The sequence below is a fragment of the Ceratotherium simum genome, chromosome 33, assembly GCF_057802395.1.
Source record: "Ceratotherium simum simum isolate JZ-2026a chromosome 33, ASM5780239v1, whole genome shotgun sequence".
Classification (NCBI taxonomy): domain Eukaryota; kingdom Metazoa; phylum Chordata; class Mammalia; order Perissodactyla; family Rhinocerotidae; genus Ceratotherium; species Ceratotherium simum.
Genome location: NC_141932.1, coordinates 28,453,019 through 28,741,376, shown reverse-complemented (window position 1 = coordinate 28,741,376; position 288,358 = coordinate 28,453,019). Strand labels below are relative to the sequence as shown.

Genomic DNA, 288,358 nt, shown 5'->3' with positions numbered 1-288,358 from the left:
ACTGGGGTTTGCTGATGGAGTGCCTCAGTGCCGCACCAGGACCGCTGGGGCTTGTCGAGCTGGGAGCCCCCAGCACAGCCTCAAGCCCATCAACACTAAACTTCGACGGCCAGAGCGGGGACTCCGCGTGATTCTTGTGGACACTGATGTTCGGACCTGCGTCCCAGGTCTGACTGGTCGGCCTGGGGTGGTGTCGGACTCAGGGGCAGGAGACGTGCAGCTTGGGCTACACTGAGCACCCCTGAGTGGACAGTCAGGACCAGCTGTCAAAAAGCCCTAACCGGCTGTGTGACCCCGGGCCAGTGCCCTGACTCTCTCAGGGGAGGGCCTCAGGGTCCCCCTCAGTACAATAAGAAATGGCACGGACATCCCAGGGCTTGCCAGCTCCAGGATTCTAGACTCCACTCTGGCTAGGAGTGAGACCGAAGACAGAAACAGCTCATGTCCCACCCCGCCCCAGTAATCACTCACAGACAGAGTGATCGGGGTGGGCCCCGTGTTCCTGGCTGCCCAGCGTCCACTTCCTTCCTCTGGGGCAGCCCCCGTGTTCCTTTGGGGAAGCAGCCTTCTCCTTCCCGCAGACCACGTGGTTCAGGCAGGGCTGCCCAGCCCGGGGGTCTGGAAGAGGTCATGTGCCCTGGGCCTGGCCAATGGGTGTCAGCCCTGAGACTTTTGCTGGAAATACTGGGAGAAATTGTTTTCTTTCCAGAGGTGGCAAAGCAGGGGAACGTGAGCCTAGAGGCTGTCTTGCTGGAGCCTGCCGGAGCGGGGAGGAGCACAGAGTAGAGCTGACAGGTGGGCGTGGGTTTCCACAACTGAGATCCAGCTGTGCCTGAAGCTGCTACCACCCTGCACTTTTCCATCACAAGAGCTGTTAAGTTCCTTTTCTGCTCAAACCAGTGCCAATTGCGTTTCTTCCCTGATTCGCACATTCTCACACCTGACTCAGACCACGCAGAGAAGATGTCACAAATGCGCAATGGCCGCAGGTACACACACTGCTAACATCTGCTCAGAGAATGTGAATGAAGACCAGGGCCAGGGAGGAAGCCAGCCTGGCTGCAGTGAGGGGGTGGAGGGAGGAGCTAGTGAGCAGGGGGAGGGGCTGGGCCAGGCCAAGTAGTGATGGCAGAGAACTTGGTACCCTGGGCCCTTGGGAGCCATTCAGGGTTCTGGATGAGGGGATGATGGACAAACGGGTGAGGCTGGCAGGCTGGAGCTCACTGACAAGGGGACGAATGTGAACGTTTTGCACGCGCGTGTGCGTGCACATACACACACACACTAAGCTTTGCATGCAACAAACATTCTGTGGCCAGTTCTGGGAGCCCCTGGAGTCCCTGCCCACTGCAGAGGGCTGGAGCTGGCTCTGCACATGAGTGGGTCAGAGGCCTCTGGTCGGTGGAGCCTTCCCTCCACCCGGAACTGGGTGGTTCCTAGGAGCCCAAGGACCACCTGGGTGGGGGCAACTTAGGGCAAAGGGGTGGCCTCCTCTGCTCCATCATAGGGTGGGAGGGGCATCTGGGTCTCTGGAGGAGCACAGACTCAGTCCCAGCGGGGCTCCCCAGGACCCCAAGGAAGGCTGGCCTCACGGGCCTCACGAGGCTGGGCTCAGGGAGAGGCCTTGTCCTCCCTGGACAGTCGAGAGTCCTTGAGGCAGAGGGCATCAGACACACTGTACCCACCTTGCAGACACACACACTCGTGATAGACGTAGCACACGATGATACACTCACAGTCAGGCATCTCTGAGCCCTGGGTGGGGAAGGTGGAGGCCTCTGTGTGGGCAGGGAGCAGGGGCAATCAACAGGGAACCCCACCTCCGAGACTCCTGCCTGGCTCCTGGGCCCTGGCCTGGGGAAAGCCTCTTTCCCAGCAGTAGGACCAGCTGGATCGAGGGGTGTCTGGAGGCCACCCAGGGGTCCTCCCCGAGCTGCTCCTCTGACACTGTCTTTCTCCATTCCTCTTCTTTCCCCCGCCTTGGCCTTGGCCTGTTTTTAGCCCCTTCCCCATTTCTGACTCTCAGCTCCCCCCTCTCTCTGCGGCTGTCACTTGCTGTCTCTGGAGGGGGCACCCAGGAGAGGGGCCAGGCTTAGCACTGGGGCTTGGGCCCCTCAGTCACTCGGCCCAGCTCTCATCTGCACGCTGCTCCCTGCCCTGCTTCCTCGCTCTGGCCAGAGCATCTTGCCCTTTGCCCTGGAACTGCCAGCACCCCAGGGGGGCCTCTGGCCTCGCCTTCCGCCCCAGCCTCTGCAGCCCCTGCTCCTCCCCCAGAGGCTGGCCAGCGGGCTAGGCCGTGGGGAGGCCACAGATCCAGGATACGTGTCCTGGCCCCAGGCAGAACCCTCGTCTTGGCCGCAGAGCCACACTGGCCAGGCCCAACTCTGTCCCCTGAAACCCCTGGAGCCCTGGGCACGGCTCCCCCACTGGGCAGCTTTGGACTCCCACCCCACTCCAGGTTGGGAAACTGACCCCAGCTCGGAGCAGATGTCAGGATGAAGCAGGATGTGGAGGGGCCCCCAAGAGAACTGAGGTCCAGCCAGCAACGCAGTGGGAAGAGGGTCCCTGCACCCTGTCATCCCCTCAGGGGGGCCTCAGGGAAGAGCCTGCCTTGGAAGGGGGAGCGAGAAACAGGGCCCATTTCACAGCTGTGGGTCTTGCCGGGTGGGAGCAGACACAAGGGCCTCCATTGTGGGGCTGGGGAGGAGCGCCTTCCAGCCCAGGGAAGTCACAGTCCTGGGGGCCTTACTGTGCTCACTGCTGCCATCCAGGCCAGAGTCTGCTGGTGCCTGCTGCAGGAGGCCTGCCTGGGCTGAACCGGAAGTGGGAGGAGCCAAAGGCGCTGGCCATCTTCCTCGTCAAGCACCTGGACCAGGACTAGTCCTCATCACACTCGTTAGGGTGGGCCCTCCACTCTGGGAAGACCCCATCTGCCCCCTGGCCTCAGGGCTGTGCTTCAGGGCTAGGCTGGACAGTGGGAGCCAGGGCTGCATTGGGGATGCCTCGATTTACATCCCAGAATCCAGGGCAGGGCCCAGCTTCCCATCACCGCGGGGCTGGTGTTCGAGGGAGGCCCCTGGAAAAAGGCCCTCAGCCCTCGCTGGGCCCAGGGCTGCCAGATGCTGCAGCAGACAACCCTGGGCAACGTCAGGAGGTGCCAGGAGCTGACGGAAGGGCAGGAGGGGCCAGTGATCAGCGTCTGCAGAGCTGCCAGGCTGCCTAGGTCTGCATCTGGCTGAGGGTCCGATGGGTGCTCTTCCCTCTCAGAGTCTCAGCAGGCATCTGGAGTGCCGTCCCGGGGCCATGAGGCAACAGGTAGGTGCCCAGGCCACTGCCTGGCGCACAGTTAGCCCTCAATCAATGCAGGTGTTAGCCCTGTTCAGGCCGGCGGGCTCGGAGGGCTGGAGAATCCAGGTCATTTCTGCACAGCTGGGTAAGGCCTGCGACTGACCGAGGAAAGGGAAATGCTCCTGCCCAGCTCTCCCCTTCCTGGGCCCCAGCGTCCTCAAGGCACAAAGCGCGCTTGCACACTTGTACTCACGCACACACCTGGCTTGGCTCCCCGGGACCCAGACACCTGCTGGAAAACCAAGAGCTGCCTTTTCAAAATAATGATTAAGAATCAGCACTGACTATTCAAATCGAAACTCCCCAAACCCCTCTCTGGGGTACCCAGCTCCTCTGGAGCCTGTGGGTAAAAAGCTCTTACCATAGTGGAAAAAGCAGTCTGCCGAAACAGAAGTCTTCCTCAATTTAGCTGAGTCATTTTTTTGTGGTTAAGGAAGTACAGGTCACCTCTGGCCTTTCCCCTGATGCCCACGGACGGCCCAGCCAGCCTGGGGGACTCCAATCCATATTCCCCCCACGCCTGCCCCATCTAACCCCAGGGTCCTCCCGGCAGAGCCCTTGACAGTAAGATACCCCGCCCTCCTGCTATTTCCCCCGCTGCTGCCTGCCCCTAGGTGGGTGTCCAGAGCCCTGGAACCCGGTTCGCATCCCAGAGAGGACTGTCAGCTACAGTGGAGGAGAAGCAGGCAGACCTGTGGCCTGGGCAGCTCTCGGGGGGCCGTGCCCTGGGTGCCCACAGGCCCATGGTCTTGGGCCCCCAGGGGCCTCACTGTAGCCAGGGATGGGGCCTCTGTCTCGTCCTAGATCTCAGGAGCCTGAGCCCATGGGCTGAGGTGCTTGGTCCAGGAGTGGCAGCTTCCTGCCCAGCCGGGGCTCCCAGTTCAATGGATGCTGGTGCTGGTGGGTGTCCCTGCCTGGCCTCAGGCTGCTGCCCCTCCCTTGGAGATCCCTAGGCAGCTTGCAGAGGCTGTCCTCTGGGAAGACAGGGGGATAACGTGGGCTGAGCGCTGTGGGGGAGGGCCTCGAACGCACCAAGCTGCAGCAGTTGCCTGGCAGGGAGGGGAGGCCACTCTGTGGGCGATATATCCTCCAGGTGTGTCTGTGCCACATGCCTGAAACCAGGGACCTCCTGGGATGGCCCCCATCTGAGCCCTGGGCTTCCGACCTGGGCGCTCCTCCTGGGCTGTCTGGGGGTCGGCAGGAGCCCTGAGGCTGCCCGCTTGTCTGTGCTCTGGCGTCCCTCAGCTGACACAGGTCATGGGTCTCTGGTGCTGTCTCCTGCCTGAGCAATGGGCATGCCGAGAGCCACGGCCCAGGGTTGTTGGGAAACGAAAGGAATGGCAGAGCCGGAGGGAGCTAGGAGGCCAAGGCGCAAGGTGTGTGTGTGGTAATTGAAAGCTCTAGCATAGTTGAGGCATCAGGGGACCCCTATGCTTTACTTGTGGGGTCCCAGGGGTAGTGAGACTCAGCGCTGCTCTTTGCTGACCTGGGAGGAGCAGTGCGGCAGCGCGGGCTGGGGGCACGTCCTGGCTGGGTGTCTGAGGTCCCCCGTGGAGCTCCCCTTAACCTAGCGTTAGGGCAGAGGGTGGCCAGCTGGACCTCCCCTGCATTCTGGAAGCTGTGGAGAGGACCCGGGCCTGGAGAGACTTCGAGGCTAGGAGCAGGTGATGGTGCTCTGGGGCCCACGGGGGACCCCAAACCAGAAGGACCAGGGCACTGCAGCAGATGCTGGGGAGGCCTACCTCCTTGGAGGGCCCCTCGGCCCATCTCAATGCCCAGCAGGCCTCCGCCGGTCCAGCCCTGGGGCTGTGTCGCCCAGGGTCATCCCGCACCCACTTGGCCTGGGTCCTCCCGAGGCTCCGGCAGCCAGCGTTTGGGAAATTAGGTGAGGGGGGCCTGGGATGAGGGTGAGGAAGGGAACTATTTATGTCTAAAAGTCATCTTGAAATTTTCAACATTTTTTTTTTTCAAAACAAAAGCTCTACACGTGGTGGTGGGGTGAACCTAGCTTTGTGGGAAATGAGTCAGACAGCCATAAAATGTGTTTTTCTGAGCCGAGGGGATTATTTTACATCTTGTGGCATGAAGACACTGAGAGGAAGCCCTCCTCCTGGTCCCTGGCGGGGCTCCCTGCTTGCCAGCGTGGGCCACAGTGTCTCCCTCCCTTCCTGAGGGGGGCTGTCACCCTCCTGGGAGAGATAAGGGCTGCAGCTGCCTCCGAAGGCCTTGCTTCTCACCTCCAGGCTCTCCCTTCTGCCTCCCTGGCCTCACCTCCCATTCTTTGAGGCAGGAGTGAGGCTGTGAAGGGTGGCGGCATCGTGGTGGGTCCTAGATTCACCATTTACAGTCTGAGAATCTGGGTAAAGTCCACTGGGCCTCAGGGAGCCCTCTGCCCCTCATCTGATGGACAGGCCGGTGTGGCTGACAGGACGCAATCAGAGCCAAGAAAGCATCTGCATGCTACTGGCGCTCAGTGAAGGGCTTCCCTTCCCCGCGACGAGCAGCATCTTTGAGTACAGGTGACGGGGGCCTGAGGAGCGAGCTGTTTCTTTGGAGGCCCTTCCCAAGGCCAGAAGGCCAGGCGTCCTCTCCTAACCTCCCCTGGCCAGCATCCCTGTCCCCTGAGCCACTTCCCCCCAGCTCTGGTGCCAGGGATCAGGAAACAGAATCCCCACCCCAGGGGCTGGAGGTCTCAGAAGGCCTGGGGTCAAGGAGCTCCAGGGTCCCACGGTGGACAGGACCCAGTGGCTTCAGAGGCCTCAGGTTGCATTTCCTGATCCCTCCTCTCCCCCAAGGTGTTGGGTGGCAGCAGTAAGGATGGGCACAGAGCCCCTCTGAAGTCCCTCTTGGGGGACTGTCCATAGCCATGTGTGTCCCCTGCAGCCCTGCCCCCATGGGTTAGAGTCACAGATCCCATGGATAGCCTGGGGCCCAGGGGACCTGTGTTGCCCATGGGGAGAGACCACTGGTAGCCTGAGGTGGGGCAGAAGTCAGGAACAAATGTGGGGCCCAAATCACATTAGCTGATTCCAGAAACCCACCACCTTCCTCCCCCAGGGTTGTGAACTTTTCTTTGGGAGCAATGGCATAGGAGTCACCCTGAGTTGTCCTTGCTCTTCACGGGCCCCGTTTCTTCCTGGGACAAAGGGCAGGTCCAGCGGACACCAGTTATTTTGCCTGCTTCATTTTTTCTCATTCTAGCCACAGTACCCGGATTTTCCTCGGAGAACCTCCCCTCCCCGACTCTCATTCCACACAGTGTGGGTGGAGCTGTTCCCTCCTCAAACTGTTTGTTGCGGGGTAAGGACACTACTCAGGATTGGCCAATTAGTATCCTCCATCCTCCTGGATACAGTGGCTGGTGCAGTGATGAGCCTATGGTCCAACAGAATCCAATTCCACAACTTTTGACAGAAATATTCAGAAATTGAAACTCTGTTCTGGGTTGCTGGATATCTGTTTGGAGGCCTTGAGTTACTGGGAACCTCCAACAGGAGACTGAAGCCAGCAAAAGAATGAGAGAACCAGGAGATGGAGCGAGAGAGGCCTCTTGATGATATAGTCTGGCTGCTGGATATAGCTGTGCCTGAAGACTCATCATTGTGCCTTTTTTTCCTCATTGCACTTGGCCCTACGCCTGAGCCCCTGGCACAGAGGTAGGATTTTGGTAAGATGTGTCAATGTCATGTGCTCCTTTCTGTTTAGGCCACTTAAGCTCAGATTGTGCAAGCATGTGTAAGCCAGTTACCTAGAGTTGAGGACCTGCCTGGTGTGAAGTCCCAGTCAGAGCAACCAGCACACGGCTGGGCTCACCAACCACAGAAGCCAGGATGTGTGGGTGAGAGGGGAGTCGGGGGAGACCCACACTGTATGCAGCTCCCCAAAGGAGACCTCCCTCAGGGGTGAATTTGGGAGCAGACTTCATGGGAAGCAGCTTATGATTTCCGAATTGTTAAATTTAGAAAAAGAATCAGCAGGATGTTCTTTTGTCTTCATCTTTCTGTCTGTCCACTGGGCCCTCAACTTGTTGAGGGCGCTGAGTGGTGGAGAATTGGTTAATTTTGTTAGATGTTTGTCAGCATTTCTAACACTGGGACATAACTCCATGAGGGCAGAGGTTCTGCTGATGGGTCGCAGCTCATAGCTGGGCCCCGGGAGCCGAGGAGAGCATCTGCGCTCAGGAAATATTTGGTGAATGAAGGAAAAGCCCTGGTCCTGTCACTCCCCTGTTCGGAATCCTCCGACGGCCTCCCATGGCAGTTAAAATATACAAAATCTAGATTTCTTCCTCTGCCCTATAGGTAGGGTGACTGTGTCATTTATTGAACAAGCAGGGACACTTCTTGGGAGTGAAATGGGATGCTACGAACAATTATGCTGGAAAGGTGGGAGTAAACCAAACCTTTCCCAAGCAAAGCAGGATGCATGGCTACCCCACTACGAGGCCCCCAGGGGGCTGGTCTCTGCCCCTCCCGACATCCGGCCACACTGCCTTCCACTGGAACTTTGCTCTGGTTCTCCACCTGAAGAAGCCCTTGGAGTGCCTGGATCTTTCTCGCCACCTTGGTCTCCACTGCACACTGCGCCCTCAGGGGCTTTCCCTGACCACCACTCCCCCCCCACCCCCACCAGGCAACCTCTGCAGGAGGCGCTCGACTCTGCCTCAGCCCCCAGCCCGGAGGCAGGCAAGGAGTGGTCCCGAGCTTTGGGAGCACAGCTCTCGAACACCCGTCAGCCTCGGAGTGGATGCTGCGTTCCCAGCACACATCTGCAAAGTGAAAGTAAAGGAGCCGACTTGGGCTCAGGAGGCGGGAAGCGAAAGGCAGAGGAGAGGAAGGAAACGGAGCGGGTGGGCGGCGGGCGAGCCAAGTCAGGGCTCTTCCCGGAACCGCGCACAGCACTGGCCCGCTGAGTCCACCCCAGAAATCACATGCACTTTGGCCTCAGTCCCTCCGACGCTTCTTTTAAGAAGTGTTTGGAACAAGAATTTGAGAGCGATTGTAAAGCAGATCCCCCAGCGGGGAGCTCCCAGCAGATACAAACCCGGATCGCACAGCCAGACAGAAGACACCAGATATGTTTATAATTTTTCTAATTACCTCTGTCCTGATACTGGGGCTCTATAAAACGGTCACAGCCGTGTTTGTCATTTGGCTCTGGCTCGTGGTGCACGCACGCAGGAATTTGTTTACGGCACGCGGACGGGAGCAGGGCCTTCATGTGGGCCTTTGGCTGCCACGAGGGGCTGGCCCCCCTCCAGGATTCCCAGACAGATTTGCTGCTCTGGATTCTTTAAAGCAAAGAAACCCGAGTATTGGTGATCACTCAGGGTCCTGGCAGAAAACCAAAGTCAGCCCCGATGGTTCCAATAAAGGGACATTAACAAAGGGATGGTTTGTGGGGTGTGACCAGCCTTGGGCAAACCAAGAAGGGATGTCGAGGCCCCCCAGAGACTAGCCACGGCAGCGATCGTCACCACCGTGGGGCTCAAGGGGTGAGGTGAGGCATTAGTGAGAACTGGACGCATGGAGGGCAGGGGACAGGCCATCTGACAAGGCTGTAGTCTTGGGCGCGTGCAGATGGGGCACTCAAGCAGGCAGAGGGCAGAGAAGAGACACCCCAGCCTCTCTCTTCCTCTTCCCTCTGATCTCCTGCTGGTGCCTACCATTGGCCAAACCCCACAGGAAGCCAGAGGCACCGGAGGCCCCCCGTGAGGCCCACATAGGCCAGACTCCCAGGGTGGAGAGCAGCTGTGGAGTGGATCGGGGGTCAACAAGAATGATCAGCATGGTCAGGTAATGCATTCTGGGATAATTCTAAGGTTAAGCTTGGTGGAAAGCCTTCTCATCCCCTAAAAGGCTCTTGAGTCTGTCCACCTCTGTGCACAGAGCCTCCTCACTGTGCTGACTGATGCCCCTCGCCCACCTGACCTATCCTCCATCCTCCATGCTCCACATCTCAGCAGAGTGACCCTATAAGCAAAGCTGACCTTGATGCTCTCCATGATCCTGCTACTCTTGGGATATTGACCAAAGTCTGAACCCCTGCTTGTAAGAGCCTGATAGTCTGACCCAGCTGACCTCTGGCCTCACCTCTGTCCTCCACACCTACCTGCTCCATGTACTGTGGTCACTGGACATTTTTTGGTACCTAGACTGTCATATTCCTTTCCACTTCTGAGTTTTGTATGTACTGTTTCTTCTGCCTGGATTCTCTCAATCCAACCCTTAACTACTTATAAACTCCTTTAGATCCTTCAGATCTCAGCTTAAAATCACATTCCTAAGAACAACTCCCCTGAGCCCACAAAGTGGGCGAGAGCTCCTTCTCATCACCTCTGAAGTTCCTTACTTCCCAATATGCATCATGACCGTAATTAGCTGATCAATTGAGTAACTCTCTGTTTACTGTCTGTCTCCCCAGAGAGACTGAGTGTCCAGGAGCCTGCTCTGTCTGTCTGGTTTACTGCTCTGCCCCAGTACAGCGCCTGGCACACAGTAGGTATGCCACAAATACTTGCTGAGTGATGGAAGGGAGGACTTCTAGCTTCCAATAATGGCAGGTAAGAGTATTTGGGTCCATACCCGCACCAAGAAAACTAAAAATGCTGGATAAATTTTAAAAATATATGTTAAAAATAATTAATATATATTTTATATATATTAAAATATATATATAAGTGTGTATACACACACATATATATATACTGAAGAGTCAGCAGTATAAAAGGGAATTGCCAGGCCAAAATTGAAGGGAGAAGGAATCCAGACAAGTAAGCAAGAGGAGAAGCCATTTTTTCCCTGAGGCATTTTCTGATCCCAATGAATTTGAATTTTATTTTGACAGCCTCATGGAATGGGAGAGACAGAAATCAAATCCCAGGGCTCACATAGGTGGGGCATTTAATAAGACACCATCTCACATTGATGTGGAACTCCAAAGGGCTACTCCCTCAGGATGAGGGTGAACCAGAAGTAGACCAGCCCTCACATGCTCGTGCAATCTAAGTTCTCATCTCCTGGGTGGGCTAGGGAAACTCAAGCCTTAAGGTTGACTAAGGTGGCCCTGGACTAGCAGTATTCCTCAATGTTTGGCAAGAGCAAATAAAAATGCTCTCTTGTGGAAGGTACCTTTGTCCTAAACCTCAAATTTTTCTTTCAAACAATTTTCTCCAAAACAATGACCAGCACACAGTCAAAGATGATCAGACACACAAGAAAATAAGACAGTATGAGTGAAAACTAGAAGAATCAACAGAAAACAGAAATAGACCCTTCAGACTTCAAATTATTGACTATAAAAAAACTGTGCATCTGATGTTTAAAGAAATAAGACAAGCTTAAAAATAGCTGCAGGGAATGGGACTCTACACAAAGTGACATCGCAGATCTGAAAAAAGAATCAAGTTGAATCTCTAGAAAAGAAAACTACAATAACCAAAATCAAGAACTCAGGGAACAGATATAACAGTAGAGTAAACATGGTTGAGAAGGGAATTGGGAACTTAGAAGTCAGAAGAAATTATCACAAATGTAGCACACAGAGACAAAAAGAAAACATGGAAGAGATCACATGAGACAATGAGGAAAAGGAGATCTCGTCGATGTTGAATATTGTCCCTGAAGGAGAAGCGGGAGGAAATGGAGCAGAGGCAACGTTTTAAGGATTTATTGGTAAGAATTTTCTGGAACCGATGAATAAATGCATGAAGGGATGCACTGAACCATTGAATGGTTAGTTATGCTTTGGTGATACAGCTCCATGTTTCAGACAACCCAGAGCTCAAAAAATACTGATGGGAGATTCTGGACGCAGTCTGTTCTTGACCAAGGGCCATGATGTTGTACAATACCAAGTTCAGTGTAGCAAAGGACACAGGGAAAGGGAGAGAATCAACTCTTGCCTGTCTCTGCCTCTGCAGCTCACCCCTGCCTTTTTAGGAGCTCTTTGGGCAGCCCTGAGATGACCAGCTGCATCCTCCTGTTCCTTCTTCCTCCCACAGGCCTTGCTGACCAGTCACTGGGAGACAGCAGAATGCCATTCCCCAGGGTCCCTCCACAGGCAATTGGGGGTGCGGTGGCCTGGGTGGGTGGGGTGAGGAAGGCCTCTGTCCCACCCTGATTCAGTACTGATGGTGACATCCTCCTCCCGGGTACTCTGCCCCTTCTCTCCTCTGACCCCAGTCTCTCTGTTCTGTGGTGGGGCTCCAGTCTGGGCCCTCAGGGGTGCTTGGTGGAGACTTACTGACTGCCTGGCTGATCTGGTCTGGTCCTGGCTGGGGTTGGGGTAGCTGAAAGACGAGATGATGCTCGAGTGCCTCTTTGCCATAGGCTGAAGGCAGCTAGATGATGCCAGCACCACCTTAGGGTCCTCCAACCCAGGCCCCAACATGGGCCAAGGAGCACTAATGTCCCTCATTGTCCAACCCACCAGCATCACCTGCAACCCAGATTGCAAGCATGCAGAAGCTGGGCTCCAGAGGCGGGAGGGGAATCACCGAGCCTGGGTCCTGCAGCCCTCTGGCTCCCACCCCTGAGCTCTCTTGGGTGGGAGAGTGACCTGGCTGGCAGGTGGGTAGTTTGTTTCTGACTCACGCTCTCCTCTTGGATGCCAGATGGCCTGGTCCTGGTCCTCCTCAGTGTGACTCGTCCTGGGATCAGGTTCTTGTGGCTGCTCTGTTCTGGAGGGACACCCATTCATCATCTTGCCTCTGGGAATCTCGGCACACCTCTCAGACATGCTCAAACAGAAAGGCTGTCAAACCTGCGCCTGGTCACACAGCAGGTGTGTGGTGAGGACAAACATGGTCTCACGCCCCCGGTGGGTGGGAATGCAGGCCCAGCCCTTGTGTAACCAGCATCGGGGCTTGGGCACTGTGAGCAGCTCCATGGTAGAGCCTCGTGGAGGCCTTCCAGCATGTGCCAGATTCCCCCACCCCCAGCAGCAGGTACCTCCAAACCACTGTGCTGTGGGAGTACCAGTCCCAATGACCCGTCTCATGGGGAAAGCAGAAAGGGATGGCCAACTGCAGTTGATCTCCTAGCCCACGATGAGTGAAGATGGGGGCTCATGTGGGCCCTCAAACCTGGTTCTGCAATGTCTCTGACATGCCATTCCAATTTCTGAAATTCTCAAAGATGTTCCAAACAACAGGCAGTTGACTTAACTTGAAAAATTAAAAACTAAAGTGGGGCTGGCCCGGTGGTGCAAGTGGTTAAGTGCATGCGCCCAGGGCTCGCAGGTTTGGATCCCGGGCGCGCACCTACGCACTGCTTGGCAAGCCGTGCTGTGGCAGCGTCCCATATAAAGTGGAGGAAGATGGGCACGGATGTTAGCCCAGGGCCAGTTTTCCTCAGCAAAAAAAAAAAAAAAAAAAAAGAGGAAGATTGGCAGATGTTAGCACAGGGCTGATCTCCTCACACACAAAAAAAACAAAAACTAAAGTAAATTAAGTTGAGGAATGTTGGGTGGAGGTGGGGGAGGGGGAGGGTGTCATGGAGTAAAGCCAATGATGAGAGTCTTGGGAAAACAAGAGTGTTTCCCTAGCCGGGGTGGATTAGGTGGTGGAGAGGGTTAAGCTCTCCCGCTGGACGCAGAGTGTAAGGGCCCAGGGGCTGATGCTGCCCCTGCCCTGGTCTTAGCCCTGGTCCTGGGAGACCGGGCTCCTTGGCGAGCAGCTGGGCCTCTGGTGAGACTGTTCGCAGCACAGTGAGTAGAGGACCCGATGGGCTGCTCTCCTTCCTCATCTGGCTCACACACCCCGGGCAGCACTGCCCCACGTAATTACCTAATCTGTGCATCACTCAAGATGCTCATCTTGCCTCTGACACATTTCGGGCTTGGAGCCATCGTCCCCACCTCCCCTCGGCTCAGGGGCCCGTGACTCACACGCCTCCACCTTGCCCAGATGAGATTGGTCCTCAAATGGAGCTCGGGCCTTGGTGAACTTGGGAATTGCTCTTAGGAGGACCCTTCACCTGCTCCTCCAGCCCAAGGCTCAGAATCAGCCCCAAGTTTGTATGCACGTGGCATGCTCCTGCACCCGTGCCTGTGCCCACACAGCACCACTCTCCCCTGGGAGTCACCCTCAGCCCAGACCTGCCCTCTCTCCTTTCTGCTGCCCTGCACCAACCTGGCTGACCTGGCTGTGGAGAAGCCACTGACTGCAGGCCTCCTGGCCTTTCTTGCCCTCCCTTGGTTCGGCGAGTGGTATCCAGCTGCTTTCTGTGCTGGAGCAGCGGGGGGAAGGTGCCTGAGAGCTGCCTTCCTTCCTGTCCGAGGAATCTGCTCATTAATTTGAGTTACTCTCCTGGTGGCATTCCTGGCAGCAAAGGGAAGAGCAGGGTAGGTATCCAGAGCTCTTCCCTGTTGGGGGTCCCGCTCTGGGGAAGCTTGGCCAAGGCCTCCTCCTACCTGTCTCTCCTCTGTGGCCCCTCCTCACCCCTCCAGGACCCCAGGAGCTTCCCAGGTTGTGGGAGCCCATTCAAGCCTCCCCACAGGGCAGAGGGCGGGCTCCCTCCTCACTTCCTGGGCTCGAGCTAGGTCAGGCCAAAGGGAACTAGCTGTTTGGCCAAGCGCTGAGAAGACCCAGTGGGGAACTGAGGGAGGCAAGGGGGCAGGTGGGTCCCCCCGACACACACAGCATATCCTCCTTCTCCCCTGCCACCAGCAGGGGAAGGCAGGGCCACCCTACTCACTGAGGTCCCAGCTTCCCAAAGAGAAAGGAGTTAATGGGGAGGCTCATGGGTTCGGGGAGGAGGGTCTTTCAGGATTTGGAAGGCTGACGCCCCAGTGAGAACGCTCGTCCTCACTGACCAAGATTCTGCACTGTATTAAGAAGCTTTTACCATGACAAGCACATGGGGCACCCTTGCCTGCTGAGAGCGGTGGAGGAGGGTTTGACCTTAGCTCAGCCATCAAGGTCACCGGCAAGACGGCTCTGCACCCAGGGGGAGCTCATTAAGTGCTTTCTAAGCAAATGAAAGGCATCCTGGAAAAAAAAATTGAAGGAACATTAAAGTGACTTCAGTAATTTGGTTATTCTGGGTACAAGAATTTTGCCCTAAATTATTCAGACGACTGTCTCCTTCCAGTGGAGTTTTCAGGGGCTGTGGTGTGGCCTCCCCGCTCTCAGCCTCCTGCCCTAACACCCAGCAATCTCCTCAGCTTGAGCCAAACACCTCACAAGCTTGGCCCACTTGCCTTTCACAACAGCTCCATGACGAGGTCCGAGTTTTGCATACATTTTGCATAAAAGGAAACTGAAGCTCAGAGAAATGAAGAGACGGGGTGAGGGCCACAACCGGTAAGAGGCAAAGCCAGGAGTCAGTTGGGGCCAGTGCTGCACGGCCCACACCCTGTGGGCCACCCTGATCATGGGATGGGACAAAGAGGAAACTTCTATTTATCACCCACCAGCAAATCGCCTTCCTCCGGAACCTAGCTCTGCGCACACCTCAAGCGCGTACCTTGCCTTGGCATCTGGACTCGACGCATCTGCTCAGTGAGGACCGTTGGCCACCTAAGGCCCGGGCTCTGTAGGACAGCAGCGGTGGCCTTCAGCTCACACTCACTGGTGCTGTTCCCAGGCAGGTGGCACTTGCAATGCTGCATTAGACATATATAGAAGCGTTATAGACACCAGTGCCTTCAAATTGTTTTGGGATAAATCCTTCATCCTGTGGACTCCTGGGTGAAGGCCAATTAAACTGCGGCCAGGTAGGGCTGATTCCCTATAAATCAGGGGGAATGTGGTCACACGAATTTTAAATATCAGATTAAAATCAAATTAGTGGGAAAATTTGGAACAAATTGCCTTCAAGTACAGTGAATGAGTCTATTTTTAAAATGTTGCCGCACGAGGCAAAATAGTGAAGCGAACACATTTCCTAACAGCTCGGAGACACCGTGCTAGGAGTGATTTGTCATGCTTAGTCACTGTAATTGCTAGAGCAAAACTGAGGAATCCAATAAAACGTGTTTGCAAATTGTAAATCACTCGAGGAGGCTACTTCAGACGGGTCCTAACCTGATGTGGAAGGTCACGGCGGCTCCATCTGGGGCGGGCACTCAATCCTGACACCCCCCCTGCCCCCATTCTCCTGGCAGGGTCTGTGCTGCCACGTCCAGCTGGGACCATTGCCCAACGTGCGTGCAGGAAGGGCCGCCACCGTCAGTCAGCCACATTTCCTCACTAGGGAGGGGAGTGTTTGGGTTGGCTCAGGGAGGGGAGCTGGGGGCTCTCTGAGGTCTCCATGGCTGAGCGGGGAAGGGACAGCGGCTGCAGGGGAAGACAGGCTTTCCTTCTGGTGAGAGGTTGGTAGCCACTTGCCAAGGGGGAGAAATATCTTCAGATCTAGAGGGTTTGGGGCAGGCTGTGATGGTTCCCTTCAGGCCCTGTTTGGGTCACTGGGTGACATGCCCTGGCCCTAGACCATCATTCTAGGCCATGGTGCTCCCATCCTCCATCTGTAATCCCTCAATAACGACTTTGCCAGTCATCCTGGAGTGAGGACAAGAGGGGAGATGCAAACACCCGTGATCCCAGCTGCCCTGTGCCTCCGAGCATCTCCGGCAGCCTTGGGGCATCCTGCACTGCCAACCCTCTCCCCTCTTCTGTGTCCCGCCTCCTCCCCGGACACCTCCCCGCAGAGCACCACCATCTGGTTGGGGCCTGGTTAGACTCTGGTTCTAGTGGTAAACTAATCACGCGGAGGCGTTGAAGATTATCTAGAACTGGAGAGGTTACCTTTCTGAAGATTCTTGCATTTTAAAATTCACTTCGTAGAAGCAATGACTCATCTAGAGAGGGCCAGCAGAGTGGAGCCTTACTTCCGGTGCCCATGTGTTGGCTCCCACAGTGTGAACCCTGGTCCCTCAGGCCCCTGCTTGGTGGGCCTCAGGCCAACCCAGTGGACCCTTGAAGGGAAAGGAGGGGGTGAGGATGTTCTCTAAAGGAGAGGGATGAGTTGCAGAGAGATCCATGCGTTCAAACACGTGTGTTGAAGACCTACCATGGGCCGGACGCTGGATATCCATTGGGGCCAAATTCAGCAGGAGGCCAAGGACGGCAGTTCCCAGGGGAGTTCATGTGATTTGGCCCCAGGAGTTCATGGTGACCCTGGGGAGAACAGTTTCCAGAGAGGGTGAGGGTGGGGACAAGGAGACAAGGAAGACGAAGGTCAGAAAATGGCTCTCTGGGTACGTAAGAATCAAAAAAGGTGTTTTTTAAACAAGCCATGGGCCGGCCCTGTGGCTTGGTGGTTAAGTGCGCGCGCTGCAATGCTGGTGGCCCGGGTTCGGATCCCGGGTGCGCATCAAGGCACCACTTCTCCGTCCATCCTGAGGCCGAGTCCCACATACAGCAACTAGAAGGATGTGCAGCTATGACATACAACTATCTACTGGGGCTTTGGGGGGAAAAAATTAAATAAATAAAATCTTTAAACAAGCCAATTCCCACCCTGAAAACTCCACCTTTAAGTCTGCCCTAGGTGGCCCTCCAGACCATGGTCTAAAAATGGGGCTATGGAAGAGTCTGGCTTCTTCGCTCTGCCTAGAAAAGGCTTCAGAACAGCAGAAGATTCTTTTCCTGTGGTTCTCATCCAGTCTTTTCTGGGCCCGGCAAGGCAGCCAGGCAGTGTGGACCCCTGTAGCCTGCTCCGCTCGCAATCACGCTGGCTTCTGAGCGCTCCGCTGTTCTTGCCGGAAGTGCCTGCCACTCTGTAATCTGAGGGGAGGCCCTGGGGTTCAGGCCCCACTGGGGTCCCCAACACCATCTTCTGCTGTTCTCAGGTGTGGGCAGTGGGCTTGGGCACAGCGAAGGAAGGGAGGGGGCATCTCTGGAAGCTGTGTACCCAGGGAAGCCTGTTCCTAGTGGGTGGGGCCAGAAGGCTAGAAAAATAATAAATAAAAACAAAAGTAAAGGGAAGCAAAGCCCTTGGGTGCCAGAACGGGGCTGGCCGGGGCTGTGGTTGCCTGAGTAATGGGTTCCACATTTGTCTGGCTCTGTCTGCAGAGACCAGGATCCAGCATGCACGGCGGGCCTTGCAGGGGCTGGAGGGGACAGCCCCGTTGCGGCCAGACCTAGGCATACCCTGCGATGGCCCCATCCCCTCTGGCCACAACGTGGCTGAGACATTGCTGCAAGTTCACGCTCCAGCACCCCAGCCTCCCCCTGCCCCCGCCCGCGCTCCTGGGTCCCTGCCGGCCTGCACAGATTGTTCGAGTTATTAATGCCGTTTTCCCAGAGATCCCATCTGGCTTTTTAATTGCTCTGGGATGGGGCTAGGATGCTTTGATAGTGAATTGGTATCTTTCCTATGTCTCTGCTTGCATTGAATGCTCCATACAGAGAGGGGTATGGGGCGGGGGGAGTGGGGTGTAAGAGGAGGGAGAAAGCACAAGTCTTTCACCGAGACAAGAAAGATCTTTCAAAGGTGCTGGTAGTTCAGTTTTATTTAAAGAAGAGACAAACCTCCCTCCTATACCAGCAGAGGAAAGAAACAGAGGGGATGTCCTCTCTTTCCAGGCAAGGACCCCACCCCGTGTCTGTGGAAGGCCTGTGGGTCCCTGGGAGGGGAGGCCTCGTGTCTGAGCAAGGTCAGGGTTTCTGCTCCCCCTGGACCCGCACCACGAGTGGCCTCCTTTTTCCTTTCCCCACTGCCCCCTCCTCCCATGAAATCAGCAGCATAGAGGAGGCCTGGCAGGTTTCTGCCTGGGAAGGAGGGGGCGGGAGACCTGGGAGGGGCCGACACTCCTCACCAGTCCCAGTGGCTCATCACAGGTGTCAGGGCCAAACCCCACATTCACAGATTCCCAGGAGATCCAGGAGATAAGGGTGACATCCGTGACAGTGCTAAACCATCACATCTGGTTTAGAGCACCTCCCTCTCTCCCTTCTGCCCTAGCTCCTTCCCTGGAGGCTGGCTCCCCTGAACAGTGCTTTCAGGGGACACTGGGCTAGGATGGCCCACTGACGGGAGGAGGTCCCTGCTACCTCTCACGGAAAAGCACAAGGCAGAGGCATCCAGGCGTGTTGGGCTGGGTCCATGGCCAGGTCTGGGGTCAAAGCTGCCGCCTCCAGGAAGGCGTCCGTGGTGGCCTCTGTTCACACTTTGAGCTTCCCCGTATCACACTTGTCCCCCCTAGAGCACATCTTGGGGCCACAAAGCTGTGAGCTCCCGGAGAGTAGGAGCCGAGTCTGCTTGTTCCCAGCTGAGTGCCCCATCCCTGGCACAGGCCCTGGCACACAGCAGGCATCCAGTAAATTCTTGGGGGCCTGGGGTGCCAGGCTCTTGGAGTGGTTCTTCATGAAGGCTGCAGTCAGGAGGGGAACCCTGGGGGTCCCTGCAGGAAGCAGCGGGTAGCAGGAGCAGCCCTCCCTGGGGGCCCCTCTGGCTGGGCACAAAACTCGTGCTGGGCAGGTTCACCTCCTGCTGTCCCCCAGCACCCGCAGGCGGTTGTGTCTACTGGGGGCCCCATCCTTTTCCTGGGGCCGGCTGTGGTGGGATCTGTCTTCCCCAACAGAGCCTGCCCTGGACCTCAGGATCTGCAGTAGGAGGCGAGCCCTTTCCTGAGCCGACGGCTTTGAAAGAAGAAACCCCTGGAGATGGGACACTGTGTGTGGGGAGGAGTGAGGGCAGGAGGGGCGCCCCTCCCCTGCTGGCCCTGGGCTCTGTTCTGGGGGCAAAGGGGGAAGCCGAGGCTTGGCCCCCTCAAACTAGAAAAACTGGAATTCGCGCTGAACTCAGAGAGGGTTTGCTGGGGCCTAGCAAGCTGCAGCCTGCCCCAGGCCCCCAGGCGGGCGGCGGGGCTCTGCCTCTTGGTTCCCAGGCGGCGGGGCAGGCTCCCGCCTCCTCACTGGGCTCACGGCCTTTCCTCTGCCAAGGGCGGCCATGGGTGAGGAGGCGGCAAGATATGGGACGGAGAGGGCGGTGGGGGGGGAGCAGGAAGGGGGGGCGAGTCACCCCCCCACCCCCCGGTTAACCACGCAGGCAGGTAAAGCTAAAGCTTTGAGAATTTAAAAAGAATGTGTAATTTCTTGAAACTGTCCCAGCCCACGTTGGCATATACTGTAAGCTGCTCAAGAGAGCACTCCCGGGTGAAAACAGAGGGAGGGAGTGTTTGCCTTCTACCCTCAGAGAGAGTGAACTCTGAGACTCTGCCAGCCCCTAGATACTGCTCCCCAGCATTGTTCCTTCAGGCACAAGGATGCGCCCTCCCTTCACTGGCCATCACTGCCGCTAAGGGAGGGGGTGCCGGGGTGCCTGTTCTCAGGGGCAGTCGTTGGAGGGAGGGGCTTGGTCCAGGGTGGGCACAGCGGGGATGGTAGACGCTGGGGCTGGCCCTTTTAGGTGGCGTGTGGGGAAGGGCCAGACCCCCGCGGCAGGCCTCCGTGGGCCCCCTTCCTGGATCAGCTGGGGCTGGGCAGGTGTGGAGTGCCGGGTAGGTGGGTGCTTGGCTTCAGGCTGCCCCTCAGGGCCCTGCTGGGGTAGGCTGCAGCCACATGGCCCAGAGCAAGAGGGGAGGGGTGGAGGGTCCTACTGCCTGAGGCCTCTCCCTGCCCGCCCAGGGTCCTGCGGGCAGGCTGGGGCAAAGGCGGGTGTGAGCGAGGCTGTTCCAGAGCTGGGGCTGTGAGTGATCGGGAAGTGAGTGTGCCCAAGGGCCCCTGGAGCCCGGAACCGCTGGGCCAGGCCTGCCCACGTCCCAGGGAGGCCACGGCAACTTCAGACTCCCTCTCCGAGTCCCCCTTCTCCTCCCAGGGGCTGAGGAGAGGCCACGCCAAGGCCCCAGGACATCCCCCTCCACACACCCCAGGAGGCTCTCTCTTCAGGCTTTGGCATTCTCAGCCCGGAGCCTTGTCATCCTTCTACCATTTATTTGCCTTGGTTGGGAGAAGTCATCCCCTTAATGTAAAGAGGAGCTCAGGATGGGTGGAGAGCTAATGCAAGTCAGGATCTCAGCCAGAGAATATGCTGTGATTATTTACAAATGTGACCTGGCCCACAGAAAACCTTGGAAGTAGCTTTTCTCATTTTAAAAAGACACCAAAATTTACTTTGATATGTTTATATTATAGATATAATACATAAAACATCTAGCATGAAACTCTACGTTCTCCCCAAGGAAGAGAACCAAGCCGCCCTTCCCTGCTCCCAGGCCCAGCGATCTGTGCGTGCTGGCTGGAGGCCGCCTCCCTTCCAAACCAGGAGCCAGAGCCTCTGGGGGACCAGCCTGCAGGCAGCCCAGGCTGGAGGGGCTGGAGGCCCACAGCCACCCCCAGGGAAAGCTGAGAGGAAAGGGGAAGCCCACCTCACCTCTTTGGTTCCCCTGGGAGCAAAAGCAATCCCCAAACCAAGAGGAAAGAGAGCCGCAGACCCTCCCTGCAGCTGCTGACGAAGAGTCTCATTTTGGCAAGTATCTGAGCAAAACCAAAACAAAACAAAAACCAAATAAAATGGTGGTTTAGCATAGACGTGCACACGCACATTGCACAAGGCACCGCTGGGACACCGAGAGGCCAGATACAAGTGTTGATATCGGCTGATAAAGCAAAATATTTGGAAAGCTTCTCATAACTTTGGTCCCTCTGGGATGGGCCGATTGTGCTTCACGTTTGTGGGGCAATGCTGGGGACATACAGTACAGAGGAGGCTGCTGGTCCCAGTGTTCCTCCCAGCCCAGCCCCCAGACCAGATCTCTAGGTTCCCTCTTCCACCAGGCCACCACTCCCATGAACATAATGTCCTTATAGCTAACCAGCGACAGAGCTTTTCGGTCTGACTGGGGGTGGGGCGCTCCCACTGGTCACCTGGTGACCCCCACCTCAATGAGTTCTGCCCGGGGAAGTGCAGCCTGTTGCAGGCTGGGAGGTTAGAGGCAAGGAACTAGGGCCCCTCCACCTTCGTGTAGAACTAGGGGAACAACCTTTGTTCAGAGCCCTGTGTTTCCTCCTCTCCAAGGACAGGCGCTGAGGAGCGGCTGGGGCTGGCTTGTCAGGTTCTCTGCTCCCTGGACCGTCCGCCCGCTGGGGGCCTGCTGCAGCCTCGGGGAAGAGGCAGGAACCCTCCAAATAAAATGACAAGGCACATATTTGCCCCCCCTACTCGGTAGGAATGGGAGCGGTGAGTTTTCGTTTCCAAGGCACAAGGTTATTCCTTAATACTTGAGTTGCCGGGCTCCCGGCTCAGCCCCAAGGCGCTTCTCCTCTCTCGCAGGGAGAAACTACTGCCTGACCCCTCAGCTTAGACGCACCGTGTCCGGCGCAGAGGAAGGAAAGGGGCACGCGCGGCAGGCAAGGCTTTCAGGCGGCACCGGAATCTCCTAGTCCTGGCTCGCGCGGTTCGGGCAATCTGGAGATCCGGAGACCCGAAACCACTCCCCGGGGCCCAGCCAGCGGCCGGCCCAGGGCGGTCCCGCCGCGGCGCGCCTCACGCGCAGTTGCCCATGGCCTTGACGAGGGAGCTCTCCGGTAGCTGGCGGAAGATGCCCCGCAGCGTGTCCAGTTCGCGGCTCAGCTGTTCCACCCGCTTGCGCAGGCGGTCGTTGTCACTGGTCAGCTCCAGCACCTTCTGCTGCGTCTCCACGTTGCGCTGCTTGGCCTTGTCGCGGCTCTTGCGCACCGCGATGTTGTTGCGCTCGCGCCGCACCCGGTACTCGTTGCTGTTCTTGTCCACCGACTTCTTGGCTTTGCCCGAGCCGCCGCCGCCGCCCGCGCGCAGGTCGGGGTGCGCGGCGGCCAGCCCCTTGAGCGCGCCGCCCGGGCCTGGCAGGCCAGCGGCGCCGAGCGCGGGCGCGGGGTGCGGGCTGGGCACGGGCGTGGGCGGCGGCGTGGGGTGGCCGGGCTGCAGGTGCATGGTGGTCTGGCCGCAGTGCGCGATCTGGAACTGCAGGTGCGGGGCGGCCAGGTGCGCGGGAGGCGGGTGCGGGTGCGGTGGTGGCGGCGGCGGCGGCGGCTGGTAGGGGAAGAGGCCGGCCAGCGCCAGCTGCTTCGCCTCGTCCTCCTCGCGCGGCTCCTGCTTGATCACCAGCGGCCGCAGCGCCGGCGCCCCGACGCGCTCGTACAGGGGCTCCAGCCTGCCGTCCAGGTAACCGGCCGCCGCGCAGCCGTAGCCGGGAGGGGGGCCGTGCGTCCCCCCGGGCATGACGGCGCCGCCGGGGCCTACGGGGGCGCCCGGATAGTCAAAGTCGCCGCCGCCTCCCGCAGGGGCCGCGGCCGCCTTGGCCTTCTCCTGCTGCCGGCTGTGCTGGAACAGGTCGGCCAGGAACTCGTCGTTGAAGGCGGCCGGGTCGATGTAGGCGCTGATGTCGATGGACGTCTCGTGTTCGCAGATGCCGCCCAGCTGCTCCGGGGCGGCAGGTGGGGCGGGGGGCTGCGCGGGGCCCGCGCCCCGGGGAAAGCCGAAGGCGGCGCTGCTGGGCGCGTGCGGGGGACTCTGGAGGTGGCTGCTCATCGGGGGCCGCGGCTCCGCCTCGTAGAAGTCGGCCGACTCCATGGGGGAGCTACAGTCCTCCCGGCATGGCGAGCCTCGGCGGCCTCCAGCCTGCGCGGGACGCCGCTGCTGCCACCGCCCACCCGGAGCCCCTACTCGCTCGCGCCCGCGCAGCTCCCGGTCGCGAATGGCCAGGCCCGCGCGGGCCCCGCATTTATACCGGGGCAGCCGTCGCCCTCTAGTGTCCAAATCTGACCACCGGCGACGGCGGCGGGGAGCCTTCTGGGTCTTAGCGCCTGTCTCCGGAGGGATCTGTGAGCGGGGCCGGAGCGCGGCGCTGGCGGGGAAAGGCCCAGGAGCAACGCCCACTGCCCCCTGCGCCGCAAGCTGAACCCTGACGGACGCGCGGTGCCCTATCCTCCGCCGAGTTGTTGCTCCGCGCACACGTGGTCGGTGGCGGGGCCCCCTCCTGTAGCCTCCCGTAGGAGGCCACTTCTGGCCACTTTCAGCCGACGGCGGGGAGCCCGGGAGCACCCAGACGCCGCGGAGAGGGTTGGTGGAACGCAAGTCTTCGTCTCCGATCTACTGTGGCGCGGACTCGCTTTAAAAGCTAGAACCAGTCCTGTCGGGGATCTCTGTCCGAGGTCTCTGGAAGGCGGCGGCGTAGAGAAGGGGCCGGGGGTGGGGGTGGCGTGGCAAAGAACAGTTTTGGACATACGGCCCAGCGTACACCGCCGCATGGAGAGGCCGAGGGGAGAGGCCCGGGGCCCGGTGATTTTGCGTCTTTATCTCTGATCTCCAGGAGACCCCACTGATTCCGCGCAGAAGAACCTCTTTCCCCGCTCCGCCCCTCTCAGTACTCTGGGGTCTTACGGACTCTGCAGCGCCGGGCGCTAGGACCCCGCGGGGAGCAGAGGGACAGGGAGGCGGCCGCGGCCCGGGAGCCTGGAGGACCCGGCCGGCCCATCCGCCTAGGCTGGAAAACTTTTTCTTTTTAATTACTTCTAGCCGGAGCGCTAGGGTTGCTAGGCGCGCGGGGCTGGCGCTGCTGCTGGCGCTGCTGCTGGCGCTGCTACCGGCGCGGGGCCGCCAGTTTTTTCCTGCGGGACGGGCCGAGCTGGATTCCGGGGCGGGCGGGGCGCGCAGAGGGAGAAGGCGAACTCGTCTCCGGGAGCGGGATCCCGAAGCGGGGCTGGTGGTCGACGGGGTTGGAATCCGCCGCCTTCTCCCCTACTCCCCATTCAGGTGGGCTCCAAGGCGGGAGTGGGGGTGTTGAGGGAGCCGGAGCCTCGGAGGGAGTCTGGCGGCCCAGGGTCTGAGCACCTACTGGCAGAACCCTGCTGGGTGGTTCCCAGGGCGCTGGGTCCCCTGGAGCCCCCTGGGGGTGCCCCCTGGGCGCTGCGCCGCCTCCGCACTCGCTGCTGCCGGGGGAAGGGGTTTATGGCAGCGCGTCTGCACAGCCACGTGGCGCCTGGAGCGTTCTATATCGGGACCGCGGGGCCAGCGGGGCTCCCTTAGGGCCTCGTGGGCCCTCAAGTCACTCCTGCCTCTACCCTCCTACTGCCCCTTACGACTTTGTGCGCTGAAGCCCAATGCCGCCTGGATGCTGACTAGAGGTGTGCCTGCCGGAGAATCGAGGGGCAGCGCACGTCCAGACCCCCTCCCGGAGGGTGGCCTTCCAAAGCCTGGCAAGGCGCCACAGCCCGCCCAGGAGTCCTCAAGGAGGCGCAGCGCAGAAGCAGGGCCCGGGAAGGCCGAGCTTCCACTTTACTGTGGTCACAGCAAAGAAGCAGCTTCCTCTGGGGAACGCATCCTGTGCTTTAATCAAGTTCCTATTCAACTATTCCCAATGATTAATGGCCCAACTGCTTCGTTTTTTGGTCCAGAGCTCACACACACGGTATTTTTAGCTTGATGCTTTTGGACTGGGGGTAAAAGATTCGTGAAATAAAGAACCTGTGTGAACAGGGAAGCTGCTCTCCGGGCCAGACGCAGGACCGGTTTTTACACCACGACCTGTGGACACCTGGAGGGAAACCCAAAGCAGGAGTGGGATTTTCATTTTTTCTGCAATGCTAAAAGTAGCGGCCTGTCCTAGTGTAGGAACAAAGAAAAAGGCAACTGAAGGTGTCCTGTTCCTAGCTGTACACCTGGTCTCCTGCCCAGGGTTCCTGTTTACTGTGCAGGCGGCAGCAACGTCTCCTCTTAGGATCTAAGGAAACCGCAGGGCTGGGGAGCACTGGAACAAGGCCTTGCCAATAGGGTGTGTGGGGGTGAGAGAGGCACCAAGTGGCGCCCACACCCAGGGCTGCAGGTCCTCCCCCAGTGGAACCAGAATTTTCCCCGAGAGGCCTGCTCTGTGCAAGGTGCTCAGTGCCCAGAGACGAGTGAGAAGCGGCCCCTGCCCTCTTGGAGCTCTGGGCACAGTCGGGGAGGCAGACAAGTCATCACACGACGTCTGCTGGGAGACAAGGGCCTCCTCGCAGAGGAGGTGGCACCGAAAGAGCAGGGGATGGGACTGGGCAATTCCTCCATGAACTCATCAAACGTCTGTTAGGAGACGCACATGGGGATGAAGGATGGACGTGTTATGATAAAGGGACATCCTGGCCTGGTGAATGTGGGGCTCGAGAGGAAAGACCAACTAATTTTGTCTGGGGAGGTGCTGGGGGCTCAGTTGTGTCCTGGGGGCTAAACTGAAGCCTTATCCCCCAACATGACTATGCCTGAGATGGGTTTTTTAGAAGGTAATTAAGGTTAAATGAGGTGGTAAAGGTGGGGTCCTAATCCGATAGGATTGGTGGCCTTATGAAAAAAGGAAGAGAGAAAGAGCTCTCTCTCAGTCATGTGAGGAGACAGAGAAGGTGGCATCTGCAAGCCAAGAAGAGAGTCCTCACTAGACCTAACCATGCTTCCACCTTGACCTCAGACTTCCAGCCTCCAGACTTTGAGAAAGTTAATTTCTTGGCTTAAGCCACCCAGTCTGTGGTGTTTTGTTACGGCAGCCCGAGCTGACTAAGACAGGATGTCAGAGAGGACTGCCTGCGGGAGTGGACCTTTGTGTTGCACCTTGAAGGATGAGCAGGACTTTGCTAGAAGAATAAGCAGACGGAACGGCAGGTGCAAAGGTGGAGAGGCTGCGAGTGCCTGGCATGTTCTGGTGACAAAGGACAAGACGTTTGACGAGCTGGAGTGTGGAGATTGCTGGGGAGGGGCCTAGATAAGGCTGGATCCCAGACAGGGCTGGGTTCACTGCCAAGGCCATTCCAGGTGAAGGAGAGAGCCTGTTTCACAGGCTTTTGCCATCCAGCTTTTACAGGGGAGCACTATGATCCAATTTGGGTTCCTGAAAGGCCACTCTGGTAGGAGCTGGAGAGGGGAGGTTTGACCAGCTGAAAACCAATGGAGACCTGAGGTCCGTGGGGGGAATAGAGGGCAGGGATGGATTTGAAGGAGATGTCAGGACCTGGAGTCTGGGCAGGGGCTGAATGCCTGGCTTCTGGCTGGGGTTACCATCCTCCATCATATGTAATGCAGGGAAAATAGAGGGCCCCTCTAAGCCCCTGGGGGCCATGGAGTCTCACCACCCACAGGAAACCCGCCTGCCTGCTTTGCAGTCTGGAGGAGAGGACCATGGCTCAGGAACAGCCGCCAAGATCCACCTGCCACCTTCTAGTTTTTCCTTCGTGGTCTAAGAGAACACCTTGGGATGAGGAGGAAGTGGTTTAGAGGGCAAGTAGTGGTCTGTGGGTGGGCTGCCCAGAGATGAGCGGGTGTCTAGGGGCCTGAGGTGGTAGAGTCCTGGAGCTGTCTAAGCCCTGAAGCAAGAATTAGCCGCAGAACCTGGGTGAGACCCCAGGGTTGGTAGAGCCACTTCCCATGGGAGGCGCCCACGGCTGGAAGGGAACGGTGGCCTGATAGGACGCGTGGGCTGTCAGCATTTGGCTGGAATCACCTGGGAGGGAGATGGCTCTGTGGCTCGTGCTCAACTGAGACAGAGCCAGTAATAAGAGAAGCTCGTAAATCCTCTCTCTGACCACCTTTACGATCCTTCTTCCTCGTCTTAATTGATGGCACTTGGCAGTCCCTGGGGAGAGCTCTCCATACACTCTGGCCTCAATGTGCTCGGCAGGCGGGGCCATGGGGCAAGGGACTCCAGCTCCGACAGGCTTCCAGCTCCTCGGGGCCTGACTTCTGCCACTGCAGGGGCCAGGGGAGAGAGGGAAGAGGCATGCGCTGGCTCTGGCTCCACTTTTTACAAAGGAGAAAAGCAGCAACAGAAGTGAAAATGCATTTCGTAGGACAGGTCAGAAGAGGAGGCTGCGGAGTTGGGTGAGGGCCGGCCCCGTGGGAGTCAGTGAGCGGGGCCCTCCCCTCCATGAATTGTGGTCCTGAGTTCCGGGTGCTCCAGGATGGAGGCTGGTTCAGAGTCATTCACAACGCTAACCGTTTTGAGAAGACCAACAGAGCCTTAGGAAGTTTTTTCCGCTTTGACTCAACCCTCCTAATGCAATGCACGCAATAGAATTAGTATGTAAGTTTGAAAATCAATCAACTTTTGAAGAGCAAAACTGGAACGAACCCTTCCGATTTAGTTTTCTAACTTTATCTAAAGCTAAATGGATGTAAGATTGGTCACTCCAAAGCAGGACTAGTTAAGATAATTAATAAGGACTAATTAAGATAAGATAAAAGTCAAGAACTACATTTTTCAGGCACAGTTTGCACTCTGCCTGGGCGCCTGAGTATCTAATACAGTATGTCTAATTCAGTGACTCAAGAAAATACCCTCAAAGACCTTCCTAAAACTTAGACAAACAAAACAAAACACGAGTTACTTTTTACTACAAATGCACTGGCTAATGAGTTTTATGCTTTAGATATTGACAGGCAGAGCATGCGATCGCAACGGACGGTCAACCAAGAGTCTACTGTTTCTCAGCATCAGGCTCCGCATACTTGAGGAAGCCATTCTCATTACCCATTAGATTACACCAGGAGGCCCGGTGGTGTGGGGGGGGTTCCTCAGACCTGGAGAAACCCCTGCTTCATCATTTACTAGCTGGGTGACCTTGAACAAGTTACTGAATTTCCCTGAGCCTCTGTTTTCTTTTCTGTAAGTTGGGGAAATAATTCATTGTAATCCATTCTCTGCTTGTTCTAGGGCAAAGCACCCAGATGTCATGCAGAACTTTACAAGGCATAATTAATTCCGTCATTATGAGCTAGAAAAGATTTAACTTTAAAATCTCAACCACGGATACTCAGGTCCATAAAAAATCTACAGTGGCAGATTCATGAGAATCAGCTGATTCCAGTTTTCTCTTAATTTTCATCTATTACAATGTGTGTGTGGTTTATTTTGTTGCTTTTATTTATTTATTTAGTGAGGAAGACTAGCCCTGAGCTAATATCTGATGCCAATCCTCCTCTTTTTGCTGAGGAAGACTGGCCCTGGGCTAACATCTGTGCCCAACTTCCTCTACTTTATATGGGACGCTGCCACAGCATGGCTTGACGAGCGGTGCGTCGGTGCGTGCCCCGGATCCTAACCCACGAACTCCGGGCCACCACAGCAGAGTGCACGCACTTAACCACTACGCCAGGGGCTGGCCCCTATTTTTTAAATTTTATTTGCTTGAAACTGCTAGCGGATAAACAGTAGCAGGCAGCAAAGATTTCAGAAAAAGAAAATTGAGTCAAAATTTAAAATTCAGAAAATTCTATCCAGTATCTTAATTTCGTTTAGCAAATTAGGAAAAGTTTTTTATTCTCTTTTGGTAGAGAACTCCTTTGGTAGATGATGGACCCCAGAACTGCCTATCCAGCATTTGGGGAGCACTGCTGAAAGCAAGCAGTGGACGTGGGCAGGCCCATCCCACGTTTTTATGGGATCCAGGACAGGAATACAAATGGCAGCCCCCATACCATCTGTTTAAATGTTAAAAGTTATTGATCAAATGAAGAAACTGTTCGATAAAATATGTTCTACCTTCCTGCCTGGACAAATACATTTTTGTTGTGTCCTAGAAGGCCAGATTTAAATTTAGAATTTGGCTCTGGAACATGGCGGCACCAGGAGAGCCAGCCACCCCCTTCTCTTCCCATTCTTTGTTCCATCCCCCACCAGAAGGGTCCTTAGTTGCGTGGGTGTAAATTCCCAGCACAGGGCTCAAATGCTGCCCATACCCGCTAAAAATTGCCCCCCTCCCGTCACCCTTTAGACCTAGGGGTTTGCACACTGCCGAGCTCATGGTGAAGTATCCCAGGTAGGCTCTGGGTGTTTGGACAGGAAATTCCTTGGCCCAGTAGGCTCCTCACCACGAGGGAAGGGAGCAGCCGGAGGACAGCATGAGTGGGCCCTCTAAGGTAGGGGCCCAGCTCAGGGGCCCTCACACCTGAGTCTAAGGGTGGAACTGAGGGGGCTGCCGGGCAGGGTCTCAACACCCTGGGGGGGCCAGCACTCATTCAGTGCAAGCAGGAGGCCACTGCTTCCGGCCTCGTCTGGAGGCCCCTGGCCCTACTTCTGTTGGAGGACGTATCAGTCACCAATCATTCCAAACCTATATCCCCAGTGCATTTCTCTCCATCTCATCACGGACATCCTGGTTCCACCCGCCACGCTCTCTCACCTGGACCACCGTAGCAGCCTCTACCTGCTCTCCCTGCCCTCTTTGCCTCCTTGTCCCCCAGCTCTCCCCACAAGGCAGCCTGAGTTACCCATTAAACACGCACTGGGATCATGTCTCTCCCCTACTTCAACCTCCCGTGCCCGCCCATCGCGTGTGGAAGACATACAGTGTCTCCAGCCGGCCGCGAGGCCGTGCCTAATTTGGCCCTCACCTCTCCTTACACCTCAGACTCTTCTTGGCTCCCTACCATGCTCTTGGCCAAGCCCGGCACCTCCCAGCCTCAGGGCGCTGCACTTTGCTCGCTGGCTCCCTGGAGTGTTCTTCCCAGATGTTGGCAGGACTCCTTCCTTCCTGTCATTCGAGTCTCACCTTCTGTTCCTCTCAGGTAAGGGTTGCACGCTGGCTCCCCTCCCCCTCACTCCTGAGGCCATTGTGTGTTTTCTTCTCCTCCTAGTGCTCCCTGGAAAACAGTCTTGTTTACTTATTTTACTTGTTCCCTGTCTGGCTTCCCCACTAGAATGCCAGTTCCACAAAGACAGGACTTTGTCCTCTTCTGCCTATTTCCAGAGCTAGAACAGGCCTTGGCGTATGGTAGAGCCTCAAATATTTGTTGAATGAACACAGAATGGATTCTATTCAAGAAAACTGCTCCCCAGCCACCCTCCCAGAACTCAACTGTTCCCGAGCCTAGGAGGGCTGCTTGAGGGTGGCCCCAAAGGATGCTGGGAAGGCCCGACCCCCTGAGTCAGGGCTCCCCAGGGCAGACCCATCTGGAGCCTCCTGAAGCTGTGCCAGGCAACACTGCCAGGGCCTGGAGAGCCTGCACAGTGCCTGTGGGCTAACTTGGAAGAAGACCCCCTCAGGCCAATGTGGCCCCCAGGGGCTTGGTTGAGCAGAAAGTGCCTTTGTTAGGAGGAAAAAGGGCCCCTTTCTCTGGAGGTATACAGCCCAGCCAGGACACAGGGCTCCATGAGTGGAGGCCTCCTGAACTGGGCTCGTTTGTATAACAAACTTCTCAGCCTGCAAGACAGCCCTGAAGCGCCCCCTCCACCTTGGCTCCAGAGCACCCCCTATCTGTAGGGCACTGCAGGCAGGGTGCCCCAGGAGAGCAAGACTCCAGTCCGTGGACATGACACCAGATCCACCGGGGAGGCAGGGGCTGCTCCAGCCTGTGGTCCTGACAGAACCTCACCGTTCAAGAGACGGGGTGCGATTCCTGCAAGCCCACTTCTGCGCACTCACCTTTTTGACTCCCTTCTTTCTCCTTGCTGATTCCAAGGATTTATGCCTCAAGGTGCCTCTTTTAAAAAAAGAAAATCTTCAATAAGGTGAGAAGCCAAATCGTTTGAAAATCAAGAGTGTTGAGGTGCTGGCTCATGAAGGCCTCAATTCTAGCCTCTTTCCTTGTAATTATTCTGAACTCCCCCAAGTCTAAGCCCCTCAACACTGTTTAAAAGACATCCCCCAAGTGCAGACATTGAAGCTGCAGGAGAACGGAGCTGCACACAGTGGGCTACTTGATGTTTCCAAAGGCCTTGTCCACTCTAGCCCATTCCTTGAGGCTGGATTACTCTGGTCCTGCTACGGCCCTTGGTGATGTATTGTCAGCTTATAGAGTGAAAAAACTGAATTGCAAAGGTTACCATTCTTAACATCTAGGATTAATCCTTAACTGAAAAAAAGCAAGTTGCTGAACAGCATGTAGCTTCCACTTTTTGGGGAAAATATTATTTACATATATATATTGTTGGTGTATAGAGAGAAGTTAGGAGGCATACACAGCAAACTTTTAACAGTGGGGCTGCCGTGGTAGGAAGGGAGATCACTTGTACTTTTTAACTTATATATATTGGACTTTTTAAACAGATAAGTATGTATTTATTTCTTTTATAAACTATAAAAATGTTTTGTCACCTTAATTTTACAGTTTTGCAAACTATAAAAATGCTATAAAGTCACCCTAACTTACTATACAAGTATGCAATGTCATAACGGATGGCATAGTTTTGTAAATGACTTCAAAATGCTTTTTAATGACCATATGTTCCAAATAAAAAAATCTGGAAAGCTCTAAGAATGAATTGTTTTCTGATTTGTGTATTTAAGTCCTACATTTAGTTCTACATTTAACATCATCTTTATTTTAAATGAGAAAAGCTCATGTATTGATATATAAAGAACTTCTACACATCAATATGGAAAAGAATCACAATCCAAAAAAAAGGGCACATACAGAGAGTTTATTGAAAAAAAAACAGTAAATGCAAATGGATTTTAAACATGTTTAAAAGTGCTAATACTCTGAATAAAAGATATATACATTAAAACCACACCATTTGGACAGGTAAAGATGAAAACGCTTGATAAGGTGCTGTCATGAGAAATGGGTAGGGCAAAGTGGTAGGATTATATATTGATACAGCCTCTTTGGAGGACAATTTAACAATATGTACCTAATTTGAAAGTGTCATTTACCTTTCACCTAGCAGTTCCGCTTATAGAAATTTAATACCATAAACTTTCATATGTACACAAAGAGGTATATGCATGGATATTGAGCAAAATATTATTTATAATTGCTAAAGACTGGAGACAACTGAATGTCTGTCTATTAATAGAAGACTGGTTAAATAACCACGGTTTAGCTGGTTGATAATCCTCTGTATCTCTGTTAAAAAAGAGGAAGAAAATCTGTATGGACACATATGGAAAGAGCCAAATTCATTTCTATATGTATATAAAATACACATACACATATGTATATGAATATGTACATATATACACACAGTGCAGAAAATGCGTAGAATATGCTTCCATTAGTGTAAAAAGAAGGGGAAGTCTACGTATATGCTTATCTCTTTCTAGAACATCTCAGGAAGGACACAGAAGCAGAGAAACTACAGAGGGACTTGCAAATGGGTGAGAAATTTTTATTATACATTAAGACATATAAAAGAATTAAACAATAATTAAATAATAAGGAATTGAAATTGCTCCCAAAATTCCAAAATATAATTACTGAGTATGCTCTGAAAGCACTAGCCTTAGGATAATGAGAAAGGAGTTTAGTTTAGTTTTTATATAATTGAACTGAACTAAATGACCATAAAAGCCCAAATGGTATTTTATTTTCATTGTTGTCCCCAAGAAAATCTATAAACCACTCAGTGACAGTAAAACTCTTTTATACAACATGAGCCCATTTCTTTCAAATATGGAATTGAGTTTCCCGGCCATGTTGATTTAGCAGGTCAGGGACTGCGGGTGGGGCAGGATTGTCCCTTCCCATCCCTCCAATTGGTTTTGCTTCTATCTTTTTCAGTCAAAATTCCAAAGGTCACTTGGAAAGCACATAACCCACTAAGCTGTCCAGACACTCCCTTTTGGCTAGATAACCCCCATGGCCCAGATCCCAATGCAGGGTCCTGGGAGCTGGGGGAGCGCTGTAATAAATCCTCATCTACTTGGCCAACAATTGGCGGTAACACTGAACAAATCGAGAGTTTCAACAAATATATCTTTAGAATCCAGTTTTTATTATAACTGATTAGAAAATCTAGCTTACATTCTAAATGCAATCATTTTATCATAGTCAAGGTACAATAACAGTTAAACAAAAACCAGCATGAGTCATGCTCCTATAAAACTGTCTGCTTACAGAGTTTGGCTTTTCTCTAAATGAGGGAAACTCGAAGTCAGGCAGCATAGGAAGGCCTCCTACTGGGAGAAATGATTATAAGAAAGCAGGTCACACGGGATCTGCCCAATGGCTCACTGACATGGAATGTGCACATCGATTGAATTCTTTGGTTGCCCAGCACCATCTGAACACCCTTCCAATGTCCGGGGATGTCCCACCTCCTCACACAGAAGCCAGAAATGCTCTCTCGCAGCCTCCCTTGCAGCTGGAATGAGGCATGTGAGGAAGGATCTGACAACACACACGCTGGTGAGAGCCACTGGGGCATGAGTGAGAGAGGCAAAGGAGCAGAGGCTGCAGGACTTCACTCCGGCATGGGCAGTCAAGAGGCAGCCAGTGTCTGGGGTGCCAAGCGCATTATAAGCGGCCATACATCCACCATACTGGCTCCTCTGGCCCTCCTAGAGACGCTGCCAACTTCCTAACAACCTCTTGAACTCTTCTTTAACTCCATTCTCTTTAGCTAGTCAGAGTGGATTCTGTTGGTTATGCCCAGCTGGGATGCTGGGATAAGCCCCTTACTTGGATGACTAATGAAGACTGGGCCAAGGTCAAAGTCACGGATGACTCCTTCCATCTTCTCCCTCCAGCTGTGGCTTTGGTCCTGGTACCTTGTCCTCTTTGTAAGCTGTGTCTCATAACCAGAGTAAGAAAGAAAACGGACATCTGACTGACTCTTATGCACAGTGACTTTGATAAGTGGCTTAACCTCTCTTGCTCAGTTTTCTCCTCTCTAAAATGGGGATGATAAAGCCATTTTCCCCATAGAAGAGCTGTGAGGATTAAATAAAATAACCCATTAATAGTGCTTAGATAAGTGTTGAGGATTAGCTCTCCCAGTAAGGAAACAAAATAAGACTAATGTGAAGAGTTAGAAAATTCCTTATTATATGGGATAAAAATAAAAATCCCTTTAAGAACGAGACCAGGGATTCCTAGCCATTTTTTTTTTTCTGGCCATAGACTTCTTTAAAATCAATCAACAAAAATCCAGTGATACCTCCAACTATAAACTCTGGACAAAATCTAAAAATCAACTACCTGAAGACACTGGAGAATGAAAAAAAGCAGGCAGATGCTGGAGGGAAGCTGACACTTGGGAGAGAAGGACACCACAGAGTGAGTGTCTTTCTTTTTAACCAGCGTTTAGTCTGAAGGCAAGATTCAGTCTGTGCACGTAGGGCAGCTAAAATTCTGATTAAAAACTTGCAATATTATTGGCTTGATGAACCAGGGGACACAGTTTAGGGCAACCACAGTCACTGGAAACCACAAGAAAAGAGAGAGGGGGAGCCCGAATTCTGTGCATACACTCTGCTCACATCTCTGGGTGACCCCTAAACTGCACATGCATAAGACAGACACCAAGCAGCCACCTAAGGCTAAAAGAATTGAACTTAAATTTCAACTGCCACCCACCACAGGGGAGACAAAGTTTGCACTGTGAGTTCAGTCAAATTAACTGCAGGCTAAAATCCAAATCAATTTTCTTCAGAGGAACAAAACAGAATCATTCATAACGTCCAGGATATAACCAAAATTCCCCGACATACCAAAAAACAAGAAAACCTTGCCCATTCTAAGAAAAAAGCCAATGGAGACCAACTTTAAGACGATTCAGATACCGGAAGAGCAGACAAGAATTTTAAGGTGGCTGTTATAACTATGCTCAAGGATATAAAGAAAATATGTTTGCCATAAATAAAATAATAGAAAATCTCAGCATAAGAGAAATTATAAAAAAGAACCAAGTAGAAATTCTAAAAATGAAAAAGTTAATATTAGACATGAAAAATTCAATATCAGAAATAAAAAAAATTCACTGGATGGCCTTAAGAGCAGAGGAGGGATGACAGAAGAAAGATTCAGTGAAATTAAGACAGATCGATAGAAATGATCCATTCTGAAGAACATTAAAAAAAAAAGACTAAAGAAATGAGCAGTGTCTCAAGGATCTGTGGGACAATAGCAAAAGGTTTAACATACAGTAATTTGAGTCTTAGAAGGTAAGGAGAGCAAAAATGGGACGGAAAGTGTTTTAAGAAATGGCTAAAATTGGTAAAGGCATAAACTTACAGATTCAGATAGCTCAGGGAGGGGCCGGCCCCGTGGCTTAGCGGTTAAGTGCGCGCGCTCCGCTGCTGGCGGCCCGGGTTCGGATCCCGGGCGCACACGCCACACCGCTTCTCTGGCCATGCTGAGGCCGCGTCCCACATACAGCAACTGGAAGGATGTGCAACTATGACATACAACCATCTACTGGGGCTTTGGGGGAAAAAGAAATTAAAAAAAAAAAAGAAAGCTCAGGGAACTCCCACGCAGGATTTTGAAAACAACAACAACATATCTAGGGACAGTATAGTTAAATTGCCGAAAACTAGATAAAAAAAAAAAAGTCTTGAAAGCAGTCAGACAAAATGACACATTGCATACAGGCAACAAAGATTCTAATGACCTGGGACATAGAAGTGGAACAACACCTTTAAAGTACTGGGAGAGATCTATTGGGTCAAGATGGCGGCGTAAGCAGACTCGGAACTCACCTCCTCCCATGGACACAGCCAATTTACAACTACTCGTGGAAAAATTACCCGAGACAGAACTGAAAACTGGATAAGAGGAACTCCTGCAACAACGGACAATCCTAACTGAGGTGGAAGAGGCAGAGACTCCCTTCTGGAGAGGAAAAACGCCGCCTTCACAAGCCGCAGCATCTCACTGCCACCCGGGAGCAGCGCACAGGTATGCAGCCTCCCTGGAGGCGCGGGGCCCTGAGCCGGGAGCGCCCCCGCTGTGGGCATTTTGTGGACCCAGCACAATCGAGACGAGTGGCATAATATCTGACAGTGCCTGCTACTAAAACATTGGGGAGCACCCCCAGAAAACCCAGTTCACAGAGAAACTAAAACCGACTCTTAAAGGGCCCATGTGCAAACTCACCCGTTTCAGAAAGCATCCTAAAATCACCAGAAAGAAAGGTGCACAGTGCTGTGGTGAAAAGAGACTCACCTAATAGGCCCTGAGTGCATCTCGGTGAGGGCTGAGACCTCTCCAGGGACTGGGACATTGGCGGCGGCCATTGTTGTGGCCTGGTGTGTGCGTGCTGACACAGACGCCATTGGAGTTCTCCCTGAGGCCTGCTAGCTCAGGGTCTGCCCCACCCACTAGAGCACCGATTTAATCCAGCTCAGCCAGGGCAGGCAGCCCACCCTAGAGACTGGCCCCACCCGACAACAAGCCCTCAGGCAACTTGTGGGCCTGCATAGATTGGTGACTGGATTCTCTGCAGCCTGGCAACTGAGCCGACTTTAGTGGGGCAGGGTGTCCACAAGGAGCGGGTGGAGAGCGTGCGGCGGTGGCGGAGAGTGTGGGGCGGTGGCGGAGTGTGTGGGGCTCCCGCCGTGGAGAGACTGGGTCCGCTTCGGGAGGTCGGGGCACTCACACAGGGCAGGACTGTGTTGACTGTGTGTGTGGACCTGTGGGCGGCAGGGCTTGTCAGCTGCAGAAGACTTGTGCTTCTCAAAGACCCACATAGGGGGTTGGCCCCACCTTCCAAAGCCTGAAACAATTGGGTGCTCCTGTGCCTGAGGCCAGCCCCACCCAGCTGCAATCCTCAGAGAGCTGACAAGAGACCTAATAGGCTAGAGGCTTACAGCAATTGTAAGGCCCTGAGCCTAACAACCTGCCACGCTGGGGGCCTACTCACTTAAAAGAAATACTGCAACACAAATGTGGTATTAGAACTTGCAGCCAACTGTGCTGGGGCTCCCCATACCTGATAAAGAGACTGAAGGGCCCACAACAACTACAAGCAGCTGAGCATTACAACAGCTGGCCAGGAGCATAACTCAGCCTCCCTGGGCGCCTACAGGGAGAGCAAACAGGCCACAACAGAAGGACACATGTAGCCCACATAGGGGTCACCCCTGGAACATTGAGAACTGAGGGAAGCACACTGGAAGCCTCCTAAGGCATCACTTGTATAAGGTCACCTATCGAAGAGCAGTTGACGTAGCTGACCTACCTAATACGTAGACACAAGCACAGGGAAAGAGGCAAAATGAGGAGGCAAAGGAATACATTCCAAGTAAGGGAACAGGACAAAACCCCAGAAAAGGAACTAAGTGAAACAGAAATGAGCAACCTACCCGACAGAGAGTTCAAACTAAGAGTGTTAAGGATGCTCACTGATGTGGGGAGAAGAATAGATGAACTCAGTGAGAATGTCAACAAAGAAATGGAAGATATAAAAAAGAACCAATCAGAAATGAAGAATACAATACTGGAAATGAAAAATTCATTAGAGGGACTCAAAAGCAGAGTAGCGGATACAGAAGAACAGATCTGTGAGCTGGACGAAAGACTAGAAGAAATTACCCAAGGTGAACAGGTAAAAGAGAAAAGAATTAAAAAGAGTGAGGAAAGTCTAAGGGACCTCTGGGACAAGATCAAGCGCACTAACATCCGTGTTATAGGTGTCCCGGAAGGAGTAGAGCGAGACAAGGGGGCAGAGAATCTATTTCAAGAAATAATAGATGAAAACTTCCCTAACCTAAGGAAGGAAACAGACATCCAGGTACAGGAAGCACAGAGAGCCCCAAACAAGATAAACCCAAAGAGGCCCACACCAAGACACATCATAATCAAAATGTCCAGAAGTAAAGATAAAGAGAGAATCCTAAAAGCCGCAAGAGAATGTCAAGTTACATACAAAGGAAACCCCATGAGGCTATCAGCTGACTTCTCAGCAGAAACCTTACAGGCTAGAAGAGAATGGCACGATATATTTAAAGTGCTAAAAGGAAAAAACTTACAGCCAAGAATACTCTACCCAGCAAGGTTATCATTCAAAATGGAAGGAGAGATCAAAAATTTCCCAGATAAGCAAAAATTGAAGGAGTTTGTCACCAAGAAACCAGTGCTACAAGAAATGTTAAAAGGACTGATTTAAGGGGAAAAGAGAAGACCACAAATAGGAAAAATTATCTATTTCCATGATAAGAGGGTAATGGATACAAAAGCACAAAAAAGAGGTTAGATATGATATCAAAAACATAAAAGGAGGGAGGAGGGGAGTTAAAGAGTAGAGCTTTCAGACAGAGGTCAAACTAAAGTGACCATCAATTCTGTATAGAAGAAGAAAGGAACAGAGAAGGACTACTAAAACACTGAGAAAAAAAAAAGTTAAAAAATGGCAGTAAGTACATACTTATCAATAGCTACTTTAAACGTCAATGGACTAAATGCTCCAATTAAAAGGCATAGGGTGGCTGACTGGATAAAAAAACAAGACCCATATATATGCTGCATACAAGAGACATACTTCAGACCTAAAGACACTCACAAACTGAAAGTGAAGGGATGGAAAAAGATACTCCACGCAAATGGCAATGAAAAGAAAGCTGGGGTAGCAGTACTCATATCAGACAAAATAGACTTTAAAACAAAAACTGTAAAAAGAGACAAGGGCATTACATAATGATCAAGGGAACAATCCAACAAGAGGATATAACACTTGTAAATATCTACGCACCCAATGTAGGTGCACCTAAATATATAAAGCAATTATTAACAGACATAAAAACAGAAATAGACAGTAACACAATAATAGTAGGGGACTTTAACACTCCACTTACACCAACAGATAGATCATCCAAACAGAAGATCAATAAGGAAACATTGGCCTTAAACGACACACTAGAACAGATGGACCTAGTAGATATATACAAAGCATTCCATCCAAAAACCGAAGAATACACGTTCTTTTCAAATGCACATGGAACATTCTCCAGGATTGATCACATATTAGGCCACAAAACAAGTCTCCATAAATTTAAGAAGATTTAAATAATACCAACCATCTTTTCTGACCACAACGGTATGAAACTAGAAATCAACTATAGGAAGAAAATCAGAAAAGCCACAAATACGTGGAGATTAAACAAAATGCTACTGAACAACGAGTGGGTTAACGAAGAAATCAAAGAAGAAATCAAAAAATACCTGGAGACAAATGAAAATGAAAATACTAGGTGCCAGAATTTATGGGATACAGCAAAAGTAGTTCTAAGAGGGAAGGTTATAGCGATACAGGCCTTTCTCAACAAACAAGAAAAATCTCAAATAAACAATCTAACGATGCACCTAAAGGAACTGGAAAAAGAAGAACAAACAAAGCCCAAAATCAGTAGAAGAAGGGAAATCATAAAAATCAGAGCAGAAATAAATGAAATAGAGACCAAAAAAACAATAGAAAAAATTAATAAAACCAAGAGCTGGTTCTTTGAAAAGATCAACAAAATTGACAAACCTTTAGCTAGACTCACCAAGAAAAAAAGAGAGAAGGCACAAATAAGTAAAATCAGAAATGAAAGAGGAGAGGTTACAACAGACACCTCAGAAATACAAAAGATTATAAGAGAATACTATGAAAAGCTATATGCCAACCAATTCGACAATCTGGAAGAAATGGATAAATTCTTAGAATCATACAACCTTCCAAAACTGGAACAAGAAGAAGTAGAGAATTTGAATAGACCAATCACCAGTAAGGAGATCGAAACAGTAATCAAAAACCTCCCCAAAAATAAAAGTCCAGGACCAGATGGCTTCCCTGGTGAATTCTACCAAACATTCAAAGAAGACTTAATACCTATCCTTCTCAAACTCTTCCAAAAAATTGAGGAGGGGGGGAAGCTCCCTAACTCATTCTACGAAGCTGACATTACCCAGATACCAAAACCAGACAAGGACAATGCAAAAAAAGAAAATTACAGGTCAATATCACTGATGAACATCGATGCAAAAATCCTCAACAAAATACTAGCAAATCGCATACAACAATACGTTAAAAAGATTATATACCATGATCAAGTGGGATTTATTCCAGGGATGCAGGGATGGTTTAACATTCGCAAATCAATCAACGTAATACACCACATTAATAAAATGAAGAATAAAAATCACATGATCATCTCAATAGATGCAGAGAAAGCATTTGACAAGATACAGCATCCATTTATGATAAAAACTCTGAATAAAATGGGTATAGAAGGAAAGTACCTCAACATAATAAAGACCATATATGAGAAACCCACAGCTAATATTATCCTCAATGGTGAAAAACTGAAAGCTATCCCTCTAAGAACAGGAACCAGACAAGGATGCCCACTGTCACCACTCCTATTTAACATAGTACTGGAAGTCCTAGCCAGAGCAATCAGGCAAGAGAAAGAAATAAAAGGGATCCAAATTGGAAAGGAAGAAGTGAAACTGTCACTATTTGCAGATGACATGATTTTATATATAGAAAACCCTAAAGAATCCACCAGAAAACTTTTAGAAGTAATAAACGAATATGGTAAAGTTGCAGGATACAAAATCAACATACAAAAATCAGTTGCATTTCTGTACACTAACAACGAAGTAGCAGAAAGAGAAATTAAGAATACCATCCCATTTACAATTGCAACAAAAAGAATTAAATACCTAGGAATAAACTTAACCAAAGAGGTGAAAGATCTGTACACCGAAAACTATAAAACATTGCTGAAAGAAATTGAAGAAGACACAAAGAAATGGAAAGATATTCCATGCTCTTGGATTGGAAGAATTAACATAGTTAAGATGTCCATACTTCCTAAAGCCATCTATAGATTCAATGCAATCCCTATCAAAGTTCCAACAACATTTTTCACAGAAATAGAACAAAGAATCCTAAAATTTATATGGAACAACAAATGACCCCGAATAGCTAAAGAAATCCTGAGAAAAAAGAACAAAGCTGGAGGTATCACACTCCCTGATTTCAAAATATACTACAAAGCTATAGTAACCAAAACAGCATGGTACTGGCACAAAAACAGACACACAGATCAATGGAATAGAATCAAAAGCCCAGAAATAAACCCACACATCTATGGACAGCTAATCTTTGACAAAGGAGCCAAGAACATACAATGGAGAAAAGAAAGTCTCTTCAAGAAATGGTGTTGGGAAAACTGGATAGCCACATGCAAAAAAATGAAAGTAGACCCTTACCTTACACCATACACAAAAACTAACTCCAAATGGATTAAAGACTTGAATGTAAGACCTGAAACTATGAAACTTCTAGAAGAAAACATAGGCAGTATGCTCTTCGACATCAGTCTTAGCAACATATTTTCAAGCACCATGTCTGACTGGGCAAGAGAAACAATAGAAAAAATAAACAAATGGGACTACATCAAACTAAAAAGCTTCTGCACAGCAAAGGAAACCATCAACAAAACGAAAAGACAACCTAACAATCGGGAGAAGATATTTGCAAACCATACATCTGATAAGGGCTTAATCTCCAAAATATATAAAGAACTCATGCATCTCAACAACAAAAAAACTACCAACCCAATTAAAAAATGGGCAAAAGACCTGAACAGAGATTTCTCCAAAGAAGATATACAGATGGCCAACAGACACATGAAAAGATGTCCAAAATCACTAACTATCAGGGAAATGCAAATCAAAACTACAATGAGATATCACCTCATGCCCGTCAGAATGGCTATAATTAACAAGACAGGAAACAACATGTGTTGGAGAGGATGTGGAGAGAAGGGAACTCTCATACACTGCTGGTGGGAGTGCAAACTGGTGCAGCCACTATGGAAAACTGTATGGACATTCCTCAAAAAATCAAGGTTAGAACTACCATATGATCCAGCTATCCCACTGCTGGGTATTTATCCAAAGAACTTGAAAACACCAATGCGTAAAGATTACATGCACCCCTGTGTTCATTGCAGCGTTATTCACAATAGCCAAGACTTGGAAGCAACCTAAGTGCCCATCAAGGGATGAATGGATAAAGAAGATGTGGTCTATATACACAATGGAATACTACTCAGCCATAAGAAACGATGAAATCCAGCCATTTGTGACAACATGGATGGACATTGAGGGTATAATGCAAAGTGAAATAAGTCAGAGGGAGAAGGTCAAATACCGTATGATTTCCTTCATTAAGTAGTAGATAATAATAACAATAAACAAACACATAGGGACAGAGATTGGATTGGTGGTTGCCGGGGGGGGGGAGGGAGGGGGTGAAGGGGATGGTTCAGTACATGTGTGTGGTGATCGGTTGTAGTTGGTGTTTTGGTGGTGAACATGATGTAATCTGTGCAGAAGTGGAGGTGTAGTGATGTACACCTGAAATTTTTACAATGTTGTAAACCAATGTTACTGCAATAAACAAAAAATTTAAAAATAAATAAATAAATAAATAAAGTATTGGGAGAAAAAAATTGTCAACCCAGAACTCTGTATCTAGTGAATATATCCTTCAGGAATAAAGGTGAAATACAGATCCTTTTAGATTACAGAAAAGCTAAGAGAATTTGTCAGCAGCAGACGTGCATGACAAAAAATGCTAAAGGAAGTTCTTCAGGTTGAAAGGAAATGATACCACATGAAAATTCAGATGTATAGGATGAAATGAAGATCATTGGAAATGGTAAATATGTGGATAACTATAAAAGGTTATTTTCGTCTTCTTAATTTCTTTAAAATACGAATAACTGTTTAAAGCAAAAAATTATAACATGGTATTATGTGGTTTATAATGTATGTGGATGTAATAATTATAACAACTATAGAACAAAGGACGGGATATAAAGGTTGCAAGCTTTCCACATTGTACATGAATTGGTGCAATATAAACTCTTAGCAGACTATGAAAAATTAAGGATATATATTGTAATCCTAGAGCAATAGCCAAAAAATAAGTCAAAGAGATATAGCTACAAAACCAATAGACAAGTTAAAATGAAATTCTAAAACATATTCAGTTAATTGAAAGGAAGAAAGAGAAACAAAGGAAAAAATAGAAGGGACAAACAGAAAACAAATAATATAATTATAGCCTTAAATCTAACTATATAAATAATTATATTAAATAAAAAGCACTAGCATTCTAATTAAAAGGCAGAAGTTGTCAGAATGGATAAAAATGCAAGGCCCAATTATATGCTGTCTATAAGAAATGTGCTTTAAATATAAAGACTCAAATAGGTTGAAAGTCAATGGATGAGAAAAGATATATCATGTTAACCTTAACCATAAAAGGGCTAGAGTGGCTGTGAAAATATGAATAAAATAGTATTCAAGGCAAAGAGTATTACCAGAAAAGGGGGACGTCTAATAACAATAAAAAGTCAATACATTATGAAGATGTGACAATCACGTACGTGTATGCACCTAATAGTAGAGCCTCAAAGTGAAAATTCGTAGAACAAAAGGATGTGACTGAAGGTTGAGAGTAGGAGATTTATTTTTTATTTCAGTTTTATATACTTCTTACAGTTTAAATTTTAATACCAAGTGCCTGTTCTATCATCATCATCATCAACGACAACAACAAAAGAGTGGAAATGATATTTGAGCCAAGTTGTGAAAGATAAATCAGAGTTTTCCAGAGAGATGAGAAGGGAAGACATTCCAAAGGTGACATGTGTGCCAGTGCAGGGAGGCATAAAAATGCCTGGTATGTTCTGTGACTGTAGATTTTTGGCATGTTTGAAGTATAGGAGTGGGTTTGTATCACCAAGGAGGGATGGGAGATAAGCAACAGGTGAGTAGAAGCTAGACTTGGAAGAGACTTATAAGTATGCTAAGAAATTTGAACTTTATCTTGACGGCCATCGATAGTCATTGAAGTGTTTTTCAAAAGGAGGAGACAGGATCATGTTTGGGCTTTAGAGAGATGATCCTGACTTCAAGTTGGAGGATGGTTTAGAGGAGACCAGAGTAAAGGCAGTGACTTCTGGAAGATGCTTCAGTTGTGCAGTTATGAAATGAAATGCTGGATGGCCTGAACTGGAAGGGTAGAACCCAGGTGGAAAGGGAAGCGTGGTGTTGAAAGATTCCATAGGAAACGATATAGTAAGAATCTGGCAATTCTGGATCCAGATGATGGCACACACTGATGTCTATTAACTCCCGAAGGTGAGTGTTATGAAACCACTTGGTGAGTGCTACTTTATTCCCACAAAATAATAATAACATAATAAAATCTACCATTTTAAAAGTTCATTTTATTCAATGCAATCCCTATCAGAATCTCAACTGGCTTCTTTCTAGAAATTGATATGCTGATCCTAAAATTAATTTGAAACTCAAGGACTCCAGAATAGCCAAAACAATTTTGAAAAGAACAGCAATGTTTGGAGGACTTACACTTTGTGATTTCAAAACTTACTGCAAAGCAAAAGTAATCAAGACAGTGTGTGCTACTGGCATAAGGATAGACATATAAATCAATAGAATAGAATTGAGAGCCCAGAAATAAACAATATATCTATGGTAAATCTATGATTTTTTGACTAGGGTGTCAAGACTGTTCAGTCAGGGAAAGAACAGCCTCTGCAACAAATGGTGCTGGGACAGCTGGAGATCTATATGCAAAAGAATGAAGTTGGACCCCTATCTCACACCATATACAAACACTAGCTCAAAATGGACCAAATACCTAAATGTAAGCAAAAACTATAAAACTTTAGAAGAAAACATGAAAGTAAATTCTCATGACCTTGGATTGGGCAATGATTTCTTAGATATGACACCAAAAGCACAAGCAACAAAAGAAAAAATTGATAAACGTGACTTCATCAAGATTAAAAACTTTTGTGCTTCAAATGACACGATTGAGAAAGTGAAAGGACAACCTACACAATGGGAGAAAATGTGTGCAAATCGTATATCTGATAAGGGACATGTATCTAGAATATATAAAGAACTCTCACAACTCAACAATAAAATTAATCCAATTAAAAAATAGACTAAAGATCTGAACAAACATTTCTCCAAAGAAGATATACAAATGGCCAATAAGTGCATGAAAAGATGCTGAACATCATTAATTATCAGAGAAATACAAATCAAAACCTCAGTGAGATACCACGTCACATGCACTAGAATGGCTGTAATCAAAAAGACAGATAATTAATGTTGGAGAGGATGTGGAGAAATTGGAATGCTCATACACTGCTGGTGGGAATGTAAAATGGTGCAGCTGCTTTGGAAAACAGCCTGGAGTTCATCAAAAAGTTAAACATAGGTCTACCATTTGACCCAGCAATTCCAAACTTTGGTATATACCTAAGAGAAATGAAAACCTATGTCCACACGAAAACTTGTACATGAACATATTTATAGTAGCTTTATAATAGCGAAAAGGTAGAACCAACCTAAATGCCCACCACCTGCTGAATGGATAAACAAAATGTGGTATATCCATACAGTGGAATATTATTTGGCCATAAAAAGGAATGAAGTATTGAAACATGCTACAATACAGATGAACCTTGAAAAAATTATGCTAAGTGAAAGAAGCCAGTTACAAAAGACGACACATTATATGATTCCATTTACTTGAAGTGTCCACACTAGGCAAATCTATAGAGACAGAAAGTAGACTCATGGTTGCCTAGGACCGGGAGCATGAGAGGATTCGAGGGGGTTGAAGCTAAAGGGCACATTGCTTTTTTTGAGGCTGAGGAAAATGTTCCAGAATTGATTGTGGTGATGGTTGTACAATTCTGTGAGTATACTAAAAATCATTACATTATGCATTTTAAATGGGTGAATTGTACGGTATGGGAATTCTATCTCAATAAAGCTGTTACCAAGAAAATTGCAAAACAACAACAAAGGTTACTTTATTTTTAATTTTTAAAATTATACAGCTAATCTGTGTATATTTTACTTTTAAGAAATCCAAAATATAACAGGGTGTAGAGGAAAACAAGTTTAAATTACTACCTTATCCCAAACCTCTAATCCTACAGCAGTCCTGAGAGGAAGTCACTGTTTTCAGTTCAATGCAAATCTTTCTTCACATTTTTCTTTACATATGTATAGACATAAACAAGATGTAGATACATAATTTAGTTCTGTAATTTAAAAAATAAGATGGTTCATGCTGTATGTATTGCTCTGTTGCTTGCTTTTTTCATCTAACATTGTGTTTTGGAAATCGTTCCATATCATTATGTATAGATCTTCCTTTTAATAAATACTGCATAGTATTTACATAGTATTGCATTAGTAAAGACGTATATAGGCCGAATACTTAATAGTGGAATTGTTGGGTCAAAGGGTATGGGGCTTAAAATTTGACAGATACTGCAAATTGTCCTCTAAAAAGGCTGTACAGTTTCACACACCCACCAAAGGTGAATACCTTTCCCTACATCCACGCAAATATTGGATGTAGTACTTCTAAAGTACTTCAAAATGTTGTTTGTTTGATATCTCGTTGTTGTTTTACCTTCTATTTTCCTGATTATCTAATGAATTTGATTCGGTTACTGAATTTGAAATTCTCTGATGTTTCCACCCTGAGTTATTTTTCTTAGGATATCTGGTATATTTTTTTACATCCCTTTAAAAATTTTTTTTATCCTTTTTATTTGTCCTTGGATTTCGTTTTGCCCATATCTTTTGTGAATAGCAAATAGCTAGATTTTCTTGATTGTAGTTCTGATAGATTTGCCTGATCTGAGAGCTGGAATGAGGGGAACTTTCAAAACTTAACAAAGAGTTTCTTAATGAGAAATCACTAAGACTAATATTGTTTAAAAGTCTCTCTGTATGGCTGTGTATTATCTTTGTTTAGTATATTATCATGCTTTGCTGTAGAATTAAAATTTTAAAGTTTGTTTATACAGTACATTTTAAATTTTTTCATAAAGTATTCCACTTGCTTATTATGATGGTTTTAAAACATGTCCATGAATTCTTTGCCCTTTCTCTCACAAAAGGTGGACCCTAATTCTCCTCCCCTGGAGTATGAACCAGCCTTCATGACTTACCTCTAACAAACAGAAAGAAGGGATGCTCTGTGACGTCCAGCTTCCACTGGGCTCTTTTTCTGTTGGGACACTTGCCTTTGGAACCCAGCTACCATGTTGTGAGGAAGCCCAGGCCACATGGAGAGGCCCAGCTTCAATCCACACAGAGAGGCCCACATGGAGAAGAATCGAGCCAACAGCCTCCAGTCAACGGCCAGCACCAACTGCCAGACTCTTGAGTCTTCCAACTGAGGCCCCGACAGCAGGAACACAGACAGGCCACCTCCACTGTATCCCGTCCCAATTGCTGCTCCATAGAATCTGAGAAAAATAAATAGTTGTTTAGGTCACTAAGTCTTGGGGTAATTTATTATGCAATCATAGTAACTAGTATATTTATTAATAAAGACAGTTTTAGAGGTGTTCCTCCACACCTTCCAACTGGGATGGAAAAGAGAAGAAAACCTTGCTCAGAAAGTTTATTATGTTTTTCTAGTAACTCATTCTTCCACTTTCCTCAACGAGATATGTTTAGAAGTGTTTATACCATCTTTCTTTGGGGTTTTCTATTTCTATTTCTGAATAGAATTATTTCTTTTTTTTGTCTTTCTTTTTTTTAATTTTTAAATCTGTTGTTTCTTTGAATTGATAGGTTGTTCTTTGTTCCATTCTTTTCCCTCTGGGAATTAGAACATATAGCACTTACACGTCATCTATTCTTCTAGGATTATGATCACATTTTTCACACACATTTTTCTGTCAAATCTAGAGGTAATCAGTACCTATTTCCTCCCCTGAACGAGACTAAGAACTTACTGGCCTTTCAATTCCCTCCTCCCTCTCTTTCCCACCATGTCTCATGTTTACATCATTTGAACTTGAGTTTCAGACTGCCTTTAAAAAAAATAGCCAGCAATGATTTATACCTAATTGTAAATGCACCCTCTACCCCTGTTTCTTTGCTTGTCACTGTTTTCAGTATCACGTGTCTTTCTTGTGGATTCCTTCTCTGACTTGCTGGAATTCGTCTTATAGTAAATTATTCAGGGATGTCTAGGAGTGTAAAGTTTATGAATCTTTGGATGACTGAAAATGTCTTTATTTTGTGCTTTCCATTGAAATGCTACTCTGACTGGGTATGGAGTTCTGGGTTCAAAAATTAAATTTCTTGCAGAACTATCTATACGGTATCCCACTATCTTATAGCATCCAGTGTTGTCAATGAGAGAGATACGATGCTAATATGATTATCATTCCTTTGTGGGTAATCTGGTTCTCTCAATCTGTCTCTCTCTCTGTTTTGGAGGGTTTTCTCTTTATTTTTGGTATTTTGAAATTTCATGAGATGAGCTTTTCCTTCATTCTTCTTAGCAATCTAAGGACTATTTTCTTCCTTCCATTCTGTAAATATTTCTCTCTCAGTCTCTCTCTTCATTCCCCTCCAGCTTCCCTTCCTGCCTTTTAACTTTCCCAGCGCCCCAACTCTACTCCCACCAGACAGGATCCCTCTCACCTTCCTACCACCTAAGCTACAGGCCTTCTACACCTGCACCCATCTTCTCCTTTGTCCCTTCTATTGTGACAAAGGAGGTGACCTCCCCCCGCCCCAGGTCAAGCCCTTTCCTCAGGCTCTGCACCCATTCCTCTCACCTTCTCAAGGGCCCCACCCCATCAGCATCCCGTCATGCTCCAGTATCCCCCACTTAAGAAAACAAACCCCCTGTCTCTTGAATCCATACCCTTTCCACCCACCTCCCTATTTCTCAACTCTTTATTCACCTACAAGTTTCTGGACAGAGTTGTCTCCACATGCCATCTCCACATTCTCACCTTTCCAACTCAGTCCAGTCTACTCCCTGTGACCGAGGACATTGCTGAAACTACTCTTGGTAAGGTGCCTACCAGGCTCCCAGATTCAACAGTCACCCCTCAGTCCTCACCTCATTTTCCTTCAGCAGCGTTTCACGCTCTCTCCTTGTTGGAATACTTTCTTCTCTTGGCTTCAACCTGCTGCTTCTCAGTCTCCTTTATTGCCTCCTCCTCTCTCAGATTCAGGCCTCAGCCATCTTTTCTCTCTCCACACTTTCTTCCTGGGGAATCTCATCCTCTCCCCTGGTGTTAAATACCATCTATTTGCTGTTTAGTTCCAAATTTGTGTCTCCAGCCCAGATACCAAGTCTGAGCTGCATCCTCTAACATCTCACCTCTCCATCTGGTTGTTTCACAGGTATCTCAGAGTTGACAAGTCTAAGACTGAATCTTGTCTTCCCTCTGAAGTCTGCTCCTCCTATCCAGTTATTTAAGCCAGAATCCTAGGAGTCAATCTCTACATCTCTTTTTCTTTCACTGCTTCATGTCTAATCTTTTAGCAAATCTATTGGCTGTATTAACCTTTCATTATGGCTCAAAATGTATCCACCAACGTCTCCTGTACCCACTACCAGTACCCTAGTCCAAGCCACTACTGTCTCTTACCCAGACCACAATAATATCCTCCTAATTGGACTCCTTGCTTCCAGTCCTGCTCCCTTACAAGGCATTTTCCATCCAGCAGCTACAGTTACCCTTTCAAAAACATAATCCAGATTGTACTTTCCCATTGCACCTAAAATAAACCCTACAAGGCCCTGCGTGGTCCAGCTTCTGCTCCATCTCTTCTATTACATCTTGTGCCATTCTCCAGCCCCGTCCCCCACACCTTCATTCTTTCAGGGCCTCTGGCCTTTCACTTCCAGCCTTTCACAGCACCAAAGACACTTACACATCATTCCATTTTACAGGGAATTAACCAGTTGAGGAGGAGATGGAAGATAACACAAGGTGCCCAAGGAGGCAGCAAATTGGATGTGTTCTCTTGTGACGTGAAGGATACTTAGTTTTCTGACTCAGGACTAAAGAGTGCTGATAGATCTACGGTGGGAAAGTACTTGCAATACCCATGGCGGATGAACGGTTAAAACCCTCAATACATAAAGATTCTCAACTTGGAAAGAAAAACATAAGCAATCCAATAGAAAAATGAGAAAGGGACTTAGTAGATTTTTCACAGGAAGAGAAATTCAAAGAGCCAATAAACGTGAAGAAACTGAGGTACCTTTCTTTTGTTAAAAAACTCATCAGATTGGTAAAAATGAAAGAGCGGCTGGTAAAGACACATGAAATAAGACACCCTTGTACACTGTTGGTAGAAACATAAATTGCAGCAATGCATTGAGGAAGCAGTCCGCCAATGCCTATTAAAATACATGTTCCCCTTGCCCCAGAAATGACACTACTGGGAATCTATCTCACAGACACAGTAAAAATGATCAGCCTATAAGTATATTTACCCCAAGATGGCATTTTAGCACTGTTTGCAATGGTGAAAGTCAGAGGGGAGATCAGAAAAAGATTGTAACAAAATGGAAAACTCATGATATCATGTTAAGTAAAATAGGAAGATACAGAATTCTGTTGGTATTACTGCAAATCTGTAAACATGGACTGAGCATATGGACAAGGACCAGAGGAGGTCATGGATGTATAGAAATATTGATTTAAATAGCTGAAGGGATTGTGAAGAATTTTTGCCTTGAATTTTGGTGCTATTTTAACATCGTTTTGCCAATAATGTAACTTTTGAAAAGCACATATGGTGAGTTCTGGAAGTGGCGATTGTCTGCGGGATGGACGTCAATTCGCCTTGAAGGCCATTTTAAGGTTTTCTGACTACTCTTCCGGAAACCAGGAGTCCCGGATGGCGATGGGGCTTCCTCAGCTGTAGAGCAGGGGTGTGGGTGGGCTTGGGGCTTGGGAGAGCTGGAGGCGGGTGCGGAGGAGGAGAGGGGTGAGGGTGCAGACTAGAAGGGAGCGTCGGTGGTGAGGACGTTGCTGCCACACTCTATAGATAAGGCTGGGGAGATCAGATTGGGGGGGAGGAGCCTGAAGGGAGGAGGCAGATTCAGACAGCAATTCAGAAGAACAACCACAGACTAAGTGAAGAGGAGAAGGAGGGAAGGTCATTCCAGAGGGCAGGAGGGGCAGCATGGCAGCCACTCACCTGGGCAGGGGAAGCGATGGGGGTCAGGGGAATTTTTTAAAGAGGTGAGGGAGGGCAGGAAGAGTATAAATTTGATTTCAGACACGCTGAATTTGAATTTTGAAGGTTTTCTGAAATCAATTGGGAATAGGGAAATGTTCTCTTTGAATGACAAGTTTTAAAAAAATATATATCAAACAAGCCAGAGACTGAATGTTGTTCTGTTATTTGATTGATCTGTAGAAAGACTGAACTTTCCCTCCAATAAGACAAACTACTTTCAGCAGAGGGATTGCCAAAAATAGCACTTCCTCACTTTCTGGTAAAACTATTCCTCATTTTGTATAGCTTTATCTTAATACTTTTTGTCTAATAGTAGACCCAGATTCTCCTTTTTAAGTCTTTGCAATATTGCTGGTATGTTTACCCTACTTAAAATACCCTTTTCTTCAAAAAAGAATTCCCTCACTGGTTTTGCTCATCATGAATTTGTACACAGTGGACACCAATCACCCAAACTGCCCCTTGGAGCTTCAGTCTTTGCTGTGGACCAATTCCTCCATTCTTTTAATAACTCTGGTTCCTCTTTGTACTCCGCCAGCCTTTTTCTACGTACTTGTGGTAGAAAGCAGCCCTAGCGAAGCAGAGTTTTCTGGGTGTGGCTCCACTGTACTTCCCTCATCTGGGCAGCCTGGCTCTCGCTGGCTCTCTCAGGTTCCCTGGCACTAGCTGGTCTGTGATCTTCTCCTGCAAGGACCTCTCCAATTCCTACCGCCAGCCAAGGCTACTTTCAGTACCATCTGCCACAGGTCATAGATTTACATTTTCCAAATCAGATGGCAGCATTAAAACATCCAAACTCACTCTATTAGGATGGCTATAATAAAAAGGAAAACAACAAGTGTCATCGAGGATGTGGAGAAACTGGAACACTCACACGTTGCTGGTGGAAATGTAAAATGGTACAGCTGCTGTGAAAAGCAGTGTGGTGGTTCCTCAAAAAATTAAAAATAGAATTACCATATGATCCAGCAATTCCACTTTTGGGTATATAATGGAAAGAATTGAAAGCAGGGTCTAAAGGAGATATTTCTACACCCACGGTCATAGCAACATTATTCACAATAGCCAGAAGGTGAAGCAACCCAAGTGTCCATTGATGGATGAACGGATAAACAAAATGTGGTATATCCATGCAATGGAATATTATTCCGCCTTAAAAAGGAAGGAAAGTCTAACATATGCTATAACCTGGATGAACCTTGAGGACATTTTGCTAAGTGACATAAGCCAGTCACAGAAAGACAAATGATGTATGACTCCACCTAGATAAGGTACCTCGAGTAGTCAAATTTACAGAGACAGAAAGTAGAATGGTGGTTGCCAGGGGCTGGGGGAAGGGGGAAACGGAGAGTTGTTGTTTAATGGGTGCAGAGTTACAGTTTTGCAAGATGAAAAGAGTTCTGGAGATTTGTGGCACAACAACGTGAATGTACTTAACACTACTGACCTGTACACTTAAAAATGGTAAATTGTATGTTATGTGTATAGTACCACAATAAAAATTTTTTGAGAAATTAAAAAAGACAAGAAGTAGCCAAGCTAGGAACCAAATCTAGGTTATCTGATGACAGTGCTGGTTCTTAACACTAGGCTACGCTAGTCCTGTAGGGTGCAGGACCCATGTGCCTTGGAAGGCCAATTATCTGTCACCCCCTTGTGCCATGCCCCTTGGAGGTCTCACTCCCCAACCCAAGCAGCTTATCAATGGATTCCTTATGTGCACATCCAGAGCACCTCCCCTGCCGCGCCCCTGCCCGGAGGTGTTCTGGTAAACCCAGTTTTCTACCTCCATTTGTCCTCTCATGATTGCTGCCCCAGCAGCCAGTTGGCTGGGCCACCCTCAACTAGCTTAACAAAAGTAGCGCATCCTCTTAAAGGCATTGAAGCTGGAGCCTTGCAAGTGCCTAACATGCAGCCTTGGTACCCACTGCATGGAAGTCCTTCATCTTTATTATTTGTGTGCTCCTTTGGCTCCCTCATGCCAGAATAAGTTCCTCTGAGATTTTCGTCCGGATCTGAGGGACCGTTGTTCCAGGCCTGTGCTCACGAAAGCTTTTCTGCATGGGCCAAGAAATTTCTATTCATTCTTTTACCTTATGCATTCCTTGAAGGTAGGACCTTGTCTTGTACTGCCCGCAGTACCATCACCATGTTATATACATGATAGGCATTTAAAAAAAGAACAACTTATAGAAAATTTCAAACTTGACAAGAATAGAGAAAATAGTATAATGAATGCCTGTGTACTCATCATTCTGCATCAACGTTTTGCCATTTTTGTTACCTAATAAGCATTTAATAAATATATAATGAGATAATAGCAGTAAATGGATATAGTTCAAAAATTGAGAACTTTAAATTAGACGTAAGGAAGAACTTCTTGGTAGGTACACTCAGTTTGTTAATAAGTGACATTGTGGAGTATACTATTTCTAGGCTAGACTTTACTTTTCTGAGATCATTTATATCTAATTCTGCCTAATGACAATCTAGAGATGGGCTAAATTACCTCGTAATGTATTTTCCTGTTGTGTAAGTCCAGAGTGCAGCACTGTCTTTGTTTACAAGCAACAGAAAATGAGTCTGGTTAACTTAAACCAAATAATCTACTGAAAGGGTTTGGAGAAGCTCATAGAATTCAAGGAAAAATAGAACAACCTTGTAAAGAACAACAACCAGGGCAACTCCAGGGCTCTGGAGAGCAGGAACTAATGGACAATCTATTCAGGGTGCTGCTGCTGTTGAGATGGGTCAGCTCCAACCGTGCTCTTCCCTTGTTAGCCCACGTCACCACTGAAATTCCCAAGAGAGAATGTCAGTTGCCCTAGCCTGGGTCATGTGCCCATGCGCGTGTTCCACCCATCGCTGTGACTCTGATTTGGCCAGGCCAGGCTGGGTTCCCCAAAGAAGAATCTTGTACTATTATCAAAAGAATAAATGAGGGGTAACAAGGATGAGCAGAGTCCACCCCAAAGACCCACTAGCACTTCTCCTTGGCAGCACCTTCTAGCTTAGTGTCTTGTGAACTTAATTTGTCTTATGTACCCTCAGATATGGCTTTAATTTAAGTAGTTTTTAAATAACCCCTAAAATACTATCACCCTTTGTGATATCACCTCTCTGTTCACTCAGACCTTTTGGAGAATGGACAGTGTCCAGAAGAGTAAAAATCCACCGTATCCATTTTTACTACAATTTCAGTTTACTTCACTTGACGTAATTGATAAATGTTTGGACTCCATATGCAAGCAACTTTCTTTTGGCAAATCAAGTTATATTTTCCTATTAACTTATTTATAATATCAAAGTTTTGTCATCTTCGTGTTTGACTGTTCTTTAGTAAATGGTGGTCATGACAATGGGATTCTTTTATGGGTTATGATGCTCTGTGCAAAGACTGCTTCATGTGAGATCCTAATATGAGTACTTAGCAGGAAAAAGTTCTGTAAAGTGAAGCATTCTTCTCATTCTTTTTCCAAGAAAAGTATTTGAGCTTCATGCATTTTTTTAAAGAACACTTATAAATAGATATTTTAGGGAAAGAAGGTAGAAGAAACAGTATTAGTAGAATAACTATAAAATTTCTTCATTTTCCTTTTCTATGTCATTACTACATTTGATTTTAGTCTTTCAGGTTTCAGAACCTAGATGGTCTTTAAGTCAAACATTTGTGGCCTGGATTACGACTGGACTCCAATTATGAAAAGCATACATTTATCCCATCAATTAAAATTGGGATTGTCCCAAAGAAGATTCCAGGTTGTTGATGGAATCTGTCCTTCAGAATCCCCTCCTGTTGTTTCTTTTCCTTTTTATTTCTTTTTTCCTTTGCTTGTAGATATTTACTTTCAAAGTTTTTTCAAACCTTCTGGCTATAGACATTCATAGGGAACATTTGCTGTATTCTCCCCGCTTCAGACAAGGCCCCTTAACTCACTCTGATCTTTCATTACTTTATTCAACACTCACTACACTCAGTATTTCCAGGATGGTCTAGAGACCACCCATCATACAAAGGAGAATACGCTGACAGGCACAGCATTATAGTGTTAGTTCCTTGAAGGGTGAGAATACCATGCTGTTGGAGAGAAAGATGGATTCTGGGGAGATGGGGTACAGAGTTCCTTATCCACCTGAGAATCTCTAGACAACTGATAATTTTCATCAACAAATTATTTTATACTTGACAACATTTTCCATGAGCTAGCTTCTCCTGCTGTGCCACCCATACCTTGGCTGATAGAACTGGGTTCCTTTGATGGATGAGTGCATTCAGAAACACAGGCCTGGGCCCCTCTAGACTAGTGCTGTACTATAGAAATAGAAGAGGAGCCACATTTGTAATTTAAATTTTTCTGATAGCTACATTTAACAAGTGAAAAAAAAAGCAATTAGGGGTTGGCCCGGTGGCGTAGTGGTTAAGTTTGCACACTCTGCTTCAGCGGGCCAGGGTTCACAGGTTCGGATCCCGGGTGCAGACCTACACACTGCTTACCAAGCCATGCTGTGGCAGGCTTCTCACATAAAATAGAGGAAGATGGGCACAGATGTTAGCCCAGGGCAATCTTCCTCAGCAAAAAGAGGAGGATTGACAACATATGTTAGCTCAGGGCTAGTGTTCCTCACCTAAAAAAAAAAAGGAAATTGACATTAATTAATTTTAATCTAACCAAATATATAAAAATATTTTAACAAGTGATCAATATAAAAAATTAATGCTGATATATTTTACAGTTGTTTCCCCAGTTTTATTGAGACATAATTGACATATAACATTGTATAAGTTTAAGGTGTACAACATAATGATTTGATGTATGTATATACTGCAAAATTTTATAGTCTTTTTTGTACAGTGTTCAAAATCTGGTGTGCATTTTGCACTTAGAAGACATCTCAATTTGGACACTAAATTTTTATTGGAAATAATTGATCTGTATTTAAATTTCATAAAACTGACAGTTGAAAAATAGATTCACACACCAAATATTTAAAAGTTTCCCAATCACTGAATCAAGTTTTAGTTATAAATATTAAATATAAATTAATTAAAATGAAATAAAATTTAAAATGTTGTTCCTTAGCTACACTAGCCACGTTTCGAGTGCTAGTTTTTTGGACAGTGCAGCTCTAAACCCTTGTTACTTAAAGTATGGTCCAGGGATTGGTAGCAATCGCATCACTTGGGATTTTGTCAGAGATGTAGCCCCACTCTAGATCGTGGAAGCTAGTTTCCCAGGATTCAAATGCTCATTAAATCTTAAAAATGGTCCTCTAGGGCCGGCCCTGTGGCTTGGTGGTTAAGTGCGCGCGCTGCGATGCTGGCGGCCCGGGTTCGGATCCCGGGTGCGCATCGAGGCACCACTTCTCCGTCCATCCTGAGGCCGAGTCCCACATACAGCAACTAGAAGGATGTGCAGCTATGACATGCAACTATCTGCTGGGGCTTTGGGGGGAAAAAATAAAATAAATAAAATCTTTAAAAAAAAAAAAAAAAAAAAAAAAAGAACATCCATTCTGGTAAAAAAAAAACATGCATGTCCATACAAACATCAGTTCCATTTCTTGACTCAGTTTAATGCATTTGAATAAAAAAAAAAAAAAAAAAAAAAAAATGGTCCTCTAGAACAGTGGTCAGTAAACTTTTCCCATAATGAACCACATAGTAAACATTTAGGCTTGGTGGGCCACAGACAGTCTCCACTGCATATTCTTCTTTGATTTTTTTTTCACAAACCTTAAAAATGTAAAAATCACTCTTAGCTCATGGGCCATACGAAAACACGCTGAAGGCCACATTGGACCCACAGGCCATAGTCTGTCTAGACCACAACTTCTAAAAGAACAAAAGAATCTGCAGCCCTTTCTGGTGGGCCAGTTACCTGGCATATTCTCACTATAGCAAGCAAATATAATTAAAAAGATATCATGAATTTTACAGGGCAAATTTGCCATTACCTATCCAAATGTAAAATACGTACCCTCTGACCTACACATTCCACTTCTAGATATCCATTCTACAGAAACATAAAATTATACACACACAGAGAGACACACACAGAATACAGCAGTTATATATGTTCAAGAATATTCATTGCAGGATTATTTGTAAAAGAAAATATTAGAAATGATGTAAATTTCCATCAATAAATGTTCTAAATAAGTTATGATGCTTCTTTACCTCAAAACACTGTAAAGTTGTTAAAAGAAATGAGATAGATCTATATACAATGACATGGAAGTATGGCCAGGATGTATCGCTACTTGAAAAAAAAGACAGCTGCACAGCAGCATGTTTTCATTTTAAAAATTGAAAACACACATGTGCAAACATGCACACATACACAACCCAAATTGGTTCAGTGATTACCCCTGTGGAGTAAGAGTTGGGATAAAGAGGCAGTAGGGACAGTAAACTTTCACTTTTTGCTTTATACATTTCTGTCTTATATTAGTATTTTGATAGGTATGCACCATTTTTGTAATAAAAATAATGTAAAAGGTGATTTTGATTTGTGGGTAGGCAACATTAAAGTTTAAATAATTAAATTAAAAATTAAAGTTTACTCTTTGCTGTTGCTCCCTATTTGTACTAAGCATATTAAGCATATAACCAAAGAATTAATCATGTCAATCATTTCCATTTCTAGTAATGTGGGTCAGAATCCCAGAGAGGAGGGAAGTAAATTGAGATGAGACCAATGTTCTGCAGTTCTTTTCTCCCTGAAGCATTTCCTAATTCAAAATAGTATGGAGTGAGTTGCTGAACAGAGAGCAGTGGCTAGGAAGCTGGGAAACCAAGCAGAACCTTTGGCAAAATTTAGACTTTCACTTAAAATTCAGGAAAGGCAACCTTCGATGAAGGGTAAACTGGAAATAGACACCCCTCTCAAAAAACTAAACACAAACTTAGACCCCTTTCAATCCCAAACTAGATTAAGGTAATTAGCTCTTACTCTAAACTTGCCTGCCAGGAAGCAAAACTAAGTCTTCTTTGAAGGAGGATAACATCACATAGAGTATCAAATTATCTACATATTTGTCATACATAATAACTTGTATTCAATCTAAAATTACCAGGATGTCAGGAGATATTATGAAATAACTGAACCCAAGAGAAAAAATAGATAGTAGAAGCAGACTCTCAAGTGATCCATATATTGTGATTATCAGAAATGGACTTTAAAATAACTGATTGAGGTCTTAGCTAGAACAGTGAGATAAGAAAATGAAATTAAAGGTATAATTATAGAAAATAAAACATAAAACTCTCATTATTCATGGACAACATGACGTTTTATGTAGGAAATCCAAAAGAATTCACCGTCAAACTATTGGAAGTCATATGCAAATTTAAAGAAGGTTATTAGATCAAGTCAATACCAAAAAATCAATTGTATTTCTGTATACCAGCAACAAATAAATTTAAAAGTCACATATCATAGCATAAAAACATCAAACTACTTGAAATAAATCTAATGAAGGATTCCAAGTGCTACAATTCTACACCAGCAACTCTAAAACATTATTTTGAGAAAAATTAGAGAAGATCTAAATATATGAAAAGATATCAAATGTTCCTGGATTGGAAGACAACATAATAAATATGTTAATTCTTTCCCATAGTAATCTATAGATTCAATGCCATGCCAATTAAAATCCCAGAAGATTTTTGCTTTCTTTTTTTACTGAAATTGATAAGCTGATTCTAAAAGTATATGGAAATGCAAAGGGCCAAGAATAGTCAAGGTAATTTTGAGGAAGAGCAAAGCTAAGGGCTTCCATTATTAGATATCAAAACCTATTATCAAGCTAGTAATTAAGACAGTGTGTTATGGACACAAGGACAGACAAATTGACTGGAGGAAAAGCATATAGAATGCAGAAATAGCCACACATGCCATCAAGTGACATGACAAAGGCCACATGGTAGTGCATTGAGGAAAGAAAGGATTATCTTTTCAATAAATGACATTGGGTCAATTGGATATCTCTATGGAAAAAATATATCTTTACTTTTATGTCATCAACACAAAAATCAAATTCAGATTGATTGGATATCTAAATGCAAAATGTAAAACAATAAAGCTTTTAAAGGAAAATATAAGAGAATATCCTCATGGCCTTGAAGTAGGCATGGGCATAAGCAGTAACCACAAGAGAAAAAATTTAGAAAGTTGACTATATTAAAATTTGAAACATCTGTTCATGAAAAACAATATTATGGAAGTGATACACAAAAGTGGAGAAAAATATGTGCAATACATAAAGCTAACGGACTCACATACAGACTATGTGACAATCTCCTCCAAACCAATAAGGAAAAAACAGACAACTCAATAGAAAAATGGACAAAATACTTGAAAAGATGTTCATGAAAGCTATCCAAATGGTCAATAAACATATGAAAAGATGCCAACTTCATTAGTCATTGCTAGAATGCATACTAAAACACAATGAGATATACTACATACCTCCCAACATGGCTACAGTGAAAAAGATGGAAAGTACTTAGTAAAGATGTGGAAAAACCAGTACTTTCATTCACTGCTGGGAAATATAAATTATGACAACCACTTTAGGAAAATAGTTTGGCAATATCTACTTTAGCTGACCATATGCATACCTATGACCCAGCAATTCTACTCCTAGCTATATGCCCATTGAAATGCATACAAGTGTTCACCTAAAGATATGTACTAAAATATTCTGTAACAGCACTATTTGTAATAGCCCCAAGCAGGAAACTACCAAATGCCCATCAACCACTGAATGCATAAATAAATGAAATACTATACAGTGATAATAATGAATGATTTGTAACCAGATAAGCGATATGGACAAATTTCATAAAAATAATATTGTGCAAAAGAAGCCAGACACTAAAGAAGACATATGTGGTAGGTAGAGTCTAAGACGGCCCTCAATCATTTCTGCCTCCTAGTATCCATGACCCTGTTTAAAACCCTCCTCTTGAATATGGACTGGACTTAGTGACTCACTTCTAATGAATTAAATATGACAAAAGTAATAAAATGTAACTTCTGAGATTTGGTTGCAAAAAGTCTCTGGCTTCCATCTTGGGTTGTGTGCTTTTGCTCTCTCTCATTTTCTCACTGTGAAGGAAGCCTGTGGCAATATTGTGAGTGGCCCAAAGGAGGGGCTCAGGTGGCAAGGAAGTGAGGGAGGCCTCATTCCAACGACCTTTGAGGATCTGAATCCTATCAATCTGCCACCTGAGCATTGATCTTCCTCCAGTTGAGCCTCCAGGTGAGGCCACGGTCATAGCCGACAGCCTGACTGCAAATTCATGAGAGACTTTGAGCCAGAGCCACCCAGCTAAGCCACGTGTGAATTCCTGATCCACAGAAACTGTGAAAAAGTAAACATTTGCTGTTTTAAGCTGTGAACTTTTGCATTGATTTGTTATGTAGAAATAGATTCCATTTGACAGACAAGTACAGAAGCAGGCAAAACTAGTCTATGGTATTAGAGGTCAGGACGATAGTTACCCTTAACAAGGGTTAATGACTGGAAGGAAGAATGAGTGGAGCTTCTTGGGTGCTGGTTATGCTTTATTTATTAATTTGGGTGCTGGATACATAGGTGAGTTCAGTTTATGAAAATTCACCAAGATGTACACTTAAGATATGTACACTTTTCTGTACATATGTGTGATGGCTAATTTTGTGTGTCAGCTTGACTGGGCCACAGGGTGCCCAGATATATGGTTAAACATTATTTCTGAGTGTGTCTGTGAGGGTCTTTCTGGATGAAATGAACATTTCACTTGGTAGACTGAGTAAAGCAGATTGCCCTCCCCAATGTAGGTGGACCTCATTCAATCTGTCAGAGGCCTGAGTAGAATAAACTGCTGAGTAAGAAAGAGTTCTTTCTCTCTGACTGGCTGTCTTCAAGCTGGGATATCGGTCTTGTCCTGCCTTCAGAGTGAGACTCAGACCAGAACTGTACTCTTGACTTTCCTGGGTCTGGAATTCTCAACCTCTATAATTGTATGAGCCAATTCCTTGTGATAAATCTATCTATCTATCATCTATCTATCTATCTATCTATCTATCTATCTATCTATCTATCTATCAATCATCTATCTATCTATCTATCCATCCATCTATCTATCTATCCATCTATCTATCTATCATCTATCTATCTATCTATCTATCTATCAATCATCTATCTATCTATCTATCCATCTATCTATCTATCCATCTATCTATCTATCTATCATCTATCTATCTATCCATCCATCCATCCATCTATCTATCCATCTATCCATCTATCCATCTATCATCTGTCTATCTGTCTACATCCTGTTGGTTCTCTTTCTCTGGAAAACTCTGACTAACACAGATTTTGGTACTGGGAGTGGTTCCAGAAGAACCGAATTTTAAGGATGAGTTTTCTGAATTGGTTCTGAGGTTTCTGGAACTGGCTCTCTGATCTGACTAAATTTAAAGATGGTAATGACTCTATTTCCAGCAGTAAAGAGAGCACTGATAGTCCCTGGCTTGATCTGGCAATAGAGATATGCACAATATCTCCATTGGATATTCCTAATCAACCACTTTTGTGAAGCCAGTTCTGGGTGACTGTGTGTGACACTTTCAAACATTTTTGGTAATCAAACTAACATAACGAGGTTGGCTGGTTGCACCTAATGTCACTGGGCAAAGTGATGAAAGAAAAGGATAAGCTCAGGGATTTGAATTCGCAGATGAAGAGCCACATAAGTGACCTGAAATCTTCTCTGTGTGCCCTGAAGAAGACCCTTAGCTCCTGTAGCTGCAGCGCTGAGATGGTTGAAAATCAAACATAGAATATCATCCTGCAATTGGCTGATCATAACACAAATTGAGCTTTCAGCCTGTGAAAGCTTTCACCTGTGACCTCATGGGGAGTTCCCTACAGTCTGTTGACAGAGGAGTAGAAGACTTGGGCCTGGTTTATAGATGGTTCTGCACAATATCCAGGCACCACCTGATAGTGGACAGCTGCAGCACTACAGCTCCTTTCTTGGACATCCCTGAAGGACGTGATGAAAGGAAATTTTCCCAGTGGGCAGAACTTTGAGCAGTGCACCTAGTTGTTCATTTCTTTTTGAAGGAGAAATGGCCAGACATGTGATTATATACTGATTCATGAGCTGTTGCTAATTGTTTGCCTAGAGGGTCAGGGACTTCGAAGGAACGTAATTTGAAAATTGGTGGTGAGGAAATTTGGGGAAGAGGTATGTGGATAGACCCCTCTGAATGGGCAAAAAGACTTGAAGATATTTGTATCCCATGTGAATGTTCATCAAGGGTGACCTCAGCAGAGGAGGATTTTAATAATCAAGTGGATAGGATGACCAGTTCTATGGATACCAGTTGGCCTCTTTTCCCAGCCACCCCTGTCATCACACAGTGGGCTCATGAACAAAGTGGACTTGGTGACAGGGATGTAGTTATGCATGGGCTCAGCAACATGGGATTCCACTCACCCAGGCCAACCTGGCTATGGCCATTGCTGAGTGCCCAATCTGTCAGCAGCAGAGACCAACACTGAGTCCTCGCTGTGGCGCTATTCCCCAGGGTGATCAGCCAGCTACCCAATGGCAAGTTGATTACATTGGACTGCTTCTGTCATGGAAAAGGCAGTGTGGAGTAGATGCTTACTCTGGGTATGGATTTGCCTTCCTTGCACACAATGCCTCTGCCAAAACTACCATTGGTGGACTAACAGAATGCCTTATTCACTGTCATGGTATTCCACACAGCATTGCTTTTGACCTAGGAACTCACTTCACAGCAAAAGAAGTGCAGCAATGGGCCCATGCTCATGGATTTCACCGGTCTTACCATGTTCTCCAGCATTCTGAAGCAGCTGCTTTGATAGAACACTGGATAGCTTTTTGAAGGCTCAATTACGGCACCAGCTGGGTGGTAATACCTTGGGCTACAGGGGCAAGGTTCTCCAGCAGGGTGTAAAAGCTCTGAATCAACATCCAATATCTGGTGCTGTTTCCCCCATAGCCAGGAATCATGGGGAGGAAATGGGAGTGACACCACTCACTATTACCCCTGGTGACCTACCAGCAAAATGTTTGCTTCCTGTTCCTGTGACTTTATGCTCTGCTGGCCTAGAAGTCTTAGTTCCAAAGGGAGGAATGCTTCCGCCAGGAAATACAACAATGATTCCATTGAACTGAAAGTTAATAGTGCCACCTGGCCACTTTGGACTCTCATGCCTCTGAATCAATAGGCAAAGAAAGGAGTTACTGTGCTGGCTGGGGTGATTGATCCTGACTACCAAGGGGAAATTGGCCTGCTGCTCCACCATGGAGGTAAAGAAGAGTATGTCTGGAATACAGGAGATCCCTTAGGGCATCTCTTAGTATTACCCTGCCATGTGATTAAAGTCAATGGAAAACTACAGCAACCCAATCTAGGCAGGACCACTAATGGCTCAGGTCCTTCAAAAAGGAATGTTTGGCTCACTCCACCGGGTAAAGAACCATGACCTGCTGAGGTGCTTGCTGAAGGCAAAGGGACTACAAAAAGAGTAGTAGAAGAAGTAGTTATAAATACCAACTATGACCATGTGACCAGTTATAGAACCTAGGACTGTAATCGTCATGAGTATTTCCTCCTTATTTTGTTATGAGTTTGTTTGTGTGTGCGTGTATATATAGCAAATGTCTTTGTTGTTTCCCCTCTCTTATTCCCTTATGTAACATAAGACATACTGACTTTATATCATAGTTTTTAAGTATTGCTAATTTTAAATCAGAGTATGTAAGTTAAAGAATATCAAGAAGAGCAAATATCACTCAAGGACTTTACCTCCTCTTCTTGGGAAGGGGTTAGTGCATTTTTGGTTGTATGCAGAATAGTTGTATCATGTTAGGTGGAATCATGACCTTGTTACTGTCTTTATTTGGAGATTAAGTGTGGTTTAAGGAGATGCTAACAGGTGCCAAGTTGACATGGTGTGGATTTGTGATTGTTAATTTTATATGTCAACTTGCTTGGGCTACAGGGTGCCCAGACATTTGGTTAAACATTATATCTGGGTGTGTCTGTGAGGGCGTGTTTGGGTGAGATTAACATTTGAATCCGTAAACTGAATAAAACAGCTTGCCCTCCACAATGTGGGTGAGCCTTATCCAGTCTATTGAAGGCCTATTCTATAAATAGAATAAAAGGCTGAGTAAGAAAGAATTCTTTCTCTATGCCAGACTGTCTTCAAGCCAGGACACTGGTCTTCTCCTGCCTTCAGACTCAGACCTAGACTAGAATTTACACCACTGGCTCCCCTGGGTCTGGTCTTCTCAGCCTCCACAATCATGTGAGCCAATTCTTTATAATAAATCAATTTCTCTCTCTCTCACTCTCCCTCCCTCTCTCCCTACCTCCTGTTGTCTATTTCTCTGAGATCTCTGACTTATTGTAGTCAATATGTTTTACCTTAGTAATCAATATCTTAAACTAGTTAATATGAAAATACATGAGTGGAAAATTTCACCTGCAACTGTCACTGTCTAGTGCCCTGAGGAACTCAAGGGTGAGTTTGAAAGCATTTAACTGTTGTTCCAAGTTGTTTTTTTATGTTAAGGAGACACAACCAGCAACCACCCTGAAGCTAACCAAGCCTCCCTACAAGAGCTATGCCCACGACTTTGCCTTATTTTCAATGCGAAGATCTCTTCAGAAGCAGATTAAGCCTCATTACCATAATCTGCAGTGTACCCGCCTCTCCCTTTTGAATATTCATTCCCGAAGCAAAATAAAAGTTCCTGCTCCCCTTCGTTCAGGGACGCCGTGACTTTGGAAATGATTCCTCATGGCCTCCTATTTTCAGGGGAATGAGAGTCCCCTCCATTTGGAAGGATTGCATGACCTGGCCACTCCAGAAGGGCTGATGCTCGGCTCTGGTGAAATGAGAGCAATCCCTGGTGACCAGTCACGGGTCAAACCCCATCCGGAGATTGAATCTCATCTGGAGTGATGAGGTGGGGGTTTGAGGCCCCCTGAGGTCACTGAGTCTGTGTTTGTGTTGTGCCTGTGATTGGAGGAGTGGTCCTGTTGAATGCGGTTAAACCCCTCTGGAGTTGCTGAGCCTGTTTTTTGGTTTGTTTCTTTGTTTGTGTGTTTTGGTCGAGGAAGCTCAACCTTGGTGTTTTTGTCGAGGACACCCGGCATTTTCCACAGTCTGGCTTTTCTGGACTGTTGGGTTTCTTTTTTTCCTTGCCCTCCTTATCAGTAGTTGCTGGGTGAAACCCAGCGTCCACCTGTTTTATTTTCCCTTTAAGGATTTAGCTACTTGGCCCGGGTCTGGTTTCAGGCTATTAGGGTGCTAAAGTTCCTCTGGGCACAACCTTGTGGCATCTGTGTCACTGCTAACCGTTACAGGTTGCTCCCAGGGGGTTAGAAACAGACCGTAAGAAAAGATGCTGGAATCCAGTCAGAGAGCTCTTGCAATGACTAGTCTTTTTTTTTTTTTTGTGAGGAAGATCAGCCCTGAGCTAACATCCACGCCAATCCTCCTCTTTTTTTGCTGAGGAAGACTGGCCCTGGGCTCACATCTGTGCCCATCTTCCTCCACTTTATATGGGACGCCGCCACAGCATGGCTTGCCAAGCAGTGCGTTGGTGCGTGCCCGGGATCCGAACCGGTGAACCCCGGGCCACCGCAGCAGAGCTCATGGGCTTAACCACTTGCGCCACCAGGCCGGCCCCTCAATGACTAGTTTTAAGACTTTAATCAAATTTGGAGTCTCAGCCTCCTCTCATGGTCTTAATGAAAGCCCCACATACCACCCCCACCTCTGAGACCTCTCCTCTGGTTTGTGGGCACCTGGAATGATTCCAGGTTGGCCCCTGGGTCAGTCATTTGACTGACGATCTGGAACCCTGTTTAGTCTCCTATCAAGAACCTGTTGAGTATTTTAGATGCCTACCGAGTCAGTTATGGGGACAAGAGACCTGTAATTTATTCTGTAAGCTGTCTTTGAGGTTGTGTTGCCCCAGCATGGGAACTGTTGTTTGTGTGACCCTTATCTTGATAATGCTTGGGAAGAGGCCATGAGGGCAAGTCCTGATCACCTTTTTCCCTTCTTTGTCTGTCTCGTTTGTCACCTCCTCTTTTGTCAGCAAGTTGAGGTTAAGTTCAGGCTGGACCTGAGCAGAACCTGGACCTTCTATAAAATTGAAAACTTGAAAACCTTTTGCCAGGGACTTAACTCTCAACCCCAGCAATGGGAGCCCTGGTCCCCAGCCCGCTCGAGGCCTTGGACTCTTGCCTCCCTGGCTTACCTTGTGCTGCCCAGGGACTAAGTGCCCAGGCTGAGTGGGACCTGACTAAATCTTATAGCTATATTGACGCCCACAGTGGGGCTCTGCACCCTTCTCTGGCCCAGTGTCAGTTGGACACCGGCTTTACTGCCACGGGGAACACCCCAAGCATCCCCAGAGACTCACCCCTTGGGTGCATTTTAACTAATTGGAAACACTTTCAATTGGATGGGTTATGCCCCAGAAACTCCACCTTAAAGAAAACTTGACTGCTGTCTCTGTGTCTTTATGATGCAGATTGTCTGCTCCCATCTTCTCTGGTACCTAAGAACCTTCTTTGAAATGCAAATATTTCCCAGAAATTACTGAGCTTTGTATTGCACCTGATTCACAACAAAAATTAAACGTCTCTGTGTCTACCTGTGTGTTCATGCTATCTATATGTATGTGTGGGGGATCAAGGTTGGCCACCTCAAAATGTGTCTCTTTACCTTGATTGTTTTGGGAACAGGGGCCTCTGAGGGAAGCCTTGACCTCCCCCACCACTAACTGCATGAAAGAATTCAAGATAAGAAGACTGTCCCAAGGACAGGCCATCACCATAGATAACTCTGGGTATCAATAGCCTGGGAGGGTCCTTGCTAAGCCCATTCTAATCAAAGTTCTGTTTACCAAACATTTACATTTGTAAAGGAAATCTCCATTTGTAAAGGTATCTCCCTCTCTGTACTGGGAAGAGGGGGGTGACCTCATCTCTAGAAACTTATCAATGTGGAAGGCAAGCCCTTAAATCTACATATTAACCTTAACCTTGTTTACTGTGCTTTTCTGGTAAAAGCAGCCCTAGAGGCAGTTCAGATTCCACCCAGTTTCTTTATCTCAGAAAGGATTATCGCTGCTCTGGGAAGTATTATCTAGCCCATCACTAATTCCTAAGACTGGAGGAAAAAAAAAAAGAGAGAGAAAGGCCAAAAAACGGCCATAAGAGCACCCCCACCAAAAATCTAGCATCTTGAGTGTCTTCTCCAAAAGTATTAGTAAAAAAGCTTAGAACAAAATTTTGATTCATAACTAGGGAGACTTGTGCCTGATTCACGAGAGTAATTTTAAAACAATAGCTGTGGAACCTCTGTGTATGAGTGTCTGTATGTATGTTGTAAATGTGAGATATTTTTCTACCTCCAGTTGGTATGATCAAAATTAAGAGCTCTATTGAAATTGGCTTAAAGTAAGTGCTTACATAAACTATAAATGTAATAGAAATTAACCCAAATGTCTTTCAAGTTAGCATGATATAAATTAATCTTTGGTAAATGAAATATGGTTTAAGTTTATTGGTTTGATTGAAATAGGCATGCCCTCAGAGTAGTCAGTGTTTGGGTATGATACTGGCATGCAGCCTGGGTTTATTAGTCAAATAAGCTCATGTTATTTCTTACAAATTCATCAGCAAAAAATAATAGCTTTAATGATAGCTAAATTTGTCTAACATCTCATGAAGTTTTTGTGGGTAATCTAAACTATTGTTGGAAACAACTGATTTAGGTAGATGAAAATGGGTAAGAGTTTTTGGGTACATAATTATGTTTTATGGTCAGTATACTAGGAAAAAAAACACAGCTTCCAAATCCTTTTTGGTAACTTAAAACTTTAGAGTTTTGCTAAATTAAATTAAATGATGAAAAATTTGTTGAGTATCTGGGTCATTTCCAAATAAGATAAAATACTGAAACATTATTGCTAAACATATCTAGGTTTATCTACTTTTGGCTTCTTATTACAGAGAAACTAAAAGATGTTTTGGGTCTATTGGTACACGTCTTGTGTTTTACTAAGATTGTACTATGAAGTAGCATGTTTCCAAAAAACATATATGAAAAGTGTTTAAAATGCTAATGTAAAAGAAAGTTTATAATTGCTTACTTAGTTTTTACTTAAAAATTAACGTTTCTAGGTGTTAAAAATTCTAATATGTGATTAAAGTTACTAAAAATTAATGAGGAAAACATCTTTGTTTTCAAGGAAAGTAAGATATATGTTTTCAGTAAAGACGGTATAAAGAATGGAAATATTTTTGTTTGATTTGCTAAGAAAGATAAATTTGTCCTAAAGTACTATAAGGGAAGAAAGGAAGGCATGGGACAAATTCTGAACGTAAAAAGTGACAAAAAGTTTGTGAGAGTAAAACCCTGAGGATTTTTATGCATAGTCAAGTTGGCTAAGATTAAACTAAATCCAATTAAGTAAATGAGTTTTAATGTCAAAAGTAGCTGGTGCAAAAATAAAATTTGGTCTTTCTCTTAAAATAATTTCCTCTGTTCAAAAAGACTGAAGGCTGGCCTGGTGGCGCAAGCGGTTAAGTGCACACGCTCCACTGCAGTGGCCTGGGGTTCACTGGTTCGGATCCTGGGCGTGCACTGACGCACCGCTTGGCAAGCTATGCTGTGACAGTGTCCCATATAAAGTGGAGGAAGATGGGCATGGATGTTAGCCCAGGGCCAGTCTTCCTCAGCAAAAAAAAAAAAGAGGAGGATTGGCAGATGTTAGCTCAGGGCCGATCCTCCTCACAAAAAAAAAAAAAAAAAGACTGAGGTATTGTTTTAACTCTCTGTTTTCCCTAGACTCTTTCTGCTGTCACTTTGATTGAATGAATAACTGAGCGTTGTTTCACAGTGAGCACTGTTTCCTACTGGATCAAGTGTTTTGAAACCCTTTGATATTTTTGACAAGCTTGTCTCTGCAAAAATATTCAGATCTTGAATGAAGTCTTTCTTTTGACCTGGAAGAAAGAAAAATTTTTTTTCCCTTCCAGAATTCTCAGAGGGCCCCTGGGACTTCTCAAAGAAATTTTCTCTCTTCCTATAAAGATGAAGACCCAAACTTATTAGGCTTATTTGGTATGTTATATTACATAGGAAGTATTGTCAAATAAGTGATGATAAACCTTCTTAGGTGGTATTATGTGGGTAAATGTTACTGATATAAGTGTTTTAAAAACTGTATAACATTACTAAAATTCTGATCTGTCCTGGTTATCAGTTATAATTCTGGTTATTATTTTAAAGTGTTGTATATGACAAAAATTAACCAAATTTCTTTGTTAATTGCCATTTTGGGATCTTGTTGTTTATAGACAATTATTGTTTTACTCTGATGCTTTTGCAAAATATGTTTCATCTTCAGAGAAATTCATGGAAAGGACTCTGACACTTACTCTAGAATAAGACTTCTGATAAACTTTCTGGTTATAAAATTGAACTGGGTAAGAAATTACAGAACTCTAGCAGAGAAACTGATGACTTCATGAAACTGTTAACAGAAGATTAAGATCAAGAATTGATTATACAGGACTGAATTAACTGAGGAGGATGATGATAGTTTTTATGATTTTTCATTTCAAATATTGCTGATTTTTTGATTTTTTTTTTTCCAGATTTAAGGAAACTTGTTCTCTTTTCTCTTAAGCTAACTATGACTTATAACAATTTGGTAAATTATAACTTTGTAAGCAGAATTGAAACATTTATCTTTTTCTCCCTACCTGATCCCTCCAGGATTTGGAAACTCTTAGCAAATGAGTATTGTTTTCATGGCAATATAGTTATTTGCATAAGTTCAACAAGAATCTGTTCTCCTTATAACAGGACACAATTGGAAACATTGGTTATATTACCAAAGCTTTGACTGGAATATCATATTTGAGAAAAACATGCATAAACTCAGATATGACCAAACAGCTTTTGAAAAACAAAGATTGGACTTTATGGAATAAAGCCACTTGGAAATATTGGCCTGACACCTTGTTTACAGAAGTTCCAAGCAATCTTATGCGGGTGAGTAAGGAAGGTCACTTATCTGGCAGGTGTCTGGAACTTCAATATTTTGGGAAACCTCAAAAGAAGAGAGGAATTCACCCAAATCTGTATGTATTGCAGGCAAAGTCTGATGACAAAGTCCTTGGCTTGGCTTTCCTGGCCTCAAGAGGCCTTTAAAAGTCAATCTGAGATTCCTTATAAAGAGTTCCAGCAAAGCAGATTTAAAAGATCCTATATGATCAATTGCTGCACTTATGTAAATAATTGAATCAGTTTTATTGAAACTAGACTTATTTTGCAAACCAGTTAGTCTTAATTTGGCTATCTTTGGTAAAAATGAGGGTGATTTCAGAGAGAAAAATTATGTTTCAATAGAAACTATAGTACACATTCATGGATATTAGATTCTAGTTCTCTTAACTGTCTTTCAGGTTTTTGTTTTATATCTGTTAACTGGACTGGATCCTGAATTCTTCTAATCTCCTGAAGTATCTGGCTACAAATCTCTGAACTAATGTTTTCAATTTTCCCATCACTTTCATTTGGAATCATTGAGAACTGAACATGCACTTTTTCCTGAAGCCTTGCAAACTGAAGCTGGAAGACTTGATATAAACTTAAGAGATTCATGTCTGTTGCTGTGTAAGGTGCTCAGAAAGATATGTGAATGCAGGATGACATCATTAGAGACATTTTAAGCTGCAAAAGACGCTTCGATGCTGACATCTAGAAATCTTCTTAACTGGCTGTCCTCTGAACTCAGAAACTGGTTTATACTTTGCTCCAACCATTAACCTTGTTTATCTTTTGTTCCCATAGAAATGCTTCTCATTAAATACCTGATTGCTTGCTTCCACAATATAGGCCTAACTTTGGGGGCCCACCTGCATCGCTGCCTTCTAAAATGAACTTAACTGGACTGATATATTATCAGGACTAAGAAATGTGTTCAGTGAGATGGAACAATCTACAACCTAGCTTCTGGACTATGAAACTTCTTTAAGTTTCAAAAGGACTGTGAGATAGGATCAAAATTGCTGAAGCATTCTTTTCTAAGGAGTCACTCCTTGGATCCACCACACATGGGTAAAAAAGGCGCCCACACCTGAACATCAAGAGAGATCACCACAGACAATTGATGAGTCAGAGTTTTCCTGCAAACCACTCTCTGATTTGAAACTCTTGTTTTGACAACGCGACGCAGATAAGCAATGACCAGCTATCCACCACAGGCTCTGCTCTGGATCCTAACCAACCCCATACCATTTAGGCACGGTATGCTTACAAGGAGGTTGCATGTTCCTAGGCAGCAAGACTAGGTCCATCAGTGAAATGGGCAACCCAGTAGCTAGACTATAAAGAGCTAGTGGAATCTGGAGGGGGGAACGGGGGGCAAGTATGCACAGATCCTAAACACATTGATGCTATAAAATTACAAATCATTGTTATGAACAATTTGGGGCTATGCCTCTGGTGATCCACAAACCTATTTGAAAATTAGCTGTAAATTCTGCTCCTCAACTGGTCCCTATGACAACAACCATGCTCAGCAGGAAGCAGTTACAGAAGACGGACCTTCAACATGTGCCCCTCGAGTATGAGGAGCAGGATAAAACTAGAGGGGGAATTTGTCACCGACCAGTGCCCTGAGGAATTCAAGGGTGGGTTTGGAAGTATTTAACTGTTTTTCCAGGTTGTTTTTCTATGTTAAGGAGACACAACCAGCAACCACCCTGAAGCTAACCAAGCCTCCCTACAAGAGCTATGCCCATGAGGTTGCCTTATTTTTAATGCAAAGATCTCTTCAGGAGAAGAGTAAGCCTCATTACCATAATCTGCAGTGTAGCCACCTCTCTCTTTTGAATATTCATTCTCCAACCAAAATAAAAGTTCCTGCTTCCCTTTGTTTGGGGATGCCATGAATTTGGAGATGATTCCTCATGGCCTCCTATCTACTGCAAATACACTTTACTTTGTGAGACAACTTCCACTGGTGTAGAGTCTTGTTTAACTCACCAGGAGGTGAGCCCACTTGGTTCAGTATCACAACCAAGACTCATAAAAAAAATCAAATGGAAATTCTAGTCTGACAAGGACAACAACCAAAATTAAGAACATGATAGATGGTGTTAACAGTAAAATGACACTGAAGAGAGGTTTAGTAACTTGGAAGACAGGTGGATTTAAAAGCATAATGGAGACACAAGATGGTTAAACGAACTGGGAGTCAGGTCCAGATTGAAGTATGCAAAAAGGGAGAATATGTGAGATACAGAAAGTAATGTAAGAGACATGTTAAAAATGTTTGACATCATATAATTGGGTCCAGAACAAGAGGAAAAGGAGAATAAATTCCAAGCCGGATATATACAAAGAAAGCCCCACCTAGGCACACACAGTAAAGATGCTAAAAATTTAAGACAAAAAGAAACCTTAAAAGTATCTAGAGAAAAAAGACACATTATCTTCTAAAGGAACAGTAAAATTAATAGCTGAATTTTTGATAGAAAGGGTAGAAGCTAGAAGAAAATGGAATAATATCTTTAAGATACTGAAAGAAAACAATTGCAAACCTAGAATTCCACATCCAGTGAAAAGATGCAGCAGAAATGAAGGTGAAATGATGAAATGTTTAGACAAACAGTAACTGAGAGAATTAGTTACTTGTACACCACTCTAGAAGAAATGCTAAAAGGAGTTCTTCATACATAAGAAAAATTATTCCTGAGTTAAGAGTGGAAATTCAGGAAGGATTAAATAGTGGCAGAAAGAGAAAATGTGTGTGCAAATCTAAGTGAATACTGGCTGCATAAAACAAAAATAATAACAACTTATGAGTTTTATATATACATAGAATCAAAATACATGACACCAATATCACAAAAGATGGGAAGGAAGTTTACCAGAGCAGATCCCGAAACAAAGATCTGAGTTCAAACAATTTTGGGGGAAGTTAACCCAGATAATATCAGTATGAGACTGGGGAAGAGAGGTAGGGAAGGGAAGGGAACCAATGAAGTGCATGTAATCCAGCAAATTATCCCTATGGGTAGTTGGAGCTTAATCCTGCTTGGAAACTCTGGGACCAGAGGAGAACATACAACTCAGAGTTAATCCCACCTGAGGGGCAAAGAAGCTGGGATATTTACCCACCAACTCGTGTCAGTAATTCGTTGATGAGGACTCGAAGGAGTTTCTGATTTCCCAGTATCTCTAGGCTGCTCTGTACTCACCATCCAAAGAACCCGTCAGACCAAGTTGAGTCACAGATGATGAGAGTTGTAAATTGAGCCAACATGCATGGAAATCGTAAGTGCCAAGGGGGTGTAGGTGGGGCATAGAAAGCATCTATTTCAGGAAAAAAGGGAGTTAAAAAATTTAAAATTTATTTTTAATCATCTAGGAAGAAATAAATGTACTAATTTATATTGGACTCTAACAAATAGAAGATGCATATTGTAATCTCCAGATTTTAACGAGTAAAATAATATGTATTTGACAAGTTAGGAGAGGGAAATGGATTGATAAAAATGACTTGATTCATCAAAAAGAAGGTAAAAAGGTTGAAAAAATGAACATAGAAGAACGGAGTGAATGGAAAACAAATACTAAGGTGATAAATTTTAATCTTGATGTATCACTAATTGAATAAATGTAAAAGAATTAAATATTCCACTTAAAAGATAAAGATTATCAGATTGAATAATAAAACAGAATCCAACTAAATGCTGCTTACAAGAGACACACTTTCAATATAAGGATACAGAAAAACTGAAAATAAAAAGATGGCAAAATATAGACACTGCAAACATCAACCAAAACAAAGTGGGTGCAGTTATATTAATATCAGATAAAACAGACATTAAGATAGGAATAATGGGCTAAACAGGAATAGGCTAAACAGGAATAATGACAAAACAGTCAATCACCAAGAAGATATGACAATTTAAATTTGTATGCATCTAACAACATAGCCTCAATATGTGTACAGCAAATAGACAGAACTAAAAGGAAAAACAGATAAATTCACATTCATAGTGAGAAATTTTTGTTATTATTATTATTATATTTTTTTGGTGAGGAAGATTGGCCCCTGAGCTAACATCCATTGCCAATCTTCCACTTTTTGCTGACGAAGATTAGCCCTAAGCTAACAGCTGTGCCTGTCTTCCTCTATTTTGTATGCAGGATGCCGCCACAGCATGGCTTGATGAGCAGTGCATTGGTCCATACTCAGGATCTGGAACTGCGAACCTTGGGCCACTGAAGCACAGTGTGCCAACTTAACCACTATGCCACCGGGCTGGCCCCCATAGTGAGAAATTTTTACCACATCTCTCTTGGTAACTGATAGGACACATAGAACCAATAAGGATATATGAGATGTAAACAACAAGATTAACAAACTTAACCTAATTAACATATATAAAATATTGCTCCCAACATCTGCAGAATACACATTCTTTTCAAGAATACTGTAACATTCACCAAAATTGGCCATATCTTGGGCCATAAGGCAAGTGAAGCTGGCTACCTGAGGGTTACTGTAAATATTCAATAAGATTACCTTTTTACCTTGTTATGAAAAAAAGTTAATCTTGTCAATTTGCTGTTTTCTTGTTTAACCTGAAGGGTGACTCTAGGGTCACAAGGATTTATAAGCTTAGTGTTTTATATAAGAAAGAGAATGCCTTCAAGGAAGTTATGATGACCAGATAACCAGCCCCCAGCTGCTGTGGACGCCCAGAAGTCAGGTTGCCCAAGGGCTTATCTGGAGTAAAAGAAACACGACTTCCCCTTTGTTTTCTGAAACTCCTCCTGCCAAACCCCTTAGCTCTATAAAACCCCAAGCTTTCTTCTCTTGTTAAGGTGGATTTGAGAGAACCTATCCTCCCACCTTCTCATTTTGCCCAATAACCTTTCTCCACCTCCAAGCACCCATGTCTCACTGATTGGCTCACTGATCATTGGACATGAACTTAGAGGTTAACAGGTTTGGTATCACAAGTCTGAACAAATTTTAAAGGGCTGAAATCATACAGAATACATTTTCTTACTATAATGGAATTAAGCTGTAAATCAATAATAAAAAAATAACCAAAAAATCCCCAAATGTTGGAAATTAAGAAACACTTTTAAAAGTCTAATGTCAAAGAAGAAATTGCAATAAAAATTGGAAAATATTTTGAACTAAATGATGATTAAAATATGACATAAAGAAATTATTGAAAAAGAAATTGTTGGGGCCAGCCCCGTGGCTTAGCGGTTGAGTACGCGCGCTCTGCTGCTGGTAGCCCAGGTTCGATCCTGGGCGCGCACAGACGCACCGCTTCCCCGGCCATGCTGAGGCCGCGTCCCACATACAGCAAGTAGAAAGATGTGCAGCTATGACATACAACTATCTACTGGGGCTTTGGGGGGAAAAAAAATAAATAAAAAATTTAAAAAAAATAAAAAAAATAAAAAAAATAAAAAAAAGAAATTATTGGATGCAGTTAAAACTGTGCTTTTTATAGCCTCAAATGTTTATGTTAGAAAAGAAGACTGAAAATCAATGATATAAGTATCCATTTCAAATGCAAGAAAAAGAACAGCAAGTAAACCCAAAGAAAGTAGAAGGAAGGAAATAATAAAGATTAGAATAAAAACCAATGAAATTAAAAACAAATGTATATTAAAGAAACAAATTCAAAAATTAATTCTTTGAAAACAATATCGAAATCTATAAACTCCTGGCAAGACTGATCAAGAAAAGAGAAAGATATAACAAATTACCAGCATGAGATTGACAAAGAGGATATCACAGCTGATCTTCAGACACTGAAAAGATAAGAAGATAAACAATGAATTTTTTATGCCAATGAATTTGGAAATTTAGATGAAGTTTAGAAAAAACCCACAACCTACCAAAAGTGACAAAAAAGGAAATAGAAAAACTCAAATAATCTTATTTTATTTAATAAATTGAATCCATGATTAAAAACCTTCCCACAAACAAAACTCCAAGTCCAGATGGCTTCACTAGTGAATTCTACTAAACATTCAAGGAGAATAAATATTTATTTTCCAGAGACTACTTAAAGATGGAGCACTTCCCAACTTGTTTTATGAGGACAGAATAACCTTGATCTCAAAACTGACAAGGATGTTATAAGAAGAGCATAAGTCAACCTCTCCCACGAATGTAGATGTAAAAATCTTAAACAAGATATTATTAAACTAAATCCAGCAACATAGAGAAAGGATAATATTTAATGACCAAGGAATGAAAGATTGTTTTAATCAATTGATATAATTTCATACAATTGCAAAATAAAGGAGAAAACCATAGGATCACATCAATAGATGCAGAAGAATCCTACAACAAAATTCAACACCTATTCATTGTAAAAGTTCTTAGCAAGCTAAGAATAAATGGAAACTTCCTTTTGTAGGATATCTAAAAATACCTACAGAAAGTAGGTAAGATACTGAAATCTCTACCAGAAGTTAGTAATGAGAAAAATATATTGGCTATCACCACGTTTATTCAACATTGTAGAGGGCCTAGGCAATGCAATAAGGCAAGAAAAGAAATCAAAAGGTAGAAGAATTGAAAAGGAAGAAGTAAAACTGCTATTATTTACAAACAACATGATTGTATACATAGGAAACCCAAAGAATCACAGACAAACTGTTAAAATCAATAGGTAAATCTGGCAGGGTTATGGGATATGAAGTGAACAAACAAAAATTAATTCTATTTCTATACGTCAGCAACAGATAATTAAACAATGAAATTTTAAAAAACAAGTAACATTTATAATATGTAGTATAAAATAGCAAATAAATAGGTACAAATCTAAGGAAAGACATAGAAAACCTCTGCACTCACAGTAAAAAACTATTATTGAGATAAGGAAAATCTAAATAAATGTAGGGATATGCCATGTTCATGAACCGGAAAACTCAATTTTGTAAATGTCAATTCTTCCCGAATTCAATGCAGTCCAAGTAAAAATCCCAATAGGTGTTTAGGGAAATTGGCAAGCTATTCTAAATTTATATAATACAAAGTGCTAAAAATAACAGAGACAGCCTTGAAGAAGAAGAATGTATTTGGAGGATTTGTCCTACCAGATATCAAGACTTATTATAATGTTACAGTAATATGACAGTGTGATTTGGCACAAAGGTAGACAGACCAATGAACAGAAGAGAGTCTGGAAATAAATCCACACACATATGGAGACTTAATTTATGATAAAGGTGACAAATGTAGAGCAGTAAGGAAAGAATGCCTTTTTCAATAAATGGTGCAGATCAGTTGGATATCTTCATGGGAAAAAAATGAATCTTGATTACCTTAGATCATACATAAAAATGAACTCCTGTCGTATCAGTGACCTAAATGTGAAAGTTAGAACAACAATGCTTCTGGAAACATAGGGGAAGATCTACGTTACTGTGAGGTAGTCCAAGCTTTCTTAAATATAACACAAAACATAAAGAAGAAGATTGATAAATTGGATGATATTAAAATTGGGAACTTCTGCTCATCAAAAGACACTATTAAAAGAATAGTAAGGCAAGCCACAGAACGGGAGAAGATATTTGCTGACATATGTCTGACAAAGAACTTATATACAGAATACATAAAGAGCTCTTACAGATCAAAAAAAGGCATCTCCATAGAAAAAGATTTGAATTGGCAGTTTACCAAAGAGGACTCCAAATGGTCATTAAACACAGAAAAAGTTGCTCTATTTCATTAGGTATCAGGGAAATGCGACTTAGAACAATGAAATATCACTGCACTCCCCACCGGAATGGCTAAAATAAAAATTACTGACAACACCACATGTTGGTGAAGATGTGGAATGGGGAGTGTATTAGTTGCCAGGGCTGCCACAACCAAGTACGACAGACTAGGGGGCTTAAAGAACAGAAATGTATTTCCTCACAGTCGGAGGCTGGAAGTTCAAGATCAAGGTGTCAGCAGGTCTGACGGCCTCTTTCTTTGGCTTGTAGGTAGCCATCCTCTCACTGTGTCTTCGTATGTTCTTCCCTCTATGTGTGTCTGCGTCCTAAATTCCTCTTCTTATAAGGACACCAGTCATATTGAATTAGGGGGCACCCCATGACCTTATTTAATTAGCTCTTTAAAGACCCTATCTCCAAATAAAGTCACATTCTGAAGTACTGGGGGTTGGGACTTCAACATATGAATTTTAGGAGGGTACAATTAACCCCTAACCTGCAGCAACTGGACCTCTCATATACTGGGAGTTTAAATTGATATAACTGCTTTGGAAAATGGCTGGGCAACATCAACTAACGCTGAACAGACATGCGTCCTGTGACCCAGGAATGATTCCATTTCTAGGTGTATATGCAACAGAAATGCAGACGTGCACATCAAAAGACACGTACAAGAATGTTCACGGAGGTATTCATAATGGCCCCAAACTGGAAACAACCCAAGTATCCACAGTGGATAGATGTATTTTCATATATTCATACAATAAAATTCTATAGAATAATAAAAATGTACTATGTATTGCTACTTCCCACATACGTAAACCTCATGAACACAATGTTGAGTGGGAGGAGCTGGATACGAAAGTGTACATTCTTTGTATCTTCTATAGAATTGCATTTACGTCTAGTTCAAAAAGAGGCAAAGCCACTCCACCATGTTGGAAGAGGAAGTAGGATAGTCACTGGGGGTAGAGAACCAGGAGGGGGCTTCTCCTCCTTGATATGAGTGCTCACCTTGTGCAATCTCATCGAGCTGTGCCCGGAGGATTGGTGCCATTTTCCTCAGTATATCAGTTCATTAAAAAAAGGAAAGCACTTCAACCCAGCCTACTACTGGTTTGCAAATGATTTTAAAAAGCCACCTTTTGGGGCCGGCCCGGTGGTGCAAGCGGTTAAGTGCGCGCGCTCTGCTGCGGCGGCCCGGGGTTCCCCGGTTCGGATCCGGGGCACGCACCGACACACCGCTTGTCAAGCCATGCTGTGGCGGCGTCCCATATAAAGTGGAGGAAGATGGGCACAGATGTTAGCTCAGGGCCAAGCTTCCTCAGAAAAAAAGGGGAAGGTTGGCATCAGATGTTAGCTCAGGGCTAATCTTCCTCACACACACAACAAAAAAAGCCACCTTTGTCGGGAAAATTGCAATGTCCCTGTTGTCTGTCCACATCACGTAGGGGCTACGAGGTCAAATCCACACTATTCTCTCGAAGCTGCGGACAGCACTTGTAAGCCAGCTCCTCAGCTACAGTTTGGAAAATTTCTCCCAAACGACTACACTTCCCATGGTCAAAGGCAGGTTAAATTGACTATTCTTAGAAAGAGGAGCTTAGATAAAGGACTACTTTTTATTATGGAATTGAGAAGAAGGGATTCAGGAGAGAAAACAACTTGAGTAAACAAGACAAGAAATAGAGTCTCCCAAATTTACCCAGACAGCATCCTGATCCCGGAGGATCTAAACCGAATTTTCAGCACAGATCTCTCTTAAGGACTTAGTTTCTTTATTCCCAGCGGATTATTTAGCTGAATTTGGGCATTATGTGTCCCAGAGCTAGCTGAGTTTGCAGTTACCACTCCCCAACCCCTCTCATCCCCTCTCTCCCTGGATGCCATGGAGATGGGTAATCAGATTCGAGGTGTCCCCTCCTGGTCCTCGTCCTCCTCCGCCGGGGCAGAGCTGAGCACTCAGAGCCACAGCTTCAGGTTTCCCTAGTTTCTATGTAACAGGAAAAGAAATTGAGCTAACTGGAGAGTGACCCTTGGAACTCTTAAGATTTGGCGTCTGTGTACCTCATGTGATTCTGGGAGAATTCTATATCAAAAACAGAATTTTTTCCATAACAATCTCGGTTTTATGAATATCCCAGTAATGGCAGGTGGGGATTCCCTCCTCGCCTGGCCTCCTTGGCCCGGTGCCACGACTCTTCTGCCCTTCCAGGCTCCGGAGAGCAAAATCCTGGCAGGTCTCAAGGGGGCTTTTGGAAATAGGTGTGTTGCTTCCTAACCCGCGTGCAAGAGAACACGCTCTATTCCCAGGTGTGTCTCGCTTGCTCTTGTTTGGAAACATTTTGAATCAATCGGCTCCTTTTAAAAAATAATTCACTAATTATGTAATTTGGGTGAGTTTTACTTAAATTTCAAATCTAAAAAAACATCTCCCTGCAGGAACAAATTTCTTGTTAAGAGAAAGGAACTTACTTTCTTCCTTAGTCTAGGTCTGGCTGCCTCCCTGAGCATTATTATATATAATAATCCTTGAAAAGAAGGGCCAGCAGGAGGGGGGAGATATTTCTCCAAAGAATGCCTGTGATTACATCCGCATTGGCGTGTCCAAAGAGAAAAACACAAGCCTGCAATTTGCAGAGTAACGCGACACCTGGAGAAAGCCATTCTAGATCATTTTGTTCTCGTGGCACATTTTGGGGCTTTGATTCTCTTGACTGAACTCTATACGTCTTTGCTCCCATGTGGCCTTTTCACCGAGGCCCACCCTGACCATGTGATTTAAACGCAGTCAACCTCACGTGCAGTCCTCCTAGACTCCTCCGCTCTCCCCACAACGGTCACTGCCTTTTCGTACAGTACTCAGTTGAGCTCTGTTTTCTGTCTGTTGGTGGTGGTCCGCCTCTCCTGCTAGACTGTGACTCCAGGAAGGCGGGGATCTCCCCCTGCTCTGTTCCCGGGTTCACACTAGATGCCTTGTGCATGGGGAGCACTCAAGGAATACTTGTTGACAATTTGAAAATGCAGTACCTTAATTAACCAAGGACCCAGACTTTGAATCTTCTTGCCTCAAATGAAACTAAGAACTTTGATTAAAAAGTCTTTGCTGTTATCCAAAGGGATATTGTTTAACATATTTTCCAGACACAGAATCAGGTGCACTATCCCTTCTCATAATACCATCTAAAATAAATTATTAATAAATGTTAATCTTCTAATATCAAGGTATAAAAATCCTGGAAATTAAAAAAAATTACACATGTAATACATACATACTCTATGATGTAAAGCAAATTTGGAGTTAATCAAAGATCCTCTAAAGACGAACTTAAAGACACAACACATTTGTCTTTAATCATGGCATGAAATGTCTATTTGAGGAATACCATATGGAAAAGGCCGTGTCCGATTATAGCTGTTAAACCATGTACTGGATGCCTGGCAGGTGCCAGACACGCTGCCTACATTACCTCTCATCTTCCCAACAACCCTTCAAGGTATGTGTTATCAGCCACATCTACACATGAGGAAACTGAGGCCCAGAAAGGAGAGATAACTGACCCAAGGTCACACGGATCTCAGGCAAGAGCATAGGTTTGCTCAGCTCCAAGGTTTATACCCAGACACTGTGCTAATTCTCTAGAAAACAGTACAATACAATTTCACGTGATATTCACATATGTCATTGGTTTCATATTCTTAGTCAACACATATGTTTCGAGTAATAGTTATGTTCATAGCACTGTGCCGGCTTCCTTCGAGATCACTGTAAGAAGCTTGCCATCTCGCTGGGAGGTACTCATGAAACCCGGGGCAGACTATGCGACGTGACAAATGAGTGGGATCCACATAGATGCTGTGGGAGTTCTGAAGAGGGAGAAGCCCTCGTGGGCCGGGCTCCTGGAACCTATTCACAGGCTGCCCCTTTGCCTTTTTGGCCAGGCAGGGGCCACTGGTTGGGTTTGGCTGCCCAGCTTCTATGTCCCCTCACAGTGGCACCTCCATCCTCGTGAGAAGTGACCTTTCCCCAACCATAGCGTCTCGGCACAGGGGTAACTTAAGGTCGCTGCCTCCCACGGCTCCCCCAGCCTCTGGGGAAGCTGAAGAGGCAAATCTTTCCTCTCTTGGATGTTGGCAGCGGGAATGAGTGGGACCCGCACTTGGTCAACAGCAGTTTCACTGCCAGGACCGTGGATCTTGAGAGAATGACACAAGGATGGCAGGCCATCTGCTGGCAGCAACAACCGTGGTGGGCAGAGGCCAAACTGAAGCAGCCATATCTTGATTGGGCTACTCCTGGGATGAGACAGTGATCCAGGTCCCTGAGAGCAGGTTTGTCTCCCATCAAGTCTGGGAGCCCATGAGAGTTTCCCATAAACCCCTTTGTAGTTGATACAGTCTAAATTTATTGCTTGGTCTTTACTGGAAAAATGTATCTTTTCCTTTACCCTTTATCCTGAATTTAATGTTGATGGATATAGTTCATGAAAAAACATTCTAGGGACGACCATCACTGAATCAGAAGGTGAAATCAGCTTTTAGGAAGCTGTTGTTTACCTTCTCTGACGCTTTCTCCCCAGGCTGAAAAATGTCTGATTCTTACTTAATAGCTGAGACTTTTCAGTGTTTTCTTCATTCCTTTGAAGCTATCTGAAGCTTGGTCATCACACAAGAAGGCACCAGGAGTCATGGAGTCACAGGAAACCGCAGGCCCTCCAAGTTGAGCAGGGCTCTGGCTGACGCGTCAAGGAGGGTGACGCCAGGGGCCCTGGTGCCTTGCTGGTTTTGCTCTGTGGGGTGATGCATGGAGAACCTTCCCTGTATTTTGGCCTAGAGCACAAGATCTTATCTGCAAAACCACAGCACCATGCCTGGTCCTGAAACCATGCAAGAATTAAGGCTGAGATGACCCATTTACGGGGTGAAGGCTGTACAGCTCCAGCACTGGTCATGATGTTCCACGGTGTGACGTGTTAATTCACAGAGGATATTTTCAGGCCACATCTGCCCCTTTAAACTCTCTGCACCCATACTTACAGTGTGGAACTGTAACTTGAATTCATCAAAGCCAATTATTCCAGTTCCTTTTTGTCAACTTGGAGTTTTTCATTTTAAGTTGTCATGGGAAAATAACTCTTAATAAATCCCTTTAAGCACTGGGAATTAGGGCAATTACTGACATTTTAAGAATTATTGAAACATTTTAAAGTTTTTTGACTTATGTTCTAAAGGACATAAGTAATGCTTTCTTTTTTTTTTTTTTCTTTTTGGAAGGGCTTCAATTACTTTCAAGGACAGACATTGGGCACACAGACTGTTCAAATCTAATTAATTATCTGGCTGTGCCCACAACAGTCACACCTTCAAAACATTGAGGTTACAGCTAATCATCTGAGATTCTCCCACACTGAAATAATTGCACACACCCTTTTGGGCCATGACAGATACATGTACAGGGTGAATTACAAGAAGGGAAGGCGCATCCCCAGAGGGAAATCAAGTTTTGTTTGTTTGCTAGTGACTCATCAATTTAGTCATGCATTAAATATTCCATATCTGATGTAAAACATTTAAAATCCTGAGGTAGTACTTTGAAGCAAAAATACACACGTTGGGTTAACCAATCACATTAGTATTTTTGTACCATAAATTAGATTAGACAATTCCACTCCTGGGAAAAGCGATGGTGGAAAGATCCCAAGGATGGTGTGGTTCAGAAATCCGTGGGTGAGGAAACCGGAAGAAGCTAGGTGGTGGGTTTCTTTCCGTTTATGATACACAGGAAGCTGCAGCCCAGTCACCTTCGGCCATTGGAGAGATCTACCCATGCCCAGCGGCATCCACTTGGAGTCGACTTACTGCGTTAGAGGGTGCATCAAAAAATGGGCCCAGAGTTTATGATTCATACTTGCATTTAACTTTTTAAAAAACTGTATTTTTCTGTGCACTGATAGACTTTAAAATAGGATAAAAGAAAATATACTTGACCTTGAAATCTCTCTTGGAAAAGCTACTTAGCTTACCTGCAGTAAGGCAAAAGCTAGAATGTGGCTGCCACACGTCAATCATCGTTGAGAGCCAAACCCTTTCTATTTACCCCCTAAAAAGACACACAACACCAGGTTAAAAAATAATACCATAAGCCTTATCAGAGTCACAGGTGAGTCCTGGTATGTAGGTCTGGAGCACAAATACAAAAATAAGTGATAGAACAGGCCATGACATGCCACGTCACCATCAGATGTGTCTTGTCTTTGGCACAGAAGTTTGGTATTCATCACTCCAGGGCAAAAACTGCTTGTCAGTCCAAACCCTGGACACCGATACTGGTGGCCAGCTCAGTAATAATTTTCATGTGTGACTCAAGTGGTTTCTAAAAGGCAAGAGAGCAGTCCCTGTGAGGCTCAGTTACTCTCGCCAATAGTGCACCTTCCAGCCCTGTTTCCTGCAGGTGGAATCAAGAGAGCTTGTTTCTTTGGAGGAGGATGTCCTGTGTGAGGGAAGAGAGGTGAGCAGCTAAAGGAAGGCGTATTAACAGAAAAGCTGGTCAGAGCAGGCCAAAAGATTGACTTCCACCTGATTATCGTTGACGATTCAAGGGAAATCAGTGTTTGGACCTGAATGTCTGAGGATAAGTGCAGTACTGTTAACAGGCCCTGTGACTTGTCTAGGACTGATCTTCCATTTCCCAGTGCATGATGGGCCAGGCAAAACTGAAGTTGACAGTGTGTGCCCCCTACTCAAGGCCTCCACCAGTACCAAGCCCTTCTGACAGGGGCCAGGGCAGCAGCTGAGTCCATCTCTGAGTTGCTCCACTAGTTCCAAAATACCCCAGCCTTTTGCCTTCACCTTTACAGCAATCAGAAAAAGAAATTCACACTAAGGAACCAATTTCTAATGAAAGGTTAATTTATAGGAGGTTCTCAGTATCCTAGGTTAAATAGTACAAAAGAAAAAAAAAAGAGGATTTGGAGTGAATCCACTTAAAACAGGAACCAAAATTTCACAGTATAGTGAAAAAAGATGATTGAGGCTTTACCTTGAAAATTAAACAAGCATTACAAAAAGACAATTTTGTTCTATACTTCAGAAAGCTTGACTCATAATTGCAATCATGCACAATTCTTAAAATGAATAAAGAATCAGTCAGGTGATGATGGGTGGGGTTCCGATTATGGTGTGTCATGGCACACTATTGATTTCCCTTTAGACTGTTACAGTCTGATCACAAAGGAGGGCACTTTGGGAATTTTCCCAAGAGACTCCCTTTTCTATTTAACTCATTCTCTTTCATGTCAGTATCCCATATCCATTGATTTCCCTTCCTCAGTTTTTAACCTGTCTAAATCTTGCCCCATCCATCTCTGTCAATGGCTTTGCTTGTGATACAAGCAATCAACATGACTTTCACAGACTGTGTGAAATCTGGCCTTTTTTGCAATTTCACTTCATGGTAGATCTATTGCATGTGTATCCCACTCCATTGCCAAGAAGAGACTGACCCCTCAAAAAGGTCACATGAGAGGTGAGATGGCTCCCCTGTTGGGTCAGGAGACGTGCTGGTGAGGGTTAATTTTAACCATGGCCAATTCATTAACCATGACCGTTCGTATTGTCATGTTGTGATTACCTTGAATTCCCTGAACAACTTTGTAAATATCAGACTTCAGATAAAGAAATCCCCTTTTACTTCCCAGAACTGAATGACTGCCCATTTATTCTTTTTCAATAATACAAGCCTTTAAAACTATGAATTTGCTTGGATGACTAAAGCTTTGGCTATAGACTCAAAATTTAATATATACCATTCTCATAATTACTTTCTAAACATTACTGCAATTGCCATTTTATTATATCCCAAAGATTTATTATACGCAAAAGATTTTTAAAAGATTATTTTGCTTTTGATTTATGTTATTTGATTATTTTGTTGCTCCTTTTTATTTAATATCTAGTTTTATTGCATTATGGACAATAGAAGTGTTACTTTTTTGGAATATATTCACATTTCCTTTATTGTCTAATGTAATTTTTTTTGTGAATGTCCCATGGACTTTTAAAAAGAATGTATACTCTTTGACCAATACAGCGTTGATATATTTTATTTATTAAATCACAGTTATATGGTGTTATTCAGATCTTCCGTGTCTCTTTAAAATAACAGATTTATTGAGATATAATTCACATATGATACAATTCACTGACTTAAGGAATACAGTTCAATGTTTCAGTGTTTTCTGGTATATTCACATGGTTGTAGAACAAGCACCACATTCTAATTTCAGCTTAACTTATCAAAATCTACTTCAGATTTATAATGACAGTTTCAGTGAATATAGAAATTTTGCTCCTAACCAGCTCTATTCCTCCCCCTCTTTATGCTATGATTATTATAAACACTATGTCTGTATATGTTAAAAACCCAATGATACCTTGTAATAATCACTATATTATGCAGGCTCATGTATTTTAAAGAAACAGAGAAGAAAGGAAAGCAAGTATATATTCAGAGTTGTCATATTACCTTCTTACTTGCCCTTTCTGATTCTCTTCGTCTATTACCTTAGATTTGGGTTATCACCTTGTATCCTTTCCTTACTGCAATATAGCTTTGCTCTCACCTTTCTTCTACATAATGTTATTGTCAAATATATTGTATTTCTATATATTATAGACCCAACAATACAATTATATACACATTGTTTTATAAATCACTTTAGGGAATACAGGAGAAGAAATATACAATCATGCACTGTCTTCTGTAATTACTACATAATTACCTTTACCAGTGTTCCTTGAGTGTGTGTTTGTGTTTGTGTGTATGTGTGCTTGTATATTCAAATTAATGTCTGGGGTCACTTGCTTTCTGCCTGAATATTTCTTGTCAGGCAGGTGTGCTATCAACAAATTCTCTCAGGTTTTTTAATCTGGAAATGTCTTTACTTTGCCTTCATATTTTAAAGATAATTTTACTGAATATAAGATTCTTTTTTTCCAGGGAGAGATTCCCTGTGAGCTAACATCTTTTGCCAATCTTCCTCTTTTTATTTTTGTTTTTTCCTCCCCAAAGCCCCAGTACATGGTTGTATACCCTGGTGGTAAATCGTTCTAGTTCTTCTATGTGAGCCACCACCACAACGTGGCAACTGACAGATGGGTGATGTGGTTCCGCGACCGGGAAGCGAACCTGGGCCGCCAAAGCAGTGAGCACTAAACTTAAACCACTAGGACATCAGGGCTGGCTCCTGAATATAAGATTCTTGTTTGATAATATTTTACTTTCAGTACCTTGAATATACCATCCCACTGCCTTCTCACCTCCATTGTTTCTGATGAAAAGTCTGCTGTTAATCTTCCTAGGGATTCCTTGTATGCGATGAGTTGTTTTCTTTTGCTGTTTTCACGATTTTATTTTTGTCTTTGGCTTGTGACATTTTTACTATGATATGTCTGGGTGTGGATCTCTTCGTTTATCATACTTGGAGTTTGTTGAGCTTCTTGGCTATGTAGATTAATGTTTTTCATCAAATTTGGGAAGATTCAGCCATTGTTTCTTCAAATACTTTTAATGCTCCTTTATCTCTCTCCTCTATTTCTGCTAATTTCTTTATGTGTATTTTGGTGCATATAATGGCATCTCACATTTTTCTGAAGCTCAGTTAATTTTTCTTTTTCTTCTTTATTATTATTATTTTTACCCTCTATACTTCCAATTGGATAATCTATATTGATCTATCTTCAATTTCACTGATTTTACTTCTGCCAGCTCAAATCTTCTGTTGAGCCTCTCTAGTAAAGTTTTCATATTGATTATTGTACTTTTCAACTCCAGAATGTGCTGCCATTTAATTAATTTTATCTCTTTATTGATGTTCTCTATTTGAGACATTATTATCATCCTTTCCTTTAATTCTTTAAGCATGATTTTCTTTAGTTCTTTGAACATATTTATATGTTCATAATGTTCATGTAATATAACAATATGTTCATATAATGTTCATATAATATTTGTAATAGCTGCTTTGAAGCTTTTGTTTGCTCTTTCACCACCTGAGCCCCTTCAATTCTGTGTCTTTTTAAATATTTTTCTCCTTGACCTGCCCAAGAATAAGAGGTATATTAAAGTATTTCACTAAAAAATGTGGTTTTGTACATTTTTTTCCTTATATTTCTAACTTTTAGCTTTATAAATTTTGTTACTAGGGACATACAAGGTTTTTTCTATTATGGTGTTATTAAGTATTGAGCAGCTATAAATTAATATTTGTAAAATATGAGTTATAAATAATAATGACATAACAAATATCAGAGTATGTACCTATCAAATTTAAGATAAAGAACATTATTACTAATTTTTTCACTTTTTATTTTGAAGAGTGAATTTGGAGAGTTTGTATTACCAGATATAAAGACATTATTATTATGTTGACATGTCAGTGTGGTATTAGCACAAGGGCAGACAAACAAACCAATGGAAAGGAATAGAGAGTCTGGAAATAAATCTACACATATATGGACACTTAATTTATAATAAAAGTGACAAATGCAGAGCAGCAGATTTGATTTGTAGAAGCTCATATATTAATAGTAACCCTATATGTGTTACATATGTTACAAATATTTTCTCCCAGCTTATAGCTTATTCTTTAACACTTTAGCTTAGACATTTTCTTTTTTTGGTTGTACAGAGTTTTTTGGTTTTATTTTGTTTTTTAATTTGTATGTGGTCAAATACATTGATATTTTCTTTTTGGAATTCTAGGTCCCATGAATTATTTAGGAGAACCTTCCTCAATTCAAGTCTATAAAAAATATTTTCCTCTAATGACTTAGAAAGATTTTTGTACTTAGAGCCTTACTTCATCCAGAACTTCTTTTTGTAAATAGTGTGTGGTAGGCATCTAACAAATAGCCAATTGTCACTTTCCTATTTATTGACTGATTCTTTCTTTCCCCAGTAATTTAAAGGGCCACACTTTTTGTCTTCTCAATTCCCCCATTTAACTGTCTCTGCTTTGGAGCTTTCTATTCTGTTCCACCAGTCTATTTGTCTAATCTTGGGCCAATATCACACTGTTTAAACATCTATAACTTAATAGTATATTTTGATTTCTTGTAGGACAAGTGTCTCTTTGGTATTTTTTCCCAAGCCTGTAGCGAATTCAGAGGGTATCCTTTAGTGTCTTCTGAGTCTAGATACAGTGGCCTAGGGATGCATAGGCTGAGGCCAAGCAGACCACACAGATCAGATTCTAGAGAAATATCTTTGGTGCCAGGCTCCATAAAATAACCACAAAAATAAACTGGACAGAGTTATAATCTCAGGCTTCTCCTGGGCCCCATGCTGCTCTGATGTCTCACTTTTCCAGAGTCAATTCTCTTTCCTATTCTTCTTAGCTCCAATTTCACACTTAAACCTCTCTGTAAACCACTGACTCTCCATTTACCCCGCCAGGATTAACTTTCCCCCTATTTTACAGAGTAAAAACAAACCATAATATGAGAACTTTTCAACTTTCTAATGGCAAACCTACAAACTTGCACCTAAATCTATCCTTTCCTTTTTCTCTCCTGTTAAAATGGAAGGAGAGTCCCGCCCTCTTTCTCCCAAGCTCTGTTAAGTGAGATCTGTCCCAACCTCTCCCACCCCCTTAGGGAATAGCTCCTCTCTGTCCTCTCTCTCTGTGTTTAAACATGCCTGTCCCTCTCACCCTAATACACACCCACACAGACATGTACCCTTTCACTCCAGATTTTCCTGTAGGTATCTCCTTACTATCTCCTCTTGTTCAAAGTCACAATTCTAGAAAAAGTGGTCTAAACTCATCATTTCTTCTTCTCCCATTCATTTCTCAGTCTACTGCAAAGGTCATCTGTCACTTCCTTATTGTTAAATCTTTACTAATATTCCTGCCTCTGGTCTTCTTCTCCTTCAATCTGTTTCTCACTGAAGCAGCCAGAATAATCTTTTTAAGATGCAGATTTGGACACATTATTTCCCCTTCTTAAAAAGCTTGCATGACTTCTTATTGATCTCAAGATAAGATTCACACTCCTCGACAAGGCCTCGCTCTTTGTCTCCTCAATCTCTTCAGCACGTCACACCGTGCCACTCACTGTCCCTGACTTGCTCTCCATGCCTTCAGCTGGTCTTTCGTTCTGCACCCTTGCCTGGCTAACTCCTACTTATCTTCAGTACTCCAGCAGGAAGACGGGAAGCCTTTCCTGAAGACCACTTTAGGACCAGAGGAAGCACCCCTACTTTGTGTTTCCCTGGCTCCTGGTACTTATCCCTACATGTGGAACCCATATCACACTGTTTATTTCTCTTTCTCTCCAATAGACTGAAAACTCTTAAGAGCAGGGATCATTTCTTAATCACCATTTAACCCCAAGATTTGGCAAAGTGCCTAGCACATAGCAGATGGACTATAGATATCTGAAATGAATGAATAAATAGCTCCTCCAATAACTCGAGAGCTCAGTGTCACCTGTGACTTTTTTTTTTTTAGCCAAAGAAGGCTTTTTATTTATTTATTGTGGTAAAAAAACACATATCCTAAAATGTACCATCTTAACCATTTTTAAGTGTACAGTTCAGTAGTGTTAAGCATATTTACATTGTTGTGAAACAGGTCTCCAGAACTTTTTCTCTTGCAGAACTGGAACTCTATACCCATTAAACAACAATTCCTCTTTGCTCCCTATCCCCAGCCCCTGGTAACCACCATTTTACTTCCTATATCTATTAATTTGCCTACTTTAGATACCTCATGTAGTGAAATTATACAGTATTTATCCTTTTGTGACTTGCTTATTTCACTTAGCATAATGTCTTCACGGTTCATGTATGTAGCATGTTATAGGAGTTCCTTCCCTTTTAAGGCTGCATAGTATTCCATTGTATATATATATACCACATTTTTTTATCTGTTCATCCATTGACGGAAATTTGGGTTGATGCCACCCATTGGTGACTTTTTATAATTTTCTATAGTGTGTGATCCTACAGATAGTTCTATAGTTCTGATCCTGCAACATTCAAATACAGTATTCCAGATAACATATGCAAAGATATGCTTTCTAGAAATACAAAGGGCTTTATTAAATGTAAACTTTTATTACTATTATAAAGTTATTCACATTTTTTCTAGTAAAAAACTCTTGTCACTAAAATGTATATATTTTAATATATATTTCACTGTATAAATCCTTATTAAAAACAAGAAACACTTGGGCCAGCCATGGTAGCCTAGTGGTTAAGTTCAGTGTGCTCTGCTTCAGCAGCCTGGGTTTGGTTCAAGGCATGGACCTACACCACTTGTCTGTCAGTGGCCATGCTGTGGTGGCGGCTCACATACAAAAAAAGGGAGATTGGCAGCGAATGTTAGCTCAGAGTGAATCTTCCTCAGCAAAAAAATATATGTATTAAAAAAAAAACCAAGAAACACATATAAGATTTGCTATCATTTAATTTATACAGAAGGATGAATCTAATCAGATTGATCTTTATAAGGTCAGTTTTTTAACTTAGAAGTATAAGATTATTGAGAGTCTGAAACTAGAAATATATGTATATGTATGTATTATACATATACATATACATATTTAGATATTTGTATATATTTCTTTCAAAGCTAAGTGTGTATCTCTCTGTGAAAGAAAGAACAGAAGTAATTAATCTTGGTTTTGTTCAAACAACAGACAGCCCAGAGGAGAACATTTTTAATCAACACCTGAGATCAGGCTGGGTGGATCGAGTTCTGTGCACTAGTGGTCAAATTACAGTGCAATCCATGCAAATAGGCATTCAGTTTCTCAAGGGATAAGAACACAAAAGAAAAAAGGTGACCAAAAAAATCCATTAATAGTCCCTGTCATAATCCTGTTACTTTAAGGCAATTACCTATGTTAGGCAAATCTTTTCTTCCAAGCGTCACCTTCGTTCCTTCCTGGTGATTTTGAGAATTTGGTCACCACTGGTTGGTGCTCATTCAAATGGACATTTAGATGAATTCTCTCTCTTTCTCTGCTATTGTAAACAATGATATAACGTACTTCCTTGTATCTTTGCATTCACGTATGGTGATCTTTTTAGAATAAATGACTGAACTGGAATGGCTGGGTCAAAGGATACGCACACTTCCAGGGTTTTTATTGCAAATTGCCAAATGACCTTCCAGAAAGGTTTTACCAAGCTACTTTCCCCTTGACCACACATGACGTGCCCATTTCCTTATCTTCTCACTAATGCTATTTATTAGCATTCTTTTTGATGATTTATAATTATAGACAAAATATGGTATCTCATTGATTTAATTGCATTTGATAAAAAGATCATATTTTTTCATGTCTCAGGCCATTAGTATTTCTTTGTAAAATGCTTGTTCATGTCCCTTTCCCTTTTTAATATTGTGGTGTTTATCTTTTGATTATTAATTTTTAAGAGTTTCTTGTATGATAGGGATAGTCATACTTTGTTCCATGTTGCAAATATTTCTCCATTTGTTACTAATTTTATTTATGGTGTATTTTTATATCCAAAAGCTTTAAATATTTATGTGATCAACTCTATCAGTTGTTTCCTTTGTCTTTTCTGATTTGGAAGTCAAGCTTAAGTAACCTCTGTGTGGCAGGTTCCTGTCGGGTAGGGGAGCAACTTGCTAACCTCTGTGAGAGCCTTGGGGCAGCGGTTCGGTGCTAATCAGGGAAATTTTTCTTACTGTCTTGTGTTCGTGGAGAGTGTTACCTCCTGTTGGCCATCGGCTCCTCTCTGGCCATGATAACAGTGGTATCTGCCTAGTAACACAGTGGGTGGTACAGGGGGGTGAGGGAGGGAAACCTGTCTCTTCACCACAATGGCTGCCTCTACTCTCAACCTCTCAGCAAAAGCTGATCTGACCATGGGACAATGATCAAAATTAGGAAATTAACATTGACACGATACTATTAACAAATCTACAGACCCAATTTGATTTTCTCCAGTTATCCCACTAACGTCCTTTCTCTGGTCCAGAATCTAATCTAGCACCTGTACTGCCTTTAGTTGTCATGTCTCCTTAGTCTCCTCTAATCTGGGACGATTTCTCAGCTTTTCTTTGTCTTTCACGACCTTAACATTTTTGAAGAGTACTGGCCAGTTATTTCATAGAATGTCCCTTGATTGAGTTTATCTGACATTTTCTCATGATTAGATTGAGGTTATGCATTTTGGCAAGAATGCCACAGGAGTCATGTGCTTTTTTCATGCATCATAACAGGGGTCCACGATGTCAATGTGTCTTATTTCTGCTGATGTTAACTCTGATCATTTAAGGTTAAGGTGGTATCTTCCAGGTTTCTCCACTGTAAAATTATTATTTTTCTCATTGTAATTAGTAAGTATCTTGTGAGGAGATACTTTGAGAATATGCAAATATCCTATTTCTCATTATACTTTCACCCATTGATTTCAACATTCATTGATGATTCATGCCTGCAACAATTAATACTGTGGTGTTTGTCTAATGGTGATTTGCTATTTAAATCATCCTTTCTACATTTATTAATTGGAATTTGCTGTAAGGAAGAGCGGTTTCTTCTCTGCCATTTATTTTTTTATTCAATTATTTATTTATGAACTCATAGATATTTATTTTATTCTGCAAGTTATAATCCATTACTATTATTTATTTTGTTACTCAAATTGTCTCAGATTTGGCCATTGGGAACTCCTTCAAATTAACTCCCATGTTCTTTTGATATTCCCCCATCATTTTTTGAACATCTCTTTACTTCCAGGACCCATGAGATGTGCCAGATTCTTCTTGTCTTTTCCCTGCCCAACTCTGGAATCAATCACTTCTCCAATGAGCCCTAGTTCCCCTCACTGAAGAAAGATATTTAGAAACCGCAATTTGGTCTCTAGGTGGGATCATTGCTACTGGAGTGTCATTGTTTTTAGGTCCTCTCAGTGGACAATATATATATATTTTCTCACACACACCTATAGACACATCTGTCTGTATTTATTTCTATATCTATCAATCTGTGCATATCCTACAAATCATGAATCCATTCTGACAACCTCTAATTCCAATCCAACACCACAGGGTTCATTCTAGCCTTCCTCTTTCCTATTCATAACTCTTTCCTCCAACAGTGAGAAATCTGCTCTCATCTAAACATATTTACTTATTTGCTCAGTCCTAGCATACACATAAAATAATCTCAGAATTGCTAACCCATACCCATTTGAAAAATGTAGTAACCAGTGCATCTTATTTGTGCACAGTTTTTCTTGTATTTAGCCTTATCCAATCAAAATACTGTTTTCTAAAGTTACTCAGGTGAGTTCCTTTCTTTGCCACAGTGTGGTTATGTTGTCCATTTGTAGTACAGGTAGGCTCATTGGTTACTGTCTGCATTTCAGTTTGGGTTCCTCCCACATCCTGGCTGGTATTAACTCTGTTTCTGGAGTGTGCGAACCTTACCACGGTTCTCAGAGTCAGAGCTATACAAAAAGCTGAACTCACAGAGGTATCACTGGCCTCCTATCCCTTCTACCCTCTTCCCACGCCCCCCATTCTTTCTACCTCGGTCCCATCCACCCTTTGTAGGTAACCAATCTCATTAGTTTGTGGTTTACTTGTCCTGTATTTCTTTTGTATGAATGATCCTTTGCCAAATTTAAATGGTAAATGGACAAATGCAGTGGCCAAGGCCTTAAAAGGTCATGGTAACAGAGGGTACAGATTTCTCAAGGGTGAAGGTGTGGGTCAGCCCAACAGGTAAGCTACTTAGACCAGAAGAGGTGCTGGCCAAGGGCGAGGAGAACCTAGAATGGATAGTGGGGGAGGCAGGTGATGACTATCGGTGTAGCCTTGAGGTCAGCCGCAGCAGCAGGGGCTGTAGTTCACCCACTAGCTATTTTCCGGCAAATTTCTCCAGGAAAGGAGACCATCCAGAATCCTGAAGAAGCTGTTCAGAGATGGGATTAACTTACCATAAATAATAAGTGGATTCAAGCAGCGCAAGAGATGGACTGTAGTGGATGGCATGGTGCACCCACCAGGTCCCCCATTCAGGACGGAGACACTCATTCCCCCAGAACCTTGCCTTTCTATTAGATAAGAAGAGAGTATAACAGACAGAACAGTAGCAAAAAGCACAACAATGTGTATTTTAGTGTTAAATTGTATGCCACTGAGAAAAAAGAGTAAGATCAGCAAGAACTTGAATAGTCAGCCACAGCCAGGAGTTGAGACTTGGCTTGGGGCTTGAGGAAAGGGAAGGATTTGGATACATGAAAGTGGGAAGAAATGGCCCACCAGAATTAGTGGGCATTTCTTGCTTTCCTCCATCAGTCTCCACTGTCTTCCCTCTTTTCTCACTGCCCTAGACACACTCTGATCTCACAAGCTTTTCTGGGTGCTGTACCTTTGGTTTTACCTCTCGTTTACCCAAGATAAGGCTGGGATTTTTTTAAAGGAAATGCACTATTTTGGCTCTCAAGTTTGCCCAGGCCTTCCCACCAGTGGATGCCGTTGGGTCTCTCCAACAGTAATAGAACAGATCTCCACCCTCCATCACCAAGTATTTCTCAGCCAGCTCCTGGGCCCCCACCGTGATGTACCGCATCACTAACATCCCCCCATCAAAGCCTCTTGAGGACAGGTCCCTCAGCACAGCCTCTACTTCAGCTTCTTCTTCACAGAGTTGATGCCCATATGCCAAGGGATCTGATTTTTGATGTTTACAAAAACACAAATCCCTGAGGCATCAGAGCAGTGCTGCATTCATTCCATTTCCCACTGGGAAATGTCACTGTCGTCAGAAGTCACATAGAACAGCGCTTGTCTCTCCAAATCCCAGCTTTTTCCTCAGAAACTTGTGCAAAGAAAAAGAAAACAACAAACTCCACCTTTCTCTTCCAGCCCCAAACCCAACATTTATGTGCATGGATGCTGGTGGCTCCACCCATCAAGCCCAAGAAATCTGAATTCCAGTTTAGGCTCACACAAGAACTGCTTATTACTATAGGAATCTGAAAGAAAAATAAAATGAGAACAGAAGAAACAATGACAAAGGCCTAGAAATGGACACAGATTCCTGACTCCAAGCCAAGGAATTGTGGCCCACAGGCCCACCCAGCCTGGCTGTGTTTCCTCGGCCTGTTCTCATCTGTTGGGACCCAGCCCCCTGCCTCTCCAGCCCCAGTGCCTTGCTCCCTAGGACTGCCAGAACTTGGGACAGTGCCTGGTGCAGAGTAGAGACTCAATAAACATCAGTTGATTGAGACAGAGGAAAAAGAATGCAAGAATGAGTAAGTGGGACAACCACATCCCTCTGTCTGGGGAGCTTCCCATCTCCTTCTCACCTCAGCCTTGTGGCTTCCAGCGATTGACCTGGCATCTAGACCTTAACATGAGGATGGGGCTTCCTCCACAGCCCAAAGATGGCTCTCCGGGCTTCTGGATCATCCTGCAGCCCCAAAGTGGTCTCCCTCCGCCTCTGCTTCCCTCTTCCCCACTCTTCTCTCCTCCTGGGGGAGCTCCTGTAGTTCTGCTCCCCTCTCTGGCTCCGTTTCTCTGGACGTCTTGGGTTCGCCTGGCGGAAGCACATTTACCACCAGTGGTCAAGGTAAGAAGTGGGGCTCAAGGTTCTTCTGCTGGGCTCAACTTCTTTACTGAGTTGGCTAAAGTCTGGGCTTACTCTGATTTGTTAATGCTTTAAAGTGTCCTGTTTTAAGTGAATGTTAACACTGCAATGCACCTCAAATGCTTTTTTTCCTAAATAGACTTCATTTTTAGAACAATTTTAGATTTGCAAAATATTGAGAAGATAGTGCTGAGATTTCCCATTTACCCTGCACCCAGTTTCCCCTATTATTATCTTACATTAGTATATTTGTTACAATTAATGAGCCAATATTTATACATTATCAAATAAATTAAATAAAGTCTATACTTTATTTGATTTTTTTTTTAGTTTCTACCCAATGTCCTTTCTCTCTTCCAGGATCCCATCCAGGATACCACATTACATGTAGTCATCACATCCCTTAGGATTCTCCAGACCGTCACATTTCCTCTGACTTTCTTTGTTTTTGATGACCTTGACAGTTTTGAGGAATACTGGTCAGGTATTTTGTAGAATGCCCTGCTATTGGAATTTGTCTGGTGTTTGTCTCATTTGACTGGGGTTTTGAGTTCTTGGAAGGAAGATAAAAGAGGTCAAGTGACATTTTCATCTTATTATATCAACATGGTTTATGACTATTGAAATTGACCTTGATCACCTGGCTGTAGTAAGTAGCATTTATCAGGTTTCTCCACTGTACAGTTCCTCTTTATTTTTCCCTTTCATGCTCTGCTCTTCAGAAGGAAGTCACCATGTGCAGCCTACACTTAAGGAGTGGAGAGTTACGCTCCTCCATCTGAGGGTGGAGTATCTACATAGATTATTTGGAATTCTTCTACATGGGAGATTTGTCTCTTCTCCAACATTTATTTATTTACTCAATCATTTATTTATATCAACATGGACTCAGGGATATTTATTTTATACTTTGGATTATGATGCAATACTACATTATTTATTTTGCCCCTCAAATTGGCGTGGGGGCTCTTTGGGCACTGGGGGCTCTTTCATTTGGGTCCTGTGACTCTGACATCCTATAATGGACTGAATGTTTGTGTCCCCCCTACATTCCTATGTTGAAGGAATCACTAATCCCAAGTATGATGGTATTTAGAAATGGGGCCTTTGGGAGGGAATTAGGGTTAGATGAGTTCCTGAAGGCCCTCTTTTGATGGGATTAGTGCCCTTATAAGACGAGACACCAGACAGCTTGCTCTCTCTCTCTCCCAGCATGCGCACTAACAGGTCACATGAGCACACAGGGAGATGGCGGCTGCCTACAAACCAAGAGAAGAGGCCTCAGAATAAAATCTACCTTGCTCGCTTCTTGATCTTGGACTTGTCAGCCTTCTATTGGAATTTGTCTGGTGTTTGTCTCATTTGATTGGGGTTTTGAGTTCTTGGGAGGAAGATCAAAGAGGATGAATGCCATTTTCTGTTGTTTAAGCCACCTAGTCTATGATACTTTGTTATAGCAGCCTGACCTAAGGCACATACCACCATTGTTTTGCTTTTTGAGTACTTCCTTACTTTCTGGTACTGCAAGATGCTCCAGGCTTATCTTGTATATTTCCTGCCTCAATCCTAGAATCAGCCATTTCTCCAAGGAGCTCAGTTCCTTTTATTAAAGAATGGTATTAGAAACTAAGAACGGGGTCCTGGGTAACAAATTCTCTTTGGATGGACAAACTATTTTGTGCCTCCTACGTGCTAGGCACTATGCGATCTTCTTTTCCTGTCAACTTACTTAATCCTCGTAACAACTCTATGAGGTATTTACTGTCAACCCTCTCTACAGATGAGGAACAGGTTAAACCTAGGTTGGCTAGGTTAAATGCTAGCCAACATCACCCTGTTCTGTCTCCAAAGCCCATCATACTGCCATGATGGAGACTGGTGTCACATATATCACAAATATACAAACCAAAAAAACCCCACCTCATTTATCTTTGGTTTGGTACTTCATAGGCACTGGAATAATTTGCATTACAATAACTATGTAACAGGTAATTAGTGCTTATTCTGTGGAGTGAAGATATGTGATAATAAGACCCTCTTGGGCCCACAAAAGATCCAGATTACCTCTCTTGATGTGCACAGATGTCACCCCCTCTCTTATGTGCACAGATGACAAATACCTATCATTATATGCCCAGGAGACAGGCACCTAGCCTCATGTGCACAGATGCATGTAGCTCTCCTCATGTGTGTGGATGATCTGCACTATCTTCATATAATCACATGGTACACATCTATCCTTGTGCACACAGATGACAAGTACGATTCTTAAGTGCACAGATGACATGTCTTAACTCACAGGCTAACAAAATCTGACACATGGAAAAATGCTTTATGATAGACATTCACAGTATTTGCTAACTGTTCAAGTTTAAGCTATGTCAGATTTTTCTCTTCATGCATAGGACCTGCTTTTGAAATTTGGAAATGTCCTAAGACAACTATTTAGCATCTTAGCTGTTATGATTCCAAATAGTGCTTCTAAAGGTAAAATTGGAGGTTTAAATTTTCCCCTCAAAGATAGGGATCATATCACGTGGGAAAGAACAAATCAGTCAGCCAGGGTGACTAAGGATCCATTAGAGTGACCAGTGTGATCTGACATTTGAAATGGATATTAATGGATTCGTCTGCTCAGCACTCTCTTTTCCTCTGGGAAGTGCCTCTGCCATCCCCTCCGTAGCTGCCATGTTAGTACATCGTGATTCGTTCCCGGTTATTTGATCATTCCGGGTATGAGCACACTGCTCAGCTGGGCCAATCCCAGAGTCCTTGCCTAAGGATTTTTGTAACAAGAACTTAAGAAGGGATTTAGTTGGCCTTTCTCTAGTGACCAAAGCTGTGAACATTGAGGATGTCATTGGCCATGTGAAGAAAGAAGCAAGCAGAAAGAATAATGAAACCAATAGGCATGTGCACACACACATACACACACAGAGACAGAGAGACAGAGACAGACATGAAGACATTTGAGCATTTCAGGTCTTGGTTCTGATGTGGCCTGGTACTTCATGAAGAGTGTCCTATGACCTTTGACCATGTCCTTCTTTACGCTAAGGCTAGTCAGGGATGGTTTTCAGTTACTTCCAATCAAAAGAACCCTAAGCAATGCAGAATGATTGACAATCACTGTCACATTATTGCTAATATAACAGAATCAATATCTACTGAGATTCAAACCTGTGACAGACATCATCTCAATTCTCAAAATATTATAGACATGGTCCAGATCTCCTGTCAAAGGTGGTTAATTTGGTATACTAATTTTTCAGAAACTTTCCAAATACACATTTATGCTAGATACCTAAGTATTATCATTAAGTACTTAAGACACATTTAAGACAAATACTTGTTTGCATAGTAACTGTCTATTGATCTGGCTTTCAAACAAGAGATTTCAAATTATTAAATTTTTCCTCCATTCTACTTTATAGAAACAAATGAAATGATAAGATGTGGCAACTAAAAGAACTATTCTAAAAAACATCTTTTGGGATACACCAAAGGGTCAGCATCAACACCCTCAATATTGTGTATATTTCAGTGCCTGAATCATCAAAGCAATGTTAAGCACCCTGTTTTGAAGTTCATTTTAGTCTACTACAATTCTATGGATATAATTTGTTTATAATTCACATATGAGCATCATGGTATTAATAGCTAACACTTTGCTCCTACCATGGACCAGGCAGGCATTGTTCTAGGAGCCTAACATATTAACTCCTTTAATCCTCACAGCAATCCTATTAGGTAGATACTGTTGTTATCCCCATTCACAGTTGACTCAGAGGTCAAGTAATTTGTTTGAGGTCACACAACCAGTAAGAGGTGAAGCTGTGGACAGAATAGCCTGACACTAGAGTCCATACCTCTTAGGTAACTAAGGTAGTTAATCATAGTAGCTGTCAGGTCACTAGCATGTTCAATTAATAGGACATCCTACTTCTCAAGTCATTTGGAGGGGATTTTAATGTACTACTTGTTTACAAATTCTTTGGATTTGTAGAATATGTATTGGGTATCAGTGAGGCAGAGATCTCTGCAGGAAATTTTTCTTTTATTATGATGGCTTGGGTCCCTGTGACTTACAAGAAAGCAATATGGTGGATCTCCTCAACCTGGAGATAGCCTCCACCAGACTCTCCTCATTTCTTTATGGGGAGAGCAAGTTAAGAGATGGCTTCCCATCTCTCTTATGGTAAAAATCAGAATGCTTCTAGGCCCTGCCTATCTCACAGTCTAACGGGGACACCGTGGTTCAGTCACTCTGGCCTTACATTTCTCCCATCACAAGACCTTTAGATAAGACATTCCCTCTGACTGGCACATCCACTTCGTCTGTGCCACGGAGCCAAACTCCACTCATCTTTTAGGCCTTCCCTGACCCATAGACCAGGTTTTGATCCCGTCTTATAATCTCTCACAGCACTGTGTACTTCTTTCTTGTAGTATCTATGAAAATGGTTATAGAAAATTGTGTAATTACTGAATGTCTGCTTCCCTTGGCTCTAAGTGTAAGCTCCATGTGGGCAGGGACTGTGTTTGTTGTGTTCATTGCTGAATCCCCGGCACTTGGCCCACAGCTAGCACATAGTTGGCACCAAATAAATATTTGTAAACTGAGAAGAAAGAATTACCAGCTACCAGCTGAAGAGGAAATAAACGCTCTAGTCTCCTTGGCATTGGCTAGACTTGCTGAGTGTGGAAGGCGGCCTGTCCAGATAGACACAGAAAATGCTAGAGCAGCTTGGCAGAGTGGCTAGCAAACTAGAGGATAAATGAATATACCAATATGATTTTTTCCCATACAATTTTTAAGAGATTAGAAAATAGTGAGGGTAAAATTATAATTTTGTGAGCAACAAAATATAATCCAACTTTAATAGTGTAAAATCTTGATCAAAGAAATTTCAGCTAAGAACACTGAGGGCCAAAGTGAAAGAAACATGCTGCTTTTGATGATATTGTGTCACTCCAGCAAGTGTGCTTCTATGGTCATCGTGGTTCACTTTTAGTTGCAGCCCTTTTTATTTTTACTTTATTTTTTGCAAATGTTTTATCATCTCTTTATGATTCCTCGAAACAGTCCTATGCACAGAGCTGGTGCCATGGCCTGGGCGATGAAGAAACGTTTCCTCTTTCAAAGACTCTATTTTTTGGACAACAGGAGTTGCTCAAGAGGAAGCAATCAAACCTATCGCCGGCTCTGTCCTCTACCCAGCACACTGCTTCCTGGTTTTAAAGCGCTTTCAGATCCGCCTGTGAATTATCTTGGATAAATAAAGCGGGATTGCCATTCATTTTTGGAGATCACATCTCAATCTGGAAGACAGCACAGGGGAATCGATCATGGAAATTCCATTCGTTTCCCCGTTTCAGCGAACCACAGTCCGCAGTGTCCGCCAACGTGACATCAATACTACGTTGGGAAGATTTTGCTTCGTTCGTTTTTTAACAAGTTTGCAGTTGCCTTCACGGCTGTGAGGTCCAGGCCTTCTCTGCAGGCTCCCTCCGAGGGCGCGGGCCCGTTGGGTGCCCCACGTCCCGGGAAACTGTCCCCGTGAGGACGCCGAGGGGGCTCCCCGAGGCCGTGGGGAAACCAAAACAGGAACCGCTGATTCAAAACACCACCTCAGGAAACGGTGCTTTCCAAAGACAGGTGTTGCCTCCAACGTTGACAGACCCTTTCTCGCCGCGGGTCTCCACAGCTCCGGGCCGCAGCCCCGCTCCAACGGCGCAGGAACCCCGGGCGGCGCCCAGGCAGACCTTCACCTCCCGCCACATCCGCCCACCCCGCTGCGCCGTGGTCGACGCCTCCGCCACGTGCCCGCCTCCCGCAGCCAGACCGCCCGCGATTGGCTGGCGGCGCTGCCTGTCGCGAGGGGCGGGCGCGTCGCCTGCAGGCCGGCGCTCCCATTGGTCTTTGACGCGGCGGCGGCAGCGCGCGCGGCCCCGGCGAGGAGGGGAAGCCGGTGGCGGCGGCGGCGGAACGGGCGGAGGCTGCCGGTTTCGTAACCGTCGCTTGTCCTCGGTGACTCGCAGGGTACTACGCCTGGCTCGGGTTGGGCCGCGGCGCGCGGGGCCGCTCGGAGTGGAGGCCGCCTGGGGGCGGGCGGGCTGGAGGCGCAGGTAAGGAGGTCGAGGGCGGGCGGGCGGCCGGGCGGGAGAGCTGACGGGGAGGAGGAGGCCGCGGCGGAGCCGGCCGCTTGCGTGCGCTTGGGCCTGGCCCGAGGAGACCCGGCCCGGCCCGAGGGGGCCGGCCCCGCGCGGCGTCTGATGCAACCTGCCGGCAACACCCGGCGGGGCCGCTGAGCTCATTCCTGGCCGCGGCCCAGCGCCGCCGCGCCGCCCGCCGACCCCCGCGCTCCCCGGGCGCCCCTCGCTGCCGGCCCGGACGGGAGGGAGCCGAGGTGTGCCCCTCCGGAAGTCGGCCCTGCGTGCCGTGCGGCTGTGACGGGGCTCGTATTGGCCTCTGGGGATAAAGGGTGTTCCCAGAATAGCAGAAGGGGGACCGTATCCCACTTTAGTGGCACGTAGGATAGATCCTGCCCCCACGAAGCCGCTCGATGCGGGCTGGTCGGGAATTGTGTTCAGAAGGTACTAGAAGGAGCAAGTAGTGAGGGGAAGAAGTTGCTTTTTAAATACAAGACTTTACAGAAATAATAATATGCTTTCTTCTGGGGCTGTAATTTGAATATCCTGCAATTCACTGTTGAACTTAGGATAGATGAACGTGCAGCACCCACGGGTGAATAGGAAACAGGAGGGCGAGAGATGCAGCGCCTCGTTAGCACGGTTGGAGGGAAACACGGGAGAATAGCTCGCAGAGGTGTCTAGATGGAGAGGATGGACATGCGTGTTTGGGGGGAAGGATAGAATGTCCCTACAGGTAAGCTTGTATGTTTCTATTCTACGGAAGGTTTAAGTATGTGGTTTGCCTCCTGAGGTTTCTGCTGGAATCTGGCATCTTAAAATGTGTCACTTCGAGAAAGATTTTAACATTGGTGGGTTGCACAAAAATTGGTAGTTCTTCCTCGGAGCCCACACTCAGTCGGTCCTACGCTCTGTCACATCGTTATTTGAAGAGATTGTCTTTTAGTTCAGATAGGATATGTAACTCCGAGAGAAATTTTGGCAATAAAATACTATAAGGGCTTGCTTTACTAAGAAATTCTGCATCTAAAAGTTCTTGATACTTAAAAGTTAAAATCTGGTCAGCTATTACCGTTCGAGTAGTATTTGGGATAAGCTCTTCTGAAAGTTGATTCTCTGTTTCTGGAAAAACTTACGGTAAACAAGGTTAAATAGTTATAGGATGCTAGTGAGCTGAAGAATTTTTCAGTTTCTTGATTCCTGCTTCTGGTGGCTGCACTTAGCTGATTCAGTCCTTTTTAATATCCCTAAAAACATAGGTGGAAACAAAACTTCATTTTTCAGATTATGCTTTAAATTCTCAAGAGTACATCATGACTGTTAGCAAGGTTGTCTGATCATGGACAGGTGGTTTCATCCCAAGAGATTTAAACAGCAAGTGATGAGTCCCTGGTAAAGACAAATAGGACCTCATGGGGCTGAATATGGTCTTATGGCCTAAGCTTGCCTCACCTGATCACAGTAATGGTAAATGCAGGAAGTCACAATTCCAGGTTTATTGTGTATTTTTGGGAGGAGGTGCTTCTGTGGGTTCTCGTACTGGTAGGTACATTGATCTTCTACCTTTTTGGCTTTCCAGCCGTGTCAGTAAAAAAAAATAAAAATAAAAATAAAAATTGACCATGACCTCCTAACGTATATTTATAAACAATGTGTGTGTATTATTTTTTTTGTATGTTATAAATCACACCAAAAGTAGAAAGATGACATTAAAAAAAGCTGAATGTACATTTTTTTCTCATACTCCAGTGGACCACTTAATGTATTCCCTGAAGGGATGTACCCTCCTTCATGGACCCCTGTTTTGGGTCATGAAGCAAGCAGTGGCAACTAAATAGAAATCCTCCTCGTTTGGGTGTCTGTTGACTTTGCTTACCTTGACTTCACTTGTAGTACAGAGTTGTCAGATCCTGGCATACATGCCTAAGAACTTGAGGTTATTAATTGGAGAACATAACTGGGCTAAGTAGAAAATAAAGGTTCTAAACTGAAATGAAGCAAAGACCAGACAAGAATGATGTTCACTGTACAGACTAGGGACTTAATAGCAAATGGAACTTATTTTTATTTTTCTGTACACTTTTAAGAAAGACCAAAAACTTTAGGTAGCAAGACCATAATATCTTAGTAACACTCTTTTGATTTAATTGCTGTTGTTTTAAGAGATTTCAATGCTAGAGAGTCTCATTTTTATATGACATTTATAAAAATAAATGTTTTCTCTTAGGCTTTTGAGCCTGTATTCAGCAAATCTTTGTTGAGCACCACTATATACACCTAGCTCTGCACTAGATGCTGGGCATGTGGCGAAGACGAGAGTCCTGCCTCCAGCTTAGTCTACAGGGAGATACACTGTAGAGCTGGCATTGACAAAGAAACTGGGGACAGAAGAAAATTGGACAGAAGCACAAAGAAAACAGAAAGCACAGACCATTTAGGGGACTGATAATGGTTTAGTATCATTGAGGTGTGAAGTATAAGGGAGCAGAGGCTAGAGAGAGGTTAACACCTTGGATTTGATCCTCTATGCCTGAGCCACAGAAGACTTTTCAGCAAGAGGGTGTGACACACTCAGGTTTGAGTGCTAGATTGCTCTGGAGACAGTGGTTGGAGGGAACACTGCTAAACCAGAGGAGATTAGCGCCCCTGAGAGATGATGTCAGCCTGAGGTAATTCTGTGGCAATGGGATGGAGAGGGATGGTGGATGTTTTTCTGGGGGGCGGGAAGGTAGGTAGAATTGTCAGATACTAATGATTGAACAGATTTGGAGCAAGGGAGAAACATCTATGAATATTTTGGAATGTAGATCTTCACTGAGGAAATTAGAGTGAAAAATTTATTTTGGGGGGCTGGGGGAAGAATATCTGTACATATGTGAAAAAAATAAAGAGGGTTAGGAAAATTCTTGACAGGTTTATTTTCTCAAATGAAATTTGAGAAAAATTTGATTTTGTTTTACTCATTCTAACATTCTGAGTTTTCAGTGTGTTCTTGATTTGCATGAACATTACTCAGATTAAGAAATTTGAATTAAAAAAAATGTTACCCACTCAGGCCTTTCTTAAGATCCATTGTTAATGTGTAGCAGTGGTGCCCAAACTTCAGTGTCATCAGAATCACTTGGAGGTCCCATTAAAACAAGATTGCTTAGCCCTGTTCCTAGAGCTCCTCATTCCTAGGTCTTGGCCAGCCTGAGAATTTGCACTTCAAACAAGTTCCCAAATGATGCTGCTGCTGGTCCAGGGACCACACTTTGAGAACTACTGCTCTTCAGTTTTTCTACTGCTTCCTGCTTGAATGATTCACCTGCAAGGAAACTGGGTGCCACCCTGCTTCCTGTGGACTGAACTTTGGAATAGTATTTGTCCCCATAGTAGCCAGACTTTCATTTAGGGTTGAATACACAGATTTGAAATAAACTTATTTTTTTGCTCACTGGAGGTGCTCACTAAATGTTTGTGGAAGGAACAGAAGCACAAATGACAGTGTAAACTGTACAATGTGTAACTTTTGGAGGCAACTATTTGCTCAATGTAAAAACCAAATTGATAATCTATGTGGAGTTAAGTCTTTTAGACGACTTAGCTCCTTGACCCCCTGTACTTGGTTCATGTTCCTTTATGGCTATCTCTTCACTTTAAGAGCTACTTTCTTGGCTTGTCTTTGGTTGAAGAACTTTTTTTTTTTTTTTTTTTAACATTTTTATTATCTGTAAGTTTATTATCTCCAAGAGTATTTTGTATTATCTGCAAGTCCCCTTATATTTTTACCAGTTTGATGAGTACTCTTTATTTTTCAAGCCAGAGGGCTCATTTTCGAAACCTCGCCTACTGTATTCAGCCTAGTACCTTGGCAAGATGAGTCAGACTGAGGTAAAAGAGCCCTTCCGTATTCCTGTGTCTTTGGGTACAAAAACAGGCATGCATATCACTGAATTTGGGGCCTGTCATATGAGATTTTAGTGACTGAAGTTCATGGTGTATTGTCCGAGTCAGAAGGCCTCTTACCAGTCAGCAGCCCTCATTTGCAGATGAGGAGATGGAGGCCCACAGAAGGGAAGGGATGTGTCCAGAGTGAAAGGGCAAGCCAGAGCCAAGACAAGGATTGACCTGGTTCCTGTTCTGTGCTTCTCTGGATCTTTGTTATCTCTGAGTTGACTGTAGAGATTAGCTTTAAAGACTAAAAACGTAATTGGTATATGAAAAATAAAGAAGATAAATAAGATGAATATGATCATGATTGTTGAGACGATCCCAGGAGAGGTATTAAATTAAACAAGTTCTTAAAAATTGGGTAAAACACTCATCTTCACTTTACACCAAATAGATAAGCAATAATGTAGATGGCCACCAACATTATTAGTAGTAAGGGTGGTTCAAATTAATACTGAACTGCCACTTTTTAACTGGAAGAAAAAATAGGCAACAGAATAAATTATCAAGAGAAATTGTGAAATGTCCATTACTGAAGATAGATAGACTTGGAGTGGATCTCCATCACGGTTTGGAAGGAAGCTTTCTGTCTTGCCTGAGTACTGGAGTGAGAACAGATGACCCACTAGAGCTCAGGGCTGCCTGCATGGCTTTAAAACCAATTGAAAGTAATGATATATGCACTTTTTAAAAGCATTTTATAAAAGCAGACCAATAAACAGTGTTTATACAGAAATGCCTGGCTAAAGGTTTGGGTGAAGCTACTAGTGTTTACTAACTGAGCTTTTCTTAAGAAATGTGAGATATACTCATTTGAGGCATTTCAGCTCCAGGTTTTTTCCACTGATGTAGTTTTAGCAGTTTTGTGAAAAGAGAACAGAATAGTTTTATGGTTCATAACACTGCTTTCTAAATTTCCAAGAGTGCTATGACTTCTTGGTAGACATGGTTCACTCATTGTAGTCAGTATGTCCTGAAGTGGCCTCGTGATTATAGGATAGATATGCTTTTGACACATCTTGAGGCAATTGTAGCGACCTAGTTGGATTCAAAGTAATCTGAATATGACTAGTTTCTGAAAATGTGACCTCATTTCTACAAGCAGCACTACAGTAATACTTCAGAATTGGCATCTGCTCTGAGCTCCCTCAGCAGTGTGAGGGGGTGCGGGCACTGCAGCTGCTCAGGCTCTTTGTCTAGCCTGAGTTCGAGTACTTGGGCTTCCTTGGATGCATCATTAGGGCTTTTGTTTCTTTCCGTGTGGTTTCAGGTTGACTGTGTTTAGATGTGTTTATTAATCATGTCAAGAAGAAAAAAACATGATTAGAAGCGTTGTGGGACAGGGAAGCAAATTGGGTGTCTCAGAGCTCCTAATAATATGATCTAAGAAACTGACTTAGGAAATCTCTGTACAGTACTATCATTTGAGGTCATTAAAAAAATAAGAACAGCAGAAAAACATTTTTTTCAAAATATCCCATAAAGATATGCTCTGGGAGAAAAGTCAAGTCCTTGATGACTCACTCTGCATATTGGAATAAGGAACATGCAGAGATCATAGTGCAGTATTCCTGAGGAGTGTGGGAGGCTGGGGACTCTGGTCCAGCATTCTAGTCTTGACTTGAACCAACAATTGAAACTTTTTTCTCCTTTTCATTGCAGGTGTCTCTTCTATCATAATTGAACTCAGCTTTTCCATGTTTAACCCAAACATCTCAAAATTTCTCTCTGGCAGATTGCCAAGTGCTATTCATATATGCTACCTAATTAGTGCTATTCTTTTATTTTTCCTCCCATTTTTGATAACAGTCACAGATGGGTGGTACCCTCAGGGATTCAGGTGGGCTGAATTTGGCCTTATGGTGCTGCTGTGCTAACTTAACTTTCTAAATTAAATGCTTTTGACTTCTGAAACATTGGAACGGTTGCCAGTTGCTGTAGTCTTTTCTCAGCATAATCAGTTAATGTTGGCCTGCTATTAGGTACATGCAAGTTTAATCTCATTTGATCTTGTCATTTCAAATATTTTAATGCAATTTATTTTTTAACTAGGTACATGTGAAGATTTCTTGGCAGTTTAGCGTGGAAACCATTGACATCTTGCCCTCATTTCTACCTGTTGTTGGCAAGGGAGAGTGCCCAAATGAGCAAGATAGCGCAGCAGAGCAGTACTCCAGGAGTGAACGGGATAAGTGTTATTCATACTCAGGCTCATGCCAGCGGCCTACAGCAGGTTCCTCAGCTGGTGCCTGCTGGCCCTGGGGGAGGAGGCAAAGCTGCGCCTCCAAGCAAGCAAAGCAAAAAGAGTTCGCCCATGGATCGAAACAGTGACGAGTACCGTCAACGCAGAGAGAGGAACAACATGGCTGTGAAAAAGAGCCGGTTGAAAAGCAAGCAGAAAGCACAGGATACACTGCAGAGAGTGAATCAGCTCAAAGAAGAGAATGAACGGTTGGAAGCAAAAATTAAATTGCTGACTAAGGAATTAAGTGTACTGAAAGATTTGTTTCTCGAGCATGCACACAACCTTGCAGATAATGTGCAACCCAGTAGCACTGAAAATACGACGACAAATTCTGATAGTGCAGGACAGTAGACCCACCCCTTCTGAACAACTTGTGGCTTGAACGTCAAAGGTGTGACTGTCTACACCACTCATATCCATGACTGAACGTTGACTTGTTCCATTATTTAAAGATCCACTGAGGGTTGTTTTCTGGGATCAGCACTGAAGAGTTGATTAGCTAAAAATGTTAGCCATGTAATTTGCATATCTGGTTTTAAATGATACGGATTTTTGTGGGGATTAAAAAACAAATTTTTAAGGTATGTGGTAAAAAAAAAAAAATGCCCTGGACCTTGATGTTCTTAATAAATCCTGACTTCCCAAGAAATGCTTCTTTTTTAGGTTGACAAAAGGAATGGGGGAACTGGCAGGTCATGCAGAAGGTTCTTGGTTTTAATGGATATGGTTAATTGGATTAAGAAAAGTTGAATGCCATCTATGTGATTTTGTTCTAAATTATGTATTAAAAATCCTTAGGGCTATAGAAACCAATCACTTTGTAATTTGGAGTGATTTTATGCATAGCATGAACCTTGTTTTAGCATAATTAGTACTGTTTTCCCCAACAACTACAGGGTTTTGAATGGCGATGTCAGGTTATGTAAAGAAACCTCATTGCATTTTCAAGGCCGTATGCAGCCAGTTGGCTTAAAGAATATAAATAAATTTAGGAAGCAAATAGGTTTTTAAAAACTAAAAGTAAAGCATATTAGAATTATGCTTTTGAGATACCTTTGGGATGTTGGATTGGCATTATTTTGTTTTCTAAAAAAAAAAAAAAAATCCCCCAAAAACTCTGGATTAGAGAAACTTGAGTATCAAAATTTTAGTTTCTGTAGATGCTAGTAAAGTAAGCCTTTTTTTGAATACCATTTTGACAGCCAAGTTAGTAAACAAATGTCTTAACAGTTTGATCACACAAGCTGCTGATGAGGATCTGGAATATTAATTCAGCAGGTAGTTTCTCCTGTGTTCAGAGATTTGCAGCGGGGCCATGATTTTTAAAGGCAAAAATTTCTTCTGAAGCATCATTTAGTATTTGATCTTAACCAACTGATTATTAAAAAATGCATCATCAACTCCATGCCATCTCCCAAAATAATAGTCTAAGAAAACTTGAAAGTGTAAGGTTTAACCTTTAATTTATTTCGCTTTAATACATCTTTTTATATTGTTTTTGTGACATTTTCTAGGTAGTGGGCTGTTCTTCCAGACTTTTTGTACCACTGCTTCTGTTTATTCATTTCTATGCTTTTATGTCCCATAAATTATTTTAGAAAGAAAATACTGATAAAACTCAGGACATTGACATTTTTGTTGAGACTGAAAAATGGCAATCACAAAAGTTGGGAATTCTAAAGTCTGGCTTATATCCATGTTGGTAGTTTTGATTGTCCTTGTTGACTTTTTTTAGCACAGTTCTAGCTCAAATTTGTTGGCTTTTGTGTGTGGGTTTTTTTTTTTGTTGTTGTTGTTCCTGGGCTGGTGACGAGACTGAGTCACATCTGATTAAAACATTTGTGTTACCAGGTATCTCATTTGAACATGGTCACTTTTGGCCACATTGCTATTTCATCCTAGGACCTGGGACAGGACGTAACTCAGGTTGCACCCTTGGGTTGCTGGAAGAGTGCTGTCTGTGCTCTTGGCAGGAGAGGATGTCACAGCACCCTCCAACTCGGTAAAGCCATTAGTAAGGCCTTGAGCCCCTTCTGCATGTGACAGGAGCACAGTGTTGTTCCATGAGAGCCGCTGTCCCGGAAGGGTTAACTCCCTGTAGAGAAAGGAGACACGAGAGGGGTTTCTATTAGGGTCCAACACCAGTTTACTTTGGTTGGAGTATCCATCTACTCGTAGAGGTTGATAGATGTTTTGAATAACTAAGAGATACCCACAGAATCCTCCTGAATCTTTAATAGCTAGTTGATGTTATATAATTAACCTGATTGGAGATGCAGTAGGTCACTTGAATCCTTAAGCACCTGCAATAGGTGTTACATTTTAATCTCTTATTTACTGAAAAATGTCTTTCAGAAATTGATGTCCCCATGGAATTTATGATTACCAGATATATGAATTGACTTAACTGTCTTGGAAAAGGAGCTTTAGGGAAATTAGGTGTATTCAATATTTCAAATCAGAACACAAGATTGGAACTCTTGGAAAAATTGATTCGAGCTTTCCTATTACCTATGCAAATCAGAACTTGAGCACAGGCAGTCATTATACATAGAACAGAAATGTTCACCATTATCTTGACTATCTTACGTGTTTTTGGGAATGCAAGTTTTTAGTTTGATAGATTTATCAGTATAAAACTGAGGGAAATCAAGTATGGGGAATGGGTAAGTTTAGAGCTTTGGGGATCGTCCAGTGACTTGTAACTTTTGTTCTGTAGGTTACGTATGAACCCTTAGGATTTGCTCTGCCTTTGCTGGCAGGTCCAGTGGGTCAGGAATTAGGCGTTAGTGTCAGTTTCTGGCTGCACTGCCGGCATGGGTGCTTTCTGAGCGCTCTGGGCTGCGGGTGTGCCGTCAGGGCTGCGCTTCCTGCTGTCTGGCCCCTTTCAGGTACTGGATGTGAGCTCAGATACCTTGGACATTCTTACTAAGAAGATTTTAATAAAATATGACCAGATTTGTGAAATTCAGGTCATGAGTATGGAATTCTCAAATTTACATAAGGAAGTAGAAGTATGTATAATTTAATATTTGATAGTAAAAGAAAGGAAATCATAGCAGCTTTTGATGTTTCCCCATTAGAGCGCTTGAAACTTTGTACCTGAACAACCCAGTTAGCACTCAGAGTGCTTTTTGATGCCTTAGAAATAGGAAAAAAATGTTCTGTTTGACAAAAGCTAGGAAGGAGAAAGTCCATTCTACAGCTGTTAGATCTGCCTCTCAGGAAAAAAGTGTTTAACTTGTTCTTTTTGTTCCTGGCTTTCCTCAGTTTGTGAGATTACTCTATTTTTTTAAATATAATTTTATTTCTCTCAATGAATTTGAAATAAAAAGAACTTTGGAATAATGACTGTATTTCCTTGTGGGTTTCTTTATGTTAGATACCAAGAAAGTAGTCCAAAGTTAATCATCTCTGAAGAGCACGTGGACACCCTGCTGTCTTTCCTGTTCCCAGCCCAAGGCAGGGGTGGGGGACAAGCAGAGGTGCGTTTGTCCAGGTCTCGATTTCCCTAATGGATAGGAAGGTGGTTTTCTCTGAATATAGAGTGCCTCTTCAGTTGTCTTCTCTGTCCCCTGTCTGTTAGAGGAGGCAATAACCGGTGTTCCTGCTCAGCCAGCTAGTGTCTCAGTGCGTAGCTCCATTAGAGTGGCAGGGAGTCAGTTCTTACGCTTTGAGGTAGACAGGAATGTCAAAGTAAGCCCTTTTCCCCAACAATACAATTATTAGTGTATATGTCATCTTCATTTATGTGATGCCAGAGTGTCTGTAGAAACAAACTCATAAATATTGAGTCCAAAAAGCTGATTTGAGTGTTTCAAGGGAAGATGCCATTTAGATACTCTTCTATGATCCTTCAGTTATTTTCATGTCTTGGGAAATAGGTTTCTACTTATTGCATCTGAATGAAAATTGTAGTACAGTAATTATTTCCATGGGTAGTATGTCCCATTTCATTTTTATGGGATTAGTTGTAATTTAAAATCCAATAACTTGTCTTGGAGAATTTTATATAGAGATGATTTGTGAAGGTGGCTGCTCTTTGGTAAAAGCACTTTTAGACTGCCTGCTCGCACTGCCTGTGAGTATCTGAAGAATTCATGTGCATTTTATGTATACTCAAAGAACACCAACTCTGAATGTTCTTTGACTGCAGCACCCCTATTCCTCGCAGAGCTCTAGACCTGCAAGTTTGCAGCTGTGTCGGGTTGTAGAAGTGGGCTTGGGAGAGAACAGGGTCATTAGGCAGTCACACGTTACACTTTTTTGCAGCCCAAATAACCCGTCTTGCCACTCCCTTTGAGGCAGCTCTTAGAGCCAGATGCCATTTCACATCACCACCTTTCCGTTCTACCTCCTCCATGTGTCTCTTGAACTTGTCTGCTTCATCTCCCCACCCCTTTATGCAGAGCTGTCATCCTCTCTGGCCTGGACTTGGTCTCCCTGGATCATGGCATGCTCTCCAGAACCTTCTCTCGTACCCATTGCACACAGGGTGAGACCCAGTCTCCTGGTGACGTGGCTCCATTTGAGCTTGCCAACTTCATTTCCCTCCAGTCTTTCTCTCACATGACTGCTTGGGCTGCAGGGCCGCCGTAGGACAGCTCCTTACGTCTGCAATGCCTCAACTCACTCTTGCTTTTCACTTTCCACCCTTGGTGTCTCGGCCCCCTGGCTTTCTAGGTCAGTCCTGTTACTTTCTTTCATGGCGCTTTTCAGTGTTTGACGACGTATTCGTGCATGTTCGTTTAAGGCAAAGTGTTACCTAGGAGGCTACAGGCTCTGAGAGCAGGGATCACATTTCTATACCACACTGGCACACAGGAGATGCTCAATTATTTACTGAATGAATACCTAGACCCTTCCAGGGTTTTGGAAGGGCTTTTAGCACATACAGCTTTCCGGAAGGGTCTCTAATGTATTTCTGAAGCCGTACAGATTTCTGCAGGAGTTGGAGGAGACAGGCATTGGCTACATCCTCTCAGACGTGGGGCAGAGTAGGTAGCTACTACCGGCCACCTGAGACGTGCACTTTCAGAGAGTGCCCTCTGACTTACTGACCTGGACTAGACAGAGTCATGTCTACGTTCCTGGTGTCCCTCTTGGACAAAGAGCCTTTAGTTATTGAGATTTCTCCATGTTCTTTTTTATCTACTTGCTTGATAATCAGAGAAAATGTTTATGTGAAATGGGCAGTTTCAGTATGCAGTGTCACGAATGACTTAGGGAATATATCTGTGCACCAGCAGAAAACCTAAAAATGCATGACAAATCTATGAAGCAAATAAGATAAATGGTGATTTGGAACTGAGACTGATAATGTGGCCACATCGCAAGCATTCTTTGTGTTATATAGGAAGAAATCAATTTGTACTAAACTCTTCAGTGACTTCTCAAAATGTCTCTAGCTTGGGCTGTAAAGTTTTCCTCCCCGTCATGGTGTCATCTCTGATGTCCTTGCTTCTCATTTGCCCTTCACCTTTGCTCAGAAACCTACTGGATGAGAGCAGTGTGAAGAGACAAACATGGGATGGTGAATGGAATTCTAGAAGCTGGCTCCAGGGGTGGGGGCAGTTCTGTGGGAGAACCGAGCAAGGAAAGGTAAGGACAGGTGTTCTGCCATTGGCCAGGACCAGACCCAGCAGGCCTTGGAGGGCTTTCCCGCCTCAGAGTGGAGTTTGGTCAGTGGGCTTATACTTAGGGGAGACAAATGGTCTTGGCGAACATGGAAGGAGGGAGAAAGCTCACTTTTGGCATGGTGCTGTCTTAGACGGCAGCATCTCAGATGGATGCAGGCTTTGCTAGCATGTCCCCATGAAAAGGAAATAAGGACAAAGAATCTCTGCAAGTCTCCACTTTTAAATGCGCCTTAAGTGCTGCGTAATGCTGCCCCTCAGAACTCTCGCTTGGAGGCAGTAACCGTATCAAAAAGGCCTCTTAACAGTGCAGAGGCTGCTGTAGGACGGTTCCACTGTGTGCCCGAGTGCCGGGACCTCTGCAGGTCCATTTCTGGGGCTAAGCGTGCAGTGCACATCTGCAAAGGGATAAAGGACAGAGAGGGAGCCGTGCACAAAGGCCCATTTTAGGAAATCTTTTATTGCAGATTCCATTCTGCATATTGATTTTTGAGAGAAAACACTGGAACTGTATCTTTCCTGAGCAGAAGAATACAAATGACAGCAAGACACATTTTAGTTGCTACTAAAGAACAGGATTATTTTCAATCAGCACGTTAAAAGCAGCGTAACAGATTAAGGGTGTGATCTTGCAGAAGCTTAATAAAAACGCTTGCGAGGCAGGCTGCCGGCCACACTGGGCACTCCCGCCTGGCTCTACTTTGGTCCAGAGAAGGGAGTAAAGGCCTTGTCATGGCCTGCCATGCATGCTTCGATTTCCTCCACCGTGCGGGGCACACAGGTCAGCAACTCCATGCCACTGTTGGTCACCACGACGTCCTCCTCGATGCGGACCTGGGTCAGGCCGACAGACACTCATTATTTCTGAACTGGCCTTATGTGCTGGATTAGAGGGTCAGACTGGAAAGCTCCAGGCTGAGCCCCTCCCCTGGGTGGGAGGAGTCCTTCTAATGAGGGGTCAATACAGCCCGTGACAGAAGGGGCTGGCCTCAAGGCCTCTGTGGGTGACTGCTGAGAGGAAGGCTCCTCCCATGGGGCCATCTGCTCGTGCCACCTGCCCACCCTGTCCTTGTCCCTTGCACCTTGCCAGGTGGATGGGAGCCCCTGGAGTGGGCAGGGGTTATGACGAATCCATGTCTCTTCTGTTGAGGGGTCAGGCACCTGTCCTGTCTCGTGACAGACCATGAGAAAAGACAGGCCAGGTCCTTCTCACATACGGAAATCAAAATTGTCCCTCCTCCCGCTAGGGCTCCTGTCCTGCGACAAAGAAGTGACAGGCAGCAGTGGGGTGCAGGGTGGTGGGCGTTCTACAAGCAAGGACTTGGGGCCCATGGGCACTCACCCCACCGAAACCACGGAAGCGCTGCAGGACCTCAGGGTTAAAGAAGCAGGCGCGGGCCGGGTCAGCCAGGGCCTCGTCCAGGAGGTGGTCGATGAAGTAGATGCCTGGCTCCACGGTGAGCACCATGCCTGGCTCCAGGTGCCGAGCGGTGCGCAGGCTCCGCAGGCCCGGCTCGTCGATGCGCTCCACGCCCTGTGGGGAGAGGAGAGGCGAGGAGGACCCCACTGACGGCTCCCAGGCTGGCACGGACCAAGGAGGGTGTCAACTCCAGCCCAGGGTCACTGCCTCAGCGGGAGGCAGATGGGCACAAAAAAACACACCGCGAAGCCCTCCTCTGCCACGCGGGCCTTCGCACGGGAGGGCTGGCTCCAGCCCCGGGGGGCCTCTCTGGAGCTGCAGGGGAGGCTTTGTGACCGTGGGGGGCCCCAGCCCACTCACCGTTGCTGTGCTGTGCCACAAGCTCTTTAGACGAGACCTTCTACTCTCTGCCCAGCCCCCCAGATTTTGAGTGTGCCTGCCGCTTGTTACCCTCAGAGCTGCCTGCAGAAGCCCTGTGGACACCCCTGTGCACCACCAGGGCAGGCTGCCCCTGCTGGCCCACGGGGCTGGCTGGGGGTCCGGCTGCCCTCACCCAGGCCTTTCCTGCCAGGTGGACGGCAGAAGCCAAACCTGGGAAGCCAAAAAAGCTCTTAAGGAGGCTGTGAGCCTCCCGGGCTGCGTCTTCTCTTCCAGGCAGCTTAAGTGGAAATTGGCCTCAGAAGTGCCGGGCCGGGCTCCCCCAGGCCAAGTCCCAGGTTTTCCATGTGGCCTTCCAGGAGGAGGGACAGGTGCTGTCATCAGGATGGGCGTGCCAGCACCAGCTCCGGGGCATATGCGCACAAATGCACGTGCACCCCGCACCCCGTGTGCATGGCCTGGGGGTGTGGCCAAGTGCTGTGTCCCGTGCCTTGCCCACCCTCTGGGCCCTCCAGCTGAGCCCTGGGGGGAACGGCTCCCAGCCCTGAGGAGGGTGAGTGGCAGCGGCAGCTGCTCCCTGCAGAGGCACTCCCCTCCCCTAGCGCACACCCGGCCCAGGCCTGTCCACTCACATGGACATAGCCGAGCTGCCTGGGCTGTGAGGGCAGCTGGTGCCTAGGACACTTGCAGAAATTTCCTTGCCTTCCCCAGGCCCCTGAGGCACCCATGTGGCCCCTGGCCAAGGCCTGTGAGCGAAGGGCAGCAAGCAAGCTTTCTGGGCTCGCCCTGCCCACTCGCGCCTCTTCCCTGGAAGCTCAGCTGTGGAGATGGAGCTGTCATTTCTGACTGTTTAGGGGCCAAGAACATCAGACTTCAATTAGCGGTTCATGTAAGGTAACCAGAAACAGGCTGGCTCAGCCTCCACGGCTGGGCACCGGCGGGAAGGCGGCGACCGCGACTCTGTCAGGGCGGGGACAGCGGGGCACACAGAGGACCCTGACCTGGTGTGAGCCAGACTGGGATGGAGGTGATGAGGGTCACCAGGGCACTGTTACCTCTGCTGGGTCATACTGTGGGCACAGACACCTGCCTGGTGTGGTACCCAGCTCCACAACACTTTGTGCCTGGAGGAGCTAGGCAGGAGGGCAGGGGACGCGTTAGGGCCTGGTCTGGAAGGACGGTCCCTGTGCTCAGGTGAGAGGTGCCTGTGGGCGAGGCAGGGGCCTGGCTCCTCCCAGAAGCCGCCTGTCAGAGCTGGAGTCCAGGTTTCTGCTCCCGGACATTCCCACTCCGGCCATCTGAAGTCTGTGCCTGGGCACCCCCTCCCTGTCCCTTACCTTCTACCCGCTAAGTGCCCATCCCCTTCTCTCCACTCCAAGGCTGTCAAAGCCAGGGCCCTGGTGGAGGCCCTGTTGTTCTCTGTTCCCCCTCCCACGCCAAGCTGCCCCACGGGCGTGTAGAGGGAGGGGTGGTGTGCTCAAGCTTGTTCAGAGACAGGCTGCCCTCCAGAAAATTGCAGGACCCCCACTCAAACCAGAGGGTGAGGGGAGAATGGGAGGGATCCCGGGGGCATGGGAGGACACGCCTGCCCCAGCCCGCTGACCATGACCCCTTCAGTGCATTAGCTCTCAGCAGTCTGCCCCATGGGCCCCCAAAATGGCAGAGCAGGGCTGGAGAAGGATGGGGCCTGAGAGCAGACCCCATGGAGGGGAGAGGCCGAGCCCCTAGCCCCTCTGGCCCAGGACTTCAGCCCTGCTGGGTCCATGCCGGCTCTGCCTGGGCAGAGAGCTGGACGTGGCCTCAACTTTTACTGGGCTCTCAGCAGAGGAGATCCAGATGTGTCTCTAGGCCTGAAATAAAACAAATGACTTTTATAGGAAAAGCCATATTTTTTCCACAATGTTTATCTGTCAGAAGAATAGACTCTGTGAGCACAAAGGGCTGCTTACTGGAAAAGATGAAAACAGTTTGCTGCCAATTTTCTCTGGTGGAAAAAAAGCGCTCTGGCACTAATGAATACCGACCCCAGTTAACAATGTCTGGAAGGGCCTGCTCTTGGCTCCCTGTGCACAGTGTGATGGAGAGAAATTAGGAAATTAAAACTGACTTTGTTTCTCTAAATTTAACTGTTTACACTTGAGGAAAAAATAATTGAATAATAATGCTTCTCTTGAGCAATTTTTTCCCCCCAAAAATCGTTCTTAGTGCTTTCAAAATACCCTGTAGCCAACAGGCCAAGCCTAGTCTTGGCTAAGTGGCTGGAGGGCCCCAGGGCGTGCACCGATTGCATAATCAGCCCCCTGCACCGTGGGCACCCGGCCCGGGGCAGGGCCCGGCTTACCCCCACCCACGGCCTGGAGAGGCTGCAGCCACCTGCCCAGCAGTGCCTCCCGAAGGCTGTGAGCACCCTCTGGGTGGTCCTTTCAAGGATCAGTCGGCAGGAGGGGGAAGGGAAAGCCTAGTCTGGAGGCGCCCACACGAGCCTCCTCCCCTGCCCAGGGTGCCTAGAGCGCTGGTGACAAGGCCACGGGGGCGTGCTGGCCACACCAGGGAGGCCCAGGGGCAGGCGTCTGCTGCTGGGCTTGTGAGGGGCACTGGGCTCAGCTAGTCCCAGGAGGGACCAGGGCCAGCCACCAGCTGGTGAAGCCTCATCACCCCCTCTGAAGAACACCCAAGGCAGGAAGACATGACAGGTGCAGTGCCAGCCCCATCACTAAGACCCAGCTTTGGGGCTCCCGCTGCCCTGCAGGGACCCCACGCATTGCACACTGACCATCTACCACCCTTCAGGGCAGGCACTACAGGCAGCGCACAGCCCAGGGCTCACCGTGCAGAGCACACCCATCTCGCGCCAGGTCCCGGAGAGGCGGCCACCAGAGGAGGCAGCTCACGGAAACACCCCTGCCTTCACCAGGGTCCTTAGGGTGGGGACACCATGGCAGCAGCCTGGGCCAGGACCAACCAATGGGTGAAGGGCAGGAGGGGCAGCGGGCCTTGCCAGCACTCCGTCCCTCCTTGTGCTGCCCGTCCCACGACACCCAGCCCCTCCCTGCCCTGGGCAGGGCCAGGCCCTGCAGCAGCCCGCGGGCAGGCCACTTGCGCTGCCTAGTCCACTCTGACCTCGGGGTAGCCTCCCACGTCGTGCACGTCAATGCCCAGGAAGTGGCCGAGCCCGTGAGGCATGAATACGGCTCCTAGGTGGGCCTGGACCATGGCGTCGACGCAGCCGCTCAGGACGCCGATGCGGACCAGCTCCTCCAGGTGGATGCGGTCGGCCAGGCGGTGCATGTCCGGCCACCAGACACCTGCGGCTCAGGAGGAGGCTGCAATGAGCTGTGGAGACTGACAGCCTGGCCGGGGTCCCCCAGAGCAAGGTTCAGGAACACATGAAGCCCTCTCATTGGCTGAGGTGGGAGGGCCTGAGAGGTGAGGGGCAGGGGTGGTGTGGCCTGGGGCGGCCCTCCATGCAGGACTTCCCCAGCCACTGCTCTGGACCCTGAGACCCTTCCCCTCTCTCTCTCCATTGTGCCCTCGGGTAGGCTCTTGTCACCCATGGCCAGGGCCCCAGCCCAGGTCTACTCCCCAGCCCACGCTGTGTCCACGCTCGGCCAGTGTGCTTCTGGGGCCAAGGGAGCCCAGCAAGGCCCCTGGGCATCAGGAAGAGAGAGCGTATGTCCCCAACAGCAGATGTGGGGCGGCCTCAGTGAGCCCCAGACCAAGGCTCGGGCCCCAACGCTGCCTCAGAGCCCCAGGCTGTGGGGCCAGGGGGAAGCCTGGGGCTGTGGAAGGGACGCATCCCTGCGCACCCCAGAATGGGGCTGAACCACGCTCAGAGCAGCTGTGGGGAGCAAAGGTTTCTGGGGTGAAGGTGCGGCTGGCACAGCCTTATGGGCTGGCTGGCAGGGTCTGCGGCCCCGCCTGTTCCCGTCTCCATGGCAGCCTAGCCGGCCAAGCCCAGGCTGCTCATCACACTCATCTTTGCCCCATGTTTCTGGGGCAAAGGTCATCGTGGATAGCATCCCCAGGCACTGAGTTTTCGGGTGCACAGGCTTTCTGGGGCTCAGGGGCTCGGCCCTGTCTGGCCTCCTGGGAGGCCCTGGGGGGCAGCCTATGGCTATGGCACAGCCGCCCTCATGAGTCTTGGTCTTCACCAGGGCAGGCCCACCCTGCCCACTGGGCTCCGTGGAGTCCCCACCTTCAGCCTCGCCCAAGGGCCCTGGGCGCTCAGCCTAAGCACCAGACAAGGACCAGGCCAGCGAAGTTCCCTGCCCCAACCCATGAGGGCCGAGTCTGGGGCAGGCCACGTGCTGGCCGAGGCCTGCAGCTCCAGGACACGCAGGGCCAGGTGGACAGGGTGGAGGCCTGCATCCCTGTGCAGTGCTCTGGCCAGAGCGGGTGGCCAGCACTGGTCCCTGCGGCCCCCTCCACGTGGGGAGCAACCTGGCTCTCAAGGGGCCTCCCCGCCATGCCCTGCTCTACATATCCCCCAGCTTGGACGATCGCTGCCGCAGGATGGGAGCACTGGAGGGATTCTGCACTGCGAGGGGCCTCTCTGGACCCTGTGCTGGTGAGGGCTGGGCCACCGGGGTCTGGGCTCAGGGCTCTGAACCTTTGTGACTGGCAGAGGGCAAACGATGGGCTCAGGGGGTAGAGAGAGACGAGAGCCCACTCTGGGCCATTGCCTCCCAGACACTCTCGCTGGGCACCAGTCCCCCACGTGGGGGCCCCTTCCCCACCAGACAAAGGCCCCACAGTTGGGGTCTTGGGCTGGCTGGAGGCACGGGGCTGATCCAACCTCCTCAGGATCTAGGCCCTGAGCAAGTGGTGAGGCTGCACCCTGGCCAGTTCACAGGGCAGTGGCCAGACCATGGACCAAGGTGCAGGGAGGCCAAGGGTGAAGGACGCCCAGACCTGTCCCAAGAGACAGAGGGCCTCCTTAGAGTCCAGCTCCGTCCTGCCTGCCTCGGTCCACGAGGCGCTGAGGTAGGGGTGGCGTCCTGGGGTCCAGAGTCTGGCTGTGACCACGACAGCATGAAGGGAGAGCCCAAGCCTCAAGGGTGGACGGCTTTTCTCTGATGTCTAGCATCCTGAAATGGAGATCTGGGTCCAAACCCTGCTCAGCTGCTCACCTGCTGTGTGACCTGGGTAAACCCTGACCTCTGTGAGCCTCAGATGCCTTCTCTGTCCAACAGGGCCACCACGCTGGCCCTAGAAAGCTGGCCGCAGAGGCTCTGTAATCTACCAGTGGAACGGGTCAGTATCCCCCCCAAGTCTGTCATTAGCCACTATTCATCCATCACTGTCAGGCCAGCCAGACCCTGGGTTCAACTCTTCATGTCCACTGTGTTCCTGGGGCACAAGTCAAGCCTGCCTCAGCCTCCGGCCCCCCGTTTCCTCTAAGACCCACCACCCCACCTCGCCCTCCCCAGACCAGGCCCCTCTGTTCCAGACGCACACCGAAGACTCTCTGCATCACTCTGCTGACTGCAGAGTGGTGGGCCTGCGACTCCTCCCCCCAGGGGCTCAGTATAAATCGGCTCCCCCTGGAGAGACCTTCCCTACCGCTCTCCCCGCTGTCATGACTATTTCTCTCCATGCACCTTTCTCCTTGTACCTTGTCTCCTAGACGGGTCTGCCTACTTGCTGCTTGTGTCTCCCCATCCGAGGAGCTGCTGCCTCCCCTGGGCACCCCGGGGCCTGGCACAGCGAGTGCTCCCTCGTTCCTAGGCTCTGCTCCTGCCCAGAGGCTCCCCTAAAAGAACCCCCCAAGCAGCTCTGTAAACTGGGCTCCCATCAGACGGCCTGGCCCCAGGGGCTGAGGAAGGGTGTCCTATGTGGTGGCTGACGCCGCAACCCCAGTGCAACCCCATTTCTCTCGGGCAGGGCCTTTTCCGGTTGCCAAAACAGAGCCCCAGGAAGCAGCCTGACTCCAAACCGGGCTAACTTCCACAGTGGGGCCGCGGGCCCGGCCCGGCCTCGGCCTCGGGTGGGAGTCAGGTATAAATCATGCTCCGTGCTGGCAGCTCGGCTCCTCTTCTGTCCTCACGGCCCCTTGTGGGGGCCGGACGCGCGGGCCCAGGCGGTCCCCGCGGCGCCTCGAGTCTTGCTCGCCTGCACGCCCTCGGGGAAGGCCTTGCACACAGCCCTCTTGGCCGGGAGTGGGAGTTTCTGCCTGTGTGTGGTTAGGGTTGTGACAGTGATTAAACCTCCAGCAACTTGGCCCCAGCGTCTGGCCCGGATGGTGGTTACGACACCCACAGGCAGGGCAGAGGCCCCTGAAGTGTGTGGAGGTTACTGCCCTTGGGCTAGGCTGCGGGGCGGGCACACGCCAGAGGGCCCCCCACCCGCCCAGGCCCAGCCCACGGTGGGGGCAGCCCATGGCCTGACTCCCGGGCTGCCCTCCCCCCACAGCCCCGGCACCTCGGAGCCCACACGACCCAGCCAGAAGGCACTGCTCGTACTGGGGACGCACAGAGGGGATCACACTGCAGAAACAGGGCGTCACCTGCCCTGCCTCCCTCCCGCCTCCAGCGAGCACCGAATCTTGTCCCCTCTTCCCCGAAACATCTCCTGAACCTTGACCCTTCGTGGGTCCCCACCTCTCATGGACTCCTGCTCAGGTTCCTCCCCAGCCCTTGCAATGCCTCCTTCTGTACAGCATCCTGCAGGTCGAATACCAAGACCGGCTCTTTAGAACACAGGTCAGACTGGGCCAGGCCCTGTGCTGAGGACAAAGCCTCGAGATCCTCGCCTGGCTCTCCTCTGCAGCCTCATCCCTCACCCACTCCCAGGCCAACGGCCCTGAGTGCTGGCACTCCCCTGTGCCTTCCATCTGCTGTTCCCTGAGTTGGGACCACCCCTCCAAGGCCTCACCTTCCCAGACTCACCCCATTCCTCCCATGGGTCTATGTTGGGGCTTTCTCCAGGAAGCCCTCCCTGACTGCCCCTTTCTGTACTGCCAGAGCACAGCACACCACTGGCACAGCCCCGGCTGGACACAGCCTCTGAGCCCTGAGACGGCAGGCCTGTGCCCTGAGCAGGAACCCCAGCCTTCCCCACGGCACGGGCCTGGAATTGGGGGTGACCTCGACCCTGCTCCTCCGTGCACTCCGACCCCAGGGAGGCAGAGGAGCCTCTGGGTCTGCACCCCACCACCTGCCCACGGGCTCAGAGGGCCAAAGCCCGGGGCGCTCAGGCCCCAGCATGTGTGCAGAGCACCCCCAGGTCACCGGCTGATCGTCTGTGCCCACCTGGTCCCCCTCGGGCCACACATCTCCTGATGGGCCAGGAGCCACTGGGCCTGCTGCTTGGGCCAGCTCCTCGGAGCCAAAGCGGCATCCATCACAGCCTGGGGCTTCCTGCCCGGAGTGAGACAGCCCTGGGGTCTCCGAGGCCCTGAGCCGAGCCAGGAAGGCAGCAGAGGGCCCCTCAAGCTACATCCGCACAGCCACTTCCAGACAAAGAGCTCACTTCATCCGAAGACAACGGCCCTCGGGGGAAGATGTGTGCGCCAGGCCCTGGGGGTGCAGGAGGGAGGCTCAGGGCTGGGGTCCCAGGGCAGGCACACAGGCTGCAGGGAGCTGCCTAGCAGGGCGAGCTGGCGCAGGGCTGAGGGCCTCCAGCCCACACCACTGCAGACCCCTGTCTGCTGCCAAGACCTCTGGGGACCCACTAACCCTGCGGAAGGCCAGGGGGCCGCGTGGCCTGGGCTGCAGGCGCCGCGACGCTGAGCGGAGCGCAGCTGCCTTGCGCAGTCTCCGCGTGGTCCCACCCCCCCACCCCCACCCCCGCCTCGACACCCTGGCAGAGAGCCCTGAGGGTGTAAAGGAGGCCAGGGAGGGCGGGAACTCGCCCACCATCCCATGGCCAGCATGGGGGCCTCTCAGGCCAGCGGGGTGACATGGGCCCTCACCAAGGACAGTCTTCCCTCTTCTGGCTCCTGCCCCAGAGGGCGTCTGCGGTCTGGGTGGCCCTGCACCTCTGTCTGCTGGACCCCTGTGTTCGCATCGCCTCTAGGGAGAGGCCTGAGGGAAGTCCAGTCCCTGACCAGGAGGGAGCCAGAGCCGGCATGGCATCCCCAGCACAAGCCACAGGGGCCACGTGGTGGGCCACGTGAGCCAGCACAGCTCCTGGTGCCCTTCTCCCACCGGGTCACCTGGCGGCTCTAACAGCATCTTCTCCTGCTGTCTTGTCCACTCTGGGGACAGAGGCACCTCCCACCACCCAGAGCCCCTCTTTCTGACTTCATAGTGGCGACCCCCGCAGTGGCCGGGATCCTGACACCAGGGGCAGAGGCGGGAGCCACACGGGCTGTGCACGGAATGTCAGAGGGGTCCTCCACATAGACTGAGACCACTGCTTTTACAGACCATGAGGAGCGGGGCCCCTAGAACCGAACTGCAGTCTGCGCCACCTATGTGGGGGCCTGGTGGGGAGGGGGCCCAGAAGGGTGGGGCCCTGCAGCACTGGGGGGAGACCAGGGTGGGCAGTTGAGCAAGGAGGGGAAGGGAGATGCTTTGGGTGCTGGGAAATGGGAGGGTTTAAGGGGCCAGGGTGCTTACAGGTGACCTCAGTGCTCCATGGTGGCTGGAGGGACCAGTCCGCAAAATGGCCCTGTGCAGCAGCCAGCTCAGACGCTCGTCTCTGGGGCCGCCCCTGCCGGGCTCACCCCAGCCCTCCCCACAGCGTTTCCTCCCCTCATGAGGGCCGGGGGCCCATCGGCACACTCGCTGGTGCCCATGGAGACAGGGTGGTCTGCACGGGGTGGGCCGCCTGCCCTGACTCAGAAGCTACGGAGAGCTTCGATGCCACCCAGCCATGGCGTCCAGGCCGCTTCCCTGGGGCCGGCACGGGGGGCATTCTCCCAGGTGCCATGGCTGCCTGGCCTGGCCCTGCCCACCCTCCTGCGGCCCCTGTGAGTGACCTCAGCCCTCCTTCCCTAGCTGTCTCTGAGTGACCATGAGGACACTACCCCTCTGACCCCAGGACCGGGGGACAGGGCCTGCCTTCCTCAACCCCTGGGCCGCACTCCAGGATCCCGTGTACTCCGACCACCCCTCTCTGCTCTGCTCTGGGCATCTTGCTGTGACCCGGCTGTCTTTATTTACTCTTCCCTGCACGGTCGCAGGAAGCAGCCGTGCAGTCTCAGTGGGAGTTTGTCTTGGCCCAGGAGCTGAACCCACAAACCAGGGGTATTTCCGCCAGGACAGGGCATGGGGCTGACCCGGCTGCGGCCTCCTCGCTGCTGGGGGTAGGCGACCTGCCCCCATCTGAGGGCAGTTCTGTGGAGTCAGGCTCGGCCCTCGGGAACTGTCGGCGTGTCACAATCTCGAAGTATGGGCGGTAGAGGTGGGGGGTACCGTGGGGAATGTGCTCCATCCCCCACACAAGGGAACCTCGAGGCCCCAGTGCAGGCCCGGCCTGTGCCCCACTGTGGGCTGGGAGGAACACCCCATACAGTCTGCAAAGATCAGCTCAGCTGAGCCCGGTCTAGCTGGGCCTGAGGCCTTGTGCCTGCCCCAAGAGTGGTGTAGCCAGGCTGCCCCATGGGACGGGGGGGACAGGGCGAGTGCCGGGATGTGGGGCCCTGGGGACTTGCCTGTGGGCCTGGCCACTTTCTGGGCAGAAGTGGGGTGGTTTTGTTGGCCGACTGATCTGGCCAGGACACCAGCTGGGGAGATGCCACCCACCCAGGTCCTGCCCGACCCCAGCAGGCTTTCCTTGGGGTGGGTGGGCAGGTGGGGCTGGCCAGGGCTTGAAGCCTGGAGCTCAGAGGTGAGAAAGAGTCCCGGGGAGCCACTGTCCTTCCAAAGCTCCATCTGCCCAACATCCCCCAACCTTCCCTCCTCACCGCTGGCCACGCCCGGGCCTCCCTCTGCCTGCTCCGTCGTCCCCAGTGTGGAGTGCAGCAGACAGCCCTCCGGCCCCCTCTATGGTGGCCCAGTGGCAAGCTTGGCTCCAAGCAGGCCCTCTCCCCCCTCTTGCAGGGACCCACCACGGGGCATGGGTACACAGGGGTCACGGAGCCCAGGGTGGGCTCCCAGCCCCTCCCAGCCCTCACAGGCAGTGGAGCTCGGCTCCCACCGGTTCTGCAACGGGAAGTGGGGAGCACCGGCCCCTTCCATCTGGGGCCTGGACCTCCTAGACATCTATTTCACAACTGTCCACACACGGGCGAGGAGTCCACCGAAGGGAAAGGTGACATGGTTTGCTCAACCTACACGACACTGCCCGCCCGGGCGCAGCTGCAGAGTGGCACAAGGGTGGGAGCGGGAGGGGGAGAGCCAGCGGAGGGCCCTCCTCGGGCGAACACAACCCCCTTTGCCAGCCAAAGCCGTTTGCAGCCTCTGAAATACCCATCATCTAAATGACCAACATTATTCAAAACTGAGCAAAACCTCGTCTCCCTGGGGGAAGAAAGGGTGTAAGGAGAGGAGGGGCAGGCACAGCCTGCTGGGGTGACCGCTTCACCAGGCCACCAGGCCGGGTCTCACAGCGCACAGGTCAGAAGGGATAAAGGCTCCTGTGAGCGCTCTCCCTCCTCCCACGCCTGCAGCCCGTCGTCCAGCTCCCTCCTTGCACCTCCCCCTGTGCGCAGGCATCCCCGTTCTCACTGCCCCCTTTTCTTCTACATAAAGGGGCCGCTGGCCACCCCATCCTGCACTGCTCTGTCCGCAGCAACAAGCTGTCCTGGAGGTTTCCCGTACTAACGCTTCGAGGAGGCTGCTGCTGTTTAACAAGAAGCACAGGACGCTGTTTCCTTCCACAGCTGATAAACCAGGCAGATCCCACCAACACCGTCACGCCATTGGGAGCTCCACTTTCAGGCTGTCCTTCCTTTTGGGGCATATCTGAGTTCCCCGGCCTGGGACTCATCCGGTCACCAAGCTCTGTTCCCGCTGGACAGCTGAGGGTGCTGGGCTGGGGCTCTCAGGGCTGGACAGGGGGCCACCCGGAAAGCCCTGCTCACAGTTTGCCTCCTCTGAAAGCGACAGCTGCTGACGACCCCTCAAAAACAGCCCCTGGCCGGCAGCCATGGCTGCAACTCATCCCAGCAACTGGCTGGGGGGCCGCAGGGGCCTGAGCCACCAGGTCCCGGGCCCACAGGAGGCCACCTCCTGGGGCTTTGACAATTTGGGAGCTTGGGATCTTTTTTTTTCCTTTTTCAAATAAAGACTCCACGGAGGGCTGTAAATCTGATGCCACAGTCTCCCTGATTTCAGTCTGAACTCAAAGTCCCAACTTCAAGGCTGTCACACCAGGTCCTCAAATGACCCCAAGGCCTCCACTCACCATTCCCCAAACCCTGGAGAGATACTCGGCCCTGCCAAACCTAGCTGCAGCCACCAGCCCGGAACAGGAGGGAGCTCCACGGCCACCAGACGCCCAGGTCCCGAGCTGGCGAGCCCTCCTCGGAGTGGACTCTGCTTCGGGACACAGCAAGGGACACGCTGACATCCCAGTGGCCAGTGTGGGCAGGGGGATGTGCAGGTGGAGCAGGTCAGAGAGGACGCAGGGTGATTCCCAGCTCTGTCCCCGCTTGGTGGTCAGTCCCGTTTCCTAAGAGTGACCCTGGGGACCCGACACCATCCAGGGTCTTACTGGCCAAGCGTGTGAGGGAGACAAAGATTCAGGTCACAGAGGGCAGGACCCGCTTCTCAGAGGCGCCCTGCCACCTCGCATCCCGCGCCTGGCGGCCCTCCCCGCGGGCCCCCCCCGCCCGCACCTGGCTTCATGGCGCTCATGACAGCGCGGCAGCTGCACAGCACCGCCTCGTAGATGGCCTTCTGGTCTGCGGTGAACTTGCCGTTGGCGGGGAAGGAGCACGTGATGTCAGAAGAGAAGCAGTAGTACTCGCTGCCCATGTCGAACAGGCTGTGGGGAGAGGAAAGCATGAGGCCAGTGGGGCACTCGGGGACACAGCCCCCAACTCCCCCCGCCTGCTCGGGGCTCACGGGTGGCCTGCTCAGCCCTGGACATGGCAGGGTGCTGAGCCCGAGCCTTCTTGTGACCAGTGACCAGAGCAGGCAGCACTTTGGGGCCCCCCATCCAGTGTCTCCTCACGGTGCTCGAGCAGCAAAGGAACCTCAGGCCCTCCCGGGAGACCTCTGACCCCAGAGCAGGGAAGGCTGGGGGGAGTGGGGCTGACCCTGCACACATCCCCTGCCCTCCACAGCCTCCACTGACCCGGCCTCTGAAGGCCCGGCTGTGGGTCCTCACCGAGAACGAGGAGGGGAGGAGATGTCCCCCGCCCCCGTCTGCCCCCTGGCCTCCACGTGAGCCCCTCCAGGGCTGCCCTGCGCCCAGCACGGGGCCCGGCTGCAGCCCGCAAGGCGATGCTCACGGGAGCTGCACAGGGGACAGACAAACCCCCCGGACAGGGAACCAGGGCTGAGCCACACCACCCGCCTCTCGCAAGCCCCAGTGTCAGAGTGAAAACCCAGCCGACGGCTCTGCTCCGGCTCTGGGGTCCCCTTGGCCAGAGGGAAGCACCCCTCTCCCTGCTGGGGTGGGACAGACGTGCTCTGCCAGGGCCTGAGGGCAGGGCGGGGAGCAGGCAGAGGACAGCCTCACGTCCAGCGGGGCTTTCCCCAGGCCAGCCAGCTGCACACCCCCTCGGGGGCCGCCTGGTGCCCCAGCATCCCCAGGCGGCAGAGCAGGGAGCAGCACGCACAGACGCAGGGAGTGGAGAGTGGTGACAGAGGCAGCCTGGAGCCAGGAGCCATGAGCCCACAGAGGCAGGAGAGTGCTGGGACAGACGGGCAGGCCTGCTGAGTCAGGAGAACGGCCCCGCCGAGCCTGCCCTCTGGACACTCCGTGACAGGGCCCCGGGGCAGCGGGGCAGGAGGAGTGGGCGGGCTGTGCTCCCACACCCCTGCTGCTTGACCGTGCCCTCGGGGCCCTCGCTCATCGCGGCAGGAAAGCATCCCACCCCACGCGCCCTCCACAGTGGGATGAGACAGGATGTGTAAGGGGCTGCTGGCTCCCACTGGGTCTCCCACGCCACAGGGACTCCGAATGAGAGAGTGGGGTGCACACACCGAGCACCCCAGCAGGCTGCTCGCCAACAGGCACAGAGCAGGAACCCCCCAGCACCCAGCCCCGTCACGGGGTCATGGCCAAGCCACGGCGCTCATGGTGACAAAACTGGCTGAGGGACGTGGGTCCAGCCCCAGGCTGCTGCTGCGTCTTCAGGGCCAGGGGACCACAGAGCCAGGTGGAGCTGAGGCGGCGGAGGCTGCCCTCTGATGGTGCCAGCTCCCCGTGGGGCGCAGTCTACAGCTGCAAATCTGAGCCGGGGCAGAGCCACGCCTTCCACACAAGGGCTTCTCATCCAAACCCCAACTCTAATGGTAACCACAGCCACTCAACAAACATTCCAGAAGCTGCTGTGCACCTGCCTTTGGGGGCCCCTATCCCGCACAACGGAGCGGGGGACCCTGGCCCTACGAGTGGAGCAAGGAGTCAGGCCACTATCCTGACAGGCAGCACCAGCTACTCCATAGAAACAGATTTTTAAAGGAAAAATTCGAATGCTCAGGATCGCTGGATGCCTTACTGGCATCCAAAGTCCTGAGCCGGGTGCTCTGTAATCTCTTGTCTTTTTCCGATTGCAAAACACCATCAACAGAGTCGACAGTGCAGAAGGCCCCAGATAACAACTCAGGTGACTCTCCCCCAAGGGCTGGGGAACTTCACCGTGGGTCAAAGTCATAGACTCTGGGGGACCTGTCCGGGGTGGGCCGATGGGAGGGCCCTGGGTCTCACTTGAGGTGACCTGCCCCAGCCCAGTGTGGGAGCCGGGACGACGAAACAGAGCAGACGCACCCAGGCTTCTGCTCCCCAGGAGGCTCCAGATGCAACAGGGTGTGGGGCCGACAGCTGCCTGCAGTTTACCCCTGCCGGGTCATAGTCCCGCAGAGCTATCGGGAGGGCGAGGCACATCTTAGCCCTAAACTGCTGGGAAACTGAGGCTCTGAACACTGGTCCAGCAAAGACCGGAGTCGGGGGGTCAGCAGCTCAGAGCCTGGCTCTGGCACTCAGCCTTCAGGGCCTCAGTTTTTCCACCTTTAAAGTGGGGACGCCACCACTGGTGCAGGCAGGCGTGGGCAGCAGAGCTGCACGGTTCCACGGCCCAGTCTCACGCAGGGAGCAGAGCTGTTCATTTGGGCTCCTCAGAGGCAACGAAGGAAAACGGTTTGTGGTTTGTTGATTCAGAACATCCAGGAATGGCCTGAGCAGACAGGACAGAGCCAGGAGCGTGGGGGACACAGATTCCTGGGGCCACCACATCAGAGGGCGAGCTGCAGCAGCCCTGGGCAGGAAGATCTATGGGACTGTGCTGATCTCAAAGAAAAACAGAAATGGCACTATTTAAAAAACCAGGAAGCCCACAGGAGCACACGCAGCGCTGGAGTCCTCTAGAGCAGCGACAACAAGACTCTCCCCCAGGGCAGACGAGACTCCTGACCAAGTCCTCGAAACTTTCCTCAGAAACACGGAAAGAACGGGGGAGGCTGGGCGCCTGGAGTTCCTCGGCCAGCCTGGCTTCATCACTCAGATTCTAGAAGACTTCAGCTGTATTTTGCGTTTTAAAGTCATCCGCTTTCTGGAGAAGGAAGTGTACACCCAGCCGGCCAGCTCCATCCTGCCCGGCGACTCTCGGGCACGGGGCTGACGGCTATTTTCGTGTTCTCAGTTCCCTATCTTTCTGCTTTTTTTTTTTTAAATGCCCCTCCAAGTTCCTATACACATAAGTTATTCAGATTTAAGCCATTCTGGAATCCAGGGATGAAAGCCATCTCTTTTATAAATCACTTCCCTCCAACTCCTCTGTGTCCACTTCATCTCTGAATGCAAACTGACAACGGAGAATTCGGTCACACTTTGGCTCCGCCGAGAACGCAGCAGCTCTCCTCCCCGGCTGCCTGGGGACACCAGCAGGGACCCCGCCATCCTTGGCCGAGAGAGTGCGCGTGATAATCTAAGACATGTGGGAGCTATTCCACATCTCCAAGCAGTACGCTGGCGTCTGGTTCCTCACATGTGCTCATCTGCTTCTATTTCTGGCTGGGATGGGAGGTTCTGTCTTCCGTTGGCTCCTCATGGGCAGCTTCATGCCCGGGCTACCTGCCACCACCGGCCCACCGAGACCCTCCTCAGGACCCCCTCAACTCCCTCGGCCCCACCGCAGGGACCAGCCAGCCCACAGGCAGAAGGCCTAGGAGATGGCTGGGCCAGCGATATAAGGCTGGGGAAGAGCTTTGAGGACACGCTGCAGAGTCTACACAAGGGCCACCATGCACTTGGTCGGTAGCTTCGCGTTCATCGCCCGAGCTGTGGCCTAGCTCTCAGCTACCTCTCACCCAACACCGACGCTGTGCATGCCCACACAGGCCTATGCACGAGAGCAGGAGCATTTCAGACCCCAACCTGAAGCCGCCCAGGCTGGGGATCTCTGAACAGCAGGAAATTCCTGCTTCCCTGCAGACCTCAGCATGCAATAGAGAGGAAGGTGTACCGGTCACTCGCCTGTTCCTGTGCCACAGTGGGCAGCCTTTCCAGACGAGGCACGTGGGCTGCCCGCCTGCTCCCAGCCAGACCTGTGGAGTGCCAAGCTCCAGGTGTGACCAGCAGGTCAAAGGCCATCACTCGGAACCCTGGAGGCTCCCTCAGCACCCCAGGCTGACTCACCAAGCAGACCTCTGGGCATACGCACTCCCCACCCCAGCCCCAGAGCCAGCAATCCCCGTGCACACGGCGACAAGAGCTGGGGGCCTCTTGCGCGTCCAGAAAGAACTGCTGTCACCACTCTATGGACGATGTGGGGAGAAGCAGAGCACCAGTGTGGGGCCAAGTCCCCAGGAAGGACACTACCCAGTACCTGGCCCAATATGTGGGTGGGACATGGCAGCTGCCCATCCACGGCTTGCTGCCACCACAGCATAGTGGGGCAAGGGCTGGGCCTCAGGGCCTGGCCTCCGCGGGGGAGGGAGTGAGTCGGCGTCACGCGCAGAGCACATGCTTCATTTCACTTTTTTGGTAAGCAGTGTCCCATGATGTCTGCGAGCACCCAGGCTGTCTGGACTGGCGCTTTTCAAACTGCGGGTTGTGAAGTCAACTGAGGGGGTGCGGGTAGGAGGCGTAAATGAATTAAACAGAACAGACGGAAAGCACGTGGGAAGGGTGTTGGGTCATCATCTGGGTGTACCTGCGCCCATGGTCCTGCGTTACAACATGAAGGGTGCTTCTGACTGGACAGAATGGTGAAGGCCATGGCCACTGGTCTGGAAAGACAGCTGGCTGGGGCCTGTGCCCTCTTGAGTGTGTTTTCTTGCCCTGAGGACTGGGTATGTCCTTAAGACCATCAGATCCTCAGGACCGCTGGCTGGTGACAAGCCAGTGTTCCTCTCAGGAAACAGCAAGGGGAGGGGTCCGGGCTGGGCCCGGCATCAGGGAACAGGCCCTTGAGGTGACACTCGTGCTCTAAAGCTGACAGAGGCATCAGGACAAGTGGGGCGTGAAGCCCCCTGCCCCGGCCCCTCTGCCAGCTGGGGAGAGCCCCCAGGTTGCCCCTCTGTGAGGCCACAGTCTGCAGATGCTGGCAGACATGCGACCAAGTGGCCACCAGGAGCCGCAGAATCGTCGCATCCCGGCCTGCAGTATGCCAAGGGGGCTGCAGGGGCCCCGGGTGAGCAGCAGGCACCCCACAGCCTGCAGGGGCAGGGACGGAACGTCTGTGATGCAGACGCAGGCTGCTCCCCAAGGCACAGTGGCTCAGGATGGAGAGGGCAACCTTCCTTCCCAAGTAGTTTAAACCAACATCTAGTCCACGTCAAACCTGAGGAATCCACAAGGAACTAACCAGAGAGGGTAGGAAGGAGTTGGCTGGTAAAGGTGCTGGGGCAGGAGAAAGGTGCCCAGGTGGGGAAGAGCCTGCCCCAGTCGCGAGCCCTCACAGGCCTGTGTCGTCTGTGGGAAGACAGGACGGGGCACCTCGGGGGCAGCGTGTGGAGAAGGGCTCTGATGCCACTCAGCACAGAGGTGTGACAAAACAGCAGGAGCGGCAGCCTTATTTCTCTGGGCAAAGAGAAGTCAGGCTTCGGCCAACTGTGGCCCCACCTCTGCCGGTCAGCAGAGGAAGGCCTTCAAGCAAGTGACTTCAGGCTGACCAACATCAGGGCAAAGAGACAAAAGGGGCCCCAGTCCCACGACAGGGCAGGAGAGGGGAGATGACAGTGGCTGGCTGCTGAGCGTGGGGCTGGGACAGGCCTCTCCCCACTAACCGGGCTGGCTGTGCCCTTCCCATGCCCCAGGGAGGACACAGAAGACCACTGCCCAGCTGGGAAGAGGCCCGGCCCACACGTCCTGAGACAACGCTGCCCTCTTCTGGCCAGTGCTGGAAGGTTCAGCTCGCCCTCCACCAGCCACATCCTGCCTGCAGCTAGGCAACCCAGGCCTGGGCATCCTTAGTCTGATGTTCCAGAAGGTTCTGAGAGGGGCCACAGGGCACCCTACTCTAGGAACCACTCCCCCCGCCACCTGATCAGATGGTGGGAGAGGGAGGAGGCGGTAGGTGAGGAGGGGTGTCCCAGCTGTTTTCAAAATCAGAGCCCACTGGAAGCATACCCTGGACCTTCCCTGCCTCTGCACCCGGGAGCGAGCCTGCCCTGCAGGCCCAGGAGAGGCAAGGAGAGCTGTGAGGCTGGCCTCAGACCTGGAGTCCAGCAAAGAATGGGCCCAACTCTGGGGGCATAGCTTCCCAGTGGACTTAAACATGGGCGATGGCGCTCCCTGGTGGCCCAGGGGCAGCGCACCAGCCTCTGGGGACTCGTGCTCCCAAAGCCCAGGGTGGTTGTGGGAGGAGAGGGCTCGGCTGGGGGGGTGATCAGGGAGGTAAGTCCCGGCACATCTGTGCTCACAACCACGTGGTCTGGGCCGGTGTGGTAGGGAGGGGTCCTGTGGGGCTCCCCCTGGACGGGCCTCCAATGACCTTAGACACTGTTCGTTGGGTGAGCACGCGAAGCGCACTAATTAGCAAGGGCACCACACTTCTGCAACCCCGTTTTAGAAGGTCTGCCTTCTTGCCTTAAAAATGAAAACAAAAAGCAGCTAATGGCTTCTCTAGGACAGTGACCTGGTGATGGGGTGCATGGGAACCCCAAGGGACACAGTGGGAAAGGGCTCTGAGAGGCAACAGCAAAGCCCCAAGGGGCCCCACAGGAGACTGGTGGCTCTGAGCCAGCAGAGGGGGAGGGCCCCAGGGATCTGAAGCCACACCGAAGTCTGGTTCTTCACCCCGGGACCCGTGCAGAGCGAGTGGGAGTGTCCAGCCTGAGAGAAACGGGAAGGGGCCCGAGGAGCTGGTGTGGTGTGAGGAGTGGCCCTCGAAATGCTCTTCTCAGCCCCGGGGGGTAAGTCTGATGTGGAGTGAGAACCAGCCTGTCTCACTCACAGGCCCCAATTACACGGCGATGACCGAGGCTGACAGTGGCACAGCCCCGCTCCCGGGAAGCTCCTGGTATTGGAAGGACACAGGCGTGGAGGTGGGCCTGGCCAGCCTCACACTCCACCTGGCACACACCCAGAGGCAGACAGTTTTGGGGCTGAAAACACAGAAGAGGCAGGCCACGTGACTCGGGAGCCCCCTGTGGATAAACCAGGCCCGCTCTCGCTCTGCTGGCGGCTCTCACCTCCAGTCTCTGTCATGGAACCAGCTGCCGGAAGCTGGGCCTTGGGGCCCGGAGCACAGGTCGGGGGTGGTGGGGCGGGGGTCCTGCCTGCTGGCTCGGGCAATGGCCACTACACTGCAGCTCTTCCCTACCAACGGCCATGCTGTGCCAGGCTCCACGCTCAGCACCTGGCACTTACTGTCGCTGAACCCTCCCAGGGTGAGAGGCTGTATTACCCACAGTGACTGACGGAGAAACAGAGGCTCGGGGACTTGAACTGGGGACCCTCTGTGCTCATTACACAGCCCCGTCCCCTCAGGCTCCCTATGTGTGGTGGGGCACGTCTGGGACTGTGGGGAGAGGGATGCAAAAGGCACCCACTCCCCACCTTCTCCAGTACTGACTGCCCTGGACCAGCTCCGGCCCCCAAACAGCCCCATCACTAAATGTGAAAATATCTCTGGGGCATTTTCACCTGACATCAAGGGACAGAGACCCAGAGTGTACCACTCTGACGGGCGCCTAGAAAACAGTCCCTGCTCTGGGACACACACGGCTTCAGGAAGAATTCTGCAGTATGCTCCTATTTTGGTTTCATACCTTACAATAAAGTATCATGGTTTTATGCTGGGATAACAGAGTGATTTATTATTTACCGAACTCAGCAGGCGCTTGGCAGATCAATTTCAATAAAACAATGGATTATAAACGCCGCCAGCAATCTGGCAGTAGCAGTAATCAACAAAACATGTTGTTCTAAATGCTGCATAATAAATTGACTATAATAAACTCATAATTATTCTACTGGCTACATTTCAAAGTTAGCACTAGAAGAATAAAATCCTCCATTTGGGCTCGGCATTAACATCCGCAGGGTCCTTGGATCAGTTGTCTGAAGCTGCAACTGGAGATGCAGGTGCGGCGCCGCCAGGAGGCCGCGGCCACAGCCGCTGGGCGTGTGGGCGCCTGAGGCCCGCTGCGCCCAGTCAGCCGTGCCCGCCGGTCAGGGGTCACCCCAGGAACACAGCGGGGACCGGCCTCTCGCGGGGCGAGGACGCTCTTTGGGGCAGATAAAGAGGAGAGTGGAGAAGCTGCCACTTCCTCTGGGGTGTGCCGAGCTCAGAGGAGAAACACTCATGGCCATATGGCCCCCGTGGCAGGGCCTTCTAGCTGGCCACAGCTGCCCCTGGAAAGCAGGGACCCGCTGGTGTGGCTGGGTCTCCGCCTCTGCCTGGGCACTGGGTTCCCATGTCCTGTCCCCCTGGCCCAGCCCGAATGGGCCAGAGTCAAGGGGCATTAGGAAAGGTTACAGGAGTCCAGAGTCCCTGAAGAGGCCACGTGGACTCTCCTTGGGGCCACCAGTGGCTCTAACACGGCCCAGAGAGCAGGGCCCTCCCCTCTCTTTCCTTAGGCTCCAGCTGAGCCAAGTCTGAGGCAGCCAGGCCCCACCCCAGATCCCTCAGCTCTGCACCTGGACCTGGTACCCTCCCGGGTCCCAGTGACCTCGCCCGCACATGGTGAGGGGAAGATGAGACACCCACCTTGTGGGGTCAGGGGGAGAAAATCCACGTAAACAGACGGCCCTGTGCCAGGCACAGGGGAGTGCTCTGTCAAGGTGGCTGCATGCCCTTGGCCCCCAGGCCAGGAAGGATGTTAGACACTCTGGGAGGGTCACAGTAAGCGGCAGTGCTGCTGGCCCGCCTCTGTGGCCACTGCAGGCATGCCCCTCTGCATGCTCCCATCCCTGCCCAGGCCCCCGGGGAGAGGGCACCTCAGCCAGCACTTGTGTCCCTGACACATCCCTTCTGCCGCCATGTGCAGTCCTGAGAGGCGTGTGCTCTCTCCACTCCCAGACGAGTACACTGAGGCTGAGAGAGGCAACTAAGCCGCTTGGTGTCCTCCCAGAAGGCTGGGCTGGGCTCCTGCCAGCTACCGGCCCCGGGTGAGTGGACAGACTGCAGCCGGTCCTCGTGCTTGGGGTGCCCTGTGGCAGGGGACCCTGGGGTTGGGTGGGTTCCAAAACACTTGGCAGCGACGGCTCAGAACACGGCATCGCTCAGCTCACACCCCCCGTGGATGCAGGCCAGTGACCCTGGGTGCAGGCGCTCCTCACACGCTGCTGCGGGGCTAGGTTACACCCGCGGGATGCCAGGTCCTGGCTGTGTGCAGGCATCACTGGAACTCCAGCTCGGGGACTGACCCCAGCAGGGCACATGGGCGACCCGAGAGGAAGCCGACACTGCCCAGAAGCAGGTGGGAGCCTTGCTCAGGTGCCTCGGCAACAGGAGGGAAAGGCACCAAAGAGCCGGGGGACAGTGAGCACACCACACACCCCACCCTGTCTGGGGGTCCACGACCACAGCAGATGTCTGGAGGCCAAGTCAGGGCGGCCCTGTGGGCTCTCGGTAGCCCTGCGGCAGCCTGCACTGGCCCCACCTGAGGTCCGGGTGGTGGAGAGGACAGGTGAGGAGGGGCTGGTCCAGGTCAGTGACACATACAGAGCCTTCCCAAGGAGCGGAGCTGTGGCCCAGCAAGGCAGGGCCTGTGCCTAGTGTGAGCCCTACACACCGGGCTCCGTGAGCAGGGTCCCTTCAACAGAGGCAAGTCCATGGAGGGTCAGAAGCACAGGTCTTGCCCACGTCTGCTCCATCACGGCTCCCTGAGGAGCTGGGAGCACATGAAACCGTTCTCAGAAAAGCCCAGCATACAGCCTTGGGGGTCAAGCCCCACCCCGACCCCCTGAACTAACAGTCGCTTATGGCAAGGGTCCTGCGGCTGAGGCTAGCAGGTTTCAGAGAGTGAGAGGCCCCCCGAGGCCTTCCCCACTCTAGACTGGGTGCCCGGCCCCTGCACTGAGACCGAGCTGTGGGCGTGATGGGCGCTGAGTGCAGAAGACACCCTGGGCAGGGGCTGGGGGACAAGCCTCCCGTCCCATGGCCCCATAAGGACACCCCTCAACCCCACAGAACAAGGTCCTCCGCCCCCTCTCTCAGTGCTTCCATAGCCCCGGAGAGGAGGCACTGGGAAGGCTGGCAGCCTTGGCAGAGAAGTCTGGACCCAGAGCAGGACGGGGGTCGCACTGTGGTCAGCCCTCTTAGGATGGGACCAAGAGGCCCCGGTCAGTCCCTCTTGAGGTTGAGCCCCACCGTGACCCCACTGTTCACACACACGGCCGGGGCAGGAGCAGCTCGGGGGCTGGCCTCACTCACCACATGTCTCCGTCCTGGATGGTCCGGTCATTGGGGGCCCCGGCGTGTCCGTAGTGCAGCACGGCCGAGTTCTCACCACTGCAGAGAGTCAGGGGGAGGTCAACGGCTCATCCTCATCCAGCAGGCCCCAGGGGCTGGCGTCCCAATCCCCCTCCCACAGGCAGTACCATCCGCCCTGCCACAGAGGTCCCGGGGCAGCTGGACCAGGCCTGCAGCTGGAGGCGGGGGCAGGGAGCATGGTGGCCCTGGCACCCCGCGGCCACACAGCTGGTGGGCAGCCTCTCGGCTCCCAGAGGCACGGCCTACAGAGCTTCCCTGGCTGAGTGCTACTCAGGCAGGTGCCCTCGGGGCTGGGGATGTGGGCAGGAGGTGCAAAGAACAGAAATAGGGAGCAAGGGAGTCCGAGGAAGCCCTCCTGTCCTGGCAGCTAAAGGAGAGGAGAGGCCTACTGGGAAGGGCCTGGGCTGTGGCAGGGACCACCGTGCAGGCCTGCCGGGGTGGAGACAGGGCACCAGCGGCTCCTCGCCCCTCTGCTCGAGCAAGCTTCCCTAATGAGCGAAGCCTTTAAGAAAAAAAGGACTTTTAAGTCTGTCCAAAGGAAAAAAAAAACCAACTGGGTGTAATATTTATGGCCCCGTTCGGGAGTCTCAGGAATCATAAAAGTAGAAATAATGATTTTTCTCTCCATCTACCAGAGAAGAACATTTCCAAGGACTGAGATGTTCACATGTATTATTCATATGTGTCAAGGACGTGCACATCAGCACAGCTGCCGGCTCCATCCTGGCTGAGCAGGGGCCAGACCCTCTGACCCGAGGGGCACAGTGTGGAGAGACTAGCTGGGGTGAGCCCAGGGGACAAGGGGGCCACCCACAGCCAGGACATGCCTCTCAAAGACATACCTACAGTGACACATGCAGCCACACAGACATGCACACAGCTGTGCACACCCCTGCAGACCACAGCAGTGCACACTCATGGCCACGAGCTGCCCCTATATTCACAGTCATTTGTACCCTCTGCACAAGCATACCCAGCCACGTGCAGGTGACACACACACAGAGCTCCCCTGCCCCCAGCCACAATGTGCCACACACAGACAAGCCTACAGTGACACCCCACCACCACAGAACCCCAACCCACTCACAGCTGTGATGTTCCCTGCACAGCCAGAGCACCACACACACACCCACACACGGACACACAGCCACGGCCTCCTGCCCTGACACAGCTCCTTCCACTCCCGCTGCACACAGACGCGGTCACAGCCTGAGGTCACAGCCTGGTCCCCACGGGGTGTGTGCCCGAGTGGAAGGGGTGAGGAAAGCCAGCAGTGGCTGGAGGAGCAGCCACCGGGAGGCAGGAAGGGAGGCAGGGCAGTGGGCAGGCCGGCTCCCTCCTTTGCCCAGCACAGCGAGGGACAGGCAGCAGCGACCTCAGCTCCTGGAGCCTTAGGAGGGAAGATGGACTTCCAGGCTCAGGAGGGCACTAGCGTGGGTGTGGGAGCGAGCAGCTGCGTCTAAGCCAGGGGACAGTGGGGCCCTGTCACCTTCCCGCAACCTCCTGCCACGATCATCCGGGCATGGCCCAGGACGCCCACTTACCTGCCGCAGATGCAGGTGTAGGAGCTGTGGCGCATGCCGCCCCGGGAGTAGCAGTAGTGCTCAAAGAGGCTGCAGGGGAAGGAGACGCGTCAGGGAGGCTCACCCGAGCCCGCATGCCCCCAGCCCTAGTGCAACTCCTCAGCCCAGGCCTTGCTCGGTGGCGTCCCCAGGAAGGCCTTCCCTATGTGGGAAGGCTCCCACGTAGCTCCCCAACATGGGTCTGGGCAGCTTGTAGCCTGGAGCCCAGGGTCAGCCACAGGAGCACAGAAGTCAGTGTGGAGAGGGAGCAGGGCCACCTCCAATGCTGTGGCACTGCCTAGCCTCCCAGGCCCGTCAGGAGGACAGCCCTGGCCCTGTGGGAAGACAGGGTGGGGCAGGGGCCACAGTTTCTGCAGGGCTGGAGGGGTGTCTCCCTGTGATTCCTGTGTCCAGTGGCCACAACCACCCTAGGAGGGGCTGGACACACAGCCAGGGACGCACATAAGAGCTCTCCCGCCCCCACGCTGGACTCACCCAGGGCTCTGGGCCTGACCCCGAGGAGGAGCGCAGTGAAGGGAGAGCAGAAGCTGCTGGGCACTGGCCTGGAGGACGGGGGCGACGGGCTGCAGCTGGAGAAGGTGGACCCTGGCCCTGCCCACCTGCCACCAGGGCAGCGGAAACAACCACAGGGCTGTGTCACTGCCCCCGTCCTCAGAACACCAAGGCTGCCACGGGCACGCTAAGTGGCGATCCCACCGTGCACGTTCTCGGCCTGTTTCAGAGAATGTCTGCATGGAAGAGTCTAATCTTCCAGGCATTGTAAACACAAATTATGTATAATTGTTATGATTGGGTATTAAGCTGTTGTTATGCAGGAACGGTTCTGCTATATTCACTTGGCTTCCAGACTTGCCTTACAAACCTCACAGGATAATTAGGCATCTGCAAGTGAAATATTTCCTCAACCTAAAGTATTTCAAGACCTGCAAGGGAGGGAGGAGAGCCATGCACTCCCCTCTCAGCCGCCCGTATTCACGGCAGGAGCACTTGAAGCTGCCATCATCGTCCACCTCAGTCCCAGAGGCCACACGGACGGCAAGACCAAGGCACGGCCCGAGGGTGCCACAGCCCCCTTGCACCGAGCGCGGCAGGCAGCCTCCGACAGCGGCTCCGCACGGCCTCTGCTCCCTACCCAGACACTGGGCCTGCCACCGCCCTCCGCACGGCGAGTCACGGTGAGTGGAAGATGCCGACGTGCCAAGGAGCCGAGTGCTCCCTGAGCTTGAGAGATACGGTGTGACCCAGACAGAAGCGGGCCTCAAGGAGCAGCAGAGGTGATGGGGACAGCGGGCCTCTGCTGGGGCAGGGGAAGGGTAGACGACTGCAGGCGTACGGGAACGGCCAGCTTCAGAAAGGACAGGCAGAGGGACGGCCATGCCGCCTGCATGCATGGATGAACAAATGAGAACCTTCCACAGCAGCCTAGGAACCGGGGTGGGTGGTTCCCTGCCTCAGCCAGTCTCAGTAGTGTCAATCTACTCAGGAGAAACGCCTTCGCTGCACGCCCTGGCTTCGTCTAAGGAAAAAGGACTTTAGAGTAAAAGGCCCAGCTCACAGCAGCACTGAACTAGAGAATGGCTGACTCCGCTGTCACCTGCACACTGTGGCCCGGCCCAGGGTGGTTGTGCCAGCCGCACGGACAACACCACGCGTGCAGAGGGGAAAGGGGAAAGAGGAGGGGAAGCGGCATCCACTGGAGACGCACCCCAGCCTAGAAGGAGTTGAAGTTCCTCAGGCTGGACTTCTGCATCTAATTTTGTTCTAAATTAACTTTTCTGACATGACGTGAGGACAAACTGGTGCTCTGGTGGCAGTAACAGGTGGACACGATGGGCCCCCGGTTTCAGCTCACATGCCTCAGGGGATCCCCCCTCCCGGGACCTCAGACCTGGGCTATGGACACACAGAGGCACCCAAGTTCTGGGGCAAGTGCGGCAGCTCAGGGACCACGGAAGACGCCAGTCCCACATACTCTGATTTTCAAGGGGTCGGGGGTGAGGAGGAAATGTTCCAAACTGGGGCCACGTGCTGGACGTGAGGATCCCCTACAGCTCGGAGGGTCAGAGCTTGGCCAGCTCAGCCCACGAGGACAGACCGCAGCAGCAGAGCCACCCGGTTCCCAGGGGACAGCTCACAGACCAAAGTGGCAACAGAAGGACACCTAACAAAGACCCCTCCAGACCTTCACGAACATAGGGCACAGTGAGCCAGAGGAGGGTGCAGCTGACTCCTACCCAGAGGGGCCTAACCACTGACTGACACGGCCTGCAGCCAAATCTGGCTGTAAGCTACCCACCAGCCCCTCTGGAGCCACAACGAGACGATGGCAGAGTATGTAGCTGGAAACCCTCCCCACTCCAAGACTGAGAGCCAAGTTCGCAGGATGGGAGGGAAAGCGAGGCCAGAAAGAAGAGGGAGCTGTCAGTCTTGGGAACCTGGAGGCCTCGGCTTTCAGTGCCATGTGGGGACAGTGACGAGGTCTCAGGCACACGAGAAACAGGGGACTATACCTGAGGCCCTGGTCCACATACAGCTGGGGCCTGGGCAGGGACGCACCCCCAGTGGAAGGGTAACTTGAAGAAAATTCACCAGCATCAAAGGGGGCAATCAGGAAGCTGGCCTGGGCTCTGGGAAAAAATAAAGAACATTCCTCAGAATTCATAGCACAGGTCTGTCCTCCACAGGGAACAGGTTTGGTTGTGAACTATCTGCATGGTCTGCAAACCCGCAAGCCAGGAAATTAACAAAAAACTTCTCCCTGACTGGTGACACCTGGAGGACCAGCAGGAGCAGACACAAACCAAACTGGGTGGCCACACCCTCAACCCAGGCCAGCAGGGATCTGTGTACATGTGCACATATGTACACACGTATATACACATATATGTACACACATACAGATGTATATACACACGCCACACGCATCGAAGATGAACTCACAGTCAAAGATAGTCCAAAGAGCTGTCAGACACAGGAAGCAGCAGGCTGAGACCCCTAAGGACTTCTGATAACAGAATCCTCAGATAGAGACATTAACACCTAGAAGTACAGTATGAAAACAGAGCAGGCAGATTTTATGAAGAACCAAAACAAAACTTCTAGAAGTGACCGTCTACCCAGGAGAGGACAGCAGACAGGAGGACAGGCAGCAGTGTCGGTGGCCCCAGAGGCCATCCCCGCCTGCTCTCAGGTCCTGTGACTCCCACGTGCAGCCAGGGGTCCTGCTGGCCCTAACTGCCCTGCTCCCTCCTGCTTGCCTGGACGGAGGATTGGGGGGGAGTACCCCGACTAGGCACATGGCCAGCTGCATCGCCTCCCTTCGTAACAGGAGAGGCTTCCTGATGAGCAGAGGGAAGGGCAGGGCCATCCCTGCCACCAGCCTTGCAGACACCCTGCCGCCCTGCGGTCCCTGAAGCTCTCCCCCACACAGCCATTCCTCTAACACCCTCACCTATAAATTTCTCCCAAGCAAGACAGGGGAAGAAAATGCTTTGTATCCAGGCGTAAATGAGAACGTTTAAGTAACCTGGGAGAGTCTGTGCTGTGAATAACGAGGTGGATGGAGTTACTGCGGCGACAGAGGGGCTGGCCCATTTGTCAGTGCCTAGAGATGACTAATGGGGCAGGGACAGCAGATTCCGAGGCCCAGATCTGCAGGAACCGCGTCTCCAGGGACAGCACTGCTGGGCCTCCTCTAGGGCCCGAAAATCCAGCTCATGGAGCCTTCCTGGGCACACGGCCCAGCTCCTGCCCTCTGAAGTTTGTCATCTGATGAGCAGATAGCCACAGCCCTACAAAATGCATTAGCTGCCCAAGATAGCAGAAGGGCTGCCCCGGGCAGCAAGTGTCGCCGAGCTATCAGCGCAAGTGTGAGCACTGGCAGATGGGGCCAGCCAGGGAGCACAGCAGGGCTGTGGGCAGCATGGGCCACCTCATCCCCCTGCCAGGCTGGGCCTCGATGTACGCCCAGGAGGCCGAGCCAGGAACAAGAGCGTGGAAGGGAAGACGGACAGGGTAGTGGAGGCCACTAGGCTGAGCAGAGGTAGGAGAGTGGGCAGATAGGACACACGATTATGAAGGTGAGCAGGGCCGAGGTGTTCCAAGCTAAACGCAGGGCCTTCTTCGGCCAGGGCAGCAGCCCAGAGACCCCATTACTGCAGCTTCGGGCAAGTGCCTCATGACTGCCCCCCACTCCCTCGGACCTGTGGGTTCCCCAACCTGCCCCTGTCCTGCAGTCCTTGCCCCGGGCCCCACTCAACCCTGAGGGCTAAGCCAAATCCCAGCTCTGCCACTTCCCAGCTCTATGGCCTCCCTCTGCGTCAGTTTTCTCATCCATAAAATGGGATGACAATAGTACCTCCCACAGGGCTGTTGTGCCACTTAAGTGACTTAACACATATGAAGTGCATGGAACGGTGCTTGGCACACACTGAGCACGACGTACTAGACACGTTAGCCACCACCATTGTTGTCGTTCAGAGGCCTCGAAGGGAGTGCACACAGCAGGGACCGCTCTCTGCAGGCTCAGGAAAGGATGCCGGCCTTGGACAAAAGGCCTCTTGGCTACTCCTTTAAAACCAAACGGAACCCACGCAGATCCACGGCATTTCCAGCGCGGCCAGGTTCTCCATGGGTGTCCTCTAGCCCCACACGCACGCCAACACATACGCAGCATCTCCAGAACAAACGTGCACACATGGGTCTTCCCTCGACACAGGGTGTCTCGGCCCATGGTCCCTGCCTCTGCCCCACTCACAGGCGGACCCAGGAGTCTCGCCTCCTCGGGGAGTCCCAGGGCCTCAGCAGCGTGTAAGAAGAGGGAGTGCAAAGTGTCTCGCGATGTTTGGGGCCAAATGACTGTGTTCTGTGCAGCTGTCGCAGCACCAGGTTACTTTTAATTCACATGCATTCTACTTAATTAATTACTACTTTATTTTCTGCGTAAAAATGACCATAATTATGTAATCAATGTGAGATGCCTTTTGAAGCTCTCCCTACCTACTAAAGGAAAATTCTTGATAGTAAGAAAAACGCGGTCCTACAGAGAGGAGCCTTGTGAGTCACCTCGGGGCCGGGCGAAGGGTTTCCCACTTTCCCAATGGAGGCAGCAGCTAGAGACTCAGGGCCACACCCGGAGGAGGGGTTTCCACCAGCCCAGCGGAGCGGGCAGGAGGAGGGCGTCTTTCACGTGCAAGCCGAAGCGCACACCCAGTGACTCTGAACTCCCAGGAGAGGGCTGGACGCTGCTCCACCTGTTTCTCCAGGGTCACCAGGGGTCACCAGGACGCACCTGGCAAGAGAGCCCCCACCCTACCCTCACAAGCCCTGCTGCACACGGGTGGTTCCATCACCTGCCCAGGGCTCTGCGCAAATTCCTAGGAGAGCCCCAGCTCCTGTAACCGAGTTCTCTGTGGGCCTTCTGAGGGGTGGGCAGCAGGTCTCAGTGGTGAACCGGGGGGCTGCCCTGTCCCTCTCCTTCCCCAGGCCTCCCGGTGAGGAAAGACACAGAGAAAGCTAGGGAGCCACTGAGGCTCCAAGCATGTTTTAAACGAGCAAGTAGCATTCACACAGTCCCCGAGAAGGGACTGATTTAAAGCCTTGGACTAAACCCCAAAATGCATTATTAATAAAACCAGTGCTTACAGCACAGCTTCACGGCACAGCCTGCACCAACACGGCACCACCAGGGACACACAGGCCATCCACAATGCCTGTCTCCACCATCAGCGCTTCCTTCTGCCTGGTGCTCCCCGAGTCTCCTCACGCCCCCTCTCGCTGCCCCCATCCTGTCTGGTCCAGAGTGGGGACAACCAGGCCTTCCCACCCAGGACCTCCCACAGGCCCGGCTAACAAGAAAAACTCTTCACCCCTGCCAAGGATTGATGTAAACACTACCGCAGCTTCAGTCTTTACATGAATCCTTGGCAGGGGTGAAGAGTTCTCCTACTGGGCAGGTGAGCAAACTACAGCTCAGAGCAGTACTGTGCTGTGGTCAGGGACCCCGGGGAATCCGTGCTGGAGCCTGGAGTCCACGCAGGCTTTCCGACCCCGACGCCTCCAAAGCCTCTGATCTGTCAGTGGTGGGGAGACTGGAACAGCACCTGTCCCAGCAGGGCAAGGCTTCGCGCTCCGTCAATACTGCTGGTGGATGATGCTGCACCCCGCTTCCAGGGCTGCGGCCTCGCTTCTGTGCACGGGGCCCAAAACGAGCTGAAAACCAGTCTGCCAGGACAAATGGCCCCATCCAACCCCAGGTCAGAGCCAGCTGTCCTGGGACAGCCCTGGGCGGGCTGGTGGAGAGCAGGAGCTGGTGCTCTGGGAGAGGCCCCCGGGGATGCGGAGGCCGCGGAAGGAGACTCTACCAACCCAAGGCAAGGGTGGCGGCAGAGCCGGCAGTGGTCACGCAGGACGGCGAGGAGCACCAGCGAAGCCACTCACGCGCTCCCCAAGAGAGGCCTTATCAAGGTACGAGGTAATTAGCATTTTAATTGGATAATTGGGAATTCTAAATTGCCTATCTTGTATTAAGCATAACCAAGGACATAACATAACATGCAATTAACAAATATTCCCCTTTATTCCTGACACGCTTGATTAGGCTGAGTTTCTGAGTTCCTTGGTATAGATACTGATAAAGCACCATATTTCTTTAGCTGTCAAAGCCCTGGCCGCATCAGACTGCTAATAAACTTAAGTAATATACATGTAAGATATACACACAAATGAAAGAGATTTTAGGAATTCTCTACACAAAGAAAAAAAAATCACGCATAATCTTATCCCCCAGAGACAACCTCTATCAAATATTTTGTTGAACATTCTTCCAGGCATTTTTTATGCATAAACACAGATTCTTAAAAATAATAATTAACTGTAAGCTTTCTTTTTTAAGTCATCTTTTGACTGAAGTCTGACATACACACAGAAAAGGATGGAAATCCTAAGGACTCCTCAAGCGCCCCTGAGCACCCAGCACACAGTCTCCCTCCTGCGGGCAGCCTGACTCCCACACCCCAGGTTAGTTTTGCCTACTTTCGGACTTTATGTAAGTGGAATCAAACAATGTGAGCTCCTTGAATCTGGCCCCCTCCACTGCCCCGCATCACGCTGGTGAAGCCCCACCACGCTCCACTGGGGGAGTGGACTGCGAGGACTGTCCATTCTTCTCTTGGTGAACAGCCCGGTTGTTTCCAGATTGTAGCGTCAGGAACAGCGCCGCCGTGGACGTTCTTGGACGGTCTTTTGGGGCACGTGTGCACGCATCTCTGTCGAGCGTACAGCAGGAGTGGAGACGCTGTATCACAGGATTTTGTGCAGGTTCAGCTTTAGCCGATAAGGCCAGTCTTTCCAGGTACTCGCATCAATGTATTCATTGACTTATAATTTCTTCCACTTCATACCTGTGCACAGGGCCCAATTGCGCTGAAAAGGGTTCACGAGGACAAACGGCCCCACCCAGTCCTGGACGAGGGCCGGGAGGTCCCAGAGAAGGGTCTTGCTAAAGCAAGAACGTTTCTCCCTGTCAACAGATACATGTCTATACTATTTTTATTTTTAGTGCTGTCACTATGTCCAGGATCTGACAACCTCTCCCCACTAACACTGCTCGGCCCTGGGAGCAACATCTTCTCTTGCCTGGTCGATGGTGACAGTGGTCTAGCTGGCCCCCTGCTTCAGCCCTTGTCCCCCACAGCGTGTGCTCCACAGACAGGTCCTTTTAAACTTAAGTAAGATCACAGGACTCCTCTGCTCAAACCAACCCTGGCTTCCCGTGAGCAGCCTGCCTCCCTCTCATCCCCCATCTCCGCTCATCTTCTCAGTCTGTCTCCTTCCTACGCTGGGGACCGCCAGGCAAGCTCCCCTCTCAGGGCCACCAGACGAGCCCCGTTCTCTCTGCCTGGAGTGTCTGTCCCAGAGGCCCACAGCTTGCTCTTTCTCCTTCAGGTCTCTCCTCCAATGTCTCCTTCTCAGGGATGTCTGTCCTGAGCCCCCTGGGTACAGAGTACTCCCTCCTCTTTAGCCCTCACCACCATCGACATATTATCCATCCATCCATCTATCCATCCGTCCCTCCATCCACCCATCCACCCTCTCTCGTTTCCCATCAGGCTGGGGTTTTATCTCCTTTGCTCAATGTAGGATCTCCAGAGCCTAGAGTAGTGCCTGGCACACAAGAGGTTTTCAGTGCATTTCTGTTGAGTGACTGAATAAGTACATGGTGGCGTGGGCAGCACCACGGCCTATAATTTACTTAACCAGTTTCCCGCTGTTTGATATCTAGGTTGCTTCCACCTCCGTGTTACGATGGACACCCAAGGCCATATGCCTTTTTCCTGTCTTTGGGCTAAATTCCTAGGATTACTGACATAATGCACATTTTTGAGTCTCAGGGCATGTTCCGTCCAACGGACCCCAGAAAGCTCAGAAGGATTTTCAGGGTCCTAAGCAGGACACCACGGGGCCTGTTTGCCCACTAGACTGTGAACCTGGTAGCAAATCAAAAAAGTATTTCATTGTTTCATTGATTAACTGGCAAGTTTGAACATGCTTATAAGCTTATTTTCTTACATTTCTTCCTTTCTGAATAGACTGTCTCTTTTTTAGAGAATGGATGTTCACCATTTTCTTATTGATCCATAAGGGGTTTATATATGAAGGACACTAGCTAGTGGTTTTGACCTTCAGCTATGGAGCAAGCAGCTGGCCTGTTGTGACCCCTCTAGCACCTTCTTTGCTGTATGCCCAAAAGAAGCACAAGACACCTGGGGCAGGAGCTGGAGACGAGGGCAAGACATGACTGGTGCCCGGGTGGTGACAACACACAGGACGATAAAACCTGGAGCCTGCAGCATATGGCTCAGGGGGAAACTTCTAGATCTGTGAATCCAGGCCCCAGTGGGGCTGACACTCTCGAGAGCAAGTGAGAAGGCCCAGCTTTGGAAGGCCCCGGAAGAGCTGTGTAAACACAGGCAAAATTTGCCAGCTGTGCTCTGCCTTCATCTGGGATCAACGCCTGCTCACATCTGACCACTCTCACTAGTCCTTGACGATGTCAGCAGTCACAACTTTTTTGGCCCCAAACTGAAAATTCCCCCTTTAAAAATACACCAGGCCACCCTAGGAATCATCCAGGGAGGCTCACACTGCAAGACCAGGAACAGGTGGAGAAGCTACCTTCCCTTGTGGAAGGTGCTGGGGAGGGAAGCTGGTCTACAGGGAGCCGATGACGACATTTTTCTTTGAGCTAGCATTTCCCAAAGCATGGTAACGGTCCAGGAGATGACATTATGGGGTACACCGAGCAATGTGTTTTATGTACTAGGCATTTATTTTAAAGTGTTACCTCCCATTTATGGCAAATTATACTGGGTTTCGCTCATGACAGGAATATAAAGCTTTCTTTTAAAATAAATTGAAAGAAAAAAAGTCAAGAAACTATTAAGCAAACAACACTCCCGGTGGGATGGGCTTTGGCAGACTTGAGCCTGGCAGGTGAACGACTGAGGCTGAGATTCTGCTCTGAGGCTTCTCTGAGGAAAAGGCTGTTTGAGGTCTGGGTGGGAGCACACTGGGCTGGAAGCTCCCTGTCCCCAGATGGCAGCTGCTAGTCTTTGGAAAACAGCCAGTGAGATGGACTCAAACAGCACCCAGATTCCTATCTGCGCCCCCACCCGCCCCTGGCCCCAGGTCAGCAGCCTCGGACACTGGCCGGTGTCAACTCTGTGGACAAAGGCCAAACTGGCCCCTCTGGCCTTAGCATCTAGGGAACAAAGCCACCTCCAGCAAACTTGGCCACTGAGGGACTTACACAAGCAGATGCCAAGCTCTTACCATGACGCTCGGCTCTGCTACCAAGTGCAGGCGAGTAAGAGCTTTCCTTCCGCCCAGAACCTTGGCTGGGGCTCTGCTGGGCAATGTTTCCGCTTCCTTCATTTAATAGCTCATCATGAGGTCAGGGCATAGACAGAGCCTGCTCAAGGCAATGACCGTCTCTCTCGGGTGCCCACGCAGGACCACCGTCGTACAGCACCGTGGGTGCCCGGTGGCCCCCACCCCACCCGGGGTGTCCTTGGAGGCACTACCAGCCACGACTCTCCCCACTCCACAGACTCCTCTCCCACCCCCAGTGGAAGAAACACAACCCAGAGTCCACCACCAAACAGGGTGCTTCCTCATAACAACCCTGCAGGAGACAAGGGCCCCGGGTCCCACCTGCAGCAGTCAGGACAGGACCCCCAGACACCCCACGCAACTCTTCTAGAGAACAAAAGGGCTTTGCCTTCTGAATCCCTCCAGGGTATTTTGTTTTGTTTCTACAGAGCCCAGCGCTACTTTATTTCCAAACATCAGATTCTTTTCTCAGCCTTACAATCTTAAAGTATTTCACAAATGTGTTGTTTCGGATATAACTTTCTCTGCAAAGCACCATTTTAGATCAATGCCTTTCTACAGTGGCCTTTCTCCCCATCGGCCCTATGGCCCTCCTTTTCTTGATCGGTGGACTGCATGAAGCGGGGCCCCAGATGACTCTGCTTCATCTCCTGGGTCTCGTGTCCACAGTCGCCCTAAATGGTCCTCCACTCAAGGCTCTCAAGGGGAGACGGGAGAAGCAGCAGGCACTGCCCCGGCCAGGCCCAGCGCACACACAATCCCCTCTAGCTATTCTAGGCACAGGACTAGATACAGGGAACTGGTCACCCGGGCGGTCGGTGTGCAGCAGGAGGCTGGGGCCATCTCTAGGCTGGAGGGACCCAGGGAAGCCGTGTCACTGTAGCCAGGATTCCCGGCCACCAGGTGAGCACTACCCCAGGTACCCATGACACGACGATGCCTCCTCTTTGAGAAGGTTCTCCCAAGTGCCCAGGAGCCACAAAGCCCAGATCGAAGCCAAACCGGCTGTGGAGGGAGGCCCAGCCACGGTCCAGCAGGGCCAAGGCGGGCAGGCCCTTGGTGGAAACGGCCCTTTCCACCCGGCGTGCAGCATATCGGCTGTTTAGTGCGAGCTGCCGAAGACCCCTCTTCTAATGAGCCTTCCCATCGCCGCTCACTACTCTAAACGTTTTTAGTCACACTCGGCTGAAGGAACCACAGGAGTGCTATTTATCACTCTGAAAGTCTTTATCCACTTAAGATGATAAACGGGGGTTGCACTCACGCTGCCCCTATAGAAAGATCAGCCCTGAAAAAAGGAGGCGCTGCTGGCGGGGACACTCTCCAAGTATGGGGCTGGGGTGGGGGAGCCACAGGGCAGGGGCTTGGCCTGCAACACGTGGAGGTAGCATCTGCGCTCCCGCGCGCACTCAGCAGTGGGCCTCAGCCGAAGTTCAGCACGGTGAGGACACACTCAGGGAGCGATGCCACCTTCCACGGCCTCAGCACCCGAGAGGTGGGACAGCTGCAGGTGCTCCCCTTCTGCCCCCAGCCTGCTGCCGGATGTCCACTCTGGGTCCACAGAGGATGGGAGAGGCGATTGAAGAACTAACTCATGGGCCCTGAACCATTCTCCTACCAACAGCCCAGAGATGCAGGGCAGGTTCCTAAAAATAATCCTCCAACACCCATGAATTAAAATTTTTGGTAACTTAAACCTATTTATCAATGGCTAATTAACAAAGTCTAACTCCTATGATGACTGGGTGATTAAGTGGTTTTTGAAATAATCCATTTTTAATTAAAATGCTACCCTCTCTTGGCTTCTGGATAGATCCAAAAGAAAGCCTTAACAGATGTCTTGTTTTTAAATACACATTATATTAAGCCAATAATTAGAAGAATTCATGCTTTTAATTATATTTTAATTATTCTTTGCCTATTGATGCAAAGTTACATATTCTTTCTTTTTTTTTTTTTTTGTGAGGAAGATCAGCCCTGAGCTAACATCCATGCTAATCCTCCTCTTTTTGCTGAGGAAGACCGGCTCTGAGCTAACGTCTATTGCCAATCCTCCTTCGTTTTTTTTCCCCCAAAGCCCCAGTAGATAGTTGTATGTCATAGCTGCACATCCTTCTAGTTGCTGTATGTGGGACGCGGCATCAGCATGGCCAGAGAGGCGGTGCATCGGTGCGCGCCCGGGATCCGAACCCAGGCCGCCAGCAGTGGAGCGCACGCACTTAACCGCTAAGCCACCGGGCTGGCCCTACATATTCTTCCTTTATGGTACTAACACTGCTAACCTAAGCCAGCAGACAGCTAGCAGGAACTCCTCCAGATGTGAAACCCCACTGCAGAGAGCTGCAGAGCAGCAAAGGGACCTGTAGGAACCCTGCCCTCGTCCTGGCAGACGGCGATCTGACTACGGTGCACTGCCAGGTCGGGAAGCACGCTCCTGGCTCCTAGCCTGTGAGAGTCATGCTCCAAGGTGGAAGTGCCGGTTAGGTGAGGAGGGTCAGGGTCTCCCCTTCTCCTGTCCAGCCCCGAGGCAGAGAAGGCCCTTGACCTCTCCACTCTCCTCCCTGCACGCACTGCCGAGCATCTCACCAGAGCGACCTGCACAAGCAACCGAATCACCCGCCCAAATTCAGAAGGCTCACAAAACGTGATGAGAGCTTGGAGGATGCAGAAGAGGGGGCACTATGAAGGTGTGCTTCCCATCTGCCACGCTGGCCACCGCAGGGAGCCTGGGCGTCCACATACTGCCCAGTGCCTGAGCTCTCCCTTCCAGGCTCCATCCCCAACACCACCCCAAGCCCACCCACTGCCAGCACCCCGTCAGGCCCCCTCTCTCCAGGGTTACTGCAGCCCCTCCTCATTGCTCCCCCCAGTCCCCCTGGCTGCCCTGCTAGCCTTTAACCAGGTCCCCTCACAGCCTACCTGCCCACCCAGGAGGTGGTGGCTGGAGGGGGTTCTGAGCGGCCTCTCCCTCCTCTCACCATCAAGAGCCCTTCACAGGTGAGCACCCTCCTCCTCTCTCTCACACCCCCCCGCCCCCATGGCTTTTACTCCTGCACATGGCTGTGCCACAGCACCTGCCCTTTGTCCCCACCACTTTCCAAGGGAACTCCTGGAGGCAGGCCCAAGTGACCCTGTACCAAGGCTGGGCACAGTGATGAGCACACAGTAGGTCCTCAGTAACATCTGAGGAAAGGGTAACAATGGCAGGATGGTCAGCCTGAACAGGTCTAATGATCACAACAGAACACGCACACATGCATGCATATACACACACATGCACGCACACATGCACACAGCCTTAACTCCATCCTTCTAGGAGGAGCCCTGGGTGCAGACCTGGCTGCGTGCTCACCACTCCACTTCCTTTCTGGGCATGTTTCTCCTGGAACCACGTGACTGACTCACCAATGGGAGCAAGAGCGGAAGTGACGTGCGCAGCTTCCAGGCAAGGCTTTTAAGGGTGGACGTGAGTCCTCTGTGCTTTCCCTCCTCTCTCAAAGGGGACAGAGGCAGGCAATGGAAGCAGCCCTGACACTGTTGGAGGAGAGCTATGGGGCCTGCTCCAGACTGCAACATGAGCGAAAAATAAACTTCCACTATGCTGAATGAACACTGAGATTTGGGTTTTGGCTGTTACTGCAGCAAAGGCTATCCTATGCTGATAACACACACGGGAATTTGGAATACGGTAAAGGTGGAATTTTAAGTCAGTGGGGCAAAGACATTATTCCAAAGACAGTGGGTTGACTAGCCATTTCATGGGGGCAAAAAAGCCAGAACTCTTGCTTACTCATTACTCTTAAACGCATTTTAGATAGATGAAAGAGTTACATACAAAAAATAAAACCACATGGATAGATGGATACATTTTACTATACATACCAGTGTTGAAATATTTCAGAATTACACAGAAAATATTTTTTAAAAGAAAATCATAACGATAGAAGAAAACATCTGCACACAGGTGACTTGTACTGAGGTAGCAGAAAAAGCCTACGTAATTGTGCAAAAGGCATACACTATACAGGAAAGGATCAACCTGACTATATTTAAAATTTTTGTGTATTAAATTGGGAAAAATATTTTGACAAACAGAACAGTGACAGGAAGAGCCTATTATAAAGTGCTCCGTCGATCAGTGAGTAAGCCACAAGTGTCCCAAGAGCAAATGGGGCCAAGGACAGAAAAGCCACAAAACAAAAATGCCAGAGAAACACATGCGAGAGAAGTTTAACCTCGCCAGTGATCCAAGAAGTGCAAATAAAGGCGGATGTTACTTTTCCCTTATCAGGTTGGCAAAGGTTAATAATAATAAAAACAATACAGGGGTCGGCCCAGTGGCACAGCGGTTAAGTGTGCGCGCTCCGCTGCGGCGGCCTGGGGTTCACAGGTTTGGATCCTGGGCGCACACCAATATACCGCTTGTCAAGCCATGCTGTGGCGGCGTCCCATATAAAGTAGAGGAAGATGGGCACGGATGTTAGCCCAGGGCCAGTCTTCCTCAGCAAAATGAGGAGGATTGGCATTGGATGTTAGCTCAGGGCTGGTATTCCTTACAAAAAAAAAACAAAAACAATACAATTAACTTTGAGGCCCAAGTGGGCGCACAGGCACTCACGTGTGTGTGTGTGTGTGTGTGTCCACTCGGTGGCTGACAGCAGTTTCTGGAGAGAGGTCACCTGACTCCCCCAAGACCCATCTGTCCGCTGTGGGATCTTGGGCCAGCTCCTTGCAGCCCTCCTGGCTCTGTGTCCTATAAAGTGGAGAGGATGTCATCCCCACCTCATGGGATTGAGAAAATGCCCCAGAAGCATGCGGTCTGTGCTCCCCGGAATTACCGCCGTCCCCAGCTGCAAGGAGAACGACTCCTGCAGGGCAGGCGGCTCTGAGCCCCAACACTTCCCCCGGCAATCCCATTTGTAGGAATTGACCCCAAAGAGATTCACCAGCTACACAGTGAGAGGTGGAGAGATAAGGTTGACCGTCACAGTACTGTTCCTACTGGAAAGTCGGAGACCACCAGCTGTCCCTGGAGGACGGGTTGAGCGGGCTCCGGCGGAGCCCACAGGAGCAGCGTGCCCCGGATCACTAACGGGAGGAGATTTCCACTATGCACAGGAGGAGGAATGAACTCCACAGACCAAAGTCTGTCTGTGCCCCTGGAGAGATCCAGAAGCACGTCTGCTAAAGCAATGGGGTGAGGGAACCTCTGCATCACAGGGTTTTTCATATCTTGTCTATAATGCTCTGTACCGACTGACTTTCCTACCGGCATACGTAATATCTTTTTACCAGAGAAAGCTGTTTTCATTTGGAAAATATTTTTGGGAGAAATGAAGCCTACCTGTTAAAGACCAGCTCCCCCGGCCCCAGCCTGGCCCCACTGGCCCACACCAGGGGCTGTGGACACAACCCCACAGCCACGATCCAGGATGACTCCACGAAGCTGCCACAAGGGGTCGTGAGTGCACACTGCCTGCCACCCATAGGGACACCTTGAGAAACCTTCAGCCTGGCTTGAGGGATCACAATTCAGAAACAAACTCTGCAGGCAAGGCTCTTTGGTATGGGATGTGAAGAATCCAGGCCACAAGAACGTCTGCTCAGCAATGCTTCAAAAGCCCACTTATCTTTCTTCTCTGGAATCAGACTCGGTGGCAAAACCTCTCTCTGCCCGAGGAGGTCTCCCTCCTGCAGTGTGAGTGGGGGATGTCAGAGCCCAGAAAACAGCTCCGCCTGCTTCCTCTGGCTGCCTATGCCATGCACTGCCCTCCGGGGACCACCCACGCCCCAGGGAGAGACGGACAGCTTGGGATACCGCCACAGTGGAGGGGGCAAGAGACGGGCAGAATGTGCAGCTCCAAAGGGCTGAATTTGCCTCTGGTGCTGTCGCTGGGAAAACTCTAGCTTTCTATCTCCCCTCGGAGCAGAAAGAAGCTTCTCTGCCTAGGGGACTGTGCTGTTCCGTGGAAGCTAGCCTGCCACTGTGAACAGATCTGGCAAGTTCGGGGCAAATTACCTAGAATGCATAAAACTTGACATGCCCCAAACACCCCTGGGCAGAAAACTGGGATTCCGCAAACAGCTCGGATCTGAATGGATTTCCATTCACAGCTTCTAAATCCCCCAGGGAAAGGCACTGCTGCATAGCAAAGGTGGGAAGTTGGGGCTCCCTGCACGTGCCGCCTGGAGATGTGGCCCTGACACTGCACAAGTCACATGCACACGTGTTCCAGAGGCACCTCGGTCCCCTCAGCTGTCCCAGCCTGTAGCTGTGGCTGGGCACGTGGCGACAGGCCAACCCCCTCTGCCTCCAATGGGGTGTTTGGGGGGAAAACACTTTAAGGGAATTGTTTCCACCCCGCCAGTTCTGGGACAACCAGTGGTCCCTGGGGTCCTAGGAGCTACGCAAACACTTGCATGTGGCCCCCAACCAATTCCAGCCCACGTCAATTGGGCCATCTTTCCTGGCCTTCCTCGCCTCGGGCACAGAACAAGCTTGATGATGTGCCCAAGTGCCAGCCTCCCCAGAAAATTCAGTAACTACGAAGAGGTTTCTTCATGCAATTTCTGTAGTCTGGCTGCCAGTTCCTGCCTCTTTCAGCAAGAGCAGGTGTTCATCCTTAAACTAGAAGCCAGAGCTCGGCCCTCCCTGCTAAGGGGGCGTTCCCACTCCACACACACGCAGGGCACACCAAGGCCCTTGAGACTGTCTTAGAATAATGAGGCCCACTTTGTACCTCCAGGGGCCTTAACTAATTTATAAGGCAATTTTAATAATAACTATATATTAATTTTACATTTCCTTTTTACCTATTTCATTGGCTACCTACTGTTAGGAATTAGGTAATATATTACAATAGGCTTCTGGGGACTTTTTATTAACTAATGCCCCATATTTAAAAACCTTCCTGTCAAATGAGAAACATTAAGAAATGCTGTCCCTTTTATAATTGCTTCTAATCGACTCAATATTCAGGTCCTGGCCTTAACAGACAGCCTGGGTGGTACTTCCCTAAATTGCATTTAAGTTTCATTTCCTTTCTTTGACCGGCCAACAGAACAATTCTGAAAGCACACACGTGGCCACTTTCCACGTCAGCCAGCAGCTGCTGAGGCCTATAAATGTGGAAGATGCGAGGACCACTCAGGACACGAGACAGGCAGCAGCCCTTCCTCCCAGACTGTTGCGGCAGCAGCCCTTTTTTAGAGGGTTGGTTTGTTTGTTCGGTTGGTACACCTATTTATTGGAATGTAACATACATACAGTAACAGGCACACATCTTAGGCGTCCAGATTGATCAACTCTCACAAGCATACGTCCTAGATCCAGATCCAGAACATTTCCAGTTCCCCGGTAGGCGCCATCACCGCCCTTCCCCTGCGCTCCGCTCCTCCATCACAAAGTTTTGCTGTTGCAGAACTTCACATAAGCACAAGGACTGAGCGCGTCCTCTTCGGTGGGCCTCTTTCGCTCGACACTGCCCCCATGAGAGCCATCCGCCAGCACTCTCTGTGCAGCAATGATCTGCTGGTTCTCCCTGCTCGACGGTACCCGTCACGTGAACACACCACAGCTTATCCATCTCCATGGGTGGGCCTTGGGCCCCTCAGTTTCGAGTACCCCAGTCCATGCACAGCACGTTCTCGCACGGGTCTCTGGTGTGTCTGCTGTGTGCAGAGTGGAACTAACGCTCAGCTTTGGGGGACGCTGCCAGTCATCTTCCAGTGACTGTTCCAGCGCCTGTTTTTTATGTTTGTTATTTTTTCTCTGGCAGGAAGAACCTTTCAAGCACATCCCTTTACAAAGAGAGGCTTGAACCCGAGCGTGAGGCCTCAGAGCTCACCAGGCCTGGGAGCCGCCTGGGCCTCCGGCCTCCCTCAGCCACCACCAGCAGAGCAGGCAGAAACAGCCTTCTCCTAAAGTCAGACCTCTCCTGTGGGACGACAGCCCACTGGGCCTTCCTTGGGCCCAAGGGCGGGAACACGTGTTTCTGAGAAATGGAGAGCTGTAGGTGGGCTCTGACACCCCCCAGAGGTGACTGTCCTTCTACAAGTAGAGACCTCCGCAGAAATGGAACCCTGATCAGGGACGAGGCAGGGGAGTGAAAAACACACATCCCTTCAACGAGGGGAGAAAGCTGCTGGCTGGGGGCGTCCAGAAGTGGCTGAGAAGGGTCACGCCCTTTGAGTGGTTGCTGGGCCTCAGGAACAGGGTCACGAAGGAGCCAGGCAGAGAGGAGGAGGTCCAGCGAGCAACACCTGAGGTCCAGTCCTCCTCCGGCCTCCTCAGGCCTGCTCTCCCCGCTTGAGTGAAGGACTGAGACGGGGCAGTCGGGGGCCACACAAACACGGGACAGTTACGGGCACCTGAGGATAGCCTGGGGTGAAGGAGCCGAGACAGACACTAGCTTCCACAGGAAAGGAACCCCAGGGCACAGGCCCGCTGCAGCACGAGGGACGGGAAAGACCAGATGCTGAGGGGCGAGGTCGGACAAAGAAGGCAGCAGAGAGCCCCAGGCACTGGGGGTGGCCAAGTGCGGGCGGTGGAGGCCACAGCTCCCCAGTCCACTCAGCTCTTCCAGGCAGAGGAGAGACAAGGCCCCGCCTCCTGAGGCTGCTGGAAAGCAACCAAGCGGGGTATCCTTTGTTTTCATTTCCAAACTCAAACGGCCGTTGGCTGAGCCAGCATCTAATCCTGAAGCAAAGCCACAGGGGAGCCCTAGCCAGCCCGACACAGAGGAGCCTCAGCTGTGACAGCCCGGGGGGCTTGGAAAATTAAGGCCCCAAAAGCCAGTTTTAGAAGTTTATGAATAATAAATGCAATTAATGTGATGGAAAACAGGATCTGGAAGCCAAGCTGAGGCTCCAAGGCCCAGGGCGGGTGACTCACCAGGTCACCTCCCTGTCACTTCCAGCTGCCGAGGCCCCTCTGAGTGGACAGGTGGTCAGGATGTGGGGGCACCAAGCCCTCACCTGGGCACAGCACAGAACAAAGAACCATTGGGGCCCAGGTCTGACAGGGGGACAAAGGCCCCCCAGAACCCACCCCCTTGTTCAGTCCCAGGCAGGGCTTGCCCAGGTGGTATGCTGAGTATGCCTCTCTGGCCTCAGTTCCCTCACCTGTGAAATGGGAACGAGGAGCGTACTTGGACTGGATGCTGTCACATCCTATGACCTGATCCTCTGACCCTCCACTCTCTCTCACAGCAGCACCCTGGGGGTCAGAGCCTCCAAGGGCTGCAGGCAGAGGACTGCCTTGGGCCCCTCACACCTTGTTCCCATGGTGTCCCCCGCCTGGCCTCCTACACCAGCCCCCACTGAAGTGTTTGTCCTAGTCTGAGGCTGGTTTGCACATCAGTGTCCCTTCCAGGCTCTCGGCAGGTCCTCTGCCTGCCTAGTACCCGACACTAAACACAGTCACCCTTCAGTATCCGGGGGAACTGGTTCCAGGAACCCCGTCGGATACCAAAATCCACAGACGCTCAAGTCCCTTATATAAAGTGGTGCAGCAGAATGAAGACAGTGGCCCTCCGTGTCCGCGGGTTTTACGTCCCTGTATTCCCTCAACAACCTCGGAGCAGGGGCAGGTGCACAGGAAGAGGCTGCTCCAGAAGCAGTGAGGAGGAAGAAAGGCAAGTTGGAGCTGGGAGAGGAGAGGAAAAGCCTGAGGTTTAACCGGCCCAGAGCTCCCTGACTTCCTGGCCCCCAGCCTGGTTTCAGGTGCTGCTTCTGGCGGAGAGGAGCAGGCAAGGGGAGGGGCTCGGGTGCGCAGCCTTCCCGGGGGGGGGCTCCCCAGAGCCTCACCTAGAGGCTAGCGCGAGCCTTCTTCAGTGTTTCCCACTGGCCCAGGACAGGGAGCTCCTGCCTGGCCGAGTGGGGCATAGCCGAGGGCTCCAGTCCTCCCAAGGCTGAGGAGACACCTGCCCCCGCTGTGGGCCAGCAGCCGAGTGCCCACCAGGGAGGCTCAATGGCCGCCACCAATTAAGTCACCCAAGATACCCTCTCCACTCTTCCCATAGGGGCACAGGGCCTGTCAGCAAAGATGGGTGAGGTATTGCCAGGAAGCTTCTCTCACTTACTACAAAATGCACTTTTATGGGAAAATCAATGATATTGCCTCCTCGATCTTCCACACTTGTTGCTGGTCTAAAGTAATTACTCCGCAGGCAATAGGCCAGAACTGGGCCAGTGTTCCTGGGAGCACCCACCCACCTCCACCCCTCAGTCCCAGGGGGGCCCAGGAAGAGAAGCTGTCAGGAGGGATCCATCACACCAGCTCCCCTGGGGCTCATCCATAAGGTCCATCGGCAACCCCATTGCACACCTACTATGTGCCCATGGTGAAGTGCTGTGATCACAGGACAAGCAAGGCAGACCCAGGTTCTCGTTCCACAGAGACACATCTCACCTGATTAACTGTGACAGGGTGAAGTTGGACGAGCCAGAAGCCATGTGCTGGGAGAGCACAGCCAAAGGGATGGGACTCACAGGAAGACTTCCTGGAGGAGGGCATCTGCAGCAGAGGGCAGAGCAAGCCGGAAATCCAGAGGCAGAGCAAGGCAGGGCATGTGAGCAGAGCAGCAGCAAGGCCTGAGCGGGCAGCCACAGCTGACAGGGAAAGCGAAGCAGGCTGGGGCTCTCCAAGGATGTCACCCGGGAGGCTGGAGATGGGATCCCTCTCGACTCCGACTCTCAGAACGGCTGTGTCACCCATTTCCAGCATAGTCACTCTGAACAGTAACTTCTCAAGACAGTCCCTTTTTTTCCTTGCAAGATTCTTTTAAATGATAGCTTGTTTAAGTATAACATCAATTGGCCAGCAATTCCACGAACAAATGGTTCTCTGCTTGTCTCCAAGTTCAGCCACTTTTATTTGTCCCCAAGTATTTGGCAGGAACCAGTTACATCAATATAGAAACGTCAATTCTTAACAGCCACACGAGATGCAAAAGCTTCAGATGGATTTTCCATCAGCAAACAGGGCGCCCGGAGGAGCTGTTATTAACAGCCATTAGAGACACACAGGCAGGCCTGGGAGACAGGGCTCTAGATCGAGACTGGATTAAGGAGGTACTGCAGGCACCGGACCTCTAGGCGTCATAAATAATGGGGAAATTTTAGACTGTGGTTGAACTCTCTCTTGTCACAATTGTTTAGGTCATGGTGTGTTTGATGTTATATAGCAAAATGACAAATATCTTTCTCAACTGCTAAGTGCACAGAGCCCATCGGAATAAATCCAACCCACGACAGGGAAGCAGGCGGCAACAGGAGGCGGGAACCTGAAGGGGTGCTGGTACCAGAAGCGACTTGGACAGTGATTTCCGGAGGTGCGCAGACCGTGCGGAGAGGGGCCTGTTTTCTTGTTGGTCCTCGCCACTTCCTGTAGTGTAACCTCACTGCTGGGAGAGCTGGGTTCCAAACCCTCGATAACACACGGGGTCTGATACCCAGGCTCTGCCCAACAACAACCACGTCACAGCAGAGCCGACGAAAGGGCAGAGAAAAATAATGCAGGAAGAACAATGTAGTGAAGGGCCTGACCATGAAATACGAAGAGAGAAGAACTTTAAAGCAATGGGTGATCATCCTGGATGGCTAGAAATAACCCTCCATGTCCCACCGGCTGGCCCACTGCCCAGGCACAAGCTCCAAGGATGTCACCAACCAACAAGACTTCAGGGAGTGTCTGGGAACCAGTGAGGGCCCTCAGAGGGCAGCCCCCGGGGCACTGGGTTTCTGGCACACTCAGCTGGGCACAGAATGAACAGACCCCTCTGCTCCCTGGGTCTGGAGAACTGTCCCACAGGCAGGTGCACTGCACCCTAGCTCTCCCAGGGCCCACGCTGTGCCCAGGCAGCAGGAGAAACAACGCCCATCTTAGGATGCTGCCCCAGATCAGAGCCCTGACCAACACGGCTGGGCTGCTCCCTCTCTTGGGCCAGACTTTGTGGTTGCCAGAAAATGGAGACCGCAGAGCATCAAGAGAAGAGGCGGCTCAAAGGGGCCCACTGGCCCTTTCGCCTATGACATGCCAGGCCAAGACCTCTGCGTGAGGTCTGGCCCCCCCAGAGAGGGTTTGCAGGGTCTGGTGCTGCTCCCCAGTCCTGGCCAGGGCCTGCTATGCCCCAGCCTTGCCTGACGGTAAGCTCTTCCACCATCCAGCCAGCCAGGCCAGAACTGGAGTCGCCCCTGGGGCACGGAGGTGGGGGCAGCAGGGTCCTGCCTGCACCAACAGCCTGGCCCTGCAGGGCAGCTGTCCTGGAGGAAGATGTTCCCCCGCGCTGGCTGCTCTCCTCGGAGCAGAACTGTGGAGCCTCAACTAAGGGCAACCCCAGGACAGAGGAGTGGGCCCTCCCCGCTCTTCTACAGGAATGTAGGAAATAAGCAGTACCCCTCCTTTCCAGCAAAGAGGGACCTGTGCTCCAGGACAGGCCCGTGGCACAGTCCTCCCTGGCAATGCCAAAGTGGCTGCTCTTGGAGGGGACTTGGAGGGGAGGTTTGAGGGGCTGCTCCAGACGAGTCACAGCCCGAGGACAGAAAAGCGTGACATGGCTGGGGATCTCAAAACCTGGCACGTCTCACATGCACCTCCTGCGTGCCCCGGCAGTGCCTGGTCCTGCACCTCCCAGCCCCCATATCCCCTGGGCTGAGCACCAAGGGGTCCCAGCTGTTGGTGGCCACAACTTCTGCCAAGACTGGGGAGCAGCACCAGACCCCGCAAATCCTCTCCTGGAGAGGCCAAACCTCAGGCAAATGCGGGTCCACACAAAGGCTTCCTCCCCGCTGTGCACAAGGGCAGTGGGGTGGGGGGCATGGGCAGGCTGCCCCTGTGTGGGCTGGCTGGAATGCCCAGCGACCCTTCCAGAGCAGCTGGGTCTATGAGGGGGCCCAGGCCATTGGTTTTAGCCTCCTGGGGGCTCTCTGCAAAGAAGACTCCCGAGGTGAGAGGAATCCGGCCAGGAGATGACCACCGCAGCTGGTTCCTCAGGTGTCTGCGGGTGACACAGCCCAGGACCATCGTCATGAAGGGTGGCTGGTGCCCCCAACTGTCAGCCCGCCCCGTGATTAAATCAGTTCAACCTCTCAGGTGCTGCCACCCTCGGGCCTGGATTAATGCCCTCCATAAACGTCCTGGAGCAAATGCCAAACTTCACAAGAAACGTTCTTAATGATTTTACGCTGCTTTTCCCCAAGCATAGCAACGGTCCATTTATAAAAATTCTAAATGACATCCAGTGGGACCTGTCACAAGGTGGGTGACCCTGGCTGGAAATGAACATTTCCCGGCATGCTCCTCTGTTCTCCCCTCTGCCGCCTCAATCCCCCAGGCACAGGTGGTCTAAACTCTTCTCCCAGTCCTTCCCACCTCATTTAACAACTCTGTCCTTCCAGATACTCAAGCCGAAAACCCTGGAGTCACCCTGGATCTGACAGCACATCCTGCTGGCTCTACCTCCAAAATCAGATGCTGACCAGATTCAATAACGACTGTGCCGTAGGGTTCACCAGGCCCGGCATAATATATGCCCAGAACCCGCCTGCTTCTCACCTCGGATGCTCTGACCCCGAGCCAGGGCCCTGCCACCTCTCCCCAGTGCGGGGGCCTCCTCACTGGGCTCCCTGTGCTGCCCTCGCCCCCCTGCAGTCTGCTCAGCACAGCGGCCACGGCCGCTCTCCAACGCCATCGGACTGAGTCCCTCCTCTGTTCAACCTCTCAGCTCTCAGACTTCACTCCCCATCCCCAGCCCTCTCCTCTCTGCCTTGGCCTCTCTGCTGTCCCTCTCCCCTGACCCCCCAAGCTCAGTCTCTCAGCCCCTCTGGGTCTTACTGGACCTCTACTCAAGGCCTTTGATGCCACTGTACTCAAAACTGCACATCACTCCCAGGACTCCTCTATTATCTCTCTGTTTTACTTTTTCTGTGGTATTCATCACCATCAGATATACTGTACATTTCCTTATTTATCTTGTTTATCTCCCCTCTAGAGCTTCACAGACAAGTTTTCCTCTGTTCTATCTCCTTGCTCCTAGAACAGTACTTGGCACCTACAGTCACCCAATAAATGTCGTAATCCAATGAAGTGGCACAGGCAGGCTGGGAAAGAGCCCATGCTCGCTGGGCAGAAGGCAGGGTGGACCCCCCGGTGGCCTGCTTGCCAAGGACGGGCGGAGTGTGGGGGGCACCTTTCAGCCTGCTCAGACAAGAGCAGCAAGAGGGTCAATGGGGCAAACCCTCTGAGTGGTCAATCAGAGCCCTCTGCAATGAACAACTCCAAATGTAATTCCACCGGTTCTGGCTGCACCTTCTACAGCTGGAAATGACTTTGGAAAATCTTGGTCTTGAAGAGACAATGAGCCTGGTTTCTGCAGGTTCATCAAGCCCAGAGAGACGAGCTCTGGTTCTCTCAGGCCTCCTCAGGCAGCATCATAAGCCTGCCCTCAGAAATCCCCTGCCATCTAACATCCTTCTGGTGAGGCTGGGTGAGCGATTGCCACACGCAGCTCATTGCGACACCAACACGTGCCCCTTATCTGCCGGCCCAGGAGCGTGGACCAATTCCTCGATAACCACTTGGCCTTCGGGTTCACCAGGGCCAGTGACCACATCCCCAGGAAATGAGGCGCCTGGAAGAGCACATAGCCCTGGGGTGGGACGGGGGGTGGGGTGCGACCTTGCTCTGACAGGCACAACCTTGGCCCCAGCCAGGCTGGCTGCTCCTGGGATCCTGACTCCTCCATGGGTTAAGTGAGGAGCCTGCCAAGTCCTCCTTCCCCACCACTGCTCCTTCTCTTCCTCAGGAACATTTACTGAGCGGCTGCTGTGTGCCAGGCCGCCCTAGGCCTGCATCAGGGCTTGTCCTTCTGCCCTGTCTGCAGCCTGAACCTGCGGGCCTGGACTCCCGAGACACTGTCCATCCCTGCCAGTGACCTCCGTCTGCTGGTGACCTTTGCCCCCCACTCCCATCCCTACCATCCCTCTCCTCTGCCCAGCCTGCCCCTTTGCTCTGGGTCTGTGGTCTCTGAAGGGCCACAGAGAGAACAGTTCTAGAGGCTGGAGCAATTCTGAAGGCCACACCCTGCTCCCAAGCGACGGTCCCTGGGCTCCCTGGCTGAGGCTGCCCTTGACCCAGGGGTGCAGGGGGGCGGGGGGGCATGGCCTGCCAAGCAGGCCCCTTCTTAGGCAGTCTCTTTCCACTTCAGGAGGCAAAACCTTCTTCCTACCTAGAGTTGGCCAGATTCTGCCCCGATTCTGGCATTAAGTTACATGTCACCACAATTCATAATGTGATAGGTATTTGTCCTTTTTTATTTGTATAGGAATTTTAAAAATTGCAACTCCTCTAAAAGACAACGAGGCCTTTCTGGTATCCTGCACTGTGCAATGGGAACTGCTGGGTTGATGGAAGCAGGCCCCCATCCACCAGGCGGGAGTCGCCACGGCAAAGCGGTGAAGAATGCAGGCTCCAGGGCCGCCGGCCAGGGTTCAAAGCCTGGCTCCTCCGCTGGCCAACGGCATGACCTTGGACAAGTCACTTAGTCTCTCTGTTCCTCATCTTCCTCACCTACAAAAGGGACTTAATGATAGGCCCTACACTCAGAAGGTTGCCGTGAGGATGAAATGGGGTTGTACCCTCATTGGATTGCAGGGGCGCAAAGGGCCTGGATGGGCTAGGGGGTGGTCAGACCTCAGGACATGCCCGTGGGGCTACGCTCTGCGGGAGCAGGGCCTTTCCTTACTGCTGCATCCCTAGGCTCAGAACAGTGTCTGGCATACAGTAGGTGCTTAATAAATGCCTGTTTAACAAATGGGCTGAAAGCGAGTGGTCTGACGGAGGGAACTCGCCCTGGCCTTGGGGGTTTTGTGTTCTACAGGCTGGGCCAAGAAGTCTCAGTCCCTCACGGCCCTCTGTCCCTCCTTGAAAACAACCATCTTCTCTGGCCGGCCCAGCGGCGCAAGTGGTTAAGTGCGTGCGCTCCGCTGCAGCAGCCCGGGGTTCGTCAGTCCGGATCCCGGGCGCGCACCGATGCACTGCTTGGAGGCCATGCTGTGGCGGCGTCCCATATAAAGTGGAGGAAGATGGGCACGGATGTTAGCCCACGGCCAGTCTTCCTCAGCAAAAAAAAAAAGAGGAGGATTGGCAGATGTTAGCACAGGGCTGATCTCACAAAAAAGAAAAAAAAAAGAAAACAACCATCTTCCTGTCTGCATGTGTCACTCATGTCATTTCCAAGACCCCAGAACTGCTGCCCCTGGCTCCTCCTCACTCCTCCACCTGGATGGCGACCCCGTTTCTGCTGTTCCCCTGGAGATCTGTCCCAGTGGTGTCATAAGACACACCCCACCTCCTGCCCCTACTCCCTTCCCCCTGCCTGGGGCCTGAGGGGACCTGCAGGGGCCCAGCCTGTGTGCTCTCAGGCAGGCAGTGTGAGGGGGCATGCTGACCGGGGGCGCGCGCACACGCGCGCGCGCACACACACACACACACACACACACACACAGCCTGTGTGCTCTCAGGTGGGCAATGAGGGGGCACGCTGACCGAGGATGCACACACACACCCTGTGTGCTCTCAGGCGGGCAGAGTGAGGGGGCTTGCTGACCGGGGGTGCACACCACACACACACACGCACGCACACACCCCCCTCCGCCATGTGCCCCCAGATGGGCAGTGAGGGGGCATGCTGACTGGGGGTGTACACCACACACACACATATGCACACAAACACACCCCCTGTGTGCCCCCAGGCAGGCAGAGTGAGGGGCCACGCTTAATGGGTTTACACCATGCGTGCACACACACTCAAGGCACGGACTTGAAATACAGCCAGGCCCTGACTGAAAGCGCAGCGCCACCCTGCGGATCTCTCCCCTCCAAATTCATGGGCCTCATCAAAGCACAGCCTGAGGGCAGAGCCTCTGCGTTTCAGGCAGGAAATACAACGACTGGGAGGCAGGAGAGAGAGAAGGAAGCAGTCTGGGAACGCAGCACAGAGCTGCCTGCGCCAGACTCACGGGGACGGCAATGGCCGTCAGGGGAAGGTGCTCGGTCTGCACGGCATGGCCTGACACCACCAGGCAGCCAAGTCGGAAGCCTGGGACCCATCACCTTTCCTCCTCCTCCCTCACCGCCAACATCCAATCCATCCACGAGTCCGCAGCTCCAGCTCAGCTCCAGCCTCGTCCTCCAACCCACCCCCTCCTCCCTCAGCCCCGCCGCCCAGCCGGGCCCCCAGCAGCCTCCTCACTGCCCTCCTGCTGCTGCCTCGGTCCACTCGTCACCCAAAGCCACGGCCTCAGCTGGTCCAGTCCCTCCCCAGCTCAAAGAAACCTCTGAGGGGCGTCTTACTGAGACCTGGCCCTGCCACCCACTCCTCTCTTACCCACCAAGCCCCACCTCCTGTACCCTCTCACCACATGGCAAGAGCCGGGCTGGCTCCTTGCCCCCTCTCAGCCTCAGCTCAAGGATCATGTTGGGCCATGATAGCTCCCTGTTCTGTCTTGGACGCCAACTTCTCACCACGTGTAATTCTCTTGCTTGTCTGTCTTCCTCTCTGGAAGGCCAGTTGTGCACGTGGCCCCTGAGGCCAGTCTGAGCCCTTTGGACAGGAGGCGCTGCTGAGTGGCCGGGTGTGACCAGCAGACAGAACCAGGCCTGACTGCTCTAGGGAGCAAAGGCACTGTTATGGGCTGATTTGTATCCCCCCAATATTCAGATGTTGAAACTCTAACCCCACTACCTCTGAATGTGACTGTATTTGGAGACAGGGACTTTAAAAGGTGATTAAATTAAACTGAGGCCATTAGGGGGGCCTAATCCAATCTTACTGGCATCCTTATAAGAAAAGATTAGGACACAGAGAGATACCAGGGCTGTGTGCCCACAGACGAAAGACCACATGAGGACACAGCAAGGAGGCGGCCATCTGCAAGCCAAGGAGAGAGGCCTCAGAAGAAACCAAACCTGCCGACACCTTGATCTTGGACTTCTAGCCTCCAAGACTGTGAGAAAATAAATGTCTGTTGCTTAAGCCCCCCAGTCTGCGGTATTTTGTTATAGCTGCCCTAGCAAACTAATACAGGCACCTTCAGGAGGAGGATGAGAGGGGTCCCCAGAGCTCCCAGGGAGGCTGAGGCCACAAACCACCAGGACCTGAATTGCCCAGGACCTGAAAGCTGCACTCGAGTCCCAGCAGGGTCAGAGCCACGACCTCGGAGGTGCCAGAGAGAGGACGTGAGGAGCCCCCCCCTCAAGCCAGCTCCAGCCGCAGCTTTGTCACCACCAGGAGGCCCTGGATCTTCGCGGTAGAAGAGAGACGCAGACCCTCAACCAGCCCACCCCTGGCGGGGTTCTGGCTCCCCAACCCCCAAGAAACGGCTGCCAGTCTGAACCGTCCAGACTGCAGCCGCTTGGAGATTCATTTCTTTCCTCTTCAAAGCATTATAGATTGATTGCCAAGTCTCGCCGTAAATCAAAAGAAAGTCACTACTCATTACCTACTTAGAATTCCCTGAGTTCTTCCTGGGAAACCATTTCTCAGCTGTTTGATCTCTGAGCCACCAGCACTATCTCCGGGCACACCACCCATCACGGCAGCCACCAGACACTTTTTTCTTCCAGCCTCCTTTCTCAGCACCTAGATGAATTTCCACTTTTCTCCAGTTTTAAGACGAGCTGCCAAGATAAATGATTCAAGACTCTAGCTCATGCTGAAAATATACAGACGGTGTAGAGCCTATTCTGAGTAACCCCACACTGGGGGGAAACGCACCGACCACACTCTTGCTGGACGGGTCACACCAGCAGCTGGGTCTCAGACTCACTCCGGCACCTGGACACTCTACCCTGTGTCTTTTCACCTGCGGGACAGGGACATTTGTCCAGCTTTAGCCAGCACCAGTTGCCCATGCCACAGTCGAGCCCCTCTCTCCCCTCGGCAGAAAGTTGCCGAGGGCCCCAGGGACACAGGACAGCGGCTATGGCTATGGGAGCAAGGAGGCGCCCATTTGCAAACTGTGCATCCAGGAGGAACCCCTCTCCCCAGTCCTGCAGCTGGTACCACTTTCCCAAAGGACCCCCACCCCCAAAAGGGCTCTTCACCACCCAAGGAGGCAGGGCCCAGCTGACCTCAGCCCCCCCAACCACGGTGCCCATCTCCACAGCCACCAGCCTGGCTCCAGGAGGAGCAGTCAAACCCCACTTTTCCTGCTGGGTGAAGAACAAGACAAAATAAAACAGAAAAACAAAGCCCAGCCAGGCCCAGACCCTAATAGCACTGGGCATCCGCGTGCAGGGGCTGGACGGGCAGGGCGGCCCACCAACAAGCCCCGGTCACCCCAGGCTGGAGGGAGGGCTATAGTGCACCCGGCCCTTGCCAGGACCCCCAGGAGAGCCGCCTGAGCAGGCCACAGTGCTGCTCCTGAAGGTGATGACATGGGAACAGCCCCACCCCAGGCCCGGACACAGAAGGTCGGCAACCGCCACTCAGAAATGAGGGGACCTGAAGTGCTGTCACAGGGGCAGTCCATTCGGCTGGCGTGTGTGTGGCCCACTCACGGAGGGTGGCCCTGGGGGAAGGCACAGCCACACAACGCAGGAGCAGAGGGGAAGAGGTGTGGCACTGTTGCTCTGTTGCCGCAGAACTGGCTTTTCTAACAAAACCGTGGAATTAACACGAACGCAGCTGGCGGGGTCTGTGAGCAGCAGTAACCACGCAGGTTCCTGCAGGAGCTGGAGCCGGGAGAGGCCAGCCTTCGTGCCCCCAAGGCCAGGGGCCGTTGTCTCATTCCGCTCAGAGAAGCAGGCGACAGGAGGAGACCCGGGGCACAGCAGTGCCAGGGGTCCAGAAGGAACACAGGGTGCTTCACAGTGACAACACGCTAGTCCAGACCCCTGGCCTGAGGCCCGTCACCATCACCAGACACGGCCCGCAGCCATCAGCAGCCTGGCTCCCTCGACATCCTCCTCTCTTCCAAACCTCCAGCACAGTGTGTGGACAGTCCCGCGTCCAGGAGAGCTGCCGGAGCCCATCTCCTGACCATCACCCCGATCCTGCACTTTCCCTCACTGTGTTCCAGGGCAGCTGCAGGAGGCAGCGGCGGTCGTGGCCAGGACTGTGGCACGCCCTGCGACTACTGCTCGAGGAAGCTCGAAGGCTCACAGCGCCCACACCACCCACCCTCCACGCCACGGACCGAGAGGAGCCACGGCCTGGCCCGGGGGCACGTGGGGAACATGAGTGTGGCTTCACTGTGGCCCCAGGCCACGGAGCCTGTTGTTGGGGCCTGGAAGTGGGAAATCCCTCTCTGTGGTTTCATCATGAATTACTGCCAGGTCTAGAGCAGACATGCCTGCTGGGAGACAGGGGAACAGGCTTTCAGAGCTCCTGGATTAGACCCTTCATGACATCTACAGAATTCAGAGTTAGGAGGGAAAAACTCCCAGCCCAGAATAATTGCTCCCACAGGGAGCATCTTTCTGCACAGGTATGTAATAGATCTGGATGAGAATTTTCTGAAAATCAGGCACCAAACCTCGCAGCATAATCACAATTGTCTGCCCGCTCTGGGAGCCACACCGAAATACTGGCTCCTACAGGATAATTCCTCACCAGACGCTCCTGAGACCTGGAGCGATGCTTTCTGATTGAGGGAACCCAAGAGGACAGGTTCCCCCCGAGATGGGCACCTGGTCCACATGCCCCATGCCACCCTTCCTATCTGCCATGGGGCTCCTTCAGGGGGGTGTACAGAAAGGCAGAAAGGCTATTCCAGGGTGAGGGCCAGGACGAGCACAGAGGCCTGGGGGCACCTGGCAGGAACTTCTAAAGGAGTGAAGCTGTCCAGAGATTTACACACAAAACATGAGAAACAGTCTCTTTTTTTCTCCACAGCTCTCCCATTTTTCTTGAAGTACACGACCCTTCTGACTATCTTTTATTTTTCCTTCTTTTGATAGAGACACTGGTATGAGAAATCTTTCTCAACTATGAAAGAACCAGCGGCATGAGGGCAATGAAAGGGTCTGCCTCAGTGCTGGGGGAGACAACAGGGAGGGGTGGGGCCTGTGGTGTGCGCCCAAAGGCTACTCAGCTCCCACTGGGTTGCTGCTCTGTGGGAATTCCAGCTCAAGCTGACTATCTAAGTTCAATTCCTAGGAAAAGCCAGGAAAATCTTCTGATTTTTAATTGTTGACTCAAAACAACCAAAACTTTAAAAACTCACTGAGTGAGCCAAACTAAAGCTGCCTATGCACTGGGTCCAGCCCAGAGGCTACCAGTTTACAACCTCTGGCCCTCGTCTTGCTGGAAAATTCCTCCTGGGGAGTGAAAAGTGGGAACGCCAGGGGTCCCCACCCTAACCTGACAGAAGTTTCTGGAAGCCCACAGGGGCTGCAGCCCACTCTCACAGGGGCCCCAGCGGTGTGGCCAAAGCCAACTCCAGACAATGGCCCACTACAGAGAAGACGCCTCCTACTGGCCCCCTCCCCACCCCGCTGTGTGGGTCACACCCCACCCCTCAGCTCCCCTGGGTGGCTCCCTTGCACATTGAATCCACTGGCAACCCAAACTTTCCTCCCCCTTTCTTCTGGGCCTGAGCAATTTCAACAGCACCCGCACCCTGGAGTCAGTCAGACAGCTCTCGGTCAGCTGTGAGCAAGGAGCCGGAGCAAGTCTCCCGTGGGAAATGGGAGGAAACTTACAGACAGTCTCTAGCCCCTGTTTTCACGGATCCACGAGGACGGCATATCTGAGGGGCAAGCGAGGCTGGCACGGGTGGAGAAGGGGCCAAACGGGAAGGGGCTCTCTAAGACAAAAGGCGTGATGGCGGAGTTATAAAACAGAGTAATTAGAGAGCAGCAGAGCCAGTGTGAAGGGTTACAGGAAGTGAACGGGAAGACAAGCTTGAGAACTTTCCACCGATGCAGAAGTGGGAATTATGAAGGAAAAGATAAGAGTCCGGAGAAGGCGTCCAGGGGACCCAACACACGTGGAACAGGAACTTAAAAGAAGGCCTTGAGGCAAAGAAAGGTTTCACTGTTGAGATTAAAGAAGCAGATCCTAGACCATCACGGGAGCTCATAGGGACAACCCCAGGCCTGTCTGCACAGCTTCTGGCCCCCAGTGGGTCACCACATTAGCTTCTGTAACTGAGAAGGAAGCCACCATGAGACCGGGTGTGTCATCTGTCAGGGTGACATGACAAATAATGGCACCACAGGCCTCAGATTACCTGACCCAGGGGACAAATGCTGCCCCCGGGGAGTGACCAGTGGGATAACAGACGGGAAACACAGAACATGTGACACTCCCGCCTGTCCTTTGTGGCAGACCAGCCTCGCTGGTGGCCGAGCTGTTCCTGACTCCACAGAGCTGACATCACCGACCTGTCACTGGCTCACAGTCAGCAGCTGCGTCCTCGTCCCACCTGTCTGGTCTGTGTGTGAGGTGTGACTGCTGCTTTGCTCTGCCTTTCATTGGCCTAAGTCAGGATACAACTGACCTGAGTCTTGCCACTTGAGCTGGAAGCCTTCCGCACCGGCCCGTGCCACCCGCTGGCTGAAGAGCTGTGAGCTAATGCGGGGCCCAGCTCCCACCTCTTCTCAAGGGGCTGCCTCTACCCGGGCCTCTAACCCTGCTGGCAAGGCTGGCAGGACTCTGACGCCCGAAGTATGGCCAAAGCCCGGCAGAGCACCCAGACAGATCCTTGGGAAATACTGTTAGCTCTCGAGAATAAAGAAGAATCCTGTAAGCACCAAGCAGAAAATACAAAGTTCCCAGAAAGGAGAAAGACGATGATTTGCCTAAGACCTCCGGCACTGATGGAGGGAACGGTTTCATGGAACAAAGATTCACTACCCAGTTCAGCCGTCCTTCACACAGGAGGCACCGAGAGGACTTGCCAACGTGCAAGGTCAGAGGAAGAGCATCAGAGGAAAGGGAAGAAGGCACAAAACCGGGGTCCAGGCTGGATCCAGTGAGATGGCACTATGTCTAAGTAGCTGTTATTAAATGATTATAAAATAACGCAGATGTTGAAACTGACGGAAAGACAGTTGTATAATAAAAAACTGGAAGATGGGGGGGAAGAGACAGAAAGTAAAATTATGCTAAATGTCTCATTTTTCAAAGTGAGGAATCGATAATTAACTTTTTAACAGACATAGAGAACGTAGAAAAATACAAGTCATTTTTTCTTGATTTAAAAGTAATTCGACAACAAAAGTGGAATGCATATAAAAGAAAACTAAAGAAACTTCACCAACTTTTCAATGACAGAAAAAATTTAAAAGCCAGAAAAGCAGAAGAGAAACCAGAAAGCACTAAATGAGACTCTGGACAAGAGATCAAGCGTATGGGTCACCACGACAGACGCGAGTGGCTCTCCCCACACCAGAGGCCCTCCATTTTGAACAAGTAAACTGCAACCGATGAGCAAAGTTAAAAATAAAAGAGTAAGCAAAGACAGCAGAAAAATATAACAAAAGAAAACATTTAATAGTAATACCAATATCAAAGTCAAATTCAAGACAAAAAGGATTAATTACGTCAAAAGGGGTTCTTATAAGTTGCAAAAAGGTAAAATACATAAAAAAGACACAGCCATCATCCACCTGTGTGCCTCAAACGACTCGGTATGGAAATGATTATTAAAAGAAAAATCTGTTAAGACTCACAACGAGGATTCATAAATCACCTCTCTTAATCCTAGAGCAAATGTACAAAAATAAGGGAGGAGGTACAGGACTGCAACAAGATGAGAAACCTGATTTAAGGTACACCAAAGTATGTACTCTAAAAATAGAAAATAAACATTTCCCAATAAATGTTTAATTTTATTCCATGAAATACTGACAAAAATATTTCTAAACAGGCCATAAAGAAAAATCTCAAAATTAAGAAAAATAACATTTACATAGATTACATTCTCTAACTACAGGGGTGAAAAACCAGAAACTAATAAAAAATTAACCAAGAAAGTTAACCAACCACATCTATCTGGAAATCAGAAGAAATGTTCTTAGTTCCTTTCTTAGGCCAAAAATCAAATCAATCAAAACTTCTTAGGATATGGTTAAGGATTCAAAATCTATTAGCCAAAATTCATTTATTCCTAAAGAAGAAAGAATGAAAATAAAATTCGACTAAATGAGTTAAAAGATGGATGTTCAAAACAAGGTCAGGAAGGGACGAGAAAGGAATAACAATAAAACTGGGCATCTGTGAGTTCCACAAGCAGGAGAGTGGATAAATATAGTTAAAAGCTGACTTTGTGAAAAGGCCAATAAAACAGATCAAATTCTGGCAATGCTAATCCATACAGAAAGAACACAAATACATAATATTAGGGATGAGAAAGGAAATACAACTACAGCTATAGAGTAGGTATTTTTCAAACTTAAGAGAATAAAATAACTCGGTTCTAATAAGTTTGCAATTTTTGATGAAAACAAAAACTTTCCAGGAAAATGTACTGTAATGACTCTAAGACGGATAAAGTCAGACTAAAACAACCCCATAGGAAAACCTGAAAAGTTATCAAAGAAACACTAAGTTCTCATAGCATCAAAAGACTTCTTTATACATTGAAGAGACAGATAGCCCCTATGCTTTCTAAACTGCTCTAGAAAACAGAAAAATGTGGAGAGCTTCCCAAATCATGATCTCAAACTCTGATCTCAAAATATGGCTAAGACAGTTAAAAAAAAAAATGTATAGCTCAATCCCCTGTTTTGAGTCTATAATAAAATGATAGTAAAAGAGTAACAACAACAGTCATGACAACGCTTACCAGATGTCAAGACTGGTCCATACCCGGTCTATACATTAATTCACAGAGTCCTCCTCGCCATCCTATGAAGTGAGATTATTATCCTTTTTCCAGATGAGGAAACTGAGGCACAGTAAGTAGCAGAACTGGGACTCAAACGCAGGACAGCAGTCTCGAGCAACCAAGCTCTAACCATATAGTACACGCTGCTTCCTCTTTCAGCCCTGCCGCTCATTAAACAGTGGCCCACCACGACAAAGCAGCTGTGTGCCAGGGACGCCACGCTGGCCACAGCAGGAGGTCTGGTCATGAAATTCATCAGACGTACACCCAGCACCCTATCTTGGTATCGAATACCTTGCTCCCCATAAAAGGAACCAGGGCTCCGTGGAGAAATGGCTGATTCTGGGACTGGAGTGGGAAACATACAAGATGAGCCTGGAGCATCCTGCAGTGGCAGAAAGTAAGAAAGTGCTCAAAAAGCAAAATGATGGGGGGCAGCGGAGGGGTGACGTCAGAGGGACACAGGAGCCACACAGAAGAGCCCCCAGTGGCCAAAGCTGGAATGACTGGAGCAACAAAATAAATGACAAGATATTAGATCATAACCCCAAGTATAAAATAAATATCCACGAGTCCATACAGATATAAGTAAATAAATGATTGAATAATTAAATAAATGGGGGAAAAAGAGACAAACCTCTTGTACAGAAGAATTATAAATAATGTAGGAAGATACTCCCCCCTCCAGGAGACAGAGCATAACTCCTCACTCCTTAAGGGTGGGCAGTGTGTAGTGACTTCCTTCCAAAGGAAAGGGGGGAAAAGGGTAACTTTACAGTGGGGACACCTGACAAATACCACTTCACAGGTGATGGAGGTCAACATCAGAAACGAGTCAGGCTGACAGCAGGTACCCCGGATACGCTGCAATGAAAGTGGCACCTTACTTCTGTGGTCTTCCTCCCGATAACCCACAACTCCAGTCTAACCATGAGAAGAACATCAGAAAAACTACAACTGAAAGGCATTCTACAAAATACCTGACCAGGCTCCTCAAAACTGTCAAGGTCATGAAAAGCAAGGAAAGTCTGAGAAATTGTCACAGCCGAGAGGTGCTAAGCAAAGAGGACAACTACATGTAATGTGGTATCCTGGGGGGGATCCTGGAACAGAAAAAGAATATTAGGTAAAAGATAAGGAAATTGGAATAATGTATGGACTTCAGATAATAATAGGGTATCAATATTGTTCATGAGTTGTGGCAAATGTACCATCATCATGTTAACAATAGGGGAAATGGGCACGGGATATATGGGAACTAATATTCCTGTAACTCTTCTGTGATCTAAAACTATTCTAAAATAAAAAGTTTATTAACTGCTTAAAATACACATACAAAAGACCAAAGGAGGTGCCAAAAAGGCAGCTGATAAAATTCAACATCCTTTCCTGATAAAATCTACTAAGCCAGGAAGAAAACGCTACTTTCTAAAACTGATGGTAAATATTTATCGGAAATCAACAGGCAGAATCAGATTCAATGGTGAAACATCAGAGGCAAATCCATAAAGATGCCTGCTGGCACCACTGTTACTTAATGGGATTCTCCATGGGCAATTCCCCTGGCATTTGAAAAGAAAGTACCTTTCTATTGGCTCTGTCCCCAAAAGCTCTAATTAGGGCCGCGTGGAGGAGGCTGCATATTTGCAGGAAGCCTTCCATCTGGTTCTTTGTCCAGCTTTCTGGCTGGATACCAGGCTGGTTTGTGCCCTAAATGCGCCCATTTCTTAGCTACTCTTAGAGGCAAAATGAGCTATCCTTGCTTTAAGCCAGAGTCCCACAGCCTCTCCACCACCAAGGCCCCAGCTGCACGAGATCTCAGACACCAGGCTCTGCCGAACCTCATGGACAGAGCTACTCCACTCCCTCATGTCGGGTGGTGTGGATGAAGCAGGCTGGGTGGGCACACGGGACCTGCCCTGCCTGGTATGGGGTGGCCCAGGATGAGGAGAAGCCTGCTCTGAACTCCAAGGAATTGTCCACCCAACTCAGCTCACTGAGGTGCGGCTGACCAGGTGCAGGATTCACGGGCTGCCTTCCTGGGGGTGCACCGAACAGAGGGGGGCTTCCTGACTCCTTTGGTGGCAGGCTGTGTGTGGCCTGTCTCCAACAGCCAAGGAAGTGCTGCTAGGAAACCAGCCTCACAACATGAGGTAAAGGGCGGGTTTCGCCATACCCGGACCTGGGGTCTCAGCAGGCCCTTCTAGAACGATCCAAGCCACAGCCTCGTTCCTCTAGGCAGTCGATGAAGTGAGGCTGTGTCTGCCTTGGAGGCTGCAAGGCACTGCCCATGATAGTGACTAGGCCCATGGAGAAGGGCCCATCACATCCGTTCTTACCTGGGGGCTGGGGTCTCAGAGGCTGCCTGGACCCAGACCTGGCCCAAATGCCCCAAACAAAACTCCAGCACCTTCGTGGGGGTAGGTAAGCTGACGGTGGTCTCACTGATGCCCAGGCTGAGACCAGACTAGGGCAGACCACTCCCAGGTGACTGGACGCTGTACATCTCCAGAAACTCCAGGAAGGAAGGAACTAAGGGCCTCTTGGTGACATCCATCACCAATGCAACCTGGATCCTCTGCACACCCTGAGGGGTGTGTCCAGAGCCATACAGGGCCACATCTGACCACCATACCCAGCACGCTGGGAGAGCCCTGGACCCAGAGTGAGAGGAGGGCGATGCGGGCCAGGTATCTGAGACGGTCCTTCAGTGTCACAGTGCGCCAGGAGGGACAGGCAGATGGAAGAATCAGGCGCTCAGCTGAGAAGCTCGGCGGCCTCCCAGAGCGGGCAGTGCAGCCCCTGCAGACGCGACAGAGAAGCCACCCCGGATCAGCTGAGGGTGGTGGAGTGAAGGGTGAGCTCAGCGGTCAACTGCGCAGCGCGAGGCCTGAGGGGAACAGAAAAAAGCCGCTGGTCTGCCCCACCGGCCTGCGCTTTCTGCAGCCACAGTCACCACGGGCTGGGAGGGTTGTGGGGTTTCCTATAAAGTCTCCCACCCTCCAACTATCCTCACTGGAGTGAAGTTTCCTAATCCTCAAAAAGCGGGGGGAAACTGGCTTTGTTTGACAAGAGCACAGCAAGCGTTTTACAACCTGCTCCTGGGGTGGGTAAATTGAAAGACCAACCACCCGACCCAGCACCCCACGGCTCGGATGGAATCTGTCTGTGTGTGTGGTATGTGAGTGGTGTGTGGTAGTGGGGCATGTGTATCTATGCGTAGTGTGTGTGTATGGTGTGTGTGTGTGGTATGGTATGAGTGGTGGAGTGTGTCTGTGGAGTGTGTGTATGTGTATAGTGTGTGGTGGAGGTTGTGTGTGTGTGTGGTGGGGGGGGTGGCAGGGTGTGTGTGCGGTTGCAAGGAGGAGACCCCCTCCCTCCAGCCCTGGGGAGAAGACCCACCCCCAATCTGGACCCAGGGGGCACACTGAACACACAGAATGGTGACTCACTCCATCTGGCCACAGGGCAGGAAAAAACAACAAGACTGAGCACAGAGTGGCACAGCTGGGCAAGTTCTCCACTAACAAAGGACTGAAAGGCAACAGGAGACGAGTACTGTGAGCCGCTGCTTGCAACAGAAGAGCACAGAAAAACCCAGGCTTGTCAGGGTCTCAGGACAGGGTCGGGGGTATTTACCACGAAGGACCCCAGCCAGGGGAGGAGGACAGCGCCATGCTGTCCCTGGCAGACCTCACAGACCCTCTGCCTTTCAAATGACTCCCACAACTCCCACGGAAGCTGCCATGAAAGGGCCCAAAATGTCCCCTTCACAGCTTGAGGAGAAAGAGAGCATAATTTCAATTACGGTCCCAGGCTGTCAGAAACATCAAGTTATTAATCTCCTTGTGGCAAATGTGAACCGGGACCTGCTTACACAGCCAATTGAGCATGCTCTAAATTAGTGTTCTCAGGTAATTGATTCGGCTGCCAGCCCCACGCCAGCCAGCTACAAGCTGGTTACGCCACTAACATTAAATAATACAAGGTGGTAAAATGGATCGCCTGATTGGGCCTGCAGTCAGAGGCTGTTAGCACCCGATTTACCCAAACATTAATGTCTTATTGGTTTAACACAATTTACTACACCTCAATTGTGGAAAATGATTTTCATTTCCTCTGCACCCCCCTCACAGGCACAGCACAGAGGAGGAGGTGTCTTAATAAATGCCATCAGCTCACTTTCTTTTTTTCAACATGCCCTCGAGATTTCATAACAGACCTTTGATAATAAAACAACAAAAAAAGATGAGGCTTACAATTAGGTCTCCCGGCCAGCATCTCTGGCGTCTGAGCATCATTGTCTTGGCGGCGTGCCCTCCTTCAAGAAAATCAGCCCCGTCTCCTGCCCACTCCCTACCCCGCCCTGCCTCCAGTCCTGACTTGCAGGAGTCCCTGCCCTTCCTGCCCTGCATGCCTCTGCGAGGCTGGGGCGGGCCATGCTCCCAGCAGAACGTCTGGCAGGTTCCAAGGATGCTCTTCTAGCCCAGTGGGTTGGCGGCCTACCTGCGTATCTGGCTGCCCTGGACCTTCTGGGCATCAGTGTGGCCTGTGTTAAAAACTCCACGCCCTGTGGGGAACTACCACCTGCTTTAGACGAGCTTTTATATTCCCCACCTAGTTAAGAAGAGGATGCTCAAGTTCACAGTGGCATAGGAGACAGCAGAAAAATAGCTCAGGACATTCCCTTCTCTCTCCTGTGCATTTATGTAACCCACCCACACCTATTTCCTGACGCCAATTACGGGGTAGACACTGGATAAACGAGACGGGGCCTCCAAGAAGCCTCCAGGCTCACGAGGACACAGACCACAAAACTGTGTCCCCGAGCTCCCTAGGGAGGCAGCAAGAGGCAGAGAGACGTCGGCCCACCTCACTGCTGCAGATGCCCCCAGGGGCTCTGGCTGCTACTGGTAGTCGGGGTGCCCTCCTCAAATCTGGCCAGGGTCCCCCCCAAGATGCAACAATATCCCAGGACAACCATCTTCCCACCATCTTTGGGGTGGCAACACCCTCTGCCCTGAAAGGTCACCCCACCTACTGTCCTTCAGGAATAGACTTTGTCCCTTGTTCTCATCACCTCCGCCTTAGCTTTTCCCTGGAGCAGTCCCCAACCCCATCTCCAACTCAGAAAACCCCTGCCCTTGCTCTCAGGGACCCACAGATCAGACGGTCCCCTGCTGGGCTGAGGCCTGGGAGGGCAGGCACTGTGTCCCCTCCCCAGGCACAGCTCCCCTGGCCAGCCACAGGGTGGGTGTGCACACTTGGCACAGCGAGCTGAGTTGATGCCACTTAGCATCCTCAGGGTGGCCGCTTCTGGCCGAAAGCTTCAGGCTCGTCTCTCCAAGAGCCGCCCTGATCCACAGAGGAGGCAGCAGGGAGGCCAACGCGGGGAAGGGGGTGTAGGGGACGTGAACGGTCTGAAGACAAAGGTGAGATCTCAGAGCTCAGCCAACAAAGAGACCCTCCTTCAGACAACAGCCAACGCAGTGTGGAGACTTCGGATCCAAATGTGAGCAAACCAACTCAAATACGGTGGTTTCAGCTGATATGCACTAGACATTGATGATACCAAGGAATTATTGTTAATTTGCTTAGATGTGCTAATGACACGGTGCTCACGCAAAGGAAAAATTATCCCTATTAACTGAGCACCTACTGATTACTTACAGGTGAAATGATGTGATGCCTGTGATTGGTTTTAAATACCCCAATGAACAAAACTAAACAGAAAACCCCGATGGGGACTTCGAGGTTCACTATACTATCCCCTTTTGTTTTCTTTTGGATATTTGAAATTTCCCATTAAAAGGAAAAAAAAAAGACCTCCATTGCCTGGGGTTGGGGGTAAGGAGCCAGGGTAAGCATTCTGAGGGCCCCGGCCCCCGACCCCGAGCTCACACAGGCCCGTGCAGACTGCAGCAGAGTCGGGCTCTGGGACACACGGCTGGAGGCAGTTCAAGGCCCTCCCAGGAGCCACCTTGGGAGTTGGACTCCCTGCAGCTCGGGGCACCAGGCAGCCAGCATGCAGCAGACGGATGGGCTCCACGCTGGGGCAAGCTGGTCCTGCTCCAATTTCTGGGTTATTTTTATTTGAGGCATCAGCCGTGGGTCACTATGGGCCACGTCAGTTGGAAACAGATTTCTGGGGCAGTGCCTATCCGACGGACCACTGCCTGGCCCACCTCCCCGGTAGCCCCGCAGAACTCTTCCTGTCCCAGATCTTCAGGGGGTGAGCAGGGACCCTGGGAATACCAGAGCAGACACTGCATTGCAGCAGGAGACCACGTGGAGGCAGAAGCTGGGCCGCCTCCGCATGCCCGTCCCCATCTTCCTCAGCATGACAGGGCTGAGTCTTTGAGGCAGCACTTGTTCCAGGCCCCCTCCCGGGCGCCAGAGCAGCAAGGGCCTCGTTCACCTCTCATGGCCCAGGATAAGAGGAGAGAAACACAGAGGCTCCCTGCTCAGGACTCCTTTCAGGTTCGACTCTGACCAAGCCACGTGATGGTGAACACAAACGCCCACACTGCCCGCTGCTGACTCCGTCGGCACCCTGCCCGCACCCCGCACTGACACAGCGGGCAGGCCAGAAAGGCTGGGAGGGGGACGTGGAGCCAGAGCAGGCCCTGAGGCAGCCGGCGTAACCTGGGCCCTGCAACGGGGGGAAGGGGCAGCAGCACCAAGCTCTTACAGGGCCAGGTAGGAAAGGGCAGCCAGGAGGGGGGAGGTAAAAGGTGAAACTCCTTCTGTACTCACACTTCTGACACCAAAATGTGGGTTTTCCACACCAAACAGTTCTCCAGTTCTCTGAAGACACCAACTGGGTGTCCTACATTTTAATTCTGACACTAACTGCCAGAGTTGGTGAGACCCCACAGGTTAAGGGCTCAGTCCCACAACACTGTCCCCACTCCAGACACCAATCACAAGTCCGGGCCTCCCGTACTTCTGACTGATTGGCTATAAATCAGGGGTTCCCACGATGCCCCCTTGGGTTTGATAATTTGCTAGAATAGCTCACGGAACTCGGGAAAGCACTTTACTTACTATTACCACTTTATTATAAAGGATACAGCTCAGGAAGAGCCAGATAAGGAGAAGCACAGGGCAAGGTATGAGGCAAGGGGTGCAGAACTTCCATGCCCTCTCCAGGCGTGCCACCCTCCCAGCACCTCAAAGGGTTCACCAACCCAGAAGCTTCCATTACATAGGCAGGACTAACTGAATCACTGGTCAGACCTCAACCTCCAGCCCCTCCCTCTCACTGGAGGTCAGAGGGTAGAGCCGAAAGTTCCAACCCTCTAATCACTAGGTTGGTTCCTGGGCAACCAGTCCCCATCTTCTGAGAGTCACTTCATTAGAATAAACTCAGGTGTGGTTGAAAGGGGCTTATTACAAATAACAAAAGACGCTCTTCTCACCTCTATCCCTGAGGGAATTCCAAGGATTTTAGAAGCTCTATGACAGGAACTAGGGCAGAGATCAAATACAGATTTCTTATTATGTCACAGGGGGAGAAATGGCAGCCTCTTCAGTGTCCCCTCCCCAGGGGAGCTTCCAGGTGGTGCGGTCACCGGTGGGAGACCCTGGAATGGGGGCCTCCTGCCCCTAGACATGGGTGGAAGGCAGCCACTGGGGCAGTCTGGGTCTGACCCCAGGGCTTCCTCAAGCCATGGGCAGCAGCATGCTGAACCCTGGGTCCTGGAGCAGGGCTGAGGAACTGGCCAGGCCACACTGATCATGCTGGGGAAGCACTCCAGGGGGCACTGGCTCCCTGCAGGCCTAACTGGAGCTCTCCAGAACGCTTTATGAGCCACTTAACCATCCCGAGACCCAGTTGTCCAAGCACAGCAGACATAATGGCAGTGTTTACACATAAAAATGGCAAGCTGTTTTACTAGCAGCTTTCAGAGTCACAATAGCAGCTACTCGGTAAAGTTTCCTGCAAATTGCAGAAACAAAGTCCGAAAGTGGAATGATGGGGCAGTAAACCATGTGGAAAAGTAATCAAAGACCATTACCATCAAACACTCTGCCAAGAGCCAGGGAGGGGGCCACAGTCAGAGGAAAAACCTCTTTGCCTGCAATGCTGAAGCCTCGCTCGTAATCCCCGCTCAGTCTGCACGTGTCGCCACGGAGCTTCATCTGTTACTTGCTCAGGGAACATAAATTACTGGGTTTCACATTTTAACCTTTACCCAGAGAAACACAGCAGCTTACCTTTCCATCTCATATTCTTTCATTCCCACTTTTACAGCCTTCATTACCTGGAGGACGGATATTAAGCAAAGACATTTGTATTAAGCAGATAAGTAACAGTGCCTTATAAATAATGTATGGCACTTTTTCAAAAGAATCCTTTCTTTAAAAAAAAATAATCATATGTGCACACAGTGGTGCAGAAATGTGACAAATTAGAACTTTTTTAAAGCTCCAAAAGCCACACGGTTTATTTAAACCACTCTGGAGCACTTCCACTTAGAGGCTGATCAACACCCAGCACAGAGCTGCCGCCCAGGTGGCGGCAGGCGGAGGGCAATAAAGACCTAACGAAGATGCATTTAGTGGACACTTAATGCTCGGAAGGCTATGACAACTGTCACTAAAAGGTTTCCTTTAACTTTCATAAAACACAGAGAAAATGAACTCATACGAGAGAGTCTGTTGCCCACAAATGACCCTTGTCTGTCTCCTATCACAAAGCTGTGACTGTCACTAAGCAAGCTCCTGGTGACCTCAGACACCCCGAACGTCCTTCAGGAAAGACAGAAGCTTATTTGCTCTGGCTCCTCAGATAAAGTGGGACAGTCTGGGGAAGATCTACGTGAGGACGTTCTCAGAAAACGGATGACAGCATCAAATGTGCTTGAATCACGGTTAAGGACCAAACATTCTTTACAAGGAGCTGGGACTGCCGGAAGGCCAGGAAAGAGAGCCCTTCCTCCTGGAAGTGGTGACTTCTTTCTGGGAAATTCCCTTAAGGTGAGGACTTGGGGCAGAGCCTCTGCTGTCCATGCCCTGCCCCCACTGGGGAACAGAAAAGAGCCATCACCTTGTCTCCGGGCTGAAGTGACACTTCCTGCCTACTGGAGTGACACTGGGGACTAGTGCCGCCCTGAGACCGTCCACCTCGATCCTGCTCTCTTGCCCCACACGGAGCAATGCTGCTTGCCTGACCCAGCCAGAACAGCGCATCCAACGTGCCAGAGCCCAGCGTACCTCCTGGTGGGCCTCGCTGGAGACTCGATTGGTGTAGCGCAGAACCTCCAACTCCATGTCCGTCTTAAAGACCCGGCTGCAGAGACAGAAAAACAAAGCAGCGAGTCAGTGACTTCTGGCAGGGGCTGGCTGGACCCCTCCAGGGAGACCTCGGGGCCCACCACACCCTGCCCAGCCTGGGAAGTAGCACAGGGCCAGGTCGGGCCCAGCCAGGTGCAGATGGGCTGCCTGGGCGTGGGGGTGGTGGCAGGTGGGCCACTGAGCCCCGGGAGTGACAAGCTGCACTCAGCACACCCGTCCTGACCCAACGCAGCCTCAGGTGGGCAGCTATTTCCACTTACAAGATCTGGAAGCCACTCTGGGTGGCGCAAGAAGTCCAGATTCTGCAGCCAGACACTCCTTGCCTCACTGAGACTGTTTCCTCATCCATAAATGGGGATTAAAATCTACACAGTGAGGCTGTTGGACCTGAATCTTAAGTGTGCTGACTCCCAGGGCTCTGCCCAGGTGGCTGAAGAGGGCCCCCATTTCCCCCTGACCCCCACCCACCTGCCCAGGGGCAGCCCAGGAACACCATGTGACTCAGGCCCCTGCCTGAGACGGGGTGGAGGGTGGGAGCGGGAGTAGGGAGGTGTGGCCCCTTCCAGCTGTGGGTGCAGGTATGAATGTGGGAACAGGCCGTCTGCAGAGAAGCAGGAGACCAGGAGCACACAGGGGAGACACAGCAGTGAGAGAGCGGGGCTACGTGGGGCAGGCAGGCACAGCCAAGAGACTGCTTCCTTTCCAGACTCAGCTGGGCCTCCTGCAACTGGACTCCAGGGGGTGCCTGGGGTCCTCACAGTGAACTCATGTCAATTTGCCCAAATTTGGTTAGGTTTCTCCTCTTTGTAATCAATCTCGTCCCCAAGTAAGACTCACCTAGAGAAGCTAAACAGATATTTGTTTTCTACCTCCACCATTTTAAATAAGCAACTCCGGGTCACGAGTTTTTACGGGGCAGCCAGGCCCAGTCATTAAGAGCGCCGAGTCCTCAGTGCATCCCTCACGGCCAGCTCTGCTCCCTATATGGGAGGGGATCCCCTTCACCAAAGCACCCACATGGCTCTCTCTCCTCTCACACTGCGAACACACTCAAGCACCCTTGAGATCAGCAGAGCCGAATGTCTGAGGATGGCAGACCAGCGCCTGCCCCTCTGCCCACAGTGTGCCTCTCGTCTAGTCACCGTCCGTCCTCTGAAGCCTGACCACCCTGAGCTGGCCTCAGCCAAGACGGGCTAAGGATGGACCTCCATCAGAGGCAGCGAACCCTCGGGGACTTCACAGAAGCAGCCCGAGCGAGCTACTGACTCACCCCATCTCCATGGTGCCACCTGGCTAGGACCGCCAGCCACCTGTCATCAGGAAGGGAAGAGGGCATTCTGCAGTACAGTGACACCCTCCTAAGAATGTAAAACCTTCTGGGGAACGTGGAAAAGACAAACCCCAAGCCCCGTGAGCTTTTTCCAAGTGAATATCCTTTGTTTCTTAAGGAGGCAGACCCTGAAGCCTAATAGCTTGCTCTTTACCATCATAAGGGTGCCTCCGATTCCACATCGGGGCACTGGGAGCAGTCCCACCTGGGGAACAGAGGGCTAGGGTCAGAGCCATGGGTGGGACTCAGATGAGCAGCTCAGGCTCCTGAGGTCCAAATCCACTCAGGGTAGCCTAGCAGCCCCTGGCACTTCGTCTCCACAGGCACCCTGCTCGGCACCAGCCCGAGGAACTGGTAAGCAGGGAGCAGACCTCTCTGTTCTCGAATGCAGCAATGACCAGAGTGACAACCCAGGTGGTAACCAGGCCTGCACCCACTCCCAGCCCTCTGCCTCTCTATCCAGCTTAGATCCCCGGGCCAGCCCTCTAGCCACCACTCTTGCCAACATTTTAGACCCCTAGGCCCTGTGGCCATCCATCCACACGGGCTTGGCCAAACTCCCACGAGGAACAAACCAGAGCGCGTCTGCTGCGTGCCTGCTCCTGGGCCCTGAGGGCTACGGGGAAATCCCAAGGCCGGGTGGCTGGCATAGCAGGCTCCTAGTCTCCAGCCTCACCCGGCCTCTGCAGGACCCCAGTTCTGCCATGAAATGCAGAGGGGCATGCATGGGGCTACTCTCAGCTTTCTCCACCTTCCCAATACCTCTTAGCACACCACCACCCTCTTTCTCAGTAGATGAATGAACTCATCTCCTACTTGAGGGAAAACACAGAAGCCAGCAGGTGGGTGCACTCCCCCCTCTTCTCCAAACTCCCAAGCCTTCCCTCTCCCCTCATCCTCTCCTCCCCTTACAAGGAAACCGGTGCCCTCTTACCGATGAGGCTCAGCCCCCAACACTCACACACCTGGGCTCAGATCCCAGCCCCAACCTCCTCCACCCACCTGCCCCTCTTACTGAAAGCTCCATGAGCACAGACTTACCTCCTCCTCCTCCAGCCAAGCTTTATCCCCCACAACCCCACACATTTCTGGAAAGGAAATCCTAACAGTCCTCGCCTCCAGAAGAAGAGCAGCTTTTACGTTCTACCTCAAACCTCTTCTCCATCTCTTCACCTCCCCTCTCCCTTCTCCCTTCAGCCCCCACCACTCTGCCAGCCGCCCTCTCACCAATACGTGGGACGATGATGACCCCAGGCTGCCAAATCCAGAGGCATTCCATGACCTCTCAGGGGAAGAGGCACAGTGACCCCTGTCTCCTCTGGCATGCGCTCGCTCAGCTGCTCCCCCTCCTCCCCTCCCTGACAAGCCCTCCCCTCCCTGCCCGTCAGCTTTACTCTGCACCTGCTCCCAACACCCCCGTCTCTGGCACAGGCCTCCCAGCTGCACTTCTACTTGCAGGTCTCCCAGGCACTTCGAACTCAGTGTGGCAGAAACTCCCACCCACTCACGTGCCCCACCTCAAACCACAGCTCTGCCATCGCCCTGCTGCTTACAGAGACCTGGGCATCCTCCTGGACACCTCTCTCTCGTCCGTCCATCGCTCCCACATCCAACTGGTCACCAAGGGCTGCAATTCCGCCCCACAACCTCTCTCAGACCTTTCGTCTTTCTCCATCCAGACCCCACTCCCTCCAGCCTGGACAACCTCTTCTGGCCTCCAGACCCCAGCTCCGTCTGCTCCCTGACAGCAGCTGGGGATCTTCAGGAAATGCAAAGCTGATCGTGCTTTCCCTTGCTTAAAGCCTTCCACTGGCCTCTAGATGTCCTCAGGATGAAGTGAAAAGTCTGCTCCGTGACTCACCCCACCTGGCCCATCTCCACCACCCACCCCCACTCACCCCCACAGCCGACTCCTCTGCCTGGAACTGGCTCCTGCCCTTTCATCCTTGCTCCCACCTGAAATGCACCTTTCTCGGGGCGGGGGCGGGGGGGGCTCCCTCTATCCCCCCAGCAGGCTAAGTCCCCTCTCCACGTTCCTTGGGCAGTCTATGGGAGTCCTCAGTAAACTCTCACACTTGTCATTCCTTTTCATTTATGTCTCCTCCTAAAAGCCCATAGCCCTGGAGGGCAGGGTTCCTCAGCCAGAGAGTGCCCAGCCCAAAGCAGACACACAGTAAGCACGGGTTAGAAATAGTATCTGGGCACTGTACCAAAGCTGGAAAACACCTTACTTCCAACAAGGAGAGATAACGGCTCATCTCAAAAAGGGAAGAAGGCCTCCTCCACTCCACCCCAGGGGAGTTCACCAGGTCAGCGTGGGACGCAGCTCAGCCCGGCCTCCCCAGGCCTCAGCACCCAGACTCCCACTGTCTCGCCCCCAGCCACACAGGCAGCCCCAGGATCTGAACCCCAGGAGCCCGCCGCACAGGCTCTCCACTTGGCCTCCTCCCTGTGGCTTGTGTACCCTCGTTCTGGAGATGAGCCGGGAAGAGCACGCCCTCAGCCCAAGGAGAAAGGAGACACAGAGCCCCAGCCACACTTTTCCCATCAGAGACGATAAGCATGTTCAGCCATCGAGGCCCAGAGTCCTGCTTTATTTTCTAATCTGACTTTGGAGAAGATGGAAAACGAGGCCTCCAGCTGGTTTACTTAGGACTTACTCTTTTAGTTATGTTAAAAAAAAAAAATCAAACTGAACCAGGGCAAATTATCCCAGAAAGGCAGTTCTCTGACAAAACCAGCCCGGCTGAGCACTGGCCTGGCTCAATTTAATCCAAGCTTTAAAGGCCCTAAAAGTAGACGTCTGCCTCGTGCCGTCTTACCCAATTATCCACAGGGTACGCTGGGCCTGAAGTCTCTCTTGCCCAGGTGCCAGGCAGCGTAGCCTGGCTTACTTATCTCCATGACACAAGCACCAGAACCTGTTTTTTAAGATTATTGCAGAAAATAATAAGACTTCCCAGCATTCTGCACAGTTTCTCTCCACCTTCAGGAAGAATTCACTGCTCTGAATCTGAGAAGGTTATTTCTATTACTTCTGAGCACAAAAAGGCAAGGAAAAGAGGATTCTGCCATGGTCCAGCCTCTGCAGGCCCAGCGGACCCTAGAGCGAGGGATGCTTAGTGCCACACTCAGCCCAGCCTTGTCTGGCCCAAGGATGTGTGGGGTGGTGGTTAGAAATACAATCTGTAAGATTTCTATCCCCAGGAGAGGATGAAGGCCACCTCCTCCATGAAGCATCAGAGGACCCAGGCCCGGGACAGGACAACATTGATGCCACTTAAGAAGTCTGGGCAGAAGGCAGCTCAGGCTCCTCACCCAGCAAGAGGGGGGGCCTGACGTGTGCCTGGGAGACTCAAGCCCCGAGCAGCCTCGCACAGGGTGCCCGGCTCATGGCCACGCCCGTGGGCATCACCACACCGAGGGGGCTGTTCATGTAGAAAGGCAGCACCACTGGCGGTGGAGGGGGTGGGGTGAAGGCTCCTCCTCTAGGCCCGGCCCAGAGTCCCCTGCTACAGGCTGGAAATGACAAAAACTGGCCTAGGCTGAGATTCATTTGTGCAATCTTCTTTTTTTTCCCCTTAAACAGTCACAGGTCACAAAACTGGCTCTGAGTTTTAAACCCAGAATTAAGACTTTAATTAACTGAGGTCTGAATGCTCCACTGATTAAAACAGTAGCAAGACAGGATGAAGTATTTCCAAGATCAGTCTCTAAGCGTCAAAATCCCACAGTGTTGAATAAAACCCATCTGAAGGGACAGGAATTCCACATCTCCTGGAGATGAATGTGCAGGGGATGGTTCTGTGGGAGCAGGCAAGCGAGATTCAAGACCACAGGACTCCCATGACCATACCCTCCACACCCTGAGACCTAGGGCTACAAGGATAAAAATCTGGGAATAACAGGAGGGACAGAAAAGAAAGAGCCAGATGAAATTATGCTTCCTCAGGAGGCTCAATCAGTAAGTGCTCTCAAAGACACCAGAGCCATGAGGAAAATGAGGGTTTAGCTCAGCTGTGAGGGACTGTGCCTGAGACCTGACTAGAGCCAGGCAGATGCCGGCCACGTGTAGGGAGGCCATGGAACCCGGACCTGGCCCTGCCTTCCCCTCTGCCCGATGCTCCCACATCCTGTCTCCTGCCTTCTGGTGCATGGCAGGTCAATTCTCACTCTGCCCTAGGACCCCACACTTTCCACTTGGCTTTCTCGTGAACTGAGGGTGAAATGCCAATTCATCAGCAGACAAAGACAGCAACCCTACTGGAATACTGTTCACATACACACCAAGAATCCAGGTCATCATCTACGTACCTTTTCTAATTTGGGACACATTGCCCAGGACGTAGGATCCTGATGCGCTTCTGCCCCTGAACCATCCACACCTCACCAGCTCCCGTGCACAGAAACTCGGGGAGCAGAAATAGATGTTACCCCACTGCCTGATTAATACACGCAGGACACCTTCGCTATGTGTAATTAACAGTTCTAAAACCGGCGCATGACTCAATTTAACACAGTCTCACTTAAAACCCAAGGAGGCGCACGGCAACTGCTGACAGGCTTGCTCTTCTGCGACGCTTCCAGAGGTACGTAGCTGAAACCCAAGGCCCCGAGCTATTAGACGGTACAAAAGTATCTCCTTTTATTCCTACCCTACCTTCAGATCAATTTAATCATTTACAGAACGGGAGAGCAGAACCACAGCCTAAATAACGTTAGTGTGACGCCTGCTCTTATCAAGCTTCAACTTTTGCCCTCCACATTCAAACTGCAGCACCCAGCACAAGAAGAGAAATTATCGGTTATGATCTCACGAGTGCGGGGAAGAGAGTGATTATGGAGGAATTTACAGGAAATCAGAAAGGCGCTGCTGGAGAGAATGGAAAACAATAAAGCAGTTGCAGAAAGGAAATGAATGACACCAAACCAAAATGAGAAAAGAGGCTTCCCCGCCGTGCTGCGAGAGGCTGCTCGTCACCTCCCAATCAGACAGGCTCCGGGAGAAATCCCAAGTCCCCACCCAGACGCTAACTGGGAGCTGGGGTGCATGTGGGGGGCAAGGGTGTGGTGCTGGAGGAAGCTGAGCTGCACAGCCCCTGGCACCTGCCCCACCACGCCCTGGCCTCACACAAGATCTGTTTAGGGGCTCCAGCACCCTGGCACGCCCAGCGGCCAGGAGTGAACTGAGAGAAGGCTGACACCCAGGCAGGCCCCCACCCTCCAGGGGACTCCTTGGAGCCACAAGCAGCAGCACAAAATCCTGAAACCATCAGTCTGGGCTCAGCTCCTGGCTTTTTCTTGGGCAAATCACCTCCTTGTGCCCCAGTTTCCTCATCTGTGGCATGGGGATAATCACCTACCTTATAACACAAATAAAATACTTCTTTAAATAAGGTGACATGTGTCAAGTGCTGAGTACACCACCTTGCACACAAGACGTCTCCAAAGGTGACGCCACAATTATTAAGATATGTTAGTGCTTATGCCCTCACTCAGTCCTTGAGCCGCCTGTAAAGGGGGACCACTTCTACTCTCCAGGTGAGAAAACTGAGGCTCAGTGCTATAGACCGAATATCTGTCTCCCTCTGAGATCAACACATTGAAATCTAACCCCCAAGGTGATGGTATTTGGAGGCGGGATCTTTGGGAGGTGGTGAGGCCATGAGCGTGGAGCCCTCAGGAACAGGATTAGTGCCCTTATGAAAGAGACCCCAGAGAGTGCCCTGAGAACACAGAGCGAAGAAATGAATTCCTGTTGTTGCTGAGCCACCCAGTCTGTGGTGATTGGTAGAAGTCTGGAGACAGAGGTTGGTAGAAGCATTCAAGACACAGGGGCCCAAAGTTGCATGGATGAGTCCTAACGTCACATCACAGAAAGCCGCCCCCTCCCATAAATGAGGGACCTGCCAGCCATTCCACCCAGACTCCTTCCTCCAGTGATTCGAGGAGGGCGAGGGTCATGGCTACCATGGATCTCACCGAGAATGGCTGCAGTGACCACAGAGGCCAGAGCCCACGCTATTAAAACACAACCCTGAGGCACAAAGGACAATGTGACATTTCTAAAATAGTTCTACTGCTACCAAATGCCAAATAAGTCCTTTCTGCTGCTCGCTTTAATAAAGTTGGGAAGTATTCTTATGAACACAGATCCACCTCAGGGCCTTGGAAATGTCACTAGAATTAGAGTGTGCTTGTTCCGAAGTGACGAACTAATGACTTATCCCCTAGGAGGTGATGGGGCGCATACCCAGCCACGTTCTCCAAAGCACCTGAACTGTAAGTGGCCAGGAGAGAATGTCACATGTGAGGCCTATGTGGACGTGGGCCTGTTCCTGAGCATGCAGCATTTATTCTTCTGCCAACTGGGAGCTACAGATGGGCTAGGCATTTGCTACTTCATAAAAACAAGAAGAGGCAGCTGTGAACTGGAAGGATACAGGCCCCCACCCTCACAGAGTGTGTGGCCGTGATGGGCACTGGGCCAGGCCTGCCAATAAAGCCAGGCTGGCCAGCCTGCCCGCCAGCTCTTCCCAGGGTCAGCACCGATGCCTGTCGACAGCCCTCAGATCTTCACCTCCAGCCCAGCCTCTCTCCAACTGGCACCTGCCTCAAACTCAACATACCCCAAATAAGCCCCTGATCTGCCACAGCACCTGCCCCTCCCAGCCATCCCCATCTTGGTGACACACCACTCAGCTGTTCAGGACGAAAATCCAGAGTCACCTTCAACTCCACCCTCCACTCAGCTGTCACAGCTGGCTGCTCCCAGGAGCATTTCCCTTGACTGCCGCTTACTCTCAACTCTGTCACACCACTGCCACCTGGACCCTGCAACAGCCTCCTAACTGGCAACCTGTTCCCACTCGTGCCCTACAACTGAGTCTCCAGTCTAAGGCCAAAATGGTTTTTAAAATGCAAACCTGATCCTACCATTCTCCTGCTTATATCCTTCAAAGGTTTCCCTTGGTTCCCATTTCTCCCAAGCTGACCCCATGCCAACCCTGCCCCTGCCCAGCCATCTCTCCCATTGCCCTCAGGTGCCACTTCCCCAGTGTGTGGCTCTAGGCTGGCTACACAAGGCCACCACCCTTTCTCTTGTCTCCGGCCTTTGAACAAGTGGTCCCTCACCCTGGATCATTCTCTCCTTCTCCCCCACTGTGCTTACCCCAACCTCACTAGACGACTCATACTCATCCTTCTGGTCACAGTGTTCCTAAGCTCCAAGCCTACATAAGCGAGATCTCCCAATGAGATGGTGAAACTTGACAAAATGGCCTTAGGGTCAGATGTGAGGAGTCTGCACACTTCCCGGTCAGGGGATGATGTGGCAAAGGTCCCGCTTCGCCTCTCTTCTACGTTCAGAACAAGTGCAGCCATGCAACAAATAAAAACCGTTTTGGTGCTATCAAAGGGCAACTCGATGGCTTAGGGAAAAACTGGTGGCCCATCCGAGTTGGAGGGCCACTTCTGGGGCCCACAGAGATGGTGCCCAACCTGAGAAGGTGTGTCCTGCTGCGACCTCACAGAAACCAGTTACACTGCAGGAAGGGGCTGCCCACATCAGCAAGGGAAGAAAGTAGGCAATGTGAGAACATGTGTAACAGGATGCCAACTAGTCAAGTCATATGCGTGACAAGAGGAAAACACGTTTACCCTTCTGGTAAGAGGATTATGTATGATGTTTATTTTTACTCTCTTCACTATCTACCTTAACTGAGCTATATCAGTTTGGCTTATTTATGGTAGGAGTTTTTAAAAGACTCCTAAATAACGGAAAAGATAAGAGAAATTTAATTGACATTCGAGTGACTCACGTCCTTTTGGAAAAACAGACCAACTGACAAACAAAAAACAAACAAAACAGAAGAGGCTGAGAGAAGAGGTTCTGGGACCAGCTTGTCTGAGGGGCTCTCTGAGATGAAGTGGGTGGGAACAGCAGGGTCTCTCACCATCCTGAGCTGAGCATAACAAACAGCCAAGGTGGCCACAGGCCATACTCACCACTCCACGATCTCAGGATGAAGAATGGTGTTGTTGACATTGAACCTATGGAGAGAAAACAAATCAAGCCCATTAGTTCAATGGTCTATCATCTCCCAGAAAGAAATATGTAATTCAAGACATACCAAGAGAGGGGCCTGACCAGAGAACGTACCAAACTTTAACTTCATGATGCCCTGGCCCATAGGAGGCCTGCTGCTCACTTCCTGCAGCAGACCCGGCAGTCTGAGCCATGTCCTCTAACTGTGGTCAGTTGGAGAACAAGCTGCTTAGCAGCAAAACCCCGTCCTCCAGCCTTGCTAGGCAGAGAGGACAGCCACTTCCGTGCAGTACAGCAACACATGCACAATGCTAGGCAGAGAGGACAGCCGCTTCCGTGCAGTACAGCAACACATGCACAATGCTAGGCAGAGAGGACAGCCGCTTCCGTGCAGTACAGCAACACATGCACAATGCTAGGCAGAGAGGACAGCCGCTTCCGTGCAGTACAGCAACACATGCACAATGCTAGGCAGAGAGGACAGCCGCTTCCGTGCAGTACAGCAACACATGCACAATGCTAGGCAGAGAGGACAGCCGCTTCCGTGCAGTACAGCAACACATGCACAATGCTAGGCAGAGAGGACAGCCGCTTCCGTGCAGTACAGCAACACATGCACAATGCTAGGCAGAGAGGACAGCCGCTTCCGTGCAGTACAGCAACACATGCACAATGCTAGGCAGAGAGGACAGCCGCTTCCGTGCAGTACAGCAACACATGCACAATGCTAGGCAGAGAGGACAGCCGCTTCCGTGCAGTACAGCAACACATGCACAATGCTAGGCAGAGAGGACAGCCGCTTCCGTGCAGTACAGCAACACATGCACAATGCTAGGCAGAGAGGACAGCCGCTTCCGTGCAGTACAGCAACACATGCACAATGCTAGGCAGAGAGGACAGCCGCTTCCGTGCAGTACAGCAACACATGCACAATGCTAGGCAGAGAGGACAGCCGCTTCCGTGCAGTACAGCAACACATGCACAATGGTAGGCCCAGAAGAAAGGAGAGAGAGAAAGGAGCAGAATATTTGAAAAAATAATGGCTGAAAACTTTGCCAATTTAATTAAAAACATTCATCTAGACATCTATAAAGCTCAATGAACTCTGAGTAGGATAAACTCAAAGAGAATTCACACCTAGACATATCACAATCAAACTGTCAAAAGATAAAGAGAAAATCTTGAAAGCAGCAAAAGATACTCATCACATACAAGGGATCCTCAGCAAGATTAATGGCTGATTTCTCATCAGAAGCTATAGAGGCTAGAAGGCAGTGGGATGACATAGTCAAAGTGCTAAAAGAAAAAAAATCTGTCAACCAAGATTCTATAGCCAGCAAAGCTATGCTTCAAAAATGAGAGAGAAATTAAAACAGCCCCAGATAAACAAAAACAGAGAATTCATCGCCAGAAGACCTATCCTATAACCCTACAATAAATACTAAAGGGAATCTTTCAGGCTGTAGTGAAAAGACACTAGAGAGTAACTCAAATCCACATGAAGGAAAAAAGAGCACTGGTAAAGGTAATTGCATGGGAAAATATAAAGACAGTGTAAATGTGGTTTTTGTCTGTAACTCCTTTTTTCTCCTATCTGACTTAAGGCAACTGCATAAAGCAATAATTGTAAATCTGTGCTGATAAGCAAAAAATGTATAAAGATACAATCTATATGCAATAACAGCACAAAGGAGCAGAGGAAATGAAGCTATATAGAAATCAAGTATTATTATTGAAATCAAGTTGATATTAATGCAAACTAGATTGTTATAAGTTTCAGAGGTCATTTGTTAATCTCCCAAGTAACCACTAAGAAAATAACTAAAAGAACACTGAAAATGAAATGAAAAAGGAATCAAAATTGCATACTACAAAAACAAAATCAATTAAATACAAAAGAAGGTAGTAATGGAGAAACTGAGGAACAAAACTAATATATGACATATAGAAAATAACAAAATGATAGAAGGAAGTCCTTCCTTATCAGTAATTACTGCGGATGTAAATGGATTAGATTCTCTAACTAAAAGGCAGAGATTGGCACAACGGATGAAAAAAAATATGAAAAACTAAAATGTGCTCTAAAAAGACACATTTTAGATTCAAGTCACAAATAAGTTGAAAGTGAAAAGACGGAGAAAGATATATTATGCAAACAGAAACCAAAAAGGAGCTGGGATAGCTCTCATAACATCAGACAAAATAAAACTTAACTTAAAAAGTTTTACTAAAGACAAAGAAGGACATTTTATATTGATAAAAGGGTCAATTCAGGATGAAGATATAACAATCACAAAAATATGCCCAAACAATAGAGCCCCAAGATATATAAATCAAAACCCAACAGAATTGAAGAGGAAAAGGACAATTCAACAATAGTTGGAGACTTCAATACTCCTTGCAGAAATAGAACTAGATGGAAAATCAACAAGCAAATAGAAGACCTGAATAACACTATAACTAACTAGACTTAACAGACATCTCTAGAATACTCCACCCAACAACAGCAGAATACCCATTTTCTCAAGTGCACATGGAACATTCTCCAAAATAGACCATATGTTAGGCCAAAAACAAGTTTCAATAAATTTAAAAGGACTATAATCTCACCAAGTATGTCCTCTGACCACACTGGAATGAAATTAAAAATCAACAACAAAAGGAAAAGAGGAAAATTCACAAATATATGGAAATTAAATAATGTACTCCTAAATTACCAATGGATCAATGAAGACATCACAAGGGAAACTAAATATACTTTGAGACAAATGGAAACAAAAACACAGCATGCCAAAACTTACAGGATGCAGCAAAAGCAGTGCTTATAGGGAAATTTATAGCTGAAAATTCCTATATTAAAAAAGAAGACAGTGGGCTGGCCCAGTGGCGCGGCGGTTAAGTGCGCGCGCTCCACTGTGGCAGCCTGGGGTTCACAGGTTCAGATCCTGGGCACGCACCGACGCACTGCTTGTTGAGCCATGCTGTGGTGGCGTCCCATATAAAGTAGAGGAAGATGGACACGGATGTTAGCCCAGGGCCAATCTTCCTCAAGAAAATAGGGGAGGATTGGCATCAGATGTTAACTCAGGGCTAGTCCTCCTCACAAAAAAAAAAAAAGAAGAAAGTTATCTCAAATCAATGACCTAGCTGTCCACTCTAAGAAGCTAGACAAAGAAAAGTAAATTAAATCCAAGGCAAGAAGAAGGAACAAAATAATAAAGATTAGAACAGAAAGAAATGAAATAGAGAAGAGAAACAATAGAGAAATCAACAAAATCAAAACTTGGTTGTTTGAAAAGATCAACAAAATCGACAAAGGTTTAGGTAGACTGACCAAGAAACAAAGAGAAGGCTCAAATCACTAAAATCAGCAATGAAAGAGGGACATTACTACTGACTTAACAGAAATAAAAACAACTAAAACGGAATATGATGAACAGTTATATGGCAACAAATTAGATAACCAAGACAAAATGGACAAATTCCTAAAGACATAAACTACCAAAACTGACACAAGAAATAAAAAACCTGAACAGAACTTTAACAAGTAAAGAGATTGAATTAGTAATCAAAAACTTCTCACAAAGAAAAGCCTGGGACCAAATGCCCTCACTAGCAAATTCTACCAAATGTTTAAAGAAGAATTAACATCAATCTTTCATAAACTCTCACAAAAGGCAGAAGAGGAAGGAACACTTTTCAACTCATTCTATGAGGTTGGTATTACCCTAATACCTAAACCAGACAAAGACATCACAAGAAAAGAAAACTGCAGACAAAAATCCCTTATGAACATTGACACTAAAAAATCTTCATCAAAATACTAGCAAACAGGGGTCGGCCTGGTGGTGTAGTGGTTAAGTTCACCTGCTTCGCTTTGGCAGCCTGGGGTTCGCAGGTTCAGATCCTGGTTGCAGATCTAACACTGCTTGTCAAGCCATGCTGTGGTGGTGTCCCATATACAAAGTAGAGGAAGACTGGCAGAGATGTTAGCTCAGGGCCAATCTTCTTCACCAAAAAAAAAAAATACTAGCAAATAGAATCCATCAACATATAAAAAGGATACACACCAAGACTAAGTGGGATTTATCCCAGGAATATAAGGTTACCTCAACATACAAAAATAATCAATGTAATACACCATATTAATAGAATATAGGACAAAACCACATAGATGTAGAAAAAGCATCTTATAAAATCCAACACCTTTTCACGATAAAAACACTCAGTGAACTAGGAGAAGGGAATCTCCTCAACCTGACGAAGGGTATCTACAGAAACCCACTGCTAACGTCATACTTGATGGCTAAAGGTTAAAAGCTTTCCCCTGAGATGAGGGAAAATCAAAGGACCACAGAATAGCCAAAACAATCTTGAAAAAGAGAAACAAAGTCGGAGGACTGACATCATCTGATTTAAAAACTTCCTATAAAGCTACAGTAATAAGACAGCGTGGTACTGGCATAAGGATAAACTGACAGTCCAAAAATAAACCCAACGTTTATGGTCAATTAACATTTTTATTGTGGTAAAATACACATAAAAAATTGCCATTTTAACCATTTTTAAGTGTACAGTTCAGTGGCATTAAGTACATTTACATTGTTGTGCAACCATCACCACCATCCACCTCCACACCTTTCTCAATATTCCATACTGAAACTCATACCCATTAAACAGTAACTCCCATTCCTCCCTCCTCTCAGCCACTAGTAACACTGTTCTATTTTATGTCTTAATGAATTTTAATATTTTAGGTACCACATATAAGTGGAATTATACAATATTTGTCCTTGGTCAACTGACTTTTGACAAAGCTGCCAAGAAAATGCAATAGGGGAAAAGACAGTCTTTCCAACAAATCTGTTGGAACAACTGGATATCTATATAGAAAAGAATGAAGTTGGGTCTCCACCTAACACCGTATACAAAAATTAACTCAAACTAGATGAAAGACCTAAATGTAAGAGCTAAAACTATAAAACTTTTAGAAGAAAATACGGGTGTAAATCTTTATGGCCTTGGAATAGGCAATGGTTTCTTAGATAATAACACCTAAAACACAAGCAACCAAAGAAAAATAGACTAGACTTCATCAAAATTAAAAACTCCTGTGTATCAAAGGACACTTCAAGTGAAAAGAACTCACAGAATGGAAGAAATTTTTGCCAATCATACAGGTCTAGTATCCACAATATATTAAAGAACTCTTACAACTCAACAATAAAAAGACAACCCAATTTAAAAATGGGCAAAGGATCTGAAAAAACATTTCTCCAAAGGAGATGCACAAATGGCAAATAAGCACAAGGAAAATGCTCAACGTCATTAGCCATCAGGAAAATGCACATAAAAACCACAATGTGGGCCAGTCCGGTGGCATAGTGGTTGGGTTAGCGTGCTCTGCTTCAGTAGCCCGGGGTTCGCAGGTTTGGACCCCGGGTGCGGACCTATGCACCACTTACCAGGCCATGCTGCAGCAGGTGTCCCATACATAAACTGGAGGAAGATGGGCACAGATGTTAGCTCAGGGCCAATCTCCCTCAGCATAAAGACGAGGATTGGCAACAGAGGTTAGCTCAGGGAACCACAATGTGATACTACATCATAGCCGCTTGGACAGCTACAATCAAAAGACAGATAAGGGAGCTCCTCTCTTACTTGCTAGATGGGATTTTGCCCGATTCATGAATTATTTAATAAAGCCAATTAGATCCTTAAAAAAAAAGATAACAGGTGTTGGCAAGGATGTGGAGAAACTGGAACTCCCATACTTTGCTGGTGGGAATGTAAACTAGTGCAGACACTTTGGAAAATAGTTTGACAGTTCCTCAAAAGTTTAAACACAGAGTTTCCATGTGACCCAGAAATTCCATTCCTAGGTATATACTCAAGGGAACTGAAAGCATATGTTCACACAAAAACACTGACATCAATGTCCATAGCCACATTATTCCCAATAGCTAAAAGGTGGAAGCAACCCAAGTGCCCGTCAACTGATGAACGGACAAATACACTGTGGCACATATCCATAGACTGGAATATTTTTCAGCCATAAAAACAAGTAAAGTACTGATTTATGCTACAACATGGATGACTTTTGAAAACATGTTAAGTGAACAAAGTCAGATACAAAAGGCCACATATTGCGTGATTCCATTTATATCAAATGCTAGAGTAGGCAAATCTAGAGAGACAGAAAGCAGATTAGTGGTGGCCAGGGGAATGGGGAGTGACTGCTGATGGGTACAGGGTTTCTTTTTGGGCGATGAAAATATTCTAAAATTGATGGTGATGATGATTACACAGATCTGTAAACGCACAAAAGCCATTTAACTGTACAGTTTAAGTGGGTCAATTGTAAGGTATGTGAATTATATCCCAATAAAGCTGTTTTTAAAAACTTACTGAATTACATACATAATGAATTTTATGTCTGTAAACTTTACTCCAATAAAGTTGATTTCTAAAAATTGACAGAATGGAAAGGAGAAATAGATAAATCCACAAGCATAGTTTGAGATTTTCACATACTTCTTCGGTGACAGAACAAGCCAAAAGAGAAATCAGGAAAGATGCAGAAGACATGAACGATACAATTAACCAACTTGACTTAACTGACATATACAGAACACTGCAGCCAACAACTGCAGAATCCATGCTCCCTTCAAGTACACATGAAACATTTATCATAATGATCATAGGCTGCAAGTTTCAACAAATTTCAAAGGGTTGAAATACAGAGAACATTCATTGTAATCACACTAGAATTAAACTAGAAATCAGTAACAGAAAGAAAACCATAAAATCCAAAATTGCTTGGAAATTAAGCAATAGATTTCTAAATATCCACTGTTAAAGAAGAAATAATGAAATTAGAAAAGAAAAACATGAAATTATCATCACTGGTGAAACGCAGCTAAAGCAACGCTTAGAAGAAAACTTATAGCTCTAAACGTATATACTAGAAAAGAACACTGAAAATCAATTATCTAAGCTTCCATCCTCAAAATGCCCCTTTCTTCTTTCTCAAGAAGCTAGGGAAAGAACAAATAAAACTTAAAGAAATTAGAAGGGAATGTAAAAGAGCAGAAATCAATGAAATAAAAAGCAAACATACAATAGAGAAAAATCTACAAAGCCAAAAGTTGTTCTTTGATCAGATGAACATAATTGAAAATGGGACCCTAGGAGACAAAAGGATCAGGCCAGGGCACATCCCTGATACTCTTGTGTCACCTGCGACCCAGAGCTCAGGCTATCAGTGAGACAGCTGGGGAAGCATGACATGGACCAGCACAAAGCACAGGCCTCAGCTGAGAGGCCTGGCAAGTCTTCAACCCTCTGGATTCTAAGCCCTGCTCCATCTCAGGTCAGGATATTACACACGGGGCATGAAGCTTGTGACCAACCAGGGATTCTCCACGGCCTCAGCACTGGCGTTGGAAAATACCTACCTCATGCACCCCCACTCCCGGCTGACGGAGGGACACGGACGGGAGAGAAGACAGAAGGTGGTATTAGCAAGCTGAGAGAACTCCAGATCTCCAAAGCTTTCAGGATTCCTAACTACACAAATAAGACTACTTAATTCAAAGTCAACTGAAATGTTGTAGAATCACAGCTCTACTTGTGAAAAATATCAAAGAGACCACAGCCAGCCAACGTGGTTCAGAGTGAAGAACCGAGCAGCAGATGACATAAATCAAGACGACAACACAGACTCTGTCTCCCATTCCGCCAAATGTCACTTTGACGTTAGGAAAGGCAATGGCCTAACTCCTCAACAGCCAAACACACCAGCAAAATTTCACTTTACAAAATGTACGGATGTATACACACATGCACCCACGCATCCCCGAGCAGCAAAGTGACCCAGCACACACACAGAGATGCAAACACACAGACACACAGGCAGGCACACACTTAGAAAAGAGGCACACGCAGACACACAAAGATGTATACACAACAGAAACACACTCAGAGACATACACAGAGGTATATTCACAGACACACAAAGGCAGACACATACACACAAACACACACTCAGGCACACACACACAGAGACATGTAGACACACGCAGACACACACACACACCCAGACAGGCATACACTTAGACTAACACACAAAGATCCACACCCAAATATATACACGTATAGAAACACACAGATGCACACAAACCCACACTCAGAGAAACACACTCAGACACGTATAGAAGCGTCCGAAAGACATTCCCCACAGTGTTGACAGGGTCTAACTCAGGGTAACGAAATTCAGATATTCCTTGCTTTTGCCTCTGTGCTAGTTAGTATTTTGTACAATGAGCATGTAGTAATTATCTAACAACACAAGCCCACCAGAGCCCATGAGGGTGGGAGTGTCCTGGAAGCAGAGGGTGATTCCCTGGTGGGCTCTATCTGTGGGCTGGGGGATGAAGGGTGAGCAGTGTGGGCCCACCCACCCCTGCCCTGGCCCCCAGCCTCCTCCCTGCAGTTTCTAACCCATGGAGGGAATCAAGGCATGCCCAGAGAACAGCCTGGAAGGCCCCGCACCCCACCCCTGGGGGAGGTTGGGGTGGGTTCTTGTCTCTTTAGGATCCCCCTCCTCATGTAGATTCCATGGGCCATAATTAGAAGTCCAATTCTAAATATTAACTTGATAGGTAAGTTAACAGTAACCAGAAAGCCCTGGTTCCCACACCACAGACTGGCATTCTGCTGTAATCGTCAAATTTTAATAATGTCTACTTCACGAGTTTAAAAATTCACATTTTTGAACATTAATATTCCTGCATTAATAAACCCAAAATTCAGCAATTTCATATTTAACTACTTATTTAAATGGAATTAATTTGTAACCAATTGTCTTCAAATATGCAAGGCAATTTAAGTAAATGCCAAAAGAAAAGAAATATGCTTATTCTGAATAACCAGCTGATGTAAAATATCTACCATCTCTCTCTGTCAAACGATGGCAGGAAACAGAGCCCTCTGTCCTCACTGACCCATCTGGGCACCCGGGCACAGAGTCCACCTGCCTTGAAGGGGACCGTCTCAGGCCAGGAAGGTACCCCCATAGGCCACCTGGCCCCCCGGCCCCCCACAGATCATCTCTTTCCCTTCATAGTCAGTCTCTCTCTCGGGAAAATCTGCTCTCAAGTCTACCTCCTCAGACGCTAACAAAGATCTATCGTGTCTGACTTTGGTCCCGAGCTGCAGGAACCGACCGCTCCAGGCAGCCGTGGTGCCCACAGCCCACAGGAAGAAGCCTCGTGTCCTCTTTACTGCAGCGCTAGCCTCTCCATCTCAGCTTCGCCTGGTCCCAGGCCCAGACCAGCCCTGGCCACACCCTCACCAGGATCTGGCAATGGGCACCTGACCCTATCCTCTGGCCAGAGCCCACAGCAGGGCCTGCTCCTTCCACACCGCCCCTGTGAGCTGTCCCTGCTCCAATCCCCCCATACATGGAGCCATGTCCTGGGCCAGGGCCCAAACCAGCATAAGACCTGACACACTGTCCCCACCTGTGCCCTTCACCCCATCATAATCACACCCCTGGTTCCACAGGGAGGATAAAGCCACACTCCTTGGTGACCCCAGGGGCCCCAGGCCATGGGGAGACCCCAGTGCACGTCTACCACCCCCACCTGGCCTCTGCCTCCCTCTTCCCTCTGCTCCGGGTCCTCCACCATCCCCACCATTGTGAGACCTGGCATACGCCCTGCTGTGGGCAGCAGGTGGCCTGGCCCTGATCTGGGAAGGCTGAGGGACGGCTGAGGTCTCCCAGCACCAAACCCACAGCCCCACTAAGGTGACAGACCTGAGGCAGCCAACCCCAAGGAGCCACACTTGGAGAGCTCACAGGCCAACTGCCCAGCTGGACCAGGGCCCGGAGGGTCCGGCATGGGTGGACAGGTGAGGCCACTGTCCCACCACAAGCTCCCTCCCCCCCAGGCCAAGGATAAAGGTGGCCTGGGAGGGCCCATCGGGACAAACGGAGAGTCCAAACCTGAACGTCTGCCCACGCAACTCAATCAAGGATCCAAGACGGGAGGGGTTTCAGAGAAGCTCAAAAGGGTCAAAAACACAAATTCCAGGAATAAGGCGCCTCGTTGGGGCAGTGAGAAGCGACTAGTGATGGAGGCAGCTGCACACTGGAAAGTGGGACGACAGCAAGATTCATCTTACTTAGGAACCGGGCTATTATTATCCCCAGCAAACAGCTGGAGATGCTCACAGCAGGCAGGTGAACGAGGTCACGGAGCCACAGAGGCCCTTGAGGACAAGGGTGTCCCCAGCCAGGCACAGAGGCCCGGAGGTGGCAGAGCTGAGGTGCTGGCAGGGGGGTGGGTGGGGGGCAGGCGGCTGAGCTGCACCCAGACCCAGGGAATACAGACATGACTTTCCGCAGGGAAGGGCAGGCAGGTGGCCCGAGGTCAGCACCTATGGCGTGCGGGGTGGGAGCACCCAAATGGAGCAACCCCTGAGGACAGAACTACATGAAGGGTGCCACAGGGGACGCAAGGCCCAGAGGGGAGGTATGAGGGGACGAGCCCTGGAGGAGATGGGAGAGGAGTGAGTACCACAAGCAGGCCAGGGGACCCCAAAGCAGAGACACACAGGGCTCTCACCTGCAGTACATCAGCCAAGTCAGAAAACTCAGCCCGACACGTGGGTGTGGAAACAAACTCCCCCAGCACCCGCCGGGGTCAGGCTCTAGGCCCAGCCCAGCACTGAGGGGCCTGGGGAGCACCCCATGGTCAGTCCTGCTCTGGACTGGACCACGGGTTGGAGGGGACCAGCCCAGTGTCTGGGGAGAGTGTGCAAAGTTAAGGCAGTCCTTAGCTCTCCTAAAAAGCCCCCTAATGCTGATCCAGTGGGATGGGGGTTTGGCCGAGCACAGGCTCCTCTGGGCTCTTGGCAGGGGCCATGGGGACTCCGGGAGCAACAGGTGACAGAGGCTGGGGTCTGCTTAGCGGAGGGAGAGGTCGGGTTCAGAGCAGGACTCCTCCCAGGGGGTGGGGACGAGGCCTTGGCTTCCAGTGCCCATACACAGTGACGATGTCCCTGGGACCCCCACCCCCACCTCTCTCCAAGAAGTCTTAGGGAGCAGCCAGAAGAGCTCTGCTCCAGGGGCCACATCCTGAGCTCCCACTGAAGGAACCACACCCACTACACCACCGCTGGACCTGTTCCCAGCGTGCTGAGGAGGTCTTCTGCAGCAGAGACTTCTGGAGGGGGCAAGGAAAGACCCCACAGCTCACTGACATCCAGGAATCTTGTAATCAGTGAGTCTGCAGTCCACCTGGCCCACTGCACAGATGGGAACAATGAAGCCCGGAGGGGCATTGGAGCTCTATGGTGCTTTGCTTGTGGGCAACCACTTACTAAGCACCAGCTCCACGCCTGGCTCCAGATGAGCGAGTGCGGTCTCATCTCATCCCCATAACAAGCCCAAGCAGCACTATGCTACACGTGGGGGAGCCGAGGCTCAGAGGGCAATTTCCGCTAAGGTCATACCAGGCGGTGTGGCAGCCGCCAGGGTTCCCTCCTCCCAGCTCAGGGCCCTCCTCACGGGTGGGAGGGGCTGGCCCATGGGACTGGGACAGTAGAGACATTCTGTGGCGTTGGTCCAGGCAGGTGAGCAGGGCACCAGAGCACCAGCACCAACACCTGGCAGTGCTGGGGGCACCAGGGGGTCTCAGCCCAGGAGAGGCAGCAACAGCAGGATGCGCCCCCCCCTGCCCCCTCAAGGGCCCAGGAAAGACAGCGGCTCAGTGGCCAGCATTTCAACCAGCTGGGCCGGGCTAATCACCACGGTGTGGGAGGCACGGCCACTCTGGGGAAACTCCCAAGAGGATGAGGAGATCTGTGCAATGAAAGGAAACAAAGCTGATACCCGCCCCCCTGCCCCATCGCTCTCATCACTGGGGGAAGTGATACATATTTATGAGCTCGTAATCCTTCCTAATCACCCTACATCACACATACGCACAAACTCCCGTGGCTCACGCTCATACATAACTATAAGGCGCTTCCTCTGCCACTGCCTCATCCACCAAAGGACGACAGAGGACGCAGTGTGGTGGGGGAGGGGCTGGGAGCTGTCCCCACTCAGCAGCCCGGGGGGAGCAGGTGCCTCCCCTCAAGGGCTCATCTGCTGCAGCCTCCAGGCCCACAGACCACCCCCAGGGCCAGTCACCAGCCAGCACAGGGACACAGGCACGGCTGGCAGGCAGCACCCTCCAGGGGCCAGGGCGTGAGGGGCGGGGCGGGCGCTGCTTTCCCTGCGCCCAACACCTGCCCTTCTGCCTGGAGCGGCCGGGAAGGGGGAACGGGGTTTGGGGCTTGGCCTGGAGCTAAATTGGGGAATGAGGGCAGGTAAGGGGGCCCCTATCTGGGGCTGGGGCAGCAGGGACCACAGGGGAATATTGTTGAGAGTGGGCTAGGACTGAGGGGAGGGGGCTGATCAGAACAAAGAGCACCAAGCAGGTCTCTGGAGGGAAGACAGCCACCCACCTGGGCATGCACCCGGGCCAGGGCTCCCTATGCACTCGGGGGCCTGGACCTCCATTACGGAGCGCCACAGAGAAGTGGTGTCCCTTCCTTAAAGTAAAGATTGAACTGAATTTAGGCAATTTATTTTTCTAAGCATTTCCTTGAAATGCCCAATCTCTCTCCTTTTCTAGCGCCCTCCTGCTTGTGTATTTCGCGTCTAGTTTGTAGACTGGGCAAGGCCTGCTGGTGAAGATGTGACCTGGTGGAGAATGAGAAAGACAGGCCCCAGGGCCCCAGGACTCACTTGCTGATGCCATCGAAGGAGGCCTCCCGGCAGATACTGCCACTGTCAGTGTTGACGCCACGCTGGGGAAAGAGAGGGAGTGTGAGAGCCCAGATAAGGCGTCCCCACAGCCCGCACGGGAGGGCCAGCCTCCTCCAGCCAGGCTCAGCACCGGGGAAGAACCAGGAGCCCTCACCCCAGCCCAGCCAACCCATCCCTTTCCGCCTTCGGGTAACCCAAGCCAGGCCCCAGCAGGAGCGCAGGCCCTCCCGTCCCTGCTGCAGCCTGAAAAGCAGGAACACAAGGCCTCCTCCCCCAGAGCCCTTTGCTGACACCAGTCAGACTGCCTGGGCACAGGCACCCCCAACCAACGCGCCCTCCTAGGCTGGCCCATCTTCCACGCACGCATGTGCGCACACCTCCCCACAGACAGTGTCCTACAGAGCACTGTCAAACCCAGGCTTCCAGGATGCGGGTAGGACACGGCTGAGGCAGGCAAGGCCTTTCTCGGTGACACCAGGACCCTGTGTTACATTCCTCTCCTCTCCCTAGTTGTAAGGAGACCACAAGCGGAAGTCAGATAGGAGGAGGGACAAAACAAGGGATTCAGAGAAAAACGTGCCATCCCCAGAGAGGCAGGGCATTTTAAATCGGCCCTTCTTCCTCCAGAACTTCAGGTCGATGTCGAATTGGATCCCCCGAATAAAACACATTGGACCATCTGTGACCACAATCATCTAACATAACCTTCCTGCTCAGCCATCAAAGCAGCAGCGAGGAAGAGCGTGACTGCGTGAAGTGCTAAAAAAATAACCAAGGAAAACTATTTCTGTAAAAATCGATTAACAAAGGAGAGAAGGGTGACTCTGGGAGGGAAGAGGCTTGTAGACTCTTCGTACTGGAAACTCCCCAAGGCCAAAGAAGGGCAAGAAAGCAGGCTTCTTCTTGGAGCCTTTTCACAGCCCGAGGGCCCCACGGCCCTGCCAGGCCACAAGGGGCCCACCATGCACCCCGCCTGGCTCACGCTGCGGCAGGCCCTTGGTCACTCAGTGCCCCGGGTTCAAAATCTGACACCACACAGCCCAGCAACCTCACAGGCAGATGCCAAGGGTGTGTTTTTCAAATTCTATTAACAATAGAGGAGACACAGGGTGGAAGCAAATTGCTATTCTGCACCCACAAATCCCAGGAGCTCAGCCTGACCTGAACACATCCTCCAGCCGGGTTTTAACCCTTGGAGTAGGTGTGGTGTCTTGTCCACGGCGGCCTCACGACAGGACACAGCACATCCCAGAAAGACTGGAGAATCGAGGACACAGTCCTGGACGCGTTCAGCCGTTCAGACTGAGAAGATGTCCCTGCTTATCAGCAAGGAGAGCTCCTCTTGGTTTCCCAACCCCCACCACGGCCCGACCTCTGCAGGGGTGGGCGGCCCTCTAACAGCCCTCCCCGTACCCGAACTCTGCCTGGTCCCACGACACCAACCACCTACCAAGGTGAGGACAACAGACGGGCTCTGGGACGTCAGGACACTGGCGATCTGAAAGGTCAAACAGAAAAATCCACTTTAGAGCAACCACAAAGAAGTGATTTATCAAGCAGATCCTTAAAACAGGCGGTGATGTTGTCCCCATCCTGCTGAAGGGGAAAGTAACGCTTACAGAGGACAAAGGACTTCTGAAAGCCACGCAGCTCTCAGGGCAGAGAGGGACTCAAACCTGAACCTGGCACACTCCCCACATGCTGCCCTGCCTCCAGGCCCCACACAGATCTCGGACTCCGAACGGCCAGACCCGCCTACCCTCCAAGGTCAGCACCTCGGTGGTTCCTGCCAAGTCCCTCCTGAAAGACCCGTTCCAGCAACCTCTCGGGCACTGGCCTCACCAGCCTCCCATCTCCAGGGCAGACACCTTCCTCCCCGCCGCCCACTCATGTCCTAGACTACGGAGTTGGCCGCCCCCAACCCCACCCTCTGGCCCCTACCCCACCTCTCCACTCTCCACCCCTCCACCTCGGCCCACTCAGGCCCTACGCCCTTGCATGCTGGTTGCTTCCTCCCCCAACCCCTTGACTCAGTGTGCCCTGCAAGCTGATCTCTCTGTGCCTTTGCTTGGGCTCTCACCCCTGTCTGGAATGCGTTCTCCCCACCTTAGCTGATTCCTCAATTCATACTCAGGATGCAGGCCCCTGGCCTCCAGGCAGGCTCGTCCACTCCCTCCTCTACTGCCCCACCGACAGCCATCATTCCCTTGGCAAAGCGCCCATCACACGCAGGAGCCATGAGATCTGCACCCACGAGTGCCAACCACCCTGGTGGCAGCACGTTCTTCCTCTCCTGGCCCCCACCCCTCAGTCCATCCTGCGTCTTGGCGACCGCAGCCCCTACTGTATCTGAGCCCCCTGGGCCAGAGAACAGTCTCCTCTCTGCAGCCCTTGCCCCTCCCCCCTACTCCACCCTAAACTCTAACATCCCACCCAGGCGAGACTAAGGGGATCTGTTGTTTGCTGTGTGAACAGCTTCATGGAGCTATCACCGACATACTCTACTCTGCATGTACTCAAAGTGCACATTTTGATAAGTTTTGACATATGCATATATATATGCTTTTTAATACCGAGAGACTCCCAGAGAAAACCTGGAAGATATGGAAAACTATAAAAAGAGAAAATACACCTACAGTCCCATCCCGAGACTCTCTCTCTCTGCACACAGAAACAGAGACCTGTAATGACATCTGGATCGTATGAAGCTCCACACTTCACTTATTCCCTGCCATTAAATGTTCCTCAAACACGCCATCTTACCAGTCACCACCACTGGCATGGTAAACCCCCAACAGGCCCTTGACGACGGCCTGTGTCAGTCCCTTCAGACGTCGTCTCGTCTAACCGCCCACGAAGTCTGTGCTGCGAATGTCCAGACTTCACCAGGGAGGCTTATGGGTCAGAGAATCTGCCCAGGTCCACAGCTAAACAAGAGCAAAGCCCAGAGCTGAACCTATGGCTGTACAAGGCTCTCTTCACAGATATACAGATACAATGTAACCTATTTATCCATTCCTCTATTGGATATAAATCATTTGTAATGATTTAACCATTATAAATAACTCTGATGAACATGTTTATATAAGCCTTTATTTCCTTAAAATAAATTCCTTATGACAAAAAAATTTATTTTCTTTAAAAAAAAAAATCTGAGGGGCTGGCCTGGTAGCGTAGTGGTTAAGTTTGCACACTCCGCTTTGGCGGCCCAGGGTTCGCAGGTTTGCATCCCGGGTGCAGACCCAGGCACTGCTTATCAAGCCATGCTGTGGCGGCATCCCATATATAAAGTAGAGGAAGATGGGCACAGATGTTAGCTCAAGGCTAATCTTTCTCACACACACACACAAAAATAAAATAAATAAAAAACAAAAACGAATCTGAAACTGCTGGGTGAAAAGCCATATCCTCTGTCAAGGTTTTTGATGCTCATGCCAGATGTCCCTCCATATGTACCAACCACCCTCCCACCAGCCGTGCCTGAGGCTCCATCTCCCAGGACCCTCCACATTCACTCAGTAACTGCTTTGAGAACGACTGAATCCCTGGCCTCTGTGTGGCTTGGCTGAGTCCCGGCCACTCCCCCAGGCCCCCCTGGAGGGGGAAGCTCATTAAAAGGAAAGAGATGTGTTGGGCCCTGGGCGTGTTGTTCCGTGGACGTGAAGGGTCGACATTCATCAGCACAGAACGATCCGTCAATTATGGCAGCCGCGCCAGAGCACCAGGCACTCGGGGACTGTGTGTGCTACTGTCCTTGGGAGAGGGGAGGATAACAAACGTGCCGGCTGATGGTTTTCTCTTGGCAACGACTCAAGAGGTGCTGGTTAGGAATAATGGAGGGCAAGGCAGCCCTCCCAGTGCTGCGGGACACACAGAGCGGTTGAGGCTCGACCCACAGCAGGCCGGGCGTCTGCCAGTCCTGGTAGGGCAATAGCATCTTTTATTGATCACAACCACTTGAGAGGGCCCTGGTTACCCCTGCGGCTGCAAACCTCCCCAGCCTGGCAGCTCCATCCGCCCTTCCCCACGGAGACCCATTAGTGCCACATTCTCATCAGGACATCCTGATTCCGAGCCTCAGAAATAAAGGGGACACAGCGTGGCTGTGTGTCACCAGCTCAAAATGCAGCTCTGGCGCACAGGAAGGCACAGCTCTGTCAACACAGGGCCTCATTTCCACGGAGCACGGTCACTGGGGACCCATCGGCCCTCACAAACCACCTGTTAAAGCCCCTGCCTTGCTCCATGCCACGGCCAGCATCCATCTCCCAGGCGGTCCGGCCCTCTGGCAGGTCGAGGTGGATGGCACACACAGAATTTATCAGAGCCCTGTGGACAAGTCCCCCCTAGGACATTGTCCCCTCCCCTGGGGAAAATCAGAGGCTTCCTGTGGACACCTCATGCACCCTCATGCTCAGGGACCTACCCAGGCCTGTAGACCACTCTTCATGGGTGACGATCCAGAGCAAGAGGCTGGACGATCCTTGACCAGTGCTGTCAAGAGCCTGCACTAGTCCAGGGAGCTGGGCTTCACCCTGCAAGCCCCAAAGCTGTTCAAAATGGCTTTCCTGGCAGTCTGAAACAGGGGTGCACACTGGTGGCTGGCAATGTGCTTAAATACTTGAATTTGATTCTAAAACTTAAACATCAAGAAAGATCACAAACAACATGGATTTGCAGCTATTCCTGAACAATCAGAGTACCCCGCAACCCTGGGCCAGCGGTCCCACGTAGTGGCTGTCCCTTTAGAGGTTCCACCACAGACCCCACCACTCCCTGATGCCTCTCCACAGCAAGGCTGAGAGGCGGCAGCATCCATCCCCGTGCTGCCACAATGGTTTCTCCTACAACCATCCTGCCTGCATCTGAGCTGGCAACCCCGGTGCCACGAAGGAGAGGGCAAGCGCACAAAATGTCTCACCCGCCAGCTCTCACCTGTTATGAAGACCAGCTTTTGCACTGTGCCTTAACAGCAACACCTTGAAGCAGCTCTCGAGGTCCTCCTGAGTGCCCCCTTCTCAGGGGAGCAACCTTCACTCTACCTTCTCAATAATTAACTGAGGATCATGGAGGGGGAGGAGGAGAACTGGAGAGCCAGGTGTGCTACCTCAGACGCCTGCATTTTACATGTGATATATAGTGATCAGCCACGGCCTGGGGTGGGGCCTTCCTGCTTTCTTTCAGAGACAGTAACAGCTGGTTCCCATCTGTGATTTGTCACCATAGCCAAGGCTGCCGGAAGTTCGATGGGGCTGAGCACCGCAGAACTGGCCTGGGGAGCCCTTCCCTGACATAAGCGGCTTCCCGTCACCGTCCATGATGGAGCAGGCCCCAGGTCCCTCTGGCTGTGGATGAGGCCCTTCACCTCTCTAAGCCTCGGCCCTCCTCTGTGATGGCGTGAGAGCTGTGGCCCCGCCACGGGACAGGGCGGGAGGGGTCAGGCGATCCATGTGAGATGTCGATGTTACTGGAACCCGCAGGTGCCACCCCCGGGTGAAGCACCTCTCCCATTGTCAACAGGAGCCCCCGTTTCCAATAAGAACCAGACAAAACTGATTAATGATGATGACGGGGCGCTGCAAAAAGCTCCCAAACCCGAAAGAGAGTCTGTCCTCTGAACTCACTGAAGCCTTCTGCTTCATAAACACAGACTCTGAACGAGCTGGTCTGGGGGCTGTAACTCGACACATCATTACGGGCTCTCTGTTCTGACACTCCAGACCTCCTCTGTTTTACTGCATCTGGAGACCAGTTCTCCTTCTTCTCCCCAGAAATCACAGTATCAGTAGAGCTGAGTTCCCCCCAGTCATAAAAGCAAAAACGTCAGACTGCAGGTGGGCAGGCTGCGGCACAGAGACGCTCTGACTCAGTGGGCTGAGTCCCCGTGAGGCGGGTACGTGCCCCAGGGCCGGGCCCAGGCTGCCCCCGCCAGGCGTCACACCGAGCAGACCTGGAAGGCCAAGGTCCCAAAGGGCGATATGTTAAGATGCAGTTCACGGAGCAGAGGGATACGCCTGCTAGAGAGGGTCAGGAACAAAATGAGAACTACGGATGAGCAGGTCCCTCCCTCTCTGGTGCTTAGAAATACGAGGTAAGTGGCAAATGACCTCATCAGGGGCACATGAATAAACGTCAGACTATTTGAGACCCTATACCCAAAGAGATCAATACAACAGGTCACGTGTGTATTAACAGACTTCAGACGCTATGAGTCGCCTCCAAAACTTGGTATTGAAATCACACGACATAAAGATCCATCAAAAGCCCCCCTTCCAGGAGGAGGTGCTGCAGAAACAGGCCCCCGTGGCCCTGTGGGCGTGAGCTGCACTCCTCCGCTGAGGCCCTCCCAGCCAGGCACCACCACACTGCGGTGACCACTCACCCATGCAGTTGGTCACCTTCTGCACCAGACCGTGCCCCTAGCTGCTGAGTTCAGCCCTGGGTCTCAACTAGCTCTGATGCCCTCACATCCCTGGGACCTGGCAGGCAGCGAGTGTGAGAATAACATCTGGGAAAAAGACCTGGGCCTTAGTAACAAACACAAGACAGTAAAGGGGAGGGTACAGACCAGAACCCAGCCAGTGTCCACCAGTCCACAACTGGTCCCATGAGCCAGGGGAGGGGCACCAGTGTGAGCCGAAGCTGGCAGGGGAGGCAGTGGGCTGGCACAAGGCTTTGGAGGATGGGCAGGATACGGCCAGTCAGAGAAGTGGGCATGGCATTCCAGGTCAGCAGAACTGCCTGTGTACAGGATGGTACTGACGCCGCTCCACCTGGGGCCGGCACACGTGTTCATCAAGGAGAGCTGTCTGTCCCCAAGCAGGGAAGGCCGGGCCCCAACTCTGGGCTGAGACACACTGGTCCCTCACAGTGATGGGTCTGGCAGGATCCCAGGGAACCTGCCTGTCACCCGGTGCTGTCGTTCCCCGACACATCTGTGTCCTGTCCAGGGGAAGGGGAGCTGCCGGCCTCCAGCTGGCTGGCTGGCTCCTCTGGCTGCTTCCATACTCCACCCCCAGCTCTTAGTGCACAGACACAGGTGACCCCCATCTGGGGAAACGTGGCACGGGAGGGCCCCGTCCAGCTGACCCTGCCACACCAGGGCTGGACCTGGAGCAGCAGGCACTGACCTCTGGGTGTTTGTTCTACCCAGCACTGATCTGCACAGAGCATGGCATTGTGACAACACCCAGGGATGGAGCAGGGAGGTCTCCTGTGTGCCTGGCAGTGGCTGCAGTGTTGGGGGGCCTTGGTCACCCAGGGAGACCATGGGGGTACACAGCTATGCTCTCACCCTCTGTAGCCCTGGCCTATCAGCACGGACGTCAGGGGCAGCCCCTCTGACTGCCTGGATTCGGGACAGATTCAAAGCCCCAGGAGGACAGTCACACACCCACCCAGGCTAAACAACACCGCTGGGCAACCACGCCGGGAAGTGGATTAAAGCCAGGGGACCTCCACCCCACGCCACCCCACGAGCCTCTCGCAGTCTGGGGCTTTTGTGACAGCTGGAGAGGGCCTGTGGGGAGGGCATCCCGACACGTGACGGCCCAGAACGAGCCTGGGGGGCACCTTGATCAGACCCTCCCAGAGACGTCCTCGCCCTGTGCAGCTCAGCGGCCACAACCCAGGTACCAGACACTTCCAGCCCCTGAGTCAGGGGCGCTGCCCAGGCAGAGGAGGGGCCTCCTCAGGGAGGTCTGAGGTGCATGCTTCCTGTCTGCTGTCTCCAAATCAGGGCACTGCTGGGGGCGCTAAAGGCCAGGCGGTGGCGTCCTGGGACATCCAGCCTGGCTGTAGGCGCAGGAGAAGAGGGAATCCAGGGCAGAGAGGTGACCAGGTGACCGGAAGCCCTGAGCTGCTCAGAGAGGAGTCGGCGGCTGCTGACCTCGTCTGTGTGCTGGACGTCGTCCACAGCGTACTTCTCCTTGAAGTGCTCCTTGGAGTGGATCCTCAAAGGGAAGCACAAGGAACGCCAGGGTCAGAGTTTGGCCACGGCTCAGCACAGGCTGCCTTCCCGCCCCAAAGCCCAGGCCACGAAGCCCTGGGCCATCCCTGCCCTGGCTGGCACCTGGCACCAAGCAGGTCTGCCCAAGAGACTTGGGGGGCAAAGGGCACTGGGCCACGGAATGACCACTGAACCACACTTGCCTCTCTCAACCTCACCCAGCCGACCCCTGCTCCTGCTCCTCCTTCAAGTCCGTGACCCCGGCCACCTGCAGCAAGCAGCTGCAGACAAACCTTCTCCCTCCACTGCTGGGGAGAGCCCACCGGGCAGCCAGCCAGCACACCCCAACCTTCGGGGCATGAACTAAGCTGCCTCCCAGGCCCCCATGGAGTCTCTTTGAAGGAAAGTTTAAAAATTAACATTTTAAAGAAGTCAATATCAGTATTACTCACAGTGATGAGAAACACTCAAGCTTACTCACCATCCCTGAGCAACGAGCAGGTGAGCACACAGAGACACAGGGCGGAGGAGGTGGGGCCCAGCTCACAAAGGGCTCCTGGGCATGGCTGCACTGGGCAGGGTTCTGGCCGGTCCAGCAAGCACCACCCCCACCCCCAGCCCCTTGGTTGGCAGATGAGTCAATGTCATTGCTGGTGACGGAGCTCACAGAGGAGGAGCACTAGCCGCATGGGGGGAGAGTGTCACAAGCCAAATCTAATGACGCACACACACGTCCTGCACCGTCCCACGCTGGGCATCAGCACCGGAGGGTTACCCCCATCCTGCCTGTGATCACACGGTATTCTAGTCACCAAGTGTTAGATCCGAAAGAGGCCTCAGGAGAAAACAGCAGATGGTTTCCAGATGGTGCTTCCTGGCTTCTCAAGGGTGAGCAGATGACAGGGGGTGGTGTGCCAAGGACAGTGTGGGGGGGCCCAGAGGGGACAGGGAGGGGGAGTACTTCAGGACTCGGAGACGACCCCTCAAAGAGCGACCTCCATGTGCCTTTGAGACACCAAGGACCAGCATCACTGCCCAGGAAACAGAATCCCAGTCCCCTCTCCAAGCCCTGCACCACTTCCCTCTCCACCCAACCCAAACAAGCATCCCAGACCAGACTGTGGCCAGGAAGCACAGAGCACGGACCGGGGACAGATGGGTGGGCCTCGGCGACCAGCAGCAGGGAGCTTACACGCGGCGAGCCAGCCGAGGAGACGATGGTCTCACTGCAACGGGCTGCTCAGGGCCCCAGAACACTCTGCTTTATGTCCCTTCCTGCTTCTCTGCAGTGGGCACTGAGTGTCAAGTTCCTGCCATTTATCAAATTTGCACAAGCCAGTCGCACTAGCCTCCACGTTTGAGACAGAACTCACAAGTTAAATGGCCAGAGTCTGGTGCCTCCATTAGCACGCCTGAAGCAGCTACGGGGCAGGGACTGACAACAAGCACCTCACCCAGACGCTGGAGGCTCCCTCCCAGGGCTCACCGCGGAGGGCTCGCTGACCCGGTGCCGCCAGGTGGTGACACTGTCAGCACTGAGCGGACCCAGCGGCTGTGCACAAAAGCACGTGCCAGAAAGCTAAGCGGCAGGGCCATCAGCGTCACCACCACGTCCACTCTGACTGCCCTGCCCAAGAGTGTTGGTGGTCAGGCCTCGGCAGAGACCTGGGAGACTTGGGACCCGGGAACATCTCCGTGTACTCAGCCTGAGGTCAAGATCTTAAGAGTGTGGAACCAGAGGCGGTGGGGGAAGGAGGGGGCATAAACGAGGCGAACACAAGGCAGCCGTGATCTGTGGGCAGGCCCAGGGCTGTGTGCTCACCTGTCCACCCCTTGCCTACCAGCCACGAGCCATTCGACTTGCCACAGGAGCCAAAGAGCCACCAGCCAGCCCACAGGAAAGCCTGCTGCTGCCGCCCTGATGTCTGGGAGGACGTGAGTGCAGGTGCCAGCCCCACCAAATGCCCTTTGCCCTCCTCAGTGAAGCGAGATGGCACAGTCCAGCCAGAGCACACACTGAGCCTCCAGGGCCAAAATGGCCCAACCAGCCACAGGCCTGGTTCCCAACAGGAATAACCATTTGACAGAGAGAACCTGAAAAGCTGTGAGCATCTTTTCTGGCATTTTGTATGTCATTCTTTTCTAAAGGGCAGAGATAATTAAGTTTGAATAGTACTTATTTTTCATGTTTTGGGGGCTAATTACAGTAAAAATCTTTAAATGTCACCCTAAGGGATAAATGTGCCAGCCTAACACGCCAAGCCAGCCACTGGAGGCTCGGCAGCCATGATTTGGTGGGGCTGACGTGAGGAATGGCATGTCCACGTTAGCCCTGTGGAGCTGGCTGGAGAGGTCCCTGGGGAGCTATCACCCACTGAGGGCCAGTGGCAGTGGCCATGTGGAGGACCTGCACCCTGCCCTGGCTGGAGTTTGGGGTCCAGCAGGGCAGCTCCTGCCAGCTCCACCATATGGGAGATCAAACAGAAGCATCTGGACCAGGAAAGGGTGGGTCAGCAGGGAAGCCAACCTCACCCCAGAAACTCTCCCTTCAGACGGAAGGGACAGCTTTGGCAGGAAAGAGGAGCGAGCGAGCCACTCCAAGGAGTTCGTGCCCTCGAGATGGGGCCAGCATCCAGGGACCCAGCCGTGTAGGCCTCCCCCACAGGCAGCTGGGCCGGGCAGGAGTCAGAGGGGTCTTCTCCCAGGGCTCAGGGCAGGGCTGACGCAGAGGAACCAACACCCGGTGGGGCCTCCTGCTGGGAGACGTGAAATCGATGCCCAAGGCGCAGACACGGCGGAGCCCTCTGGAAAATGAAATTTCCATGCACAGGTCTTGCCGGCTAGCTGCACGCAGTTAATGAATAAGTAACAGGCCAAATTACAGCCGTCACCATCCATTTCCAGCTGCCGAGTCGGCCTTCAGCCACACCAATGCGGCTGCCTGTCCCTCTGCTCCCCTCACAACGCCCGGCACTCACCCCGGAAGGGAAGTCCAGCAACCATCTCACGGTTCAAGAACTCGTCAGAGAGAAGCAGATCTCTGCAAGCAGCATGGTGCCTATCCCAGAGACGGCACCGTGAGGGGTAGATGGAGCGGGCCGGCAGCACTTCTCAGCGGGGCCTCCTCAGCCAGGCCGGAGGGTCTGCGGCTCAGGCAGGAGAGGTGATGGGAATACGGCCCGCAGTCAGCCCAGCCCAGGGGGAGGAGCCCGACTAGCCAGGCCTCGGGCTGCCCCGGGTCAGGCTCTCCGCAAACCTCCTGGAGTAAGAGCCAGAGGAATTCTCTCGGCCCTTCTCAGGAAGGCCTGGCCCCTTGTTAGTGCCCCATATCCTGTCCCTGAAGACAAACAGAGCTGCCGCGAGGCCACCAGACAGGATGAGGCAGCCTTGGTCCTCATGACCCAGGTGTGTGTATAGGGTGGGGGGCAGTGGCTCTGAAAAACCATGCACACACGCCACAGCCCCACATACACACACATACCACATGACACACACACCCCACACCACACATACCCTACCCCACAGACACACCATACACAAACACCCCCCACACACACCCCGCCCCACATATACATGCCACACATAACACACCACAACACACACCCCACCCTACATACACCCACCCACACACCCCACACACAGACCACACCCCAAACACACTATCCCCCTCCCCGCTCCTCCCCCCTCCCCCCACACACACTGGTTCCAGAACCAAAAAGAGCAGTGCTCAGAGCCTGGTCCTCAGCCCTGGAGTCTCACTCACACCTCTCCTGGGCAGTGCCCTCAGTGGGATAGGGACCCTGCTCCCTACAAAGCCCAGGCCAGGCAGACTGTCTCACATTCCAAGCCCCAGGGTCTCAGCCAGGGACGGAAACAGAACACAGCAAAGCTGCAAAGGTTCTGGGAGGGTCCCCCAACTTGGCCCCAAGTCACTCACCCTCTGTGGGCACTGAAGCTACCCAGGGTGTTGATCACAGAGGCAATTTCCTGCCTGCTCAGAGGACCCAGAGCCCCAGGCAGCCAAAGCTGCCATCGGCTAAGCCTGATCCTGACAAAAACGATAGGAAACACTCTCCCATTAAAGAGGCACCAAACTCTTGTAAGCAAAGATTCCAAATAAAAACAAATTAGAAGCTACCACACTCCCACCCCAAAAAGGGCCTGGGGTGAGGGACAGGCTGGGCACCAGGCTGCCCAGAGGCCCCGTGGCGTCTGCAGCCCTGACACAGGAACGGCGCTCACATGGAAGTGGCAGATCTACAGCTGGGGGTGTTGCTTCCCTGGACGACTTGGACGGCAGAATCTGCCAGACGGCCAAAAGCCGTCAGATAGCAACTCAAGAGGAAGCTGAGCAGCTGAAGGTCAAGCGTCCTTCTGGTGGGTTTTATTGTGAAGGCCAGGTAACCCCATCAGCCTCGCTCCAGCTCTACCGATTAGGAGTGTCTGCAAACAGCCACACCATCGGATCCGGCCACTCCCCAACTCCGGCCCCAACCAACCAACCCCTTCCCCACCGCCTTCTCCCTCCAAGACTCAGACACGGGGACCAGAGAGGGTCACACCACAGTAGAGGAAGGGAAAGGGCTGCAGGGTGGCCAGGGCGGGAGCCAGGTCTGCAGGAGACAGGAGAATAGCTCTGCTGTGGGGCCCGAATGCCCCTCGGGACTGGGCTGCTCAGTCTGGTTTGGCCTGCCCAGCGTGCACACGGAGCCTTTCCAACAGGGCAGACCCACCTGTACCCTCAGAGGTCACCCAAGCCCGTATGTCTGCACTAGACAATCCACTGGCTCAGCAAAGCAGGGATAGACTAAAGGAGAACTTTTAACAGTGGCTCTGAATGAAATGCAGCCCTGGCCAAGGTGCAGAACTCTGTATTAATGACAATCACGCTCCAGAAAAGCCAACTGCCAACAGCTGTTCCCTGACCAATCAGGTCCTCGGTTTTAAATCCTCAAGTCAAGGGCCATTCGGCTCCCCAGATGGTGGCCGTGGGAGACGTGGTCAGATTTGCTCGGGTTTGCCCACTGGACAGTGGGGTCTCCAAGGCAGGGACCAGGCCTCTCCACCCACAGCCCTGGAGGATGTCCACCCTCCACCCACGAACAGGCACTCCTCGACTTCTCGCAAGAGTCAGCTCTTCAAAACAAGAAGCAGGGGCCGGCCTGGTGGTGAAGCAGTTGAGTGCGCACTCCGCTGCGGTGGCCCGGGGTTCGCAGGTTCGGATCCCAGGCATGCACCGACGCACCGCTTGTCAAGCCATGCTGTGGCGGTGTCACATATAAAGTGGAGGAAGATGGGCACGGATGTTAGCACAGGGCCAATCTCCCTCAGCAAAAAAAAAGAAGGATTGGCATCGGATGTTAGTTCAGGACTGATCTTCCTCACAAAAAAAAACCCACACACACCAGGAAGGGCTGCGGCTACAGCTCTGTGGTCCCTCAGGGTGCAGGAAGGGTTCTGGGAGAATCCGCTTAAAGGACCAGATCTAACCTCTCACCAGGAAACTCCTCCCCACAGCTGTTCCAGTTACCAGGGCTGCGTAATAAAGCACCCCGACACGCAGGGGAGTGAGAAACCATCTACCACGTTCCCGGACTCTGACAGGGTTGGGACAGAGTCCTGGGAGGATGGCTTCTCTCTGCTGTGAGGTCTGGGGCCTCAGCAGAAAGACTTGAGGGCGGGGGCCTGGAGTCACCCGCTCTAGGGGGTGGTGCTGGCTGTCAGCCAGGCCTCCGCTCCTCTCTACGTGGTCTCTCCACACGGGCGTGTTTGGGCTTCCTCCCGGCATGGCACTGGGTTCCAGAGTGAGTGTCCCACGAGCGAGAACCAGGTGGAAGCCATAGTGCACTTTATAGTCTAGCCTCAGAAGTCAGGCAGTGACCCTGCCAGGTTCACACATTGACGGGGTCACCAGGTCCTGACCAGAGTCAAGCAGGAGGGAAAAGATTCCACCTCTCCATAGGGAATGGCCACAAATATTGCTGTGGCCATTTTGGGACATTACAATCTGCTTGTCCCCGGCATTCTCACCACCTCATCTCAGTGTCACAGTGTACCTGTCCCCACAGTGACCAGCACTGTAACTACAGCCCTGGCAGTGCTTCATGAGCAGTATCGTCGAGGTTCCACAGATAAGGAATCAGAGGCCCCAACAGCGGCCAGACCCGCTCACAAGCCCCATGACTTGTACGGAGAGGCCACGCTGAGCTGTCAGGTAAGCTTCCCACAAAACCCGGCCACGGGACCCACACAGGCCACACTACCACGCTGAGCCCGTTTCCTCTTTGTAACAGGGCAGTCCTAAGGCTTCAGCCAGGAATAGAATAAAGGTCAAAAGTAAAGGACACAACAGGATGGGGAGGCCAGAGCTGGGTGGGAACCACCTTCCCAGGAGCACCCACGTCTCCTGGCCTGGATCTGCTGATAGCAGGAGGAGGGGCCCAGGATGAATGGACTGAGGAGAGCCTGCCCCAGGCCAAACCTGAGGCTGATTTCTCAGCAAGTACAAGGCACACGGTGGCAGAGCAGGAGAGAGGTCCAGAGGACAGAGCACACATCTACCCTGGCCGGCCTCCTCCCCAGAACCCCCTCCGCATCCCCACCCAGGCCTGGGGCAGAGCGGAGCCTCTGAGGGCTCTCTGTACCCCGGCTCAGCCATGCCCAATGCCCCGTCCTCCCTCTGGGAAGGAGGCAGCACAACCTTCCAGCGCCCTTGCTAACCCAGGCATGAAGGCCAGTGGAAACCTGCTCATTACGCAGCAGGAAAAAGTTTATGCCGTCTGCCCCAGGGGCCTCTGAGAGGGCCAGGACCTTAGTGGCAGCCCAGCCACCCACCCCAAAGGCCGGCTGCATGGGGCATGTCCACCCTCCGCCCTTCCTCCCCAGGGCCAGGAAAACAGCCCGCCAGGGGAAGCACGGCCTGCTTCTCTTCTGCTGCCGATTCTGCTTGAAGCCGAGTCTTCACAGTGAAGCCAAAGGCCCCTGGCCAGGGATCCTGCCCAGCAGCCTCAGAGCAGAACTGTTGCCAACTTGGGAGCCTGAAGTCCTCACCCCAAGACGGCAGAGGAGGTACACACCAGGCTCACAAAAGAGGCTGTGGAGTGTGCACCGAAGGGCTGGTGGGGGAGGACGATGCATGAAGCAGAGGAAGCGCGGAGGCCCCGCCCTGGCCCTCGGCTCAGGGAGGTGTCCCTGCAGCAGCCTCGTCATTCAAACCAGCCACAGATCCGCCTGCACCCCCAGTAATGAGCACTTGGGACACAAGGCAGCGAAGGCTGCAATTTATGCATCAGCCCAGAATAATCACTCTCCAGGCAGAAATGACACCCCGGAAGGTGGCGAGCATTTAGCCGGATCCTCTGATCACCTCAAGCGTCCCCGTTAAGCACAGCTCTGCCTCAGCGGCTCTGAGCAGGCAGGAACGGCTCCCAGGAGGGGTGGACACGGCCGAGGGCCCCAGAACTGGCGGGTGCTGTGGACGATGGGGGAGGGGCCTCTGGGCCAGCTCTTCTCACATAGCACAACCCTGGAGCCACTGCCCTGCCTCTCTCACAGGTGAGCCGACGGAGCCAGGGCCCACATCTATGGCTCCACATAGCTCAGCCCGAGGTGGGCACACAGCAGGCATCCAGTAACGCCCTGCACATTAGTGACGGGCCTCCAAGAAGGGCCCCGGGCTGCCCTCCCTGCCCCAACCAACCCCCACCACACCCAAGGTGTAGCCACCTCCTGTGGATGCCATGCAGGAGTGACAGTCCACGGGGGCCACAGCCTCAGGCGTTTTAACAAAGCTGGGCATCCAGGACGTCAAGATTAATAAACAATACCTCCACACAAACATGACCACAGCCTGGGGCTCCAGCTGGCACCCCTTCCCAACCAAGGGTGCAGGGCTCTGGCCCAGAGCAGGCCATCAAGGGGCCTGAACACAACCCTCCCTCCTGCTATGCTTTCCCTCCTTGCCACCCACGAGCCAGCCCCGCACCCGCCTGCCGGCCAGAGGTCAGCAGGCACCGTCACACCGCCCGGACTGCTCCTTACTTTCCCAACCAGGTGGCATAGCTGGCAGGAAGCCTGGGCACAAACAGGGTCGACTTCCCGGTGTCGACGTCGATCGCGCCGTAGCAGTCTGGCTCGGTAACGCCAAATGCCCAGTGAAAGAAGGACTCCTGTGGCGGGAACAAGGACCCCGGTCACCCAGTCAGCAGGACAGAAGCATGAGACACAGGGAGCCAGATGGGGCAGCGGGCCGCGTGCCTTCCTTCCCGATCCCAGAGAGTCAGCTCAGGCCCACCGTCCTCAGAGACTGACCCCTGGCCTCACACACCCCTCCACCTCGGCACTCTGCTCCTCGCTCCAGCTGCAGGCTGCCCACCTTGTCCTTCCAGGATCCGGCAGGGGGCAGTCTGGCTGGCTCCTCTGATGATGCCCCAGCCCCGCCTGCACCCCCACCTCACCAGCCACACCCCTACGGCCTCTGACAGGTCACACCAAGACACGGGCGCCCACCGGCACCACAGGTCTGGCTCAGCCCTGCCCACACCTCTCTGCCACCCCCACTGCCCCCAGGCAGGCGAGATGCCACCCAGACACCCAGGCCAACGTCGGCCCGGAAATGGATTCCTCCATTTAGGATTTCTTTCTTCCTTCTCCCACCCCCAGGGAACTGATGACTTCAGTGTCTAGCAATAAACACTGAGCTAAAATAACACTATAAAGTTATTAAGTGGAGGAAGATTTCTTCTAAAATTAACCTTGCATAACATCAGTAAGGGAGCCAACAGCTGAATTCAAGAGATCGGTTTTTAATCCACAGAATACATAAACCTCAAGAAGCACCAAGATTAGTCAGAAAAAATTTATTTAGACCTCCATGTCTCCAGCAACCAGAAGACTGCAGGCTTGAGGCTGGCAGAACTACGTGGTGAAGGGAAGCCTGCCAGCAGAAGGTGCCTTTAGTAAGAAACCCTGCGCAATCACTGTCAGCGGCAGATCTTGGCCAGTCTGTGCCCTGTGGGGCGGATAGCCCAGCTGGGGAGGTCATGCCTTGTCCCCTCCTCTCCACACTCAGCTCCCCTTCACGATCCCCTGCCTCCTCCCTGACCTGGATGCTGGATGGCCATGGCCCTAGGCTCTGCCCGCCCCCAGGGAGGTTCTGGGTCCTGCTGCGGCCGGCCCCAGCTCTGGGCTTGGCAGGGAGAAGACACCACCAGACTTGGAGTTGGGAGATGGGGTTCTAATTAATTCCAACTCCAGCTCTGCGAAGTCCTTTCCCCTCTGAGCCTCGGTTTCCTCATCTGTAAAGTGGGTACAATGCTAGGATCAACAAGAGTGGGGCCAGCTCAGGGTCTCCCTGACTTTTGGGTGAGCCCTTCTGTCAGGTGTCCTTGCTCCTGTTCCTGGGAACTGAGTGATGCCAGCGTTTCTCAGGCAAGGCCATCACATCCAGGCTGGCTTCCTACAGCTGGGCTGCCCATACCCCACAGGGTTCCAAAACCTCAGAGGGCCCCTGGACCACTTCCCAAGGGAGCAAACCAAGGCCAAGGCCCAGTGAGGATCACAGGATCAGCACTGGCCAAGCTGGGACAAAAGCCCTGGCCTCTGACTCCTGCTCAGCACCTGCTCAGATGAGCTGCCCAGCCACACGCCGTCTCCCAGACCTCTGCACCCCCGTCCTCTTGTTGCAGGCAGACTCTGAACTCAGCCCTCCCGTTCTGCACCTCTCCCCAGCCAGGGAAAGCTGCCCAGCCCACCCTCTGCTCATTCATTCCTGTGGATACCATCCTCCCACCTGGAACACCCACCTCCCCCCAGCTCTACCTGTCAGAATTCACCCTAGCCTTCAGGGCCCACACCAAATGCTGCCTCTTCCATGAAGCCTTGCTTGCTTGCTCCCCCAGGAATATCATCTTTCTGTACTCTGACCTGAGAGAGCTGAAGCTGGCTGGTGATAGCTCTGCCTCCTGGAATGCTGGCTCCCTGGGCTCCCAGGCCCCGGTCTGCTTTCAGAGGGCCTCTCCAGGGCCCCCTAGGGGAGGGGGACAAAACTGCTCCACATTCACCAGGCCCAGTGCCGGAGGAGGGGGGACAGGCCCACAGGAGGCCCAGTGCCAGCTCGGAGTCGGGGGTGCAGGAAGCTGCTGGAGGGCTCACCTGGCGGAAGAGGACGTCGGTGTCGGTGCAGTAGCGCTGGGTCTGCTCCCCGCCCTGCAGCAGCACGACAGAGCGGGCCTGCACGGCCGGGTTCTTCTGCAGGCGCTCACACAGGCGCCGCCTGTTCAGCGCAAAGAGCGCCAGTGGCACCTTCAGGGTCTCGTTCCCCAGCCAAAACGAAGGTCTGCAAAGACACGAGCACACAATGCCACACAGGCCTGTCAGCACCGCCGAGCACGTCTCCCACCTGTGGTCTCAGGCGACTGAGGGGCAAGCCTGCCGTGGGACCCCCATCAGCACGTGGCAAGCTAGTCCAAGCTCGACCTGCCTGTGACTCAGAAACAGCCCCTTACTGGGCCACCTGAGGACCACAGCGGCTTGTCAACCACACCGTCCCCTGCTGTCCCCGAGCACTGGACCACAAATGGGGACAGGACAGCTGGGGCTGTTTAACCAGAGGGCAGGTGAGACCCCTGGAGGGAAAGCCTGCAATGGTTTGAAGACACACCCACTCAACTCCCACCCTCAAGGAACTTCCATGCGAGAAACACGTGATCTGGCCCAGACAACACTCAGTCCCTGCCCACGAGCCCACAGGCTGCCATCTTCTCTGCGAGTCACAGACCCCACAGCCTGGGCTGGTTGTTCCTCAGCTGGGACGGGACCCCCACCGGTCCCCAACACACACACACACACACCAGGGCACCCAGCATCAGGCCAGGCCCTGAGCAGAGCCCAACGAGTATGTGCTGAGTGACTGAAGGGGAACCATGGCGACATGGCCCTGTGAGTGGCAGCCCCAGGGGTGCTAACCTTGAGGAGAGCAGCCAGCAAGGGACAGCTGCTGAGAGCTCATGGGAGGCCGGGCTGCGCTGGGTGGGGCAGGTGGGCATCTCTCATCACCCCCACACTGGCTTTCCTTTTCACCGAGAAAACACAGCTGATCCTCCCGGCACCCACTCCCCAGACCCCACCTGCCCCTGGACCCTCCACCCAGCTGCTCCCACTGGGAATTCTCCTCCGCCTGGGCGTGCCCTGGCCCCCCCATACCTATTCAGCATCCATTTTCCCCCTGCAGGATCATTCCCAGCATCCAGACGTACAGGAACCTCGCCCGTCTTAACAAAAAAAAAAAAGAAAAACACTTCCCTTGGCCCCTTTCATGCCCTCCAGCAGCCTATCTCCCTCCCCCCTTTGTGGTAAATATCCTCTGAAGGGTCACCCAAGCACACCGCCCCCATGTCCTGGCCACCCATGCTCTCCTCCGTCCACCCCATCAGGCCTTGGCCCACCCCCTCCCACACTGCAGCCCCTGCCGGGCCACAATGACCCCAGGCAGATGGGTTCCCAGGCCTCAATGGGCCTCTTGGTGCCCAGGACACTGGGAGCCACTCTCTGCTGAAACCCTGCCCAGCACCAGCCCCTCCAGGCTCTCCTACCCTCGGTCTCCCTCCCTCCTCAGCTGACCACCACGCTGGAGCCCCAGGGCTGGGTCCCGGACCTCTAACCTAACTGCACTCCCTCCCCCAGCACAGCCAAGCCCACCCGCGCCCTCGGCTTTAAGTACCACGGACCCCCACAGGCCCATGACATCCCTTCCAAATTCACAAATGCCACTGCCACCCGGCACCCCTTTCCAAACGGCCCGCCCTCTTCTGCTCCACCAAACCCACCCCTCCCCACCCCCTCACTTCACAGAAAGGCTGCTCTGCCCTCTCAGTGGCCAGGGCCATCCTCAACTCTCTCTCATTCCATCTCCAACCCACCAGCAAAGCCTGTCTCCCCTCCCTTCAACACTCAGCCAGCATCTGACCCCTTCCTCCCCAGCGTGGCTCATCCCCACCTCCCTCCGCACCTCCCGCCTGGACACCTGCAGGGACCTGGTCACTGCTCTCTCAGTCCCAGCTTCCCCCACAGCCTGTGGGCACCCACCTGGAGGGACCCTTTACAAATGCAAATCCGAGCAGGCATTGCCCTGCTCACCCCTCCGACTTCCTACTGCACTTGAACAAAGTGCAGGCTTACTCCCCAGCCACGAGGTGCTAAGGGGTCCAGCCCCCCAAGAATGGACAGGCCTTCTCGCTCTTCGCTGCTCTACCCTGAGCACTGAGAACGCTCCCACTCAGGGCCTTGGCCACTGCTGTTCCCTCTGGGGGTGTTCTTCTCCCAGTGCCCACATGGCTCCAGTTCTCGCTTTATCCAGGCCTCTGCAGAAATGCCCCCCTCTTCCCAGAAGCTTTTCCATATCCCCATCCAAACCTTATCCCCTTCTCCCTTCATTCCTCTCTAGAGCATGCATCACTGCCTAACAGTATCTATTTCCTCGCCTGTCTCCCCAGGTAAAATGTAAGCTCCGGTAGGCAGGGCCCTTGCCTCCTTCCCGGCGCCTAAAAGAGGGCAGAATGAATGATTAGGGGCAGAATGAAGAACTAAAGGAGGAAGGAAGGGCAGTCCCAGCAGTGAGCTGGGCTAGGAAGGTGGGTGGGCAAGCCCAGGGGGTACAGGAGGAGTTAGGCAGGTGCTCTCTGGCCAGCGGGAGCGAGTGGGCATGGAAATAGAGGAGGGCAGGGACAGCCTGAGCTGGCACAAGAGAGGACCCTGCCCGGACTGCAGTGACAGCAGGGCAGATGGACCCTTCCCTCACAGCATGCGGCATGGAGAGGCCTCGGGAACCTCCCACGCTCACCTGGCCAGGGACACACAAACAGGTGACACCTCCTGCACATCTTGGCTCCAATGGCAGCTGCTCTGGGTGGCCCTCCTGGCTTCCCCCTTAAACCTGCAGCTCTCTCCCCTGCCCATGCCCCACTTAGCACAGGGCTGGGTTTCCTCCACTCACCCTCTGGATCTGCTCTCCCCTGCTCTGCCCGGGGCTGGCCTACAAGAACTTTAGCAGCATGCTCCCTGCCTCTGGCCTCTAGGGGGGCTAGCCAGTGGGAGGCCCCCCAGGAGACTGGAGGGGGCAGGAGCGGGAGGAGAAGAGGGAGGAGGACGGAGAATCCACTCCCCGGCTCCCTCCATGCGGGACCCTGGAGCTACGATGGCCCATGGCGGGTAGTCCCTCCACCCGGGCCACGGCACAGCCCCGCTGGTTCCTGACCAGCTGCCCCCCTCTCCTCTCCCAGCTCCCGGACCCTGCCCACAGCTCTGTAAACCGACCCTGCATTAACTCTTCAGTCACCCCTGTGAGTGAACTACCGGCTCAGGCAGGTCCCTGGCTGAAGGGATACATTCCACCTGCTAACATAAATGCAGGGTGTTTGCTGGAGCTCACTGGTGAGTCCGCCTCCACCCACTGGAATGGAACCCCCTGATGACAGAGACCTGGCTCTGCTCTGGTCACCCTGTCTGCCACCCCGCAAGTGCTCAATAAATATTTGCTGAGTGAACAGCTGCCACAACGTGGGCCACACACAGCTGTGCAGGGCAGAAGTTGCCGCATCAGCCCCAGCAGGACAGGAAGAACCCTCGGGCCCTGGCCTGGCCAGGAAGGGTGGAGGGTCGTGCACACCCCACACACGCTGTCAGGACTGGAAGTCCCCCCTCCTCCCCAGGCCCAGGCCCTCACTCGCCCGCCAGGAGGGCGGACACAAGAGGCCAGGGCTTCCTCTAAGCCGGGCCACTATAAGGATGAAGGGGCAGAGGCGACAGCGTGCAAACACGCCGGCATCCCAGCTGGCCACGCTGTCAGGAACTGAAAGTGCAGCCGCCAGCACCCCTGCACAGGGTGCCCCACAGCCCCCCACTCCTTCCCTCACTCAGCACAGCCCACGAGAGGGGGTGGGCAAGAGAAGAACCTCATCTCCACAAACTCCTCAGCAGCACAGAGGGAACGACACCGAGGCACGGCTGCAGACGGCCTCGGCCGAGGTTGCCCCGATCCGCGTGGACTCAACAGCACAACTGGCTGAAAGTGCCCACCTTGGCCCCCCAGCCAGCAGAGCCCAGCCCTGCTCACCTCATCCCACCATCCTCGCCCTCTGCCCGGCCGCCCTCCTTCAACACACAAGCACCAGCTCTACCTGGTCTCCAGCACGCCCGCACCTGGAAGGCTCTCCGAAGGGCTGGGCCTCCTCTTGTCCAGAACCTTCTGACAGGACTAAATCCCTCAGGACACTCAGACTGGGCCCTTCCAGACCAAGGGCCACGCTGCCCAGATAAGGACAGGAAACTGAACAAGGCACCCTCTCTGTGACCAGTCAGCTGCCACTGCGAAGAAAATCTACAATCCTAGCTAACGCTGCATGGGGCTCAGCCAGAACAGAGAAGGGCAGCCCAGCCTGGGCCACCCGGCAGGCCGATGTGGGGTGGTCATTCATCACTGCAGAGCGCCCGAATCCAGGTTTATAGAGACGTGCCCTCTGATTTCTCGCGGCATAAACCAAACCCTGAAAGAGACTGCTGGGCCCAGAGCCACGGCGGGTGACTTCTCCCTGCAAGTTCAGCAAAAGCAGCACTAATAAAACACCTGCGCCAGCTTCCGCTGGAGCTTCCGCTAACTGGCACCCAGAATGTCAAAGGCCAAAGCCAGGTCGTCCCCGAGGCCCAGTGTAAACAAGGCACGCTTTAGTGCGGGCAGCTGAGCACACAGGCAACGCCCGGGAGAACAGCAGGGGCTGGTGGACAACGGCTCCAGGGCGTCAGAGACCCACAGAACCAGGGCTGGCCCCCACGGGCCGGCCGCCCCCTGACAACCACCAAGGCCTCGTAAGCGGCCAAGGCCACGAACAGAGTGACCACGAGTGGGGCCAGCCCCAAGGGAAGGTGTGATGCCACTGCTCCAGCAACCTGTCCCTGTCCCCCCAAATCAGAACTGAGCCACCCCCTCCTCTGCCCTCAATGGTCCCCTGACAGGTTCTCTCCCAAGGCCTGTGGACCCTTGGGGATTCACACAGAGAATTTAGGGACTCCATCTACTTGGATGGGGAAAAAATGTAACTTTGTTTTCTCTAACTTCTTAAATTTACATTTTCTTCAATTACTAATGTAAGCAACTAGCTACAGCAGCATCAGCAGTGTGTGTGCGAATCGTCCAACAGAAAGCACACGTATTATCATATCACATTACTGCTGCCGCAGTATCTCAAAATGCAACTTCTGCTCACACTACTTCAGAATTAAGGTGGTTTTAGACCTGCTGCTAGCTTTAATACTTAATGTGTTAGTGAAGAAGCACATATTACTATATCACAAATTTATTTTTTCACATTTTCATAACTGCATTTCAACATAATTGGTTTTCCTTGTAATCATCTGTATTTTATTTCATGCATTTTAAAATACCATGGGGAGAAGGATATAAAGGTCTCATTGATGCCCATGGGGTCCATGGCACAGACAAGGAAAAGATCCCTGCTCTGGAACGTGAAGCCACTTCTGGAGGGGGCCACACTCCCGGCAAGAGAGGCCAGCCAAGGACCGGGCTGCTTCCTCACCCTCAGCCAGTCCGCTCACCCCGGCTGGAGGGGGCCTCGCAGCTGCTGGTCAGCATCTCCCACTCCGCCTCCTCCTCTCCTGAGGAGGGCGAGGGGGCTGAGCACACACAGGGACACAGAGGGCTGTGTGGAGTCAGGACCAGGCCCAGGGAGGGCAAAGGGGCACTCAGCTGCCAGCCTGCCTCCCGCAGATCCACCCCTACCCCAGTCCCAGGGTCAGCCTGGCACCTCTGCTCTAGGAGCACAAGGTTCACATGAGGTGGGGAAACAGGCTCTGATCCAAAACCTGACTCCTCCACATACTTTCTCTCCAGAAGAATGCTGACTCCAGCCTGACCTATGACCCAACAGGTACATATCCAGGGCAGCTTACCTGCTGCTTCTCTGGGGACAGCGGCTCCCTGGGAGCCACTCGGTTAAAGAATTAAAGATTTTTCTTCACCCTACTCAGAATTCTGTGCCCCCTCCCACCCACTACTCCTTTCCTCGATCACGGAAAGTGGGATGGAATGTTGGACTAATTTAGATTATTCTAAATTAGTAATTACTCTAAATTAGATTATTCTAATTTAGATTACTCTATAAGGGGGATCTACATCCCCCTTATATTCATTCGGCACCATGTCACGAGCAAAGGGCGGCCACAGGCTGGCCCTGAAGACACAAACTGAACCGGTCCCCAGTCCCCGGTCTCCAAGGATGCCAGCAGAGGCATGCAGGGAAGCAAACCCTCTCCCAACCACGACGGACAGGAGTGCAGACGTGGAAAAGTGTGCTGCTGGTGGGAAGAACTGGGATTCTCCAGAGTTCTGAGCAGGCAGTCTTTACTGGAGGCCGGGAGGGAAGGGGACTGGAAAGGCTTCTAGGAGGAACATCTAAGCTGGGTCTGCAAACAATTATGTCAGAGGACACGGGGACTCCGGGGCCAGCAGGTGAGTGGGCAAAGCGAAGAGGAGAAAGGAAAAAGCCATGAGGGGGAACAGATGCAGGCAAGTCCAGGGGCAGCAGGGAAGTCTCACCCATGGAAAGTTCAAGAAGGCAGGGCTCCTTCCCACCAAATGCCATGGGACAGGAGGCTGGAGGTGACCTCAGAACAGAACCTCTAGGGGCTGTGGGACACTTTGTCTCAAACTTGAAGTCCCTGCCCAGGCTGGCAGGACAGAGCAAGATCAACCCTGAAACACTCCCCAGAGGAGCATCTTGAGTTTCTAGCCGAATCTGAGATGCTAGCTTAGGGCATCCACTGCTTCCCAAATTACACGGAGCACATTCCAGTCACCCGGGACTCTCGCGGCCACCGCTGGCCCAGGCTCTGGGAGGACTCTACAGGCAATCCTATCTGACTCCCAGGGAGCCCGTGGCCATGACTTGATGGTGCAGGGCCTCATTACACTTGACACCCTGATCTGTCCTGTGTGTGTAGCTGGGCACCAAGCTTTGCTGGAAACACACTTGAAGCGTCCTCCCCTTAAGGAAGCTGCTGGGGCTTGACCTCAGGCTCAAAGTGTCAGACAGGGCGGCCCCATACTGGCCTGGGATGGCCCTTGCCAAGGAGATCCTATCAAGCTCCCTGCATCTGTCAGGTCTCCCTTAAAACAGTGCACCCCTCCAAGACCGCTGTCACTCGTTTTACCCCCTTGCTCACCCCACCCATGGCCCAGAGAATCAGCTTTGCTGTAAGAGCCCTCTTTCCAGGATTCAGCCAGCTCCAGGCTCACCCCCATCCAATCACCAGCCTGGCTTCTCTGTACCTTCAGGGGAGCACAGGCCTCAGGCCAGCATGAAGCCCTGAACCCAAACACAGCCTCTGGAACTCCCTGTGACCACGTGGCTGGCCCAGATACAGGGGTAACAAACCCACATCCGGGCACCAGCCTATACCTACTGGTCACTCTGTTCATTAAGACGGGGTCACAGGCTGGGTTCAAGGACCGATCCTGGGATCCCTGACACTCATCTGGGACTTCACACACACAGTTCTGTGTCTGAGGGGTGCTCGAGGACCCGCACAAATGTCATCCAGTGAGTGAAGCCTACCCACACTCTCCCCTGAGCTCAGAGCCCCTGCCTCTCCATGGCGCACAGCAAGACTGGGGCAGACAGACGGATGACAGAGTCCCATGTGTCCGTCTGCCCCATGAACACCTAAAGGTAGGCCTAGCACTGGTCCTGGAATACAGCAGGTGCCCACTCAATGTCTGATTGGTGTGTCCTAAGCTCTCCCAACCCTGGGGGCCAACTGAGGGGGCCATTTTCTGTTGCCATTCTACCCACCTCCCAAAAAGACAGATGTATTCAGTCCACCAGTTCCCCCATTCCGACCTCAGTTCCCAGCCCGGCATCTGTACCACCACCCCTTCAAGCCCCAGCACCACCAGGCCCACACGCCTTTCAGGATCAGGCCTCCCCCTGAACTCACACACAGCCCAGGGGAGCGACAGTCTAAAGAGCAGATATGAGCAGATTAACACTCCAGCCCCTCAGGACAAAGTCTGGAGAAGCCACCTGGGGCACCACACCCTCCAGCACCGCGTGCACCCCATGCCCCTGTCCCCAGAGCACTCTGAACTCTCAACATTTCTCTCTCAACCTCTGCCCAATGTTCCCTCATCTGTTACACTCTCCCCAACGTTTCAGTGGGCCCATCTTTCCACACGTCCTCCCACTAAGACCATTCACCCATGCTTTCATGCAGTAGCATTTATGGAGCACCTACTGTGTGCAAGACACCGCACATGTGAGGCCCAGGGGTGAGCCAGAGAAAGGCCCGCCCTTACATTCTAAATGGGAGAAGACAAGAAACAAGTAAAAATCAATGTCCTATACAGATTCCCAGGTGGTGATAAGTGCGACAAAAAGTAGCATAGGTGCTTAGGGAAGGTTTCTCGGAGGAGGTAACATCTGGGCCCTGAAGGAAGTGGGGAATGCCCGCTGGGGAGGTGAGTCCAAACCCATCGCAAACACCGCTGCCTCCGGGGAGGGCCGGGTCCCTGGCGCCCTGGCAACGCCGCCTTCCCGACCGAGGTTCGCGGCCGTGAACACGCGTGTCCACCCGAGACCCCACCCGGGCCGCAGGGTGGCCCGCCCCACGCGCGGGGGGCCTGGGCGCCAGGGCGGCCCCGACGACCCGTGGGCAGCGGCGCGGGGAGCTGCGGGCACAGCGCGGCCCCGACTCGGAGCACGCTGTCCGCGTCCACACAGCGCCGGGCGGGCACGCGGCCCGGCGGCGGGGGCTGTCGCCCACCGTCCAGCCCGGAGGCCCAGGCCCCTCTCCGCGCCGCCGGGCCAGGGCCAGGGCCAGAGCCAGGGACGGGGACCGGAGCAGCACTCACCCGGCGGCCACCGCCATGCTCGCCCCGCTCAGCGTCACGTGAAGCGCGGCGTCAGCGAGGCCCCGCCGGGTCCCACTGCGGGGGGCGGGGCCTGGGGCGGGGCCTGGGCGGGGCCGGCTCCCTGCCCCGCCCCCTCCAGCGCCCGGCGCCGCAGGACCCGGAGGGGCGGAGCCCTGGAGGGAGCGAGGATCTGTCTACTCGCCGGCTGCTGGCTGCAGGCGAGGGGCGGGGCCTGGGGGGCGCGGGCAGAGGCCTATCGAGAATAGGAGGGAGTGACCCGAGGCAGTGGAGGTCTTGATTCTGCTTCCGCTCCCTACCTGGCGTCCCAGACCGTCTGGAGATGGACACCATGGGAGAGAGCGACTCTGACCCAATCCAGGGAGGGTGACAGCTGTTGCTTAAGAAGGAAAATGGCTTGAGCACAGGCCGGGGCAGTTGGAGTAACCCAAATAGTTCAGTGTCCAGGAGAGGGGGTTTGGGAGTGAGAGGTGTGGCCTCGGAGTAAGCAAGGGTCAGATCCTGCAGGGCCTTGAATATGAAGCTAGGGAGTTAGGTCTGCTAAGACCTTTCCAAGCTTCCTCAGCTGCAGGATGGAGAAGGACTTGGAGGCAGAGAGACCAGTCAAGTGGGCTGGGGAGAAATGGGCACGTGGAGGGCGCAGTTCAGGAGAGAGAATCTACCAGAGAGCATCCCCCTCTGCCCTGCAGACACTGGTGTTGGGTGCAGGGTCCTCCAGAGAGTTGGGGGGTGGGGGGCAGGGAGAGGGATGGGAAGCAGATGTTTTGGGGAGCTCCCTGTGCTGCGTGTGCCTTGGAATAATAATACTACTACCTATTGCCAAGAGGTACGGAGCACTTACTGTGCCTCAATACTTTACAAATGGTAGCTCATTGAATCCTCACAACAGCCCTGTTAAGGACAGGTAGACTCTGTCCTTAATGCCATTTTACAGATGAGGAAACTGAGGCCCAGAGAGGTAGGTAACTCACCTGAGCTCACACAGGGGCTGAGTCATGCAGTCGCATCCCTGGGTAGTGACCCACACTGGCTTGTGAAGGAAGAGGGCCCACAGCTGGGGGCGGTGGTGGCCCTCCAGTTCTGGGCCACACCAGGGTGTGCAGATGTGTATGGACAGGAGGTGGGGCCCAACACATGCCCATGGAGCTCCTGACCCCAGCCCCCAGCAGTCTCACAGCTGGAAGAAACTTCTGGTTGAGGGCTTGGGTCTGGGGATGCTTCTTGTTTCTTTGTCAAGACAAGGATGTGGGTCACCATGGTTGAGCTAAGGGGGCACCAGGGGCTGTGAGATGGAGACTCAGCTGCTGTTTGTCCCCACAAAGCTGAGAAGAGAGCAGGTCCCTTAAATACAGGGAGGAATCAAGCTGGGCCATAAGAAGGGTGGGGGATGCCACATGGCTGCTTCCAGTCCCAGCACCAGCCCTTGTTTCCGCATCCGTCAGATGGGAGCTCACGGTACACCCCTCGTGGGGCTGCTGTAGGATTTCATGAGCAAGCGTCCAGGCACCATTAGCTTGTGGCACAGCCAAAGAGGCCAAAACTGTGAGGAGGAAGGTAGCACCTCGAGGTAGCCCTTGCCGCCTCCCTGACCCAGATAAAGCAGAGGAGAGGTGATGAAGAGGGGGCCGGCGTCCTTACTCCCCTTTCCCACTGCACACAGCAACTCTTGGGGTCTCTGTCCTCCAGGCAGGACCCCAGAGAGGGTCTGTCTGCCCTCTCGCTGGTTTCCAGGGAGGAGAGCAGAGGCACAGGCCCTACCCGCCACTGCTAGGGCCAGGCTCCCCAAGAACTCGGGGCACCCTCTTAAGCAGTTGCTCTGCCTTCAGCTAAAGACACTCAATTCCCTAATAAGTGACACTTAAAAAAAACAAAGGATGAGCAGAATGTTCATGCTCCCTTGTGGAAGGAAAACCTGCCCCCAAGCTAATCACAGCTCTCCTCCAATTCTTTTGACATAAAATATGTCAAAATTAAGCCAACTGCCAGCTCTGAGTGTTTATTAATATGAAAAAGAAGTTAATTATCCTAAACATCCACAAAATAATAGGGAGAGAGCACCTACCAACTGAGTGGGGCGCTCTTGTTTGTGAGCAGTAATAGGGAGGCCCTGCCCATGATTCTTGCCCACCCAGGCCTGTCTGGACCGTGGGCCTGCCCTGCCAGGTACATGAACCTGGCACAGAGAGATGCCCTGCCACCCCTCACCCCTCCCCATCAGAGCTCCAGCAAGGCTGCTCCCCACACCACTCTTCCTCATCAGAGGCTCAGGTAGGGCTGTCTCCCCCGCCCCGCCATCAGAGCTCTGGCAGGGACTCCGGGAGAAGCGGTCCTGGAAGTGGGAGAAGATTGCATAGTTACTCATGCAGGGCAGACCTGGGACGCTGCTGGGAGCCAGGAGGCAATTGGGGAAGATTGATTTTAGAGAGTTGGAGCGGGAGTGTGTAAATCAGCAAGGGAGAGCGCCAGCCAGCACGCTCAGGCCTCACTCGGTGTCACCTCTGAGGTCACAGGCCCTTGGCTGAAACAGTCTCCCTTCTTAGTGACCTACGTGTGGCTGGGAGGTGTCTGTGCCCAGCCGGCCCAGCAACCAGAGCATCGTGACTCTCCAGAAGTGCCCTGCCCCAGCCGGAGACCCACAAAAGGAACTTGGTCCCTGGAAGGCTCCTCCCTGGAGCTCCTGTGACTCCCCGTGTCCCTGTGACACTGTGTCCTGCCAGCTTTCCCTGCTCTGCCCACCCCCTCCATCTAGCCACCATGCTTTTGCAGCTCCTGGGACACTGCTGACAGCCGGCTGCCTGGAGATGGCAGGCCCAGAGGTGGCGACCAGCCAGACTCTGACTCATGAGCCACGCTTGGGGCCTTGCAGGGGAGTCCCCGGAAAGAGCCGTGATGTGGGTGCCATCCATCTTTTGCTGCATGCCGAGGACACTGGTCTGCCTGAGGGCTCTGTGAGACCACACTGGAGGTGGCCTGGATGCTGGCTCTGCCTCTAGCTACCAAGCTGTTGCCATGGGGCCACTCTGTGATGGGCCACACTGTGAGGGGTCGGGGACAGAGTCTGGGGGCAGAGGAGGAGGAGGGGCCCTCAGCATCATGCCCGAGGAGCCCACCGTCTGGGAGGGCTGCAGAGCCCTCACACAGAGGGGTGTGTGCTGCTATTTCCTCCCGTGAAGAGTGGGGAGTTACGGAGGGATTCTGAGCAGGAAAGTGGTGCAGTCCGAGCCCAGGTCTCAGGAGGGTTGGAGGAGGGAACTGGAAAGAGCCTACAAGAGGTTCTGTGTCACCCGCATGGGACACCAGCCCCACCTGGGGTGTCATTCGGGCATTTTGTGACTGTTTGTTAGCTTTTGCTGAGAATAAAAGACTGGGCTCAGAAAAGCAGCACCAAATAGACTGAACAGAGGAGTGTGGGCATGAGATGGGGGGCAGGAGGGGTGTATTCCCACCCGACCTCTTCCCAAGTGGGGAAGGAAGGAGAGTGATGGAAATGAAACGCCCAGGAGGCTGCCTCTCCATCATGGTTCTGGCAAATGTCAGCCTTCAGCCTTTGCCGTGTTAGCAGCGGCAGCCATAGTTCTCCTGCTCCTGAGGCCAGTGTGGCCTGTTCCTTCCTCCAGGACCACGCCACGGCTGTCACCACCATCCGTCAGCCCCTCAGAGGAGTCCCCACATCACGTCATCCTCCTCCTGCCCTTGCTCCCCAGCCTGGCCCGCCTGGGTATCCATCTTCCTGCAGAATAGAGGCGGGCAGTAGCCAAGGGGCCCTCCCTAGGAAGCCCTCACCACCTCAGATGAAGGGGTCCCTGCTGAGTGCTTTGCCGAGGTCTACGAGGCAATTCAAGATGAGAAATGGAACGGTGGCTTCAGAAAGGCAAATCATTCCAGCAGCACCTTAAACACATCCACGGAAACAGGCTCGTTGTGTGTGTGTGAAAATGGGGAATATATTGTTTTTCACTCTTTGGAAGACTGTTTTCTCATCTTGAAATCACAAGCTGTTTTCTTCCAGAGAGACGTATAAATACATCCAATTATTGACATTCAATACAGGAAATAAAGTTCTGAAATGGCTTTCTTCCGCGCTCACGGAGGGGGCTGGCCAGGCTGCGCAGGTGATAATTACTTTTATTTCTTCCTAGTCTACCAATGCGGAGTGGCTGGTCTCACTACTTTTATTGCTTTCACCTTTATTGCATTTTTTTCCCCACGTTGTGCTGGGCTAGTCATTGGTGTAACTTTGTTACCACATTTCAAGATCTTAATAAAAATGAATGAAATTCCTAATTTCCGAAGTGTGAGTACAGAGTCCCAGAGCAGGGGAATTTGGTTCTGTGGCTTCTGTCCTGGAGAGAAATCTCCCCGGGGGATGGCTCCCTACTGCCCACTCCCCGTTACTGACCGTCTCTGTTGTTCCCACTGACATTCACAACCGGCCCTCTCGTGGGGTCCCGTGAGGGTGGCATTTGAAGGAAGATGCTTTCAGCTCTTCATGAAGTCACCACAGACTGTGTCCCCAGTGGCCACCCAACCTGTCCATGCCACCATCAAGACTGGGGTCACCTGTGACTCCTCCCTCTTCTGACCTTACACCTGTCCCCTCTTCTTCCTCAGTGCCTTGTCTCTCCCGGACCTCTCCCTTCCTGTGGCCTCCTCGCCACTCCCCCGGTGACTGCCGAGGCCCCCTGCCTACCTGCCTGCAGCCCCTTCCCGTCTGAACACCAACACTCATCAAGGTTCCTTATAGCAACAGCCCCTGAGTTTGGCTACCTCAGCAGAAGAGGGGTGTGTTGGAGGGACATCAGGCGGTACATTTGAAGGAGAGGCAGGCTTGGAAAACAGGCAGGAGCCAGGCAGGTTGGTACTGAGCACACAGCCAGGCCACACCACACACTGCTGCCCAGAACCCTTGCTACCGCCTCTGCCCTTGGGCATAGCCTTGGACTGACCTGGCCTCCAGGCTTCACTCACTGCCCAGCAAAGCCCTTGGTGGGTAGTGCAGCCAGTCGCAAAGCCCAAGCCTCGTGCCCATGCTCTGGCTGTCTTGTCCCTTTTGGCTTCTGTAGGGTGTCGGGGAGGGGAGGATTGGATAACTGGCATCTCACTGAGTCCTGGTCTCCAAACATTCTGGGGTTGAGATGCCCGCAGATATGCACAAACCCCTATGACACACAGTGGGGGGCCAGCAACTCCTTCCACATACAACCTTAAAAAGTTTACCTTGAATAAACTGTCTTGAATATTGCAAGCAGAAAGTCTAGAATGCAGCAATTTTCATTTCAGCACAAGTGTGAGTTTCTTGTTTCACGGTTTTTATTTTCTGTTTACATGGGAGGATACATAATTTTCGTTTCTTCGGCTTTAAAGGTCTTCTCTGGCCCTGCCTCCATATCATTGACAAATAAATGTCCCCAAGCACAAAATGGCCATTAGAAATCGTGTGGTGGAGAAAGAAGCGCATGGATTTCAAAATGAGAAGCCTGGGTCCTCCGACTTCTCTGGTCCTCACTTTCCCCACGTGGAGACGGAGACAATCTTTGCCTCCTTTATGGGGCAGTTCCAAGGGGCAGAGGAGGCCTTGACCACCAGGGCACTTGGGGACAGTTGAGCACTGTACCAATGTGGCAGTGGTCACTTTCCTTATGATGATACTTATTATTAGAGAGCACGGACACGGTGGTTAGGAATGTGGATGCAGGAGCCTAGGTCCAGCGTCGGGCTTTGCTGTTTACTCACAGTGTGGCGCTAGGAAAGTTACCCAACCTTTCTGAGCCCCAGCTTCCTCGTCAGTAAAGTGAGGGTGATGAGTCTCAGCTTGGAGGATTGTTGACTCGATTAGCCACTCAGCACAGCTGCTGCTCATGAGGGCTGCCGTCCTTATTTCAGTGGTCATGTGAGAAGGAGGGACAGCAAGAGAGGACTAGGACCCTTATGCCCAAGGCGTGGAGGTGGGCAAGATGCCCTGTGAGGTCACTCTCAGCCCTGCCCACCTACAGAGCAACTTTGACACAGAGGGGTGAGTCCATAACCCCGTGTCCAGGTGGTCAGCACTCACTCCCTTCAAGAGGACTGGCTGGGACCTGGGGCTGCCTGGCCCCCTTAAGCCAGCTCTGGGCTACCTGCACGTGGGCTGGCAGTCCAGCCAAACACAGAGATGCTGAAGAGATGCGGGGAAACGAGAGTGAGTGCGGAAGGCTGCAGAGAGGGGGTTCCTGGCTGCACCGAGGGCCTCGGGCCAGCCGAGACTTCAGCTTGCAGGGTTCTGCTTGTAAATGTGGATTGCATGTAGGAAGAGAATCTGCAAGGAGGTTGGTGAGAGGGGTTAGGGACATGTAATAGATGCAAAATTGGCCTCAGGTTCTTCTGCTTGCTGTGCCCATGCCCTTGCTTAGCGATGCTCAGCCCCCCCCATCCAGGAGTGGAGTTTATTTCACCAGCCCTTTGAATCTGGGGTGGCCGCAGGACTGACTCTGGATAAGGAGACACTAGCAAAAGCAGAGGCCTTGGAAGGTGCTCACCCACGGGGGCTTACCCCCTTGCTGCTCTCAGGAGCCCTGCCACCGTGTGAAGATGCCCTAGCTAGCCTGCCAGAGTGGAAGATGCCTGTTCGACAGCCTGCCAACCAACAGACACACAGACGAGGCTGGCCTGACGGCTGACAGCAGACCTATGAAGGAGTCCAGCAGAGACCAGCCAAGCCCGCCTCCAGAATCCTGAACTATATAAATGGCTGTTTGGAGCCATTACATTGGATGGTTTGTTATGCTAGGTTATCAAAACTGACAGGGCAGAGGGAGGAGAGCCTGGGACCACCACTCCAGGGACGAGGCTGGGGACCGATGCTGTAGGGGCTGCTTCCACAAGGAACTCTGGAGATGGAGTGTCCTGGCAGCACCGCTGTGGGGCCCTGGGGAGAAAGTGTGGCCCTCACCTCACCTCTGCCTGGAGCACAGCCTGGCTTCAGCTCAGAGAAGGCTGCAGGGACCTCGATGCTGCCCTGACATCGTGTAGTTGCACTGTCTTAGGGGCACCGAAAGGCGGCACCCCCACATAGCTGCGTTGCTGCACAAGGCGGGGAACAGTGGTGCAGAGACATGGTGCCCCCAGTGGGGCTTCCTGGGCAGCAGACTTGAAGCACAGAAAGTGGGAGGACTCTGTGAGTTTCTGTCAGAATCCCTCTGGGGACACCCAGGAACACCTGGAAGAGACTTTCGAGGTGACTGGAGGGCCCCTGTAACAGATGCAGCTGGAGCCAATTAAATCCGAATGATTATGTCAATGGAGCCTCATGTGCACCAAAAGCCGGTGAGCCCAGGCTGGAAACTTGGCCTGCACTGTCACACCCCAAAGCAAGGCCAGCATGGGGTGCACACAGCATGGGACGTACCCGGGTGGCCTAGATGGGTAACTGAGAGGTGACAATCATAGGGAGCTCACCCCTAGGCCAGACTTGCTCAGACACATCCAAACCTTATGGGAGGCTGAGGACAGAGCATGAGGAGAGCACCATTCTTCCCAAAGCAACACACCTTCTCATGGAGTTGAAGACCAGGTCCTGCTGCAGACGCCCCTCCCCAAGCCCAAGGCTCAGACTGTCTGAGCTGAGCGCCCACCCACTTCCAGCACTGGACACTATGTCCCGAGCGTCTTTTCAAAAGATTAATAGATACCCAAGAAGTTGCCACTGCTGTGCTCTGTCCAGAGAGTAGCACTATCTCGGAATCAGACGCCAAGTTCACCCGCAGTGTGATGAGCTGGCAAGGGTCTCTCCCTTCCCCATCTTTTTTAAACATTCAGTTCAAACAGTTTTTTGGAACATCACAATTTTATTTCTAAGTCTCGGAGATCAATATTTAGGGCTTGAGGGAGAATTTGCTGAAAATCGTCACAGTGGAAATGCCGGCGGCAGGAGGTTCTGCACACATGGCTCCTCAGAAGAGGCCTCTCCTCTCAGTTCCCAGATCACGAACTCACCTGCAGGACCAGCTGTCCGCCCAGTGCGTGGCCTCTGCCAGCTCCCTCCGTGGTGAGGCCGGGCAGCCGGGAGCCTCAGCCCCAGTGCTGGGTCGGGGTGGGCGCTGGGCCTACCTTCACGGGGATCTGAGAGAAAATGGACCTAAAATCTCCACCCGTCACCACCTTTGCTTGAGGGAGAAGGAGGCCAAAACTGGGCAGAGAAGAGCTCATGGAATCTTTGTGGATGTGCCTGAACTCCAGGCTGCAGAACTGGCTGCACAGAAAACCAATTTTAGCTTTGGACCTGGCACCAAGGGCAGACTTTGTCCCTCTGTCACCAGGGGACACTTGCTATGTGAAGACTAAGGACCCTTTCTAAGGGGGTCTGAGTCCCCTGGGGAAGGCCCACCCAGCAGAGGGACAAGCCCCAAGCTCCTCCTGTGTGGTTGTCAGGGGCAAAGATGGGGCACATGTAGCCCACCCCTCAGAGATCCTGATTTGGTGGGCAGAGGTGTGGCGCAGGCACCTGGATTTATAACCAGCACTCCAGCGGCCTGTGGTTTGTGGCCCGGTTTGGGGCTCATTGTGTTGCAGCTGCTCAAGGCAGCTCAACCTCTCTGGTGCCTTCAGTTCATGCATCCTACTACCAGGCCCTGACGGCTGCCTCTCCAGGGATGAAGCATGGGTGCTGGGCATCAACCGTGAGTTCATCAACCCCCATTACCCATGAGCTCATTCCCTCCCTTCCCCCCAGTGAGGGCCCTTCATGCCCAAGGCCCTCTCCAGCCCCATTCTCTGTGAGGCCCACTCCTTCTGCCCTCCCCACAGCCCGGTCAGGAAAGCTCACTGGCCTGGCGAAGGGAGCCATGGTACCCACAGGGCCCCAGCCCCTGCTGGCCAGAGAGCCTGTTAGCCCGTCACTCCCACCCCAAGACCGGCATCGAGTAAAAGCCTGCTGAGACCAAATGTTATAAGGCTGTGGGAAAATAAACTGGAATGGCTAGTTTGGAGAGCACTTTTGAAATATCTAATAAAACCAAAAAATTACCGCTAAGCCTTCTGACCTGTAATTGCAATTTTCATCATCTACCCTAAAGAACATCCGCATCGCGAGCACAAGGAGGAATAAACCAGCACGTTCATTGCAGCATTATTTGTGATGGTGAAAAATTGGTAGCAATCTCCATGTTCATTCATAAGTGAACTCTCGTCTGCTCGCGTGCTGTGAGACCAGTTAAAGGAATGTCCTAGATCTACAGGTATCGACACCGAGATATCTCAACAGCACTTTGTTGAGGGAGAAGTTGAAGAATGGTGCATACTGTGTCCTGCCATTAATATTTACAAACCCATGAAACGATAGACAGTCTATGAATTCTCCCTGGACACGTGTTTATGTTGTAGAAGCACTTAAAATGTCTGGAAGAAAATGAACCAAAGTGTTGTCTTCAGGGAGTGGAGGAGGGTAGCATGAGAGAACTAGAAGGCGGCTCTGTCTTTAGCTAACGGTCTAATTTTTTAAAAAGCAGAATGTAATCATACATTTTTATAATTTATTAATTATAAAACCACTTTAAAGAAGAAAATCTCGGTCTCAGGAAGGCTCCACAGCCCGTGGGGCTCCCTTGCACCTGGGGAGCTTGCTTTAATCCGGGCCCTGGAATCCATTGCAGCAGCCCCCAGCTGCCCCTGCACCCCCACCCTGGTGTGTCCCCATCCCCCAGCTCCTGGCACCAGAGTCACACTTCAGACTCTGTCGGGAGGGGCAGTTGGTTGATTTGTGTTTTGAAGGAAAAGGCCTGGTTATTATTTACGAGGATGGTGGACAGAGGGCTCCAGGGCAGTGCCAAGACGACAGTTGGGGCCATTGGAGGGGGGGACCACCATGGCTCATGGGAGCCCAGACCCTGTGTGCCCAACCCCACCTCTCCACTGATGCCCCCCACCCTGACTCCCTAACTCCTGACCCCTCCCTTCAAAACTCCGCCTCTCTCCACCACTGACCCCCATCTCCCAACCTCCACCTCCCAGCCCCAGGGCCCCAGGCTCTGCCAACACCCGCCTCTGACCCCTGACCCCCACCTCCTCACAGCAACCACTACCTGACCTGCAGTCCCCAACCCCTGTTCCCCATCTCCTCTCCCCCGATCCTGCCCCCAGGGCCTGCTAGCTCCTCCCAGAGAACCAACCCTTCTCCTGCCCTGGTTTCTACTGCCTGGAGAGAAGTGGGAGCCGGCCCTTTGGCGGCGTGGTTGCTGGTGAGAGAGAGATGGTGTTTAGGGCTTTTACTCATCCAGGAAGGGACTATCCCCCTCCCCACCTCCAGGGTCTTCGAGACAGCCTCAGCCCCCTCCTGCCTCCCGTGTTCCAGCCTCCTCTGTGGTTTCCATGGATTCAGAGATTGCTGCCAGCACCTGAGCCCTGAGCCAGGGGAGGGAAGTGAGGGGAGGGGCTCAGTCCACTGGGGAGGGGGGAGAAGCCGCTCCTCAGCAGCCCTCACAGGCCCACCGGCCTGCCCCCTCCTCCCAGAGACCCAGAGGTCAGAGGGGCACCTGGGCTCCCAGGGGGCTTGCTGGGGACTCCAGGAAACATGCTGTGCCATGAATGACCTCAAAGCCAGCTCACAGAGGGACTGTAACCCCCAGCCAGATAATGCCAACAGTGACCACAGCAAGAGGGGACACTATCCAGACTGGCTGGTGAGCGTCACACTGTTTGTGAGAAGACCAGGACAGTTTAGGGAGGGGGCCAAGGACACTGCTGGGTCAGTCTCTGTCCTGCTGGGACCCAAGGGGCCCAACCAAGTGCTCACTCGGATCCCCTGTTTCTGGGGCTCTAGCACTGGCTGCAGAATCTGGGCCACTGGAGAGAAAGTGACAAAGGCCTATGGTGGGGAGTCACTGACACCATCGTCCACTTGGGGGTATTCATCCCTCTCAGTGTAACCCCTTCCAGAACAGGTGCAGGGCATTCTCCACACCACCCCCATCTTGCCAGGGCCCATGGGGCACTGTCACTGTGGCTGCCCCGTGCCCCAACACCCTTTCTCTCTTGAGGGCTGCTGGGCATGCAGGCCCCAAGCATGACCAGGCCAGTGCCCTGCCCAGGGTCCCAGCTCAGTCAGGAAAGATCCACGGTGGCTGCAGGAGAGCCGCAGTCAGAGCCAGGGCAGGCAGCTGAGCAGGCTGCGGAGGGAGTAATGACCCCTGGGCCAGCAGGGCCCCACGAGTTCTTTCCCCAACCCTGGCCTCAGCAGGTTCTGAGAGCCGCCTCACATCCTTCCGGTGAGGACCTGACAGCATACATTTGCTCAAGTCCATTTTTATTGTTTGCAACCGAGAGCCCTACCTGACAATGTTTGCCAGTGGTCTACACTGGGCAGTTAGACGGACCAGCTGTGATCTCAGGGACCACTACTACACGAGGCCCCATAGTCCTCTGCCCAGCTTCCAGTGGAATCTCCTGGAGAGACTTTAAAAGACACTAGTGCCTGAGCATCATCCCAGACCAAGTGAATCAGAATTCCCAGGAATGGAGACAGGACAGGGGGAGTTTTGAAAACTCCTTGGTTGATTCTACTGGAATCCAGGACTAAGAAAGCTTCAAGAAAGAGTCCTCCCAGCACTGCCAGCAGGGACAGTGGGGCAAGGGTCCCACAAGAGGGAAGGTGGGGGTGCTCCCTGGGCAGGCTCTCCTATCTTCCAACCAGCTTCACCACTGGTTCCCCACTGGGTCCTGTTGTCTCCACTCTGCTCCTGCCTCCTGAAGGCTGCCCATGAGCCCTGCACCCTCGTCCTCTTTGTCCCTTCGCCACCCACCCCAAATCCTGTCTCCATCTTCACATTCAGCCTGGACGACTCGTGAAACCTGGGAAGGAAGCCATTCGCTTGCAACCTTAAAACAGCGTGCTCGCCCTGGCCCAGCAACGCCACTCCTGGGTGCGCAGGAGTGCCCTGCCCCTGGCACCTCTCAGGTATCATCCTCAAATGATACTTGACCCCTGCCCCCATTGATATTCCCCATCCCAGTGACCATGCAGCCAGCTGTCCACACGGAATTCTGTTGTCACCTCACCTGGCATCCCAGGTACTGTCACCAAATGCTGCCGGTTCTGCCCCTAAATATCTCTGGAATCCCTCCCCTCTCCTGCCCCCACTGGCCTGGACCAGGCCACCTCTCTCTCACCCTGGGTTATCGCTAGAACCTTCCATGAGGCATTCCCAGCTTCTGCCCAGTGATCCTTTAAATAAGAGATCTGATCTTGTCCCTCCAGGCTTCTCACAGCCCTTCAGGGAAGCCACATCACCCTTAGGCTAAAGCAGTGAGGTCTCAGGGAAGGCCACATCTTAGAATCACCTGGAGAGCCTTTTTTTTTTTTTTTTGGTGAGGAAGATTAGCCCTGAGCTAACACCTATTGCCAATCCTTTTTTTGCTGAGGAAGATTGGCCCTGGGCTATCATCGGTGCCCATCTTCCTCTACTTTATATGTGGGATGCTGCCACAGCATGGCTTGAAGAGTGGTGTGCAGGTCCGCCCCCGGGATCCGAACCTGTGAACCCCAGGCCGCCAGAGGCGGAGCGCATGAACTCAACCACTACGCCACCGGGCCAGCCCCAGAATCACTGGGAGAGCTTTTAACAACGCTGTATCTGGATCCCACCCCCAGCCGCAATTGAACGGAGCCTCTGGGCTTGGGGCCTCCAACATGGGTACCACTCCACCTGCCCCCTGTTGTCAGCTCAGCCCCATCTTTCACTGCGGCCCCCGCCCTCCTCCCCAAATTCCACATTCCTGACACACTGGCTCTTCTGCTTCCAACCCTCACATCAAAGACCCTGTTTCCCCACCTCAGACACTTGTCCTCCCTGCTACCTCCTGCCTCCACCCCCCTCAGGTACCACATGGACTCTTTCCCTCCTTCCCTGACGGCCCAGCCTCCTGTCTGCTTAGGCGTCCCCCTCTGTGTGCCCACACTCTTGCATTTTCCTCCTCACCCGCACCCTCCTGGAGGCCCGTTGACTTCTCCGTCTTCCCCCACTAGAACTGCGTGCTAGGAAGGCGGGGCACATGTCCGCCTCCCTCTCCTCGAGAGCTTCTCTTTGACCAAACTCAGGCTCCTCTGAGCCTTCTCCTCAACTAGGTCTCAGCCTTGGCCTGAAGGACTGCAGACTCTCAGCACCCCACCCCCACACACCCAGAGTGATTGGAACAAATTCTAGCACGGCTTCTGACAGCTCAAGGCTGCAGCCCTGGGGCAGCCCAGCCCCCCTTCAGTTCCTGCCTGGGAAAGCTCAAGGCTGCCAGAATTTCCTGCTTGTCCAGCAGACACCAGAGACAGGGCCCCTGTCTCCCAGCCTCTGGGGGAGGGTGGGAGCAACTTCCCTAAGAGCCAGCTGGCAAAGCCAGAGGCCTAATCGCATTGACCACCCCGCCTGCTCTCTGCAGTTTTCCACATCCCTGAGTCTGCTCAGCCCCCCGCTCTCTCCCCTCCCTTTTCCTCATTCTCCCTTTATACCGCCCAGTCGCCCCTGCACGGAGGAGCGGAGCTCAGTTCTACAGGAAGTCTCCTCCTCCTGGCGCAGTAGTTACGAAACAAGATGTGTCTTTACCGCCCTTAACTAGCGTCCGGCTTTGTTTCCCTCTCACACCCTCTACCCCTTACGCTGGAGAGAAGGCAGGTGGGATGTGAGCGGGCCCATCCCACCTCTGCAGGAGGCTCTGAGGCCCGGCGTAGCTGCTGCACTTGGCCAAGCCCAAGGGAGGGAGTGAAGCACCGAGACCCTGCCCCAGGAGGGCCCCCAGGTGGACTGGCTTCCTAGGGCCTCTGTGCAAATCACCACACACCAGGTGTCTTAAAGCAGCAGAAATTTATTCTTAGTTTTGGAGGCCAGAAGTCCACAGTCAAGCTGTCTGCAGGGTTGGTTCCTTCTGGAGCTCTGAGGGAGAATCGTTCCGTGCCTCTCTGGTGGCTTCTGGTGGCTGCCGGGGTCCTTGGCGTTCCCTGGCTTGTGGCAGCGTGCCTCCAATCTCTGCCTCCATCTTCACATGGGCTGCTTCCTGTGCTCTGTGTCCTCCTTTTCTGTCCCTCATAAGGACACTCGTCATTGGATTTAGGGCCCACCCTAATCCAGCATGATCCCGTCTTGAGATCCTTAACTAATACCATTTGTGAAAACGCTTAATCCAAATCTGGTCACATTCTGAGGTTCCAGGTGGACATAGCTTTTGGGGACCACCCTACAACCCACTACACCAGGGCTTGGCAGGCACCCACCCTTCTTTCTGGCACTCATGTGGGCATCAGCAGGATGACAGGACAGAGCCATGGAGGAGAGGGCTGGGCAGAGGTCTCAGGACTGTGGAGGGGCCTGGGATGGAGAACCTGAGCCCCCACTGGCAGACACACTCTCCTGGCCTCTGTCAACTCTTCTCCAAAGATGAGCACTGGGCTCAGAGTCAGGAGACCTGGGTTCAACCTGGCTCTGCCACTAGACCCACTGTGTGATCTCTGGCAAGCAGGTCCCCTCTTGGGGCAGAGATGATCCCCCAGCCCTTCCTGCAGCCCTGGCTCTGGGACCCTGAGTGTGAGCTACAGCATCTCCTGTTCACACCTCAGAGGGCCTGGCATCCCGTGCGTACCCCAGCAGAGGAAGGTATTGAATGAGTGGCTCAGTGTGCCTGGGAATGGGGAGCCCCTGAACTTCTCAGAGGTCATGTCCCCACCGTGGTTGAATGCAAATCGCTTCTTTCTGCATCAGCTGAGTTCCCTGCAGACAGTGAAGGATGCCACACGGTGACCAGGTACAGAGAGGATGCAGTAAGCCAGGCACCGTGGGGAGTCCAGCTCCTCTGGTAACAAGGGTGGGGCTGTGAGCCCTCGCAGCAAGACCCCCTGAAGGGCCACCAATGGGATGTGATGTCCATGTCAGACCATCAGAGGACTCGCCTTCAAAGGAGCCTCTGGGGCAGGGAAGACCCAGGAGACTCATTCCCAAGTCACTTGCATTGACCCCAGACCCCTCCTAAAGTGTGCAGAGAGAGTGCACTCACGTGTGCACTCCACCCCCACACCGAGACATGCAGCCTTTTCTGCGTGGAGGTGACACCCCCTCCCAATACACCATTGGCAGCTCATGGTTGGGCCCTCCACATTCCCTCACTAGAGGATTCAGGACACGAAGTGCAGCCAGGGTCAGGGCTGTGTGGCTGTGTTATGCAGTGGCTAAGGCAGGAGGCTGAGCAGAGGACCAATATTTGCTCAGTCTCATAACGCACCAATGAAATATATACTATTATTATTTCCACTTCACAGATGAAGAAACTGAGGCTCAGAGAGGCTAAGTAACTTCCCCACAATCACACAGTTCTTAAATGAATAGAGCAGGATTCCAAGCTTCCGAGTCTTTACCACTTCATCCTCTCCTCTGAGACCAGGCTGGGGCCCCAAGTGAGCCAAGGATGGAATAATGAACACATCACACAGGCTCATCAACCACACCCAAGACTCTGCCATTATATTCCCCAAATAATATTTTTAACAGTGGTTGTACTAGGGCTGTGGGGTTATAAGAGATATTCTCTGTTTTCCAAATGTTTGTTAATGTGCTTATATTATCTTTATTGTTAAAAAGCTAAGTGTTAGGAATGATCTACCAAGTTGCTTTTGTCAAGAGTCCAGCTAGGATGATTGTCATTCGGAAGAGGTTGTTCAGGGGACAAGCCAACCATTCACAGATTCTCCCAGCCCTACTTCCCCTGTTTCAACTCAGATCGGCAGAAAGCTACACACCAGCGCTGCATTTCTCTGCTTGCACACAGAGCTGTTTTTACCAAATCACATCTTAACACTGTACTCTCAGTTTCTGCTGAGGATCAATAGACGAAATATACACGTGTAGATTGTCTCTGCATTTCCCATAAAACTGCTCTCACGGACACCATCTGCTGTGTTGTTCACATCCCTTGCAGAGATCCAGTTGACAAACTCCTGTTAGATTCATAGCTGGGAGAAACACTCTCTTGATCAACCTGTAAGCTCCTGAAGAGCTCAACCATATCTGTTTTCACTCACATTGCTTTCACAGTGCCCAGTACAGAACTGGGCACTTACTAAGTGCTCAAGTATTATTTGTTGAATGAAAAAAGAGGAATTTATTGACTTGCACAACTAAGAAGTCCAAAGTGGTGTCTCGCTTTGGGTGCAGCTGGATCCAGGGGTCCAAATAGTATCATCAGAAGTCTACCCTCCCTCCCTTGGCTCTGCTTTCTTGTGTTATTGGCTTCATTCTCAGGCAGGCTGACTCCTTGTGGCAGCCAAGACAGCCACAAGCATTTCCAAAGTTACTTCCACATACCAGCTTATGATCCCAGAGAAAGAGAGTACTTTAACTCCCAAGGTCCTGGGGAGGACACTGCTCAGCTGGTTTGGGTCACGTGCCCATCACCGAACCAATCAGGGTGGCTAAGGGAATGAGGTCCTCTCATGGGCCACGGCTGGGTCATGTCCCACCCCTGAAGCAAGGGGGAGGAATCAGCCGCATCCCACTCTGGGACATGGAGCTTCTCTGCCCAGCAGGACAGGGGCTGGCACCAGAAGAGGGCGTGGAGGGAAGCACGCTGAGCAGACAGAAACTAAGGCCGCTGCTGTCCCTACAATGCCTCCACCTGGACTCTGGATTTTGCTCCCTGTAACCGGTGCTTCCCCATCCTGACAAATGGTACAATCACCGGCTATCCTGTTCTTAGAGCCAGAAAGTTACAGATTCTTCTTCGTTCTTTTCTTTCCCTCCCCTGGGTGCCCATGGAAACTTGCAGCATGGGGCTACTAGGCCCAGCCATCCAGCAGTCCCGCCTCAGCCCAGCGGCTGCTTGACCCCAAGCCCCTTCACAGCCCTCACCACCACTCAGAGAACACTGGAGCAGAGAAGTCATTATGCCCAATGTATGGATAAATACACCGAGGTCAAGCTGGGCTAATGACATCTCTCCTAAGGATACAAGGAAGCTGGTGGCAGAACCCGGGCAGGGTCCAGGTCTCCTGAGACCTGGGTGAGAAATACGCCCACTGCTGCATCACCCCATGGCCTGTGGCCCGTGCACTGCAGACCACCAGCACCAATAAGCCAGGCACCTCCATCAATGGGCCCCCCGCAGCCAGTCAGCGCCCACGGTCCATGGCTTGGGAGCACCGGGCTCCTCAGTGGGGGAGGGAAGGAGGCAAGGCTCCTGTGTGGACAGGCACCTGTGGCCATTGCTGGGACAGCATTTGACAACCTCTTGGGAGTTCGTGGACATTGGGTTCCGAGGGTAGCCATCACCACACCAGGCTGCTGGACACCCGGGCAGCTGCCAGGTGTGTCTGCGCATAGTCTAGACTCTCCGTGAAGCACGACCCTACAAGCTCGAGTCTCGGAAGACCTCAAGCCGGGGCCAGTTGCTGCTGGGGACAAACGTGCCTTTGCTTGTGGGCTCCCTGGGACATCTCAGTCTCTGATACAGAGGACAGGAAGGGCTGCGATTCAGAGAAGCCAACTCGGCTCGCGTTGCCTGAGACCCACAAGGCGTCTGGGTAGGTGCGAGGTACAACTGCAGGCAGTGCCCACCCTCTGCTCTAGGGACGGCGCCCCCAGGAGTCGTGTATCCCGGCCCGGCACTCTCATTTATGTTGTCTCATTCCCTCCCCATTGCAGCTCCCGGAGGAAGGTGCCTTGTCTTCTGAGCCAGTTGTGTTCTCCAGGAAGTAGATGCTGGGATAGAGTTAGGAGTGTAACAGGTTTACTGGGGGTAATGTCTGCGGAAGATAACGGGAGGAAGTGATTGGGCAGGGAGAGCCTCAGACCCTAGTAAAGATGTGACATTTCAGCCAGCCAATGGGGAGCTCCACAGTGAAATTGCCCCCTAGGGGAGTCCCGCATTGGCCAGGTCCTAGTACCCCTGCCACGCTCAGTCACCAGCTGAGGGGTGCCCAGCAAGAGCCTGGCTTCGGCTTGTGAGCTCCTTGAAGCTCAGTGGCAATTCCTGAAGGGAGATGGGAGGCCCTCCATGACGGCCATGTGACCATTTCACAGATGCAGACGTCTGTGCCAAGCGAGGGCAATGACTCCCCCAGACGCACATGGCTGGCACATGGCAGAGCCAAGCCAGCATGGCGCAGCCTGGCCCCAGACCTTGCTCTCGTCAAGCCCGGGCATCGCCTGGCTCTCAATTGCTGAAGTGCCATTTTCCACCATGGGTCAGGACTCTGGGACACTTTCCTCCTTTGGAGAGAACGACCATTTGCAGCTGACCAAGACGGCCTGACAGAGTACCGGCGCCCTGCTGGGCCTTGCCCCCAGCTCCGGTCCCTGAGAAACGTGAGCAGTGAAACTCCTGTTGTGTGATGACATGGTAGCTCCGATTCTAACAGGGACTCAGCAGGAGGCTGTAGTGCTCCCCACTCTTTCCGGCCCCATGTCTGTCCAGGGCCATCCAGGGCCGTCTGCCTGTCACCACAGAGGTTCCTCCTCATTCCCACCTGTCCTCGTGCCTGTGACATCACATTAAGGGGCCATTTGGTGGCTGCTTGTCAACCCCTTCCTGTCAGCTTCATTATTGTCCACAAAAGCTCCCCGTTTGCGTTTTAAGAACTGAGGAATCCAACGCTTTTGATGCCACAGTGTGCCCTACAAATCGAATCTGATTCCTCTAAAGAGAAGCTCAGATGCCAGGGGACTTGATTCTCTCGGCCCCGGACTTTCTCTGCACCCCCGCTCGCTTTCCCCTTTCAGCCATGGCCCGCCCTCTGCTGCACTGCTCAGTCTGACACCTCAGAAGTCAGTGCTGATCCCTCTCCTTAGCCCTTCTCCCTATCCCATGGGACGAGCCAGCAGACCCTGTGGTTCTAGTACCCCCATCTAGGGCACCCCCATCTCAGCGGTTCCACAGCTGGTCTGCCTGCTGTGGCTCGGACTCCTGTAAGGCCACTGTCCACTCTGAAGCTGGAGGGTCCTACTTACATTTTACATCAGGTCACCCCCTCCTCCGGTGGCTTCCCCAGCACTCATAGTAACAACAGATGGCTATCATGGTGCTCAACCCTGGCTGCACATTTTAAAAATTATGATGCCTGGATCTCACCCCCAAAATTGGTCTGGAGTGGGGCACAGGCATTGGAAATTTATAAAGCCCTCCTGACAGGGCTAGCCTTCATGGGTGTGTGACCAGGACAGTCACACAGAGCCCTGTGCTCAGAAGGAGGCCTCGTGCTTGGGGTTTAATTTCTGTGGCCACTGCCTTGAAATTCTTAGTAAGTTTTATCTTTGAGCTTGTGTTTTGTAAGTGAAGTCCAAAGGGACAATGGAGCATGTGCTGGGGGCTTGGAGTGCCCCACTCCCACCACTTCCCCACATCCCAGGAAGCCTACTCCACACCCCCGTCCAGCAAAGCTGTCACCCTCCACTTCCCGGAGACCTGAGCACAGGCAATGGGAGGCCAGGGTTGCGCACTGAGTTGCAGGCCCTGGGTGCCTGTGAGGGTCTACATTCACTCGATATGGTTTCCCATGCCCAAGAGAGGGCGGCATTAAATAGCAAATAAAAAACACCATGACAGGTGGAGGGAGAGACTGCGGAAGAAAGAGAGACGTTTTCCCTGCTGTTTGAACAAGGGGCCCCGTGTGTTCATTTTGCACTGGGCCCTGCAATTATAGAGCCCCGCCTCCAGGGGTCGCTGATGGTGCTGGTGCTTACCCCCTGAACTCATACCAGGGGCTTTCTACTGACAGCACCGCCACCCCTTCCCGGAGGCTGTCTCTGGGAGAAGATGAGGGCTGCTTTTCTGGGGCCACCTAACCTGCAGCTGCAGGAGCAGGGAGCCAAGGGAGGACCACTGCCCCCCCCCCCCGCCATCTACCTCTCTGAGCTCATGTCCTCCACTTTCCCCTCATTCCCCGCCCATCAGCCTTCTTCCCATCTTCCCCGACCCCTTGGAGTTCCCTTTGCTTGGACTGCTCCTTCTAGCCTTTTCCACGGCTCCTTGGGCTCTCACTTCCAATGCCAGCTTTGGAGGGACCCTCCTGAGCCCTGTTGCATTTCCTTCACACATGTGCCTCACTCTGAAGTTCCTTTTCTGTTGATTTGATTGTGTGTCTGTGAGCACTCTGCCCCTCCCCACTCCCTGAGGGCAGGGCTCTTTCTGTTTGGTTCACTGATGTGTCCCCAGAACATGGTTGGACACACAGTAGGAGCCCAGGAAATATTTGGTGAAGGCGCAAGCAGAGACCTGGCTTAGCATCTGGGCTGTGTGTCTGGGTCTAAGGGATGGTTCACAAGATGCTGAGCCAAGACGGAGCTGCACAGACCCCCATCGGGCTGGCCACAGCAGGTGCTGTGTGGAGCTGACAAGACTCACTGCAAAATACCCATCTAGTTCTGTAATCCACTCTCAGCAAGGCAGCAGCAAACACCAGTGGCCCAGAGGGAAAACCGTGGCTGCTTCAGCTCGAACGACGAGGGAGGAGGTGGGGGGTGGATACACTCAATTATCACCCCAAACCCTATCATCGCTCATAATCTGCCTGAGATAAATCACAGGCAGGTAATTATTATGTCAGGCCAGGTAGCAGAGAGAAGTTTTAAAATAGCAATCAAAGAACTTCCTGGTTAATTCAAATCCATCCTGACTCCCTCCAGGGGACGAAAGTGCTTTGGCTGTAGAATGGACCAGGTGGAGAGGAATGCGAGTGCTCAATGCAAAATGGGACTCCTGGACTTAATGTTTCTCTGTCACTTTTCAGAATAGCACACCTGTCAGAAGTCCTGAATTAATGGCCACCCATCCAGAGTAAATCATATTGCAGCGACGTCCTATTTCCCGGGTGTTGAACCTAAACTCCCCAGCCTGCTCGCCAGACCGTGCCCGCCTCCGGTCAGGCCAGCACTCAGGACCCAGCCTCCCTGCTTAGTCCCGCCTTTCGACCCTTGTTTTCCCACCAGCTTGGCCTCCCCATCCAAACACTGCGGAGGGCCGGCTCAAGCTACCTTGCCCCTGGGCGTCCTGCACCCCAGCCCTCCTGAAGCCCGTCCCTGGATCTGCCTCAGGAGCTCCCACCTGCTGTCCCTCCCCTCAAAGGACAATGCCGGGTTTATCTGCCGCTGCACTAGCCGGCAGCCTGGGCCTGTGGCCGGTTCCAGGGCTCTCCTAGAGGTCTCTCTGTTCTCATCCACTTGAACAAAGCAGCCCTCCGGGGCCGGCTCCTCTGCCCGGCAGCAGAAACCGCTGTGGGCTAACTTAAGCCAGAAAAGTGAGGGTGGGTTTACTGGAAGGATGTTGGGCATGAAGAGGTCTCTTGGGGTGGCAAGTGGCAGAATACCCAGCTCACTCTGGGCTGAGCAGACCCCGTGCATCCAGGGCAGGCTGGCCTCAGGTGGAACTAGATTCAACCACTATCTCTGAGCTCTGGGCTCTGGCTGACTCTGTTGGTGATATTCCTGGGCGAGGTGGCAAGGCAGTTGCTCACACCTCTCCAGGTGTGGGTCCATTAAGACACAGCAGGCACTGCTTCCCAGTGGCTCAAACAAAAGCCCTGAGCTTAGTTCTAATGGGACCTGACTGTGTGGCCAGAGTCACATGCCCAGCACAGGAGAGCAGTGTTCTGATGGGCTTGGGCCCTGGGTCATGTGCTGGCCCCCCATAGGGTGCAGCTCCACCCACAGCGTGGAGGCTGAGAATGGGAGGAGTGAGTCCCACGGGTGAATCGGGACCCCAAGAAAAGTGAACAGGTACCAGGCAGCCCCAAACCAACAAACACCATGAAGGTGGCTCTCTGAACCAAATTGGGAGCTGAGCCCAATCGGGGTGGCCCGACAGCCCGGGGGCTGGAGTTCTGGGGTCTTCCCTTCCCTGGGGCTGGCCGTGAATGGGAGCTCAGCTTCACTCACGTCTGGTTCCCAGGAAAGAAGATCCTCTTGGCCAGGCCTGAGTCTTGGGCATGGCTGCCAGGGCCTGGCCGAGTCCTGGGGCCTTCCCAGAGATGGAGGGAAGGGCTTTGAAAGCACAGAGACATTCTGTCAGCAGCAACTGAAATACGGATGCTGCCATCATTGCAACGCAGGCCACGTTAACTTTTTTTTTTCCAAATTAAAAATTGCACAATTTTCCTCCTAATGTCACTAGTAGGTGCCTCAGTTCCATGAGGATGATTTATCTGAGTGGAAAATTGCCCTTGGAGTGTGTCCTCCCCTGACCTGGAAGCCTGCCATAGCCGAAGCCACCCCAGGGATGGAGGGGTTGGGGGATTATCCATTTTCTCCCCTCCCTTGGGTGAGGAGGAACCAAATCACCTGGCGTTACCTCATACTTATAACTGGTGAAATCAAAATGCCGTTGATTGAGGGGTCGTGGACAATCCACAGAGGGCCCTCAGTTCCCCTCCCCCGCCCAATGCCAGTGATTTTCCCTGCACGCCTGAGCCCCTCACTCCCAGTCCGGGACCCTCCAGATAAAGTCTGAGCCTGTTACCCTGGGCCTCCCTGCCCAAGCACCATCTGTCCGCAGCCTCATGTCCTCCCTGTCCAACCTCAAATGCTGCCTGGCTGGACCTGGGAGGTGGGCACTCAGGGCTCCTTTCACACCTGGGCTGCTGATCCCCTACCTGGTGTGTTCTTCCCACCTTGTCCACTGGGTGATCCCTACCTATCCCTGCAGTGCTTTCTCCCACCAGAGCCAAGCAAGAGAGGCTGCTGTCTCCTTCGAGCCCAGCAGCACCCCCTCATTCCTAACCATGTCCACAGGCCGATCTCTCTGCCCCCATCCTCATCTGGTCTTCCCCGGACCCCTGGTCACCGCACTGGTTTGGTGGGCAGTGGGCGCTCGTTAACGCATGCTGGGTGGAGGATGGGACGGCACCACTGGGAGGTGGAACCACGGTTCTATGCCAGGACTCAGAGCATCATGGAGCCCCCGGGCCTGCCAGCCCTTATTAGGAAATGCCCAGACGGGCCTTAAGTCAGGAAATGGGGTGATCCCTGTGGGGGAGGGGGGCCTCAAGAGGGGACACATGGGGACAAGGCCAGGAAAATCTCTTTTGGAGCCCCCAGCACAAAGAGCCCCAGAGAGCAGGAGGGATTGGCCACCTCCACCCCCAGCCTGGACCTGGAGGCCCCCTGAGAAGGAACAGAGAGTGCCGGGAAATGCAGGGCATTTGGAGTTGTGGGTGCGCTAGGGACAGGAGTGCCTGCGCTGCCAGAGCACTGCAGCAGGATTCCTGGCAGGTGAGCACGTCAGTGGGCTCCGCAGGTCCATCTCCGGGGCCTTGCTGAGAAGCTGGAGGTGAGCCCTCTACCCCCGAGTTTTAAAGAAGGGTACTTTGCCAACACAATAAGATTGGAAATAAAGAAAATGAAAAGCAGCACAAAGATTAGAAAGGAAGAGACAATATTATCATTCTTGGCAGATAATGTGTTTATGTTTACCTAGAAAATCCAAGAGAGCTAACTGCACAACAATTACAGCCACGGAGAGGGCCTGGAAAAGCGGTCTGCAGGAAGACACACCGAGAAAAACCTGTAGCTCCCCACATAGGGTGAACAGGTGATGGGAAAATGAAATGACAAAAGGGCCACATTCACAACATCAATACAGCGACAAACCATATAAACTTAACAGGAAACATGCAAGACCCAGATGAAGAAAACCCTAAGACATTAAAAGGACGAGAAGACATGCCTGGTTGGAGAGAGATGCTTCATTCCCAGATGGGAAGACTTGCTATTGTGAAGAGGCCAGTTCTCTCCAAGTTTCTCTGTGTTTTTATTGTAATTCCACTTTAAAGATTCCCAATAACGTTTTCACTGGAGTTTGAGAGAGAAATGCTCAAGCTCATCAGGAAGAGCAGGTGTGGCTGGGCTGAGGGCACTGCAGTCCCCCAGCATCAGATGTGCTCCCGCCCCAGCCCTGCAGGAGCATGGCGGCTGGCTCTCCTTGCACAGCCGCAGTGTCACCATGGACACAGAGTATGCAAGCTCTGTGACCTCAGGCCGTGGTGCTGACCCCTGGGTGGGTGGCCTAGGACAGACGGGGTTGCCCACAGTGTGTTCTGAATCCGTGGTAGGAAGGTGAGAGTCTCCTGTGGGGAATGGCAGTGGGCCCAGGGGAGGCCCTGTGAGGAGTCCAGACTTGTAAGGATGGCTTCCCAGTGAGGTCTCCTTGGCCCTGACTGGGCTGAGGGGGGTGTGTTGGGCTCTCAGGGCTCTCAGCGCCACGCAGATGCTCAGAGGGGAAGAAGGGGTAGGTCAGGGCAGGGAGGACTGAGGCCCTGGCCTCCCGCCAAGGAGTGGCTGCCCCACCTCTGTCCTGACCTCTCCTGTGGTTTCCCGAGACTGGGAGGCAGAGCCTTGGGTCCCCTCCAGTCTGCCACCTCTTTTGTTGTGTGACCCTGGACCATCCTGCCCTTGATGTCCCAGTTTCCCATCCATGGTGGTTGGCTGGACCTCAGGGCCTGGGTCTTGCCCACAGGGCTGCCTTTCTCAGCAGGTGGAAACTGCCCTCTTGTAAAGGGAACCTGGATGTCGGGCTAGCTGGGCCAGACCAGAGCTGAAGGCCCCAGACAGCCTGGGAGAGAGGTCCAGAGTGGGGCTCTTCCAGGCCCTGGAGGTCTCAGGCCACCACCCTGCTACACAGGGACAGACAGACAAACCGGCTGCAGGGAAGGGGTGTGGACCCGTGAGTGGGTCAGTGTCCTCAACCCCACATCTGGCCTTCCTGCTGGCCTGGAGACCTCCCCTCTCCCAACAGGCCTGGGACCAGCTGTTGGAATTGGGGCCTTGGGATGGGCGACCCAGTGAGCCTCCCTCCTGCTCCTCCCTGCCTGCTGCCCCCATGCTGGAATCGGGGACATTTTGCCGCAGGATTCATGGCAGGGCCGGGCGGGAGCTGCAGGCTTTTCTGCCTCAGAACTGAGGTTGCTCTCAGATTCATGGGATCCATAAACCTGTGCCCTATTTCTGCTCTAATTGAGGCTATTTGTATTGTGACTAAAACAATCAGAGACAAGTTTATTGGTATATTTAAAAAAATAATTACATCCCATATATTTAAGTTATATAACTGCAGTGACAATCTGATTGGGCTCCTCAGGGCCCCAGCTTGGAGGGCCTGTGCCAGAGGACCCACACCCCCAGCTCCAGCACCCTGCACCTCCCCAGAATCTAGAGCAGAGGTGATGTTGACAGAAACATGTCCCCAAAGCCTGAGGTACAGTCAGGGGCCTTCCAGGGGGCATGTAAAGATGTGGGGGCAGGCATGCCAGCCCAGTGACCTCAGAGCACTGTAAGGAAGCAGAGAAGAGGGGCTCTCTGGAGCCTGCCCAGACCCTGGTTCAAAACCGGCCTTTGTAGTTGGCATCTGTGCTTTGCCACCTAGCAAGGAGTCATCTGCCTCCTGGTCACCCATTTTTCTATGGGGAACACCCACTCTTTGCCCTCCTGCTTCTGGAAAACTTGATGACCCATGAGCTCTGGGGTGGGCCAATCAGAGCATCACATTCCCCAGCCACTGTGACTGGTTCAGGGCTAAGCATGTGACCCGATCACTGGATTGACTCCTCCTCCAAGAGGGTGTGGAGCTGCTGGCCGCCATCTTGCCCCCATGCGGAGCTGGAGAGTGGTGCCAACGTGCAGAAGAGCCAGGCAGAGAGACGTAGAAGAGAAAAGGTCCTGGTGGTATCATTTGGGCACCTAGACGTGGAGCTAGGGTTATCCCTGGATTCTTTGGAGACGTGAACGAATACACCCCATTTTTGCTTAAGTCTGTTTGAGCTGAGCTTTTGTCCCTGCGACCAAAAGAGTTCTAATTGATATAACTTCCGTAAAGGGAGAGAGCAATAGCTCCCACCTCCTGGATTTGTTACGAGGATGCCTGGAGATGAGCTGCGTACAGCACCGAGCCCAGCGCCCCTGTAAATAGTGGCTGTTGTCGGGGACACCGTGGAGCACTGATGCTTGTGACCAGTATAAGGAGACAAGGAGAGGCTATGAGGGGATGTTGCAGCCTAGGAGGCGCCTGGGTCTTGCTGGGAGGCTTGGCCCGTGTGCTCATGGGTGTTGGGAGCAGCTTTTCTGATGGCTCAGCAGTGCCCTCTTGCCTTCTCCATCAGGCCCTCTCCTGCATGGGCCTAACACGACTGACAGTGCTCAGTCCGGGGGCCTGGGTCACTGGAGGGGCTGGTGCCAGATTTGTGGTACCTGACCTGGCTCCCTCTCCTTCCTCCTTAGCATTTCCCGGCTCTCGGCCAAGATGCCCACCAGCCCACAACACCACCAGGCACCGTAGGCCGGAAGTAAATCTAAACTCCTGCCCACTCTGAGCAGATTTCTCTCCCACAGCAGCCTTTTGCCCCAGGAAAGTTGCTAACAGGTGGTGGGAACCTTTCCGCCCTGCCCCAGGAACGTCTTCTCTTCGCTGGACTCAACTATCTGGGTCTTAAATAGCAGTGAGAGCCGCAGGGAAAGCCCGCACTGTCTGCCTGGTGGGAGTGACCCCCTCCACTCCCAGGGTTGTCTGGTGGGTCCACTGCTGGGGGAGGGGCCAAGGGGAGCACTGGGGCTGGGACATCCAGCTGGCTCCTGGGACTCCGGTTCCTCCTGACTGCATGGTTCGGTGGAGACACGCACACTGGCACACGTGCACACTCGCACATGGGCACACACATGCACACTCACATGCCCCCAAGTGCTTGCCTCTTTCTGCCTGTTCTGGAGCACAGAAAGCTTGGCAAGTGCCCTCCATGGAGCTCTGCAGCGCCTGCACATCCCCAGCACCGTGTGGTGTCAGCTGGAGGGACTGCCTGCCCCTGGGCATTCACATCCTCCCCAGTCCTCAGGGTCCCCAGCCTGACGGTAGGCAGTATCCAGCATCCATTTGTCCTCGTGGACATGGCCCCATCTACCCCATGGGACATTCTCTCCACCTAGCCCCAGGAGCCTCACCGACGGCCCTGATTTCAAACGCTCTTGTCTGTCATCAGCTCTGATGTGACACAGATGGCTTGGAAAATCCAGCCACCCCACAGGCCCAGCCATGAAGGTGCAGAGGCCACCAGGCCCAGCAGGACATAAAATCCTCACAGTCACAGTGAGACACACAGACCCAGGGGCGGCTTTGCTACCGCCAAGCCCCTGAGGCTCAGCGTGTGTGTGTGTGAGGGAGGCGCCTTCCGCCTCTGGATCTGGGTTACAGGCCTCCCTTTCTTTGGGTCCTAGAGGGCACAGCCTGGCAGTGGGCACATCCCTACCTCCAGTGCTGGCCTCAGGGATTCCCAGCCACCACTCCTTGCTGCGGGACCCCCTCCCCCATTCCCACAGAGCCATCATCCACACAGGTGGACCCCTGGAGCCTTTCCACCACCATCTGCACACCTAGTACAGACAGCGCCCCACCTAAGGCACTGTATAGGGTCCTCCTGCCCCCTGTTGTCACAGTGTGTATAGAACACGAGTCTACTAAACCTCAGACGCCATAGTTGGCTCCTGCCAGTCCATTCCCAGAAGACCTCCCCTCTCCACCCCAGTGTCACTGAGCTGGCCCCCTCCAGTGCAGCTGCACAGAGGGGGGCCCTTGTGTCATCTGCCCACAGCCTGGCGAGCCAGTCTGCTCAGTTCTTCCCTGACTCGAGTGTGGCAGGAATCAAGAAAGATGAGAGTGTCCTGTGGGCCTGGACAAGCCGAGAAGACTTCACGGAGGAAGGTTCCCCCTCCCTTGGCCTCCAGACCAGCAGGAGGCCTGGGTCGGGGTGGTCAGCAAGCCTCTGAGGGGGTGCAGCCTCAGGCAGTGGGCAGGGAGCTGGGCCTGCAGGAGCTCAGAGCCTGAGTCCTGCCTCCGGGCCCCTGATGGGGGCTCCTCAGGGGGCCCTGAGAGACACTGTCTTTGTCTCCTGCTGGTAGGGGGGTGGCACAGACAAGAGAGAGGGAGTGGGGCGGAGGGGAGAGCAAGAGAGAGTGTGTGATAGAGAGAGTCCCTCAGAGGTGTCCTGAGAAGCTGCTGTGCACCCCGGGGGCTGTAGAGGTACAAAGGTGGTCCAGACGGGGCTGCTAGAGGGACAGACAGACAGCAGACTGTGCTGCCGCCTGACTCCCATCCGGCTCCACAGGAGACGAATAGGTCCACCCCAAAAAGGGCCCCAGGAAGACTCTGCTCCCAGGACATCTATGCCGACAGCTCTAAAAACCCCAGCCCACCCATCCCCATTTCTTGTTCAGAGGAGAACCTGAGGCCCAGAGATAGATGGAGTTGCTCCGGGTCACACTGTGGGCTGTGGGTGTCCAGAACCCAGACCTCTGGACCCCCAGCCCAGCACAGGCCTCTCACCAGTTACTGCCCCAAACCACAGCGCCTCTCCATCTGTCAATTGTCCTCATCTGCACAATAGGTACATTGAGCTGGAAGGTTGCAGATGCCCCTTCTAGCCTGGATACCCAGAGATTTAGGACCCCTCCCTCTGAGATTTGGAAGCCCAGCAGGAGCTCTGGCAGGTCCAGAGTCCCCTCCCTTCCTCTACTCTCACCACTCAGCACCGAGCTGTTTTTAAAAATTAGCCCTGTCAGTTACAAAAGTAATACCTGCCAGCTTGTTAACCTATTTCAAACAGCAAGGAGATACGAGGTAGAAGCTGGCAGTGCCTCCCACCCCAGCCCGTCTCCACCAGGTGCCATGTGGTCCGTGCAAATGGGAGCAAGCCTTCGGCCGCAGAATCTGAGCCCCTCTTCCCGCAGAATTAATGACGGTCTGGAGTGGGTGAGCCAGGGGCAGCCCTGAGCCCAGGCCCAGCAATCCCACCACCACGCCAGCCCCTGCCCACTGCGGCCCCTCCCTGTCCCAGTCCCCCACCTCCTGTGCCAGCCCCCCGCGCAGAGCCCACGGACAGGGGCTCATTATCCCATCCTGTCTGCTCTGGATGTTGCAGAGTGACAGCTGTTCCACATTTAATTACTGATGGGCTGCAGCTCTGCCAACCGTGAATAAAATTACAGTTGTTCTGCAATGCAAATTCTGCAGTACTAAGTCTGAGGGTCTGTGAGGTGCTTATTTTGATTGGCTGGTTTTTCTAATGAGAAAAGTTTTATTACATTTTAAAGAACATTAGCAATGATGAAACTCACACACCTAAAGATTTATGTAGCCCGGCAAACAAGTGGCAGGGAGAAAGGAGGTTATTTATAACTTCAAATATGCTCCTGCCGTCTGATTGCATTGTTTTAGGGAGCGGGGCATTTTCAGCTGATAATTGCTTTAATGATAAATGTGGAAACTCGAGGACTAAAACATCTGAAGTGTCTTTAAAAGGCAAAAGCTTCAGCTAAGATTAGGATGCGTTGGCCTTCTTTAGGGGAGGGGGCGCGAGAAAGGGGAACTTGACCTCCCCAGGGCACATGAGATCATACATTAGGAGCACTCGGCACCAGCAGAGGTTAGTCCACTGCAGGTGCCCACTGGGTGCAGGTTCGGCCTACAGAAACGGAGCCGGAGCGGTGACATCCTCCTGTTGGAGCCGCCTCTGCGGGACTGTTTCTCCTTTCCCTCAGTGAGGCATCCGTGCCGTGCGACTAGAAATCGCCGCTGAGCCGCAGGTGGATGATAATGCAAAGTTTCAAAGCAATGGTCTGGAGTCCATATAGACATGAATACAGAACATCTGATTCGAATTCCCTCTTCCCATAGCAAACGGAGTTTCCCGGGGAAGGCGGTATGTGCTGATTAATGGGCCTGGGGGGTGGCATTTCCCTCGCTAAGTTTTCTCCGCAGATCCTTCTGTCTGGACACACAGTTGAACTCAGGAAGAGTATAGCAGAAAGGGAGAGTTCTCCAGACAGCCTAGGTCCTGGTCTCCAAACAGAACAGAACTGACTTCAGCTTAGCGCCGTTGGTGTGTTCATTCATTCATTCATTCCACCGACATGTACTTACTAAGGGCTTATCATGAGCCAGGCTCCTGCCACATCCAGAAAAGGAGGTTGAGCCTGTGCCTCCAAAAGCAGCTTAACGGGTATGGCAGAGACAACTGGGCCCTGCTACATGACAAGGACAGTAATGGAGGTGTGGACGCCCAGCTCAGGGGCAGCAGAGGACAGGGGCCCAGCTCTGTCTGGCAGGAGAGGGGGCATCAGAGAAGGGGTATCCGAGCCAGCCTGGAAGCATGCACAAGAGTTTGGAGCAGGCACACACCTCCTTGAAGTCTGTAGGAGGAGAGGGACTTGGAGTGCCTGGGGCACAGGGTGGTGGCTATGAGGGGGGCCGTTTGGGCTGAGGCGGAGCATCAGGCCAAGGCACCTGGGCTTGTTCCTGTGGGCAACTCTGTGGCTCAGAGCTGGGGTCCAGTGTGATCTGGAGGCAGCTCAGAGCTCTGATGGGGGCAGAGAGGGAACCTGGAGAGAGGGGGCAGGCTGGTGGGCAGGCATGTGAAAAATAGTCGGACGGTGGAATCAGAGTTTTCTGCTTCCCTTCTCCTGGATGTTAGCCAAGCTGGAGTGTCTGCTGTCCATTCAGCCAAGAGTCCCGTCCTGGAAGGAGGAGGCAGAAGTCGGGCAGGAATCTCAAACCAGCTTCAGCGTGTGTGTGCATGTAGGTTTGTTTCTTTGCACATGTTTATCCGTGTGCATGTCTCTGTACACGTTTGTGTGTGCTCCCATGTGTGTGTGCATGCCTGTGCACGCTTGTGTGTGCTGTGTATATGTGTGTCTGTGAAAATGAGTGTGGAGTGTTCATGTCTGTGTGAGCATGTGTACGTGTGTCAGCATGTGTATCTCTTATGCGTGAGCGTGCATGCTGTGTGAATGTGTGGTCCTGGGTGCATCTGAGGATTTGCGTGTATGAGTGTGTGTGTGAGCACGTTCACCAGAGGACCCGTGCCTAGACCACCCGCTGGGTTTTTTAATAAACTCTGAAGCTCTGGAATCGCCGCAGTCTGACTCCGCCCCTGGAGCTTCTCCTGTGAGTCCCCCAGAGCTGCGCGCACAGCTCACAACCTTGGGCGGCTTGGGTTGCTGAGGTCTCCTTGGTGAGGGGAAGAAAATGGAAAACTGAAGAACAGCACTGGCTCCTGGGGCAACCTGGGCCAGGCTCAGGGGCTCTGAGGAGCCAGAGTGCATCCAAGGAGAGTCACATGGGTCCCGCCCCCTGGGCCCACCCGGGGCCCAGAGACAGCGAGGGCCCAGGCAGGCCCAGGGGCGGCCTCGGGGGCGCAGCAGACAGGAAAGGTGCTCAAATGCCTGTGTGTCTGCGTGTGTGCACATGGGTGTGCATGGTGCATGTGTACACATACATGTAAGTGTGCACATGTACATATCTGTCCTGGGGTGTGTGTGCAGATAGGCATAGTGGTGCCTGTATATGTGTGTGCACATGACCTGTGTTTCCTGTTCCAGGAACAACTGTCTCTGTTGACCACAGAGTTACCCAAAGTCGCATCAGAGGAGGGTGGGGACAGGGGAGAAGGGGCAGGGCACCTGTCTGCCCCTGCCCTCCCCGACACTGGCCCTCTAATCCACCAGTGTCAGTGTTGCTCAGAGAACAGACTGTGCCAAGGGCTGGAGAGATTGCCTGCAGGCGTGGGACACACCCAAGGCCCTCTGCGCCACGCCACAGGGGACAGGAATTCACTGCCTGCACTGGAGGCCAGCCCCCTTCTTACTGGAGGTTAGCTGACGTCAGGGCCTGCACTTACAGGGTCATTACTGGGCATAAGGAATCCTTCTTGGGCAGCCGAGTCACTTGAGCTGGAGGAGGTGGAGGGAGATAGGACCTGAGGGTGGCCAAGGGATGTGGTGATTAAGTGAGAGGAACCTGCCAGTTTGGGGGAAAACAGCTGGGCTGTGGTTGTGAGCCGCAGCCTGACTGAGCGGGCCGAAGAGTGTTGGGCAGGGCAGCAGGTGGAGACACGAGTGTAGATGGCTCGTCCAGCAGCTGGGCCAGAGGCGAGGGGGTGGTAACCCAGGGGGCAGGACTAGCAGTCAGTCCGTCTGCAGAGCACTTCTCCTCCCAGATGCCCTCTTTACCCAGGTGCAGGGTTGTGCGCCCATTTCACAGGCCAGGAAACCGCAGCTCAGAGAGGTAGTGCCGCTGCCCGTGGCCACTCAGCAGGCCGGGTCAGAGCTGTGGCCTACACCCAGGTCACCTGAGCCCACGGTGCCACCTCCTCCATGCAGCCCTCCTCTCCTGTCACTCCAGCCAGACAGCAGGGCCCATAGGGACCTCGAGGTTCCAAAACCTTCCGGCTGCGAGTCCAGAGATGGGGAACCATGGTAGTGCAGACACTGGGCAGCCGTGATGCTGGAAAGTGCACGAGGCTTTCCTTTCGTCTCAGCCCCAGGCCACAGATGCCGTTTAATGCAGAGTTATCTCCATTTGCCAACTGTGCTCTGAGGGGGAAAAAATGCTTTATTTTGAAATTTAGGAAAAGGCACTAGTGAGGGGGCAGGTGGAGCTCTGGGCTGTGGGGCTGCATTCCAGGATTCAGAGGCGGTGGGGGAAGAAGGGCCTGACCCTGGGTCCCAAAGAGAAGCCTAAATTACAGTCAATATGGTTGTAAAAGCTTAAAATGTTGGGTATAAATTGGTCCCTATAAAGTCACTATTCTGTGTATGTGTATACATAACATTTGTGTGTATATATGTGCGTGTGTGTATATATATGTGTATATATATATAAAAGTTCTTATTCCTTGATGAGTTTGGGGCAAGATTAGTTTTACAGGATAAAGCTGACTAGCACAGTGGTCTTTTTCTCCCTGGGAAGTGGTATGCTTATCCTCCGATGCTCTTTAGTCAAACTTGAATGTGAGTAAGAGGATAATGCCAGCCTTGGGGCATTATCGCACTGTATTTTAGACTTGCTGCACATCACACTGTAAATGTAGAAGGTGATTTCACCCTAACATAGTGATTTAACCAAGGAGGTCGAGTGGTAACAGAAATAAGAATGATCATTTTTATCATAATAAGTAAGGCCTAAGCATCATGTATTGATTTCTTCTGTGGGCCGGGCACTGTTCTAAGGGCTGCACAGATGTTGATTGCCTTAGTCATTTCAAGCCCTAGAACCCGAGGTAGATGCTGTTATTCTCCCCATCTTCAGGTGAAGAGGCTGATCTTTCTTTAGCTCCAGATTTCCTAGAACCATGTTATCAACCTTATTACAAGAACAATATTTGGGTCCCCTGTTAAAGTTTCACTAGGAAAAATTACTCTCCAAACTCTTTAGCCATCCATAGCTGACACAGCACATAATTTAACAGGCGTGAGATGCGTAAATGGAGGTGGTAGGGTAAGGAAAAGGCCCCAGATCTCCCTCCTTGAAATGAGAAAAATGCAAAAAAGAAAACAAAAATCAGAGAAGTCCCGCTGAAACTCAAGGAAAGCAGCAGCCACGTTTCACAGACTTCAAGGAGCTTCTGCCAAGTGCTGGGCAGCTGAGACCAGGGTGAGGCAGTGGCTCTAAGTAGACCCACAGCCCTCTTTCCTGGACGTGTGTGGTGTCAGGAAAAGTGAAGAAGATGCTGGTGGACATCACGCACGTCCTCTCCTCTCCAGGGCGAGGCAGGCAGTGAGCACAGTCATGGCGGAGGAGGGGCCCAGCGCCCACGACGTCTCAAGGGCCTTCAGAGGCCCTGTCCGCAGGGCCATGAGCAGTCTCGGCTGCACCAAGAAGCAGCCCCTCCTGTGCTGGAAGGTTTCTCTGGCCTGGCCATTTACTGGCTTGGAAGAACTTCCTAGACCCTCTAACTTGGAGAGGTGGGCAAAATGCAAGAGTGGGCCGTGCATGGGCACTTTTGCCCCCAGGGACCACCAGCCATGAGGAGGCTGTGTTGGGCCTGGAAAGACTGAACCTTCACACCAGGTAGAATTCTGTGGCCAGGGCTCTTCTCTACCTGTCCCTTCATCACGCAGTGGGCTCCGTCTGCCCTCAGGGACCCTTGTCCTGAACAGGAGGGACACACCCCACTCACACAGTGGGATGGAGCAGGCCCCAAGTTGGCAGGCAGCCACCTGGGAGTGAGAGTGAGCTCAGCCACACCACACCTGAAGGAAAGGTAGCCGAGAAGAAAGCCATGTAATACTATCAAAGAAGGAGAAAAAAACTGAATTTTGAAAACATTTACTCCAGGAAACAGATGTAGATTTTTTTTCCCCAAAATTAAAATAATGACTCTGAAAACCAGGAGATGAATGACAAGCCGTGGTCAAAATGGAGCTGGAAGTTGGGCAAACCATCTGAGGACACAAACAGCACCACAGCAGAATTTGAAAAGGCATCAGCAACGGAATAAATCTGGAGAGGCCCGCGGACGGTTGACTCCGTGACGTGGAGAGTGAGTTTGAGAGGCTTTTCCAGAATGCGGCAGAAAAGGACAAGAGAAGTTAGAAGTAACCAGAGAGGGGGCGACCTCTCTGAAGACAAGATATTGGAAATCCAGTAAGGATAAGGGGTGTTAATGAAGAGGAGAACACAACGAGCAGAAAAGAAAAAACATTCAGCAATAAAATAGAGGAAAACCTTGCTGAACTGAGGACAGATCTAAATCTGTAGGTTGGAAGGGTTCACTGTGTGCCAGGCAAAACGAATAAATATCAAAACATAGCTGGTGAAATGATCTAAGCTCTTGGATTAATGAAGAGTAAGTACCTACAAAGACATAAATACAGGCTGGTGCTGAGTTTTCCCTCTCACCCCCATCCCCTTGGATGGAGCCTTCCCCGCCCTGTCAGTCTCTTTCTCTGCTTCCTTGACCAGCCCTTCCTGCCCCTGCTCTCAGCCCGTCATCAGTTAATCCCAGGTGAGATATCCCTGCAGTTCTAGTGTCCCTGACCTCAGGCTGCTCAGCCGCCCCAGATAGTAGGAGAGTCCTCAGGGCCCGGAGGCTCACAGTGCCTGTAAGCTGAGTCTAGGCCGATCAGGCTTTCCAAGAAGGGGGTCCCTATCTGCAAGTGGGGTTTGGATAGACAGAGGAGAGAGATCCAGCCTTCTGCGAATTCAGGTCAATCAATGAGACAAGCCCTGAGCAGCAGAAGCCACATAACTATTGGGTCACATTTTAGACTAATGGGTGACCTGCTCTCCTGAGCCAGCAGGCCCACTGGGAGCTCACTCCGACTAAGCCAGATGCCACCTGGCAGGGTTGCCAAGTCCCTGACCACCTATCAACCCTCTGACCCAGGGAGGAAAATTGCCTGCCAGCTGGTCTCCTCTGCAGCAACTGTCACCTGGAAGGATGAGAAACATAATTAAAATCTCAGGTGCCTTTTCCCAAGGGTCATTCCAGCTGGAGAGCCTAAATATCATACAGGGTATGAATGTGCTGCATTTATTATTTTCACCATGGAGACGTCCAAGAAAACTGACCTTTTCAGCTTCCATAAAAACGGATTTTCCCGTTGGTCCTTTGACAGCAGCTGCTATCATGAGCGGAGCTGAAACTTAACATTAAACACAAAGAACAGAAAAAGGAGGTGCCTTCCCTCAGCCTGTGAGGGTTACTGACACCTGTTTGCACTTAGACACAGGAAGTGCACTGGGGTCCTGAGCCCTGCTCTGGGGAGAGGCCCACCACTCCTCTTGGACCACGATGGTGCAGGCACGCTCCCAGCATCACAGGTGCCTGCTATTCACGTACTCAGTTCAAAGAGGGTTGGACTCAGAACAAAGCCGCGGTAGCAAGCTGCTTTGGAATTCAGCAGGGCTGGGTTCTGGCATGCTCAGGACTCAGTGTCCCCTCCAGTAATATGCCCAGATGCCGCCAGACATCCCGTTTTGACTCATCTCCCCTTAGATGCAGCCCAGGGCTAGCCACCTTGCTGTTACTTAGCCACCCTCCTGGGTAAACTTTGCAAACTTCCTGCCTCACTGTTTCTCCAGACCATGATAGCCAATACTCTTGCCCAGAAACAAGATGCTTAACAGTAGCAAAACCTGGAATTCCTGTTAAAAACCAGTGGCTTGACCTCAGGTATTTTCTCCTCCCCATTCCAACCCTGCCACTATGAAAGCGAAGCAATTTTAAAAGGTATTAACCAAGGAGGACAAAGACAGATGAGGGAATAGTAGCAGTGAGGCATTTCAGTGAATTTTGGAAAGCAGAAAGGAGAGACAGGAGTGCATTCTGACTCAACAGAGCAGAGAAAGTATCACCGGCAGTGCCTTTGAGGGGGGCCTGGTGAACATGAGTCCACTAACCACAGAATGCCCAGGCTCCGTAGTGGAGGGGCTGGATTCTGGAAGCTGGGGCTGGGCGTGGATGTTTAGAGGGATTAAAAACAGGGCGGCTGGGTGATGTTGCAGAAGATGGCAGAGTAGAAAGCTACAGGAATCTGTCCTTCTGTCCAAACAACTGTTAAGTTGGGAGGAGCTGTCTGAAGCGATCATTTTAGAACCCTGGAGTCTAGTTGAACACTTGCAGTGTCCAGGGGAAAGCTTGATAAAGAGGCTGGTAAATTTTGGTAAATTCTCACGTTTTGCGTAGTGGCTACCATTCCCCAGCCACCAGTCCTCTGGCAGACAGTAGTGGGTATGACAGCCCACGTTCCCTGTGCGGCTTGTGGGTGCTGGGATGGGCAATAGGACTTTGTCCTCCAAATATCAGCGTTGTGTGTTTTGATTGTTGGCCGCTGGTTTTGATCACTGAGGGGCTGGCACAAAGGCCAGTCATTGTTTGAAATACCATGGGCTGAAGCAGCTTCCCCACCATGACAGAATTTAAAGAGACATGTACTCCACCTCAGACATTTAAGAGAATCTTTGTGAGGTCACTGACTGACCACAGACACAATGGAACAGAAACTTCAGTGACCACATGCAACAAGGAGTACACACTTTGCAGAATAGTTTGGGAAAGTCACAAATGGATGGCCCCAGCCCTCAATAAGCAAAAATCAGCCATCCCTGAGCAGTGGGAGAATTAGAATTCTAGAGTTACCACATAATACTCAGAATTTCCAGTTCTTAACCAAAAAATTACAAAACATACAAAGAAACAGGAAGACGTGGCCTATTCACAGGAAAAAAAATTTAACAGAAACTATTCCTGAGGAAGACCAGACATAGGAATTACTAGTCAAATTAAATCAATTAAATCAACTGTCTTTAATATATTTAATAAGCTAAAGGAAACCGTGGACAAAGAACTAAAGGAAATCAGGAAAATGATGTCTAAAAAATGAGACTATCAATAAAGAGAAATTATAAAAAGAAACCAAACAGAAACTTTGGAGCTAAAAAGTATAATAATTGACATGAAAAACTCACAGGAGGGGTTTAACAGCAGACTTGAGTAGGCAGAAGAAAGAATCAGTGAACTTGAAGATAAGACAATTGAAATTATCTGGCCTGAGGAGCAGAAAGAAAAAAGAATAGAGAAAAATGAACAGAGCCTGAGGGATGTATGGGATGCCATCAGTATAACAACATATGCATTATGGGAATCACAGAAGAGAGAGAGAAAGTGACAGAAAAAATATTTGAAGAAATAATGGTAAAAACTTACCAAATCTGAAGAAAGACTTGATATGAACATCCAAGAAGCTGAACTAACTCCAAACAGGATAAACTTAAAGAGATCCACACTGAGACATATTATACTCAAATTGCTAAAACTCAAAGACAAACAGAATTTTGAAAGCAGCAAGAGAGAAGCAACTGGTCATGTACAAGTGATCCTCAATAAAATTAACAGCTGATTTCTCGTTAGAAACAATGGAGGCCAAAGGCAGTGGGATGATGCCTGGTAAAACATATACATCTACATCTGGTAAAACTATCCTTCAAGAATGGGCGAGAGTGGGGCCAGCCCAGTGGTGTAGCAGTTAAGTTCACGCATTCCACTTTGGCGGCCCAGGGTTTGCCAGTTCAGATCCTGGGCACGGACCTACTCACTGCTCATCAAGCCACACTGAGGCGGTGTCCCACATAGAAGAGCTACAACTCCACAACTATGATATACAACTATGTACTAGGGTTTTGGGGAGAAAAAAGAAAAATAGGAAGATTGGCAACAGATGTTAGTGCAGGGCCAATCTTCCTCAAAAAAACCCAAAAACAAACAAACAAACAAAAAAGAACAGGGAGTGATAGAAATACACATGTGAAATACCCCTGCAGAATAAGAATAGGGGAGAAATTAAGACATTTCCAGATAAGCAAAAGCTGAGGGAGATCGTTACCAATAGACCTGCCCTATGAGAAATGCTAAGGGGAGTCTTGCAGGTTGAAATAAAAATACTCTAGACAGTAACTCAAAGCCATAAGAAGAAATGACGCTGGTAAAGGTAACTACATAGGTAAATATAAAAGCCAGTATTGTTGTACTTTTGATTTGGTTTGTAACTTCTCCCTTTTTCCTATATGATTTAAAAGGCAAATGCATAAAACAATAATTGTAAATCTATGTTAATGGGCATACAATGTATGAAAATGTAATTTGTGACAATAATAATATAAAGGAGAGTGATGGAGATGTGTAGGAGCAGACTATTTGTATACTATTGAAACTAAGTTGGTGTTAATCAAATTAGACCCTTATAAGTTAAGGTGTTAATTGTAATCCCCAAGATAACCACTCAGAGAATAACTTAAAAAATATATGAAAAGGAAATAAAATGGTATACTATAAAAAATCAACCAAATACAAAAAAAAGACAGTCATGAGGGAATTGAGGAACAAAAAATATATAACATACAGAAAACAAATAAATACATATTTGTTTATATTTATAGAGAGAAACAATACACCAAACAAATACAGAAAATGGCAGAAGTAAATCCTTTATCAGTAATCACATTAAATGTAAATGGATTAAACTCCTACTAAAAGACAGAGATTGGCAGATTGGAAAATAAAACAAGATCCATTTACATGCTGTCTACAAAATATTCACTTTAGATATAGGGACACAAGAAGTTGAAAGTAAAAAGATGGAAAAAGATATTCCATGCAAATAGTAACCAAAAGAGAGCTGGGGTACTTATATTATTGTCAGACAAAATAGACCTTAAATTGAAAAACATTAAAAGACACAAAGAAGGATTAGACAAAAGACAAATAGATAGATGGATGAATGGATGGATGGATAGATAGATAGAAGGTTCAATACAGTAAGAAGATATAACAATTATAAACATATATGCACCTAACAATAGAGCCCCAAAACATATTAAGTAAAATTTGACAGAATTGAAGGGAGAGATAATTCTATGATAATAGTTGGAGACTTCAATATCCCATTTTCAATAATGGATATAACAAGAAGACAGAGATCAATAAGGAAATAGATGACTTGAACAACACTAAAAAGCAATTAGACTTAACAACCATATACAGAACACTCCACTCAATAACAGGAGAATACACATTCTTCTCAATGCACATGGGACATTCTCCAGGATAGACCATATGTTAGGTCACAAAATAGGCCTTAATAAATTTTAAAAGATGGAAATCATACAAAGTAACTTTTCTGATTACAGTGGAATGAAACTAGAAATCAATAACAGAAGGAAAACTTTAAAATTCACAAATATGTGGAAAGTAGACAACACACTCTTAAACTACCAATAGGTCAGAGAAGAAACCACAAGAGAAATTGAGAAATACTTTGAGAATAATGTAAACAAAACCACAACATACCAAAACTTATGGAATGCAGAAAAGCAATGCTAAAAGTGAAATTTACAGAAGTAAACACAAACATTAAAAAAGAAGAAAGATCTCAAATCAATAACCTAACTATACATGTTAAGGAACTAGAAAAAGAGAAGCAAACTAAACTCAAAGGAGGGGCAGGCCCCGTGGCTTGGCGGTTAAGTGCACGGGCTCCACTTCTGGTGGCCTGGGTTCGGATCCCAGGCACTCACTGATGCACCGCTTGTCCGGCCATGCTGAGGCCGCATCCCACATACAGCAACTAGAAGGATGTGCAACTATGACATACAAGTATCTACTGGGGCTTTGGGGAGAAAAGGGAAAAAAAGGAGGAGGATTGGCAATAGATGTTAGCTCAGGGCTGGTCTTCCTCAGCAAAAAGAGGAGGATTGGCATGGATGTTTGCTCAGGGCTGATCTTCCTCACACACACAAAAAATAATAATAATAAACTCAAAGCAAATAGAAGGAATGAAATAATAAAGGTTAGAGGGGAGATAAATAAAATAGAAAATGGAAAACCAAAATCAATAAAACCAAAAGTTGGTTCTTTTAAAAGATTAACAAACCTTTAGCTGAACTAAGAGAAAAAAAGAGAGAAGACTCAAGTTACTAAAATCAGAACTTACAGTGAACACATTACTACAGATTTTACATAGGTAAGAAAGATTATAAGAGAACACTATGAACGGTTGTATGCTGACAAATTGAAAAACCTAGATGAAATGGACAAATACCTAGAAGCACACAATCTACCAAAACAGAAAAAAAAAATAAATAGAAAATCTCAATAGACCCACTACTAGTAAGATTGGATCAGTAATCAAAAATCTCCTAGCAAAGAAAAGCCCAGGACCAGATGTCTTCAGTGGCGAATTCGACCAAACATTTAAAGAAGAATTAACACCAATCTTTCCCAAACTCTTCCAAAAAATTGAAGAGGAGGGAACACTTTCTAACTCACTCTGTGAGACCAGTATTATACTTACACTAAAGCTAGAAAAAGACACTATAAGAAAAGAAAACTACAGACCAATATCCTTTATGAATATCAATGCCAAAATCCTCAACAAAATACTAGCAAACCAAATCCAGTGGGATATTAAAAGGGTTGTATATCATGACCAAGTAGAATTCATTCCCAGACTGTAAGGATGGCTGAATATACCAAAAAAAATCAATCAATATAATATATCACATTAATAGAATGAAGAGAAAAACACATGATCATCTCAATTCATGCAGAAAAAGCATTTGATGAAATTCAGCACCCTTTCATTGATAAAAACACTCAATAAACCAGGAATAGAAGAGAACTCAACATGATAAAGGCCGTGTAAGTAAAACCCACAGCTAACATCATACTCAATGTGAAAGATTGAAAGCTTTTCCCCTAGAACCAGGAACAAGACAAGGATGTGTGCTTTCACCACTTGTATTGAATTTCTATTCACAACTTCTATTCAGCAGTATTGGAAGTTCTAGCCAGGGAAATTGTGCCAAAAAAAAAAAAAAGAAAAGAAAAAAAAAAAAAGCCATCCAGCTTGGAAAGGAAGAAGTAAAATGATCTATGTTCACAGAGGACATTATCTTATATGTAGAAACCTCTAAAGAATCCACACAAAAAAAATTAGAGCTAATAAATGAATTTAATGAAGCTTCAGGATATAAAATCCAAATGAAAAAATCAGTTATATTTCTGTACACTTGTAATAAACAATTCAAAAATGAAATTAAGACAATTCCATTTACAATAGCACCAAAAAGAATAAAGTACTTAGAAATAAATTTAACCAAGGGAGTAAAAAATTTGTACACTGAAAACTACAAAACATTGCTAAAAAAGTTAAAGGAGACTTTAATAAATAGAAAGACATCTTATGTCCATGGATTGGAAAACTTAATATTATTATGATGACAACACTAACCAAAGTGATCTATAGATTCTATGCAATCTCTGTCAAAATCCCAATGGTATTTTTTACAGAAGTAGAAAAATCTGTTCTAAAATTCATGTAGAATCTCAAGAAACTTGAGCAGCCAATACAATCTTTCAAAAAAGAAATGAAGTTAGAAGACTCACACTTCCTGATTTCAAAACTTATCACAAAGCTACAGTAATCAAAACAATGTGGTGCCTGCATAAAGAAAGACATAGTGACCAATGGAATAGAATAGAGAGCTCAGAAATAAACTCTTGCATACACAGTCAATTGATTCTCCACAAGGGTGCCGAGACTATTCAATGGAGAAAGGACGATATTTTCAACAATGGTCTGCAACAGATGTCATACAAAGAACTGGAAATTAGAATGGCATCAGACTTTCCAACAACAGTAAAAACTAGAACACAATGGAGCAATGTTTTTAAAATTCCAAGGAAAAATTATTTTCAACCTAAAATTCCATACCCAGGCAAACTATCCATCAAGAATGAGAGCAGAATAAAGACGTTTTCAGACCTTCAAGTACTAAAAAATTTATTTTCCAAATACCCTTTCTCAGGAAACTGAAGAACATAGAACTAAAGAACATACTCCAGCAAAATGAGAAAGAACAAAAACAGCATCACAGGATCCAGGAAACAGAGGACCCACACAGGAAAAATGTGAAAGCTGCTCCTAAAGTGACGGCTTCACGGCAGCTAGGAGAAGCAAGAGAGAGAAGACTCCAGGAGGGAAGTCCTCAGGAACAAGACAGAACTTAGGTGTTAGAGCAGAGGTTCCCAGATTTTCTTGGTTCACAGCCTCCTTGTCTTGGTAATTTTTTCTTGGTGCTCCTAGGCTAAAAGAAATACCTGATAGTTCTCTTTATTAAATAGTTAGGTCCAAACAGCTTAATAAATATTTATATCCTAACATCTTCGTAGCATTTGAGAAATTAGTACACATAAATTGAAAGAAAAATATTTAAATTTCATTTTTTTAATAACCACAATTACTTCCTAATGAGATGTGTGTGCCCATTGGACACTGCACAGCTTCTCAAACCTTTGAATCAGACTCTACACCTCTACTCTCATCTTCTGTTCTACAGTGATATTTGCTCAGTACTTGGTTTTTATCGTAGTAACTGCTTACAACACAACTTTGCAAACCTGTGATCATGGTAAGGAAAGGGGTTCACTCTCACCTTGATTGACACAGTGCACTACCTCATGCTAGTAGTTTGTGACATCTAACAAATGTCAAATATCATTGTGTTTCTCTTGAAAATTTAAAACACCCCATGGCACTTCTGTGTGTTCACTGCAAAATTTGGAAATTGTTATATTAGAGTGTATCAAAAAATATTGATAATACACTTATGGCAGAGACTTCAAACATGAAAAAAATTAATGATAGGTATATAGAAACCAGGCAAATAAAAAAGTAAAGCAATTACTAACTCTAGAGGAAAAAAAATAAGGTTGGACAAGAAAGGAGATGAGGGCCGGCCCTGTGGCTTGGTGGTTAAGTGCGCGCGCTGCGATGCTGGTGGCCCGGGTTCGGATCCCGGGTGCGCATCGAGGCACTGCTTCTCCGTTCATCCTGAGGCCGAGTCCCACATACAGCAACTAGAAGGATGTGCAGCTATGACATACAACTATCCACTGGGGCTTTGGGGGGAAAAATAAAATAAATAAAATCTTTAAAAAAAAAAAAAGAAAGGAGATGAGATGATATTATACTTCTTGACTCAGCAATAAACAATATTTGCATAGTCATAATAACATAAACACTGACTGTAGTTTTAACCAGAAGTGTGATGGGGGCTGGGGAGGACAAGCAGGGACAAGGTGGTGTAGGAAAGCTAGGAGCTCATTCACACGGTGGGCTATGAACGTAGAACGACAGAACCCATGAACGACGAAAGGGCAGTGGTTGTGAATGTGGACTGGGAACGTGGAGGTAAATCCTGGGGGCAGCACAGGAGGTAAAAGCTTGTCTCTGGGAGCAGGATCGGATACAGGGAAGTAGAGCTGTTGTTCCTTATTATAAATCTCTTGGTAATATTTGCTTTTTTGAACTATGTGCATGCATTGCTTTGATAACAACACTTAAAAATTAAACAAAACAATATTAAAACCTAACAAATGTAGCCCAGATGCCCCTTATGATCTAGATAATAATTCACATGCAATGGAAAGTCTATAACTCTCCCGAGATTTCTGCAACTCTGAGCCTGAGAAGGGGAGGATGAATTATATTCTCATGGCGCTCCGGGCTCTGGCTGCTGCCTCTGCTGAATTCTTGTCCTCTGCCCTCCATCGTGCCTCTGAGATTCACTCATCACAATCCACCCTCCCCAGCATCTCGGAATCAACTCAAAAAACCAGGCCAAGGCCTGCAATCTGTGGACCTCTCAAGAGGGGCTGCCTGTTAGACCCCTTCCTCCACGTCAGGCCTGGGCTCCCCCATTCTGGACGGGTCCTCTGACCTTTGTCCCTGTCCCAGAGGCGGATGCCTCCTGGAGTCCCAGCTCCTACTCCCACGCTGGCTCCAGACCTACCTTGGTTGTGTGTGCACACACCACACACACACAGGAGGGTCAGCTGGGCCAGAACAAAGAGGAGACCCTCTGAAAAGAACGGCAGAGACCCTGGAAGGATCATCTTTCTTTCACCAGGCTCCAACCTTCCAGAAGAGAGTGATAGTTGCCGGCAGCATTTTTTTCCTCCACGACACGTTATTCCCCCAACATTGACAAGCACAAGTATAACAGCGGCTCTGCGCTGTGACCGACTCATGGTGGTCAGGGGCTGTGATGATCACAAAGCTCTTTCCTGACAGCTGGCAGGCCCCATGTTATGCATGTGTGCAAGCGAAGAGCTGTGCGGTGTGGCCTGGCCACCATCCACCTTAGACGAGCACTGAGATTAAGGATCAACGCACTGAGGCGCCGACTTCAAGTTCAACCGTCCCAAATAACTCACTCGGTAGGCTCCTGGTCGGCAGCCCGTGGTCAGATGCTTTCGTGGAAGGAGCTGTGCGTCACTCACCCAGAACAGCTGAGAAAGGACTTTGGATCCCCTGGAAGCCCCTGAAGAGGGTCTCCTTTGAGGAAGCTTGTCCTGTCCCTGCAGCGTTAGCCTAAGCTCGTGGAGGGCGGCGCTTTTGCATTTTTCTCCATCTCCCGACAGCAATTAGCACAGCCCTGGGTGGGCATCTGGGGTCCATTCCCTCCTTGTGGGTGGCCAGGGCCCAGCTTTGGTCCTCCTGGCCTCCTTGAGGATGTTGTCTACACAAATGTTGCAGAGAGTGCTGCCTCGATGGCGAGCCTCTGGCCCTCCAGCTGGTTGGCACAAGAGGGTGGCTGCAGGTCTCCAACGGACAGGGCAGCCTGTGGGAAGGGGCTCAGTGCTCCTGGCCAGACCCTACATCTTTGGGCTGCACATTCCCGTGACCCTCTCCACTTTGCCCCGGGGAGCTGCAATGAGAGGGCGCTGGAGTGTTCCAGGGAAACATCCCGCTCCATGTCAAGGACAGACCTCCAGGACTGGCACTGAAGGGAGCATCCTGGGTAGAGCGCTGCCCGGAGGCCCCACCCAGTGACCACTGGACCGGCCACACTGGCCTCCACTCCAGCCCGAGTGTGGACGCACGGCCCTTCCCTTAGGACTCCAGAGGACAAAGTCCAGGACAATGAAAGAGGACAAAGGCCAGCACACCCCAGACAGCTAGGGCTCTTTCTTGAGCCTGGTAGGCCGGCCTTCCTCCGGCTGCTGGCCCGCCTCCATGGCACCATCATCTTGGGCCCATCCTCTGGAAGCCACACCTCAGGGCCTCCTTTAGAATCCGCCCGCCTCTCCCTCCCCACACCTCTCCCACCTCCTGCCTGGGCAGAGACAGCCTCGTCCACTTGTTAAAGTTCCCTGAGTGAGGCCCAGAAGGACACTGGAAACTGTCTTCTCTTTAGGAAGAACCTCTGCTCCACCTCCCCCCACCCTCTCCTCACCGGGACCCCCCTCCAGAAAACCCAGCCACTGCAAGCCACACAAAGGGGAGCCAGGAGCCTTTGAGGATGGAATGCCAAAGTCTCATCACATCCACAGCTCGGATGCTCTCCCTGGAGCAAGTCAGTCTTGCAGCCATCATCAGAAACCCGGGGCACACAGCTGGGGGCGTGTCCTCCCTGTCCCCACATCAGGCAGGACTTGTGCGCTGGGCACACCCTGGGCTGGTCACTAGTGCTCTCCTGAGCTGGATGCAGTGGGGTTGTTTCCTCCACTTCCCGGAAAACCCCCTAGCCCAACTCCCAAGTCCTCCATGGAACCCCCACTTTGGCTTGGGACCTGGGCTTGAATCTCAAATGCAACAGCTGTGATTGCCAGAGCAGCCACCCCTTTGCCCCGGCCAAAGAATGGGGCAGTGGGGAACACACAGTGTCCTGAGTGTTCTGCATAGATCAAAACCTTTGGCTTCTGCGAGGCAGGAAATATCCTCCTTCCACAAGGGAGTCCGGTCCTCACTGGCCACTGCAAGGCCAGGATCAATACCAGTGTGAGCAGAGCACCGTACCGAGTTGTTAGTTGTCCTTCCTGGTTTGGGGTGTAATCCATAATGCTTGGCTCCTGGCGCCCTGCTCCCCACAGACCCTGGGGGGTGTTGGAGTGGGGCATCCAGTGAGGGTGAGGGCAGGGTCCTGGGGGCAGTTCTGGGAGAACAGCGAGGAGCGTGGGGGCTGAGCTGGTTGACAGCCTCTCCAGCAAGGAACCTGGCTGCCCCTGATCTGGGAGGCACACACACCCCTCTCCCCCAGCGCCCGGTGCCTGGACCCTCCCCAGACCTCCTCGTGTGTCTAAGCTGCCCACACTTCCCTGTCTGTCGAGCTCGCCAAGGACAATTTAAGAACCGTCTGCTTGGCTGATAATGAGGCTCGGCCCTTCCGCTCTGGCCCTGGTCCGGGGTGTTTCAGGGAAACGGGCTTTCCAGGGATGCTTCGGCAGGGCCGTGCCGTATCCTGGCAACCAGACCCAAAGCCAAGGCCTCCTGAGACCCCGGCTCCAGCCCAGCGCCAGGCTGTGTGGGGAATGGCTACCTACGGCACAAGGCATCCCTCACCGCCCACCCCCATACCCCCTCCACTGGACCTGAGCTGTGCGGGTCCACACCCCTCCCTGGGTGGCTACACCCTGCCCTGCACTGGCCTGCTTTCTCTACCATCGCCTCTCTGGCCTCGCAGGGCTGTCCTCTGCTGTAAAGGGGGGTGGGGGGGCGACACTATTCCTTTAGCTCCCCTCAAGGGCCCATGGGTCCCTAGCCGCCCCCACACCTCTGCCACTCCTCCTTCTCTAGACAATTTGTTAAAAGCAACAGCAGTTGATGTGACTGGGATTGGGCAGTGGGGCCTGCAGGCCTCCAGATACAAACCTCCCTTCCTCCAGGCAGCCGTTCTCTCCAAGCCCGGCCAGGCCCATTCACTCCTGGGCATCTCTCTGCTCTTCTGGTCCAGGAGCTGGAAAGGGAAGCGGCACGCTCCTGGCCACAGACCCTCCTGCCCTCCGTGGGAACCCTTCTCAAGAGGGTAAAGCTTCCCAAGGCCTGCTCAGCCCAGGGAGGTGTAGGTCATTTGCTGAAGTCCAGCTCACTCAGGCCTGCTGGCTGCTTCATCAGACACCTGCTCTCCTACAGCAAAACTCTGGGGAGACACGCCCCCAGCCAGAGCGCCACCCCTCCAGAGTTTCATCTTTCACCTTTAGTGTTCCCCCTCGCCAGGTGTCTGACAATCTCTCTCCAGGTAACTCAAGCCCCTCCCAGAGCCCACAGGTAGGCCCACCCATCCCCACCTCCCCAGGGCTCCAGAGAGGGGATCTCCTTAGCAGTCACTGTCACTCCCTGGGCTCCTCATTGGCCCCCCTCTTTGGAGAGTCACAGCAGCCAGGAGCCTCCAGAAGAGGAGACTGCTCCATTCCCTCATGGAGTGGACACTGTGGTGCCCCACCCGGATCCCTCTCTGGGGCTGACGCCGCCATCCCTCAGCTGTGGGGAATATTGCTGTGCACATCACCCGGAATTACCTCGGCAGCCGAGAGCACCTCTCCCAAGGTTATGCCCCTCTGGATTCATCCCGAATCCCATATCTGGCTGATGTGGAGATACAAAGGCCTGATCCTTGCCTCAATTTGGGGGCAACTCTAAAGGGTCGTCCCAGCTCCCAGTGGGACTGGCTGAAGCCTCAGCTGTAACCCCACTTTGGGTCAGCTTCTCGCTCTGCCCGCTCTCCACCTCAGTCTGCTTCCGGGGAACTCGGCCTGAGATGCCTCTGGGCTCTGGGGCCAGCTGGCTGTGGTATGAGGGGTGTGGGCTTGCCTCTTCTTGGAATTTGCACTACAAGCTCAGAAAGTCTTGACCTCCAGCTGCCCATGGCATGGGTCTGCCCCCCACAGGCCTCCCCTAGCTCACCACCTCTGTGGAAGTCTTCCTCTGTGGTAGACACTATCGATGCTCCTCCCAAGCCTTCTCTGATCCCCTTTGCCACGTCTGGGCACCTGTGCCCTGATTCTATGGGCTATGGACCTCCTCTGGACCCCGCTGTTCAGGGCTGGACCCTGGGTGCCTCTGTTTAACTTTGGTTCCCCTGCTAACGGCAAACCCTCCTCTGCCCCCGATACCTAGCCCTTGTCAACATCTTTGCCTGATGTTGACAAGCAACTTTACCAGCGACTTCTCAGTGGCCTGCCCTGGGTGCCGGGAACTGCTCTGTCTACAGGCACAGGAAGTCACAAGTGCCCGGGAGTTCATGTCCCTTGGGCAGCCCTGAGTCAATGACTGACAGGTGAGGGAGTATGAAAGCCCAGCGGCTTTGCCTCAAGGTGGGGACAGCTGGGACTCTGCCTGAGATGGCAATCCTGTTTGGCTTCTTCCCTGCCCTGCCCTGCGCCCCTCCCTTACTGCTTTTCCCTAGGAGCACGTCCTTAATAAACCATGTGGAGGCTCATCTCGTGGTCTGCTTCTGGAGAGCCCCACCTAAGACATTCTTCTCTTACAGGAGAAAAAGTGGAGTCCAGAGAGAACCACATGCACACACTCATGCCCGTGGGCCTTGGATGTTGTAGCTTCCCTGTTTATGTCAGGCCTGGAAGGACTTTCTCCCAGTCAAGGATTCACCATGTGAAGATCACTCACCCACGTCCTCTTCCATTAGTTTTGAGAGCTTCAGTTTTTATAATTAAATCTTTCACCCACTACTTGGAATTTATTTTGGTGCATGGTATAGGGAAGGAAACCAATTTAATATTTTTCATAAACAGTTAACTAATTATCACAGCACCACTTATTTATTTATGAGGTTTTTAAATTAAAAATGAATTAGTACATGAAATGATTGCCAAGATATTAAGTAAAAAACAACAACAACAAAGTACAGAACAGTGTGTATAGTAAGCTCTTATTTGTTTAAAGAGCTACATACAAGTGCTTCTATATGCATGGACAGTTCCTAGAAGGGTTTTTGGAAACTATTCACGGTAGTTGCCTCTGGGGAGAGGGACAGGGGTCTGGAGTGGGAGGAAGACCTACTTTTCATTGAATACCCTTTGACCCATTTGAATTTTTATCATGTTTAGTTATGACCTTTTTTAGTGAAAAACAGGTTAATTTTAAAAATTCAAGACTCTGTAAGTGGCAAGGAGCAAAACACAACTGAAGCTAACTTGAGCATAAGGAAACATATTTTGAAGGATGCAGTTTGTCACCCATGGACTGTAAGGCCAGAAGCGCGGCCAGTGTTAAGAGGTCTGGAACTAAGGATGCAAAGCTAACAGGACACCTCTTCTTGCCTGTCCAACTATCCCCATTCTAGATCAGAGGACTTCTTTCTCAATAGAAAGCGTCTAAACCCCACCCATCCCTGCCTCCCCTACCTGCCTCTGCAGGCAGCCCTGAGATAGACTCCTCTTCTCAGAGCTCACCTTCTCTTTACAGGGAGCAGATCACTTGACTATTCCATCTGTGCCTGGCTCCCGTGGTGCCACCCATAGGCTGAGTGATAACACACCCCACAGTCAGTGGTGAATTTCATTTAGAAGAGGGGACATGTTAAGAACCTTCCAGAACAGAACTACACCCCACTCAGTTGCCAGTGCAAAGCAGATACCATTTCTTCCTGCCCAGAAGGAACACAGGAGTGAGGGGACCCGTGGATTCTTGCCTTCCACAGTTCTTTGGTGGCTTGCTTCCCTGACCAGCAGACACTGGAGGCTCCACTGGTCATGGTGGGAATTCCCAAACCAGTGTCCTATGGGGACACTCCAGAGAGGAGCACTGGGGAAGATCCCCCCCGAAGGGGCTGACCACCTTGAGGGTTCACTCCCAGCTAGAGTCTGAGCTCAGAACTGTGAATTTCTTGAGGGACTAAGGATCATAAGCCCCTGTTGGCTAGGTTTTCTTTTTTCTGGCAATACATCTCTTGTATCTCTTGTGAAGAATCTGAGCCCTCTAACTGTAGGGGTCCCTTACAGCCTTGCTGTCTGTTGGCCCCTAATCCTAGACTCAAGAGCCAACAAGCATCATCTAATATATAACCCAGTTGGGCAGCTTCTCAGTGTTGAACGAGAATCCTCACTATCATGCTGCCTCAGTCGGCTCATTGTCTTTCAAGGACTATTTACTTGTAACTCCACTTTTGGTTCCAAGGTTGATATCTATTAATATTCTTCTGATTCTATCATCCAACTAGAACAGGCTTAAGCAAAAACATGGTTTTTAAAGGCTGTAGAACCTGTGAACGGGAACCTGGCCAGGCCTCAGGAAGGCCCACAACTCAGAGCCTGCCTTCCCATCGCCACATGGTTAAAACCTGGCGGCCTACCATTCCTGGCTGTGTGTTATGGGTTTAGCCACACGAAGGACTGACTGTCTCAGCCTGATTCCAAATCCCTGGCCAGAGGACCTCGGCTGGCCCGGCTTGGGTCAGTGCCCATCCCCGGTTCAACCTCTCAGGCCAGGATGGAGGGAAGCTTGGGGGCTGGGGCTGTACAAGATGGCTGCCGGACACCCACCAACATTGTTGAAATAAGGGGCCAGGATTAGGGATTATTTTGAGCTGAGGAGATACCTCTGAAAAGTGGACAAAAATCTAATAGTATAGGAGATTGTTTTTCTATTTCAAGAGAAATATGTGTAAATTACAGAAAAATCATAAAATTCAAGATAGTTACTATTAATATCTTGTTGAATTCTCTTCCCCCCTCCTCTGCTTCATCCTTGGGTGCACATCCTTCCAGTCTTTTTTCTCTGTATTTATAATAATACATTTTACATAAAGCAGAATATGAATGCTCAGCCTGCTTTATTAGAGAATCTAAACTCTTTGATCTTTTTTCTCTTTTTGGTTGCATTAGAAAGACAGAATGCAAATATTTCGTCTCTGCTTCAGGAAGGTTTGCATATTAAACCCCTCCTGCCCTTGAGGAAAGAAAGGGTAACCAGGTTTTTGGCTGCTAAATGATGGGCTTAATGGTTCATCAAATCAGGCCTATTGTGAAAGAATGACAGAAGATGAGGGGTTTGTTGGCATTTGAGGAGCGATAAACAATACCCTTCTCTCCCCATCAAGTTTTGAACCAACTGAAAAATCAAATTCAGTAATCAGACAGATGAAGATGAAATTGTCAGCATTGGGTTTGATGAGGCTGATGTGGAAGTCCCCGAGATCTGCAGCCCCTGTTGGGCTTCTCCTATCACATCCGCCACCAACCCGCTCCCCACCAGCTGGGACAGTGGTTAATGACACCCACTGCGTATGTATCTACAAAAATGGATTATACCACGTTCACTTTGCTCTGAAACCTGCTTTTCCCCTTATCAATACCCTTTACTTTATGAATCTCCATTAACTGGCATCTGAGTTGTTTTAACATGGGACTATGATGAATATCTTTATTCATATATTGTTTCTAACCTGTTTGGTGATTTCCTTATGATAAATTCCAAGAAGTGGATCACATTACAATTGTGTATGAACATTGCCACATTGGTCTCAGAAAGATGATAACAATTCAGAATCTGCCCAACAGGGTCCAAAAGTTCCTGCTCTCCCACATGTTCAGCAGCATGGGTAATTACCCTTTTCTACTCTTTGCAAATATGAAAGACCAGAAACGTATTGTTTTAATATATATTTCTGATGATCACTGAAGTGGAATGCCTTTAATGTTTGTTGTGCATTTGCATTTCTTTTGGAATTGATTGCATTTGCTTTTTTCAACTTTATCTTATTGATTATTAAGAGCTCTTTATATGTTGAGAACAATAACCTTTTGCTCATAATAATGTGTTGCAAATCACTTTCCACATACACACTCCTGTCAAATTTTGTTTTCTGGTTTTATGGATGGTATGTGGGAATCACTTGGAAAATTTTTGGTGTACATATGCTAGCTACATTTATTAAGTATTTACTATATGCCAGGCACTGTTCTAAGTGCTGTATATCTATTAACTTATCTAATCCATACAGCAATAACTCTATGTGGTACGTACATTATTGTGACAATTTTACAGCTGCAGAGACAGGCCCAGAGAGGTTAAATAACTTGCCTAATGGCACACAACCAGTAAGTGGGATTCCAGCCCATGGCCTGTCTACAGAGTCCTTATTCCAACCATGACCCAGCGCCACATGGATTTACTCTAAACCCTGGAGAGTCTGAAATGTTTCCTCGGGGTGCGGCTGGTCGACGCATATTGGAAAAGAAAAGCTCTCCGGACAGTGTTGATACACTCTCCGGATGAGCACCAGTTATTAGTGGTGTTTCATTTGTTTGTGTTTTGCCTTACAGAAGTGTTACATTTTTACGTAGTCAAATTTGTCCTATTTCTATCTATTTTTCTTTAGTACTGCATTAAGAAAGAAGCCTTCCTCAGCCCAAATGTATCAGTTACCTACTGCTGTACAACACTCCACTCCAAAGCACAGTGGCTTAAAACAGTAAGCATCTATTATTTTCTTTGATTCTCTGCATGGCATTTGAGTGGCTTTATTGTTGGTCTCACCTGGGATTATTCACGTGGCTAAGCCGGCAATTGGTTCTGGCTTTTGGCTGAGGTGCATCAGATCTCCACCAGATGCCCCTCATCTTCCAAGAGTCTAGACTGGCCTCCTTCATGGAATGGTGGTCATAGGGCGATGAGAGGGTAAAGGAGAAGCTATGACGTCTCTTAAGGCAGAGACTCCAGACCTGGCCCAGTGGCACTTCCCCACACTATATCCGCCAAGGCAAGATGTGAGGCAGCCTAGCTTCAAGGGGTGGGGAGACAGACTCCACCTCTTGATGGAAAGAACACCACAGCCACATTGCAAAGGGACACAGGCACAGGAAGATGTGATTCATTGGAGGCCATTACTGCAACAAACTACACAAGATGTTAAAATCACTCTTCTGCAGTGTCTTCTAGTGAGGTTTTTTTTTTTTGAGGTAATTCACATAACATAAAATTAACCATTAACCATTTTAAAGTGTACAATTCAGTGGCATTTAGTATATTCACAATGTTGGGAAACTATCGTCTCTATCTAGTTCCAAGAAATTTTCATCCTCCCGAAAGGAAAATCCATACCAATTGAGCAGTCACTCCCGAATCTCCTCCTTCTCCCTGGCCCTGGAAACCACTGCTTTCTATCTCCATAGATTTACCTATTCTTGATGTTTCATATAAATAGAATCATTCAACATGCGGCCTTTTGTGTCTGGCTTCTTTCACTCAGCATAATGTTTTCAAGGTTCATCCATGTTGTAGCATGTGTCAGTCCTTCATTCCTTTTTACGGCCAAATAATAGTTCATGGTATGGACAAGCCACATTTTGTTTATCCGTTTATCAGCTGGTGGACATTTGGGTTGTTTCCACCTTTTGGCTTTTGTGAATAGTGTTGATCTGAGCATCTAGTGCTCTTGATTCTTCTTACATTGAAATCTTTCCCACATCTGGGATTTGATTTTGTACACAGTTTGAGGCAGGAAATCGAGCTTCGTTTTCTTCCTTTTATCCCAATGACATGTATTTATAGATGATCCTTCTTACACCAACTTTATCAGCTGCGCTTATCATGTAATGGTCCGTGCCTTGGGCAAGTTATTGAATCTCTTTGTGCTTTAGTTTCCTCATCTGTAACTTGAGATAGTAATAGTAACAACCACACAGGGTTGTGGTCAGGATTAAATGAATTCATACATGTGAAGTGCTTAGAACAACAGGGCCTGGCACATGGGAAGTACTCAGTAAGTGTCCGTGATTATTCTTAGTAATCTCACATTTCTACATATGCAAGGATCCATTTTTGGGCTCTTTTCTGTTCTGGTATTTTATTTGTCTATTTCTTTCTTTTTTTCCTTTTTGGTGAGGAAGATTCACCCTGAGCTAACATCTGTGCCAATCTTCCTCTATTTTGTATGTGGGTCACCACCTCAGCATGGATTGACGAGTGGTGTAGGTCCTCGCCCGGGATCCAAACCCACGAACCTGGGCCGCCAAAGCAGAGTGCACAGAGCTTAACCACTACGCCACAGGGTCGGCCCCTGTCTGTTTCTATTTTTAATGAGCATCCCTTTATATTCTGTTTTAGTATCCAGTAAACCAAGTCTATCTTCATTGTTCTTTTTAAAAAAAGTTCTCAGTTCATCTTGGTCATTTGGAATTCTTCCAATTGAATTTTATCAGGTTCTTCTCCCTAAATCCTGCTGGGATTTTTATTGGAGTTACATATATAGATTAATTTAGAGAGAATTGAAATATTTTTATTACCAACTCTTCTTATGCCATAACACGTCTCTTCATTTATTAAGCTCTTATTTTATATCCCACGGTACAGTTTTATAGATTTTTTCATACAGGTATTACAGATTTCTTTTGGTTTATCCCTGGATATTTTATATTTTTGTTGCCATGGTAAATGGGATTTCTTTCCATTATATTTAACTAGTTACTACTTGTATATAGGGAGACCATGGATCTCAGTTCTTTTTTTGTTGTTGATGTTCTAATGGTTTTTCATTTTTTTTTTTGAAAAGCATATCATCTTCAAATAATTACCTTCTTTTCTCTTTTTTCCATTATTATATCTGTATATTTTTTCTTGACTTATTGCACAGGCTAAGACCCTCAGACCAATCTCAGATAATAGGCATTGCAGACACGAGAGCGTACTGAGGAATGGCAGTGGGTGGCAGGGGAGGCGTTCCAGTGGAACAGCATGAACAGGAGTTTGCAGGAGGAGAGTGATGATGTTTCTAGAGAACGATCCACAGAAAGGAGAAGCTAGTCTTAAGTTCCAGGGTAAGGACTGTGGATTTGACTTGGCGAGTGGTGGACACCAGACTGGTGTGGTCAGCTGTATTTTGGAAGCACAGCTCAGACTGAAGTGGAGGGTAGACCACAGGGAGGTGAGACCCAGACGGGGTGACCAGTTAAGTCCTGACGAATCATCAAGTGAGAGGTGGTGAGGACAGGAGCTGTGTGGGAGTGTCTGCTGGTGCCCTCTGTGATGAGGGACACCAGGGCTTCTGCTGAGATTACGGTTAGGTTCTGAAACTGTGGGCCCTGTGCAGCATGGGGAGGACACCCAGGAACAAAGGTTCACACTTCTCCTAAAGAGGTTCAAGTGTGGCAGGACCAAGCTGGCGGCTGGCCCCGTGGACAGTCTCTGTGCCCCCTCTTGTCTCACTTTTCAGAACAATGTTTATACTCTAAGTTATACTTCCAAGTGGAGGCAGGGTTTTGTGGGATTTGTTTTCGTTTCTGTTATTGGTTGTTGGATGTAACACAAATAGCGAGCCATAAAATCTCAAGCTTTCAGGCCCCAAAGGGCTGTGGTCCAGCCTTCAGTGTGACTCATTTCACATGTCAGTGGTGGTAACTCAGC

The 288,358-nt window shown here is 50.6% G+C and overlaps 3 protein-coding genes across 12 annotated transcripts; 1 reads left to right on the top strand and 2 right to left on the bottom strand.

Moving 5' to 3' along the window:
- Window positions 1-20,402: 20,402 nt before the first annotated feature.
- On the bottom strand, window positions 20,403-23,280 carry CEBPA (CCAAT enhancer binding protein alpha). The gene has a single exon (XM_004439780.3). The coding sequence runs from the start codon at window positions 22,842-22,844 to the stop codon at window positions 21,780-21,782; it is 1,065 nt and encodes a 354-aa protein (XP_004439837.1). The 5' UTR covers window positions 22,845-23,280; the 3' UTR covers window positions 20,403-21,779.
- Window positions 23,281-102,492: 79,212 nt separating this feature from the next.
- CEBPG (CCAAT enhancer binding protein gamma) lies at window positions 102,493-112,185 on the top strand. 2 transcript variants are annotated; one of them, XM_004439779.3, is made up of 2 exons: window positions 102,493-102,635; window positions 108,645-112,185. In XM_004439779.3, exon 2 carries the CDS (start codon window positions 108,736-108,738, stop codon window positions 109,186-109,188), a length of 453 nt encoding a protein of 150 aa, XP_004439836.1. In that variant the 5' UTR covers window positions 102,493-102,635; window positions 108,645-108,735; the 3' UTR covers window positions 109,189-112,185. The 2 variants fall into 2 exon arrangements, with proteins under 2 accessions (XP_004439836.1, XP_087277962.1); XM_087421836.1 differs by lacking the exon at window positions 102,493-102,635 and adding an exon at window positions 102,948-103,395.
- Window positions 112,186-114,913: 2,728 nt separating this feature from the next.
- PEPD (peptidase D) lies at window positions 114,914-232,958 on the bottom strand. 9 transcript variants are annotated; one of them, XM_087421831.1, is made up of 17 exons: window positions 232,890-232,958; window positions 224,123-224,306; window positions 222,011-222,138; window positions 213,911-213,974; window positions 207,473-207,520; window positions 206,002-206,063; window positions 193,160-193,204; window positions 183,742-183,817; window positions 182,743-182,789; window positions 142,305-142,421; window positions 139,756-139,824; window positions 138,152-138,229; window positions 127,997-128,145; window positions 119,392-119,576; window positions 115,816-116,007; window positions 115,556-115,639; window positions 114,914-115,307 (listed from the first exon to the last, which is right to left on the bottom strand). In XM_087421831.1, exons 1-17 carry the CDS (start codon window positions 232,904-232,906, stop codon window positions 115,170-115,172), a joined length of 1,683 nt encoding a protein of 560 aa, XP_087277957.1. In that variant the 5' UTR covers window positions 232,907-232,958; the 3' UTR covers window positions 114,914-115,169. The 9 variants fall into 9 exon arrangements, 7 of the variants coding, with proteins under 7 accessions (XP_087277957.1, XP_087277958.1, XP_087277956.1 ...); XM_087421832.1 differs by lacking the exon at window positions 232,890-232,958 and adding an exon at window positions 225,173-225,198; XM_087421830.1 differs by lacking the exon at window positions 232,890-232,958 and adding an exon at window positions 224,936-225,030.
- Between the last annotated feature and the right edge of the window lie 55,400 nt (window positions 232,959-288,358).

Excerpts from the sequence above, each read along its gene's own strand:
- PEPD (XM_087421830.1), bottom strand. The coding sequence starts at position 225,015 with ATGCCCACCTGCCCCACCCAGCGCAGCCCGGCCTCCCATGAGCTCTCA. Across the intron at positions 213,975-222,010 it reads TATGCCACCTGGTTGGGAAA|GATCCACTCCAAGGAGCACT; the intron begins GTAAGGAGCAGT and ends CTTCCCTTTGAG. Across the intron at positions 142,422-182,742 it reads AAAGAATATGAGATGGAAAG|AGCCCAGGCCAGCTTCCTGA; the intron begins GTAAGCTGCTGT and ends ATTTTTTCCCAG.
- CEBPG (XM_004439779.3), top strand. The coding sequence starts at position 108,736 with ATGAGCAAGATAGCGCAGCAGAGCAGTACTCCAGGAGTGAACGGGATA.
- CEBPA (XM_004439780.3), bottom strand. The coding sequence starts at position 22,844 with ATGGAGTCGGCCGACTTCTACGAGGCGGAGCCGCGGCCCCCGATGAGC.